This window comes from Conger conger, chromosome 7 (genome assembly GCF_963514075.1).
Source record: "Conger conger chromosome 7, fConCon1.1, whole genome shotgun sequence".
NCBI classification, from domain to species: Eukaryota; Metazoa; Chordata; class Actinopteri; order Anguilliformes; family Congridae; genus Conger; species Conger conger.
Window position 1 is genome coordinate 40,859,101 of NC_083766.1, and position 211,674 is coordinate 41,070,774.

Below are 211,674 nucleotides of genomic sequence, written 5' to 3' on the forward strand. Positions count from 1 at the left end.
TCATTGTCATGCCTTGAATGTGACAGTGATATATTTTTTCTTCTTCAGAGCGTTAATAACTAGAAAGTAACAAGACACATAATTGGTACATTTTAAGTACATATAGCAACAAAATACTTACCTAATTGATTTCTAGAAATTAATCAACTCCTGTGTTCCTCTGAAAATAATCTATTTGGTTGTTGATTCAAAGAGAATATTTGATTAAATCCTCAGCAGCCTGCCTAGTGGTACAAGTTGTTTGAAGTAGACCACCATAGCTACAGTACCCATAGCATGTATTAATGCATTGTGTGTTGGAAGCCTTGTCAGTGCATAGGTCAAGATACTGTTCTCGGTGCTTCTGTGAATTTCCTGTCTTTTTTGGCTTTTGCCAATCATTATCTCTTCTTTAAAACATAGTTTTTGGGTTGAATTTCCTGTCTTTTTTGGCTTTTGCCAGCCATTATGACATTATGTCTCACTTTAAATGTAGTTTTTGTGTTGAATTTCCAGACTTTTTTGACCGGATAGGTAATGTAATCATATCTATATAAACAGTGGTTGCCCTGAGCAATGATATCTTGTGTTATCAGAAAGTAACTTGCATTGTGAATAAACTCAGCTAATTTTGCCATAATAACTTGAACTATTAATGACTAATATAATTCAAATATTTGACAATTTAAAAAGAATAGAGAACCGTAAGTAGTTTAAGACTGTTACCTATCAAATGCATAATGGCCCTTACACCTACTTTTCAGTACCAAGTCAAAAATGAAAGAGTTGAAGTTACAGTAATTGTCCGGAAGCATTGCGATGGCTGATTTAGCAAAATTTTCAGCTTCCGTTTGGCTTGTGCCATTGCAAGCGGAAGTTTGTTTTAAACCAACTAGTTAGCTAGGTCACTAAGCAAGCGCAAAAAGAGAAGAGATGAAAGAGATGCATGCGCTTTACTTTCTATAACTTGCTACCCAAGACCATGTAAATATTATGAAACTAACGACAACACATGCTAGATGCCGTAAGTTGATCGGCTTAGAAACACATTCAGTTATTTCCACAGGGTCAGTCTATGTGTATGTGTGTGTGTGGCAGCAATTATTTCCACAGGGTCAGTTGCTGCAGCTTCTCAAATCAGCACCTCTTAATACGGCAAAGTTATCCTCAAAATATCTGTTTGTTTGGAATGCATGATAAAGTGACCACTGATATAAAATAAATATAGTGTGCTACATACACCAATCAGCCACAACATTAACGCACCTGCTTAAACCAGTTTTTTCATGATTAAAAATGCTTTAAACTGTATAAACCTGTCGATAAAGTTAATATTTAATTATATGATATGTGTACTTATATAAGCAGATAATCATAAGTGAATTTGGGGGTTAGGTGTCTTGCTCAGGGACACTTCGACACAGCCTGGGCACGGGATCGAACCGGCAACTCTCCGAATGCCAGATGACTGCTCTTACGGCATGAGCCATGTCGCCCCCATTGTGATCGAGGGCCTGTTGTTTTTTTTAATTTACGAACAGTTATGGTTAGGATTTGGGGAGCTCCATCACAAGATCATTTTAATAGCTGCTGACTACACAGGTTAGCTAAATATATGTTTGCTAGCTAGCTGCGCGACCAACCAACCATACACTAACTCTACTGTTCAAACTAGCTAACGTTACAGCATGATCGAAGATAGTTACTAGCTAGCTCTGCCTATACTCCTAGCTATGATAGCTATCCATGTAATTAATGTAGTGGTGGGCAGTGAAAGAGAATGAACAGAGGTAGCTAGCTAACGTAATTAGCTAGTAATGTTAATGTTACTTTACCACCAAGCCAATAGAGACTAGCTAGCTAAGCATAAAAGCATAGAGCTAGCCAGCTATCCCAAAAAGACACACCGATAGACATTCGCGTGGCTCGCAGTTGCGCAATGCCTTACATTATAGAGTCACTGGCTAACAGACAAGCTAACCTTTCACCATTCACTTTCAACGGGGCCTCGTCCTCAAAATATTAATTTTAATAACAACCGTAGCACATGAAAACCCAATTTAACTAGTCCGTTTAAAAGTAGGACGTGTTCTAATTTGGTGAGAAACTGTAATGCGCTTTAAAAAGTTTGTAGAAGAGCGCAAAAAAACTCTTACGAAAATGCTCATATTTTCACTAATATTTTCTTTTTAATAAAAACTACCAAACTGATTTTTATGCGATTTTCTGGATTAATTGGAATAGCACGTCTGCCTTACCAAAAGATTTTTCATTTATATTGGTCCCAGAATGGCGAAACAACAAGACTTGCGATTTTTGTGTTTTGCATGCAAGTGTGGTTCGTACATTATCTAACAGAAGCACGACCGTTAATAACTACACTGTTAAAAAAATTTAATAAAGCAGTTGATTAAAGATTTCATAGAATATGTGCCATCTCTCCCACATGTCCCGATATCAACCTTGAATCCATCTGGAATCCACCCTTTCAGTGGAATCAGCATTCGCTTGATTTTCAGTTTCAAAATCTCTACCTTATAATTTTGAAATGCCCAAAAACAACATTTGATATAGATTTGAGGTAGGATTGGATTACAAAATCCCAATTTTTAGGACCAGGGTCAGAGTGTCTAGTTCTGGAATAACACTTTGTCCATTTAAATTATTTATGAAACATTTTAACTTGGAATGGCTGATTGCAAGGAAAAATATTCCAATATCAGAGAAACTGGGGTTCCATAAGCCAGGGGGAGGGTTGGGTTAATGTTGGAGACTACATTCTCCTTTTCTTTAGTCTCGCTATTTTGTATTACACTATGTATGGTCTCTCATTTTTAGTGTATTCCTGTTTTCCTGTATTTGTATGTGTGTGACCTATTTTTACCCATCTAGTTTGACCTGAAATATTGGAGCATATAATGGGTGAGAATCAGAGAAGAAAAAAAAAAAACATATAAAATATTATTATGATTAATTATGCATATAAACTACAAATATTTTTTTCAATACAGAATGCTCTTTGACCTCAGATTAATCTCACAGACTAATAGTTCTAATGTATATATCCTTCTGTATAGTCCCTATGTGCACATACGTAACCCCTCTTGTTTATCGTTCTATTGGTTTTCTGCAATAAAAAACAAACATACAAAATGTAGTCATTCTCCCACTGAACTCTACTTTACCTCAAACATTGAAAGACTTGAATAGGTCACCATGGATATAATCTGTTGCTTTGTGAGCAGAACTCACAAGATGCCGCTTTCCTTCAATGGGACGAGCTGAAAGTAGGTGCAATAGCTTCCAGTACAGACAAGTTGTCCAGTGTCAGACCTAAGATGGTGGCAGAAGGTAAACATTTACCTCCCAGAGTTCTGCTTGATTGGGAAAACTGCAGATCTGCTGGAACACTCTCTGATGACTAGGGGAGTATCTAGAGTGGATCTCCTTTTGTAGTTGGAACTTCCTCCTCTGGCTCTGTTTTCTCTGTGGCTTCCTTGTTCTTGCCAGATGGATGTTTTAACCCTTCTTCAGGGATCACATCCGTATCATTCATTGCAAGGATGGCATCAGCGTCAGTTGTCACGGCAATGATGTAAGTGTCATCCTTTGCTGGGATGATGTCAGAGTTGATGCTTACAGTGTCAGCTGTATCTTCTGCCATCGCTTCCAGACTTTTCTTCTCATCCTCCTTGGAATTGATTTCCCTGATGCTAGCCTCATCACTGCTGTAGTTTACCACCTCCTCTATGGAATTCAGTGGCAAGGTGTCCTCTGGGTCGCTGAAACACAAATGCACAAAAGCAAACACAGACACAAGCACATAAGCATGCACACAAACATTTGAACATGCATGCACACAGACACACACACACACATGCAGTCATTTTCAGAGTCAAAGACAGAACTAGAGTGGTCTAAAGAATCCATATCAGCAACTGACTGCAGCTTCTCAGAGAAACACCCAACCATCCCCTTCAAGAGCCTCCAGGCTATGGAGGATTTTCAGTGACCGTAAATGTGAAGTAAATTCAATCACTACAGTGACACAGTGAAATATAATAAATGTTTGCTTTTGCATAATGATGTGCATTTATCATGGCATATTTAAAATCAAAATGCACATTGCATTGTATTTTATGGCATGTTCTGTCTAAAACACTCATAGTGAAATACAATACAGGGTATATTGCTTTTCAATGTCAGTACCCTGTTTTCATGACAATTCACACCATTGCATAAAAAGAATCCTCGTCATTGCATTTATTAAACACCAGAGTGTCCTGTGATTATTTTTCAACATTTTGTGCCAATATTAAAATACAAGAGAGCATTTCTTGGGTATTTCGGTGGCGCAGCCTGTAGATCACTGACCGCATGCTCATTGCGAGCCGCGATGTCGGCGGTTTGAATCCGACCGCCTGACATTTGTCGCATGTCTTTCCCTCTCTCTCGCTCCCATTCTTCCTGTCTCTCTATACTATACTGTCCAATAAAGCTGAAAAAGGCCTAAAAAATATCTTTAAAAAAAGAAAGAGCATTTCTCTCTCTGGGTGCTGCAAGGAACATGGCATTAAAAGAAATGCAATCAACTGTCCAATCATTCTTGGGGTGTGTGGTGGGGACGGGAAAACAGAGGGGAGGATATTAGAGGTAATTTTTTATTGAAAATAGAGATTTCTATTGAAAATAAAATAAGTGCTTCAACATTGCTGCTAATTAAATGGACAGAAATTAGCCTATTCAGGTAATTAGTAGCATACTCAATACCATGGGATATAGGCAATTCTCTTCAATGAGGCAAAAAATCAAAATGTATCTGCATTGCAAAATCATGCACATTTTATTTATGTTGTTTAAAAGTGTGGCTCCTCTTCCTTCTCTGCACAGTCTGAGAATGGACATTCTAACCGGCATGTGTAGTCTATGCTGGTTGGCTTTAACTGGAAGATGGGAAGATTGCTTGCTCTGGTGCCCTCTAATGACTAAATAAATGTAACATGCTGGACACCTGGGGATTTGTGGCGGGAGAGTGGACAGATAGTAGGCATTGTTTGACAACTGCTATATGGGAGGCATTGAGTTTTCCTCCAATGAGGCAACACAACTCGCAGGGGGTTCACACACTACAACAGTCCATCTATTTAAGTGCAGTAACTAAATTCATGAACTAACCCAAACCATGTTCAGCTACTACAATTAGGCTACTAAAGAGAAGTAGGCTGCAGCAAACTGAATGCCAACCATATAGCAGTTGTCACATGCATACATACTATCCGTCTGTCCACTCTCCAGCATCATAATTATTTTGTCAATCAGACATACATCAGGATCTTCCCATCTTTCAGTTAGAACCAACGAGCATAGGCTACATATGATGGTTCATGTCCATGCTCAGACTGTGCAGAGAAAGATGAGTAGCCACACTTTAAAATAAAGTTGATAAAATGTGCATGATTTTGCGATGCAGATAAATAAATAAAAAATAAATTGTCTAATTGAGGAGAATTGCCTAGATCTGGTGGCATTGAGTAGATTATAACTGTAGTCTCGATGAATAGGCTAGCTCATATCCATGAGCAGCAATGTGGAAGCATTGGGTGGCCTGTAGCGTAGTGGTTAAGGTAAATGTCTGGGACCCGCAAGGTCTGTGGTTCAATCCCCGGTGTAACCACGATAAGATCCGTACAGCTTTGGACCGTTGAGTAAGGCCCTTAACCCTGCATTGCTCCAGGGGAGGATTGTCTCCTGCTTAGTCCGATCACTGTATGTCGCTCTGGATAAGAGCGACATTGCCAAATGCCAATAATGTAAAAGCAGTAATTGTATTTTTAACAGAAATTTCAAAATGTAATGGCAGTGTCTGTTGTCTCAAACAGGCTAAACTAATACAGCTATCCACATAGTCAAACCAAAGATTTTACAGGATAACCAAGTTTGTTGATTGCATTTCTTTTAAGGCAAGGATATGCATACTTTGATAAATGCAATAAGAAGGATTCTGCCACATTCCTTGCGGCACAATGTGATCACAGAGTGAAATGCAATGGTCAGCATTGCATTTTAATATTGGCACACTGATGTTGAAAAGTAATCACATTCCACTGTGTGTTTAATAAATGCAATGGCGAGGATTGCATTATCATTTTGTAACAAAACAGTGCACTGATGTTGAAAAGCAACACACAATGAAATTCAATCCGATATGCGTTCCGTTTTTAAATATGGCAGGATAAATATGCACACAAACATAACATGCATATCATTATGTAAAAACAAATGCAAATTTCACAATGTGTCCCTGTAGTGATTGAATGTCATGAAGTCACTGAAAATCTTCAATACCAGACTAGTTTTTTAAGTTGTCACAAAATTTGGTTGCACCCAAAAATTTGCTGTGGCTCCATACAAAAGGGTAATAAACACTGTCCTTTTTTCCTGACCAACACAATTGCTATTTCGTCACATGCAAATAACTGTTGAAGCAGGAATTAATGTTATACAGTTGTGCTAAAAAAATAGCAGTACAACATTAGTAACCTGATAGTAGTAGTGATATTTCTGCATGACAAATAATTTACTTGTAGATGTAGTAGTGTAAAATAAAAACAACAGACCCAACTCAATGACATGCACGTTGCTTGTTCTGAGTAATTGACCATTCATTGAAAGGGGCGTGTTCAAAATAATAGCAGTGTGGAGTTTAATTAGAGAATTCATTCATTCTGTGAGAAAACAGGTGTCATTAATTGTCCTTTATTAAGGAAGAAGGGAAGCAAATGTTTCACACACTGTAAAATGGGCCGTTCTGAACATTGTTCGGAGGAACAACATAATTTGATTAAAAAGATGATTGGAGAGGGGAAAATATATAAAAAAGTGCAGCAAATTATAAGATGCTCAGCTAAAATGATCTCAAATGCTTTAAAATGGCAACAAAAACCTGAAAGACGCGGAAGAAAATAAGCAACTACTATTAAAACGGATCGAAGAATAGGCAAGGATTCAGCCATTCATCAGCTCCAGAAAGATCAAAGATGATCTACAATCACCTTTAAGTGCTGTTACAGTCAGAAGACGTTTGATTGAAGCTAAGCTAACAGCAAGAAGCTCCCGTAAGGCACCATTACTGAAAAAACGGCATGCATGTCCCACAATTGCAGATCTGTGGACGTTTATAGTGAATGAACTATCAAAACTGCTGGATGTCAATATCCCAAAAACACCACACCTCTGCCTCTTAAATGATGACTCTGACCTAGAACATACTGTAACCCAAAGGAAAATGCTGATGGCAGGTTTCACAGCTTCTAAAAAGGTTATTTTACAACTATGGATCAACCCTCATATACCACGTAGGACGTTTTGGAAGAGCTACTTGGTGGATGTTGTGAACATGGAATATCACACTGCTAGATTAAACAAAGCCAAGAAGTCCACTCTACAAAAATGGAATGTATTTTTATGTAAAATTCAAGAATCCCCTGTATAATATGATAACGTGTTATCTTGTATTTGAATTTCCTTTAAATTTTGTTTTCTCTTTCCACCCATCCTTGGATGTATGTACTTTACAAATACCTTGTAACTTTGTAACCATCTACCCGCCCCCCCTTGTTTATAAAAAGCAATAAAGAGTTGATCACAAAAAAAAAAAAAAAACGGCATGCAGAATCGGTTACAATTTGCCAAGGAACACATCGATTGGCCCAAAGAGAAATGCCATAATATTCTGTGGACTGATGAGAGTAAAATTGGTCTTTTCAGGTCTAGTGGTCATCGACAGTACGTCAGATGACCCTCGGGTATTGAATTCAAGCCACAGTACACTGTGAAGACAGTGAAGCATGGTGGCGCAAAAATCATGGTATGGGGATGTTTTTCATACTATGGTGTTGGGTATGTATACCAGGGATCATGGATCAGTTTGAATGCATCAAAATACTTGAAGAGATTATGTTGCCGTATGCCGAAGAGGAAATGCCCCTGAAATGGGTGTTTCAACAAGACAACGACCTCAAACACACGAGTAAGCGAGCAAAATCTTGGTTCCAGACAAAAAGGATTGAGGTAATGGAGTAGCCGCTCAATCCCCCAACCTCAATTGACATTAAAAATGCAGTTTCTGAAGCAAAACCCAAATATTCACTGGAACTGTGGAATGTATTTAGTTCATCCTGGGCTGAAATACCTCTTTCTAGGTGCCAGGAATTGGTTGACTCAATGCAACGCAGATGCTCAACAGTTGTGAAAAACAATGGTTATGCAACTAAATATTAGTCCGGTAATTTAAAGCGAAGTTAAATCTTGAAAGATTTCTTCAGTTTATACAGTAAGTGTTTGAGTTTGAAGAGAATGTCAGTCTGCCATTTTTTGAACAGATTAATATTTCCTTTTCTTTGCTTCCTGTGAAAGAATAACACAGACTTGATACAATTTGTTAATGCTTTGATTTGGAATTGAATATGTAATGTTTCCACTACATTTGAAATATGGAACTAAAATATTTAAAAAAATATTTGCACTTTATTCACTTTTTTTAACGCACTGCTATTTATTTGAACACAACTGTAGCTCATCATCTGCCTGTCATACTATCACAGGCTTGGAGAAACAGGTGAAGCGGGCCCGTAGGACTAATATCAGTAGATTTAAAGACAAATAGAGCCTATTGTTTGCTTAATTTTATGTAGCTTTAACTACTGGCAGTGATGGTATGATCAGCATCACTATTCATCTACAGAGCACAATGTGCTTTGTCTAGCAATGGGCATTCCCACAGCTTTTAGTGAGTTGGTTCATTAGGCTCTGCTTACCAATACTCTTACTGCTTACTCTTTTGTTGGTCTGGCCAGGCCCTGTCTTGATTTGCCTCTGATTTGCCACAATTTTAGATTGGTTGAAGAGCACATTCTCATAATTTAGGGTATTTTTTATACATGTACAAATTACAGCGGTGCTTATACATAGTCCCCCCCCCCCCCATTTCAGGGCACCGTAATGTTTGGGACACATGGCTTCACAAGTGTTTGTAATTATTCAGGTGTGATTGCCTCTGTAATGCAGGTATAAGAGAGCTCTCAGTACCTAGTCTTTTGATCATGTTGGAAACTATTATTTATCAGCATGAGGGCCAAAATTGTGCCTATACAAGTCAAAGAAGCCATTATGAGACTGAGAAACAAGAATTAAATGGTTAGAGACATTGGCCAAACCTTAAGTTTATCAAAATCAACTGTTTGGAACATAATTAATAAGAAAGAGAGTACTGGTGAACCATGGAAGACCTCCACAGCTGATGATAGAACAATTCTCTCCATAATACAGAAAAATCCCCAAACACCTGTCCGGGAAATCAGAAACACTCTTCAGGACTCAGGTGTGGATTTGTCAATGACCGCTGTCCGCAAAAGACTTCATGAACAGAAATACCAAAATTACACTGCAAGATGCAAACCACTGGTTAGCCACAAAAACCGGATGACCAGGTTACAGTTTGTACTTAAAAGTACTTAAAAGAGCAACCACATTTCTGGAAAAAGGTCTTGTGGACAGATGAGATGAAGATTAACTTATATCAGAGTGATGGCATGAGCAAAGTATGGAGGAGAGAAGGAACTGCCCAAGATCCAAAGCATAGCACTTCATCTGTGAAACACGGTGGTGGGGGGGTTATGGCCTGGGCACGTATGGCTACCGAAGATACTGGCTCGCTTATCTTCATTGATGGGGCGGCCTGTAGCGTAGTGGTTAAGGTAAATGACTGGGAGATGCAAGGTCGGTGGTTCTAATCCCGGTGTAGCCACAATAAGATCTGCACAGCCGTTGGGCCCTTGAGCAAGGCCCTTAACCCTGCATTGCTCCAGGGGAGGATTGTCTCCTGCTTAGTCTAATCAACTGTACGTCACTCTGGATAAGAGTGTCTGCCAAATGCCAATAATGTAATGTAATGATATAACTGCTGATGGTAGTAGCGAAATTCATTCTGAAGTGTATGAATGCACAATAAAGGAGCAAGTTATATGTGCTTGTGATGGAGAGAGATAGCAACTACTATCTGCTAGCTAGCCTATGAGGCACAGCCAATTTCATAAAATGGCTTGCCGACATTACTAGCGCTAATAGCTATAGCTCAATTCTAATTAAAAAATCAGATTAGTCAACAGCACAAATAAGTTGAAGTGGCACACTGGGTAACTAACTAGTAGATGGAAAGTAAAGTAGTAGCATCAACTCTAGTTTTTAAAAACACTTGTTCACTGTGCAATGTAGTCAGGATGTTTTGGTTTTATTAAAAAAAATTTTTTTTAAACTGCAACGTTGAATGAGAACCCTTGCATCATTCGTCTCGGCAACATGGTGCTGTGTATTTTGAAACAGTAAAGTCCAATACTTCGCCTAAAATGAGTTTTAAAATGAACAAGAATGAGAGAGCAGTGTGTGTGCTATGTCTACATTGTCAACAAACTTCGGAGTAACACTCAACATGTAGTGTTCTGTTGCAAAAGGTGAGAGTCTTCATTGTTAGGCATTTTGCACTGAGATAAAATGAAAATATAGCTCTCTTCGGTACTCGCTTTTCTTCCATTTCATTTAAAAAAAATGTTTTATGTGCAGTGGGGATACATTATTGCTAGTAGCTAAGGTTAGTAACGTTGATTAGCTAGCGGAGTGGATACATTATTGCTACGTAATATTAGCAATGCCGTTGCTTAGCAACCAGTTAACTACTGTTCAGTGAATAAATACACAATAAACTTACCATATACATAAATTTACCATACAACATAGTTCCATTAAAAATACAGTCATATAAAGTTTGTCTTTTCTTTCTTTTCTTTTTTCTCAAATAAAACTGAGCTCTGGACTGCATCACAATACTGTCACTGGGCCTTATTTTTGTAAACTCTCATTTACAGGTTGCATTTTGTGTAAGACCATTGCCTCATCTTTTTCGACTCCCGACTCTCGCCTAGCCCCTTTTGATTTGTTTGTTGATCGGATTTCGATCCTTGTTTCATCCTTTAGGATTCCTGCTCAGTCCTTTTTCGTTTGTTTGCCCCAGTGACTTACTCATGCCCGACCCTGTTCACCCACCCCGAATTAGACTTTGTTTTGCTCCTCTGCTCACTGTATAGTGACTCCGGTTATTGAATGTGTTCCAGCTAGATTTTATCCTTCCAACTGGACAATGTTTGTTCTAGATTTCATCTAGTCTGGCAGGCAGAAGCCATAGGGAAGAGGGATGAAAGAACATGAAGAATTCTTATTTTAACCGATGCATTTAAAAAAATGACACACAATCGATCAACCAGCATGCCTGGACATAAACTACAGGAATTTAACTAACCTACAGACTGCTGTAAATGCGAGGTCACACTGCACAATGTCAATGTAAATGTAAATCTTTAATTTGGCAATTAGGCTATTATCTGACTTACAATGTTGAAATTAAGCTATTAAGATGGCCCAAAATAAAGTTTGAAAATGCAATTAAATTGTTCAGAGTTGCTCTTCTGCATACCACTGTTGTAATATGTGTTTATTTGCATAACTGACACCTTCCTGTCAGCTTTGAGCAGTCTGGCCATTCTCCCCTGACGTCTCTCATTAACAAGGCGTTTCTTGTTGTGTTTTTCCAAATTCTGATGGTTGATGTGAACAGACCCGTATCTACATGATTGTATGCATTGCACTGCTGCCACCCAATTGGCTGATTAGAAAATTGCATGAATAACCCTAATAAAGTGCTCGGTGAGTGTATTTTCTATATTTCACTACTTTGCCTGTCGCTATTTCCCTCTGCCTCCATAATGTGCGTACGCATGGGTCTAAGTTTCCGTAAATGTACACCAATTTCCTTTTCAATTTTTTCAATAAGTCTCAATTCATGCTTAGAAAGTAGCGTACGCACATTTAAAGCCCTTTTTTGGGCGTACGCAACGGTTATAAATGAGGCCCCAGATCTCTGTTGGGGTCTGGCTACACGCCGCTTTGAACTAAGTAAGCTTTCAAAGACCAGCTGAGGTTTGTTTAGATTTGTTTAGGCAGGACCCAAATTACTCATCGGCCTGCAGTGTTAAATTCATTCCCACTAATTTCTCCATCCTTTACCCTGTCACCTCTTGACCCTAGACCGGGTCGTAACAGTGCCAACACCATCTGCTTCAAAACCGTTTGTCTCCACCCACTGTGTCTACCCACTCAAATTCATATGCATATGCTTGTTGTGCTTTTCGCAGTCTCATGTTCCTTACGTTAGTGATTTGATCAAATGAGAACTTGCACTGCATCGTAAGATCCTGATTGTTCAATCAGCTGTAACATTAAATATACAATGCACATAAGCTAGCTAATATGTATCGGTACACAACAGCAGAGGAAGTTAACATTAGGTGGCCTAGGTATTTGCCTACTGCCTAACCTACATGGTAGCCAACTAAGCTAACGTTACCTCATTTAACTGGGAAATCTACAGCTACTATGTACTTCTAAAGCTGCAATCCAAACTTCTAAAGCTATAAGCCAAACTAGTAAAGTATAGATTATAACAAGTAGCTGTTCTATTAAATACGCAGGCAAGCTAGCTAGCCAACTTTTGCAAAAGCAAATTCACAAGCTAGCAGATATTTCCACTTTCTCTGTTAACCAAGCTACCTGTGGGCTACTGGAAACTGCCAGCTATTTATAGTGAAACAGAAGCATCGTATAGTACTTGCAATGTTCAAATTAAAAGACTGCTAAAGTACTCCGATTTGGTTGCTAAGGTGAGGGAGTCTGGGTGGCAAGTGTATGTGAGACCTGCAGAAGCAGGCACTAGAGGTTTTGTGGCCAAGTCAGCGATATCGCTCCTTTTGGAATTTGATAGTTGTGGTCGATCACTCAGGAAAGCAATTAAAGATCTATCCGTAGCAGTAGAAAGAACAAGTCAGTGGTTGTGGATAAAGAGAGGGCAGGTTAGTTGGGGGCATCTTAAACTAGCTGATGTCTAGGGGACAAGGCTAGAGATTAAATGGAAATCCATATTGGAACTGTGGCACTGAGTATGAAGTAAGAATGCCAGTGGGGTTGTGGGTGTCTTGGTGGCGCAGCCTGTTGAGCACTGACCGCATGCTCATTGCGAGCCGCGATGTCAGCGGTTCGAATCCGTCTGACATTTGTCGCATGTCTTCCCCTCTCTCTCACTCCCATTCTTCCTGTCTCTCTATACTATACTGTCCAATAAAGCTGAAAAAGGCCTAAAGAAAAATAAAAAAAAGAATGCCAGTGGGGTTATTAGAAACTTAGTAATGGTACTATGTGTACTATTTTTTGGCCATATCGCTGTACGGTGAATTGGTGGGTTGGATGATAAGTGTATTGGCAGTGTATTGTTCTAGAGGAGGTTTACAGGTAAGGCTAGTGTTATTTAGAAATCCACACATGACTGGTGGCACTGAGCATGCATTAATGGTGCCAGTGGGGTTATCACAACCTTAATCACAAGGGAGGTCTGTGTGGTACTGTTGTTGTTCTGTGCAAGGGGTGCATTAGTGGTATGATATGGTGCCTGATGGGGGTATGGGGGGGGGGGGGGATGCCAGGCTCGACTGTAGGTGCCTTCTGGAGGTGTCGTGGGCCTAACTCAATGAAGCAGCGGTGAAGGAAGGTCCTGTGAAATGCTCCCATCAGCACCCTTTTGGCTGATGTATAATATTGTTGTTCGTGGTCTGGTCATTTGGTTGGTAGGAACCATGCTTGAGCTGGGCCTGCATGTACAGCCCCCTTGTAAGCACAAGGAAAATAACATCATATCCTGTGTAATGTAAAATTACTCCTTGAAGCACAGGATGCGAAAAAAAGAGGAAAAAAAAGCAGGAATGAGACAACACTTGAGGGGAGGGTAACAAATGGAATGTTTGGGACTTGTGGACAATTGAATGCACGTGGCTGGTGCATGGATGGAAAGTAACTCTGTTTGTTGCTGGGCGAGCCACTCTTCCGACTGTCTCCTGTCGGAGAAGTCTCAAACAAAAAACTTGAGTTTGACCTGACGAACGCAGAGTGGTATGAATTAATTTATATTTTTAACAACTTTAAGAGAATATTCCACGATATGGTACATTTATGCCCTTCAAATGATTAAGATAATTTAATAATGAACTTAAATACTGGCATCATCTAAGTCTCTGGTACAGTGGCTTCATGTTTCATTTGTTGTTTTGCTTCTGCAGCAAGAATGCCACCGGCCGGGAATTCCGACAACAGGGGGCAGCTGTGTTGCATTTTGGGGTGACTCACCAGCTTAGCTCTGGTTTAAAGATAACATTTGTATTTCAGGAAAAAACCTCTTTTTTAGCTGGGGAAATATTAGTTGTCACTCTTGATTTAAAATCATTGTTATTGCAATTTATGTAGCAACTTTAAGTTGACTTCTATTCTTTTTTTAAAAACACAAATCTGTGTTTTGAAAGTAATGTTTTTTCACCAAAGTATTTTTTGATGAACTGATGATTTAAATCACTGTCTTGTGGGTTATAAGGCAGTATAGTTTTGACATGATACTATCCTCTTATAAGCAACCTCATTCTCCAAACAATGTGTATTAGGCTAATATTATAAAATAAATATTGATACATTTAAATTTTTTATTTTAAAGTTTGTATTGCAAGGCCTACAATATATGTAGGTCTACATTACAAGTTTGAGTATTTGATGAGTGCCTCTCATTGAGGTTACCCTAACAGCGGAAGGTGCGCTGGATATCACCACTGAATTGTAATACTAAATGCTACTCTACTAGGTAAAATATCCATTCACTTAATCTGTACTACAATTTAAATGAACCAGAACGTTAAACATGCTCGCCCACGTACAGTATTTTCATATTCTTAAGGTCCATGGAATGCAAGTATCATTGTCCTAGCCTACATTAATATGTGACTATTCAAAAAACAATAAGGTTAGTGCAACCTCATGGAATTAAAGTTGTTAATAAACAGAGGGTAATACATACAAAAATGCAACACAAACTATATAAAATAGGTAAACATTGAAAGCTAAAGTTAGCTACTAGACTATTGTAAAGAAATTAATGAGGATTTTACTGGCATTGTAAATACACCCCCCCCTCCCCCCTTTCCCCACACCACTCAAAAGAGCAATGGGAATTAATTCACATCTATCAGCAGTCAGAGCTGAGTAGTGACATAGTAGCACATCGTTGATACAATCTTTGATATTAAAAAATAGGGAGAGCAACTGTTAATGTACTGAAGTCACAGAATGATGAAGGGACATGCAAATATTGACAGAGAAGGCCTATATTTTCAATCAGGGCTTACATTGGAATTTAGGTTATTGTATCTTTTAAAATGACGTCTTCCTTTGCAGTGTTCCCAAAGGAAGTTGGGGTTGTCTACGTTTCAAGATTAATGCAGGCATGCCTGTACAGCGTCGCTAGATGTAGGCTACAATAATTATATCTGCACCATCATTTTGTTCAATGTATGCACGATCAATAAAGGCCTAGGATAAATTCTGATTTGAATGCAGGACCATATCATAAGGTAAAAGGCAAATTAACCAGTCATATTACGGAGTGCTTCACCCTTTTTTTAAATCTTCAAATTAGTAAAGTTGTAAATTGTCTTGATTTTCATTCAGGAGTAAAATGAATTGGATTGGTGCATAGTACAGTCTATGGGCCTTTAGGCAGTTGTAGTGTGTATGTTTGAGTGCCCCTTGTAATGCTTCACTGCCTTACCACACAGTTGGGTCCTTCCTGTCCCACTGGGACATTTCCAGTTCCCTCTCCAGACTCCTCCGCCGGCAGTATTTGAACAAAACAAAGATGGCAAGGATGATTAGGACCAGCCCAATGGCACCCCCGACAGCTGAAGCCAGAATAGTGATCTCCGAGATGGAGGCTGCAATGAATGAATCAATAAATTAAACAATTAAACAATGACAACAAATGGCCAACAACAAAGAGCGGGTTCTGAAGCCTGTCGTCTTTATTGACATTTTATTTATTTATTTTATCAACCTTTATTTACAGAGCTGCCATGGGTCTGGAAAGTTGGTTAAAAAACCGAATTCAAGGCCTTGAAAGCTACTGAAAACAAACGGGGATCCTTGGAAGTGCTTGAATTTATAATAGTATACATTATTAATAAACAGGTGGGTTTCCATCAGTGGTTGGTTGCCGTTTTTAATCCAACACAAACAATCAAGCCATCTGATTGGCCTGTGTTAAAAAATATATATATACAAACCAAAGCAGTGTGCTTGCATGGTTGGGTTTCTGGTGGGGCTTTGGTGCGTTCAATTATAAAATAATATTCAGAACGATATACAGTTTTAAAAATATAAGATGCTATTCCCTTTTTAGACTGTGGTTGAATGGAATCATGAGGTGTATAGCCAGGCTAACAGTTCAGAACTTGAACTTAATACCAAAAAGAATATTTATTTCTGCATTATTAATTTCTTTCTGTTTGCCTATTTTTGCTCCTGAATATCCCTAATTTTCTCCCAGGTTTCTGTTCCTTTATCTTCCTGTCAATGAGAAAACTTGTGAGACCACAACAGGAGTGAATAGCAAATGCTTAGCACCATGCCTGGAAAATGTAAGTTCAGCTATTTGTGGCTAACAAATGAGCAGTACAAAAGTTGTCTTCTTAAAGTCCCAACTAACATTTATATGCCCAGATGTGGTCTATGCAAAAAATTTTCATTTTTACATTTTAGTCATTTGGCAGACGCTTTTAATCCAAAGCGACTTACAAGTGCATAGGTTCTACCATAAGTCAAAGCATCACATCCAGAAACTAGCAAAATACACATGAAATGCTGTTCTAAACATAGTTTCATCATAAGTGCATTTTTTTTTTTTTGGGGGGGGGGGGTTAGACAAGGATAGGGATATCAGAAAGGAGGAGTAGGGGAAGTCAGGAGGGAGGACTAAGGTAGAGTTTGAAAAGGTGGGTTTTGAGTCTGTGTCGAAATAGGGGGAGGGATTCTGCAGTTCTGACAGTGGTAAGCAAGTCATTCCACCACTGAGGAACCAGAACAGAAAACAGGCGTGAACGTGCAGCTCGACCGCCAGGTGCACGTAGAGAGGGAACCGTAAGGCGACCAGAGCTGGCAGACCGGAGTGGTCTAGCTGGGGAGTAGGGAGTGATCAGGGATTGTATGTAAGGTGGGGCAGTCCCCTTAGCAGCCTGAAATGCCAACACTAGGGCCTTGAAATGGATGCGTGCGGCAATAGGAAGCCAGTGGAGGCCAATGAGAAGCGGGGTGACATGAGCCGACCTGGGCTGACTGGTGATCAGGCGGGCTGCAGCATTCTGGACCAGCTGGAGGGGCTTGATGGCACACGCTGGGAGACCGGCTAGGAGGGAGTTGCAGTAATCCAAGCGGGAAATGACGAGCGCCTGGACTAGGAGCTGGGTGGCTTTCTCAGTCAGGAGATGACGGATACGGCGTATATTATAGAGAAAGAACCTGCAGGTTCTGGCAGTGGAGGATACTTGTGGAGCCAGGGTGAGGAAGTTATCAAGAGTCACCCCAAGATTCTTTGCCGTACGGGAGGAGGAAACTACAAAGTCCTCAACAGTCAATGAGAGGTCGATTGACGGAGAGGACTTAGCAGGGATGTAGAGAAGCTCAGTTTCGGCGAGGTTGAGCTTCAGGTAATGGGAAGTCATCCACGCAGAGATATCAGCCAAGCAGGCAGAGATCCGTGTGGTGACTTGGGTGTCGGGGGGGAAGGAAATGAAGAGTTGGGTGTCATCAGTGTAGGAATAATAAGAAAAGCCATGGGAAGAGATAACAGAACCAAGAGACATGGTGTATAGCGAGAAGAGGAGAGGCCCAAGAACCAAGCCCTGCGGGACTCCAGTTCGTAGGGGGTGAGGGTCGGAGACTGAGCCCCTCCAAGTCACCTGGTAGGAGCGACCAGAGAGGTAGGAGGAAAACCAAGCGAGTGCAGACCCTGTGACACCCATCCCAGACAGCGATGAGAGCAGAATCTCATGGTTGACTGTATCGAAGGCGGCCGACAGGTCGAGGAAGATGAGGACAGAGGAGAGGGATTTATGTATGAGAGGGGAATATATATAAACATCGAACTAAAAGTTTGGAAATTTGTGTTTGGTATATTATTTCTCTGTTGTCACAATGCTTCTTGGCAATACATTTTATACTGTTGGGAAGCCAGTTTATTTCCCTTTTAAATGGTGCCCCATTTGTAAGGAACATGCATTTGTGGGATGAGCAGCATGGCTGAGTATGTGAGTAGCGCTCATGTAAAATTTGCCAAATCTTCTCTGCCAATGCCAAACAGCTTATTCTGCTGTTGCTATTGAATCTTGTTTGGTGTTGTTTGGTGGATTGGATGATTGAAGTCTATCAGTAACAAGGAAGAAACAAGACATATTTGCAATTTTATTATTCATTCATTTAACAAACAGTCAGGAGCCTCAGTAGCATGTGAAAGAACCATACACAGCCACAACAGCCTGGCACCTCCTGCTGTGGGATGGCATTCCACTCCTCAACCAGGATTTGTCGCAAGTCAGCCAACATGGTTGTGTTGGTCAATCTAGCAGGAACAGCACGGCCCAGCTGATCCCACAAGTGTTCAATTGGGTTGAGGTCAGGACTGTTGGCAGGCCATTCCATTCTCTCTACTCCCAAATTCTGGAGGTAGTCTCTGATAAACCCCGCTTTGTGGGGGCCAGCGTTGTCATCTTGGAGGATAGAGTTCGGTCCCAGACTGTGGAGATATAGGATTGCCACTGGTTGCAGAATCTCATCTCGATATCTCTCTGCATTGAGATTACCTCCAACGATGACAAGCCTTGTTTTTCCAGTGATGGAGATGCCGCCCCATACCATCACACTGCCTCCAGCAAAAGGTGTTACTCTATCGGTGCAGCAATCAGCATAGCGTTCTCCTATCGTCCTGCAAATCTGTAGAAGACAGCCTATGGTTCCTAAGTGCTGAAAGGGTGAGGAACCGGTCTTCTTGGGGTGTTGTCTTCTTGGGACGCCCACTTTGCGGTCTGTCTCTGACATCCCCCGTTTCATGGAACTTGGCCTTCAGTTTGGAGATGGTAATAGGGCTCACTCCAAATGATGCCACAAGTTGCTTTTTTTGGAACACCAGCTTGAAGTTGCCCTATCGCACAGGCCTTATCGAGATCAGACAAACGTGGCATGCCGATTCTTGGAGCAGACACCAATTGACCACTGTACAGCACCTGGGGGTACCGGAAGCTCAAAACAAGAGTCAATAGCAACAGCAGAATAAGCTGTTTGGCATTGGCAGAGAAGATTTGGCAAATCTTTCATGAGCGCAACCAACATACTCAGCTGTGCTGCTCATCCCACAAATGCATGTTCCTTACAAATTGGGCACCATTTAAATGGGAAATAAAGAGGCTTTCCAAAGGTATAAAATGTATTGCCAAGAAGCATTGTTACAACATAGAAATAATCTACCAAACACAAATTTCCGAACTTTTTGTTCGATGTTTATATTAAACTTGATTAGATGGGAGAATCATCCTTCAAGAGCCACACAAAAGCAGCAGGATGCAGACATGCTGCGAGAGCACTTGCAAACAGTAGGCTAAAATATTTTTTTTACCATATTGTAATCATGTTTCCAAATTTAATTAAGTTAATGTCAAGTATTTGTTAGCCATGTGCATTTGCTAGGACACTTACTTGGAAGATTAGTTTGCTAGTTAGCAATATGAAAAGCTCTGTAAAGTGTGCCGCCAACTACTCTTGCTGTCCCATGGACAAGGGACAGTAAAGAGGGGGTTCTCAGTGAACCAGAAAGTTTAAGTGGAGAATCTTTCAGAGGAAAGCTACAGAGCCCAGAGAACCATCACAGATCATCTGTGGGTTGTGGGGGGCATTAAAAACATAGTTATAGACAAAGAACTACTACTGTCTGTGTCTTCCTCAAGACTCACATAGCCCATTTGGAGGACAAAGGAAAGGAGAAGTAGGAGCAAAAGAGGTCAGAAAAGAAAAGCTCTAATTGAAAAAATTGAATAAAATTCTCTGCAAAAATTACATTGTCACCTACAGTACCAGTCAAAAGTTTGGACACACCTTGCATTTTTTTATTAATGTTTTATTTCCACTGTTTGTAATCAAGCAATTCATATGTGGTCAAAGTGCAGATTCTCATATTTTATTAAACAATTTGTTTTCATACATTTCATACACATGTAGTAATTACATCACTTTTTATACATAGCCCCCCCCCCCCCCCCCATTTCAATGTTTGAGACAAATTAACATAATGTCAAATAAAATGCATATCCATTGCATATCCATTTCATACCATGTTCCTGATGTACATTATGCTGATACATTATATAACACATTTGTTGGCTAAATGGTTTTAAGTCATGAAGGGTCCAAGGTATCAAACCAGCCTCAAACAACTGTACTGCTACTAGATATGCATTAGATACTTCAAGGGTTGTTTCTCCTGAGTAATTCTTCCATTGAGTTCAACAGGAAAATTAGTCAGGATAAATGTCCTTTGTAGTATCTACAGCATATCTGGCAGCAGCAGGATGGTTTGAGTCTCATCTGATACCTTGGACCCTTGATGACAAAAAGCCACTTAGCCAACAAATGTGTTCCATACTGTTTTGGTGTAATTTACAATTTACAATCTAGTCCCACCCCCCAGTTCCCATAGAGATCCATTCAAATGTAAAGAGATTTTTGTATCACTTGTACGACAACCTTAACATATGATATCCAGATTCTGGTGATATTGATAGGTCACAGACTTCAAGAAGTCATGGCATGCAAACAATATACAACCAAATAAAAAAACATGACTATTTTATTTGACATTATGTTAATTTGTCTCAAACATTGGAATGCGGGGCTATGTATAAAAAGTACTGTAGATACTACATGGTGAAACCAGTATGTACAAAATGACCCTTTAATATAAGCTGAGAATCTGCACTTTGACCACATATGAATTGTTTGATTACAAACAGAGGAAATAAAACATTAATAGGAAAAAACAGAAAGAAGCTAGGTGTGTCCAAACTTTTGACTGGTACTGTACCTAAGGTAAATAATTTAATCCAAAGGCTCAATGTAAATAGTAAAGTCTTAGTCTTAGTATAGTATAGTACCGTAAAATAGTTAAACCAGTATACCTCAAAATGTACAAAAAAAAACAATATTTTATGGGTCCTTGATTTTGATATGAATGTTGCTTGAAAGTCCTTGAAAAGTCCTTGAATTGTATGATTATAAAGGAATGGCAAACCTGTATTTAAGAGATTAAAAATTACTTTTTCAGGAGAGACCTGGCCAAGGTAGCAGCCAAACCAGTTTAAAAGGATAACTGGTTTGCGAAAAGCTTGTCTTCTAACGGCACAGCTCCACTGCAGCCATCGGATGCTGAGGGAACAAATCCATTGTAATTGATGATAGCGGCTCCACTGTAGCCATCGCGCTACATTCAATGGCAGCATCAAAGTTAGAGAATTGCTGAGTTTCATTCCCATATAGTGAATTGAATTTAATGAGAAATGTAGTTGTTCTGCTTGTTTCTTATTTAACATAAAATTAAAAAGTGGGTGGCTATTCACATCGGCTACGTCATCACAGTCATTTAGCTAATTTAGCTAGCTAGCGAGCTAGCCCCAGTCTCTCAAAAGAATTATGAGAGATTGGAGCTAGCTAGTTAGCTGGTTAGAAGGTAAATTAGTTGGTTACAAGTGAAACAGAGCATCGTTGCTAAATCTAATGAGTGAAAACATCATAGCTGTCGACATCCAATGTAAAGTGAGCAACAAAACACAACAGTAACCTTAGGCTGGACTTTCTTCCTCCCTTTCCTGAAGAAAGTTTCCCCTATTGCCTGCACTGCAGAGCACACATGCATACTTTTGTCCATGCCAACACGTTTTGTACTTTGTAGATATCATGCCACCCCCACCAAAACATCAGGAGCTTTTTCACCATCCAGACTAGCATAAGTAATAGGTAGTAAACTAACTAGCCAGTTATCACAACTGATTTAAATGAAAACATGCTAGCTACCTAATGTCCCCTGCCTTTCCACTGAAAATCATTAACTGATGTGCCCAACATGGCCCAACAGCTGTGTGGATCTTATTGTGGCTACACTGGCGATCGAACCACCGACCTTGCAGGTCCCAGTCGCATTGCAGTCGGTCTATGAACTTGGAACTCTTCGCAACATATCCGGGAAATTCAAGAGGGTATTGGCTAGACAGGGCATCCCAAAACAGTTAAACCGCTGTGTCCAACTAGTTGGACAGTGCGTTGACAAGCTGTTGATACAGTTCTTAGTCAGTATGAGGCTGTGTTATCCAGTTGGGAGGAAATGGCCTCAGTTGGTTCTGACTCTGGCACATCGGCCAATGGTCTCCTAGATCGCTTCTAGAGGGGCAAAACTGTTCTTGGACTGCTGGTAATATCAGTGGTGTTGGGAGAGATTGAGTGCTTAAACAATTAATTGCAAAATTGGTCCCAAACAATTGGTATGCAGGCTGCTGTTGAGTATGTGAGCTCAACTCCTCAAAAAAAGAGCAATGAGGAAAAGTCTGAACAAGTGTTTGAGAAGGCAGTGCCAATGGGTATTGAGCCGATTCAAATGCCTCACCAAAGAAATCCCCCCAAAATCCCCCCCAAAGGATATAGTTTGATGGTTCAGCTGCCAATGTCTATCTCAAAGAATACCTTCATGTCCAGGACTGAAGCTGAAGATATGCTAAGTGGCTTATTGAGAAGCTTGTTAGGGTGGTGTTGGTCATCCCTGTGGCCGCAGCTGAAGCTGAATGAAGCTATAGTGTACTCAAGACTGAAAACTTGGTTAAGATCTGCTATATCTCAGCAGTGCCTTAATAATGTAGCTGTATGCCATGCACACCAAGAGGCCCTTGACCAAGTAGATGTTAAAGATATGAGCCAACAGTTTATATTTGTGAATGGCCGATGGAGGCATCTGTTTGGATTGTTCAGGACCATCATGAACACAGAAAACAGGAAAACTACAGAATAGAAAAGTTAATGATGTAATATGCTGAAACTGGTAGGCCAATTGAATATAAAAATGTTGATGTTGCATGCAAAAATGCAGAAATATTGTGTTACTTTCTTCTATTATTTGGTCCTTGCATTTGTATTTTAATGTAAGATTGTATGTGTTAAAACATTTTGTTGCAATGGTTACACCCTATTCATGGGGTTTTCATTAGACATTTTACATGTGTACAGCCCCGGGGGCTGGGGCTCCCCAGAAATATTTTATCTGCTCAGATACAAGCAATGCCTCCAAACTTCTTGGGCAGCACTTCATCATACAACAGGACAATGAGCTGAAATGTACTGCTAGAGCAATGAAAGGGGTTTTTACGGCCAAAAAGTAGAAAATCCTTGACTGAATTACCGGATCTGAATCCAAATGAACATGCATTTTACATGCTGAAGAGGAGACTGAAGGCAAAATCCCAGAGAAGATGATGTGCTGCAGTACAGGCCTGGCAGGGCATGACCAGGGAAGATACCCAGCGTCTGGTGAGGTTTATGTATCGCAGATTAAAGTATTGCATTATGCGAAACAGTCCAATATTTTTTGATGCACGAAGGATACATTCTATCCTTTTAAACTCAAAGTGCTAGAGCACAGAACAAAATAACAAAAAATGTATTTAGGTGCTCACTGTATAATTAGTGCTCACAGACTGGCACTATTTTCCAATGTGTCACGCTATTTGCAGATGAGACAGGGCAAGGGGTAACTGGCCGAAAAATGCGACAATGGTGGCATTTAGAAACCCTGCATTTGATTTACTTTTCATGTTTTGTTTAGTAAAGAAACTGGAGAATATGGTTTATATTATAGTTTGATTGCAGGATTACTGAATGTCTTAGTTGAGCAGTCTCATTGCACCGGCACCATGGCCACTAAGGGACTTATGTGAAGTGGTTAAGGGAGTATTTTGCCCCATATACAGTCCATAAATATTGGGACATCAACACAATTCTCATCTTTTTGGCTTTATACACCACCACAATGGATTTGATATGAAACGAACAAGATGTGCTTTAACTGCAGACTTTCAGCTTTAATTTGAGGGTATTTACATCCAAATCAGGTGAACGGTGTAGGAATTACAACAGTTTGTATATGTGCCTCCCACTTTTTAAGGGACCAAAAGCAATGGGACAATTGGCTGCTCAGCTGTTCCATGGCCAGGTGTATGTTATTCCCTCATTATCTCATTTACAAGGAGCAGATAAAAGGTCTAGAGTTCATTTCAAGTGTGCTATTTGCATTTGGAATCTGTTGCTGTCAACTCTCAATATGAGATCCAAAGAGCTGTCACTATCAGTGAAGCAAGCCATCATTAGGCTGAAAAATCAAAACAAACCCATCAGAGAGATAGCAAAAACATTAGGTGTGGCCAAATCAACTGTTTGGAACATTCTTAAAAAGAAAGAACGCACCGGTGAGCTCAGCAACACCAAAAGACCTGGAAGACCACGGAAAACAAACAACATCTAAAAAAGCCTTTACAGTTCTGGAACAACATCCTATGGAAAGATGAGACAAAGATCAACTTGTACCAGAATGATGGGAAGAGAAGAGTATGGAGAAGGAAAGGAACTGCTCATGATCCAAAACATACCACCTCATCAGTGAAGCATGGTGGTGGTAGTGTCATGGTGTGGGCATGTATGGCTGCCAATGGAACTGGTTCCCTTGTATTTATTGATTACTATAATAATCACAATAATAACAGTATATGCATACATTCTAAATTGGGTTCATGACAGCCTATTTGCATTTTGTCTAAGTGATCAAGCATTGATCAAGTTTTCCAATGACAATTATAGCACTCCACCTTAAGAATGACTTGGAAGTTTGGGCTAATGAGCCGCTGCGTTTGTGTAGCTATGGTGAAGGTGAATGACTGACACCTTGCCTAACCCAAATGCAGCTCAAGTTTCAGTAGTAACAGAAGAGGCAACTCTTGGATACAAAATCAGAGAATGTCACAGAAAATTATCACCGGTCCGTGAAAATAATGTGATGAGCTAGCTTTAGCAAAATAAATTAATTGTAACGATACTTCCCCAACTTCCTCCTTCCTTAAGATCAGAAGAAATATGCTCAATATAAGGAAAAAGATAGAGTGGTGTCAGGATCGGACAAACTCTCACTGCTTCCGTGAAAACAGATAAAAAATAATCCTTAATCAAAGATGCAATACATTTTCTGCTACAAATTACAACTAATTTGATGTAAACAGGAAGTTGCTGAGCAAACTGAAATTTCTGTGAACATCTGTCGACATTCCACGATGTATATAGCCTATTCTAACACAAATGTGTACCACGACATCCCTAATAGCTACAGGCTAAAAAATTTTACTCACCCATAAACAGTTACAATGAGGTTAATGAAACCATGAATTTACCATTTGTGTCCATGACTGTTGGACCAGTCTGATAACTGTACTATTTATTTTTGGTTAGTTTGAATTTGCCAATTTGTTTCACTTTAAAACACTCATTGGAAGAATTTAGAAACTATAACAATGACGGATAATAAACCACAATACGAATTTTGTTTTCAAGTAGCAACAATCCCAAGCTGCGATATCTTCCTTTTGCTGTTCTACCAAAATTTGAGCATGAAACTACATTGGATGCTAGAAAACGGAGACCTAATAAAGTGTGAAGCATAAAAAGGCAGGCAAGTTTGCAACAAGGAGGAAATCTACTGAGTAAATCACTCAGAAAACATGAATTTTCATCCACTGTAATTTCATACATTGACTTTGTGGTGATACGGTGCCAGATTAATCCAGGGCAGGTAAATCTGGTTTGATTGAACAGCATTTACCCTTTACTAAGTGTGTTTGACTGAATTTTTCCAGTGTATGTTTGCGTTAGGTATGCTACCACACATTTATACACGCTAGTGCGTGTGTCTGACTCACCTGTACGCACCACCTTTAGCAACAGGTCTCCTGCCAAGCCATGCACATCAGGAGGGTTCTTCACCTGGCAGCTGAATGTTCCATTGAAGGTGAACTTCACATTGCGCAGCAGGATGGAGGCGTCGCCCCCGGCAATGTCACCCGCCCACACCACCAGTCCCTTGAAGCGTCCATTTGATGGAGGGTATGCCTTGTTTTGGAAGTAGAACACCTGGAGGGTGCAGGATAAGAACACAGCACTGGCTGAGAGTCTCAAATAGGGAATGCACACAAATAGTCAAACAGTACAGTGTAATCTGTTACAAACTCAGTTCCTTAACTGGTGCACTACTACTAATACTGCACAGATCCCCCTACTACTAAACTGCATTTCCCCAGTACTCACCGACTCTTCGCTCCCACCATCCAGGGGCCGGAAGGTCCAGACTACATTAGCTACAGACGGCGAGATGGCTGCCGTCGACTGGAAGGTGCACTTAAGCTTCACATCTGTCCCGTTTACCGCCTCTAACTCCTCAGGTGTATACACAGTCATCCCATTCACCTGAAAAACACCTGGGGACCAGACACAGAAAGACTAACCAATCAAGAATATGTACAGGCTATATTCACACTGTTGTTGAATGATGTGACATTCTACTGTTAAATATAACACCCAGGATTTTTTACTATGTTTGGACATGAGCAGCTTAATCTGGCAAAATATTACAAGAAAATATTCAGCCTTCATATTCCAAATGAAATGAATAATTAGTGCATCTTTGCAGCAAGAAACATCTTACACATTCATAAAGTTGACTGAATTTCCTGGAAAATATAGCCTATTTAAATATAGTCTTTCTCTCCTGTGTGGTAACCCCTGATTTCACATCCTCTGGATTACAGTATAGCCTTTTGCACAATAGAAGATTGTGCTTTAGAAACAATGTTCACAAATATGCAATTCTCTTCAACAGAACAGGGTCTTAAAGGAATACAAACACTTGGTGATTTCGCTTCTTTAACCAAGACAAATAGTGATCATTTGTGTCATAGATAGAATAGTGACACATTTTAGTGTTATGCAAAATGTTCCTTTCATGGTGCAGCTTCCTGGAATAATATTTAATTAGTTTTACATCAACTTATGAGGTCCAAAACCGATACTAAAAGCAATTTCATTTCTGGCCAATACACCTTCAATTTTATTGTATCCCATGTGTGAGACATGAATGCCAATTGTTATACAGAATAGATGAGTGTGTAAGCAGGACTCCTGCTCCCCCAAGTGACAGAAATATTAAAGGCAAACTAGTCACTAGGCACACTTGAAAGGTCTCTCTCCTGTGTGAACATACTGATGTCTTTTAAGATAACCAGGATCAGAAAACCGACTCCCACATTGGATGCAACTGCATGGTTTCTGCCCTGTGTGAGTTCTCTGGTGTGTTCTAAGATTACTCATTTGGTAGAATTGTTTTCCACAGTACATACAACTGTATGGTCTCTCCCCTGTGTGAATACTCAACTCTGCTTCAAGAGTCTGTGCACAGCTCAATCGCTTTCCACATAAAGTACAAATCGTCCGCCTCTTCTCTCTAGATTCAATCTTACGGCTTGATGACGTGGTCAAGCTTTTACCAGAAACAACAGTGCAACCTGTGCCTCTGAAAACCAGTGTGCCCATAAGCCAGTTTGCTTGGTCTTGCTGAACTTTTTGGGCCTGACAGGGTCTCTTTGTTCCACGAGAAGCACACATCAGCTCCCATTTCAAAAGATACAGAATTATTTCCACAAAGAGATCCCATAGATGACACACTCTTCCCACCATCTTTTGCTGTGGTAGAAATTAGTGGTAACTCTGACCGAGCCAACAGGCTGTCAGAGTTGGTTCTGTAGGATAAGAGTGGATAGGACCTTCAGTCTCTGTTTCGACGGTTCTTTTTGTAAAGAATGTATCCACTGGACTGGGTGCTTCGTACAAAACATACGGTCCCAGGCTGTTCAGTCTCCCTGCTGTGTGTTCAGATCTCATATCCTGGAGCCTTACAGGCTTGAGAACAGAGCACAGAGAACAGTCTTCCCAAACACGGTGTTTAATACTGTGCTGCTCAGATAGCTCCTCAGTGCCTATTGCAGGTTCAGCCCTTTCACTGCCACTGGACTCCGCAGCTCTTTTCTCACAGATATTCAGTCCTTGATGTGAGTCGCTGCTCTCCCAGTTTTCTTCAAGCCTTTCCACTTTAATAAGATGCAATTCAACCATTTCCTCACCTGCATACAAATCATTTTTGTCGCAATTCCTGCAATTGTCCACCATTGTGCATTCTACATCTCCACAATGGGGGGCTACCTGGAGGGCTACAAACTTTGTCGTCTGTCTTTTAATATCTCGATTAAATGGGACTCCACAATTCTTAGTGTTTACACTACAGGTTATAGAGGTCTGTAGCGTTCTCTTTTTGGTGTCCATCACTAGTTGCCACTTCAGATCCTCGTTTTCCCGGTCACTTCTGGATATTGCATATCCATCCTCTACAAGTTTGTTCATTTCTGTCAATGCCGCTTGTATCAAAACCTCCATGACGACAAGCTCAGTTTGAAATGTAACAGAACTTGACATGGTTGTCCCCAGCCAACCAGCGTGCTGTACCAGTAATGTTAAATACAATGTCAGTCGCTGGAGGCACAACCAGGCAATAAAGAGGAATAGCAGCTAGCTAGGTAGGTAGCTAGAATTTGAAACTATGGAGAAAACGGATGAGGAGAAAAGGTAGCCTAGGACCACTAGTCGGCTCATGTCACCCCACTTTTCATGCCCTCCACTGGCTGCCTATTGCTGCAGGCATCCGCTTCAAGGCACTAGTGTTGGCATTCCAGGCTTGTAAAGGGACTGCCCCACGTCCAGACTTTAATTGCTCCCTACATGCCAACAAGACCACTGCCAGCTCTGGTCGGCTTGTGGGCCCCGCATTACAGAGTGCCAGGTGGTCCAGCTGCACATTCATGCCTATTCTCTGTTCTGGTTCCTCAGTTGTGGAATGACCTGCCTACCACTGTCAGTGCAGCAGAATCCCTACCCTATCCCTATTTTGCGGCAGACTAAAAACATACCTTTTTCAGACTGTGTCTTAGTCCTTTAAAACATTTGCACTTATAACCAAAAATAATAGTCATCATAACTGCTCGACATGCATGTTTTGCTCTTTATAGATTTGATGCTTTTCACTTGTTGAGGAATTATGCAGTTGTAAATCACTTTGGATTAAAAGTGTCTACTAAAGGACTAAAATGTAAATCAATGTAAATAAATGTAAATTTGAAAACTGAGGCAAAACTGACTGTGACCACTAACTACAGCTGGTCAAAATCAACCAGGTGAGGTGTCGGAGGTGACCACTGTAATTTCACTCAAACACTGTGTAAATGTTCTTTATATATTCAATAAAAAAACATCCAAAACATTAGCCTCATTGGATTTGTCATAAAAATTGGTATTTTCAGTCAACTACATTTCATGGCTTTTTGAAACAGCTAACTGTTCACTCACATCTGCCTCCAGAGGGGTTTTTTTTTATTAAATTGAGAGGTAGATATGGTCAAATAAATCTAATTTAAGAGCATTAATTGATAATTCCCTTGTATAGGTGAGAGGCTGGAGTATATTAACCTTGCATTGCCCCTTGTAGCTTTTGAGTATTTGAGGAGAGCAATGTCAAGGCTGTTGATTTTATTGAAAGATAATAATCTTACATTTGCCAATGTCTTATTGATTTATTCTAAATTTTCAGCCTGAGGGCGGCCTGCTTTACTGATATAGACACTTCTTTGGTCCTCATGTTGAGACAACAACAACAGACTCCAAATGCAGATGGCACTCCTAGAATCAACTCTAGATCTTATGCATGAACCAATGCTGAAACTAATGCACACCTATCCAAGAAACATTTGAGCAGCCAATTGTCCGATTACTTTTGGTTCCATAAAATTGGGGGGACTATAAATATGGCTGTAATTCCTACATGGTTCATCCAATATGGATGTAAAAATTAAAGCTGAATGTCTGCACTTTAATGGCAAAAAACAAAATGTGTCACTGTCCAAATACTTATGGACTGCACTGTATCGGTTTGGCATTTTACTACGTGCCGCCCACCCCATTCATAATTTCCTGCAGTCAGCCCTGATTATACCTTCTTTGAGGGAAAACTACATAAAAATATATGAAAACACAAGGTTGAGATATTGGGGATAAGTTTGTCGATAAGTTTGTTAAGTTTCGGATAAAAAGTTGGCACTGCGTGCGCCGCTTTTGGAAGATTTGCTATCGCACTCGAAGACGTGACCAGCCCTATGGTGCACGAAAACACCGAATGCGAGTTAAACTGCAGGACAAATTCAGTAAACATCCAAATCACTCGGTAACTGATTCTGTCAACACACGAATTTATGCCATAGTGGCTGTTAATCAATTCCAAGTTTGAGATATCTTATACAGCCATCATGATAACGATGATATTATGTTCGATATTAGCCTACATCTTACTAATGTTAAAAACTAATAATACATATCATTATTATTACTTATAATTGTTATTATTACTATTATTATAACTAACAACATTTTGGAAAGGCGCTTTCAGACAAAAAAAAAAACATGGAGACCGAAAATCTCGCTCACCTCAGCCTGCGAAAAAAAAACATGGAGACAGAAAAACTCGCTCACCTGAGCCTGCGAGTACAACCAGAAGGGCGAAGGTAAAAGGTAGTATCTCTTCCATTGGAATATACAGTCCACAGTTTACAGCCCACGCGTGATATAGTCCTTTTCTTGCACTTGTTGTCGCTTACGGATTGTCCAATACTTCGTGTAATGGAATGTTTAATTTCGGCTACTAGAAGAAATAGTCACCCTGCGTTCATGAACGCCAATCCTCACGAATTCGCAGCTTGTGTTTTTCAGCTTTTGTCGTGGAGTTGCAACTTCCTCGTTGCTTGCGCAGCGACGCCACTTTCTTTTTGAATAGGAAATAGACTATTAAATATGGGTGTTTGTTGGTTTTACAGTTTCTTTACAGTTTAAAAACTTCTAAAAACGATCTTTTTTAAAAAACACATTCAATTAATTATTACTATTATAACATTTTAACGAATGAAAACTAAGAAAATTAAACATAAATCATAAATCATTCTCATTAATAAAACTTAGAAATTTACAAAACATAACAAAATCAATACAGAAAACAAAGGGAAAAGTTAATTAAAATTCACTCCCAAGTGAAGCGTATCATTGCACGTTCTTTATTACATTGAACCTTACCCACGGTTAAGAAAAACACAGTTGTGGAATGACCCTGCTGTCAAAGAATGTTGTGAATATACAGGGGCAGACAAATGTACACTGGGCCCTGGAGCAATAATGGACCATGGGCCCCTCACACCAATGCCCCCATCCACTGAACCAAATAGCTATTCAACCCAAAAACTATGTTTAAAATGAGAGATAATGTCATAATGGTTGACAAAAGCTGAAAAGGACAGGAATTTCACACAAGCACTGAGACCACTACTGTAACAATGGTGGTCTACTTCAAACAATATGTACCACTGGGCAGGCTGCTGAGGATTCAATCAAATATTCTCTTTGAATCAACAACCAAATAGATTATTTTCAGAGGAACACAGTATTTAAAGAGTTGGTTCATTTATAGAAATTAACTGTAAAACTGCAAATACAATTTTCATTATTATTATTATTATTATTATTATTATTATTATTATTATTATTATATTATATATTATATCTCCAAAAAGAAAAAATGAATTCACATTCAAAAGGATCTTTTTCATACATACCTTACCATGCTCAATCCAAAATGAATGGCAAAGAAAGAAAAGCGTTTGCGCTTAAATTAGCTGGTTCATATTTTTTTCAATTGATTTTGGTATTAAGACCTGTACAGAATCTACTATGCAATATGGATTCAGTTAGCCATTAGGGTATTTTAAAGGTAAGAGAACAGCTAAGACATTTTCATTTTGGAGTAAAATATGAGTTTAAGTGTCCATAATGATAGAGAAATGGCTTCACTTAATCAATAAAGCCAACATATGTGTTATTCAAGACTAGATTCAATTAAACGATTTAGAAATACATATGTATATTTCAAATTGGTTGGCATTTATATAGCGCCTTTATCCAAAGCCAAATTAAGATATGGAGATAAGGCGAAACCTAGTTAAAACTAGCTTAACAAAACAACATAATGGCAAAAAGTCAGTCAAACCGTTGAAAACTTGATAAAGAAACTTAATAAGAAGAGATGGGCAGAAAGAAGCAGCCTAGCGCCACAGAAAACGAAGGCTCAGGAGAGGCGCATGGAACGCCGCCAGGGTCAATGCATGGAGGCGAAAATGACTCTGTTATACTGGCGGAGCTACGCAAGCTAAGAGAAGAGCATACAGACGCGGCTAATGCTAACAAAAAGGCACTGGAAAGACTAGAGACAAATATGAAGGAACTTGTGGGAAGAACAGCCTTGTTGGAGCAACAAACTGTAAAAATGGAAGAGAGGTTGGGAGACACGGAAGACAGGACAGCGCGACTGGAAAGAACGGTCGCCTTCCTACTTCACCAAGAGGCAAAGTTAATTGCGAAATGTGACGACCTAGAATCAAGGGCAAGGCGTAACAACATACGGATGCATGGCTTCCCGGAGGGTTCCGAGAAAAACGACACCATAGGATTTGTGAGTGAGTTTATTCGTTCATCCCGGCAAACCCCGGAGGATATGGACATTCATATTGAGAGAGCACACCGCTCACTAGTTGCCAAACCAAAGGAGAAAGCTGCCCCCCCGAGAGCGATCATCGTCCGTTTCCTAGACTATAGAGTGAAAGACCATGTAATCCAACAAGCATGGAAACACAAGACTATATACGAGGGACAGACCATCTACTTCAATCAAGACTACACAACAGAGATTCAAAAGAAGAGGAAACGGGTGCGGGACGAACGTGAGAAGAAGAAGAACGTGAAAGCACAGTCCCCATACCCTGCACAGCTGAAAGTGTTTCTGGAATCAGGAACTAAGACCTTTACTACACTAATGGAGGCTGTACCAATGCTGAAGGACATGGGGATTCACATCGAGGACGATGAGACGGAGAGACTACAGAGGGTGATGATGCAAGGCAGCTGGATCACAGTGACAGGACGGAGTGAGAAGAGGAAGCAGCCACACAATTACAGAGGTGGACTTGCATGCCCTCATCAAGTGAACTCTAACGTGAACACCAGCAGGCTATGGTAAGGACTAGAATTATGAGCCTAACAAAAATGCATAGCCTACTGAGTATAAGTGAAGCTAGTTAAATATATCACTACATATTGAAATTACTTGAAACATATTGGTTCAATTGAGCTAAATCGCTACTCAGATGGAGTATGAAGTAACTTTAGAGGATCGAGAAGTTACAGATGCACACAGTGCTATTTCCCCAGGGAGGATTCGCCACATCTCTCTGGAGACCGGACCTTTGGGAGTCCTATTATTTTGTTATTGTATGTTTGTTTTGAAGGAGATGTTTATTATTTTTTGTATTTTTTATTGTGAGAAGGTTACTACAGCTGATTTGGTGTATACAAGGTGTACATATATTTTGGTTCCTATGAGGTGTGCAATGGATGGGTTTCAACTTCAAGTAAAGTTAATAGATTAAATATTGTGTCATATAATGTTCATGGTTTAAATCATCCTATTAAGAGGAAGAAAATACTGAGCTAACTGAAGAAATTACAATGCTCAATTGCCTTACTACAAGAAACACATTTGGTTGAGGGAGAATATAAAAAATTGAAAAGGGAATGGGTAGACTAAGTATTCCACGCATCATATGGCAAGCGAAGGGGTGTTGCTATATTAATTAATAAATCTTTACCATTTTCTACAGAGAAAGTGATAAAAGATAATATGGGAAGATATGTTATGGTTATCGGCTCGATAGGGGATATGACTATCTCTGTACTAAATAGTTATGCCCCAAATGAGGAGAATGGGACATTCTTTAAAGACATAGCAAATGTAATTGCCAGTAATGGAAAAGGGATGATATTAATGGGTGGGGATTTCAACACAGTGCAGAATGGTAATTTAGACAGGTTACCACCAGAACAGGGACCAATTACAAAAAGATCCAAAGCATTAAACAACATTATTAAAGAGTTAGGCCTTACTGATCCATGGAGAAACAAAAACCCTAAGGTAAAGGATTTCACCTTCTATTCAAATCCACATGGGAGCTATTCGAGAATAGATTTTTTGTTTGTATCACAACAGCATATACATAAAGTCTTGAATTGCGGCATAGAGGCCATAACCATAAGTGACCACGCACCTATTATATTAACGGTAGATATAGGCCATGAACACTTCTTTAAATACTGGAGACTTAATGTGTCAATTCTATCAGATGAGAAGGCGGTAAAGGAAATAAAACAAGACTTAAAGGAATACTTTCAGATAAATGACAATGGCGAGGTATCACCATCGATTTTATGGGGGGGAGGGAAAGCTTTTATGAGAGGGAAAATAATAGAAATAACATCCAGGATGAGAAAAGATTGATTAGAACAGCGAAGAGGGTTAGAGAGTAGAGTCCGTGAACTAGAGTTAGAACATAAAAGAACATCAAACGACTCCACCCTCCTCGAACTGAAAAAAAACAGGCATAGACCAGATGAACTTTTAACATATAAAGCTCTACGCTTTACAAATCAAAGGTATTATGAGAGGGGCAATAGAGCAGATCGTTTATTAGCCTTTCAACTTCAAAAGGCCCAAACTAGTAGGATAACTTCAAAAATAAGACATCCTAACTCCAAACAAATGATGGTAAAGCCAAATGAGATAGCGGAAGCGCTCGCAGACTACTATAAAGATTTGTATAATGATTCAGAATCCCATCTTATAGAAAGCAAAACTCAGGCATTTCTTAAAAGTTTACATCTACCATCATTATCAGCAGAAGATTCGATCAAAATGACACAGCCGATTTCATTACAGGAAATATCGGATGCTATAAAAACTCTTAAAAATAATAAATCCCCTGGTATGGATGGGTTTTCGGGAGAGTTTTATAAATGCTTTGCAGAAGTGGTCACACCAGTACTATTTAAAGTATTAAACTATGCTCTATCATCAAGTGACCCACCAAATACCTGGTCAGAAGCCATCATCTCAGTCTTGCATAAGGAGGGCAAAGACCCAACCTCATGTGAGGGATATAGACCTATTAGTTTGCTCTGCAATGATCTAAAAATATTAACAAACATATTGGCACAGAGAATGCAGATGTAGGGACTACAACTTCCACATTCCCACAGGAAAATTCCGCGACGTCCACCACCAATGACGTCTAACTTGGTTCAGCCAATCCCGTAATGGCGGGAGCAATAAACGGTCCCGTATAAGAGCAAGACACGTTCTTGGGATCTCTCTTTTGTCTCTTCTGCCTCTTCTGCTTCTTCTCTTCGACACACCATTTTTGGCCATTCGCTTCAGCTCATCTGCTCCGAGCCTCGGACAGAGGCTGAATGCTGCACAGCGCACTACCAGGCCTACGGACACACCCAGTTACCTCGCGGTAACTTCGTGGCCTATAGCGAGTGGAAACTGGTGTACGCGGAACGCTACATCAGTTTACCCCTGCAAAGCTCACCAAAGAACAACAGCAACGAACTTTCCACCCGGAAAAGGGACTAACGAACATCCTTCCAGCAACCGAGCGGACCAGACGACAACGCGCGGCTAAGACGCCCCAGCCTGCGCATCTCTCCGGGACACACATTCACAGCACTATCGCGGCTCCTACAAGGACAGCACGTCTTTTGGATCCAATGTGTATGGACTCAGTAAGAGAACAAACATTCAGGCATAGCCAGTGTTTAGTTTAGTCTTAACTGTTTTTGTGAATCTGTGTTTCCATATTTGCCGTCTTATCATTGGAATGTATTTTGTTAGCTATATATGTACATGAATTGATTCGCCGTCTTTTGCGCATATATAGAGTAAACTACGCAAGTAGTCTTCTCACAGCTAACAATAACTAACACACCCAGAACTCTAGCTTACCCAAGCTAGCTACTCCCACTTTTACCTTTCCTTTGTTCAAGCGACACGCGCGCTTGCCCGCGCCACACACACGCACACACACATACCCAATTAAATTTCCTTACTAACTTCCCGTTAGTTTATCTGTTCTGTGTTTTACGTTTGTTTAATAAATATATTTTATTAAACCCCGGTGTCCGTTTTGGAATCACATAGACATGAGAGCCGAGTTAAAGCAGTCTTTCGAAGAACTTCCAACCGTCAGGTTATCGGTATGTTTAATCATTAATATTGGTTATTTTAATTATTAATTGAAATACTAAATTTGTGGTTAGATATTTCTGATAATAGTAATTTTATGAGACTGATTACTTTTTGCAGTTATACTGCTACACAACGCTTAACTGGCGCCCCGGTTTCGTAGAGAGTAAAATCCCTGCGTTATTTGGCGGCCCATGCGAGGACCCAACATAATTTGGAGTCCCGTGCGAGGACCCCTACACAGAGATATATCGCTAAATTAATAAACCCAGATCAAACAGGTTTTAGTCCTTGTAGACAAGGTGCTAATAATATTAGAAGAACCTTAAATCTTATATCCTGCACTAAAAATAATCCTCAGCCTACCATGATGCTCAGTTTAGATGCACAAAAAGCATTTGACCGTGTAAAATGGAGCTTTCTATACCAGACATTGGAGGCCTTTGGGTTTCACTCAACCTTTATAGACTGGGTGAAAATGCTATATAAAAACCCCAAATCACGGATCAGAGTTAATGGGTGCTGTTCAGAATTTTTCTACCTCAAAAGAGGAGTTCGACAGGGAGATTGTCTGAGTCCGTTACTATTTGCTGTAAGCATTGAGCCACTGGCTGAGTCGATTAGACAAAACAAAGATATAAAGGGAATAAAGGATGTAGGGGGGGTAGAACACAAGGTATCGTTATTCGCGGACGACATCCTAGCTTATTTAAGTGAACCATCATTATCGATACCAAGTCTATTGAACAGTCTGCATGACTATGGAGAAATGTCGGGATACTTGACAAATGAAAGTAAATCAACAGCTATGATGCTTTCAGGGAAATGTCCAGCAGAACTAGAAGGGAAGGTTCATTTTAAATGGACTAATAAAGGGTTTAGGTATCTGGGTATCATCATTACACCGATCACATCACAGCTATTTGATGCAAATTATGCAAAATTGATAACTGAAATAAAGAAGGATTTGGTTAGATGGGAGATTTCACCTCTGACCCTGATGGGGAGAATAGAAACGGTGAGAATGAATCTATTACCAAGACTTTTGTTCTTGTTCCAGTCATTACCTATTATGGTTCCTAGCTCTACTTTCAAATTACTAGATAAAATTATTTCTAAATTTATATGGCAAAAGAGAAAAGCTAGAATTAAATATAAGACAATCCTTTGCCCAAAAGAGAAAGGGGGGTTGAATTTACCTAATTTAACCACTGCAACCTGAATCTGTTACATCAATATTTGATTCTAAAGTAGACAGATGTTGACCGTCCTCCAGCTCTGAATGAATGAAGTGGTTTGTGTCATCACATCCTATCGAGTAAGAGCAAGATGGATGCTCTGTGTCTGCAATCTCTTGAATTGTGGAAGGTAACTTGATTGTGCCTCTCAAAACCAGTGTGCCCATAAGCCAGTTTGCTTGGTCTTGCTGAACTTCTTGGGCCTGACAGGGTCTCTTTGTTCCACGTGAAGCACACATCAGCTCCCATTTCAAAAGATACAGAATTATTTCCACAAAGAGATCCCATAGATGACACAATCTTCCCACCATCTTTTGCTGTGGTAGAAATTAGTGGTAACTCTGACCGAGCCAACAGGCTGTCAGAGTTGGGTTCTATAGGATAAGAGTGGATAGTCTCTGTTTCGACGGTTCTTTTTGTAAAGAATGTATCCACTGGACTGGGTGCTTCGTACAAATCATACTGTCCCAGGCTGTTCAGTCTCCCTGCTGTGTGTTCAGATCTCGTATCCTGGAGCCTTACAGGCTTGAGAACAGAGCACAGAGAACAGTCTTCCCAAACACGGTGTTTAATACTGTGCTGCTCAGATAGCTCCTCAGTGCCTATTGCAGGTTCAGCCCTTTCACTGCCACTGGACTCTGCAGCTCTTTTCTCACATATTCAGTCCTTGATGTGAGTCGCTGCTCTCCCAGTTTTCTTCAAGCCTTTCCACTTTAATAAGATGCAATTCAACCATTTCCTCACCTGCATACAAATAATTTTTGTCGCAATTCCTGCAATTGTCCACCATTGTGCATTCTACATCTCTACAACGGGGGGCTACCAACTCGAACTTTGTCGTCTGTCTTTTAATATCTCGATTAAACGGGACTCCACAATTCTTAGTGTTTACACTACAGGTTATAGAGGTCTGTAGCGTTCTCTTTTTGGTGTCCATCACTAGTTGCCACTTCAGATCCTCGTTTTCCCGGTCACTTCTGGATATTGCATATACATCCTCTACAAGTTTGTTCATTTCTGTCACCGCCGCTTGTATCAAAACCTCCATGACGACAAGCTCAGTTTGAAATGTAACAGAACTCAACATGGTTGTCCCCAGCCAACCAGCGTGCTGTACCAGTAATGTTAAATACAATTTCAGTCGCTGGAGGCACAACCAGGCAATAAAGAGGAATGGTAGCTAGCTAGGTAGGTAGCTAGGAACATAGTTTGAAACTATGGAGAAAACGGATGAGGAGAAAAGGTAGCCTAGGACCACTAGTCAGCCCAGGTCGGCTCATGTCACCCCACTTTTCATGCCCTCCACTGGCTGCCTATTGCTGCAGGCATCCGCTTCAAGGCACTAGTGTTGGAATTCCAGGCTTGTAAAGGGACTGCCCCACAGTACATCTACACTTTAATTGCTCCCTACATGCCAACAAGACCACTGCCAGCTCTGGTCGGCTTGTGGGCCCCGCATTACGAGTGCCAGGTGGTCCAGCTGCACATTCATGCCTATTCTCTGTTCTGGTTCCTCAGTTGTGGAATGACCTGCCTACCACTGCACAGCAGAATCCCTACCCATATTTTGAGGCAGACTAAAAACATACCTTTTTCAGACTGTGTCTTAGTCCTTTAAAACACTTGCACTTATGATGACTATTATTTTTGGTTATAAATGCTCGACATGCATGTTTTGCTCTTTATAGATTTGATGCTTTTCACTTGTTGAGGAATTATGCAGTTGTAAATCACTTTGGATTAAAACTAAAGGACTAAAATGTAAATAAATGTAAATAAATGTAAATTTGAAAACTGAGGCAAAACTGACTGTGACCACTAACTACAGCTGGTCAAAATCAACCAGGTGAGGTGTCGGAGGTGACCACTGTAATTTCACTCAAACACTGTGTAAATGTTCTTTATATATTCAATAAAAAAACATCCAAAACATTAGCGTCATTGGATTTGTCATAAAAATTGGTATTTTCAGTCAACTACATTTCATGGCTTTTTGAAACAGCTAACTGTTCACTCACATCTGCGTCCAGAGGGGTTTTTTTAATTAAATTGAGAGTTAGAAGGTGAGAGGCTGGAGTATATTAACCTTGCATTGCCCCTTGCAGCTTTTGAGTATTTGAGGAGAGCAATCTCAAGGCTGTTGATTTTATTGAAAGATAATAATCTTACATTTGCCAATGTCTTATTGATTTATTCTAAATTTTCAGCCTGAGGGCGGCCTGCTTTACTGATATAGACACTTCTTTGGTCCTCATGTTGAGACAACAACAACAGACTCCAAATGCAGATGGCACTCCTAGAATCAACTCTAGATCTTATGCATGAACCAATGCAGAAACTAATGCACACCTATCCAAGAAACATTTGAGCAGCCAATTGTCTGATTACTTTTGGTTCCATAAAATTGGGGGGACTATAAATATGGCTGTAATTCCTACATGGTTCATCCAATATGGATGTAAAAATTAAAGCTGAATGTCTGCACTTTAATTGCAAAAAACAACAACAAAAATGTGTCACTGTCCAAATACTTATGGACTGCACTGTATCGGTTTGGAATTTTACTACGTGCCGCCCTCCCCATTCATAATTTCCTGCTGGCAGCCCTGATTATATCTTCTTTGAGGGAAAACTATATAAAAATATATGAAAACACAAGGTTGAGATTTTGGGGATAAGTTTGTCGATTTGTTAAGTTTCGGATAAAAAGTTGGCACTGCGTGCGCCGCTTTTGCAAGATTTGCTATCGCACTCGAAGACGTGACCAGCCCTATAGTGCACGAAAACACCGAATGCGAGTTAAACTGCACGAAAAATTCAGTAAACATCTAAATCACTCGCTAACTGATTCTGTCAACACACAAATTTATGCCATAGTGGCTGTTAATCAATTCCAAGTTTGAGATATCTTATACAGCCATCATGATAACGATGATATTATGTTCGATATTAGCCTACATCTTACTCATGTTACAACTAATAATACATATCATTGTTATTATTACTTATAATTGTTATTATTACTATTATTATAACTAACAACATTTTGGAAAGGCGCTTTCAGACAAAAAAAAAAACATGGAGACAGAAAAACTCGCTCACCTGAGCCTGCTAGTACAACCAGAAGGGCGAAGGTAAAAGGTAGTATCTCTTCCATTGAAGTATACAGTCCACAGTTTACAGCCCACGCTTGATATAGTCCTTTTCTTGCACTTGTTGTCGCTTACGGATTGTCCAATACTTCGTGTAGTGGAATGTTTAATTTCGGCTACTAGAAGAAATAGCCACCCTGCGTTCATGAACGCCAATCCTCACAAATTTGCGGCTTGTGTTTTTCAGCTTTTGTCGTGGAGTTGCAACTTCCTCGTTGCTTGCGCAGCGACGCCACTTTCTTTTTGAATAGGAAATAGCCTATTAAATATGGGTGTTTGTTGGTTTTACAGTTTCTTTACAGTTTAAATACATTTTTTTTAAAACACATTCAATTAATTATTACTATTATAACATTTTAACGAATGAAAACTAAGAAAATTAAACAGTGAAGGTTTTTTCATAAATCATTCTCATTAATAAAACTTAGAAATTGACAAAACATAACAAAAGCAATACAGAAAACAAACAAAGGGAAAAGTTCACTCCCAAGTGAAGCGTATCATTGCACGTTCTTTATTACATTGAACCTTACCCATGGTTAAGAAAAACACAGTTGTGGAATGACCCTGCTGTCAAAGAATGTTGTGAATATACAGGGGCAGACAAATGTACACTGGGCCCTGGGGCAATAATGGACCATAGGCCCCTCACACCAATGCCCCCATCCACTGAACCAAATAGCTATTCAACCCAAAAACTATGTTTAAAATGAGAGATAATGTCATAATGGTTGACAAAAGCTGAAAAGGACAGGAATTTCACACAAGCACTGAGACCACTACTGTAACAATGGTGGTCTACTTCAAACAATATGTACCACTGGGCAGGCTGCTGAGGATTCAATCAAATATTCTCTTTGAATCAACAACCAAATAGATTATTTTCAGAGGAACACAGTATTTAAAGAGTTGGTTCATTTATAGAAAAAACTGCAAATACATTATTATTATTATTATTATTATTATTATTATTAATATATGTCTATCATTATAACATAATTATACGAGGATAGTATGATTTAGCAGTGCAACCCACATGAATATTTTGTGTGGGCTCACATAGACATCATACATATACATATACAATCAGTTATGAAATAAATGCACCCAGAACTTCTTATCTCCAAAAAGAAAAAAATAATTCACATTCAAAAGGATCTTTTTCATACATACCTTACCATGCTCAATCCAAAATGAATGGCAAAGCGTTTGCGCTTAAATTAGCTGGTTCATATTTTTTTCAATTGATTTTGGTATTAAGACCTGTACAGAATCTACTATGCAATATGGATTCAGTTAGCCATTAGGGTATTTTAAAGGTAAGAGAACAGCTAAGACATTTTCATTTTGGAGTAAAATATGAGTTTAAGTGTCCATAATGATAGAGAAATGGCTTCACTTAATCAATAAAGCCTACATATGTGTTATTCAAGACTAGATTCAATTAAACGGTTTAGAAATACATATGTATATTTCAAATTGGTTGGCATTTATATAGCGCCTTTATCCAAAGCCAAATTAAGATATGGATATAAATACTGGTTTAAACAAATGGGTGTTGATATTCCTTTATGACTATCTATTCTTTACATAGACATTGAATGTGACAGTGATAAAAAGAAAATAAATTTAGAGCATTATTTACTGGAAAGTGGTGGCATTTGAATTTGGAGGGTAGCATGAGTGAGACACAGTCATTCATTTGTATAATTGTAAGCCCTTGAAAAAAACATTTGGTTTACAGTTATCTGAATGCTTATCGTGGTTGCTACTGTTAGTGCAGATATACCCTATGTACTTATGTAATATGGCAGTGATTACCTATTTTGGTACATTTTAAGTACACATAGCAACAAAATACTTACCAAATTGATTTCTAGAAAATAATCAACTCTTTAAGTCCTGTGTTCATGCTCCCTGATGAACACAAATAAACTGCTTCTGGCTGGCACTGGGAAAACTGTGAGCTTAACAGTAGAGTTAAATTTAATATATAAATAAATTAAACCAATAAATAATTCTACAAATTATAATTATGCAGATGACAAGTTTCGGTTCTGGCACAAAGAGGGCAGTAGTAGCTGGTTAGCTGAAGTCGAGGTCAAGTTTTGGTGCTTGAGCTACAGGGAGAGGGGGGCAGAAACAAAACAATGATTAGTGGATGGTAAAAGTGGTCAAAATTAGAGAAGAGAAGCAGGGCAGCAGAAGAGAGAGGGAAGAGGTGCCTGTGTGCAATAAGGAAAACCCGGGCAGAATACCACAATGGCAGCATAACTAAGGGACAAAAAGCAAGGGACCAGCACGGACATGAGGGCCCTACAGCGATCAACACCAGACCATGGCTAGAGGAGACTCTGTGATCCATACCAACACCAAGTCGTGTCTCTCAACTAAATGATTTGCTATATACAGTCCCCTCCAAGTATTGGAACAGCAAGACCAATTTTCCTTTGTTTTTGCAATGAATACACAAAATACATTTGGGGTTGAAATGAGAAGATGAACACAAGTTCAAAATTTCTGCTTTTATTTCCTGGTATTTACACCTAAACTACTTGGAAAACAGCACCTTTGGTATCAGACCACTCAATTTTTAGGTGAGAAAAAGTATTGGAACAGAGAGTATTTAAGTAAATGAAAGTAAATAACTCTTAATATTTGGGCCTGCGACCCACTGACATTACCAAACTGTTGCACTTTTGTGATGCCTTTGCAGGCTTTTACTGCAGCCTCTTTCAGTTGCTGTTTGTTTCGGGGTGGGGTTTCCCCATTCAGGAGGTGAAATGCATGCTCAATTTGGTTATTGACTTGGCCACTTGTCGTGTCTAGGAAACGACAGAAAAACATCTTCGCGAGGGAAAAGACGACACCAGGCAGCAAGATCTTCTGGAAAATCAGACTTTATTAGCACACGTGCATAAAGCCGGATCAGCTCTCCAGAACTGAACCCCGACTGGCATTTGTACACCCATTTTATACACAGTTACTCCACCTACAACTCCTCCTCAAACCGCATTCTGGCAAATCACCCACACTTTTCTTATCGTAACTCCTCCCAACGCTCCTCCCACAACGTCATTGTGGCAAATTGCCAACGGTCCTTATGCTCTGCCAACTCTGTACAAAGTTCAGGGCATTCTGCCAACTACGTGTCCTCACTTCACCCCGCACCTGCTCTTGGCAAACTACCAGACCTCAGAAAGTTCTGGATGCCCTCCCTCTAACACGTCATCCATACACGTCACTCTGTATCTTTCGCTTTTATAAGATGAACTAAGCAGCAGTAATCATTGAAAATATACAGACAAACTAAACATTTCATTAATATTCACTTCTAATATACTTTTCTAATCTACAGACATACTAAACATTTGATTAATTATTCTCTTCTAAGGGAGTAAATGTAAGTAGCATTCTTTGCTCTCATTTCGACAGTTTTCACTGTGGTTTCTTGCGTTTTCATAAGCTCAGCTATAATTAATGTTCTAGGTCAAATAGATACACTCCTGGCATAAAACATCGAGAGTCCTGGAGAAATCAGCTGTACAGTCATATCTCACTCTGCCCGTGTCCTTGACAGTTTGGTCTACACAGTTCAAGACGGGCCCCCCCCCTGCCAGCTGGCTGGGCTCACTGTGTAATCCTAGCACAATTTAGCAGTTAATCAGTTTGAAACTATACAGGGTACATATCATACTTTAATACAGATATATTGATAAACTTTTAGCACACATCGTCGAGAGTTTTGGAGGAACCAGCCTGCTCACTAAGGCGGAGTCTGATTTTGACTTGTGATTGGTTATCATGCTTTTAGGAGGGAGATCTTTCGTTCTGTGAATTTTCCCCTACACACTCTAAAACCTTCCACTTTTTCGATCTAACAAATAGACCTAAGATGAGGCACGGGACTGTATTCACATAGACACACATGGCTCTGGATTAGGGAGTAGACAATTGCACAGACTTAAGGAATGCAGTGAAAGAGAGAGAACAGGTGTGAACACTTCGCAGAATTAAGGCAGGCAATCAGAGATAGAACAGGGAGGTGGAGCTACAGAGCAGTGCAGAAACACAGAGAAATCATCTGATTTCCTGCCAGCATCGACTGGCCAACAGCCTAATTCCTTCATTTGCAGGCTACTGTTATTAGTGCAGGCGTTTTGTGAGAAAAAAGGGATAAACCTAGGACAAATTGCAACAGAAACTATTTCAACTGTTTTAGTCTCATAAATATGTTAGTTATAACATATCAAAAGTCCTAAGGAATCCCCATGGTGGAAACTATTGAAAAATGCTGAAATAGGTGGTCACAATTTCCCATTCACGCCCATGTTAAAAAAATGATGTATGCATGTTTTCTTGTCTGATGTCCACCCAAAAGGTTCAGTACTGTCCACAATCAACCAGAAACTTTGTTGGATGCAGTACAATGCTTGTGCAAAAGGAAATTCTTGGGCGACTGGGCAACTCGTTCATCAAGTCTGCCGCAAAAATTATACGAAGCAACAAGATATAGTGAAAGCACTTAAGCAGAAGCAACAAGAAAAAGAATGTCATATGGAAGTTGACAGGCGGGTTCTACGCTCAGCTGAGGATGAGTTCCACTATGACAGAAACAGTCTGTTCTGTGGGAGGTCAGCGCATGTTGGGACCAAGAGGAAGAATTCTGATGTGCCTGTATACCAAGTGAGGACGATTGAGATCAAGGACAAAGTCTTGAAATTGTGTGATGAAAGAGGAGATGCCTGGGCAGCAACAGTGAAAACCCGTGTGCTGCATGTGCATGACCTGCATGCTGCAGATGCAGTGTATCACCAAATGTGCAGCGTCAATTTCAGAACCAAGAAGCGAATGCCAGATCATCAGACCAGCGAAACTGGGTCCAAAAAACTAAACTAGGTCGACCACAAGACCAAGAAAGAGTAAACGCCTTTCTAGAAGTTGGGAACTTTCTTGAAGACAATGATGACGAACAGATCACAATCACTGATCTTGTTAGCCGAATGGAAGACAATCTAAAAGGATCAGACCTTCAAGCTTACAGCTACAAACACATGAAAGTAAAACTGGAGGAACATTTTGGTGACCGGATAATCAAAACTGACATTAATGGGAAGGCAAATGTGGTTACCTTCAGGAGTACAGCCAAAGCAATCCTTCAGGACTTTTATGCTCACAGGGAAGCTGATCCCGAGGCAGAGAAGAAGAGGATAATTGAAACTGCTGCCAAACTTATCAAAGATGACATCAAATCAGTGGAAACATCCCATGAAGTATATGCTGACTGTGATGTACAACTTTCTTCCAGAAAGTCTCAGGGTTCTACTGAAAGGGTTGCTTGTAGGCAAACATTGGCATGAAAACTGCCTCCATCGGACAGGCAATCATGCAGGCAGCCAGACCAAGAGTGATTCTGACGCCACTGCAGATTGGGCTTGGTGTCCAGCTCCACCACCACTTTGCATCACGCTTCCTAATCAATACTCTTCACCAGCTTGGATTCTGTTGCTCATACGAGGAGGTGCACAGATTTATAAATAGTCCTGTGATGTCGCATGGAACTGACATTCCTGGCTTCTCTTGTGGGTTTGTCCAATAGAGAGTGATGGGAGGCTCATCCCTGTCCAGACTGACTTACCACCAGCTCCACAGGAACTCCTACGGGTCATCAGATGCACCTGCAAGACAGACTGCAGCAGCCTGAGGTGCACATGCAAGAAGCATGACATTGAATGCTCTGTTGCATGTAGCAACTGTAAAGGATTGGGGTGTGCAAATTCATGCCAGGCTGCATGTGATGACGATGAAGATGATGAAGATGAGCCACACAACTTACACTGATGATGACCAGCAATGGTCAGTGGAGACACGCCTCAAGATTTCTTAAAAGTGAAGCTGTTTAAGTTTATGTTCGTCAGTGCCTACATTAGTGCCAATTTGGCAGTAACAAATATTTTGAAATATATACTTTACAGTAAGTGTTATTTAAATAAACTTATTTTAAAATTCTCTTAATCAATGCCAACATTTATATGGATTAGTGACAATTCATGGTGTTTTGAGTGATGTTGACTTTTGTAATTAATAAACAGGTTTTCTGTTCAATTTGAGTGAGGTTCACCCATTTTTTTTCACAAAATGTGTATACTATTAAGAATTTCCTTTTGCACAAGCATTGTACTGCATCCAACACAGTTTCTGGTTGATTGTGGACAGTACTGAACCTTTTGAGTTGACATCAGACAAGAAAACATGCATACATCATTTTTTTAACATGGGCGTGAATGGAAAATTGTGACATCACCTATTTCAGCATTTTTCAATACTTTCCACCACAGGGATTCCTTAGGACTTTTGATATGTTATAACTAACATATTTATGAGACTAAAACAGTTGAAATAGTTTCTGTTGCAATTTGTCCTAGGTCATATCATATAATGCCTGCACTATATGTGTTTAGCTGAAGGTGAACCTGACATGCAAACAAATGCACAATTCAGGAGATTACAGAAAGATATTTTATTTGAAATAAAATATGGCAAAATAAAAATGGAACTGCTGTATTTTTTGTCACTTGAATAGGAAGTTTTAATGAAAGGTTTAATAAAGATCCATTGTCTGGCTTTTCTGACATCAGACATCTTATTATTGTGGTGAAAAGGCAGGGCCCAGTGAGCTCAGCTCCCCCTACCTGCTGTATTTGTCTGTTAGAATGTTAATATGTTAGTTACAGGATTAAAGTATAAAATACATAAAACTAGTGAATGTTAGTTAGACAAACATATTAATGTGTTAATATAATTAGTACTGTACAAATTCTGTGTTTGTTGGGATTAGTAGATTAGTGCCATCTACAAACATGAATGGAGAGAAAGCAGGAAGTAAAGTGAGACGGAGAAGGAATCGTGAAAAACCGGAAATTACGAAAACACCCGAATAGTGAATCATGCAGACAGGGTCGTGACTCGGGTTCAGAACTACATAAAGACACAGACATCACAGGGGAATATGAGTGCAATGAACCCTGAATGAAAATGGAAACCAGACATGAATATGAAAAATAATAAAGTTACATTATTATTCTAGCTCAGAGACTTAAGACTTGACTCGGAAGGGGTGTCTCGGTGACGCAGCCTGCAGAGCACTGACCGCATGCTCATTGTGAGCCGCGACGTCAACGGTTCGAATCCGACCGTCTGACAATTTGTCGCATGTCTTACCCTCTCTCTCGCCCCCATTCTTCCTGTTTCTATATACTGTCCAATAAAGCTGAAAAAGGCCTAAAATATATCTTTAAAAAAAAAAAAGACTTGACTCGGACTTGCATTTCACGACTTGTGAACATCTGTGCCCCCCCATGGGCGACACCCGGCGCCCTAGTGTCTATTTCTGGGTGTTCATGGAAAAAGTCTCTGATAAGGGAGGGTTCCAGGATGTGGCGTTTTGGCACCAAGGAGTTTTCCTCAGGCCCGTACCCCTCCCACTCCACCCCTGGCCTCAGGGGCAAACCTTCAGGATGCGGTGGACAGTGTAGGCTGGGCCACCTTTGATGAGACGGGGGGTGGAGGGGGTTTGGCAGGAGGGCTAAGTGGGGACGTGACTACTGGTTTTACCCGTGAGACTTGGAACACTGGATGGATGCGGCGTAGGGGAGGTGGGAGGCAAAGTCTGACTGCAGAGCTGGTGATAGTGAAGAGGCCAATGAACCTGGGGGTAAGCCTGGGGCATGAGGAGTGGAGGGGAATGTCTCTGGACGACAAACAGACTTTCTGGCCGACAGTGTAGCGTGGGGCTGGGTGGCGGTCGGCGAACCTCCTCATTTCAGAGACGCTTTTGAGAAGTGCCGTTCGGGACCTTTTCCAAGTTAAACGGGCCCGCCGAATGAGGAGCTGAACTGCCGGCACCTCCACCTCTTTTTCCTCCTCCAGGAAGACAGGAGGTTGGTAGCCCAGACAACAGGCAAATGGAGACAATCCAGTGGAGGAGCCGGGCAACTACTTGTACGAGTACTCAATCCACGGTAGACTATCCACCCAGGAGGTTGGAGATTTTCCAGTTCCTGATTGAGACACTCCATTTGTCCGTTGGTCAAGCCGGATGACAGTTTGGCCTTGGCACCGATGAGTGTGCAGAAGGCTTTTCAAACTGACTGGAGAACTGGGGTCCTCGGTCCGACGTGGCCTCCAGGGGAGGGCCGTGCAAGTGAAAAACATGGAGGACTAAGAGTTTGGCCGTCTCTTTGAATGATGGTAGCCTGGGTAGAGCGATGAAGTGCCCACATTTAGAAAACTGGTCTACCACTGTCAGGACAACAGATATGACTTTGGAGACGGGTAGATCGGTGATGAAGGCAGCCACAAATTTGGCTGTATCGGGTTTGGCAGTTGGCCACCAGAAGCACCCAGGATAGCCAGCGTATGGCTGACCCCAGGCTGACAGGCAAGTCGGGATGTGTGGGCCCACTCCTGGACCAGCAGATGGGCCAATTTGGGGATGAACAGGCGGTTGGCCAGTGTTCTCGGGTATCAGACAGCCCCTCAGGGCTTCTTCCACTGTTTACAATGGTGAGCTGAGTTACGGCGACCAGGGTACTGGAAGGTTCCTCGTCAACTTGAAGAGGATGAGTATAGTCAGGAGAGGTTTCACAGTCTTGGAGCCAGGCCAGTAGGTCAGGGAGATGTTGAAATGGTTGAAGAAAAGTGATCACCTGGCCTGGCGAAGATTGAGTCTTTTGGCTCAGATACTCCAGGTTCCCTGAAGGTGGAGTCGGCAGCGGGTGTCCGGCAGAAGGTGACCTTGCTGGAGGTAAAGGCAGACAGGGGAACGGCGACGGAGCTGTAACCTCATATGAACCTCCTGTAGAAATTTGCAGGTCACGTTTAATTTCTAAAAGTTGCAACTGTAAAAAGTTTGTTTAACAACCTATAGGCGACATGCCTCGGAAACCTGCCAAATCCGTGGCAAACAAAACTCCTGAAGAGCAAGAAGTGAAAAAGCCCTAGCCGGTATAGAAACGCTGCTGGCTAGCAGTGTAGATGTATCTCATGGGACTGCCGCTGATAATGAGGCCCTCGCTATGGATATGTCTCAGAAAATATCAGCTATGATGGAGAAGAAACTTGAGGATTTCTCAACCACACTGAACATTATCACAACACGGCTGGAGTCTAACACAAAGCCCATTTTGGTAGCTGAGAGCCGTGTTCCGGCAGCAGAGGATAACGTAGCGGCCATGGAATCCAGGCTAGTGGGCCTGAAAACTAAAGTGTGCATTCTGAAGAGTGTTGATTTGGAGTGACGTAGCCGTAGCAACAATATTTTGATTCACAATCTCAAAGAGTCCGCAGAGGGGTGAGAGCCAGTTAAGTTTTTTGAGAGCTGGCTACCCACTCTGCTTGCCTTGGAAACCAAGTGGGGCATTGTTAAAATTGACCGTGCTCACAGGACTCTCGGTCATCCTAATCCTGACCAGCCCTGCACTGTGGTCATCAAACTGCATAACTCAGGAGATAAGCAGAGGATTCTGGCTGCGGCCAAAGAGAAAGGTACACTGACACACGAATGACTGCCTGCTGGCTGCTGGAGTTAAAGAAATGTGATGTGCGTTCAACGGTGTATGCGAACGGCTCATTAAAACAACATGCGGTTTTCTAGGGGGCCCGGAGGGATGGGGTGTTCCTGGGTTATTCTAATTGGGAATCAGTGGGGATTACATCATTTGGGGATGTAGGTTTTGTTGTATATAATGCTCTGTCATTTTTTCTTATTCATGCCATCACACTTTTTAAGCCATCCATATTGTATTTCATAGACTTGTCTATCTATTTATCTATTTGTGCTAAACACATTCAATCTCTCAGTTGTGTTCCAAAGCTTTCCCTGTTGATTACAACCCTCCTTTCCGGTTATGAGAGATCTTAAAATGGGATTTAATAATGTAGTAAAAAGGCAAAATATTCTTGCTTTTCTGAAAAAGGAGAAAACACAAATAGCTTTATTATCTGAAACCCACTTAAATGATTTGGAGCATTTGAAGTTGAGGAGGAGCTGGGTGAGCCAGGTGTTCTATTCATCTTATAACACAAATAGCAGAGGAGTTGCCATACTAATACATTGCAGTCTCCCATTTACACTGGAGACAACCATTAAGGATAAGGATGGGCGCTATGTCCTTGTCTCAGTTATCTTTATGGAGAACAGATCCTCATAAGCTGTATATATGGCCCTAATTCGTATGAGGCTTCTTGTGGGAAATGGTAAAAGAAAGTAAAACACAGGTGAAGTGAATGAACTGACAGGGTGGCTACAGTTTGCGCAGTGGTTAGAAAAACACAGAAACGTGATGCACTGAGACAGAAAACAATACAGTGAAAACACGAAACCTAACACAAACAGGAGGCATAGCCCATCAGTACAATCCAAAGCACTTGTACTGATGTCATCACAGCACAGCACAAAACCCAATGTACCATTGCTGCTCTGACTGTACTAACTGGAGCAATCTTCTCCCCCCAAAGACAAAGCCACAGGCCCTCACAAGCAGAATACAGGAGGAATCAGGAAGCTGCCCACTGACCCAGTGATCACGCCAGCTGATGCAGATCTTAAACAGTCGGAGTAAACAAATTATGCTCTCCACAACCTAGTGCCTGAAACTAAGTTTACGGAGGGAGACATACCTATGGTCAAAGTATTTTTGGGAGAGGATGCATTTACCCCACAATGGCATGGTCTATCTGAGGTGAAAGCAGTGTGCAAAAGTTTTCTGGCACGAAAAGGTCAGATTCCACCCATTTTCCCATTCAAACTGACATAGCATACTGAATATAGGATACACATACACTGCTCAAAAAAATAAAGGGAACACATAATCATTACAATGTAACTCCAAGTCAGTCACACTTTTGGGATATCAACCTGTCCAGTTAGGAAGCAACACTGATTGTGAATCAATTTCACCTGCTGTTGTGCAAATGGAACAGACAACAGGTGGAAATGAGAGGCAATTAGCAAGACAACCCCTATAAAGGAATGGTTCTGCAGGTGGTGGCCACAGACCATTTCCCTGTCCTCATCCTTTCTGGCTGATTTTTGGTCACTTTTGCATTTTGTCAGTGCCCTCACCACTAGAGGTAGCATGAAGCGGTGTCTGCAACCCACAGAAGTTGCTCATGTAGTGCAGCTCATCCAGGATGGCACATAAATGCGCGCTGTGGCAAGAAGGTTTGCTGTGTCTCCCAGCACAGTGTCAAGAGCATGGAGGAGATACCAGGAGACAGGCCAGTACACCAGGAGACGTGGAGGGGGCCGTAGGAGGACAACAACCCAGCAGCAGGACCGCTATCTGCTCCTTTGTGCAAGGAGGAACAGGAGGACCACTGCCAGAGCCCTACAAAATGACCTCCAGCAGGCCACTAATGTGCATGTTTCTGCTCAAACTGTGAGAAACAGACTCCATGAGGGTGGTATGAGGGCCCGACATCCACAAGTGGGGCCTCTGCTGATTGGCATTTGCCAGAGAACACCAGGATTGGCAGATTCGCCATTGGCACCCTGTGCTCTTCACGGATGAGAGCAGGTTCACACTGAGCACATGTGACAGACGTGACAGAGTCTGGAGATGCCGTGGAGAACGTTTTGCTGCCTGCAACATCCTCCAGCATGACCGGTTTGGCGGTGGGTCAGTGATGGTCTGGGGAGGCATATCCTTGGAGGGCCGCACAGACCTCCATGTGCTAGCCAGAGGTACCCTGACTGCCATTAGGTACCGGGATGAGATCCTCAGACCCATTGTCAAACCTTATGCTGGTGCAGTGGGCCCTGGGTTCCTTCTGATGCATGACAATGCTCGGCCTCATGTGGCTGGATTGTGTCAGCAGTTCCTGCATGACGAAGGCATTGATGCTATGGGCTGGCCTGCCCGTTCCCCAGACCTGAATCCAATCGAGCACCTCTGGGATATCATGTCTCGTTCCATCCACCGACGCCACGTCGCACCACAGACTGTCCAGGAGTTGACTAATGCCCTGATCCAGGTCTGGGAGGAGATCCCTCAGGAGAACATCCGTCGTCTCATCAGGAGCATGCTCAGACATTGTAGGGAGTGCATACAGGCACGTGGAGGCCACACACACTACTGAGCCTCATTTTGAATTGTCTTGAGGAATTTCCACAGAAGTTGGATCAGCCTGTGATCTGATTTTTCCACTTTTATTTTGAGTATGATTCTGAATCCAGACCTCCATGGGTTAATGATTTTGATTTCCATTGATCATTCTCATGTTATTTTGTTCTCAATGCATTCCACTATGTAATGAATAAAGATTTTTAACCGGAATATTTCATTCATCGAGATCTAGGATGTGTTGTTTAAGCGTTCCCTTTATTTTTTTGAGCAGTGTAGTTATAGCAACCTCACTATGTGGTTTCAGTTAATGATAAACAGCACACAGTCCTAGGAACACTTTAACACACTCACTATCACAACCCAACAATAGGCTAGATCTGAAAAAGTGCTACAATAAAAACCTGTCCACAGCACTGTACATATAGGGCCATATCACACTTTGTTTTTAATTCTAGCAAAATGCATTACGTCTGCTATGCTGACATGCTAACAACTGTTGTTAATGATGTATGATGGTAGTGAATATCACATTTGTATTGATTTCCATTCCACTGTTCCCTTGATATACCCTGATCAGGTTTTCAGTTAAAAGTCATAGTCATGGCAGTTAAAGGTAATACTGCCCGGAAACTTGCTTGCTTTATTATCTGTGGAAACTGATACAAAATTGAGTGGTCTGATACCAAAGGTGCTATGTTCAAAGTAGTTTAACACATCTAGGTCTAAATACCAGGAAATAAAAGCTGAAACTCTTGTCTTGTGTTCATCTTTTTATCTCAACCCCAAGTGTATTCAAATTCAAAAATATTGCAAAAACAAAGGAATTAGCCTTGCTGTTCCAATACTTTTGGAGGGGACTGTATATCTATCAATGACACCAAATTGATAAATGTACAAACTATCAAAGGTTTTGCTGATGCTATCCAGGTGTCGCACTCTCAGTGGTGCGTCATCAATGAAATTACTTCTTTCAGTGGTGGGGGCCTTACCCGTGGACCAATGACAACACAATGGGATTGGGTCTACAGAGGGTGTGCGTCGTCACACTCATCCAGTGCTGCTACTTCATATATCTTCGCTTCCCTGCACTCGGCACTTCTGTTGCACTTGGACCCCAGAACCTCCCAGTGTTCCAGGGGACCAGAGGTGGGGAAACTGTAGGTCATTTTACAGATCTCTGTACAGACCCTCAGAAGGAAACAGGCTGTGTTTACCATGTTGACACAGGGTCAGCAAGGTTTGATGAAAAGACAGTGCTCATCAATACAGGACTATTGCACCCATCATTGCTACAGTGCTGGGTAACAATCTAACATCGTCCTTTGTTTCCCTTTCCTGACACTTCCCCAACCCCCCAGAGCTCATGGACCACACAAATTGGCCCTCCAGACCCCACTCTGAGGTTGTGGACTGCAGTAGCCCTGCTCCTCCCTGGTCCAGTCCAAGCTTCGACACATCCTGGAGCTGCAAATTCATCCCCCGACCCTCTGAACAACAGACTCTACATCCCTACTTATGGACTTTCCAGTTTACCTACTAGTTTCATACATTAAAGGTACAATAGGTAAGATTTCTGTGTTAAAACATTGTTAAAAGACCATTGTAAATCCCTTCCTATCATTGGAAAAGGCACACTGGCATGTTGACTCACCCTCTGCCTGTGTTTATAGTCCCTAAATTCATTGGACAATAAACACAGGCAGAGGGTGAGTTTGTCAGGCCGTCAAGTGTATCAAAACATTGTACAGCTGTACAGCAATTAAAGGTCTTTGGTTGAAAACTGCCAACTGCCAACTGCCACAGCCAATGGCATTCTGGGGGCTTAGTCTGATTGTTCGTGTCTCTGCCCAAATTGCACTCCAGACAAGCAAACACTGAAACTCTGTGTACTATCGCTTATTATCCAAGCGAAGACTACATATCCAGTTATAAAAGAATACCAGTTTGTTATCAGTAGCAACAAGCAAATTAGCTATAGTTAGCTTGAAGAATTTACAAATATCCACTTACGATAAAATATAGGCAATACAAACAGTGATTGCACAAGCGTTGTGCTTCAGGTAGATATTTGTACATCACTAATTTGCTTGTTATAGCGAACTAGTATTGTTTTCTAACTACATTACATGGCATTTAGCAGACGCTCTTATCCAGAGCGACGTACAACAAAGTGCAAATCAAACACAAGAACAAGTGCAAAGAGGACCTGAGAGGACAGTACAGTTCCGAGTCCTAGTGTAAACATACAGAAAATCAGAACCCTTGAAGAGTACAATCAACTTTCAAAGTAGCATAACTAGATAAGCAATAGTATACAGTTTCAGTGATCGCTTGTCTGAAGTGCAATTTAGGCAGCTACCTTTTGTCTCGTTATGTGTTCAATCATCCGTAAACCTTTATTTCTCTCAAACTGTAAGTTGCAGTTGCATCGTTTGTGGTAGACTATCATATCTTAGTTATACAGCCAGCTAGTTATAGCCAAATAACTTGCTTGTTCACAATACAGTTGGTTAGCTAAAGTGAAAACTATAAATAGTGTTGTGTAGCACACCAAAGTCAAGATCTCAAAGTCACGTGTTTGGCAAACATTTTCTTACTAGGACACTTCAAAAAGATGGCAGGCTCTGTTGCGTTTGTCACTATCAGCTTTCCAAAACAGTGCACGAGAACACTGTATAATAACGATTTATATTACGCGTTATATTCATTGACTGTGGGAAGCATAAACAGTGTTGTGGTTTGAGGTTTTATGTTGTTACAATTCCTCTCTTGACCATTAGGTGTCCGAAATGACCTATTGTTTGCTTGTGCAAACCTATAGGCCAGCGGAGGATGGGCATGCACCTATAACTGGGTTCCTCCCGAGATTTCTTCCCTTCAGGGAGTTTCTCGCCACGGTTTGAGTGTTTTTCTCCCTTAAGGGGGTCCATTACCTCATGTAGGGCCCACATTTCCTACAATCCCACAGGACAATTCCGCGACGTCCACCCGACATGACGTCTAATTTCAGTTCAGCCAATACCATAATGACAGGAGCCAAAAACTTTCCCAGTATAACAGCAAGGCATGCTCTTTCGACACACCTCTTTTTTTCTTTCGACCCTCAACAGCTCTTTGGCCCTTCTCTTCACCTCATCTACTCCGACATTCGGACAGAGGCTGAATTCTGCACAGCACACCACCAGGCCTACGGACGCACCTAGTTTACCTTGAGGTAACTTAGTGGCCGATAGTGAGTGGAAAGTAGTTTTTCTACACGGAAAACGGCTGACATTTTTCAGAACCGAACTGACCAGACGAAAACACGAAGCCCATGGGAACACCCCAGCTTTGTGCACCTCTCCAGGACATCATTCACCGCCCCATCGCGGCTTCTACAAGGACAACATGCCTTTTGGATCCAGCAATGCGTATGGACTCAGTAAGACTAAACAACAAACATTCAGGCACAGCCAGTGTTTAGCTTAGTCTTAACTGATATTGTGAAACTGTGTTTTTATATTTGCTTTGTGTTATCGTTTGAATGCATTCGGTTAGTTGGTTACATGAATAGATTCACCGTCATTCGCGTATGCATAGAGTAAGGCTGATTTATACTTCTGCGTCGAATCTATGCAGAGGCTACGGTGTAGCCTACACCGTAGCCCCTACGCCGTTGCGAGCATTTATACTTGTGCATTGTGGTGTCTGCCTCGTCCTGCAATTACACCGCCAAAACGCTAGTTTTCATCGTCATCATATCCCATAATCATTTGTGATTAACTGCATGGATCTTACTTCTGCTAAATTAATGGTGGCTGAAAACAGCAGCAGAGTTCACAGAGAACAGTAAAAGAGCTTGTCCACAAGTGCAAGTACACAACAAGCTCAACATTTTGATTTAGTTATACTTTATAAACAACATTTTAATTGCTTAACACACTGACATAATGTACAGTGGTGTGAAAAAGTGTTTGCCCCCTTCCTGATTTCAATTTTTTTTTGCATGTTTGTCACACTTAAATGTTTCAGATCATCAAACAAATTTAAATATTATTCAAAGACAACACAAGTGAACACAAAATGCAGTTTTTAAATGAAGGTTTTTATTATTAAGGGAGAAAAAAAATCCAAACCTACATGGCCCTGTGTGAAAAACTGATTGCCCCCTAAACCTAATAACTGGTTGGGCCACCCTTAGCAGCAACGTCTTGGAACTCTGCAATGCAGGCCATTTTTGCCCAGTCTCTTTCTTATAGTGGAGTCATGAACACTGACCTTAACTGAGGCAAGTGAGGCCTGCAGTTCTTTGGATGTTGTTGTGGGGTCTTTTGTGACCTCTTGGATGAGTCGTCGCTGCGCTCTTGGGGTAATTTTGGTCGGCCGGCCACTCCTGGGAAGGTTCACCACTGTTCCATGTTTTCGCCATTTGTGGATAATGGCTCTCACTGTGGTTCGCTGGAGTCCCAAAGCTTTAGAAATGGCTTTATAACATTTTCCAGACTGATAGATCTCAATTACTTTCTTTCTCATTTGTTCCTGAATTTCTTTAGATCTCGGCATGATGTCTAGCTTTTGAGGATCATTTGGTCTACTTCACTTTGTCAGGCAGGTCCTATTTAAGTGATTTCTTGATTGAGAACAGGTGTGGCAGTAATCAGGCCTGGGTGTAGCTAGAGAAATTGAACTCAGGTTTGACAAACCACAGTTAAGTTATGTTTTAACAGGGGGGGCAATCACTTTTTCACACAGGGCCATTTAGGTTTGGATTTTTTTTCTCCCTTAATAATAAAAACCTTCATTTTGTGTTTACTTGTGTTGTCTTTGAATAATAGTTAAATTTGTTTAATGATCTGAAACATTTAAGTGTGACAAACATGCCAAAAAATAAGAAATCAGGAAGGGGCAAACACTTTTTCACACCACTGTATGTAATGTTTAAACCTTTGTGAGCTAGCCAGCTAAATTGCTTGTAATTACGCATCACGTAATCACTTTACTTTCACTCTGACATCTTTCTGCCTTCAAAGTGTGTCTCAATCGCGTGCTGCAAACACACCTCGCCTTTTTTTGAAGGACAGATTACTAATCAGGCAATGAGGCATCAAGTCAACTGATTTTGGTTTCGGACACAGCTCAGGTGACTGAAACTGATCAATGGCAGAGCAGCTGGAAATGAATAATTCAATGCTTCCAAGCGGACAATCACAGTTCTTACGGTCCACGTCAGCGTGACGTGTAGTGTCTGGGGAGGTGCGCGTCAGGCTACACCCTTGGTTACGGCATAGGGTACATGTCTATGTCGACTCTACACAGAAGTATAAATCAGGCTTAACACTCCCACACTACCCAAGCTAACTACCCAAGCTAGCTAGTCCCACCATTCCTTTGTTCAAGGGACACACGCACTTGCGCGCACACACATTCCTGATATACCTTATCCTACTAACTTCCCGTTAGTTCAACCCCACATATGTTCTGTGTTTGTGCATCTGTGTTAATACATTTATTTTATTAAACCCGGTATCTGTTTGGTTCAAATCAGTCTTGCAAAGAACTTCCAACCTTCAGGTTATCGGTATGTTTATTCATTGATATTGGTTATTTTAATTATTAATTAAAATACTACATTTGTGGTTAGATATTTCTGATATCTCTCCAAGGTGCCTCTCCAAGGAATCGCCACCTTAACGTGGTGGAGGGGTTTGTGTGTCCCAGTGATCCTGAGAGCTATGTTGTCGGGGGCATTAGCATTAGCCCCCAGGAGGGTCTCCCAAGTCAAATTGGTCCCGGGGGAGGGGCCAGACTAAGAGCGATTCAAAGACTCCATCCTCACAGATACCCAGCTACCTCGCCCGGAAAAGGGAAACCGGGCCCGGGAGGGGAGCCCGTCAGCGAGCGTCTGGTGGCCTGGCCTTATCCCATGGGGCCCGGCTGGGCACACCCCAAACTGGTAACGTGGGGTCGCCGCCCTGTGGGCTCACCACCTGCAGGGGTTGGCATCGGAGTCGGGTGCTTTGCCCAACGGGCAGTGGGCGAAGGCGGGGATCCGGGCGTGCTGATCCTCGGCGTCGCAGATTGGTTCTGGGGACGTGGAACGTCACCTCTCTGGTGGGGAAGGAACCGGAGCTAGTGCGGGAGGCAGAGCGGTACCAACTAGATATAGTTGGGCTCACCTCCACGCACAGTACTGGTTCCGGAACCAAACTCCTGGAGAGAGGCTGGACTCTGTTCTTTGCTCAGGGTGAGAGGCGCCGGGCAGTTGTGGGGATAGCCACCGGCTGAGTGCCACTGTGTTGGCGTTTCACCCGAGGAACGAGAGGGTCGCCTCTCTGCGACTACGTGCCGTTTGTGCTTATGCACCAAACGGCAGTTCAGAGTATCCGGCCTTCTTGGAGTCACTGGACAGCATCCTGGAAAGGGTGCTGCCCGGAGACTCCATAGTTCTGCTGGCGACTTCAACGCTCATGTGGGCAACGACGGAGAAACCTGGAAGGGGGTGATTGGGAGGAATGGTCTGCCTGATCTTAACCTGAGTGATGTCTTGTTATTGGACTTCTGTGCTGATCATGAATTGTCCATAACGAACACCATGTTTGAGCATAGGGTAGCTCATAAGTGTACTTGGTACCTGAGCACCTTAGGCCAAAAATCGATGATCAACTTTGTGGTCGTATCATCAGACCTGCGGCCGTATGTCTTGGACACTCGGGTGAAGAGAGGAGCAGAGCTGTAAACTGATCACCACCAGGTGGTGGTGGCCGGGGAGGCTGCCAGACAGACCCGGTAAACCCAAACATATAGTGAGGGTGAACTGGGAATGTCTGGCGGAGGCCCCCATCCGCAAGGTCTTCAACTCCCACCTCCGGAGGAACTTCTCGCGCATCCCGGGGGAGGCTGGGGACATGGAGTCCGAGTGGGCCATGTTCAAAGCCTCCATTGCAGAGGCGGCAAGCAGGAGCTGTGGCCAGAAGGTCATTGGTGCCTGTCGGAGCAGCAACCCAAGAGCCCGCTGGTGGACACCAGCGGTGAGGGAGGTCGTCAAACTGAAGAAGGAGGCCTTTCGGGCTTGGCTAGCCCGGGGGTCCCCTGAAGCAGCAGACAGGTACCGGGTGGCTAGAAGGGCTGCAGCTTCGGCAGTCGGTGAAGTAAAATCCTGGGTATGGGAGGAGTTCAGGGAGGTGATGGAGAAGGACTTTCGGTTGGCCTCGAGGAAGTTCTGGCAAACCATCCGATGACAGAAAGGGAAAGCAGGGCTTGTCTCAGGCTGTTTTCAGCAGGGGAGGAGAACTGCTGACCCGGACTGGGGATGTTGTCGGGCGGTGGAAAGAGCACTTGAACCCGAACAACACGTCCTCTGTGGAAGAGGCAGAGCCCGAAGACTCGGGGCAATCTGCACCTATATCCCTGGCGGAAGTTGCTGAGGTAGTCAAAAAGCTCCTCAGTGGCAAGTCGGCAGGTGTGGATGAGATTCACCCTGAGATGCTGAAGGCTCTGGACATTGTTGGGCTGTCTTGGCTGACACGCCTCTTCAGTGTCACGTGGAGGTCAGGGACAGTACCCGCAGAGTGGCAGACTCTGGGTGGGGGTGGTGGTCCCCATTTTCAAGAAGGGGGACCGGAGGGTGTGCTCCAATTATCGGGGTATCACACTCCTCAGCCTCCCTGGGAAGGTTTACTCTAGGGTGCCGGAAAGGAGGCTCCGACCGACAGTCGAACCTCAGATTCAGGAGGAGCAATGTGGCTTCCATCCTGGTCGTGGAACAGTGGACCAGCTCTTTACCTTAGCGGGGTTGCTGGCGGGGTCATGGGAGTTTGCCCATCCAGTCCACATGTGCTTTGTGGACTTGGAGAAGGCTTTCGACCGTGTCCCCCGGGGAACCCTGTGGGGTGTACTGCAGGAGTATGGGGTGCCGGGGCCGTTGTTACGAGCCACCCGGTCCCTGTATAACAAAGTGAGAGCTGTGTACGCATCCTTGGCACAAAGTCAAGCATGTTTCCAGTGGGTGTGGGACTCCGCCAAGGTTTCCCCTTGTCACTGGTCCTGTTTCTGATATTCATGGACAGGATCTCAAGGCGCAGCCAAGGTGAGGAGAGTGTGTCCGGTTTTGTGACCTCCGAATCGCGTCTCTGCTTTTTGCGGATGACATGGTTCTGCTGGCTTCATCGGACCATGACCTTCAGCACGCACTGGAGCGGTTTGCAGCCGAGTGTGAAGCGGCTGGGATGAGTGCATCATTGTAACCAGGTGTGTGGTATCGCTGCGGACCGTCCACCGTTTCACGCGGTGAAATGTAATTTTATAATTGCTAATTTGAACAATCTGAGGTTAGGGCTTGAGCCAGTCTGTTTGTTGTATTGCTGTTAATCGCTCATACTGGTTGCATACCTGTGGAGTGATTGAACGTTTGTTTGAAATTGCTGAGTTTGTCAGGAGTTTGTCAGGAGTTTGTCAGGAGATTAGCACTGATTTGATACTGCTTGTGAGCGATGTGTAGGTGCTTTAAATAGGCGTCTTCAGAGCGACGCCAGCATATATTAGTCTCGCGGAAGTAGTCCTTCGTCATTAGTGCATCATTGTAACCAGGTGTGTGGTATCGCTGCGGACCGTCCACTAGACGCGGTAAAGTGTCATTTTATAATTGCTAATTTGAACAATCTGAGGTTAGGGCTTGAGCCAGTCTGTTTGTTGTATTGCTGTTAATCGCACATACTGGTTGCATACCTGTAGAGTGATTGAACGTTTGTTTGAAATTGCTGAGTTTGTCAGGAGTTTGTCAGGAGTTTGTCAGGAGATTAGCGCTGATTTGATACTGCTTGTGAGCGATTTGTAGGTGCTTTAAATAGGCGTCTTCAGAGCGACGCCAGCGTATATTACTCTCGCGGAAGTAGTCCTTCGTCATTAGTGCATTATTGTAACCAGGTGTGTGGTATCGCTGCGGACCGTCCACTAGACGCGGTAAAGTGTAATTTTATAATAGCTCATTTGAACAATCTGAGGTTAGGGCTTGAGCCAGTCTGTTTGTTGTATTGCTGTTAATCGCTCATACTGGTTGCATACCTGTAGAGTGATTGAACGTTTGTTTGAAATTGCTGAGTTTGTCAGGAGTTTGTCAGGAGTATGTCAGGAGATTAGCGCTGATTTGATACTGCTTGTGAGCGATTTGTAGGTGCTTTAAATAGGCGTCTTCAGAGCGACACCAGCGTATATTACTCTCGCGGAAGTAGTCCTTCGTCATTAGTGCATCATTGTAACCAGGTGTGTGGTATCGCTGCGGACCGTCCACTAGACGCGGTAAAGTGTAATTTTATAATTGCTCATTTGAACAATCTGAGGTTAGGGCTTGAGCCAGTCTGTTTGTTGTATTGCTGTTAATCGCTCATACTGGTTGCATACCTGTAGAGTGATTGAACGTTTGTTTGAAATTGCTGAGTTTGTCAGGAGTTTGTCAGGAGATTAGCACTGATTTGATACTGCTTGTGAGCGATGTGTAGGTGCTTTAAATAGGCGTCTTCAGAGCGACGCCAGCGTATATTAGTCTCGCGGAAGTAGTCCTTCGTCATTAGTGCATCATTGTAACCAGGTGTGTGGTATCGCTGCGGACCATCCACTAGACGCGGTAAAGTGTCATTTTATAATTGCTAATTTGAACAATCTGAGGTTAGGGCTTGAGCCAGTCTGTTTGTTGTATTGCTGTTAATCGCGCATACTGGTTGCATACCTGTAGAGTGATTGAACGTTTGTTTGAAATTGCTGAGTTTGTCAGGAGTTTGTCAGGAGATTAGCGCTGATTTGATACTGCTTGTGAGCGATTTGTAGGTGCTTTAAATAGGCGTCTTCAGAGCGACGCCAGCGTATATTACTCTCGCGGAAGTAGTCCTTCGTCATTAGTGCATTATTGTAACCAGGTGTGTGGTATCGCTGCGGACCGTCCACTAGACGCGGTAAAGTGTAATTTTATAATTGCTCATTTGAACAATCTGAGGTTAGGGCTTGAGCCAGTCTGTTTGTTGTATTGCTGTTAATCGCTCATACTGGTTGCATACCTGTAGAGTGATTGAACATTTGGTTGAAATTGCTGAGTTTGTCAGGAGTTTGTCAGGAGTTTGTCAGGAGATTAGCGCTGATTTGATACTGCTTGTGAGCGATTTGTAGGTGCTTTAAATAGGCGTCTTCAGAGCGACGCCAGCGTATATTACTCTTGCGGAAGTAGTCCTTCGTCATTAGTGCATTATTGTAACCAGGTGTGTGGTATCGCTGCGGACCGTCCACTAGACGCGGTAAAGTGTAATTTTATAATTGCTCATTTGAACAATCTGAGGTTAAGGCTTGAGCCAGTCTGTTTGTTGTATTGCTGTTAATCGCTCATACTGGTTGCATACCTGTAGAGTGATTGAACGTTTGTTTGAAATTGCTGAGTTTGTCAGGAGTTTGTCAGGAGTTTGTCAGGAGATTAGCGCTGATTTGATACTGCTTGTGAGCGATTTGTAGGTGCTTTAAATAGGCGTCTTCAGAGCGATGCCAGCGTATATTAGTCTCGCGGAAGTAGTCCTTCGTCATTAGTGCATCATTGTAACCAGGTGTGTGGTATCGCTGCGGACCGTCCACTAGACGCGGTAAAGTGTCATTTTATAATTGCTAATTTGAACAATCTGAGGTTAGGGCTTGAGCCAGTCTGTTTGTTGTATTGCTGTTAATCGCTCATACTGGTTGCATACCTGTAGAGTGATTGAACTTTTGTTTGAAATTGCTGAGTTTGTCAGGAGTTTGTCAGGAGATTAGCGTTGATTTGATACTGCTTGTGAGCGATTTGTAGGTGCTTTAAATAGGCATCTTCAGAGCGACGCTCCGTCCCAGTTTGTTATGTTGTTATGTTTCGCCCCATCCCAGTGTGCTCTCTCCCCCGAAGACACCCCCTGCGACGTGGGCCTCCACGGCGTCGGAACCCCTCCAACCTCAGCTGCGACGGAACCCCTCCAACCTCAGCTACCCTCCGCTGACCCCCTGTAAGGACTTTGCTGTCACAGGGGGACTATAGAACTGCCAGTCTGCCACTCGGAAGGCTGACTTCATCCCTGCATATGCTGCATACAGTCTCTCCTGGCGGCATTCTCTTCCGCTGTCACTGCCGCCAAAGCAAAATACTATACTATACTATAACACAAATTCAGAACTCCGCTTCTAACCCCCGGAAACTTTTCTCTATTTTCTCCTCTCTCCTCAACGCACCGCCTCCTCCTCCTCAGTCCTCCTTCGCTGCTGATGACTTTGCTGATTTCTTCCATGAGAAGGTCACAGTCATCCGCAGATCCTTTACAACCACCGCCCCCCTCACTGTGCCCTTCCCCCCCTCTAGGCCCATCCCTTCCTTTTCCACTTTCTCCCCCCTTACAGACTCTGATGTTTCTCAACTCCTGCTCTCCCACCGCCCTACAACCTGTGCCCTTGACCCTATCCCCTCTTCTCTTCTCCAAACTATCACACCTGACATTCTCCCATTTGTCACCTCCCTTGTCAACTCCTCCCTGTCTTCCTGCTGTTTTCCGGCCCAAGAGGGCCCACATCACTCCGCTGCTAAAAAAGCCTACTCTGGATCCCTCCATCATCCAGAACTACCGCCCGGTATCTCTTCTTCCTTTCCTTTCTAAAACTAGAGAACGCGCCGCTTCTACTCAACTTTCTTCTTTCTTTTCGAACAACAACCTGCTAGACCCCCATCAGTCTGGCTTCAGATCGGGCCACTCGACAGAGACTGCGCTCCTCTCCGTCAGTGAGTCACTCCATGCCGCACGAGCAGCCTCCCTCTCCTCTGTTCTCATTCTTCTAGATCTCTCTGCTGCCTTCGACACTGTGGATCACTCCATCCGCCTGTCTGCCCTGTCAGCAATGGGCATCTGTGGCACAGCCCTGGACTGGATTGAGTCCTAACTCTCTGGTCACTCCTTCCAGGTTGCCTGGGCTGGTTTGGTATCGACACCTCGGCCCCTCACCACAGGAGTTCCCCAGGGCTCAGTCCTAGGTCCGCTTACTCGCTCCCTTGGCCCTGTGATCACTGCACATGGGCTATCCTACCACTGCTATGCGGACGATACCCAACTCTTTGTTTCGTTCCCGCTGTCTGATACGCAGGTTTCAGCCCGTATCTCTGCTTGCCTGAGGGACATCCAGAGCTGGATGGACAACCACCATCTAAAGCTCAACCCAGGCATGATATTCTGAAATGAAATGATATTCAAGAAATTACCATGTTTATTAAACACTCACGCCATCACCCAGTGCAAGGAACCTCGGCGTGGTGATGGACAGCAGACTGTCCCTTTCCGAGAACATTGCGGCGGTGACCCAGTCTTGCAGGTTCTTCCTATACAACATACGGAGAATCCGCCCCTTTCTCACCCCCTACTCGACCCAGCTCCTGGTCCAAGCAATGGTTCTGTCCCGCCTGGACTACTGCAATTCCCTCTTGGCTGGCCTCCCAGCATCCGCCATCAGACCCCTCCAACTTATCCAGAATGCAGCAGCTTGTCTGGTCTTCAACCTTCCCAAATACTCACACGTCACGGAGACGTGCTTACTTCCCTCCACTGGCTGCCTGTCATGGCTCGCATCAAATTCAAATCATTGGTGCTAGCCTTCCAAGCAGTTAAGGGGTCTTCCCCAGCTTATCTACAAAAAATCATCAGACCCTACACCCCTGCCAGACCTCTTCGTTCAGCCTCCACAGGCCGCTTGGCACCTCCTCCTCTCCGAACCTCCACCTCACGCTCACGACTACTGTCTGTTCTGGCTCCACGGTGGTGGAACAAACTCCCCGTTGAGGTCAGAACTATAGAATCTCTCCCCACCTTCAAGCGCAAGCTGAAGACACACCTCTTCAAGCAGCACCTCTCCCCATCCCTCCCTACCTCCCTGTGAACCTTAATTGTTGTCTCTGTGACTTGCTTTGTGTATCGGTATTTTTAGTTGGCTAGGTAAGCAGTGTTTGGATAGTTAACCTTGGTCACTTTTGCTCTGTTGTTTGTTTGTTTCTTTGTTAAAAAAAAGAAAAAAAAAGAAATTGGCCCTCGTCCTTATCTTTGTTGTACAGGTAGCAGTTGAAATTGTACTTCCCTCTAGGGTCTTTCAGCGAACCTATCCCTGGTTATGGGTATGCACTTTGTTGTACGTCGCTCTGGATAACAGCGTCTGCCAAATTCCAATAATGTCATGAGAGTCAGCACCTCCACGTCCGAGGCCATGGTTCTCTGCCAGAAAACGGTGGATTGCTCCCTCCGGGTTGGGAACGAGTCATTGCCCCAAGTAAAGGAGTTCAAGTATCTCGGGGTCTTGTTCACGAGTCAGGGTAGAAGGGAGCGTGAGATCGACAGCCGGATCGGTACACCGTCAGCAGTAATGCGGGCGTTGCACCGGACTGTCATGGTGAAGAGGGCGCCTCCCTTTGGAGGTTTTCCGGGCTCGTCTAACTGGGCGGACACCCCGAGGTAGACCCAGAACCCGCTGGAGAGATTATATATCTCTCCTGGCCTGGGAACGCCTCAGGATCCCCCAGGAGGAGCTGGAATGCGTTGCTGGGGAGAGGGACGCCTGGAATACCCAGTTTAGCCTACTGCCACCGCGACCCAACTCCGGATAAGCGGATGAAGATGGATGGATGGATGGATGGATGGATATTTCTGACAACAATCATTTTATGAGACTGATTACTTTTTGCAGTTATACTGCTACATAACATTAATTGGCTTCCCGTCTTCATAGAGTAAAATCCCTACGTTATTTGGCGGCTCATATGAATTCCCCTACATAAATTGGTGTGGCCTGCGCAAGGACCCTATATTCATATGTTAAGAAAGGGGAAAATTAAGCAGAAAGAAAATTGAATGGGTTTATTACTTAACTTAATAATACAATTCAGTGTAGTGTACTTCAGTGCTGAGAATATATAAAAATAATATAATACAGTGCAAATATCCTACTTCAGTGTTGTGTTAGTGCAGATACTGATACATAGAATAACATAAAATAAACATACTGATACATAAGATAAACATAGAATAACAGTTTTTTCTCTGATTGGCCAATGTGACTTGTCACGTGAACAGTCATCTTGTCCCTTTTACAGATTGTAATGGATCAACCCAAATGAACATGTAGCTACTACTGATGGCGGGAGAGTCTGGCGAAGAAAAAAATTCCATATTTAATAAACATGGTAATTTCTTGAAAATCACTTCTTTTTTCATTTTAGGGGAACATTGGTGGTGATGCAAAGGTTGGGTTTGATCCCAACCTGAGACATAAATCCGATGGGTCATACAAACTCTTTGGCCTTTGTTATTTTATACTTTATCATTTTGTATTTATGGTAAATTGGCTAAAAATAAGAAATGATATTTGAATATATAATATAAAAAGATATACTGCAAATAGTAACCATAACAGATTACTAGAAACAAAAAATATAGCATGATCAGATTAATGACACAGTATTGATTCAAAGGATTATTTTCAAAAGTTGGCCGATTTAAAAAATGTTATATACAAGACTTGTAATAGATATAGACTGAATACAAAGTAATACAACAATACTATACACACTCCCCGAGCACTTTATTAGGAACACTTGTACTTTATTACACCTACTTATTCAGATGATTATCTAATCAGCCAATTGTGTGGCAGCAGTGCAATGCACACAATCATGTAGATACGGGTCAGGAGCTTTACTCAATGTTCACATCAACTATCAGAATGGGGTAAAATTTTATCGAAGTGACTTTGACCATGGAATGACTGTTGGTGGTTTGAGTATCTCAGAAAGTGCTGATCTCCTGGGATTTTCACACACACTAGTTTTCACACACACGAGTTTGCAAAAAATGGTGCAAAAAAACAAAAAAAATCCAGTGAGCAGCAGTTCTGCAGACAGAAATGCCTTGTTAATGAGAGACATCAGAGGAGAATGGCCAGACTGGTCAAAGCTGACAGGAAGGTGAAAATTACATTACATTACATTATTGGCATTTGGCAGACACTCTTATCCAGAGCGACGTACAACAAAGTGCATACCCATAACCAGGGATGATTTAGAGGGGGACAGATATATGGTTGGGTACATTCGCGATCTGCGCATATGCCTCTTCGTAAAGTCAATTATGTGTTATGGAACACTTATGGTGAGTTTAATGGCATGTGTCAATATACCGTTGAAAACTTAAAGGCCTGGTGTAGTGTGTGTGTAATAGGTACCTTTTTAAATGTTTAATACATATTTGCACATACATTGGTGTGAAAAAGTGTTTGCCCCCTTCCTGATTTCTTATTTTTTTGCATGTTTGTCACACTTAAATGTTTCACATCAAACAAATTTAAATATTAGTCAAAGACAACACAAGTAAACACAAAATGCAGTTTTTAAATGAAGGTTTTTATTATTAAGGGAGAAAAAAAATCCAAACCTACATGGCCCTGTGTGAAAAAGTGATTGCCCCCTAAACCTAATAACTGGTTGGGCCACCCTTAGCAGCAACAACTGCAATCAAGCATTTGCAATAACTTGCAATGAGTCTCTTACAGCGCTGTGGAGGAATTTTGGCCCACTCATCTTTGCAGAATTGTTGTAATTCAGCCACATTGGAGGGTTTTCGAGCATGAACCGCCTTTCTAAGGTCATGCCACAGCATCTCAATAGGATTCAGGTCAGGACTTTGACTAGGCAACTCCAAAGTCTTCATTTTGTTTTTATTCAGCCATTCAGAGGTGGACTTGCTGGTGTGTTTTGGATCATTGTCCTGCTGCAGAACCTAAGTTCGTTTCAGCTTGAGGTCACGAACAGATGGCCGGACATTCTCCTTCAGGATTTTTTGGTAGACAGCAGAATTCATGGTTCCATTTATCACAGCAAGTCTTCCAGGTCCTGAAGCAGCAAAACAGCCCCAGACCATCACACTACCACCACCATATTTTACTGTTGGTATGATGTTCTTTTTCTGAAATGCGGTGTTACTTTTGCGCCAGATGTAATGGGACACACACCTTCCAAAAAGTTCTACTTTTGTCTCGTCAGACCACAGAGTATTTTCCCAAAAGTCTTGGGGATCATCAAGATGTTTTCTGGCAAAATTGAGATGAGCCTTAATGTTCTTTTTGCTCAGCAGTGGTTTTCGTCTTGGAACTCTGCCATGCAGGCCATTTTTGCCCAGTCTCTTTCTTATGGTGGAGTCATGAACACTGAGGCAAGTGAGGTCTGCAGTTCTTTGGATGTTGTTGTGGGGTCTTTTGTGACCTCTTGGATGAGTCGTCGCTGCGCTCTTGGGGTAATTTTGGTTGGCCGGCCACTCCTGGGAAGGTTCACCACTGTTCCATGTTTTCGCCATTTGTGGATAATGGCTCTCACTGTGGTTCGCTGGAGTCCCAAAGCTTTAGAAATGGCTTTATAACCCTTTCCAGACTGATAGATCTCAATTACTTTCTTTCTCATTTGTTCCTGAATTTCTTTAGATCTCGGCATGATGTCTAGCTTTTGAGGATCATTTGGTCTACTTCACTTTGTCAGGCAGGTCCTATTTAAGTGATTTCTTGATTGAGAACAGGTATGGCAGTAATCAGGCCTGGGTGTGGCTAGAGAAATTGAACTCAGGTTTATTAAACCACAGTTATGTTTTAACAGGGGGGGGCAATCACTTTTTCACACAGGGCCATGTAGTTTTTTTTCCCTTAATAATAAAAACCTTCATTTAAAAACTGCATTTTGTGTTTACTTGTGTTGTCTTTGACTAATATTAAAATTTGTTTGATGTGAAACATTTAAGTGTGACAAACGTGCAAAAAAATAAGAAATCAGGAAGGGGGCAAACACTCTTTCACACCACTGTATGTTATGATATGTAAACACCCCTGTGTTTATAGAATAGGATGGTGTGTGCCAATTTGGGGTGGTCATGTCTACCTGTTAAAGAGGGAGGCATTTCTTTTGTTCGGGGGATCTCGATAGGGAAGGAACCAATGCCTAGGTCCTCCTTATCCCTCAGTTGTGTGAGGTATGGTCCAAACTATTATCATCATTGTTATTATTATATATTGAAGGCTGAGTTTACTCCAGTACTTTTGTTTGGCTGATGTAGCCATAGCTTTATGTAAACATTTTTTCTATAATTTTTCTTTATTTCCTTTTTGTCATTTTTTTGTGCATTTCTTGCATTTTGGATGCCTCAACACCTGGTGGTGGAAAAATAAATAACCAGAAAACATCATATCTGCCTCACTGCTATCTTTTGTGCCAACCTAAAAGACCCTCGACATCCTACTATTTAACAGTATATAATATAGACAAATATAGTAAGTTGATAAGTTCTATTTTTTTTAGGGTTACTCTAGATCCAGTGCACCTGAGGATAATCATATTGCAATACCAACCAATGTCCATGACTTGCCCCTCACTCTTATGAATGCCACACCCAGTTAGCTGCCAGCTGCCATCAGCACGGAGGTGTCTGAGCTTCCACTGGTGGCAGGGCATCCACACCAATCTGTGGTTGAAAAAGAGCTCTGGTATGGAAGTCCGGTTGTTGATCAGAGCTGGTGCAGGTGGTTTGTACCATTGATTCAGATCTCTCTGCAGCCTCTCGTTTCCTACAGAGTGGATGCAATGGTCTGTCAGAGGGATGCTTCATCTCATTTCTGGAAGGAAAAGGAAAGGGAGGGGATGGAGAATCAGCCTGGGCAGAGACTGCGGGCAGGACAACACAGGGAATGATCACAGCCAGGACAACACAAGGAGTGATTACAGTCAGGACAGCACAGGGAGTAATTACAGGCAGGATGGCAGAAGTGATTACAGTGCTGGTGGGAGCAGGAGCAGGACCAGCAGCAGATCCAGTCCTACAGTATAGCGTACATACAGTTTCACAAATACACACATACTCACAAGCACTGTCAATTGAAAAATAATCCAGGATAAACTTAAAATAAAGATAAACTTACAGAACTGGAAATGACAGAGGTCAATGATTTGGTCCACACAAAGGCAGAAGAGGAGGGAGGCAGGGAGATGGTCTGGATTTTTTTTTTTTTTGCAGGATGAGACAGGGGCTGGCATGTAGGAGAGGTTGGCACTGAAATAGGCCTTGTTGAAACAGATGTGGTGGTGCCAGTGTTGGACTAGAAATGTGCCGGAAGACCTATAAATGCAATCAAAAGATAGCAGTTAATGTGATTTAATAGTGTGTCACAATAACTTCAATTATTCAATATTAATCAAGAAATATGATCCCAAGTTAAATAGCATTTAATAAAAACAATGTAACTATGCATACTCCAACAAACTTGAGCAGACTTCCTGGTCAAATTAAGGTGCAACATTGCAGCAGCACTATGTGTCTACCAAAATCAAACTTTCAAAAACTGGGAGAGAATGACAGAATGTCAGAATAAGGGAAAAAACAGAAATTCACCAATCCAAATAAAACATAAAAAATTCAGCAGAGTAGTGGGGAGATTAGAAGGTGATAGGCCTACATGGGCTATTTACCATTCCCAATTTCGTGTTTACTGTCGAGATGATGTGTGTGAGGTAGCTAGCTACAATGGGGACAGGAGCTAGTGATCTGACTTCATTTATATTCCACTCATTAATTCACAGGGAATCACTGTCAGTCCAGTGGACAACATCATTATAGTAGGTTACACATTAATAGCATAATCATAACTAATAGCATTATTTTATCGCAGGGTTAGCTACATTACCAGATATTTCATGTAAATTTCCGTTAGCCAGCTAGACATGAATATAAAACGTTAGTTTCCTTGTCTCACTAAAATATGATGGACAATGGAAAATATACCGCCTCTGTTACTATCAAACGAACGTTAGCTTGCTTTTCATTTGGAAACTTTAACGGTATATTTCTTATCTTACCTTGAGAATCATAAAGTATTCCACAGGGTCCTTTAATATTGTTGCCTGTGATGCATTTGAAAGCAGTGTTGCCATATTAATATTTGATTGGTAAGAAATGGACTGGTGCAGGGCAAGTTGTGATTGGAAAGAAATGGAGCCCAGAGAAAGGGAAGACTTGATTGGTAAAAAATGGACTAGCAGAACAATTCCTTATTGGTGACAAATGGAGTGCTGAGAGGCGGCGATTTGATTGGTAAGAAATGGACTGTGCAAGACACACGATTGGAAAGAAATGGAATGGAGAATGGAAATATGGAATTTTTTTCTTAGCCAGACTCTCCCGCCATCAGTAGTAGCTACATGTTCATTTGGGTTGATCCATTACAATCTGTAAAAGGGACAACATGACTATGTTCGCGTGACATGTCACATTGGCCAATCAGTTATTCTATGTTTATCTTATGTATCAGTATGTTTATTTTATGTTATTCTATGTATCAGTATCTGCACTAACACAACACTGAAGTGTGATATTTGCACTGTATTGTATTATTTTTATATATTCTCAGCACTGAAGTACACTACACTGAATTGTATTATTTCTATGTTTTTCTTTAAAACACTGGAAGGAATGTTTTCTTAAAGTCAAGGGTATTGGGGATCAAACACTGGAATGTTTTCTTAAAGTAAAAATGTTGGGGGGGGTTGGTTAAAAGTTTCTGAGATGTGGATGAGAAGGTGTAATACAATCACGAGAGGAGTAAAAGTCAACCAGAAGCAAGTAAACAACTATGACGTGACTGGAGAAGATGGAGCCGTACCCAGACAGAGGGCGATACCAAGGCCATGAAAATGATATATAAGAAACTGCGTTGCAAAGTGTGTGCACTCAGCTTGCTTGGCTCTACTCATGCTGTGTGTGTGTGCTGTTCTGTTCTGTGCTCTACTGATGATCACTGCTTTTTTACTTGGATTCCATCTGATGGAATAAAAGCCTATTATTCAACACTTTACTACAAGACTCCTGATTTTATAAATTGGATTGTATACTTGTAATTGGACTGATAATTTGTTGGCCTGGGAACCCACAACAGTGTATATCGTGATCCTTCACATTTAGGTACCCAGTGCATATATTCTGGTGCAAAAAGCCCCATAGTCCAACATGGCCGCCACCGTGAACTGGCTAGGCCAATTCCTTTGTTTTTGTTATACATCTGGGCTTGAGATAAAAAGATGAACATGAGACAAGAGTTGAGAGTTTCAGCTTTGTTAAAGATTTGGGTCTATAGAGTCAATACCCCCTTTCATTTGGTGGAAATTCAGTTTTGAAGTTATCAGCAATGTAAATGAGCTGGTTGGCAACTGACAGTATTAACTTACTCATGCGTAAGTTAGCGTCAAGTCGACAGCGTGGTTGACAAGCTTTATCTGTTGACTGCTATGATGCACTGCCACAAATCTTTTTATTAAGTAACATTGAATACAAAACATATTCAAGTGACATTCATCAATTATTTTCTATTACATTGAATAACAAAAGCAAAAAACAAATAAAGTGCCAGTGGACAGAATATACATATCAAGCCAGGATATATCAATGATTCATACAAATATATCAAAGGAGGTGCATACATTTACAGTTTTGATAGCCTTCTTGTTCTTAGAGGAGAAGATCATTTTCATGTATTGTCTAATTTCAATTTCAAAAATTTTAGATAAGGGTTTATAGTTATTACATTTGGATTTGTGGATATTAAATTTTGCTAAGATAATGATTAGGTTAATAACATAAATGTCACGTTTCATGTTTATCACGTCATGTTTCATGTTTAGTCATTGTCTTAGTTACGTTATTGTCTAGTCATAAACCCATGTGTTTATGTTTTATTTCTTGTTACATTTCATTTTCATTTCATGTTTAGTTGTTATGATATAATTGTTAGTCCTGTCTTGCCACGTTATGTAGCATATTCATGTCATATTTCGCAAACTTGTTATGTCACGATTTATGTTGTTTCATGTTATGTTCCGTTCATTGTTTAGCATACACTTTTTTGTGTCTTTCTGCAAACCTTGCATTCATGCTTTCTCTCTCTCCCTTTCTGTCACTCACGCATTCCCTAATTGTTCTACTTCTTACTAATCTACTAACTTTAGATCAGGATTGGGTACTACTAACATTCTAACCATGTGTTCATGTTTACCTTACGTTTCTTGTGCATGTCATTTACTAATTTATTAATGCTAGGGCAGGATATGTTTATTACTAACGATTACTAATTATTTCGTTAAATCCTGATTTCCATTCTTATGCTGCTCTCAAGCTAATTGTCTGTACCTGTCTACACCTGCATATAAAGCTCAGTTTCATGTCATGTCTTGGCAAAATTGTTGCCCCCTGTTCGTCAGTGCACTTTTGAGCGTTTTTGTCAAGCCATTGCCTACCCGTTATGATCCAAGCTTGTTTACTGACCGAAGATTATTGACTTCTGTTTTGTCGACCATTGCCTGCCTGTATCACAACTTTGCCTGCTGTCTTTGTGCTTTTGGCCCGCGGAGCGGACTTCGGTCTTGACTCTTACACCGTCATCGACCCTGAGCCTGCCTACCGTCCGCCTGTACTACTGCCCCGCTGACAGCTTTCCTGGTTACTGGACTTTTTGCATAGTGTACCGATGATTTTGTACTGTACTTTGATTTTGGCTGGATTTCACGTGTATGAACTTTGCTTGTTTTTTTGACTACGCTCACTGGACATTCCCTGAATAAAGCCCAGACGGGACTTTATTACATCCCTTTTGTCTGAGTCGTGCATTTTGGGTCCAACCCCCCACGCACCTGTCTCAATAATATTCTTTGATTTTATTTAGTTTACTTTTATTAAAACCAAACAAAACATTTTCTAGGCATAGTGTGAAATCGGAGTCAATACTGTCAATAATAAATCTACTTAAGTCCTTCCATAGTCTTTTGGTATGAGTACAATGCCAAAATAAATGAAGAAGGGTTTCTTCACATAATGAACAATTTATATTGATATCCTTTTTCAACTTTACAAGATAGTGATTTGCTGGGTAATATCTGTGTAATTTTAAAGGAGACTTCCCTTATTTTGTTAGTCAATAAATACTTCAAAGGTAAATTCAAAATACTTTTCCAGTAAAGGTAATTTATAAAGCTGTTCTAGTACGCAACAACATAGGGAATGGAAATAACATCATTTTGAAATAAACTACGTATAGCTTTGTTGTGGCGGCACGGATGGTGCAGTGGGTAGCACTGCCGCCTCACAGCAAGGAGGTCCTGGGTTCGAATCCCCGTCGGCCGGGGCCTCTCTGTGTGGAGTTTGCATGTTCTCCCCGTGTCTGCGTGGGTTTCCTCCGGGTACTCCGGTTTCCTCCCACAGTCCAAAGATATGCAGGTTAGGCCGATTGGAGAGTCTAAAATTGCCCATAGGTGTGAGTGTGTGAGTGAATGGTGTGTGTGCCCTGCGATGGACTGGCGACCTGTCCAGGGTGTATTCCTGCCTTTCGCCCAATGTATGCTGGGATAGGCTCCAGCCCCCCTGCGACCCTGTTCAGGATAAGCGGGTTCAGATAATGGATGGATGGATGGATGGATAGCTTTGTTGTTGTTTTTAGTAAACAAGAAACATATCTGACCCACAGGAGTATTGACTGGATTCAGAACCGGTAATACAGCTCCTATTTCCGTCTAGGACTGTCTCACCAAGTAAATATTATATGTGAACCATTTCTTATAAAATAGGGATATGTTTTTATACAATATGTTTCTATTATTCCAGATGAAATATTTGTGAGGCGAGAACTTTGATGAGGGACCAAGCAAGCAGCATTTGTTGATGGAAATTGGATAATTTAAGGGGTATCTTTTCAATCTTATAATTACATAGTAAAACAAATTCAAGGCCACCCAATTTTGAGAATATGTAATGGGATATGAAGTTCCAAATTGATGTGTGATTATTAAAGAATTGTTTAATCCAATTGACTTTGAATGTATTATTAAGTGTGGTAAAGTCAAGGAAATTAAGACCTTCTGATTCATATCTGTTCATAATAACAGATTTTTTTACATTACATTACATTACATTAATGGCATTTGGCAGACACTCCAGAGCGGCGTACAGTTGATTAGACTAAGCAGGAGACAATCCTCCCCTGGAGCAATGCAGGGTTAAGGGCCTTGCTCAAGGGCCCTGCTCAAGGGCCCAATGGCGGATCTTATCAGAGATGTGGACTCGAGTCATTGTGACTCGGACTCGAGTCGACTCGAGTCACCTTTTTGACGACTTGCAACTTGACTTGACAGAAAATAATTTACTTGAGACTCGACTTGGACTTGGAAGTTAAAGACTTGAGACTTGATGTGACTTGAGACATGATGACTCGAATGACTTGTTTGTGTTCGTTTTGTTTTCAGTTTAAATATTATTCAAATGTTCAAGTTGTCAAGGTTACCGGTATGCGAGCGCGTACACTGGGAATGGCATGGTCATGATTGGATGACTGCCCTGTCATGTGAATGTGATCTGATCATGGCGACCGCGACTGTGCCAAGAGTCATCACTTTTGGATTTAAAAATTTCAAGACCTGCTCAACAACGATTTCTGACAGCCAGAGTACAACATCAAACTTTGTTCGTCATTTGAGGACTCATTCGGATCGGTAAGTGCAGGGGTGTCCAATCTTATCCAGAAAGGGCCGGTGTGTGTGCAGGTTGTTGTTTTAGCACAGGACTAAGACAGCTGATTCTACTCATCTAGGTCTTGATTAAAGACCACGATTAGTTCATTAGTATAATCAGGTGTGTTACTGCTGGGTTAAAACAAAAACCTGCACCCATGCCGGCCCTTTTAGGATAAGATTGGACACCCCTGGGTAAGTGTGAGGGGTGGCTCATGTTAGCTAACGTTAGCCAGATAAAATGAAATAACCAGTGTAAATCAGGAGGTCCCGATACAAAAAGAGGCTGCTGTTCCGTCGCGTCAGGGGGAGAAAAGAAAAAGTCCTGGAACGCCGCCAAGAGTTACCAACTATCCCGTATTAGCCGGGACATCCCATACATTGGGCTAAATTAGTTTGTATTGACTGCTACTCTACTCTCTGATCGGAATCCTTGTTGCTTCAAAAAGTTACAGGTTATTTTAGTCTGAACACTGTGGGTATGCTCAGTGAGCATTACTTCTTCTTCGTGTGTCCTTCTGTTGCCGCCACAGCACCCGACCGTGATGCTGCCCCCACACAATTGCACCCCCAATACTCTCCATTACCAGCTCCCAAAACAGACCACAGACACCAAATGCACATTAAATAACACATTTAATAAACATAACTTGTACTAAACGTTTGTCAGAAGCCGTTTCTACTTACCTCCTGCCCCGCGCTTTTAAAGCGCTGTAGGACACGGTGTCGTGGAGGAGGAACGGCTGATTAATTTAGTGGCTGTAATGCGACTATCAAAACCAACTATAAGCCGCTGAGAGGGCGAGTACAGGGAGATCTGTCCGACACGGGTCCAAGGAACGAGCATGAGTCCGTAGCTGCAGTTAAAGAGTGTTTATTGATACTACGACAAAACATTGCTCTGCATAGATGGTATTGCATTTGGACTTAGATGTTAGTGTTAGCGTTTAGTGGTCAACAGAAATATCGGCGCCCTGACTCACCCTCTCTCAGTTGCAAACAACAAACAGACTGATTCCTAAATAGGCGCAGGTGATATTAGTTAGTAGGGAGAGCTTTAGAATGTAGACCGCTGTGTGTGCACGTGAGCTCGCCAATAGATTTCTCACAGAAAACGTAATTTGTCCACTTTTTTACTTTACAGTAGAGGTGATCAAACTTACAATAACTAAGTGCTAGTGTGTTCTAAGCCTTTACTGGTCCCTGTACGATGTTAGCATGATGTAGTTAGCATACGCGAATAGCACAAAGCCATACAATTTGCTTTTTAACGGCACTTGGTCATTCGAACGATATAAATATGCATTCGATTAAGTTCGACGGCACCGGAATTTTCTGTCGTACCATCCATAAATGGCAAAAGTCCCACCATAGGATTTATTTAAATCTTTAAAAGTTATACATTTTCTGAATCGTCATTAATTCATCTTGTTCCTATCAGTGATTCGGCGTGATCGGACAGTTCTATAGCTATGTAAATGACGTCAGAAGGATACAGCACTGTTATTTGCTACCTAAACTTTGACGCACGCTCGAGAGCGTTAACATGATTGAAGTCTGACATGTCTACTGTCAAAATCCATTGAAACTATGAAAAAGTAACCAGGGACTTTGGACTTATAAGGCTGGACATACCGAGTACCCAGCAAAAATATTGACCTGGCTACAGTCACACTTTTGACAGTTCGAACTGCCACCAACTGCCATGTATGAGCGCCTGAAGTAAACCAGCAAAAGCTATTGCTGTGTCACCGTTGCGGGAGTGACTCGACTTGGGACTTGACTTGCCTTAACCAAGGACTCGACTTGACTTGACTTGACATAACCTGTGACTTGACTTGCCCAAGAAAAAAATACTTGGGACTTGCACCAAATGACTTGAGACTTACTTGTGACTTGGATAAGAGGGACTTGGTCACATCTCTGGATCTTATTGTGGCTACACTGGGATTTGAACCCTCAACCTTGCCTGTCCCAGTCATTTACGTTAACCACTACGCTACAGGCCGCCATAATGTGTTCTATTTTTCTATATGAAATTAAAAAGCATGTTATCAATTATTTTGCAAGTTTTGTTATTAACATATGCGATAGCTGCATAGGTTAGGCGAGAAATACCTTATGCCTTTATTCATAAAGTATGCCCTTTCAGAAATAAGTCCCTTTGCAACCAACGATTACATTTTAATTCCTAAATATGCAACTGTTTCTTTTATAGGTATATTGCAAATGTGGGGAATTTCAGTTTTTAAGGGAGCTCACGTTTAGCAAGGTTTAAATAGAGTCCAGAAGCTTTAGAGAATGCCTGTGTAGCATTTATCGCAAAGGGAATCTGAGTGGCATCATTTAAGAAGAGGGTCTTGTCATCCGGTCACTGACTAATAATAATAATAATCTCCCTATCAGCAATTGATATCCCTTTTATGACGTCATTTTTAATATATGTATTGAGGAGCTCTGCACAAAGAGATATGTAGATATTGAACTGTCTAACGCCACGCTCTAATTTAAATGGAGGGGAAGTGCCATAATTTAATTTAACTGTTACTCTTTGTATACATGGTTTTAATGGCCTTGCAAAAAAATTCACCGAATCCAAATTTTTTAAGGGTTTTTTTATGAAAGAAAATTTTTCAAGGGAAAGGAAAATAAAATTTCATAAAATAAAACAAAGTATCAAATGCTTTGTAGAAATCCAGGAAAAAGATGAAGCTATCATAATCACACAAATATGAGTAGTCAATTAAATCTAAAACCAATCTGATATTATTTGAAATCTGTGTATCTTTCATGAATCTTGATAAATAATCGGATCTAGGACTGTTTTAATTCAAGTTGCAAATATTAACGCAAACGATCTATAAGATACATTCCCCTGATGCGTACGGTCAACTGGCTAGCGTGTCTTTTTGTAAACGGCATGCGCTTAGTCATTACACTTGACAGTAAACATTTATTTAGTCCAGTGTATGAAAGTTAGCGAAACATATAAATGGCCATTTTCCCGAGTGTTCTCAGTGCTCATCTCTCGGTGGACTAATATCAGTACCGCTAGCTAGTTAGTGAAACGGACAGCTAACCATTGAGCAATAAATATATGTAGAGCAGTAGATAAGTATGACATCTAACGTTAGGTAGATATATTTACGTTATCTCCCTAGCTAGCAAAATAAGAAATAGCTAACTAGCCAGACGGATAGATCGCTCGCTAACTAGGTAAGCCATAGCTGTTTTTTATTCCTAGCTAGCTAGGGATCTTTCTATCTAGCTAGCTAGATGTAGCCTATATAAATAATCGAGATATTACATAGGAAGCGCTGCATATTCACAAAAGCATCGCTAGCTAGCCGATGCAGAGCCTACACACACAGCAGTAAACAAATATGACGACATCATTGCAGAGACGGAACCGGAAACGTGACCCCGGAGGGGATACGTTTTACGAGGGGGATAGAATTCGTTGTGACACTAGCTTAACGAAACTTAACAGCACCAATTTTCCATGGTCAGCCAATGGTATTTCTCGATATAACTGCTGCCATGTAAATACATTCTTCATGGTAAGGATATTTTAGGACGGGAATTCGTGTAGAATTCGCTTTTAGACACATCTGTCTACAATGCAAACGGGTCGGGATTCATCACGGTAAGAATACATTATGACAACGTAATTTAAAGTGGTTGACCAACAACCACGCATGCTTGCAATTATTTTATTTAACAACACTTATAAAAAACACCATTGTCTATAGAATTGATCATTGCAATATAATTCTTTTTTTATTTCCCAATTGTATGTTTTGTTATACATGTCTTCTTTCCTGTCCGAGAAAGGTAAATCAATGCCTCATTTTAAGCTTGTCGGCGTTGCTCTTGTGGTTACTGTTGCCTGTGTGGATTATCCTGAAAGACCAATATTATTTTTTCGATTTGCAGGTATAGGTTACTGAATATCCCCTCTCCACGTCACAAATATTCACAGGAAATCGCCTGGACTAGACTCATCTGCCCCAATTTCCCTTTTCTACGGACCCTCATCTAGCTCACCTTAGATTTGTTTACTATCCAGCCCCTAGTTGAATTACTTAATCGGATTTACTTCCTCCTTTGTCACTTATTTTATTCACTGCCATATTTTCCTTACGCAATGGTGGGCCACAGCAAGTTACAGAAACAAGTTCTGTCTCTGTATCGGCAGTTCCTTCGTGCTGGGAAGCATAAGCCCGGCTTTCTGCCACGCATCCGGGACGAGTTCCGTCAGAATGCTCACATCCCGAAGACCGATGTCATGCACATAGAGTTCCTCTACCGGCGCGCCCAAAGGCAACTTGACCAGCTGAAAGACATTAACACCAAACAACTTGGGACTTTTGTAAAGCCTGCAGACCAAAGCTGAACATTCACCAGGGCCATGCACAAACATTTGGGGGGGCAGGAACTCGATTGGGAGAAGAAAAAAAAAAAGGCACACTCCACCCCAAACTGTTTTCAGACCGACATGTACGGTGCATAATATGGGCCTTCTTCTGAGTCTTCTGAATCACAATGAAAGTAACACTTCATAACACATCTCCTTTTCATTCATTTTTGAACCCATTAAACTTATCCAGACATTTTAATGCTGTACAATGCGGTAATATTACTCGCTACACTACAGCAGCAGTTCAGACAGACCTCACACACTAAAGTAGAGTAATGGTCTTTTCTTTTTTTAAATTTAATTAATTTCTGTTTTTTAAAATTGAAAGCAAATTAATGTGTTCGCTGTTCTGACCAGCAGCACAAAAATAGTAAACTGGACATTGCATTGCTTTATCTTGAAATAAGTACTGTGCTATTCTGAAGTGCCTGATTTTAGGATTTTAACGGATTTTAACTTCTCTGTTTTCGTGTCTTCTGTTGTTTTGGTATGAGTATATTTTATAATTGAAGAATACAGTACAGTTACAGCTTCAGTAACATGTTTTGAGCATCACAAGAAAGGATAAACAACACAGCATGACCCTGCAACCATGCAGGCACGAGACTAGATTTGTTACATCCATGCTACGCAATGCATATGGCAGAGACACATTTTCGAGTAGCTTTCTCCTTCCATTTGGGTGTATTTACACATAATACTGGTAATGCCAAATATTATTTCCCTTTTTATGTTCTGAGTAATCAATGACATGCCAAAGTCCATTTGTTTAGACGGTAGTTCCAAATGGGTGGTAGTGGTACGTGGCTTATTTGAAAAATGCGATGTTCCACTACCATGCATTTGGAACAACCGGCCAAACTAAAGAAACTTACTAAAGAAAAGGGACACTCCAGTTAACTTAACTACACGCTTCAAACATTTAATATTTAAGACTAGCTTGCTTGTGGGCTAGTATAGAATAACTTAACTTAAAATAACTTTGCTCTAAATTGGCAAATCTGACTACTTGATTTAATACTGTTTATTCTATTTTGAGCTTCATAAGTGTTGATGTTTCTTTTTTTTATTAGATTTCTTCCTTTTGTCTCCCAATTTTCTCCTAATTTGGTTGCCAATTGTACCTAATCTAATTCAGGTTTTTCAAGCTGACTCGTCTCATAGCAGTGATCATTACTCCTGTTGTACGCGGCGATCCTATGAACCATGCCGAGTCCCTCCTTTGGAGCAGCGAGCCAATTATGCCGCTCCACGAGAGCTTTGGCAGGACCGGGAATTGAACCTTGGTCCTCGGTGTGCAACTGCACCAAACTGATGCCAGCATCAAGGTCCATTACTTTTTTTGGGTTGACTGGTGTGAGTGCTGCTGCCAACCCAGCTGCTAGTTAACCTCGTCTCAGCTGCTGGGCTGAGGCTGAGAAAAAAACAAAAAAAAAGTTGCAACTGTAATTTTTTTCTCCTTTCCACCTATGGTCACCTTGACCAAGGAGCTGGAGCACATTATGATTTAAAAAAATCTCGATTCGCTTGAAATGTATTCCTAATTTTGTTATTTTATTTGTAACAGTGATTCTCTATTGTGTGAAGTTATGTTATTATTAACATGTAGCTTACATAGCTATATTGGTTAGTAACCAGTTCAGTGTTGCACCTGCACCTCTAACTTGGCTGATGTTACTCGCAATGAAGTGAATGAGAATAACATTCAATCGATAATCAGTAAGCTAAGCTAGTTGTATTATATGGAGTAAAGTAATAATGTTATAGACTGTAATACAAGTGAATGAATGTTAGCCTAATAAAAGTCAACCAGACAGATGGAATATGTGTGGCTGAGGCCCCTCTGCCTGATTTGTCATGGTCAAAGACTGAGCATGCAAAAAGCAACTTCAGTTTAATATGGAAATTAACTAGATAAAAAGTTCATTAGATTATGACATGAAGTTATTTATGTTTTTTTGTTACCTTTCAACCACCCAGTAGACAATTATTAGCTCACTGGGTGGCCTCAAGACGTCGTTAAGCATTAGCTAGTATTTGCTTTGCTGTACCATCTAGAGAATGGAGGCGATTACTGTACGCTATGCCCTGAGCCAAGAGTAGCTTAAAGTATTAAGTTTTTGTCTTTGTTAGATAAATATATTTAGATAAAATATTAAGATATTATCCAGATTCAAATGGTTTAAATACCTAACCCAAATTAATGGGTTGGATCAACCAATCATGTGCTGTCCACTATTTACTCAGCAGCTGGATCAGAAACTACCCAATTTGGGTTATTTTAAAATCAGCATTTTTTAGAGTGTTCATAGCAGGGGGGTATACTATGAAGGGAGTTTAACATATTCAGGGTTTCTTTGCGTAACCTAGCTTACCCAGTACTACAAAGGTGGTTACCAACTTGCTAAGTGAAGACAGGCTTTGTTAACTAAGTAGTGATGGGCAGTTCATGAACAAACTACAATTTCTGAACGTAATTTTCAAATTAACAAGTCTTCTCCGCCAAAGATTTGTTTGTTTGGGTCTCTCCCCAATGCGATATGCGAGATGTGCCTGCTCCACCATCATCTCCTTAGCCAAAGACAGTGATTTTAGTGACTTACACAGTGTCCAAAGGCGACTTATCAGGCCAGCATCTGTGTGAAGGCCTATAGGCTTACTGAAATGCCAATCAAAAAACCACAAATGAACAACTATATGTTCATACATTAGGCAAGTCAAAGAGCCATACTGAGCCAGTGAACTAGAAGTGACTAAAATGAGCCATTGAACTACTGAACGACAGAGCCATGTTGAACTGAAAGTACAGTGCAGTTCAGCCATAACTCTCTGTTCTCAACTCAACACGTCATCGGATTGTCGGACACCAGAAGTCATTAATTCCAATGGAGAATGGTTAACAGACCGTAATGGATCTTGTAGCCGTTATTTGAGTTGGCCGACAGGAGATGAATCCTTTGGATTTTTCCAGGCTCTATGTTGCTGACGGTTCTTTCCCAACAAACCAATTAATTAATGTTTGCAGAAAGTAAGTCAGTCCCATTTTAATTCTAAAATGTTTGTTATGGAAATTATAGAAATTTAATTGATGATTCACTTACTCTCCACCCAAAACAAATCTTCTTACCAAGAGTATAACTGTCACGGCTTGTTTGGGGAAATATTTCATTCCTAGAACCAAAGCTTGTATCCATCAAATCAGTTATAGTGCTGTGGTCCTGTGCTGTGCTCTGGGTACAATGATTGCATTCAGAGTACGGGTACGTAAAGTGAGTGAAGTTGTGAGTTGTAAAGAGTTGTGAAGCCTGATTTATACTTCTGCGTTGAGTCGACACGGAGGCTACGCCATACCCTACACCGTACCCTACAGCCTGATTTATACTTCTGTGCCGAGTCGGCCCCTACGCCGTTGAGAGCATTTCTACATGTGCGTTGGGGTGTCTCCGTCGCCCTGCAATTACACCTCCATAACACTAGTTTTCGTGGTTATTATATCCCATAATCATTTGTGATTAACTGTATGGATCTTACTTCCGTTAAATTAATGGCAGCTGAAAACAGCGGCAGAGTTCACAAAGAACAGCAAAAGAGCTTGTCCACAAGTGCATGGGCACGACAATTTGTTTTAGTTTTACATTATAAAAAACATTTGAATTGCTTAACACACTGAAATAACGTATGTAACGTTTTAAGCCTCTGTGAGCTAGCCAGCTAAATTGCTTGTAATTACCCATCACGTAATCACTTTACTTTCACTCTTGACAACTTTCTGCTTTCAAAGTGCATCTCAATGTGTATCTAGTGATGTAGAAGAAAAAAAATGTAACCTCCAGAGGCTTGGAAAGATTTAATATTCTTTCAAGGCGCTGGAGCAATGACGAGGATTACCTTTCTCCATGCCCTCCTCAATCCCCACCAGACTAATATTGTAACAATGTCTTCTACCCTCCAGGTCAGTGCATTTAACTTTCAAGCTAAGTGAGGAGCTCCATTCTGTGGCAGCATGTTCAAGTTCATCAATGCGTTGGCTGTTTTGTGAGCAGGCCATTTGGAAAGCGGTCACTAACCTGTAGCTCCTGCTGAAGGGAGGCCATTTCTTTGCGGAGGGCTGACGTTTGTCCATCAATTTTCTTTTCACCAAGCGAATCAAATGCAGGTATTATCATCGCTATAGAGTGACGAGGGCTGGGAGGTGCTAATGTTGCTGGGGGACCCCCTTGGCATTGGGTCAACTGTTGACTTAAAGGAGCACTGTCATGCTTGTTTCAGTTGAGATTATTTAGATTAAATGCTTAAATTCTGTGTGTAGGGCTTTTTAAAATCACCTTCAGTGTTGCATTTCCTAAATGTAGAGCAAAACTTCTAAGGACAGTCACGGCACTGGATGTGTTTGGCTTGAATCTCCAGCCTGTGTTTCCCAGAAGATAACAGGTGCTCAAACTCAAACAAGTGTGCTTGATATGCACTTTATCTACGAGTGCTCTGAAGTGGTCTTTGGCCCAAGTTATTTTCACAATATAGAAGAATATTTCATGTCAAAACCCTAAACGAAAGTTATTTCTGCAATGCATGAAAATACATCCAAAAAGCCAAAATTACAAATTCTGTATTAATTGTAATTTACCCCATCACTGGGTTGTGTTAAACTGCACACCTTTTACTATGACCTTTTCCATGCAATGTTTGCATGTTCTACGACATCTACATTCAGTTAGCATTCATTAGACTTTGTTTTTAGACTTATTGGTCCTCTGCTGCTGTAGCCTACCCACTTAGCCTTGAAGCGTTGTGTGTACAGAAATGCTCTTCTACATACACAGTTGTAAAGTGTGGTTATTTGCGTTACTGTCACCTTCCTGTCACCTTTGACCAGTCTGGCCCTTCTCCACTGACCTCTCTCATTAACAAGGCGTTTTGCCTGCAGAACTGCTGCTCATTTTTTTGGTTTTTCGCACCATTCTCTGGAAACTCTAGATACTTCTGTACGTGAAAAGCCCAGGAGATCAGCAGTTTCTGAGATATTTAAACCACCATGTCTGGCAGCAACAATCATTCACATTTCTTCCCCATTCTGACATTTGGTGATTTCTTAGTTTTTTATTTTTAATAAATTTGCTAAAATTTCAAAAAAACTTCTTTCAGATGGTCATTATGGTGTGTTGTGTGTAGAATTATGAGGAAAAAAATTAATTTATTCCATTTTGGAATAAGGCTGTAACATAACAAAATGTGGGAAAAGTGAAGCGCTGTGAATACTTTCCGGATGCACTGTATATTGACAACATAGCCTTCAAGATGCATGTACTGGATTGCAGTAAGTAAATGACCGATGGACATTTAAAATGTTTTTCTGAATTATTCTCAGGCGCTGTCCTGAAAGCTAAAAGGGTGTCATTTTTTCTTGCAAAGTTTTCAGAGATCGGGTTTTTTTTTTTTTTTAAATGTTTATAATGTCCTTGGGTGTAATAAGCAATTGTGGGATGGAGAGGCTGCCCACGAATGGTAGATTGTAAGGTGTGCCCTGAGCTAAAGGGAGAAGAGAGGCTAAAGACTAGCATTGTCTTATGCACGCTCTGAGAGTGAACTTTTGGCATGTTTGTGTGATGTGTTTTGATAAATTATGGATATGTGATTATTGTAGTAAGCATATTGTTTGGCATATATCTCTGACTGTTTTTTTGTTTTTTTTTCTTTGCTCTGACTCATATTGGCTTCCTTGAATGTCATTGGCACAACTCTGGTCCTCATGTTGGCTCCAAAGGCTATCAAAATCCTTGAATCTAACTTTGCAGCAATTGAATACACCTGGCTAATTACAAACAGTGGAGAAGCCAACTCTCCAATTACTTTTGGGCCCCTACAACGGAAGGCCTGTCATCATCTGATATGGCTGTAAATACCCTCAAATTAAAGATGACAGTCTGCAGTTTAACCTCGTATTCATTGTAACATAGCACTGCCGCCTCACAGCAAGGAGGTCCTGGGTTCGAATCCCCGTCAGCCGGGGCCTCTCTATGCAGAGTTTGCATGTTCTCCCCATGTCTGCGTGGGTTTTCTCCAGGTACTCCGGTTTCCTCTCACAGTCCAAAGACATGCAGGTTAGGCTGATTGGAGAGTCTAAATTGCCCGTAGGTATGAGTGTGTGAGTGAATGGTGTGTGTGCCCTGTGATGGACTGGTGATTTGTCCAGGGTGTATTCCTGCCTTTCGCCCAATGTATGCTGGGATAGGCTCCAGCCCCCCTGCGACCCTGTTCAGGATAAGCAGGTTCAGATAATGGATGGATGGAGTACAGAGCCAAAAGAACACAAATTGTACCACTGTCCAAATACTTACAGACTGTGTTACGCCCATCAGTAAATCATAACAAAAGGAGGACAACACAACAAGGTATATTTAACATAAGTAATTTATTTAAACACAAAAAAGCACACTGTCACATGTAGCATGTATATAGAAGATAACTGTTTGGATGTGTGAACGAAAGTGGGGTGTGAATAACAGCACCAATACTGTAAAAAAAGGTGCACAAACACCAGGACAAACCAGAAGGAGAACAAAAAGAAAAGACTATAAAAGACTATAAACGGTCACCCAGGGGGTGTTGTGCGTAGGGTGACCGTTTATAGTCTTCCAGCCAAGTGCTTACAATTTCAAAAGACCGCACTCTGGTCGACTCCTGCAAAACAAAATTGACAGAAAAGGGAGCAAGGGACATCACAACTGCACTGTAGTCCCCCATTTCACCACACCATCATTGTTGGGACATATTAAGGTCCCAAAAATTAAATAAAGAAGTCAAGTTAACTAATTTGTTCTCTGGTGATGCTTTTCCAGGTCTGTACTAAGTATTTTCAGCTTCTGCCCTTTTCTGTGGTTAGTTGCCTTAATTCCTGTTTAGTATATGAAATGCATGTACAATGTGATTCAAATCAGATGCATGGCTTAGCCAGTCAGAATTTTCCAGAATATAGAAAAACTCTTTTGGATCATGATCTTGCTACAGGATGAAGCATTGTCCAGTGAGTCTGGAGGCATTTGGGTGAATTTTAGCAGATGTTACAGATTTCATTCTGCTGCTGCTATCAGTAAATAAGTCCTTTTAGTCTCCACAGTTTCCTCTTACCATCACTCTGATACAAGTCAACCATGGTTTCATCTGTCCACAATACCTTTTTCTAGAACACTGCATGATCTTTTATGTCCTCAGCAAACTAACCTGGCCATTCTGTTTTTGCTGCTAACTAGTGGTTCTGGTTAGTGGTAACTTGCAGGGTAGGCTCTCGAGTTCTGTTTGTGAAGTTCTGTGCACCATAGTCACTGGCAAATTCATGCCTAACTCCTGTGAGTTAATTTGTCCTCTGCATTTGACCCATCCTAGTTACCTAGGAGCAGTGGGCAGCCACAGTGCAGCGCCCGGGGAGCAATGTGGGGTTAAGGGCCTTGCTCAAGGGCCCAACAGCTGTGCGGATCATTTATTGTGGCTCGACCGGGATTCGAACCACAGACGTTGTGGCTCCCAGTCATGTACCTTAACCACTATGCTACAAGCCACCCCATGCCCCTGAATGTCAAAACTGACATTCAGAACCATTTCAGATGACAACAAATGTGTAATAATAAAATGTTTGGGAAGAAGATTGTCAAACGATGTGCATTTAAGACATGTCACATCCGTAACGCAATGGCGTCACATCCATAAAGCTTGGGAAATGACAACAAAAATATCTATTTAATAATTAATAATATATATGAAAATAATATTTAAAAAATGGCTATTTTTCTGTTCAGTCTCCCCAAAATACCTGTCTTTTTGCATCACATCCATAACACAAGTTATTTGTCACATTTTTTCTGGGGTCTCATTTGTACATTGTGGGCAGATAGTGACCTCAATTCTTTGATGCAGCATCAACAGAAACAGATTTTGGAGCATTGTCTTTTGTTTCAGCAGCATTTATAGCAGTTCTACAGTAATTTCGGGAGGAACTGAAGCTCAGGTATAGAGGATGCAGAGCCACCACTAAGCTAAGTGAATGGAGAAATGCAGGAGATATAAGCCATCTCTTCCCTCAGTGGTGATGGTGATGGAGAATGTGAACTCGCTGGCCAACAAGACTGACTGCTAGTGGCTCTGGTTAGAAACTAGAGGACCTACCGGGAGTGCAGTCTACTACCACCATGAGAGCTGACAGGAACACTAAGCAGCAAAAACAAAGCTGGGGGTCTCTCACGGTTTATAAACATCAGATGGTGTTACCCAGGGCATATGAGAGTAAAGGAGACGACCTGTGGTGAGGAAGGAGTCTCCGACCCTACTATATGCCCAGGGAGTTCTCCTACGCCATTGCTGTTTGTGTTTACGTTCCTCCACGGGCAGGTACGGTGTGTACATCATACAAGCAACCACCACGAGGCTGCAAATGCAACACCTGGAGGCCTTCATTGCTATATTGAGTGATTTTAATCATATTACACTGGATTCGACACTCTCACCAGAAAAAAACTTGACAATTGACCTTCTGTTTGTCAATGCAAGGGAGGTATACAGCGCCACCCCCCTGCCCCCACAAGGACAATCTGACCACAACCTGGTCTACCTACAGCCACAGTACATGCCTCCAGTTCAAAGGCAACCCACAACAACACACTCCTTAAGGAAATGGTCTCCTGAAGCTGAAGAGACTCTTAGGGACTGCTTTGAGTCCACTGACTGGAGTGTGCTGCAGGAACCACATGGAGAGGAGGACATTGAGGGGATCACATACTGCATGACAGACTACCTGAACATTTGCATGGACATTGTTGTTCCTGTGAAAACTGCACTGCTTTGATAACAATACGCCCTGGATAACCAGCGTTGTTAAGGACCTCCTCAACAAGAAAAGGGTCTTCAAAGACAAGAACCAGGTGGAGCTGAGGAGTGTATAGAGGGAACTCAAGCTCCACTTGCGAGAGACTAAGGAGTCCTACAAGGTGGAGTAAAATCACTGTGGAAATCACATCATGCATCATCCCTGTGCCTAAGAAGGAGCACCCCAGTGTGCTTAATGCCAGTTCCATTAACATCACATATAATGAAGATCATGGAGCAGCTGCTCCTCCATCTCCCCAGACCCCAAGTTCGACACTTACAGGACCACCTGCAGTTTGACTACCTCCTCCACTGGGCCTACTCTCACCTGGACAAGGGAAGTGGTGCTGTGAGAATCATATATTTTTATTTTTATTTTAACACAATGCATCCCCTCTCACTGAGAGGAAAGCTGGCCAAGATACAAGTGGACCCACACCTGGTGACTTATTACTTCACTGGCAGACCATAGAATGTCAGGCTGAAAGACTGCACATCAGAGACTATGGTCAGCAGCACAGGAACACTACAGGGGGCTGTACTTTCTCCTGGCCTCTTCACCCTATACACACAAGTTCTCGGACGACACTGCCATTGTGGAGTGTATTGGGGTGGACAGGAGGGAGAGTACAGGGGCATGGTGGAAGAATTTGTTGCATGGTGCCGGTCAAACCAACTGCAGTTGAATACATGCAAGACCAAAGAGATGGTGGTGGATTATCATAGGTCTGAGTGGTCAATACCTATTAGTACCTTGGAATGCAGCTTGATGATAAACTGGACTGGTCAGAGAACACAAACTATAGTACAGGAAGGGGCAGAGCCGATTCTATTTTCTGAGGAGGCTGGTGTCCTTTAACATCTGTTGGAAACTCCTGCAGATGTTCTACCAGTCTGTGCTCCCCAAGTGTCCTTTTCTATGCTGTAGTGTGCTGGGGAGGCATTAAGAAGTAGAGACACAATGCAGCTAGACAAGCTGGTCAGGCGAGCTGGCTCTGTGGTCGGCATGGAGCAGGACTCTCTGGTGACGGTGGCAGAAAGGACCCTGTGCAAACTGCTGTCTACCATGGACAATGACAGTCACCCATAATGAAGCAGAGAAGTATGTTCCATGGCAGGTTGCTGTCACAGAGCTGTTCAACACACAGACTCAGGAGATCCTTTGTCACCAGGGCCAATAGGCTCTTCAACTCTTCCCAACGGGTGCGGGGGAAGTTGAATACCGGGCCTGATGCTCTGCTTTCTGTCTTCTCTGTTTTTGTTTTTATTTCACTTGCTATGTTAGCCCGATAACTATGCACTTCAAATTACTTTACTTACTATCATTGCATAATAATTTTTACACTGGAGTTATCTACCGCATAAAAATGTACAGGTACCTAGTAGTTTAAAGTCTGTATAATCCTATGTTTATGTATGGTGTTGTACTTTATATAGGTTCATTTTTAAAATGTGTATCGCTATTTTTCTTTATTTTGTGTATTTAATTGTGTTGTATTAAGCTACTGGCTGCTTAAATTTCCTCCGCTATCTACCTATCTATCTACCTACCAATCTATCATACTTGCAGAAGGAATGAAAAGCTTTTACAGACATTGTGTTTCATCTCAAGCAAAACAAAACAAAGGCTGCGTCAAAAATTGAAGGCAGGGGCCCCTGATTAGTCATCTGTCTTTCAAAGGCGTCTTTGGAGGTGCCTTTGCACCACGTAAATGAGACGCACTTTGAAGGCAGAAAGACGTCTTGTAATTGTGATTACAAGCAATTTAGCTGGCTAGTTCATAGAAAGCTTGTAGGAGAAAATTCACAGAACAAGAGATCTCCCTCCTAATCATGATAATCAATCACAAGTCAAAATCAAATGAGATGAGAGCAAAGAAAAAGCAAAAGAATGCGTCAGGCTGAAAAACCACACTTACTCACTTAGAAGAGAACATTAATCAAATATTAAAGTATGATATGTAACCTGTATAGTTTCAAACTGATTAACTGCAAATTTGTGCTAAAAGTACACAGTGACCCATATGTAACCTGAGTTGAATAAAATTATGTGTATGCTTAAAAGAAACATGGAAAAGTACAGAATAGCACCATGTTGTGCATTTTTCTTTGTTAGAAAGCAGCTGGCGGGGCGGGGGGGGGCATTCTCTACTTTGTAGACAGTCAAGGACAGGACCGTTGGCAGAGCATGATGTCTGGAAAGCCTGGGCGATTGCCACAATGATGTTTGCACCTGTTTTTTGGAGTGTTTTAGGAGGAGTCAAGATAAGAACTGGGCATATAATGGGTGTAGAAATTACACTCAATGTCCATTTTCTGCAGAACTGGTACAGTTTTATGTACTAATAAAGTCTGATTTTCCTGAAGAGCTTGCTGCCGTGGTGTCTTTTCCCTCGTGAAGTTGTTTTTCGACAAATTGGAGATTGGACTCACAAAGGCTTCCAAACATTAAATACATTTCAGTGTGTCCATTCAAATGTTGTTTAAAAAATAACTACAATAAAATAGTCAAGAGCCAAGCTCTTGTGCTGTGAACTTTTATAGTTCTTTGTGAACTTTGTGAATTATTTTAATGGAAATAAGAAACATAAGGTTAATCACAAAGATTTATGCGATATCTTACCTAGCAAAGGATACATTCAGAATTGATCAAATGAAGGCACCTTAGAAGGCCCATTCTACACTTTAGAATGAGACGGCACTCAATGCGTTCTTGTCTTAGATTACTGCCTTAGATGAAGGCAGCATTTTTGTGGTTTTGGACAGAGCAAAAATCTTGCATTTGGATACATTCACTTACCTTTTTGTGAGTATTTTGTGACAACTTCGGTGTGCAACAAGTGAACAAGTGCTCTGCAAGGAGGATAGATTAGAACAAATCAAAATGGAACTTGATGGCATTCCAGGGATTGTAATTGCCCTCCCCTTTCATAAAAGACTGTCCATAAAATAAACTACAAAGAGGTTGTATGTCAGGGGTGGGGAACACGTTAAAATAAAACACAATGATCAAGGCTATTGATCTGCAGTGCAGATGATTTTCAATTGGTTGTTTGAGCATTCCTTCCAAGATATGTAATTGTTATTGGGTAATATTTCACATGAACGGTCTGCTGCAAGCCTGAACAGACAGAAATTACAATTATAAAACAGAACAAATGAGCAGAAAATGCTAAAAGAGCGTACAGTTCCTGGTTCAAGGTTCTCCAGGTAGTACCAGCCTGCACCACTGAGTGGAAAAATCAAGTGGCCTTAACCCCATTGCCAGTACATCTATCTAAGATCCACGATGTCAACTGGGACTGTCAGCTCTGGCTTTGCTGTCCACAGTACCACGTGGCAGATGAATTTTAGTGATGACATTACAAGGTTTGCAGTGACGGTAGCACACAATCGGTCCAACGTATAAGTAGCACCGGCAGTGATTGTGTGCAAGGTTTTTGTCTCTTTTTTGGTAGTTCCTTGTCTTGCCCCATTTTCATTGCTTTCTGCGATTGTTTTGGAGGATAACTAATCAAAACAGGGCAGGGGCCATTCTATCACACACACGCAACACACACTTCAAGCAGGAGTCATTATAGGGTGCTAGCCTGGTTGATTTACAGACTGGCACATTACACAGAAAGTTAGCACATATATACAGGTGTGGTGGGGGAACTGCCACACCTGTATATATGAGCAGAAAATTCTGTACATTTTGACAGTTAAATGCCTCATTCTACTGCACTTTGAGAAGAAACCCCATTCAATATTAATGTTATATTAACTTGCAAATTGCTTGAGACTACATTTGAGCCATCAAATAAATTAAGTAAAAGGTATCACATGTTGTACTGGTTTATTTTGTGTTTGGAAGCACACTCCAATGTTGCAGTAAGAATATGACACTACATGCTACATCAGGTTTATAGATCATATTCAACTAAAATCTTGAAATGAAAGTTAGCATATCAAGGAAAACATTTTTACAACAAAAAATGACTTATTGCATTTCTATTACTTGGAGAATAAAATATTAAATCTAAGGGTGACATTGAAGGAGCAAGAGCAAAGCTTAATCCCCAGCTTGTGACCTTTTTTGCCCTAATGTCACACCGAAGGGCTCAGCTCAGATGGGGCAGAAATGAAGGATAGAAGTGTCCCTTTTTGGCACAAACCTACCCTGGTTAAATAAAGGTTTACAAAAGCAAGGGCACTTCGGCACTCCCCCCTCCTCCTCCTCCCCCACCCCCCACCCCGCAAAACAACATGCTCTTTTAGCAAAAATGATTAAAAGCACCATATCATTGCATTTCATTGACTCAGATTTTTTGTACTAGCGATAACACTGATTTTTCATTTTCATTTTCCACTGCTGTGCATGAGATCTATATTAGTTAATTCAATAAATAATTTTGTAAAAATCATTTGTGATGTGTGCCTATTTTTCAATTTTCTGTGATTTCTAACAACTTTGGCGCAACTGGTCAGGGGTGGGTTTCCCGAAAGCCTATTAACACTCAGAAACGATCACTCCTAAAATTATGTGGGTTTCCTGAACACATTTGTAACAAAAGTGTATCTTTAGTTCCCTTGTTACGAGAGATCAAGATCATTCATTCACAGAAAATAACCTCTTTAAGATACCTCTTGCAGAGCACACTTTCTGTTCATGCTTATTATCACAGCCTACATTAGACTGAAAAGATGAATCGCCTCATAGTCTATTCTTTTTCACATTAGGCTATATTGAGAGTAAGTATAACAATATAAAATGTAAAGCCTACACATAACTACCTGAACAGCCTATGATTTGGAATGACAGTTATTACATTAAATCAATAATGTCCCATTGATAACTTCACTACTTTTAGTCCAATTCAATTCCATTAATATGCAAATGGTTAAATGGTTTAATGTTCCAATAAAGTGTAGTAAGTGTGGTGAATTGGCAAAATGATCTTGGCTGTAATCCAGAAAATCCTTAACCAAACGTGCATAAAAATACATATAGGACGCAGCAAGGTCATGAGACTGAACATAGTAATCAGTGTTCATTTTAAACCACTAGAGCACAGATGATGCTTAGGGTGGGTAATATTTTTTCTGTAATTATTCTGTCTATTATTTGTGGAATCTATTAATCTAATATCAGTTTGAATTTAGTAGGTATTATATTTAGTTCAAAAAGACATTCAGAATTAAAATGGTAATCGTTTAATGATAATCCAATATGTCCTCACATTCTGAGCACTTTATTTTTCAGTGTTGTTTGGCTAAGAAACATGTGACTTGGAAACTCGACATAGATTGATCAACTACTCAGCCTTTAGCTGGAACGTGCCCTGCAATGAAGTTTGTTGTTAAATTCCTTTTAAGAGTCTTTTTAACGAATCTGTTAAGGAAACCCACATAACAAGAGAATGGTTTTTGATTAAGAACATTGTTAACACACTCGTTATCCAATGATCCAACGTTATCGGGAAATGCACCTTTGTGACTTTAGCAAATATTTTTGGCGATAAACACCCATCCTTAATTATTGTTTGGTTGCTTAATCTGTGCCATTTAAAGATTCTTTGCTAGGGTAGTTGAAACAGTGTTGCATAGATTCTCTCAGTGAATCACTCATTGCCTGTGTCAGAGAAAACAGCCATAAATGTATTCTTGTTGATTGCGTCAACTTTAGTAAATTCAGATTCATAATGAGCCACAATTACAGTATGTCAACCCATTATTTCCGTGAACCCCCCATAACTCATCCCTCTTTAATTCATGGGATTAATAGTAATCGCATGCATTAAGGAGAGAATTGCATCTTGCAATGACTCATGTGGATGACAGGCATACTGCACTTCTAGCCCCACGCGCCTGTTGGACACATGTTTCTGGTAGAATTAGTCATATCTGCGCCTGAATCTAGTTGCAAAAGGCTTAGTAAAACTATCACGTAGTCCCTTCATTGTATGGTGCAAAAGTAATTGGTACAAAAGGCTACTTTGCTCTTTCTTGGCCAGCTGTGCATCTTTGCATTATTGCCAGTATGGTGCCAGTAAAGCAGGCCATTATAAGGCTAAGTTGTTCATTGTTGTTCATGCAGCAATTTAAAGTGCAGCCATAGAAAGCAATAAATGTAATAAAATTGCATTTGTTTTGGTAGTGGCATATTAGCATTGCCTGTGTCACAGTACATTCAAGTGTTGAGTATTGCAGAAAACCTAAATATTATGTCTGCCCCCATATTGGAATTAGCAAACATTACAATGCTTGTGTACAGTTAACCTGAGCTGATTTCATGCATAGCCTGTATGCACCAAAAGCTGAAAGGGAAGTTAGAGCAGCACTAGCTTCCTCAATATGATGTATACGCATGTGAAACAAATCTTTCAGGGGCAATTTTTGAAGGGTGGGGAGTTGATTTGACTGACTTGAGGATGGAGACATCAAATGAGGATGCCTGCTGCTGTGTAAAAAAGGACATACACACCCACTGGTGCATGATGACGTAAAATCTAAATTCAAATGGATGGAAAAAAGCTTTGGCGTGAAAATTACTACAATTTTATAAATGTTATGGAATACTGTCTATACTTGAAAATGTGTTCAATAGAATTGACTAAACTGAGGAAAAAGTTCATTTTAATTTCAGCTTGTCTTTTATATGCTACATTTGACATAAGTTCAATTTAATGCCCAGAAATTGCTTTAGTAAAGTAGGACTATGAGCACTGAACCTTGATGACAGGTGCCAGCATCAGCAAAGTGCTTTAGAAAGTTTGACAGTATCATGCCAGATGATTAGCTTTCTAAGGTACATTGATTGCAAATGGTTTATTTGAAATAGTCAATACATTGCTAATGTAATAGTCAACAATTAATATTTTATTGTAAATTGGTACTAATGCTGGAAATGATAGATACTTAAGGTGCTTTATTCTTAAGTCATTTTTATAGGTCTATAGCAACAATGTTTATAGTTCATGTTTACTATATAAGATTGTTTAGCAATAATTGTTGTAAATAGGTCTAAAAATGTGGTTTCTTCAAACAGTTTTTCCATAATTTAAACCAAATCTTCTGGCTATAATACTTATGCTTGCATGTTTGACCACTATTATATATATCACTTTTCATATTATTCTAATATATTTAATTAAGGTCTAGTTAAATCATAACATTTCAACAATTTAAATTTAAAAAATCACATGCAGTATGCTGCAAAAGTCTTAGGCACATAGAATTCCATAAATTGAAGATGCTTTCAAAAATAATGAAATGAAAAGTTTCTAAATATCAAAAATTTACGAAGAACAGTTACAAAGCAGTAAACAGTACTAAACTAAAGATTTAACAAACAAAATCAAATCATTCTTTAATGTGATCAAACTTTGCCTTTAAAAAGTGCATCAGTCCTGCAGTTTTATAAAAACATTGGCCGGTTGGTTGTTCCAAACATATTGGAGAACTTGCTACAGTTCTTCTGTAGACTTTTGCCTCTCACTAGCTTTTGGCTCTGCTGGTAATCCGTCTCAATCAGTTGTTAATCTGAGAAGCGGTCTATTACTTCATATGTATTACTTTATTTAACAAAATACAAAAATAACATACAATATCTTGTATCTTAATTTTTTGTAAATCCAAATTTGCACATTTCTATTGACACATGAATACAGATAACAAAAAATAAACATCTAAGACCAAATTTATGTTTCGAAAAATCTAGCTAGCATAAGACTTTTGCACAGTACTGTATAGCCAATAGGTTTGTTTAAATTACAGGGAGAAAAGCTCATTTGCCTCACTATGAATATTGGAACACAGCATTGTGAATTGTGAGTTTATGTTCATACTGTCTATTAATACTAAATAAGTATATACTTATATACATTATGGACTAAATAATTATGTAACTAGTAACCTACAAAGATTACTAATAATTTATATCATAAGTTTTTTTTTCATAAAAAATGTGTTTGATGATTGTTTATTTTTGGTTTGCTGTTGCTACAAAGGTTAGTCATGACAATTAAAGATTTCAAACAAAATCAGCATTTTAAAGGGGGCTCCATTAAATCTTTGAATTGCAATTATCTATATTGGTTATACAATAGTACTGTAGATTCTATCTTGCACCCATGCTTGCAAACACTATGTGTCATATTTAAAGTTTGCTAAATGTATATGTATTATTATTATTATTCACTTAAAATCTTAAACTAACCCACTTGAAAGCATATTTTGTTAAAAATATAACTTGTGTGACTTATACGAATACATATGAAATATGAACTATTGGAATTTCACTAATACATTTAGAAAGAAATAGAATAGTTCTGCTAAGAATGAAACTAAATATGAGTTCTATGTTTTGGTGACGGAGGCTTCATATTTAGAGTGCTACTGTCGGGGTATGTCCTGCTTTGGCCCAGCCCAGAGGATACACATTATATTGCATGTTTACCAGTCAATGTAGTTATCATTTATGTTTTTTAGGTAAAGAAAAAGCATATCTTTTCAAATATTAGTTCAGCATATATATTTGCATATGTGTGTGCATGTGTGTGTGCACATATATACAGATACACACATGCATGTTTTCATGCCTTCTTTGGTGTTGGTTTAGAGTCTGCTTTTGATCCTGAGAGGCCGTTTTCTGTGTTATCAATCCCCGAGGAGCTAACCAGGCACTCTTTACTGTGGGAGAAAGGGGAAAAGAAGGGAAGAAGAGAATAGGGGGGAAATAAACACTGTCAGAATTATGTATTTTCCAGGCAAAACAATAATAACATAAATACAAAACAAATTCCTGACCTATCATTATAATCCTGTGATATTTATGCATTCTATTTTAGCTGCTCACTCTCTTATGGCTGTTGCACTCATAGCTCCTCATACTCTTATAGTTGCTCATACTACACAGTTCTCCATCCTCTCATAACATACAAACAGACACTCTACTGCCAGATTGTATCATATCAATTTCCATCAATACTCAGTCCCATCAACTCAAGAAAATCAACTCTCAGAAATAAATGTACAAAAGTGCCTAAAAGAGTACAAATGCTTTTCGCTGGGGAGGTACGTAAATCATTTTTATTATTTTATTTTATTTTATGTGTTGCTTGGAAAACAAACATACTAATTTGTACCCAATGAAAACATTGCTGTACTTAAGGGTATATTTGGGAAATTTGATCCTTAGAAAATTTACCTCCACTGCCACAATTTTTTTGAAACATGGATGTTCAATTTCAGAAAGAAGCACACAGAAAGATCTAAGTATGCTTTTGCACACTACATACATATTGGAATTCTGACTCGACAATGAACTAGTATAGACTAAATAATGTAGCAGTGGCTGGGTAGTTGGTTCTAGCTGGCTAGCACCACAGTTGGTTTGATTGTAAGTGTAATGGGAGTACCCCTTTAAGAAAGTGTTCATTATCCCATAGTGGGATGGGACAGCAGGTATTGACGCACATAAGCACAGGTTGGCTGATTACCCTACTTCTTTTATGCTTCAGCATTAGCATGCAGGGATGTTTCCCTCATGTTATCTGTTAGTCTTTTGCATTTACAGTGGTTTCGTGTTTAATTTGGAGCTGCTGCCGCCACAAGAGATTTGCCAGGGAGCAGCAAGTTTGCATATACATTTTTCCACAGTAACTACTTGTTATTCACACAACCACCACCATGTGGCAAATGTTCCAACCCGAGGGGGAAGCAGAATGTACTTTTTCAATGAGAGTTTGTTTTTGTCTCTTTCCAGAAGTAAATACCAAATATGTGCCATAGGCAACGTGGATTAACCCTTTGAGAGACGACGCCACAATAACGACACCACCATGTGTAAATGTACAAAGTAGACTTAACGTTTGGCTGCCACAAGCTATGTGAAATAATAGGCTTGGGGAGAATGTGTACAATTGTATCAGGTACAGCCGATACACGCTAAATATCTCATTTGCATGACAAGCTTTGGCTCCCTTAATAAAAATGGATAAAAAAGGCTGTATATAATAAATAACATGGATAATGACCTACGCACACTCAGTGAGCACTCTACAAAATAAGTAATGAATACCTAATAGACTTTTACTGCTGTAGCTTATCCACTTAGGGTTATGATGCGTTGTGTGTTCAGAGATGCCCTTCTGTATACCACTATTGTAATGTCAGGTTATTTGCATTACTGTCACCTTCCTGTCAGCTTTGACCAGTCTCTGATGTCTCTCATTACTGTCTGCAGAACTGCTGTTCAATGGATTTTATTTTTTATTATTTATTTTTTGCACCATTCCCTGCAAACTCTAGAGACTCTATGTGAAAATCACAGGAGATCTGCAGTTTCTGAGATACTCAAACCACCCGGTCTGCCACCGAACAATTCCAAGGTCAAAGACACATATCAAATTTTTTCCCCATCCTGATGGTTGATTTAACATTAACTGAAGCTCCCGACCTGTATCTACATGATTGTATGCATTGCACTGCTGCCACACAATTGGCTGATTAGATAATCACATTAATAAGTAGGTGTGATGAAGTAAAAATGTTCCTAATATAGTGCTCGGTGAGTGCAGTATATGTGTTATGTTCAAATATATGGGATTTATTTCAATACATTTACTCTCATGTTTCAATGTTTCTTATTTAGTAATCTCATTTGGTCTGAAAACTGCAGGCGCCAAAATTATTGGCAGCCCTAACAATATTATTATTATATTATTGTAAACAAATATAGTTAATCTCAGTCTAAAGCAACTATATTGCGTCATTCAATCTCTTCCTGTGTCACTGGAGTTTAAAAAGGTAATAAGCATGCAAAAAACCAAGGAAGCCATGACATAGCCAGCCATTATGGCATGTGGATTTGAAGCATCACATTTGCCTTCTTATTACTGTCATAGAGAAATGGGATGCTGTACCTGTCCGTTATAATCCGCCCCCTCATGCCCCTTCCGCTTTTTGGTGTGTTTGTAATTTTTTAATTTTTTTATAATTATTATTTTGATATGAAAATTTAAATATATATATTTTTATGGGAAATAAAGGTCTCTGTGAGGGGCATATAAAGATATAAAAATTATATTTTTCTGTGAAAGTGCTTCTGCATCATAAAATAGAGTATAGAATCTTTTCTTAATTCTTATTATCGTTTCATAGCAGCAACACCAAATATACTAAGCAATAAAATATTGCATGTGTTAATTGTTTAAAGCAAGAAAAAATGATGTTTGGTAGTTTGTTTTGCAAAGTAGCCTATTAGATGGGTGCCATGCCATTTGTCTGACGGCCCATTATTCCGAAACCCCAATAGTTTGAAAAACTTCCCATTGGACCGAAAGCCCATTAGTCTTACGTCCGGTTATCCCAAAAACAAAAGCCCACCACTCTGAAGGCCCATTGCTCTGAAAATACACACTGGTCCTTGGGTTTTTTGCCCAGAAAATTTTGACCTGCAAACGTGAAGATACCGTTTACAAAATGCTTGCCCATTGGCTAAGATTGTCAAGGCTTTAGAAATCGATAAATTAAATAGAAATAATTGCATTAAAATTACCGAAATATAATATACAATGTGACACTTAGCCTAACCATTGAAATTCCTCAGCGTGAGGCAGATATCTTCCATTAATCTCCAATCAAGCTTTGGCAGCATCATTATTACATAGTAGCCTACTAATTTGCGTGAATAGGAGGTGTAACATTAGTTATACGTATGTCACCTCAACTTCACTTGAAATATCAACTTGTTAATATTGTATTTATCTCTTAACTGGATCCAAGAGCTGCCCGATAATGACGTCAGACATTGCTGCCTGTTTACAGTGCGAGCACGGAAAAGACTTCTATTTTGTGAAATTAACTTATTTTTAAACCCTTGACATTTTTAGGCAATGGGCACACTAAAACGCAAAGACTCTAAGCATTTGGGGGAACCATTGGGGTTTCAGAATAATGGGCCTTCAGACCAATGTATTTTGTAGAACATTTTGAGCAAAACTTAGTAGTGTCGCACAAGGTGAGCATTTTACCATAGAGTTGAGTGCACACCACCTTTTATGGCTTAGAGTGGCTCCACTTTTAGGAAAATTGAGACTGCCCCTGGTGGTCAGTACACGTCCCCTGGGTGGTTGATACACGTCCCCTTCGCGGCTCATGCGCTAGCAGGGCGACATCCAACTTATTTCACATCCAATAAAAAAATTCCAAAAGTAATTTAAAAAATAACCCACGGAGGATTTTCTACATAGCTAGGTACAGAGTGTTACCAATATTTCGCATATTTATGTAAATGTTTAATTTTTGCCATTTTCACGTGTCCAACTCTAAAGTTAGCTAGAGCAAATTGCATTGCAATACTGCTAACAGCTGACGTTACTAAGACAGCTAAAGTTAGTTAAATTATTCAGCTTGCTCAGTATTAAAGCACTAAATGACATGCCAAATGTTGTAAAACTTGTGAAACATAAGAAAAGATTGAGTCTGAGTCTGCTATCTTGCTGCTGTCATCCAACATTACGTGACAAATGTATTGTCTTGACAGTTTTCACGAAATTAATTCCGCATGATGATGTGCACTCCAAATCTTTAATAAATGGAGTGCTCATCTGGGTACTCTATCTGTTCTCACACTTCCAGACTACTACAGTTTTGCACTCTGCTTTGGGGGTAAATATCGACGCCTGAGTTGTCTTTTGGGCAATAGAAGAGTCAAATTCTTTGTTGTTGCTTTTTACGGAGAATTGCGCTGCATCAAGCTTTTCGGGCATGACAGAACCACTGTGTACTTTTCGCAAGGCTTCTATGCTGCGGAACAACTTGAAGATAAAAATTTATGAATTATATAACCTTCCTGTGCTCCTCTTGAGCGGAGATGGCAGTAGGGGAAACCATGTCCAATAGTATTGTTACCACTATTCAAGGTTAATAATACAATACTCTGTTCTTGAGCTATGAATAGAGCCCACTTACTCATGAGTCAGATGGCCATCAGGTCCAGCTGAAATGTAGTAGCGTCACGTTTACTTTGGGCATGTGGAAAACATTTCCAAAACCCCAGAATTTATCTGTTTGAAGTCTTTGTGGTCACCAGTTGTCAGGGAGACTTTGTGAAGTCCAATAAATTCCAATTATTATGGAGAACTGAAGCACTGGAAGATCCCTAATAGAGGATGCTATCTCCTGAACTATACTGTTGGCCATAATCTTCAAAATCTCATTTTGAACTTCTGGGCTGGTATAGCTTGCAGCCACTAAGAGAGACCTGGATCATCCTCCAATCTGAGTTTAAGCAATGGGTGCAGGTTACCACTGTCATTATCATGGCCCCTAAAAGTTCAGTCTTGATGACCTAGATGCTTCATCAATCCCACAATCTTTAACAAATGTGCCCTTGCTTCAGGAACCTTGTGGGCAGTGAATTTTGAATGCACTTCAAAGCTTGCCAGTCCATTTCTCCACTTTAGTAGATTGTTTGCTTTAAAATCCCTTGCTGCAGAAAAAGCACATCACACCTTCCACATTTGGACTATTGGTAGTTTTTCACCTTAGGAAGGTGGTTTATGATTATGGTTGCTTATTGACTATCCCAGACACTAAAACACTGTTTGATTTAATGTTGTTCGCAGGCCATGTGAAAGCATCCCGTCATTTTAAAATAAAAGACGCATTCTACCTAGTTTGCCTATTAATTCACACGTTTCCTTTCTTTCATTTTCATAAAAAACTTAAATTACACACAAGCTTTTTGGAAAAGGCACTTGACCATTTAAAAGTAGGACATGTTCTAATTGTGTGAGAAACTGTACATCACAAGTTTGTAGAAGAGCGCAAAAAAAACAACTCAGATTTTTCATGTATATTGGTGCCAGAACGGCGAACCGATGAGGCTGGAGATTTTCATGCTTTGAATGCAAGTGTGGTTTGAGCATTATCTAACAGAGGCACGAGCGGTAATATTGGTGAAGTGTGAAAATCTCTTTGTTCAAACCAATTTTGCTGTCCACCAGAAAACATGTCATCGCTGGGAGAAAAGCAGTAGCAGCGCATGAAATTCTAGCATTGGGACTCTCAATGAACAAGGCGCTCAAGTCCACTTTTTACCTTGAAAAAAACACCCATTCATAAAACTAAAATAAACCTGACCAAAATTGGTCAGATTAAAAGTTTTTTTTTCTTAAATCATAGCAGGTTGTAAACAGTATTACTGTGTCCCAACATCCCAGGCATATATTATGTACCAAAAAGTGGGATACTTGATTTGTCTATCTGGAAATGACCTATATAGCCAACTGTTTTGTAAAACCTCAATTGATCTCCAGTAAGACAGACAACAGCCACTCCATTCTTTGAGTGGCTGTTGTCTGTCTTAAGTTCCACTGCAGCAGAGTTATCTATAAACAAGGCAGAATAATGGAAGCTCTGCTAATGATGGAAAAGGCCACTCTGCTCCCACCAACTTAGCCATGCAAATACAGCTGAATGCCTGCCACAGAGCCAAATGCCAAATTAAATTTTTTATTTCAATCTTTGATTTTTGGACAGTCGGGTGAAATAAAACACCAACAATGATAAAAGTGTCTCTAATAATAGCTGGTGCTGTGTTTAGCTCTCCTGGAGGACTGGGTTGTGTTGCCGTGAGAGCATTTGTATAAAAATTTTACAAGGCTGTTTTTGCGCACATTTAGATCACCAGTACTAGCACAGGTCTCTTGTTTTATTGATTACTGTGGAGGGAAAAAACAAGTCTCCATAGCAGGCCATGTCAGTAGCAAGGCTGCTCACTAATTAACTGAAAGATATGGATTAAAATGCTCACATTTGGCACTTGGTGGTGACTGTGTGAACAACATGTAGTTACTGTGGAAAAACAAAAAATATATGCAGATTTACCTCTGCTGGGAAGATCTCGGGAAGCGGCAAATGAAAACCACTGTATATCTTATCAATTTTACTTTACCTTCTTTCACCATATCCTCCCTCCACCACTCCCCCCCCCCCCCCCCGCCCATCCACTCACTTCTTCTCTTCAATTTTGCTGATGATAAAGAGGGTCAAGTTCTTCAGCAGCATGAAGGTCACAAACAGCCCGATGACCCCACCTACAGCTGATGCGATAATGACGGTCAGCGTGTTATCAACCACCTTCACTGGAGGGTAGGAAAAAGAGAGGGGAGAGGATGGAGGAAAGGGAGCAAGAGAAAATGGGTGAGTAGTGGACACAGATCAACAGAGAAAGCAAAATGTTTCCAAATTGTTGTCCTGCCAATCTTATCTTACTTCAGCATCTTATCTGCTCAACTTCAATCAAATGCCCTCAAACTCATTACACGGTGCTTCATCTCACAGCAAGGCAATGAACCCAAATATACTCTAGTGCTTTCTTTCATTTTAACTGTTTGTTTTGGTAAGTGTATTGTTCGGCCTATATCTCTGACTGTCGCTTCCTTGACCTTCATTGGCACAATGCTGGTCCTCATGCTGATAACACCAATAACAGACTCTAAAGGCAATCAAAAGCCTAGAATCAAGACGAGAAACAAAAAGTTTCCTTATACCTGCACTAAGGAAGCAATTGAACACACCTGATTAATCAGAAACATCTGAGAAGCCTGTCCAATTAATTTTGGTCCCCTAAAATGGGGGGGCTAATTCCTACACAGATCACCTGACACGGAGTACCCTCAAATTAAAGCTGAGTCTGCACTTTGACCTCATAGTCATCGTTTCATTTCATATCCAATGAGTACAGAGCCAAAAGAACAGGAATTGCACCACTGTCTAAATACGTATGGACAGCACTGTATAAAGGGAGAGGAGCTACAAATGTATTCATTGACATGATTATTAAAACACTGTACTCACAAGTACAATCAACTTCTTTAACAACCTCAACCAGAGAATGCAGTAAGTCTGACCCAAATAGAAAGCTACAATAAAGGTGTGTAAGGAGCATATCAGTGTTTTCATCCAAACTAACATCTAAACATTGGTAATTAGTTCATTAGTCAGAGATATTGCTGTTTTTGTAATCTCTGTCTTGAGTTCCACATACTGTGGAACTGGTAAAACAAAAATGGTTTGACATAAAACTGAAGGCAAAGTTATAAAATTATAGGAGAGACATTACTGTCTGGGATTATCAAGGAGCGATATATTTTCACAGTCCTGTGCCAGTCCGCCAGAAGCTAAGGACAGAAAGCACCTGACCATGTTCTGGAAGTAAGCCATGCTTTAACTTTCTATTAAAGCAATAAATGTAATCTAAAGAGAGACTAATCCTACGTTCTCATCATATCAGAATGACCAAATTACCTCCTTCTGACTGGGAAAAACAGTTCACCTCAACCTCTGAAATAAAAGGTACAATAGGTAAGATTTTTGTGTTAAAACATTGTTACAAGACCCTTGTAAATCCCTTCCTATCATTGAAAAGGGCTCACTGACATGTTGACTCACCCTCTGCCTGTGTATACCACTTTGCTATCGGTAGCAACAAGCATCCATCCATCATCCATCATCACCCGCTTATCCGGAGTCGGGTCGCGGGGGCAGTAGGCAAAGCCGGGAATTCCAGGCGTCCCTCTCCCCAGCAACGCATTCTAGCTCCTCCTGGGGGATCCCGAGGCGTTCCCTGGCCAGGAGAGATATATAATCTCTCCAGCGGGCTCTGGGTCTCCCTCGGGGTCTCCACCCAGTTGGACGAGCCCGGAAAACCTCCAAAGGGAGGCGCCTGGGAGGCATCCTGATCAGATGCCCGAACCACCTCAATTGCCTCCTTTCGACGCGAAGGAGCAGCGGCTCTACTCCGAGCTCCCTCCGGATGTCCAAGCTCCTCACCCTATCTCTAAGGCTGAGCCCGGCCACCCTACGGAGAAAGCTCATTTCGCCCGCTTGTATACGCGATCTCGTTCTTTCGGTCACTACCCAAAGCTCGTGACCATAGGTGAGGGTTGGGACGTAGATCGACCAGTAAATCGACCACAACGGTCCGGTGCAACGCCCGCATTACTGCTGCCGCTGCACCGATCCGCCTGTCGATCTCATGCTCCCTTCTACCCTCACTCGTGAACAAGACCCCGAGATACTTGAACTCCTTCACTTGGGGCAAAGACTCGTTCCCAACCCGGAGGGAGCAATCCACCGTTTTCCGGCAGAGAACCATGGCCTCGGAATTGGAGGTGCTGACTCTCATCCCGGCCGCTTCACACTCGGCTGCAAACCGCTCCAGTGCGTGCTGAAGGTCACGGTCCGATGAAGCCAGCAGAACCACATCATCCGCAAAAAGCAGAGATGCGATTCTGAGGTCACCAAACCGGACACTCTCCTCACCTCGGCTGCGCCTTGAGATCCTGTCCATGAATACCACAAACAGGACCGGTGACAAGGGGCAACCTTGGCGGAGTCCAACACCCACAGGAAACGTGCTTGACTTTGTGCCGAGAATGCAGACACAGCTCTCACTTTGGTTATACAGGGACCTGATGGCTCGTAACAACGGCCCCGGTACCCCATACTCCCACAGTACACCCCACCGGGTTCCCCGGGGGACACGGTCGAAAGCCTTCTCCAAGTCCACAAAGCACATGTGGACTGGATGGGCAAACTCCCATGACCCCGCCAGCAACCCTGCCAAGGTAAAGAGCTGTTCCACTGTTCCATGGCCAGGACGGAAGCCACATTGCTCCTCCTGAATCCGAGGTTCGACCGTCGGTCGGAGCCTCCTTTCCAGTACCCTACAGTAAGCTTTCCCAGGGAGGCTGAGGAGTGTGATACCCCGGTAATTGGAGCACACCCTCCGGTCCCCCTTCTTGAAAATGGGGACCACCACCCCGGTCTGCCACTCTACAGGCACTGTCCCCGACCTCCACGCGACACTGAAGAGGCGTGTCAGCCAAGACAGCCCAACAATGTCCAGAGCCTTCAGCATCTCAGGGCGAATCTCATCTACACCCGGCGACTTGCTACTGAGGAGCTTTTTGACTACCTCAGCAACTTCTGCCAGGGATATAGGTGCAGATTCCCCCGAGTCTTCGGGCTCTGCCTCTTCCACAGAGGACGTGTTATTCGGGTTCAGGAGCTCCTCAAAGTGCTCTTTCCACCGCCCGACAATATCCCCAGTCCGGGTCAGCAGTTCTCCTCCCCTGCTGAAAACAGCCTGAGACAAGCCCTGCTTTCCCTTTCTGAGTCGTCAAATGGTTTGCCAGAACTTCCTCGAGGCCAACCGAAAGTCCTTCTCCATAGCCTCCCCGAACTCCTCCCATACCTGGGTTTTTGCTTCAGCGACTGCCGAAGCCGCAGCCCTTCTAGCCACCCGGTACCTGTCTGCTGCTTCAGGGGACCCCCGGGCCAGCCAAGCCCGAAAGGCCTCCTTCTTCAGCTTGACGGCCTCCCTCACCACTGGTGTCCACCAGCGGGTTCTTGGGTTGCCGCCCCGACAGGCACCGATGACCTTCTGGCCACTGCTCCTGCTTGCCGCCTCTGCAATGGAGGCTTTGAACATGGCCCACTCGGACTCCATGTCCCCAGCTTCCCCCGGGATGCGTGAGAAGTTCTTCCGGAGGTGGGAGTTGAAGACCTCGCGAACAGGGGCCTCGGCCAGACGTTCCCAGTTCACCCTCACTACACGTTTGGGTTTACCGGGTCTGTCCGGCAGCCTCCCCGGTCACTTGATCCAACTCACCACCAGGTGGTGATCAGTTGACAGCTCTGCTCCTCTCTTTACCCGAGTGTCCAAGACATATGGCCGCAGGTCTGATGATACGACCACAAAGTCGATCATCGATCTTTGGCCTAAGGTGCTCTGGTACCAAGTACACTTATGAGCTACCCTATGCTCGAACATGGTGTTTGTTATCGACAATCCATGACCAGCACAGAAGTCCAATAACAAAACACCACTTGGGTTCAGATCAGGCCATTCCTCCCAATCACCCCCCTCCAGGTTTCTCCATCATTGCCCACGTGAGCGTTGAAGTCGCCCAGCAGAACTATGGAGTCTCCGGGTGGCACCCTTTCCAGGATGCCGCCCAGTGACTCCAAGAAGGCCGGATACTCTGAACTGCCGTTTAGTGCATAAGCATAAATGACAGTCAGAGCTTTCCCCCCAGCGACACGTAGTCGCAGAGAGGCGACCCTCTCGTTCCCCGGGTGGAACTCCAACACAGTGGTGCTCAGCCGGTGGCTTGTGAGTATCCCCACACCCGCCCGGCGCCTCTCACCTTGAGCAACTCCAGAAAAGAACAGAGTCCAGCCCCTCTCCAGGAGTTTGGTTCCGGAACCAGTACTGTGCGTGGAGGTGAGCCCAACTATATCTAGTTGGTACCGCTCCGCCTCCCGCACTAGCTCCTTCCCCACCAGAGAGGTGACGTTCCACGTCCCCAGAACCAGTCTGCGACGCCGAGGATCAGCACGCCCGGATCCCCGCCTTTGCCTACTGCCCGTTGGGCAAAGCACCCGAGTCCGATGCCGACCCCTGCAGGTGGTGAGCCCACAGGGCGGCATGGGATAAGGCCCGGCCACCAGACGCTCGCCGACGAGCTCCCCTCCCGGGTCTGGCTCCAGCAGGGGGCCCCGGTTTCCCTTTTCCGGGCGAGGTAACTGGGTCGTTGTTTGGCCGTATAGCAACAAGCAAATTATCTATATTTAATAATTAAATAAAGGCAATACGAACATAATAGCAATTGCACAAGCATTGTGCTTCAGGTGGATATTTGTAAAATCGGGAAGGTAACTAGTAATATCTAATTTGCTTGTTGTTATTGATAGTAGTGTTTTCTAACAATGCAGTTTGGGCAGCTACACGTTCCTTTTGTCTCTTTACATGTTCAATCATTCATAGCTAAACCTTTACTTCTCTCAAACTGTAAGTTACAGTTGCATCGTAGACTGTCATATAATAGTTATATAGTCAGCTAGTTACGTAGCCAAATAACTTGCTTGCTCACAATATAGTTGGTTAGCTAAAGTGAAAACTTCAAAAAGACAGAAACTATAAATAGTGTTGTGCAGCACACCAAAGTCAAGATTTCATAAAGTCACCTGTTTGGTGAACATTTTCTTACCAGAACACTACGAAAAGATGGCAGGCTCTGTTGCGTTTGTCACTGTCAGCTTTCCAAAACAGTGCACGAGAACACTGAACTGTATAATAATGCTTTCCATTACACGTTATATTTATTGACTATGGGTTATGGTTTGAGGTTGTTTGTTGTTGCAATTCCTCTCTTGAGCGTTAGGAGTCCTAAATTACCTATTGTACCTTTAACTAACATGAGGAACCAGAAACGGTGGCATTGATAAGTTAAACGTAGGCGAATGGCTGGACATTAACGATTTTCACACATTAAAGTGTGTTCAGACCACTTCAGATTGCAGGTAATCTGACAAGAAAAATTGCCCATACGTGTCACAGCACAATCCCAGTACCTAGCTAGCTGGCTATTAAACACATTTAAAAGTGAATAACAAGAACAACAAGAATCACTACCAGAAAAAAGCTAAATAAAATGTACTCTAGCTAAAAAAATGTCCATGTCCACAAAATCATGACCGTGTCCTCTGATTTGCTAATTTAGGCATCGTTAATCCTGGATCATTTATGTCTCTGTACCGTAGCTTGTTTGAAGCACATGTCTGTGTGTTTACAAGGGGTCAGGTCGTCCCTGTTGGAAGCCATTTCTGTTCGCTGCGCACTACCTTTTCAGATTGTACCAGAAAAAAGTTTGACTGTGTTCGCTAACATTTGCGATCTTGAAAGCACCCCTGATCACACTATTACAAGATACTAGTTAAGTAGTTATATCCTTAATCCAGTGGCAGCAGCTGGCCAGAATTTGTGGTGCACCAAACCCACCATCACCCGTGGTGAACATGGAACCCGTTAGTGCCATGCTTTACCTGTTGACCTAAGTCGTTTTGAGGTGATAAACACTGACCATATCACACATGCAGATATAGGCAGCCTGTTAAACAGGTTTAAATTGACAACCAATCACTATGGCCATGGCATTTAAATTGAACCCCCTTAAATTATGAATACAAAACAGAGTAAAATGACAAGTAGTCATGTACTCATCTCAGTATTCATCATCTCTGAATATTCAATAGGTAAACAAAATAATGTTACATTTTGTAATCAAGTGTTATATAGTAAAAAACAAACACAACTGAGGGGGTACATATTGCACATAATTGTGTGCTACAATTGAGTGAAGATGGTTGAGTTGGACTTCTTACTTATTTGTAACAGGGTGAAACCATATGTTTCTGATCCTTATGCTTCAAAGGTTATTGGTGCTTTAATGGTCCAGATGATGGCGATATGAAGTACCAGACATTTGTCATCTTTCTTGGGCATGTTCTTTAGCTAAAGGTTAGTTAGCTGTTATGATGGGGTTTTTTTTATTGGACTGGCTAATACAATAGATGAACACATGGATATTGAGGTTGAATTTATGCATGCGTATGTCCCAGTAAGATCATATTTTTGGCCCAAGAACAATGACTCGGGAAATGTTCTACACATCAGTTGTGACAGGCTGGTGAATGGAGAAACCAGATGCAACCAGGAATTAAGTAGAGTTTGAATAAACTGGAATGACAATCAGGTGAGAGAATGGAAATTAGGAAATAACAAACAGGTGAAATGAATGACTGGAGTGAGGGGTACGGAACGGGAGTTGGGACAAAATGTAACATGAAACCAACAACGCAAAATAGAACGCAACACAGGGTGTGACAATGGTAATAAAAACAGATGAGACAAATAGATGCGGTGAGAAACAGACAATGACGTGAAAATAAATGGTCTGAAACATAAAACATTAATGAGGTAAAAATGTGACAGGTTGTTGGAAACAACAGTGAGATAATTTTATTTGAATCCTACCCAGTGAACATGGATGGCATCAAATTCGCAATGGTAATGATATGCCTATAAAATAAAGTTTTTGGGATGGTTATCTAACCGGTTTCTACCTATTCCTACCTGTATTATAAAAGATATAAGGAAACATATGGTGTCATCCTGTTACAAATGGTTAATCTGACTTACCTCTGACCTGTAGGGATGGAGATAATTTAGATTTTATCCATTATTTATAAGACATTATAGATTATTTTTCATTGTATTTTATGGAAAGAAGACACATTTTTCTGCAGCATCAATAGGCTACTTTTTCTTACAGAACAAATTAGTGGATATTATCAAGTATAAATGTATAACAACAAAAAATATTTTTGTCTAACAGTTTTTTCTGGTTCTTTTCGACTACAGTCTTTAAATGGTAAATGGCAAATGTTTGGCATTCATATAGTGCCTTTACGGATGGTGCAGTGGGTAGCACTGCCACCTCACAGCAAGGAGGTCCTGGGTTCGAATCCCCGTCGGCCGGGGCCTCTCTGTGTGGAGTTTGCATGTTCTCCCCGTGTCTGCGTGGGTTTCCTCTGGGTACTCCGGTTTCCTCCCACAGTCCAAAGACATGCAGGTTAGGTAGGCTGATTTGAGAGTCTAAATTGCCCGTGGTGTGTGTGTGTGTGTGTGTGTGTGTGTGTGTCCTGGCGACCTGTCCAGGGTATATTCCTGCCTTTCCCCCAATGTATGCTGGGATAGGCTCCAGCGACCCTGTTCAGGATAAGCGGGTTCAGATAATGGATGGATGGATGGATAGTGCCTTTATCCAAAGCGCTGTTCAATTGATGCTTTTCCGTCTTTACAGAGTAGGCCAATAAATACCGGGTAATTGCACTGCATAAGGTAACAAGCCTCGTAAACATTCCATCAGCTGTCTGCGTCCACGTGAGGGACTTTGTGTCAACAGTTTCAACAGAAAAAGTAACTTAAAATATGCGGTGTTAAGTCATAGAAGTAACAAACAGGACTTCCAGTGGCGCCATGTGGTAGGATGCAGCACGAAAACTAGCTCTTACTAAAACAATTAAAACTAGCTCTTTAAAACAATATTAACAGCAGAAAGTGAGTCAGACTTACAAAAACTCGATAAAGAAAGTTAACAAAAACAAAAAGGAAAATGCAAATGCTGAATGCACCGACACAGCAAAGGGAATGACGCCAGGGATCACGTCTGATGGTGAGGAACAGAACTCATTAATAGTGACGGAGATTTGTCAACTGAGACAGGAGCACAGAGAAGCAGTCGATGGCAATAAAATAGCTATGGCAAGACTAGAGGCTAATGTGAAGGAACTTGTGCAAAGAACAGCCTTGTTAGAGCAACGGACTGTAAACATGGAGGACAGGATTGGGGACACAGAAGACAGAACAACACTTCTACATTCTACATTTCTACTTCAGCAAGAAGCAAGGTTGGTGGCAAAGTGTGACGACTTAGAATCTAGGTCTAGACGCAATAATATACGGATTCATGGTATCCTGGAGGGCTCTGAAAAAGACGACACCATAGGTTTTGTGACTAATTTTATTCGAGCAACATTGCAAATTCAAGGACCTTCGCATTGAAAGAGCCCACCGTTCGCTGGTAGCTAAACCAAAAGAAAAGAACGCACCCCTGAGAGTGATCATTGTCTGTTTCTTAGACTACCGTGTAAAAGACCATGTAATACAGCAAGCTTGGAAATGCAAGACTGCATACGAGGGCCGAACAATTTATTTAAATCAGGACTACACCGCTCACACAAAAACACACAAAAAAAGCAAAAATTGGTGTGGGATGTGATAAGAAAACTAAAGGAGCAGAACATGAAGGCACAATCCCCTTATCCCGCACAACTGAAAGTGTTTCTGAAATCAGGGACTAAGACTTTCATGACACTAATGGAAGTGGCTCCAATGCTGAAGGACATGGGGATTCACGTGGACGAAGAGGAGACAGAGAAATTGCAGAGGGAAATTACGCAACTTGGCAGCTGGACTAAAGTGACTGCACAGAAGGAAAAGAAGAATCAGCCACCCATCAGACACATAAACCTTCATTAAGTGAGCTCGTGTCATGAGCTGATAACATGATGACTATGGTAAAGACCAGAGAAAGGACTTTAATAAATACATGTAAATAAGAAATATTTGATCAAATATATCTGCCAAACAAAATGTATATATTTAACATAAATGGACCTAGTTACAAACTCTACCACATATGTAACTTAATAGAAATATTGGTTTTGGAGAGCGAAATCGCGGCTAGTAGGAGCAAGTAACAACTACTAAAAACTAAAAAAAGCAGTCAGGAAGTTAAAGTTGTAGTTACATGCAGTGCCATTTCCCCAGAGAGAATTTGCTATATCTCTCTGGTAACTTATGGAAGTTATACTTTTGAGTTCATCTTTGTTTTGTTCTTGTATTATAGTTCTGAAGGAGATGTTTATATTCTGTTCTTACTCTGTGATGTGCTGCAATTTTGTTTTGGTTTCTACAAGGAGTAAAAAAAATGTTAAACCTAAACTAATATGAATAGGTTAAATCTTATTTCTCATAATGTCCACAGTTGAAATCACCCCATCAAAAGAAAAATACTGAGTCAACTGAAGAAATTACAATGTTCAATTGCTTTATAACAAGAAACTCATTTGGTTGAGGATGAATATAAAAAACTGAAAAGGGAATGGGTAAACCAAGTATTCCATGCCTCATATGGCAAGAAAAGGGGGGTAGCCGTATTAATTAATAAATCTCTACCATTCTCTGCAGAGAAAGTGATAAAAAATAACAAGGGAAGATATGTAATGGTTGTCGGCTCCATAGGAGGTGACTATCTCTAAAAAACATAGCTGAGGTGATAACCAGTAATGGAAAGGGGATGATATTATTGGCTGGGGATTTCAATACAGTACAGAATGGTAAACTAGACAGATTGCCACCGGAACAGGGACCAATTACAAAAAAACCAGAGTATTAAATAATATTAAGGAATTAGATCTTGCTGATCCATGGAGAAATAATGGATTATTCCAATCCACATGGCAGTTATTCAAGGATAGACTTAATGTGTCAATCCTATCAGATGAGAGGGTGGTAAACTAAATAAAACAAAATTTAAAGGAATACTTTCAAATAAATGACAATGGCGAAGTATCACCATCGAATTTGGGGGAGGGATGAAAAGCAGCTATAAGAGGGAAAATAATAGAAATAATGTCCAGGTTAAGAAAAGCATGCCTAGAACAGCAGAGAGTGTTAGAGAGTAAAATCAAAGAAATAGAGCTGGAACATAAAAGAACGGCAGACAGCTTCACACTCCGTGAACTGGGAAGAAAAATCAGGCATAGATTAAAGGAACTTTTAACTTACAAAGCAGAAGGAGCACTGCGTTTCACAGGTCAAAGATACTATGAGATGGGTAATAGGACAAGCCGTTTATTAGCCTTCTAACTTCGTAACAAATAGGATAGTTTCAAAAATAAGATACCCTAACCCCAAACAAATTGTGGTAAAGCAAACAGAGATAGTGGAGGCATTCGCAAATTATTATACAATGTATACAATGATTCAGAGTCTAATTTAATAGAAAACAAAACACAAACATTCCTAAAAAGACTAAACCTACCATCACTATCGGCGGAATGATACAGCCAATTTCATTAAAAGAAATATCCAATACTATAAAAACTCTCAAAAATAATAAATCCCCTGGGACGGATGGATTCACAAATATTTTGCAGAAGAGATCACACCAGTACTATGTAAAGTCTTTATCTACGCTCTAGCATCAGGAAACCCACCAAAAACTTGGTCAGAAGCTATTATTTCAGTCTTGCATAAGGAAGGAAAAGATCCAACTTCATGTGAAGGATTTAGACCCATCAGGTTGTGAAAACAGACCAAACAGGTTTTATTCCTTGTAGACAAGGTGCTAACAATATTAGGAGAACACTAAATGTTATATCATGCACTAAAAACTATTCTCAACCAACCATGCTACTAAGCCTGGATGCACAAAAGGCATTTGACAGGGTAAAATGGAGCTTTTTATACCATACATTGGAGGTTTTTGATTTCATTCGACTTTCGTAGACTGGGTGAAACTAGTGTATAAAGAACCAAAATCAGGTATCAAGAGTAAATGGCTGTTGCTCAGATTTTTTCCATCTCAAAAGAGTAGTCAGACAAGGAGACTGTCTAAGTCCACTATTATTCACTGCAAGTATTGAACCACTGGCTGAGTCAATAAGAAAAAATAAAGACAAAGAGAATAAAGGATGACGGAGCGGTAGAACACATGATATCATTATTCGCTGAAGATATCCTGACGTATACAAGTCAACCATCCACATCTCTACCAACCCTGTTGAATAATTTGAAAGAATATGGAGAAATATCAGGATATTTAACAAATGAAAATAAATTGGTAGCTATGATGCTCTCAGGTGAATGTCCTGCAGAACTGAAGGGTAAGGTTAATTAAGGGTTCAGATACCTAGGAATTATTATTGTTATTATTACACCTATCACATCAGTTATATGAAGCAAACTATGGGAAACTGATTGCTGAAATAAAGAAAAATATGGCTAGATGTGACAGGTCGCTGTTTTTGTTCCAATCATTGCCTGTTGAGATACCTAGTTCCATCTTTAAAATATTAGACAAAATCAGATAAAATTTATTTGGCAAAATAAAAAAACCTAGAATTAAATACAACACACTTCTATGCTTGAAAGAGAGGGGATGGTTGAATTTGCTCAATCTAAAAAATGAATATTGGGCACAACTTAGAGCTATAATTAACTAAAGAGACAGATACAGGGTGTCTCATGAATACATAAATTGATGGTAAATTCGCCAAGCTACAGTCTATCATGGAAAGACTAGGACTAGGGGAGTAAGTTGAACACAACAGCAAGTTACCTGAAGAAAAAAAGAAGACAAACATGTGACGTAGAGTTGCCGTGTTCCAAACACTCATGATATTACAAATGGTCCAACTTTCATGAGGAATAAAACAAAAAAAATTACCCTACTTCCAGTCACAGTGTGGTGGGGAAGCTGTTGCTAACAAGAAACTACGAACCGGGCGGGCTTATCCGGCTCAGCAAAAGTTTTCCTTTTAAATAGTTCACGCACGTACACACATCGTTTTATACAGACACCATTAATTTTAAGACTAACCAGATAAAGATTTAAGAGAGATTTTCCTGCACAACAGATTGCAAATCTGTAGTAGTTGTGGTTCAGGTGCTGTTCAGAACATCATAAATCGGTGTTCGGAACATTGTGAGTGAACAATGTTCTATAATTATTGAGTCCAAGTGTTTTAACTAATAGCCAATAAGCAACCATAATCATAAATCACATTCCTCAGGAGAGAAACTACCATTTAAAGGACGTTGCAGCCGCTTTCCCGTGTTGTTAGGAATACAGTAAGTTAAGTCTGAAGTAGGCTCAGTATTCCTCCGCTGGAAAATGGCATTCTTTTATCGCCTTTTACCAGTATGTGCTCTTTAGACAAGATTTCTCGCACACTCGCAGATTTCATTTTCTTCCAATTCTAAAATCCAAATTAAATGATTGCAGCCAAATTTGCTAAAAGCAAAGGTTAACTCAAGTCTTTCTCTATACTTTGATTTGTCAAATTGAATTTCAAAATGCTAGTAACAAAAATAAATAACAATAATAAACATATTTACTAAAAATATATACAACACAGACAATGCCTCAACTATTAAAATGCAAACAATTGCAATAATAATCACTTATACTCACAGGGAGGGACTGGCCTATAACAAAACAGTGGTAACTTTATGTTACGCATTCGTGACTGATGTACAGCGACTGCATCCAATGTAAAAAATTAATAAAGTTGGCCAATTCTCTTATCACGGATAATGATCCAATTACTTGTACAACTCGGATCACCCCTAGTAATTAGCAACAATGAAATAAAATCTTGTATCACATAATTTTATCTAGATCGCACATTTTCTCTCATTACTATGGTCACAAGCAAACCATTTTAGTGCTGGAGCAAGGTTGTGGACACTTGGCAAGGATTTGTGTAAGATTTGATGGAGCAGCATTAAATTTTGAACAACATTATTTGGGCTGGGAACTCTTCATATTCGGTTGTCAATACAAATGAAGGTGCGCAAAATCTCATGGGGAAGCAAAAACTTAAAATGCTTTGCAACTTCTTTAATGGCATGAAACATGTCCTGGAGTTCGAAAATAGCAGTTTATATTTTATCCGAAGGAGTGGATGTGACTGTTGCTAAACCTATTAGCTATATGAGTTATTTTTTTCTTAATTCTCATAGGCTGACTGAAAGCTACAGGGTGATAGACATAGATAGGGAGCATATAAAGTACACATTTTGCAACGGGTGAGGGAGGGGCTGCGGGGGTGTCCGCTACGCCTGTCTGTGCACGTGAACTCAAAATATATTTCTCATAGAAAACATAGTTTGTCCACTTTTTTACTTCATAGCAACGGTGATAAAACTTACAAGTAGTAAGTGCTAGTGTGGACCTTTACTGGTCCCCATATGAGGTTAGTATGATGTAGCTAGCATAAGCCAATAGCACTTACCCATACAGTTAGATTTTTAACAGTACTTGGTCAGTAGAACATTAAAAAGGAAAGCATTCGATTGCAGTCAGCGGCACTGAAAAATTCTGTTGCACCATCCATACACGGCCAAAGTCCCACTATAGGATCAAATTAAATATTTAGGTTCATGGCAAACATGCTGGATCTCATCTGAGCCGAACAAATTGATCTTGGTCTCATCTGACCAAAGAATGTGCTCCCAATATTCATCAGACTTCTTTTCATGTTTTTTAGCAAAGTTCAATTTTGCAGTTTTGTGCTGAAGAGCAAGCAAGGGGTGTTTTTCTTGGATGCAGTCCATAGAGGTTGACACTATGCAATGTCCTTCGCACTGTCTGAGCTGTCACAGAAACTCAGATTTCCATTGATAACCTCTGTAGCAAGTCTGAAGCACCTGTCCATCTGTTTTTCAGAGCTAGATTGTCCAAGTAGCGTGTCCGCGGCATCATTTTAGGAGGAAGGCCACTGCGGCTTGAATGAGTGGTATGCTTGTTCCATACCTCCTGATTACTGTTACAACTGTGTTCCTGTATCCTTTTCCATCTTTGTGAAGTCTCTGATTTTTCATTTCCTCTGGCAATTATTTTCCATGTGAGCCATGATGCAGATATGCAGATAGACACAGCTCATAGGTCCAAGATTTAGAAAATTCTGGTGTTCACAGCTAATTGGAAATCACAGGTGTTCTCAATTTTGGTTAAATGATCAAAGGTGTATTCACTTTTGTGGCATTGAGTTTCTACTTTAAGTTTTTCAATATAGTCTTTCAGAAGTATTTGTCATAAGAGGAAATACTCTACTTGTCAACTAAGAAATAATGCAATTATTGAGGTGATACAATATTGAATCACTTGACATTTAAGTATTTAAATATTTAGATATTCACAAATGTAGAAATAGCTACCTGAGCCAATATGAACATAGTAGCGAACGTTGCGAGCATAGTTGCACAAGCATTGGAGTATTTGTAAATTGTCACTTAGCTCACTTGCTTCTTGCTACCGATAACAAACTGGTATCATTTTATAACTAGATATGTAAAAACTGAATCTTCCGATCTGTGTGGTGCAGCCAAGTCACACCTTCAACCTTGGCTCTGGAAAAGAACGGAAGCTACAATCTGAAGGCACATCTGTCAAAAAGAAAGTGATGTTCATATGCCTAGCAAGATTCCGACAGCAGGGGGAAGCCGCGTGACTTACCACATATCGAGGATTGCTGAGCTCTGGTTTGAAGATATTTAGTATAAGAGGCATGCCTAGGACAAAGTTCAGATGGAGCTGAATTTACAGCAGGAAAACAATCTAAAACAAGATCAACTTGAAATATATTAACCTATTAACTGAACTAGTATAGAAAAAACCGAACGTAAACTAGTTTACACTCCAAGTGTGGCATCTGGATTTCCCTTACTGAAGTATAATGACGTTAACACCACAGACTGAGAAAAACATTAGGAGAGCTAGAGTCAGATAACCTTGCATTGGCACTGTCATGTTAGTAACGTTTTCAGTCTTGAAACAGTTCCTCATTAAACATCACATTTCTTGCTGTTGATATCATTGATTCATAACATTATTTGATTTTAAAACAGGCTGGTTTAACAAAAGTTAACTCTCGCACTGACATAATTTTCTTGTGTTAGCTATTTACATAGCTGCCAACTCTCATGCTTTCGGCCTGTTTTCACACGTACATGCAAATTGGCAGCTATGTATTTAAGCTTGGTTAGTAACACTGCCCTTTAAAAAAATTTGGTGGCCAATTGTACCTTATTTGTGCATTTAAATTGCCCATGTATATTGAGGCCCGGACTATGATTCCGGAGCAATCAGGGGCACTTTCTCCATGCTGACTCCCTCCCCCTACCATCAGAGTGGTGGCCCAAATATGCAGCTCCCTCATGTGCCTGCCATTCTCCGATTTAGCAGGACCGGGCTGCAAACCCCAGTCCTTGGTCTGCAACTGCATCAAACAAAAGTACCTTAGCCATGCGCCACCACAGGGTATGTCAGTAACATTGCCCTTTATCCAAATTGAAAGACCGCGCTGTCCAATGACAAGCACAGGCAACATTAAATTGCTGAAACCAATGATTAGCAGATAACTCCTTCACTTGCAGCACTTGATTCTCTGAAGTTACTGTCCCAACACCAGTCAACTTTTTTTCTTTTTTTTTTCAGACCAAAAAATACTCGGGGCTGGGATCAAAACTTTCAGGGTGTAAGCCCCAAAAGATAGACCCCAATGACACCACTGGCCCAGCCTAAACTTAGCAAAGAAGATACAGCACTCTATTATCTACCACAGTAGCTTTCGAATAATCAGCAATAAGAAAACCTGTACTTCAAGATTGTTTAGGCTACAATCAGATTGCAGATCTTTTCCGCTCCAGTCTAATTTCCGAGTGTGAGTGTAGAGAAACAAGTCTACATGTCCACAAATGTTGCTAAAATGTGCACAATTTCATGATGTAAATAAAAATATATACATATTGCACATACTCTCAAGGAGCACTTTATTTGGAACACCTGTATACCTACTTACGAATGCGATGACTTAATCAGCCAATAGTGCGGCAGCAGTGCAATGCATAAAATCATGAAGATAAGGGTCAGGAGCTTCAGTTAATGTTCACATCAACCATTAGGGGATTGATTTCAACTGTGGCATGATTGTTGGTGCTAGACAGCCTGGTTTGAGTATGTCTATAACTGCTGATCTCCTGGGATTTTCACACACAGTCTCTAGAGTTTACTGGAGTGGTGCAAAAAAAAAACATCCAGAGAGTGGCAGTTTGGATGGAAACGCAGTTTGGATGGAAATGCCTTGTTGATAAGAGAGGACAATGGAGAATAGCAGACTGGTTTGAGGCTGCGGTAACCCTGATAACCACTCTGTACAATTGTGGTGAGGAGAAAAGCATCTCAGAATGCACAACACCTTGAACCTTGAGGCAGATGGGCTACAACAGCAGAAGTCTATGTCGGGTTCCAGTTCTGTCAGCCAAGAATAGAAAGCTGAGGCTGCAGTGGGCATAGGATCACCAAAACTGGACAGATGAAGACTGGAAAAACATAGCCTGGTCTGATGAATCTCAATTTCTTCTGAGGCATACAGATGGGAGGGGCTGATTTTGGGGCCAACAGCACAAATCCATGGACCCAACCTGCCCTGTGTCAACAGTCCAGGTAGGAGGTCCATGCAGCTCACAAATCTGCAGGAATTTTATGATGCAATCATGCAAACATGGCACAGAATCTCAATGGAATGTTTTCTACATCTTGTGGAAGAATTAAGGCTGTTTTGAGAGCAAAGGGAGGCCCTACCTTAGTACATAGTACAAATAGTACAAATATATTTAAATGACTGAATAAATCATTAAATTATGCACATTTGTTTTATTGCCTAAAGATATTCAACCACCATGTTACAGTGGTGTGAAAAAGTGTTTGCCCCCTTCCTGATTTCTTTTTTTTTTTTTTTTTTTTTTTTTTTTTTTTGCATGTTTGTCACACTTAAATGTTTCAGATCATCAAACAAATTTAAATATTAGTCAAAGACAACACAAGTAAACACAAAATGCAGTTTTAAATGAAGGTTTTTATTATTAAGGGAAAAAATATCCAAACCTACATGGCCCTGTGTGAAAAAGTGATTGCCCCCCCTGTTAAAACATAACTTAACTGTGGTTTATCAAACCTGAGTTCAATTTCTCTAGCCACACCCAGGCCTGATTACTGCCACACCTGTTCTCAATCAAGAAATCACTTAAATAGGACCTGCCTGACAAAGTGAAGTAGACCAAATGATCCTCAAAAGCTAGACATCATGCCGAGATCTAAAGAAATTCAGGAACAAATGAGAAAGAAAGTAATTGAGATCTATCAGTCTGGAAAAGGTTATAAAGCCATTTCTAAAGCTTTGGGACTCCAGCGAACCACAGTGAGAGCCATTATCCACAAATGGCATGGAACAGTGGTGAACCTTCCCAGGAGTGGCCGGCCGACCAAAATTACCCCAAGAGCGCAGCGACGACTCATCCAAGAGGTCACAAAAGACCCCACAACAACATCCAAAGAACTGCAGGCCTCACTTGCCTCAGTTAAGGTCAGTGTTCATGACTCCACCATAAGAAAGAGACTGGGCAAAAATGGCCTGCATGGCAGAGTTCCAAGACGAAAACCACTGCTGAGCAAAAAGAACATTAAGGCTCGTCTCAATTTTGCCAGAAAACATCTTGATGATCCCCAAGACTTTTGGGAAAATACTCTGTGGTCTGACGAGACAAAAGTTGAACTTTTTGGAAGGTGTGTGTCCCATTACATCTGGCGCAAAAGTAACGCCGCATTTCAGAAAAAGAACATCATACCAACAGTAAAATATGGTGGTAGTGTGATGGTCTGGGGCTGTTTTGCTGCTTCAGGACCTGGAAGACTTGCTGTGATAAATGGAACCATGAATTCTGCTGTCTACCAAAAACTCCTGAAGGAGAATGTCCGGCCATCTGTTCGTGACCTCAAGCTGAAACGAACTTGGGTTCTGCAGCAGGACAATGATCCAAAACACACCAGCAAGTCCACCTCTGAATGGCTGAAGAAAAACAAAATGAAGACTTTGGAGTTGCCTAGTCAAAGTCCTGACCTGAATCCTATTGAGATGCTGTGGCATGACCTTAAAAAGGCGGTTCATGCTCGAAAACCCTCCAATGTGGCTGAATTACAACAATTCTGCAAAGATGAGTGGGCCAAAATTCCTCCACAGCGCTGTAAGAGACTCATTGCAAGTTATTGCAAATGCTTGATTGCAGTTGTTGCTGCTAAGGGTGGCCCAACCAGTTATTAGGTTTAGGGAGCAATCACTTTTTCACACAGGGCTATGTAGGTTTGGATTTTTTTTCTCCCTTAATAATAAAAACCTTCATTTAAAAACTGCATTTTGTGTTTACTTGTGTTGTCTTTGACTAATATTTAAATTTGTTTGATGTGAAACATTTAAGTGTGACAAACATGCAAAAAAATAAGAAATCAGGAAGGGGGCAAACAGTTTTTCACACCACTGTACTCCTTTAACACATGTAGGTGTAAATACCAGCAAATAAAAGTTGAAATTCTGAACTTCTTTTTATCTCAACCCCTAATGTATTCAGTGTATTGCAAAAACAAAGGAATTGGCCTTTGGAGGGGACTGCATATCAAACAATTCAGTCAACATAACCAGCCTCTCCGTTTTGTGCTGGTGATAGCTTTCCACTAAAAAAAATATTATAGATAATTGAGAGTTGTCAGTTTTCAAACAGCCATTTCAGAACATCACATAGTAACGCTAGCTAGCAAACTAGCAAAACATTAGAGCATGTATGGCTATTAATATCTCAATGTAATGTTACTGTACTTCACAAAACCATTTCCAAATTTTTAAATGTAAGCCACTTTACTGGCATGACAAAGTCCTAAAAAAACCCTTTTAACTCATATCACACTGATGGCTTTGGGTCTCTCCTTAAAGGAGCACTGTCATACTTTTTTCAGTTGAGTTTATTTGGATGAAATAAATTGTGTGTAGGCATTTGTAAAATCACCATCAGTGTAGCCATTTCCTAAATATGGGGCAAAACCTCTCAAAACAAACAGTAATGTCACTGGACATGTTTTCCTTGAATCTCTAGCCTGTGTTACCCAGAAGATAAAGGATCACTGTTTGAGTTAAGTTGCAGCAAACTCCAGGCAGTGTATGAATTTAGAACAGTGATTACACTTGACTGGCATTATCTGCCGAACGTTAAACAATTATATGAAAATAATCACCACCTAGCATCCAATCAGAATCGAGTATTCACCCAGACTGTGGTATAATTGGTATTATCCAATGGGTAGGTGCCACTAGTATGACACTAACTAACATATTCTTAAAGTTCATTAGTGTCGATTATTATTCTCGTCATTGGAAAATGCAGCAACAATTTGTTAAAATGTTTGATTACTGTTGCTATGATTTGTGGCCATTACAATATATTTTTGAAAATCGGGCATACGGCTCAAAACTTACATGCATAAAGGTACCTCCAACATTGACCCATTGGTGGCACTAGAGCGCTTGCGGTGGAGACATGAATCTTGGTGAAAAGAATCAGGGGACTGCCCCCTATCAGGTATTGTTGGATTCCAATACACAGGCCACAAATCTTTCAATCTTCACCAAATTTGGCACAGATGATCTTCAGACCAAACAAAAGTTATCTGATAGATTTTTGATTTTCAAAAGATTTCCCATCGAAATCGGTGGTGAACTCACCAAACAGGAACGCTTTAATGTTTCGACAACAAACTTGGTACATAGGCTCATTACCCCTTCCTGAGTATGTGCAAGAAAATGCATTTTGACCACTGGAAGGTGCCGCAATAAGTAAAAACACTTTTTGATGCGTTTGCCTTAAAATAATTATTGTGTGTGGTTGTATCTTGGGCGATCCCAAGGCAGAGCCAAAAGCGTTCGTCCATTACAGTCAATCAAAAATGGTGGCAAAGTTGCTAAACAGGAATTGAGGTGATAATGCAGCAAAGCTTTGATGTATCAAAGCTAAACATTGTAGATGGACTCGGGACCACATTTCAAGGAAACACCAAAAATATTCTGTCATTTCACACCAACATATTTTGTCCAGTCTTTAACTTGGCACAGATCATCTTTAGACAAAAAACCCAAAAAACTTCTCTGATGCATTTTTGATTAAAAAATATTAATCCATTACAGCCAAATCAAATGCAAATGACTCATATTTCATCTTTGATCAATTGAAAAAACTTGCCATCAATGCTTACACAGCCACACTTTTAACATAGTCTGATCAAGTTGCCATGGCGACACTGCCCTGCAGGACTACTTAGCCCTCTCAAGCCTGCGTGCAGGTTTAATTCTTGTTTGTGGCATTTATTTATTTCTCAGCATGCCTTGGTAATTGAAGAGGAAATCAGAAGGGGTGTCCCTGAAGAAACACTAAAGCACGGCATGGGTCAGCTAACAGCGCATGCACGCTCACACACTGCTACAGTATATTGTTTTGGAAAAACATTTATAAATAAAGCCATTTATGACTAAAAGCATAATTTAGTCAGTAAACTAGTGAAACTGAAACAACACCGGATTGTCAGCACTAATCATAAAAATGAAAGAAAGTATGGGGGGGGAGGATATTCACTATACACTCACCAAGCACTTTATTAGGAACATTTTTACTTTATTACACCTACTTATTCAAGTGATTATCTACTTGTGTGGCTGCAGTGCAATGCATACAATCATGTAGCAATGGGTCAGGAGCCTAATTAATTAATTATACCAAGTGGCTTCTAAGGGGCTACAGTAATATCAAACTGAAATGTTTTATTGCCTTTGTTTGGTGGGGATTGTGAGTGAAACAACATATGCCTATTATGATTGAATGAACTTTGTTGTTCTTAGCCCTGTTAAGTCATGAAATAATTTGCAAAAAATTACCACTAGCCCATTACAGACTGAACATTCAAAACAGCTGACATGAACAACTGCACCTCCTTGCTCTGGTGTTCTTGTGGACCATTGCAAGTCATCGGTAAGAATTTTTATATAATGCAATTATTCTTACTCCTACAATTAAGATCAAAATTGCATTATTCTCAGAATTCTGATGCACTTGTGAGCAAATCATTACTTTAAAGGGGAGAGTGTGAATCTGATTCAAGGAAGACATGGGAATTGGAGATCCAAGGCCTATGCTGTGACCGTCCAATTGCATCGTGGTATGGCCTCTCTGAGCGTAAAAAAATCAGCAAACATAGTAGCCTACGTTGGTAAGAATAGACATACAATACTGAACTATTGAGTCCAGAATTTATGAATAATAATAATAAATTACTTCTCGGTGGTAGGCCACGTGACAGAATCTCATGGGTTGAAAGCAAGTGTTCCCAGCAACTGAGTTTCAGCTAACCATAACATTTGGGACAAATGCTTTATGATTAGTGGTACCTGATTAGTCTGGTGTGTTTGATTGCTTCCTTAGTTTACTGTGCCAGGTTGGTCTTTTCCTTTATTTGTGGATTTGTTTTGTTTCAATTAGATTTTTGTTTAATAAAAGGCAGAAAGCCAACAGATTCTTTTGAGTTTGTGCTGTCTGTTCACCACGTGCGTAGTGGCCAGCACTGTGCCACAGTACTTTTAAGTGAGCTTTCAGTATGTAGTCTTGATTCCTGGTTTGATTGCCTGGTTTATCAACACCAGGACCAGTGTTATCCCAATGAAAATCAAGAAAGCCAGAGAAATTAACTATCAGGGACACAGACCAAAACTTTGGCTTACCAAACTCGACTATTTGGAACAGACAGATAGCACTGGTGAGTTCAGTAAGCATAAAGACCTCTACTACCATTGATGACCAAAGAATTGTCAGCATAATGAAGAAAAAACCCCAAACACAAATTAGAAACACAACACTCAGGAGCCAGGTGTGGATGTGTTGGTAACTACTGTCTGCATAAGAGTTCACACACACAACTATAGAGGCAAGATTCAAAGAATTAATTGGCTGCAAAAACAGGCTAGCCAGTTTATAGTCCCTAACAGAGTTCTGCAAAAAGGTATTGCGGACAGAAGCGGCATGCTACTAGTGGTTTGCATTTTGCAGTGTAGCCTCTGTAGTTCTGTTTTGTAAAGTGCTCTGCAGACTATAGTCACTGACACATCCAAGCCGTCTCCTGACAAGTGTTTCAAATCTGTCAAACAGGTGTTTCGGAGTGTCTTCATTATGGTGACAATTCTTTGGACATGGAGGTCTTTGTGATTACTGAACTCACCAGTGTTGTCTCTCTTAATTATGTTCCGAGCTGTTGATTTTAGTAAGCCTAAGCTTGGCCTATGTCTCTATAATTTTGGCATAACTCTGGTCCTCATGTTAAACACAATAACAGATTCCTAAGGCAATCAACATTAGATACTGAAAATTCTTTAAAGAAGTAATTTAACAAACCTGACAAATCAGACACACCAGTGAAGCCATTTGTCCCAAATTTTATGCTGTTTGAAATGGGGGGGACAATGTATAAAGTCCTGTGAAGTCAACATGGTGCAACCAAAGTGATAAAATCTATACTTAAATGAAAGCTGAGAATCTTCACTGTGTAGCCACAGACCCATCAGAGTGCCTATGCCAGTGTTTTTCAACCTTGTGGGGTCCTGCGGAATTCAAATGGGGTCGCCTGAAATGTGTAGTAATTGATTACATTTTTTTTTTTAATCAAGCCTTGTAGCATACCTAACTGTACATGTATTTCCTGATCAGGGAAAATAAAATGTCACTTTGTGCACTAATCTGGCTACTCTGTATTTGCAACACAGTATAACAAACATGATCAAGAACTAATTCTAGGAAAAAAAAAGTATCTGGGGTCGCCAGAAATTTGTGATGTCAAAATGGGGTCACGAGCCAAAAAAGGTTGGGAACCACTGGCCTATGCTATCCACTGCCGAAAGCGCCTACAATGGGCATGTGAGTATCAGAACAGGACCATGGAGCAATAGAAGAAGGTGGCCTGGTCTGATGAATCACGTTTTCTTTTACATCATGTGGATGGCTGGGTGCAGGTGCATGTGCATTGTTTACCTGGGGAAGAGATGGTACCAGGATGCACTATGGGAAGAAGGCAGGCTGGCAGAGGCAGTGTGATGGGCAATGTTCTGCTGCAAAACCTTGGGTTCTGGCGTTTATGTGGATGTTACTTTGACACGTACCACCTACCTAAACATTGTTGCAGACCAAGTGTACCCTTTCATAGCAATGGTATTCTCTGATGGCAGTTGCCTCATTCAGCATGATAATGCGCCCTGCCACACTTCACAAATTGTTCAGGAATGGTTTGAGGAACATGACAAAGAGTTCAAGGTGGCCTCCAAATTCCCCAGATCTCAATCCAATCGAGCATTTGTTGAATATGCTGTGATAAAAAAAGTCTGATCCATGGAGGCCCCACCTCGCAACTTACAGAATCTACTGCTAACATCTTGGTGCCAGATACGACAGGACACCTTCAGAGTCCACCTTCAGAGCTGTTTTGGTGGTACTAGGGGGACCTACACAATATTAGGCAGGTGGTTGTAATGTTGTGGCTGATCATTGTAAATATAGCAGATGCAGACATACAGTACTGTGCAGAAACCTTAGGCACCCTTGACTTTATTATATATACATACATATAGATGTTAATTTGTGTGAAAAAGAACACTTTTGAGATTTCCAAATATTCATTTCCCAAAAGATTTCATTTTACAGAGACATTTTTGTATTTAATTTTAAAAAGTCACGTATTACTGTAAGCAATTGACTACTTTTTACATAAAAACTTGATCAAGGCTGTCTGAGATCAGAAGCAAGGAGCCAACCAAAGTCTGCAGAAGAATTGTGGTTCTCCAAACATGCATTTTACATTTACATTTTAGTCATTTGGCAGACGCTTTTAATCCAAAGCGATTTACAAGTGCATAGGTTCTACCATAAATCAAAGCATCACATCCAGAAACTAGCAAAATACACATGAAATGCTGTTCTAAACATAGTTGTTGTTTTTTTTTTTTGGGGGGGGGGGGGGTTAGACAAGGATAGGGATATCAGAAAGGAGGGGCAGGGGAAATCAGGAGGGAGGACTAAGGTAGAGTTTGAAAAGGTGGGTTTTGAGTCTGCGTCGAAATAGGGGGAGGGATTCTGCTGTTCTGACGGTGGTAAGCAAGTCATTCCACCACTGAGGAACCAGAACAGAAAACAGGCGTGAACGTGCAGCTCGACCGCCAGGTGCACGTAGAGAGGGAACCGTAAGGCGACCAGAGCTGGCAGACCGGAGTGGTCTAGCTGGGGAGTAGGGAGTGATCAGGGATTGTATGTAAGGTGGGGCAGTCCCCTTAGCAGCCTGAAATGCCAACACTAGGGCCTTGAAACGGATGCGTGCGACAATAGGAAGCCAGTGGAGGCCAATGAGAAGCGGGGTGACATGAGCCGACCTGGGCTGACTGGTGATCAGGCGGGCTGCAGCATTCTGGACCAGCTGGAGGGGCTTGATGGCACACGCTGGGAGACCAGCTAGGAGGGAGTTGCAGTAATCCAGGCGGGAAATGACAAGCGCCTGGACTAGGAGCTGGGTGGCTTTCTCAGTCAGGAGATGACGGATACGGCGTATATTATACAGAAAGAACCTGCAGGTTCTGGCAGTGGAGGATACTTGCGGAGCCAGGGTGAGGCAGTTAAAGAGTCACCCCAAGATTCTTTGCCGTACGGGAGGAGGAAACTACAAAGTCCTCAACAGTCAATGAGAGGTCGATTGATGGAGAGGACTTAGCAGGGATGTAGAGAAGCTCAGTTTTGGCAAGGTTGAGCTTCAGGTGATGGGAAGTCATCCACGCAGAGATATCAGCCAAGCAGGCAGAGATCCGTGTGGTGATTTGGGTGTCGGGGGGAAAGGAAATGAAGAGTTGGGTGTCATCAGCGTAGGAATGATAAGAAAAGCCGTGGGAAGAGATAACAGAACCAAGAGACATGGTGTATAGTGAGAAGAGGAGAGGCCCAAGAACCGAGCCCTGTGGGACTCCAGTTTGTAGGGGGTGAGGGTCGGAGACTGAGCCCCTCCAAGTCACCTGGTAGGAGCGACCAGAGAGGTAGGAGGAAAACCAAGCGAGTGCAGAACCTGTGACACCCATCCCAGACAGCGATGAGAGCAGAATCTCATGGTTGACTGTATCGAAGGCGGCCGACAGGTCGAGGAAGATGAGGACAGAGGAGAGGGATTTTGCTTTAGCAGAGTGGAGTGCCTCAGTGACCGCGACAAGCTTGGAACAACTTCCTTGCTGATTGTCTTATAGAACTGCAGGACAGTGATGCAGTTTTAACACCGAAGGGTGGTCACAACAAATATTTCATTGATTCAGTTTTTAACTATTCTGCCAAATTACTAAAATGTAATGTAAAATGTATAATACATTTATTTAGGACCTTCGATTGAATTATTTATGAAATAATCTTATCTGTACAGAATGTTATACAGGTGTCTAAGACTTTTGTACTGTAGATTCATTTCAAATGTCATTTTTAAAATCTATATTTTTTAAAATCTATTTTTCCTCCCTCTAGTCCTTCAGATACTGCAGCCAATTGTTTTGTTACATTATTACATTATTGGCATTTGGCAGACGCTCTTATCCAGAGCGATGTACAGTTGATTAGACTAAGGAGGAGACAATCCTCCCCTGGAGCAATGGACAATCCCTCCCCGGATCTTATTGTGGCTACTCCGGGATTAGAACTACCGACCTTGGGTGTCCCAGTCATTTACCTTAACCGCTACGCTACAGGCTGCCCTACAAGTGCAAGTGGATACAGTGCAGTCCAAAAGTATTTGGACAATGACATACTTTTTGTTGTTTTCTAAGGAGCGAATTTAATGCCAATATTATTTACACGTTTCTCATATTTTGTATTTTGTACATTGTACAACACAATCCAGGCATGTTTTGCCTATCGTGTACTTTGTGAATTGCAAAACAGATTGCAAAACTACAATTTTCATTTTACAGATCGACATACAAATCAGAAAATATGAATCATTTTACACTACTTTTCAATTGTGCTCCGTCACATGTTGTGTGGCACAAGAAACTTGGACCCATCCTCTTTCTCTCCCTGATGGATGCAGCCACTGAAAGAGAGGTCCCGAATACTGTCTGGACGTTTGTAGATGACATGAGTCCAGATTGTGGCAGCTGCCCTCTTTGCTGGAGTGATTCAATGACTTAAATACCTGGGGCCGTATGTATAAGGCCGCTCAGAATTGGTCTCAAACTTTGAATTAGGAGTTTAAAAATTCTCACCAAAAGTAAGACCAAAGAGCTATACATAACAGTGAGAAGACCATTTTTTAGCAAATAGAAAGCAGCATTCTTAGAAGCTGATTTGTTTAATTCACTGCACACCCAAGTGCTGTAAAGAGGAATTACAATGATGGTGCCCAGGAATCAGCCAATAGCAAGCCTTCATAGAATAGCCCATAAAATAGCCCAATTAGTAATGCGCTCATGCCTCCATTCAGTTTATACTAAAAATGCAGAGACACAAAATGGGTTTTTTCCCACATTAAAATTCACGTTTTCAAATTAATGCTGTTGGCCTCTGACCGACATTACCAAATAGGACCATCAGGAAGTAAAAAGAAGACTCCACACACTGTAAGCCTAGATACTCCTGTGTAAGGTGAATTTATTAACACCAGAAGTATTTCCAGCCTAATGGCTCTTCATTAGACCTCACAACACATTACATTCTGTATTAATATATATTCACACTATACAGGAGCAGACAGTGTGCGGACTATTCCTATTTTACTTGGCCCTGCTCTGGGCTTCTGGGATGCCTCAGGAGAGTGGGTAACAACAGAGACCAGTCCTGACAGCTACTCTAACATCTGGATACTTGTTTAGAGCAGTGTTTCCCAGGACCCACTTGCCAGAAGATCTTTGTTGTAACCAGGTACTCACACACGTGATTTAATGACTGAACCAATCATACCACCAAAAATGCCCTTGAGTAGTTAAATCAGGTGTGAGTTCCTTGTTACAACAAAAACCTTCTGGCAAGTGGGTCCTGAGGAATGGAGTTGAGAGACACTGGTGGCCCCGTGTCAATTATTATATGTAGCTATTATAACACATGCTAGCTAACCAGCATGTCAGCTTATTCAGATAGATTTATTTAATTGTAACTGGAGCTATTTTTATTTATTTTTTCAACTGAAGCCATATTGCCTTTATCCTAGCTAGCGTTAACACAAGCAAGAAATAGTCAATCTTCCCACTAACGGTCTCTTTCAGAGGCTGCCAAATTTAATTGAGACGAGTAAACAATGAGTGAAGATCCTCATAGCTGCTTTAACAAATATGAATTTGTCAATATACACCATGTCATGCTTACAGAACTAGCAAACTACCATGTTAGCTAGTAACATACTGCAATGAGCTGAAGAAAGGATTGGCTCTGAATAACAAAAGTTTGATTGTTGCATCCACTTTTAGTTTTTTCCCTGTCATACATGGAAAAATAGTGCCCAAATGATTCATATTTTGTGACATATCATGATCTGTAAAATGGGATTTGTACTTATGATATTTAAAACATGCGTGGGTTGTGTTTTACAATTCACAAAATATGCTTACGATGCAGAAAACACGTGTAAATAATATTTCCACTAAATTCGCTCCATACATTTGGCTCTGTACTGCAGCACATTGGATTTGAAACAAAACAGTGAATATTTGGTTGAGGTACAGACGATCGACTTTAATTTGAAGGTATTCACATCCAGACTGAACCATGTACATGTACTGCAGCCATTTTTGTACTTTTCATGGGATAGTAATTAGACAATGGGCTAAGCAGCTGCTTTGTTTGTTTTTGCATCATTAGTTCATGCACAAAAAAGGTCTGGGTTAGATTTTTTGTGTTGCATCTGCATTTGGAATCTGTTGCTGTTGTCTCTCAATATGAGGACAAAAGAAGTGTTAATGCCAGTATAGCTGACCATACTGAGGTGGAACACAAATCACAATAAACTGATCTGAGACATAGCTAAAACATTGGTTGTGCCAAAATCAGCCCTTTGGTCAGTTTTTAAGAGGCAAGAATTGCGTGGAATGAGTTCTGGAAGAATCTCTTATGAGCAGATGAGACAAGTTTTAACCTGTACTAAAGTGATAGCAAGACATTTGGAGAAAGAAAGGGACTGCTCATGATCCAAAGAATACCACCTCTTCTTTGAAACCTGCTGGAGCTAATGATATGGCTGGCGAATATATGGCTGCTACTGATGGCAGCAGCAGGCTGAATTATGAAGTGTACAGAAATATCTGCTCTGATCAACCAAATGCCTCAAAACTCATTTTACGTTTATTCGCTTTGCAGTCGACTGAAGTAACTGCAAAGCAGAAAGTGCAATGTTCTTGTTCAATCATCTGACTTGAATCCAATTATCTTCAGCAAGTGAAACGCAAGTTCAAGACTGAAGTTACAAAGTTTGGAGAGCATAAACAAGGAAGATGCTCAGCGTCTGGTAATATCTATGGTTCACAGACTTCAGGCAATGATTGAATGCAAAGGAATTGCAACCAAGTACTACATACAATGACTTTATTTAAGATTGTTACTGTTGTTTGTTAGATTGTTGTCCAATTACCTTTGGTCCCCTAACAGGGACTATATATAAAGGGGCTGTAATTTTTTAGTCTATCATTGGATATGGGTGTAAATACCCTAAAATTATATCTGACAGTCGGCATTTTACTCTCATATTTGTTGTTTCATTTCAAATCCAATGTGCTCGTGTACAGAGCCAAACAAACTAAAATTGCATCACTGTCAAAATACTTACGGACTGCACTGTCTCAGCTTCGGTGGCATCTTGTTGGCCCTCATTACTCCTGAAAGACAGAAACAAGGTAATGACTCAATATTTTGTGTTAGCTAACCCCATTTATGGTTTATAAATGTGATTTTAGTGCATGGTGGATCCTGCGATGCACCTTTAACCCTAAACAATGTCAACCCCTTCAGTCATGGGATTTTTTGCATTCATTCTTCTTTTCAAAGCACAATTTAAAAGGTACAATCGGTAATTTTGGATAGAAACAAACCCTCAAACCCACTGTTTATCCTTCCTACAGTCTATGAATATAACATGTAATATAAAGCGTTATTATACATTTCAGTGTTCTCATGCACTGTTTTGGAAAGCTGACAGTGACAAACGCCTTTTCGTCTTTTCGTAGTGCTTTAGTAAGAAAATGTTTGAACAGGTGACTTTACGAAATGTTGACTTTAGTGTTATCCCTGGTTATGGGTGTGCACTTTGCACTTTGTTGTATGTCGCTCTGGAGAAGCTCATGCTACACAACACTATTTATATTTTTTGTCTTTTTTAAGTTCTCACATTAGCTAACCAAGTATATTATGAGCAAGCAACCTATTTGGCTGTGTAGCTAGCTGGCTATATAACCAAGATGTGATGGTCTACCACAAACAATGCAACTGTAACTTTAGCTATTTTAGCTATAGTTAGCTTGCCGAATTTACAAATATCAATTGCTACCGATAGCAAACAGGTATTGTTTTACCACTAAATATGTAGTCTTTGCTTGGATAATAAGCAATAGTATACAGATTTTCAGTGATCGCTTGTCTGGAGTGCAATTTGGGCAGCTACACGCAAACAATCAGAATAAGTCCTCATGCTATTGGCTGTGGCAGTTAGATTTTCCAGTGAACCAAATCCACTATAGGTTATAATTCCAAAAATGTGCCAACTCATGAGTCAACAGTCATCAACCCAACACAGGACTGATCAAGCAACCCTTAAAAAAATGGCACTCCACTGAAAAAATGTATATGACTGATCTCAGCCTTGGCGATACTTGGAGGCTACATAACCAGCAAGAGAATACACATATTTCTCACCCTTCCACCAATCATTCTCCAAAAAGGACTTCTTACTTACGAGTAACTCCATTATGCCAGATATATCGAACACCAAAATTCATCTAATCACCATTTCTTCACCAATTAGCTTCAATCTCAACATTAACCACATAACAGCCAGAACAGACCTTAAAGGAACCAAAAGAGACCAAACTTGACAATTTTGGGGGAAAATATTTAGCAAATGAACTGAAACATAATAAAGAGAAATCGATCATAACAAGAATAATAAGGATTCAGCGGGGAATGCAGCCCAGAAAGATAATCATGAATATGTGAAATAGACTCTTTCCTAAACAATATAACACTATCAATATTGAAGACAGACCAGGCCAAAACATTAACAGCAGTATAATTTGAAAAAGCAGTTAAAGGTACAATAGGTAAGATGTTTGTGTTAAGACATTGTTCAAGACCATTGTAAATCCCTGCCCATCATTGAAAAAGGTTCACTGACATGTTGACTCATGTCTGCCTGTGTGTATAGTCCTGAAATTCAGGTTTCAAAATATACAGTTGATGGACCAACACTCCAAAACATTGTACAGCTGTACAATAATTCAAGCTTATTGGTTTTAATGAACACAGCCTTAATCACAGTATTACTCGAGCCTATTTTGTGTACAGTATTTTGTATTTTGAAAATACAATAAAATACATTTCCTGGTGAGCATTAGATTTGTGGTTCAAAAGCCTCTACTCCATATACTGCCTTCCAAATGTATGGCAAAAGTAAAAAAAAAACAACTATTTATTATTTTTGTTATATCTTACACAATTTGTATTTGAGATCAATAGGCAATCGGCTTTAATTACATTGTATTTACATGTGAAATATTGATTAGGACAGAAGGTGTCTATATATGTTTGCTAATTAAATATATTATGGAAGTAAGCCTGTGGCTTTTTTATGTGTTTATCGTTTTGTTTTGTGTACAGTATCTGCAGCCACTCTGGCTAGATGGACCACACTGAACAGGTCAGTCAAGGAAGACAGCTGCAATTCATGACAGATCACAGAATCTGTCTGTGAAGAAAAACCCTAAAACAACATCAACGTCACCAGCAGTCTCGAGAGTGTAGGGATGGAAATATCATGGCTTTAGGTTAAAGTAGCGTTTCCCCCTTGGAGTCACCTCAGGATCAGATACTGTGGCCGCGACAGGCCACTGCTGCTCCAGTAGTCTCTCTATCTTTTTGTAGGTGCCGTTCCACTTTGTGCTGACATCTTGAATCAGTATGTTCTGGGGTGTTCATCAGCTACTTTTTGGACTTCACGTTGGTATTATCTCATTCACTTTTCTTGAAGTGTTCAACCAAACCATTTGCTTTGCTGATGCTCGGTTCTTTTTGAGCATTGTTAACAACCAGCTGGAGAGTGCTGCTGGCACTACTGTCATGGACTACTGCTTTTATTTTGTTGAAAGGAATCTCAAACTTGGCAGCAACCTCTTCCAGCCATGTTGCTATATTGGCAGCAGTATGCCTTTCATCAAGAGGCAGTGGTGAGGATGAAAGTCTTCATCTGCCAGTCTTCACTAATAAAATGGCAGGTAATACCAAGGTAAGCCTCAGTTGCAAGGCTGGTTGGTGGTAAATGTAATGCTTCTAATTGTTGCATTTATCGCCTCTTTTACCTTCTGAAAATCCTTCTCATACTTCCTTACTGGAGTGTACAGATATTCTTCCTAAGAACAAAGTCATGCATGGTATGGCTTTGTTTTGTACTGAAATAAAAAAAGAGCAAGAGGAAAATTAGTAAGCTTTATGGAAACTTTATGGAAACTTTATCTATTATACAACATTCATTCATTCATTCATTTATAAATCCATAATAAACAAACCATGTCGGTATTTATCATGATTACCAGGGAACAAGGGTTTTATCTTCATAAATCACATTCATTAATTGTATAATTGTATAATTAATTGTATAATAAGTATAATCCTTGATTATACTTCCTGTTGCTGAGACTTCCTGTTCGAACGAGAAGTGCATTGCTGCTGTGCTGCTACTACTGCTCTACCTTACACCTATACATTTGTATATTTTTACATACTCTTTATTTTCGCCTGCATCTACTACTACTTTGAACCTAAATCTACCCACTGCCGACATCTGGACGCTTTCGCTCAAACCCCAAACATAAGTAGCTACTAAACCATGTTTTCTCTTGGCTCTCCACTTTCACCCATCTCATAGTCTCCCTTGCTTCGTGTGCAATATGTTTAGTTACTCTTTCTCCACCTGTAGTGCAAATTTTATCTGTACTAATGCTAGAGCTTAATGCTAGGTTGACGGAGAAAACTGCAGGGGTAGAAACATGCATCCGCACCTTATTTGTAAGGTGTGTGTGTGTGTGTGTGTGTATGTATATATATATATATATATATATATATATATATATATATATATATATATATACAGTTCTATGCAAAAGTTTTAGGCAGGTGTGAAAAAATGCTTTAAAATAACAATTCTTTCAAAAATAGAAATGTTTATTTATGTTATGTTTATTTTTATCAATTAACAAAATGCATGAACAGAAGAAAAATCTAAATCAAATCAATATATGGTGTGACCACCCTTTGCCTTCAAAACAGCATCAATTCTTCGAGGTAAATTTCACACAGATTTGAAGGAACTTGGAAGGTAGGAGAACTAGCCACAGTTCTTCTGTGGATTTAGGCAGCCTCAAATGCTTCTGTCTCTTCATGTAATCCCAGACAGACTCGATGATGTTGAGTTCAGGGCTCTGTAAGGGCCATACCATCACTTCCAGGACTCCTTGTTCTTCTTCACGCTGAAGATAGTTCTTAATTACATTACATTACATTATTGGCATTTGGCAGACGCTCTTATCCAGAGCGACATACAACAAAGTGCATATCCATAACCAGGGATAAGTTCGCTGAAAGACCCTAGAGGGAAGTACAATTTGAACTGCTACCTGTACAACAAAGATAAGGACGAGGGCCAATTTTTATTTAAAAAAATTTTTTTTTTAACAAGAAACAAAAACAGAGCAAAAGTGACCAAAGTTAACTATCCAAACACTGCTTACCTAGCCAATTAAAAATTCCGATACACAAAGCAAGTCACAGAGACAACAATTAAGGTTCACAGGGAGGTAGGGAGGGATGGGGAGAGGTGCTGCTTGAAGAGGTGTGTCTTCAGCTTGCGTTTGAAGGTGGGGAGAGATTCTACAGTTTTGACCTCAACGGGGAGTTCGTTCCACCACCGTGGAGCCAGAACAGACAGCAGTCGTGAGCGTGAGGTGGAGGTTCGGAGAGGGGGAGGTGCCAAGCGGCTTGTGGAGGCTGAACGAAGAGGTCTGGCAGGGGTGTAGGGTCTGATGATTTTTTGTAGATAAGCTGGGGAAGACCCCTTAACTGCTTGGAAGGCTAGCACCAATGTTTTGAATTTGATGCGAGCCATGACAGGCAGCCAGTGGAGGGAAGTAAGCAGGGGGGTGACGTGCGAGTATTTGGGAAGGTTGAAGACCAGACGAGCTGCTGCATTCTGGATAAGTTGGAGGGGTCTGATGGCGGATGCTGGGAGGCCAGCCAAGAGGGAATTGCAGTAGTCCAGGCGGGACAGAACCATCGCTTGGACCAGGAGCTGGGTCGAGTAGGGGGTGAGAAAGGGGCGGATTCTCCGTATGTTGTGTAGGAAGAACCTGCAAGACCGGGTCACCGCCGCAATGTTCTCGGAAAGGGACAGTCTGCTGTCCATCACCACGCCAAGGTTCCTTGCACTGGGTGACGGCGTGAGTGTGGTATCCCCGAGGGAAATGGAGAGATCCAGATGGGGAGAGGTATTAGTAGGGATGAATATCATTTCAGTCTTGCCTGGGTTGAGCTTTAGATGGTGGTTGTCCATCCAGCTCTGGATGTCCCTCAGGCAAGCAGAGATACGGGCTGAAACCTGCGTATCAGACGGCGGGAACGAGACGAAGAGTTGGGTATCGTCCGCGTAGCAGTGATAGGATAGCCCATGCGCAGTGATCACAGAGCCAAGGGAGCGAGTGTAAAGAGAAAAAAGAAGCGGGCCTAGGACTGAGCCCTGGGGAACTCCTGTGGCAAGGGGCCGAGGTGTCGATACCGAACCAGCCCAGGCAACCTGGAAGGAGCGACCAGAGAGGTAGGACTCAATCCAGTCCAGGGCTGTGCCACAGATGCCCGTTGCTGACAGGGCAGACAGGCGGATGGAGTGATCCACAGTGTCGAAGGCAGCAGAGAGATCTAGAAGAATGAGGACAGAGGAGAGGGAGGCTGCTCGTGCGGCATGGAGTGACTGACGGAGAGGAGCGCAGTCTCTGTCGAGTGGCCCGATCTGAAGCCAGACTGATGGGGGTCTAGCAGGTTGTTGTTAGAAAAGAAGGAAGAAAGTTGAGTAGAAGCGGCTCGTTCTATAGTTTTAGAAAGGAAAGGAAGAAGAGATACCGGGCGGTAGTTCTGGATGATGGAGGGATCCAGGGTAGGCTTTTTTAGCAGCGGAGTGATGTGGGCCCTCTTGGAGGATGCCGGAAAACAGCCGGAAGACAGGGAGGAGTTGACAAGGGAGGTGACAAATGGGAGAATGTCAGGTGTGATAGTTTGGAGAAGAGAAGAGGGGATAGGGTCAAGGGCACAGGTTGTGGGGCGGTGGGAGAGCAGGAGTTGAGAAACATCAGAGTCTGTAAGGGGGGAGAAAGTGGAAAAGGAAGGGATGGGCCTAGAGGGGGGGAAGGGCACAGTGAGGGGGGCGGTGGTTGTAAAGGATCTGCGGATGACTGTGACCTTCTCATCGAAGAAATCAGCAAAGTCATCAGCAGCGAAGGAGGACTGAGGAGGAGGAGCCGGTGCGTTGAGGAGAGAGGAGAAAATAGAGAAAAGTTTCCGGGGGTTAGAACCGGAGTTCTGAATTTGTGTTTGATAGTATTTAGCTTTGGCGGCAGTGACAGCGGAAGAGAATGCCGCCAGGAGAGACTAGTAAGTTGTGAGGTCTGAAGCGTCTCTGGATTTCCCCCACTTCCTCTCCGCTGTGCGGAGGCTGGCCCTGGAGGTACGGAGGGTGTCAGATATCCAAGGGGACGGGGGGGATGTGCGAGGCGGCTTTGAAACAGAGGGAGTCAAAAGCAGAGGAGAGAGATGAAAGAAGGGCGGCAGATGCAGAGTCAGCGGGGAGTTTGGAGAAGGATTCGAGAGGGGGGAGTGAGGCGGTGACAGTGATGGCAAAGGAAGAGGGTGAGAGGGAGCGGAGGTTACGGCGGGCTGAGGAAGGGTAGGTGGGAGGAGGGGGAGGAGGACGGGGAGGAAGAGGGAGGGAGAGGGAGGGAGAATGAGATGAAGTGGTGATCAGATGTATGCAGAGGGGTAACCGTGAAATCAGAGCATGAGCAGTTCCTCACAAAGACAAGGTCTAGGACATTGCCTGCCTTGTGGGTTGGAGGAGAGCGTTGCAGGGAGAGGCCGAAGGAGTGGAGTAGCGGTAGGAAGGCAGCAGCCTGGGAGGCTTCAAGGTGGATGTTGAAGTCTCCAAGGAGAATCAGCGGGGTGTCATCCTCAGGGAAGGAGCTGAGAAGGGTGTCTAGCTCATCAAGGAAGCTTCCCAGGGGCCCTGGAGGGCGATAGATAACTGCAATAAAAAGGTTAGTAGGGTAGGATACTGCAACAGAATGGAATTCAAAAGTGGATATGGACAGGTCAGAGAGGGGGAGAACAGAGAATTTCCACGAGGGGGAAATTAAAAGACCAGTACCACCGCCACGGCCGGAAGGCCGGGGAGTGTGCGAGAAGGAGAAGGAGGATGAGAGAGCAGCGGGAGTGGCGGTGTTGTCAGGTGTGATCCAGGTCTCAGTTAGGGCAAGGAATTGTAGGGACTGGAGGGAGGCATACGCAGGGATGAAGTCAGCCTTCCGAGTGGCAGACTGGCAGTTCCATAGTCCCCCTGTGACAGCAAAGTCCTTACAGGGGGTGAGCGGGGGGTAGCTGAGGTTGGAGGGGTTCCGACGCCGTGGAGGCCCACGTCGCAGGGGGTGTCTTCGGGGGAGAGAGCACACTGGGATGGGGTGAAACATAACAGCATAGCAAACTGGGATGGAGCGACGCTGGCGTCGCTCTGAAGACGCCTATTTAAAGCACCTACAAATCGCTCACAAGCAGTATCAAATCAGCGCTAATCTCCTGACAAACTCCTGACAAACTCAGCAATTTCAAACAAACGTTCAATCACTCTACAGGTATGCAACCAGTATGAGCAATTAACAGCAATACAACAAACAGACTGGCTCAAGCCCTAACCTCAGATTGTTCAAATTAGCAATAACGAAATTACACTTTACCGTATCTAGTGGACGGTCCGCAGCAATACCACACACCTGGTTACAATGATGCACTAATGACGAAGGACTACTACCGCGAGGCTAATATACGCTGGCGTCGCTCTGAAGACGCCTATTTAAAGCACCTACAAATCGCTCACAAGCAGTATCAAATCAGCGCTAATCTCCTGACAAACTCCTGACAAACTCAGCAATTTCAAACAAACGTTCAATCACTCTACAGGTATGCAACCAGTATGAGTGAATAACAATACAACAAACAGCAATACAACAAACAGACTGGCTCAAGCCCTAACCTCAGATTGTTCAAATTAGCAATAACGAAATTACACTTTACCGTATCTAGTGGACGGTCCGCAGCAATACCACACACCTGGTTACAATGGCATTGGCTGTATTTCTGGGGTTATTGTCATGCTGCAGAATAAATTTGGGGCCAATCAGATGCCTCCCTGATGGTATTGCATGATGCATTAGCATCTGCCTGTACTTCTCAGCATTGAGGAGACCATTCAATTCTGACCAAATCCCCAACTCCATTTGCAGAAATGCAGCCCCAAACTTGCAAGGAACCACCATGCTTGACTGTTGCTTGGAGACACTCATTCTTGTTCCGCTCTCCAGCCCTTCGGTGAACAAGCTGCCTTCAGCTATTGCCAAATATTTAACATTTTGACTCACCATTCTCCGCATAGTAGATGGATGCACTTGGGTCCCACTGGTTTCTGCCAATTCTGAGCTGATGGCACTGCTGGATATCTTCCAATTGTGAAGGGAAGTAAGCAGGATGTGTCTTTCATCTGCTGCACTAAGTTTCCTTGGCCGACCATTGCATCTACAGTCCTCAATGTTGCCCGTTTCTTTGTGCTTCTTCAACAGAGCTTGGACAACACATCTGGAAACTCCTGTCTGCCTTGAAATTTCTGCCTAGGAGAGACCTTGCTGATGCAGTATAACTACCTTGTGTTTTGTTGCTGTGCCATGGTGTATGACTTCTGACATTAAACTGTCTTCAGCAACCTCACCTTGGAAGCAGAGTTTGGCTGTTCCTCACCCACCCTCCTACACAGCTGTTTCTGTTTCAGTTAATGATTGTGTTTCAACCTACATACTAAATTGACGATCATTAGCTCCTGTTTGGTTTAATTGGTTAATCACACACATGACTATATGCCTAGAAAATCCCTGACTTTGTGCAAGTATACCTAGAAGAATTGATGCTGGTTTGAAGGCAAAGGGTGGTCACACCAAATATTGATTTGATTTAGATTTTTCTTCTGTTCACTTTTCATTTTGTTTCATTTTGTTTCTTTCTATTTTTGAAAGCATTCTTACTTTACAGCATACTGCCTAAAACCTTTTTATATATATACAGTGGATAGAAAATGAATACACCCCCTTCAATATTTTTATGTCTTGTTGTGTCACGGAATGTAAATTTAATGGATTAAAATGGGACTTGTTTTTCCCTGACCCAAAGAACACAACATACCATATGAATGCAGTGAAATTATTTTTATTTAAAAAAAAGAGTGCATTTAATGGACAAAACTGAAATTTCCTAATTTTTTAATTATACACCCCCTTGAGTCAATACTTGGTGGAAGCGCCTTTGGCAGCAATTACAGCTACCAGTCTTTTTGGGTAGCTCTGCACAAGGTTGGTGCACCTGGACTTGGAGATCTTTCCTCTTTGCAGAACTGTTCAAGCTGGGAGAGGTTTGTTGGTTTGTGCTGATGGACAGCAACGTTCAAGTCATTCCACAAGTTTTCAATTGGATTTAGGTCAGGGCTTTGGCTTGGCCATTCCAGCACATGCACCTTGTTCTTTACAAGCCACTCAGTGGTAGGTTTGGCCTTGTGCTTTGGATCATTGTCGTGCTGGAATATGAATTTTGGACCCATTCACTCAGTCTCCTTGCAGACTTCTTCAGGTTCTTCTCCAGAATATCCCTGTATTTGGCCCCATCCATCCTCCCTTCAATGTTGACAAGTTCCCCAGTCCCATTAGATGAGAAACATCCCCATAACATTATGCTGCCACCACCATGCTTAAAGCCGATTGCCTATTGATCTCAAATACAAATTGCGTAAGATAACAAAAATAAGAAATCGGTTTGTTTGGTTTTTTTTTTACTTTTGCCATACATTTGGAAGGCAGTATATGGAGTAGAGGCTTTTGAACCACAAATCTAATGCTCACCAGGAAATGTATTTTATTGTATTTTCAAAATACAAAATACTGTACACAAAATAGGCTTGAGTAATACTGTGATTAAGGCTGTGTTCATTAACTTTGAATTAATTTTCAACCAATAAGCTTGAATTATTGTACACCATGATGGTGTTTATTTGGTGATGAGCGGTGTTGGGTTTTCGCCAAACATAGCGTTTGGCATTCATGCCAAAAAGTTCTATTTTTGTTTCATCAGACCGCAAAACGTTCTGCCAGTTTGTTGCAGGTTCCCCAAGGTGTTCTTTTGCAAATTTCAAGCAGGTCTCCTGGTGGACCTTTTTGAGAAATGGCTTTTTTCTTGCCACCCTTCCATACAGGCCAGATGTGTGCAATATCTTTGATATAGTTGTATGGTGCACACGTTTCCCTCTGTTGGCCATAAAATCCTGTAGCTCTTTCAATGTTGCCATTGGATTCTTGGTAGCCTCTCTGACCAGTTGTCTTCTCTCCCGGTCATCCAGTTTAGACGGACGCCCTGATTTTGGCAGCCTGTCTTAACAGTGCTCCAAGGTATCTTCAAAGCCTTAGAAATCTTCTTATATCCCTCACCTGATGTGTACCTCTCCACAACTTTGTCACAGACTTCTTTTGCAAGATCTTTGGAGCCCATGCTTCTGCCTTTCAGTGAGACTGCTCTTGCATACTAAGGGACCATGGTAAACAGCTGTTTTTATTCATGTCATCAAGTTAATTGCTGTGATTTCACACAGGTGTGGGGAAATTAGCTATTGTTTGGTCTGGAAGGCAATTTGCCATTTCCTGAGATAGTTTATGGGATGATTCAGTAAAGGGGGTGGATACTTATCAAACCAATTTATTGCAATTGTTCATTTTTAATTAATGTTAAAACAATTTTCTAATTGGTTTATCACTTTGAAAAGGTTAAGTACTGTATGTAGATTTGTAGAAAAAAAACACATAGATTAATTGCACTTTAATTACAGGCTATATGTCAAGTAAATCTGAAAAAAATGTTCAGGGGGTGTATTCATTTTCTATCCACTGTATATATGCCCCACAATTCTGTGCACCATTATCCCATCAATTTAAACTTCCCATTAGCCTGTACCATGAACTCAGATCAGATCAACAATCTCCTCTGATTCTGCTAACACCTTTATTGATGTGCTTCCTGGATCATATAGTGAATGAAGACTCCCGTACCATAACTGCAAACCCTAGTTTGTCTAAAATGAATCAACTCAAGGACAGCATTCAGAGTTCACACTGTGCCACACAAAAACTCTGTATTGAGTTGATCTAGCCATAGTCTGGTGTTGATCATGTCTATGCTGGTCCCCTGTTTCTTGTCCCCTAGTTATTATTATTATTATTATTCTTGCCATCGTGTTATTATTGTGTTTTCCTTATTGCGCACAGGCATCTCTGAACCTCCACTTTTCTGCTGTCCCGCTTGTCTTTCAATTCTACCTCTTCCCTTCCACTCATCATTGTTTTTGTTTCTGCCCTCCCCCCGGCTCCGGCCTAGAGTGGTAGTTCAAGCATCTCAACCTGACCCTGGCCTCAGCTAACCTGCCACTTTTGCCCTCCCTGTGCCAAGAACGGACCTTCTGCATAATTAATATTTGCATAATTGTTATTTGCATAATTCGTGATTTAATTCATGAACTTTATGTTTATGATGCATACTGTATAAACACTACTGTTAAACTTACTGTTTGCCCACTGCCAGCCAGAAGCAGATTCAGGCTCCCCCTCTGAGCTTGGTTCTGCTCAAGGTTTCTTCCTATTAGTCAGGGAGTTTTTCCTTGCCACTGTCTCCCTAGGCTAGCTCTGAGGGGGTTTTTGGGTGTGGGCTCTTTGTAAAACTGCTTTGTGACAATCTTGCATTGTAAAAAGCGCTATACAAATAAAATTGAATGGAATACTGTATGACTACAATGCTAGTATTTCAACATAAGGTTGATCTATTATATCTATTTTAAACTAGCTTGTGTGATGTTACAATAATAGGCTACAATGCTGATATTATTCCAACTCTTCACGCCAAGTAATACAAGCTGCGTTAACACTAGAATTGTCGAGGTTGTCGAGGTTGTTGACATGAAATGCTACTGGTATTCTTTCATTCTGCAAACATTCATTCCATGCTAGATAATACTAGCTTAGACCTAGAACTACCAAGCATTACAGGCCAGCTAGTAAGGGTAAATGTGACTACACTTACCTTGCTCCAGTGTAATCCGCACCAGGATGTTTTCTTTTCAGATGCTCGAGCAAACATGTGCTCCCGTGGAATGCCAACTCAGTCTTACATAAAATGTGTGTGATGGCACTTTTAGCTGGTTCCCACACTTTACTGTTTTTGGGTCTTTTTGAAGACTCAGCAGACAAGGCAACAGGGACGTGGTTGAAAGAGTCATTACTCCTTTCTGTTTTTGTTAGAGTCATTACTGACAAAAGACCATTTTATAAATGCAAAAGGCAAATCGATAACAACTTTTTATTGATTTTTTTATTGTTAACATTTTCAATTATGTTGAATAATATTCACAGCCCTACTGAAACTGTGAGCAGGGCACCTATATAGAATTCTATCCATAACATGATCTAATTGGTCTTTGATGATGAATGGTCTTAGGATTAATGAATGGAGAACCATCAAAACACAGATCGAAAAGCATACTCGAGCCTGCACGTAAATGACAGAGTGCAAGTAGAATTTGTTGCCTATAGTAGGCGACTTGTATATTTAATTAAGGGAGGGAATAAAAAAACTGTTTGACACAAATCTGGGTGGTTAAAACCCAGAAACCCAGAGTGTGGCGAAGTGCAAGGGGCCTAGGCTGAAGTACTGTTTGTAAGCTCTTAACTAATTCTGAAATAGGGCAGAGGAGAGTGGAAGAAACATACGTTCTCTGAAAAGACTCAAGTGGTTCTTCATCCTCTGTGACTTTGAGTTGAGACATCAGCTCCTTTAGCATTGTTGCTAAATCCTTTCCACTCTTCAAGGCCAACTCCTTCAGATCAGACAGAGTGGTGTGAGGGTACTTGGAAAGTACACCACTACTCACTTGGAAAGTGACTTCTGCATCAGTAGGACTTGTGCAATAGGCAAGCTATATTAAAACTCAATTATCATTTGTCTGGAAAATTTGTGTTTAGTGGTGTGGTCACTCTTGTGCAACATAATCTCTCTCCGGGCTGGCTCACCAAGTTTCTGTTACAAGTGTCTCGATGAACACCACAACTCGAATGCTAGTACTTAATTAGTGTATGGGCCAGATAACAGATTAGTAAATGGTAAAATGGTTGGCATTTATATAGCGCCTTTATCCAAAGCACTGTACAATTGATGCTTCTCATTCACTCATTCATACTCACACTCACACACCAACGGCGATTGGCTGCCATGCAAGGGGTTTAGGAGCATTAGCATTTAGGGGTTAGGTGTCTTGCTCAGGGACATTTCAACACAGCCCGGGTGGGGGATCGAACCGGCAACCCTCCTACTGCCAGACTACTGCTCTTACTGCCTGAGCCATGTCACCCATTAGTCTAGAAAGATGGTCAGGCATCTATTTTAGAAATGTAGAAAAAATGGTGCACACATGACAGACATGTAATAATGGAGAATAATTGAATGAGAAGCTTACTGATTTCCAATTGACAATAATCAATACCATTTTCTTTGTTTATAGGACAATCACTTCATCACTAGGTAAGTATGGGTGCTGTGGCACCCGAACCCAGGGTTATACAAGCTGGATGTTTGGCCCAGCGGTTGTGATAATTCAGCAGGCAGCCAGGGCCCCTCTACCAGGGTGCTCTATTCTGGTCGCTGGAACAGGTTTTGTTGTTGGTGCCATTCCAAGGGTGAGAACCTGGTTTATTGTGGCACCTCAGCGGTTCTGTCTATCCTTCAGTCCCTTCTGGAGAGCGGTCTGTCAGAATCGACCTTGAGGGGTTATGTACGAGCTTGTTAATGACCTGACTATGGGCTCTCAATCCCTTGTCAGCTGCTTTCTTGCACGGAGGCTGTGCCCACCAAAGAGTCTGAGGGTGGTTTTGAATGCCCTTATGGAGCCCCCCTTTGAGCCCCTATCCGGTCTGGGTTTGGAGCTCCTCTGACTTAAAGCATTTTTTCTTCTGGCAATTGCCTAAGCAAGGTGTGTGAGTGAGTTTTTACCTGATTTTGACTGTCAGTGCACCCAGCATGTTTACGATTAGGAGGGGAAGGCTCCACTATCTCTCTCCTCCTTAACCTGGGATTCTAGCTAAAAGTGCTGCCTTGCTCCTTTGTGGCAAAGCCTTTTTTTGGACACCTTTCATCCTCCTCACAGATCTCTGGAGGCTGCTAGGTTGCACCTATTCTGCCCAATCTGAGTGCTGAGGAGTTACATTGCTTGCACTTGCTCGATTAGACAGATTCTTATCAGATTTCTGTCTGTTTTGGGGAGTCAGTGCGAGGCCAGGCTGTGTCTAAGCAGCGACTGGCTCGCTGGGTGGTCAGGGTGATAGAGTTGGGATTCCTCGCTGACATTTGCCAGGCTCTATAGCCTGAATGTGGCATCATCTGTGGCAGCCTATGTTCTGCAAGCAGCAGGGCCCCCTTAATTTTTTGCTTGTGGCATTCTCACCCGGTGACTGTTATATTATTTTACCCTTCGTTGGGGGAATTTTCCTCAGTTCAGGGTGTGATTTATTTTAAGTAGGATGGTCTTCTACTCGCTGGGCTTCACTTTTCTGTGGGCACCACCAAGTAATGACAAAGGAGATTGTTAAATGACTGCCTATGATTACATTTGATTGAAGTTTAAATCTTTATTCTTTATTGAATTTCAGGTAAACCGTTTTAGCCTTAGTATTTTAGAACCCTTTACTTATGATATGATTCATTTTATTTCATAAAAATTTTGTTCTGGTAAAGGTTTTTTCTGAAAACCATAGGTGTAAACAATTATTGTAAATAAGATCAAACAAAGTGAAATTGTCAATAAGAGTTTACTTAATTTGGTTAATCTCAATCTAAATGAACTATTCATGGAACTCGTCATTCAATCACTTCCTGTTTGATGAGAGTATAGACATTTTAAAAAGCATTATAAGCATGGAAAAAGTCAAAGAACTGTCAATCAATGTGCGGTAGCAGTAAAAAAGGCCAATAGGATGCTAGGATACATAGCCAGGGGTATTGATTATAAGGCCAAGGAAGTTATTCTCATCTTATACAATACTTTTGTTAGACCACACTTAGGGTACTGTGTGCAGCTATGGGGACCACACTATAAGAATACATAAAGTATATACAGAGTATGTATAAAATATAAGAGTTATGAGGATAGACTTAAAATGCTTAATCTCTTTCAGCTCTGTAAAAGGAGACTTAGGGGGGATTTGATTGATGCTTCTAAATTAATTAAAGGAATTAACTAAGTGGACTACGATTCTTCAGGGTGAGTTGGAGAAAGCACCAATGGAAATTGGCAAAGGATACTTTCCACACAGATATTAGGTATATTTTCACACAGAGTGGTCACTGTGTGGAATAGCTTTGCCAGGACATTTAGTGGAGGCAGAAACACTGGGGGTTTTCAAGACCAGGCTAGATACTATTTAGCTTTTAGGCAAAGCATTAGATACACTTAGTGGTAGGAAAAGGAGAGGATTGCTGGGCTGAATGGCCTGTTCTCGGTACCTTCATACCAACAAACTCTTTGGAATGGTGGCACGAAGACAGACCTTCAGTACAATAAACAAAAACAAGCATCTGGATTTTGTCAAACATCATTGTAATTATGACAGAGTCCTATGGTCAGATGAGACCAAAATGAAATAAGCCATCAACATGTTAACATGACATGACAAGAAGAAGGGCCTCATACCTGCTGTCAAATATGGAGGTGGGACATTGAGGTTTTGGATATATTTTGCTGCCAGAGGTCCAGTGGAATAATGATTTCAGCAAAGTACCAGGACATTTTGGCAGAGAAATCCTTCAATATGTGTCTAACCTTATCACACATTATAGGAAAAGACCCATGGCACAGTACAAACCAGTATTAAACCAGGGGTGCCAATAATTGTCTTTGATTGATTTCATTGTACATTTCAAGTACACTACTTAACACATGATGAAAAATCACGCTCATATTAATAACTATTATTTTCTAGTTTACAGTATTTTTGTGCATATTTATCAAGGGTGCCAATAATCTGGAGCCTTCTGTATCTGTGGTTCTATGCATGTAAAGCAGTGTGAAACCTGACAGTGTCAGTCATCACCTGTGCTTAATTAGTGCCACTGACAAGAACGCTTTTTGTATGTGATTGAATTGCATGTGAAAATTCATTAATTCATTCATTATCCTAACCCACTTATCCTGAACAGGGAGGCTGGAGCCTATCCCAGCATAAATTGGGCGAAAGGCAGGAATATACCCTGAACAGGTCGCCAGTCCATCGCAGGGCACACACACCATTCACTCACACACTCATACCTACGGGCAATTTAGATTTTCCAATCAGCCTAACCTGCATGTCTTTGGACTGTGGGAGGAAACCTGGAGTACCCGGAGGAAACCCACGCAGACACGGGGAGAACATGCAAACTCCGCACAGAGAGGCCCTGGCCGACGGGGATTCAAACCCAGCACCTCCTTGCTGTGAGGCGGCAGTGCTACCCACTGCACCATCCGTGTTGCCCTGCATGTAAAAATTGCCCTACATAAACATTTTCCCCTGCAAATGAAGTACCCTTTCCATATGCACACATTCCTGTCAATACATGTGACGTGAATGGGCAGACCCATCCTGTATTTTGTGCATGTGTGAATGTGTCATATCTGAATGGATTGGGCATGATGTGCATGCAGCTCCCCAGGCTTTGTCACTCACACTCATCCACCACTTCGAGGGTGAAGATTGCGCTGTGGTTTCTGCCCTTTTCTTTGGGGTTGCGCCCATAGCAGGTGTACTGGCCCGCGTCCTCAAAGGTGATGTTCCACAGTAAGATGGAGACGTTATTTTTTTTTCCAACAAACTCCACACGTTCCCTCCAAATGGTCACCTGTGGATCCACACCATCTTCCGGGATCACCGAGTCACACAACTGGGGTAAAGGAGACAGGCAGACTAGCATTTACACCTTTGGCATCTGTCTGTGTGATTCAATCCCCCCTCCCGTAACTAATCCACATGCCACAAAACATACACTGGAAAGCTCATTATCAGCTTTATCATCATCATTATTGCCAGCATCAGAATAATCACCAATATCATCATCATCACCACCACCATCATTAGAGTTGAGACTTCCTCTGAGGGGTAGGACTCAAGAAATGGGGTCAGAAAGGTAAGGATGAGGGGTGGGGAGGAGGGATAAGGCTTGCTCACCGTGTACATGGTGCCATTGTCATTGTACTGCCATCTGAAGTAGAGGTTCTTGATCCCGATGCAGCTAGCGTAGGTGCATGGCAGCAACACAGTACTACCATTTACTGCCACAAGGAATGGCACCTTCCCCACTGACATCTCCAGAGCCTGGGTAACCCACACCCCTAAGAAGAGGGAGGAGAAATGGTATATGAGGTCTGCTGACCTCTGACTTCTGAACTCACCATGCATAATAGATTGCAGAACTGTATGCTTTTCTTTATATGCAGTATTGTGCAAAGGCCTTAGGCACATGTAAAATTTAATTAAATTATCAAATAATTACATGACCAAAAGAAATTGGATATCACAAGCAGTGAACAGTGAAAATGTAACGTCCAATCAGCGCTCCCAACGCAACCAGCCCTCGTGGCCATGCTCTTCTGAGTATTGACATCTGCAGACTCTGGGGCCTTTGGCTCTCTGTGAAGTATTGTTTGTTCTGAACCTTACTGAGCCTTTTCCTACGCAGTTGTACTATCCTTTTTTGACTGTGCCTGTTTTTTCTTGACTATGATTATTGGATTACGTTTGCCTGTTTGTTTGCTTGCACTTCTGATCTCCTCTGTTTTGACCTGATTACCTCTTCTTTGGATTCTTCTCTTGCCTTGTCCCTCAAGTAAAAACCTTTTTTGAACTCCTGCATCTGGGTCTAACCGTAAATCATTACAGAATACTTCACCTGAACATGACGGATCCAGCAGGAGCATTCGCAAACATGCCTTTCTCCTCTCCAGCATTAATTGCTGTACCCGAGAGGTATGATGACAATCCGGAAAAATGCAAAGGTTTTTTAATGCAATGCTCACTTTATTTAACCCATTAAGCTTTCCCATAGAGATTGATAAGATTTTGTTATTTCTCTTCTGTCCGGCCGAGCTGGAGTGGGCCACTGCTCTGTGGCATCAGTCCAACCCTGTGCTAACCTCTGAGACCAATTTTTTTGCCCACATAAAGGAGGTTTTTGACCACCCGCTGCGGGAAGAGACGTGGGGAATTTACTATGTGAGATCCGCCAAGGAGGATGCACCACTGCCGACTATGCGTTGCATTTTCGTACCCTGGCTGCCGGCAGTGGGTGGAATGATGCCGCATAACTCACTATGTACCGAAGAGGTTTAAATCTAGAGCTCCAAACTAAGCTGGCCTGTCGGGCTGATGTTCATATATTCAAACGTCTATTTCTATTGATAATATTATATGCCTACTAAGGAAAACACCCCGGGATTCTGTGCTGTTCCTGGCTCTGAACTGTTACCTGAACCAGAAACCATGCAAATCAGACGTGCTCCACTGTCATGAGAGGAGCATCAGAAACAAATCCGGCTTCGCTTGTGCCTATATCGCAGGGAATCGGGACATCTAATCTCTCGTTGCACAGCCCGGCCGCAAAGGGGTAACAACAATACAGCTGATACTGGGGTGAGAGAGTCACAGTTCTCTACAGTCTTTCACATAAGCAGCTTACGCTGCCAACAAAGCTGCGTTATGCCTCTAATTCTGTGTCTCTTACAGCCCTGATTGATTCTGGAGCAGCTGGAAACTTTGTGGACGTGAAGTTAGTGGCTAAGTTAGCTATCCAGCTACAGCCTATCACTCCCCCTCTTACTGTCAATGTGCTGGATGGTCAGCCCATGGGAAGCGGGCAAGTCACATATCAAATGGTTCCCATGTTACTTCAAGTAGGAGCTCTTCACTTTGAGAAAATACAACTTTTAGTTATTAATTCTCCCCATGAACCACTAGTTCTTGGATATCCCTGGCTGCAACTACACGACCCAGTCATTTCCTGGAGAAAAGGGGAACTAATTTCCAGGAGACAATGTTTTGTTTCCTGTCTCTCAATTCCTTGCCAGTCTACCTCAATTGAAAGGCCTCCTGTTTGGGCTAGGAAAAATGTAAAAATGTGAGTTTTTGGATGTGTTTTCGAAGGTCTGCGCTACTAAATTGCCACCTCATCATACATGGGATTGTGCTATAGATTTACTCCCTGGTTCTCCTCTATCCCAAGGCCGTGTATATCCCCTGTCCATACCCAAAAACAAGGCGATGGAGGAACATGTGGATGGGGTTGATATGACCTTCCACTTATCCTGCAGCTTCCAGGGTTTTTTTTGTGGAGAAAAAAGATAGGGGACTCAGACCATGCAACGATTACTGAATCCTGAACAATAGCTCTGTAAAATTCCACTGCCCTTAATTCCCACTGCCCTGGAACAGGTTCGCTCACCGCAGTCTACACCAAATTACAGTAAATCCTCAAATTGTGTCCGGGATTCTATTTCAAGCCGGGCCTCGGATAATAGCCGGGGGCGTGGTCGATTCGGACAAATAAAGGCCGCCCCCCAAATACAAGCCGGGGTAATATTGCCTACCTGTAGGGCTATCGGTCCATGAGCACTAGAAGACATTGTTTCGATTTAACTCAATGAAATAAAAGAGCTCTTCTTAATATTTTATATTGTTGGTTGGTTTAATACTGTTGCCAATGAAAAGTTGTCCTACACCATGGGTCTCCAACATGTTACTCTCAAGCTACCAGTCGCTTGCCTCCCGCTTCTGAGTAGCTTGCCAAAGGCTGAAGCAGTATACATTTAAACACGATTGTTGCCGTGAGGCATTCCAGCCTACGAATTTAATAAAAAGTAAATCAGGCAAAATTAAAAATTAACTCAATTTAGGCTACTTGGCTATGCAATAAGGTTTCCATGTATTTACAGCACAGCGCATGTTCAATGAATGAATGAAAGCGTTTGCCTTGGCTCGCAATAAACAGACGGGTGGAAATCCCAACACTCTTTCAACTACATAAATCTTAACAGTGAACCATCAAATACCCCCCAGATTTCAGTGCCCATCAGTCCCAACATTTAACAATAGAATCAAACAGTCCAAAAGTAAATTAAATCCCAAACCAAAGTGAAAATCTTTTGATAGCCTACCGGTATGCTGCTCCAAACGAAACGCATGTCTCACAATAAAACGCACTTTAGGAAAAAAAGATCCTTAACTTGCTGTTATCTACGCTAATTTGTTATTGTTCATGAAGGCGTGTCTGGCAAGTTGTTATTTTATTGATTCTGGACTTGCATGTGATTTATTGTGTTTGAGAATATTTGCAATAAACTAAGTCTGTTAAGACTGACACTATGACTTACCAAACGGTGTTCCTGATTAGCCTACACTAATTGATTTCTGAACGGTTACAGCAAGTGCTGAACAGCGTTGGCCCACTTTAAGTGTAGCCTTTTACTTTATTTCTAAGAATAAAATTCTGCAACAGAAGCCTACTAAGAAATAAAGGCCTGCCTCGAATACAAGCCTGCCCCAAATAAAGGCCTGTGCTTTGTGCAGCCTAAGTAAATAAAAGACCCCGGCCACAATTTGAGGATTTACGGTAGAGGTTATGTATGGTTAGAGTAGGTGAGGGGGACGAATGGAAAACAGCTTTCATCACCACCAGGTGACACTATTAGTATTTAGTTATGCCTTTTGGGGTTACTAATGCCCCTGCTATTTTTCAGTCTTTTATGAATTCAATTTTCAGAGACATGTTGGAGCAGTTTTTGATTGTGTATATTGATGATCTTTTAATTTTTTCTTCTAACCTCTCTGAATATGTCCAGCAGGTCCGTCAAGTTCTCAAACATCTCCGGGAACATCAATTGTTTGTGAAAGCTGAGAAATGTGAGTTTCACCAGACCACTATCTCATTCCTAGGCCATGTAATGGGCCCCGAAGGAATTCGGATGGACAATCATAAGATGGCAGCAGTCAACGACTGGCCAGAACCTAAGACGGTAAAATAATTACTTTTTTGGGTTTTTCTAACTTTTTAACATTTCTAACGTTTTATCCAGAATTTCAGTTCCATGGCAGCACCGCTCACAGCCCTGGTTCGAAAGGGTCCAAATTTTAAATTTTTCCGTCACCTATCGTAAAGCGGATGCACTGCCTCAAAGATCAGTTCTGTGATTCTGCAGCCACTCCTGAACCAATTTTATATCCAGCCTGTATTGTCACTCCTGTAAGATGGGAGATTGAAAACATTATCCAGGAGGCATTACAAGCGGAACCTGCGCCACCAGAGATACCGACCAGGTTTTTGTACCAGTGTCCGTAAGACCGCAGCTACTGCAATGGGCTCATACATCCCTTAGTACGGGACACCCTGGAATTACGCATACCACTAAACTAATATCAAAGAAATTCTGGTGGCCTTCACTACAGGATGATGTGAGGGATTATGTGCTCTCTTGTCCTGTTTGTGCTCAGTCCAAGTCCCCCAGGAATCTGCCAACAGGTATGTTGGAACCTCTCACTCGTCCCTGGCCCCACGTGAGCATTGACTTTGTTACTGATCTACCTCTGTCTGGTTTTAACACGATTTTATTTGCAGTTGATTGGTTTTCAAAAATGTGTCGGCTAATCCCTCTACTGGGTCTTCCTAGTGTGATGGAGATGGCGGAGTGCCATTTTAACCAGGTTTTCAGGCTATATGGAATCCCAGAGGACATTGTCTCTGACCGGGGTCCCCAGTTCACATGTGTGTGGAAAGCCTTTTTTCAATGCCTACAGGTCTCCATCAGCCTGTCCTCCAGGTATCACCCTCAATCCAATGGCCAAATGGAGAGGCTTAATCAGGAGATACCTGAGACAATACTGCAACAGGAACCAGAGTGACTGAGTATGAGTATGGGCTGAGTATGCACAAAATTCTTAACTTCATACCTCTCTCCGTTTAACTATATTCCAGTGTGTTCTAGGATACCAGCCACAGCTGTTTCCTTGGGAGATGGTCCCCTCTGACATGCCAGCTGTGGAGGACTGGTTCAGCCATAGTGGACAAATTTGGGAGTCCGCGCATGTCCAATTACAGAGGGCGGTTAATGCACAGAAACAGTTTTGCAGACCAACGGCGCAGATCTAACCTGATATACCACCCGGGACAGCGAGTGTGGTTGTCTGCCAGAGACATGAAACTCAAACTGCCATGTCATAAGCTAAGCCCCAGATTCATTGGACCTACATCATAAAACGTATTAACCCTGTCTCCTACCGTCTGCAGCTCCCCTCCAGTTACTGGATTTCCCCTACTTTCCATGTGTCATTGTTGAAACCTGTACACTACAGTCCCATGAATCCGCCAACATTGACTAGTAATGCCCCAGCCCCGTTGGAGGTGAACCAGCCTATTCGGTCCAAATGCTCCTGGACTCCAGACGACGGAGGGAGCGTCTATTACATAATAATAATCAATAATTCAGCTGTAACATTTAAGCTTTTGGAAAATGAATGTATGGAAATCTCATATTTGCTCTTTTCTACTGACACACTAATATATATAAATATATATTTAAAAAGTCTAGGATGACTAAGACTTTTGCACAGTATCACCTTTGACAAGTTATTTGCAAACATGCCATTAACTTACACTGCTACTCACTTTCTCTTACTGAATTCCAATAAAACAGATGTAATGGTAGTTGGGCCCAAGTCACTGAGATTCAATCTATTTGACAGCATATTATACCTACATGGCATACTGAAGTATTCAGACCCCTTCACTTTTTGCGCACTGTATAGATTTAATTTTAAATTGATGAAATAGCATTTTTTTTCCCCATTAATCTGCACTTGATAACCCATAATGACAAAGTGAAAACATGTTTCGAAATTTTTGCTAATGTATTAAAAATCTAAAACTGAAATCTATAATTTACATACATATTCAGATCCTTTGTACACCTGTGTATATAAGGTCCCACAATTCACACTGCTTGTCAGGAGCAAAACCAAGCCATGAAGTCCAAGGAACTCTCCGTAGACCTCCATGAGGCATAGATCAGGGCAAGGGTATAAAACCCATTTCTAAAGCTTTGAGTGTTGCCAGGCAAGACGTGGGAGGGGAGGTGACCAAGAACCCAACAGAGCCTTGGAAGTCCTCAAATGGGAGAACCTGCCTGAAGGATAACCATCTCAGCAGCACTATCAGTCAGGCCTAGACAGAAGCCATTCTTGAGTAAATGTCATATGACAGCCCGCTTGGATTTCACCAAACGGTATTTAAATGACTATGAGAGCATGAGGAAGAAGATTCCCTGTCTGATGAGACAAAAACTATTTTGGCAGAACTCCAAGCACTATGTCTGGCTAACACTAGGCACTGCTCATCACCTGGCTCATCCCTAAGGTGCATCATGGCTTGTGGCAGCATCTTGCTATGGGGTGCAGGGACAGGGAGACTGGTCAGAAAGGGTAGGATGAATACAGCAAAATACAGATAAATCCTACTCCAGAGTGTATGCGACCTCAAACTAGGACGACGGTTCACCTTTCAGCATGAAAATGACTCAAACCATACAGCCAAGACAACTCTAGAGTGGCTTCAGGACAAGTCTCTGACTGCATCTGTGGAGAGACCTGAAGATGGCAGTTCACAAATGCTTCCCATCCTATTTGATGGACTTGGAGGATCTGCCAGGAAGAATGGGATAAACACAGCGCTTTGGATAAAGGCGCTATATAAATGCCAACCATTTACCATTTAAACTGCCCAAACTGCCAAAATTCAAGATGCAGAAAACTCATCAATGCCAATGTTACTTCAAGATTAGATTATTTTTTTCTTTTTAGAAAATTCCTCTCTGAAGGATTTCCAACTGATCAAAATAAAGCTGCTTGTATTCTTACCAGACCAAGGAGATCTGAGCACATTAGCTCAGCATTTGCATCTCTTCACTAGCTACCTGTGAAATTCCAGATAGACTCTGATACTGCCCCTGAATTTTTAAGTTTTATATTGACTTGCCCTTTGTATCTGAATGATCTCCCTTCCCCCAATAATCCTGCATATATGCTTGCAGGGTGTATGCAGGTGGAAAAGCCTTGAAAGGAGCCCACGTATTACCTTGTTTCCAGGTATTTCTCCAGTTTCTAAAGACTAATCTAGTACTTCTTTATCCCCAAACTCAATATCGGCTAAGATAAGTTTTGAATATGACCTTTGACCAATTAGTAACCTCCTCCCCTAAATCTCTCAACAAAGTAGAAATTTTAGAGATCCGAAATATCTTTATTGCTGGTTGCACTTTATTTTACAGTATGCAAATTACAGGGCAATTACATTGTACTTGCCACACAATTAACTCTTAATCGTTGTAACACCTACTAATTCCTGGTAATTATTTGTAATACAAATGGTTAATTTATCAGGAAATCCATGGGATTACTTGGTATTACTAGTAGCCAACAAAATCCATGCTTGTAACCCTGCTTGTCAACAAACCAACTTCAGCCCCTTTTAATGTTCACATGGAAGCTGAATGTGCACTGAATGCTAATAGCAGAGACATAAGTGCTACATAGCGTGTCCATCTCCAGTCTCCCCTTGGATATGACGAACCCGAGGAACAGGGCAGATGGCTGGCTTAACTTATTCACAACACTATGTCCCGGAGAACATCATTCACTATAGACTGAAACACAGCAGGGGTGTTAGTGAGCCCGAAAGGCATCGGCAGGTACTCATAATGGCCAGACTGTGTATTGAAGGCCATCTTCCACTCATCCTCTACTTGAATATGCACAAAGTGATAAGCATTGCAGGAGGTCTAGCTTGGTGAATATGTTGCAGCCTTGTAGAGTGGAGAAGGCAGATGGGATAAGTGTTAGGGAGATGTTGTTGTTCCATTTAGTCCTTGCCGGTGATGAGGAGGGGCGAATTACTCCTGAAGCCAGGCACGATATAGTTTTCCATGGGGGCGACATGGCTCAGGCAGTAAGAGCAGTCGTCTGGCAGTCGGAGGGTTGCCAGTTCGATCCCCCGCCTGGGCTGTGTCGAAGTGTCCCTGAGCAAGACACCCAACCCCCAAATGCTCCTGACGAGCTGGTCGGCGCCTTGCATGTGTGCCTATTATATTACTTGGCGTGGCTTCTTAGAGGCGCACTTGTACCTTTCTATTTCCTTTATTTTCTTTATTTTCATGTATTGAAGCAACTGGTATAGGTAGGCTGTAGTTAGGTTATTCATTGGACTCCTAGGACTTGTCTCTTGTTATATAGTGGGCTCGGTGCTGATTGGTGACGGGGTTAGTCAATAGGGGTACCCTCCTCACATGTTATAGAGTGTTAGTGTTAATGGCACCTGAATCACATATAGTATCACCTTGTTTGCAGTAAGGTTGTAACTACACATTGGGAGCCCTGAAGGTGAATATGCCCCTTCCCATCAGCGTCGTCACCCACCATCCTTAACCTTTACATCAATCTATTTATTCCTATTTATTCTGCTAAAATTGATGTTCAAAATAAATATATTTTTCTAAGAATATGAGCATTTGTCTTAACCTCATTATTGCCTTCCAGCATCAGAATTGATTTAATAAATTAATTGCATTTAACTTAGACCACGTCTCTGTCTTGTTATTAACAAACTGTAGAGTGCCCAGTCACACACTGTTATATTGTGTGACTGGGCGTACTTCAGGTTGAACCTTACATTTATGCTCCGGTTACACCTGCCTCAAAGACATAAATTAATGGATGACCCAAAATGTTCTCCCCTTAAACCGTGGTAAAACAGAAATATTGGTTGTTGGCCCAAAGTCCATCAGAAACAAAATGTCTGACATTACATTCCACCTTGATAGTCTCTCTGTGGCTTTGAGTGCAGTCATAAAAAACTCATAACTTTTGATCCTGAGCTCTCTTTTGGAACACATTAAAAAAACACTTCTATGATTGCTTTCTTTCACTTGAGGAATATAGCCAAAATTTAAAACGTTGTCAGTACATGATACCAAAAAGTTTTGTTACACCCAGATTGGATTATTGTCATGACTTCTTGTCAGGACGTGGAAGTACCTTGTTCAAAATGCAGCTGCTCATATCCTGACTAGAACAAAATGCTTTGAGCACATTACCCCAGTATTACATTACATTTCATTACATTAATGCCATTTGGCAGACGCTCTTACCCTAACCACTATGCTACAGGCCGCCCTGTAGTATTAGCATCTCTCCATTGGCTACCAATAAAATTTTGCACTTTTCAAAGTACTTCTCCTCACATTTAAGGCTTTAAATGGGCTTGCCCCTCCCTATCTTAAGGACCTCTTTCACCCTTACTTTTCTCCACAAACTCTTAATTCCCGAAGTGCAGTACTTCTCATCGTTCCGAGAGTGGCTAGATGTACTGTAGGCAGTACAGCCTTTTCCTATTGAGCCCCTCTCCTGTGGAATGATTTACCCACTGAAATTTGCGGAGCAGACTCATTTCCCAAGGCTCAAAACGTACTTTCACAGCAAATCCTTTACTTGAAGGGCACGGCTTGGTATTGGTATGGGTCAAAGAGTAAGCAGCCATTGCTGTCACTATATCATGGCATGGACCCTCAGTGTTGAGTGGATCTAGCCATGGTCTGGTGTTAATTGGGTCTGTGCTGGTCCCCTGCTTCTTGTCCCTTAGTTATGGTGCCATAGTGCTATTCTACCAGGGGTTTCCTTTCCACACAGGCATCTCTTTCCTCCCTCTTCTGCTATCCTGCTTATCTTTTCCAATCTTACCACTTTTACCATCCACTAATCATTTTATTTCTACTTTCCTCTCCCTGCTCCAAGCTCCGGCCTGGAGCTGTAGCTCAAGCACCACAACCTGACCCTGGTTTCAGTTAACATGCTACTTCTGCCCTCCTTGTGCCAAGAGGGCGACATGGCTCAGGCAGTAAGAGCAGTTGTTGGGCAGTCGGAGGGTTGCCGGTTCGATCCCCGCCCGGGCTGTGTCAAAGTGTCCCTGAGCAAGACACCTAACCCCCAAATGCTCCTGACAAGCTGGTCAGTGCCTTGCATGGCAGCCAATCGCTGTCGGTGTGTGAGTGTGTGTATGAATGGGTGAATGAGAAGCATCAATTGTACAATGCTTTGGATAAAGGCGCTATATAAATGCCAACCATTTACCAAGGACCGGACCTTCCCAGATAATAATTTATATTTGTTATCTGCATAATTATTATTTGCATAATTATTGATTTAATTTATGAATTACATGTATTTATATATTAAATACACCATACAGCCACAACATTAAAACCACCTGCTTAAACCAGTTTTTTCATGATTTAAAAATGCTTTAAACTGTATAAAGTAGAAACACTTAATATTTAATTATTTGATATGTGTACTTATATAAGCAGGTAATCATCAGTGAATTGCATTCAAAAGTGTAATTTTTAAATGAAAGTGGAAATCTTGTAAGCTCATTGGGAGGGTGGGTGCATTGTTATCTTATTTAAATATCATGGTATATACTGGTGTTCATGACATGGTGTAGGTAGTCTAGGCTCAAACCAGTCCAGCCCTGTCCTGAGCCCCATCTGCCACCTCCAGAGCTCAACGATGGCGAACCCAAGGACTGCCACCTCCTTCCTGTCCCAGTGCTTTGAGCTGGCTTTGAGCTCCAACTTTCCACCTTCCCCGCGGAACGATCTAAGGTGGCGTATGTCATCACTCTTCTGTCTGGCCGAGCCTGGGAGTTGGTAACTGCTTTCTGGGACTCTGGCACCCCAGAATGCTAAAACTTTGCCCTCTTCTCCACCGCCATGAAGAGGGTGTTTGACCGGGCTGTCTCTGGACCAGCGGCTTCCCGTGAGCTATACCGTATCCATGGTGGCTTAGGTGGGATGGGGACACACTGCCCTGTGGAGCGCATCCTAGAATGGGCTTTCGGAGCAGATCCAGGATCAGCTGACCACCTGTGACCTGCCGGACTCCCTTGACACCCTTATTGACTTTGCCATCACAGTGGACACGTGGCTGAGGGATTGATGTGCTGCCAGGTGGGCCCAGGAACCTGACCACTCACAACTGCCTTTGGCTTCCCTTGCTAGGCGTCGCATTCACAGGAACACCTGTCCCAAGCCCATGCAGGTGGGGCGAACCTGACTCTCGGTGCTGGAGAAGGCGAGATGGGTGCTGGAGCTTTTCTGCCTGTACTATAGTGGACCAGGCCACCGTGTCACCAACTGCCCATTAAAATACAACATCCATCAGTGAAGCAGGGGGTCCTGACAGGCGCTACAATGAATCCATCCCCCTCAACCTCAAGGTCCACCATCATGGCTTACATCTCCTGGGAGGGGGATTGCCACCAAGTGCGAGTTCTGATCGACTCCGGAGCCGATGCCAACCTGATCTGCCCCATGGTGGTCCGTCACCTGGGAGTTCCGACATCCACTCTCTCCCAAGCCCTCTGCGCCACTGGCGCCCCCTTGGCCGCAGTCAAAATGATCACCTCCACAGTTCTGCTGTAGATCTCGGGCAACCACCAAGAGGAGATCACCTTCTACATTATGAAGTGCCCCATGGTTCCTGTGGTGTTGGGCAGACCCTGGCTCCTCCAACACAATCCCTACGCAGACTGGGTCCGGGGAATCATCACAGGCTCAAGCTCGAACTGTCACCAGTCCTGCCTCCAGAAAACCTCCATCCAATCAGAGTCCATTCCTGATGCTCCCGAGACATCTTCTCCCTGTCAGTCCCAGAGACCCTGTCCATGAAGTAGTAAATTGGTGACTCCCTAGCTCTGACCCTCATCATCTCCAGCCAGAGTCAGGTTCTTCTTTGTGGAGAAGACGACTACTGTGGGCTAAACGACATCACCATGAAGAATCACTACCCCATCCCACTCATCTCCTCTGCCTTCTCTTCTCTTCAGAAGTGCCAGTTCTTCACCAAGCTGGATCTTTGCAATGCCTACCACCTGGTCCGCTTCCGCGAGGGCGATAAGAGGAAGACGGCTTTCAACACCCCGAGTGGCCACTATGAATACCTTGTGATGCTGTTCGGGCTCACCAACGGTCCAGCTGCATTCCAGAACCTTATCAACGATGTCCTCCAGGACATGATCTCCTGCTTCGTATTAATTTACCTGGACAACCTCCTCATCTTCTCTGCTACCCTGGAGGAACACGTCACCCACGTCTGTCAAGTGCTCCATCTCCTCCTGAAGAACCATCTCTTCGTCAAAGCCGAGAAGTGTGTTTCACCTACCCTTAAGGTGAACGCCTCCGACACTGGGGTCAGAGCTGCGCTGTCCCAGCGGTCCCTGTGCCTTTTTCTCTCACTGCCTCTCACCCACAGAAAGAAATTACAGTATCGGCGACCGGGAAATCCTGGCAGTGAAACTGGCCTTCAAGGAGCAGCGCCATCTGCTGCTTTCTTTCTCCCGAATACACTCCTCAAGCTGACGAAGAGCCTGCCACCATCCTACCTCCCTGTACCGTGGTCGCCGCAACGCAGTTTGACATAGTCAGCAAGGTGGAAGAAGCCCTGAGGGGCTGTCCGGTTCCTGACGACACTCCGGCCAACCACCTGTTCGCCTCATTCAATACACTGGGCTCACATTGATTATTGGTATGTTTCAAAATAAGTAAGGTTGGAACAAATCTGCCCCATACCTTGCTATCAGGTCACGTCTATCCGCCACCCACACAACAGTACATTCAGCCAAAAGTAGCCGGCTAGGCTACAAACCACAACCTAAGTTTACAATATTTCACCATTTTAGGAGCAAAAAATTTATTAATTGACATGAACATTAAAACACTGTACTTATAAGTCCGATTTATTTCTTTAACAACCCCGACCGGAGAATGCAGTAAGTCTGACCCAGGTAGAAAGCTCACTCCATACAAAATGCCGCCATTCATGCCTTGAAATGTTTGGGGCCTTATGGGTTTATTCATTGCAGTAATCCTGCTTTGTGAAATACCACCAGTTCAGATTGCTATCTAGTTAGCTTCAGAAGATACTTTAGCTAAAATGCTATACATGCATGTAGCAACAATAGCAATAAGCCAACAGGGTCCACCAAGAGAAGCGTTTAACATTATAGTACACCAACTGTTAGATTAACTAACATGATGGACCAGAAATGGAGGTGTTGAGTAGTTAAACGTAGGTGAAGAATGGCTTGACATTAAGGATTTTCAGCCATACTCACACATTAAAGTGTGTTCAGACCACTTCAGATCACAGATAATCTGACCAGAAAAATCGGTAGGACATAATAAGCAAGCTCACTAGCTAGTGTCGAGGACCCGGCCCTAGGCTCGCCTGATGAGAGATTGACAGAAGAGGGGTTAGGCAGGAATGCATTATTAACCCCTCGCACACGCCATTGAGGTGGTAGTAAGAACGCCTGTAAGAGAAAAAATATGTGGTTCAGAGATAATGAGCAGCCCTACTTGTCAGCAGAGGAGTCTGAAGTCAGAGGACTTAGATTTAGGGTACTAAGGAGCAAGGCTAAAGGTCTGACTGAGGCCATGCTTAACATGAATGTATAATAACATTCTTGGTTGAGAAGTGTGGGCCTGGTTAAAGCAAAAAGATGAGGAAAACAATGTGGACGATTGGGAAATGAAAGAGTATGAGGAGTTGGGTGATGAATTACACTCGGCTATTAATTGGATGTCCTTTATAGATCCTTTAAGGCGCCACAAGAAAGAGCACCTGAAGAATGTATTGAGATGGTGGAAGGCACTTACTGCTGGCTTGTATGACGTCAAAGTTTGGAGAGAGTCCAAGAGAGACTATGACAGTGAGGCAGATAACAGGCTCATTAAATAAGTTGCATAAGAGCTAGTGTTTTCCCACTCGGTATAATGGGGATATTTCGGGATGAATGTCTTACCAAAATAAGTACACTTCTATACAAGTTTCAGGATATATAAGGAGTGAGCTTTTAGACGTTAAAAAAGCCTCTTAGGATCTTGCTTAACAAGATATCTAAGGGCTGTTGAGGAGAGAGCAACGCAGGACAACTATAATCAAGCTGGAGTGGCGCGCTCCCTCTGCCTAGTGATGTGTATCTGCAATTCCCCAACGACTTCTGCGTGAACTTGACCTGGAGCCCACCGGAGAAATTGAACAGCAGTACATGTGGCGTTCAATACCACAGTACAGTAACAGCTGGGCAGGCTGGCGACCCGGAGTCCCGTACGGAGGAATCTACGCATTACCAGGAATGTCTGGATATGGAGAACGGAGTGACGTACGCGGTGGGGACTCAGCCCAAGAGTTGTGGCAACAGGACTGATAGCGAAGAGGTGTTCAGGCGCATCCCTCATCGTACAGAAAAGCTGGTGAAAGAGTTTAAGTGCTTTTACGACATGCTTGGAGCCATGAACTGCACCTGGCAGCCAACAGACGGGACCAGAGACCTCCAGCTCTACTACTGACATAAGCATATGGAAATGAAGGCCTTGGGTAGCCGTGGCCTGTACTTCTACAGCGGGGAGGATAAAACAGGCTGTCACCTGCATGGAAAGCTGTCCGACTTCACCCTCCACGCTACAGAACACCTTCCTGCTGGACCACGCAAGAACCTGAAGCCTCCCCCCCCCTAACCTCAGTGTCAGTGAGGTGAGGCACATGCTGTGGCTGCACTGCAACCCCCCCGACGTGTTTGAAGACTGCTGGAAGTACAAGTACCGCTACAGAAGCAGCGGGTCCTCTGACTGGCAGGAGAAGTATAGTTTACCGGACACACCAGTGCACATCCCATACAACAGGCACTCACGGTACGAAGTGCAGGTGAAGGCTGTCTCCAAGGACATTGGAGCCAGTGACTGGGGCAAAGTCACGTCTTTCGAAAGTCTGGCTCCTGATCCTGCCCCAGATTCCCAACCAATGCATCTGTTCAAAGAGCTCATCAACAGCAAGGAGGAGGGATCAAATCCCGTGGAAAGCGGGACAACTATCTTTGGGGCATGGGTGGTAATTATATTATATATTACTTATAAGGTAGAAGGTAGCATTGTTAGGTGATTTAAAGTTATAAGTTTCCTTTCATTTTTATGTCTTTTATTTTTCAGCAAGATACTATATAAGGTAGGAATAAAGTAGAAAAGTTTAGGGGTGTTCGTGCCCACAATATTCTAGGAGTAGCTTTTATCTCCCTGAAGGGGGAGTCATAGGATAAGGTAAAGGCCAAAGAGGATGGATATTTGAAGGGTGTATCTTGACATTAACATCTGGAAAGGTGAATTAGAAAAGGAAAGGGGTTATATGAACCTTATGTGAATCACGTAAAGGCACCGGTATATGGTGCCTTTAATGTATGTGATTAGCAAACTGAAAGATGATATTTAACCTGTGAGCGTATAACTCTATTCTTTTGATTATAATAAAGTATATCTGACTATAATCATATCTGAGAGAGGGTGAATTAATAAAGAAAGGGTCTTTTAGAGGAATACAGTGAATACAGGAGATCATATAACAGCGTTGCATCACACCACTTCACTTCGAGACTGGGCTGGAAGTTCAGTAGAACTTACCAGTTCTCCAGGACGTTCGAAAGTACTTAAAGGAAAAGAGAGTTCACCTCCGAGACACCGGCTACTGCTCGTGGGAACGTGAGGTCTCAGCTCGGCACGGGGTCCGGGCCCACGACACTAGCGGCATTACAGCAAGCTAGAAAATCCATTGCAAGCAAAATCACCACAAACAACTTCAACAAACAAAACATGCCGAATGCAATCACCCACACGTGTCACAGCTACATTCAGCACAATCCCAGTACCTAGCTAGTAAACATGTTTAAAAGTAAATAACTAACAAGAATAACCACCAGAACAAAGGAAAATTTACAAAATGTACTACCTTACCTCTAGCTAAGATAATGTCCATGTCCACAAAATCGTGACTGCATCCTCCGTCCTTACAATTAACTTAAGCATTTATATCTAAAGTTAGCTCTGTACCACAGCTTGTTTGAAGCACTTGGCTGTGTGTTTACAATGGGTCATGTCTTCCCCGTCAGCAGCCATTTCTGTTCGCCACACTACTCTTTCAAATTGTAGCAGAAAAAGTTTTAATATGTATGCTAATGTTTGCGATCTTGAATGCACCCCTGATTACACAATGACAAGATACTAGTTAAGTAGTTATATCCTTAATCTTTGATCAGAACAAGTTCACACAACAGTCTCTTGACACGCTCAAGAGAGGAGTGAAAATTAACAGCAGACAGTAGTTTTTACTGACCTAAGGGGGAGGAACCAGGGAGAAACAGGCCTATCATGAAACTTTGTTACGCATTCGTCACTCATGTACAGCAACTGCAGCCAATGTAAAAAATAAATAAATAAAGCTGGCCAATTATCTGATCATGGATAATGAAGCCAATTACTTGTACAACATTTGTGTATGGTTCTGTTTTCCATAGTTCTGTTTTCATTCATTTGTTTCACCTGTCTTCACTTCCTGATCCTTTCCCCCTAGTTGTCTGTCTATTCAAACCTGTCTGTTTTGTTAGTTTGTTGGCAGATTGTAATGTGCTCCTGCCATTCTCTCCAACATTTACTCTGCCTGATCTGCTTGTGTTTCAACCAGTTTTCTGCACCTCTACCACTGCTTTTTGGATTATGCTTCTGTTCATATTTGACCCCCTGCCTGGATTACTGACTGCGAACTGCATTGCCTATTACCTTCCTATTTGTCCATGCTTGACCATTGCCTGTTTGACCTGCCAGTCATTTAAGAAAGGCTTTTATTTTGCGAAGTTTGTGATTGGTTCATTGGTTTTTCATTCTGATTGGCAGGTATGCAGCTATGAACGTTTATTGGCACAAGACAAGAAAACTATAATAAATTTACTCTAAGCACTGGAGTTCAGTTGCCATACCTGTTCTTGCTGCCCTCCTGTCAGTGGGTTGATGACTCAACTAAATTGCCTCACGTTCAGTCATCGGACATCTGTGTAACCACCACGGCAAATGTAAAGCATACAAATAAAAAAAATTCCCACGCTGGTGTAGGGTTCTCGCACGGGCCACCAAATAACATAGGGATTTTACTCTCTACGAAACCGGGGCGCCAATTAATGTAGTGTAGCAGTATAACTGCAAAAAGTAATTAGTCTCATAAAATTACTGTTATCAGAAATATCTAACCACAAATTTAATATTAATTAATAATTAAAATAACCAATATTAATGATTAAACATACCAATAACCTGAAGGTTGGAAGTTCTTTGAAAGACAGCTTTAACTTGGCTCTCATGTCTATGTGACGCCAAAACAGACACCAGGTTTAATAAAATATATTTATTAAACAAACAAGCGCGCATGTCCCCTGGACAAAGGAAAGGTAAAAGTGGGCGTGTTAGTGTTACTGTTAACTGTGAGAAGAGATTACTTGCGTAGTTTACTCTCTATATGCGTGAAAGACGGCAAATCAATTCACGTATATATATATATATATATATATATATATATAAAATATATATATATATATATGGAATATATTTTGTGAGCTATATATATATATATATATAGCTCACAAAATACATTCCAATGATAAGATGCCAAATATAGAAACACAGATTCACAATATCAGTTAAGACTAAACACTGGCTATGTCTGAATGTTTGTTGTCTTACTGAGTCCATATGCATTTCTGGATCCAAAAGACGTGCTTTTGAAAGGGTGGGGGAGTGACCTTTCTCGTTGATTAAGGAGAACATTTCTTTCCTACAATCAGTGAGGTTCATTTGATTCAGGAAAGCTATGTAGCCAGGTGCTAAACCATGGGCTAAAAAGGAAAGGTACTCAATAGATATGGGTTCCATGTCTCAAGCCAAATTACTGTTATCAGAAATAACTAACCACAAATTTAGTATTTTAATTAATAATTAAAATAACCAATATTAATGATGGCGGCATGGATGGTGCAGTGGGTAGCACTGCCGCCTCACAGCAAGGAGGTCCTGGGTTCGAATCCCCGTCGGCCGGGGCCTCTCTGTATGGAGTTTGCATGTTTTCCCCGTGTTTGCGTGGGTTTCCTCCGGGTACTCTGGTTTCCTCCCACAGTCCAAAGACATACAGGTTAGGCTGATTGGAGAGTCTAAATTGCCCATAGGTATGAGAGTGTGAGTGAATGGTGTGTGTGCCCTGCGATGGACTGGCGACCTGTCCAGGGTGTATTCCTGCCTTTCGCCCAATGTATGCTGGGATAGGCTCCAACCCCCCTGCGACCCTGTTCAGGATAAGTGGGTTAGGATAATGAATGAATGAATGAATATTAATGATTAAACATACCGATAACCTGAAGGTTGGAAGTTCTTCGAAAGACTGCTTTAACTCAGCTCTCATGTCTATGTGACACCAAAACAGACACCGGGTTTAATAAAATATATTTATTAAACAAATGTACAAACACAGAACGGATAAACTAACAGGAAGTTAGTAGGTTAAGTTAGTAGGGTATGTGTGTGTGCGTGGGCAAGCGTGCATGTCCCTTGGACAAAGGAAAGGTAAAAGTGGGCGTATTAGTGTTAGTGTTAACTGTGAGAAGAGATTACTTGCGTAGTTTACTCTCTGTATGCGTGGAAGACAGCAAATCAATTCACGTACATATATATATATATATATATATATAGCGAACAAAATACATTCAGCAAATATAGAAACACAGATTCACAATATCAGTGAAGACTAAACTAAACACTGGCTATGCCTGAATGTTTGTTGCCTAACTGAGTCCATACGCATTGCTGGATCCAAAAGACGTGCTGTCCTTATAGGAGCTGCGATGGTAATGTGAATGATGTACTGGAGAGATGCGCAGAGCTGGGATGTTCCCGTGGGCTGCGCGTTGTCATCTGGTCCGTTCAGTTCTGGAAAAAATGTTCACTGGTCTTTTTTCCGGGTGAAAAGTTTATTGCTGTGGTTTGCAGGGGTAAACTGATGTAGCGTTCCACGTACACCAGTTTCCACTCGCTATAGGCCACTAAGTTGCCGCAAGGTAACTAGGTGTGTCCATAGGCCTGGTAGCCTCTGTCCAAGTCTTGGAGCAGATGAGGTGAAGAGAATGGCCCAAGAGGGTGCTTCGAAGAAGGGATGGGAAGAAGGGACTTTCCCGAGAACATACCTTGCTCTTATATGGGAAAGTTTATTGCTCCCGCCATTACGGAATTGGCTGAACCGAGCTAGACGTCATGCGGGGTGGACATTGTGGAATTGTCCTGTGGGATTGTGGGAAATGTGGATCCTACACTGACACATAAGCTGTGATCCCACAAAGAACAAAAAAGGAACACCATTCATTCTTTATATTAGAAAAAGCAGAGTGGAGTTTATTATTAACTTCACTTAAATTATTATTATAAACCTTGAATAGAAAATTTAAATTTATATATATGAGAGGCTACGAGGCCACACTGTGAAGGCACCCGGAATCTGCGTCTGTGCAGCCGGCTGCAAGTATCAATGTGGTTGAGGTTGAAGAAAGTCTCAGCATGTCGGCGGTAAAGGGGATTTTAAAGCAACAAAATGATTGCTTTAAAATATATATATTAGAACAGCAGGAAAATAATTGCAAGACACACGTTTGTAAATGCTCATGAACTCAAGTATCACCCCTTTTCTTGACAGAAGCTTGAGAATGACATACCCGAAATAAAATGGTTACTCTTCTTGAATCATTTTGACTAAACGCATAATGCTGGTCTCTTCTGAAACCCTTTGGGGTTTGTTTTCCAAGAGTTAGAATTACTCCAAATTTTACTAAAACAAAGTTACAGAAGTTGTTTTTTCTAATATACGTCTAGGCAGTTTTCCAAAAAGGAACTGAAAGTGAAGCTGCCAGAAATGCATTCTAAATACTGTATCCATGGTGTATTATGACCTCTTATCAGGTACACTGTACTTTACATGCCTGTAACTCTCTGTATCTACCCAGGAAAGGGTTTAGCCCATATAAATGTATGTAGTTTAAAGGTACCATAGGTAATTTTGGACTCCTAACAGTCAGGAGAGGAATAGCAGCAACAGACACCTTCAAACCACAACACTGTTTATCCCTCCCCCTTCTCTGTAAACATGCTGACATTGAAACTCCATTGGCTGTTGCAATTAGAACCCATTTTCAACCAATGAGCTTGAATTATTGTACAGTTATACATTTTGGTACAGTTTCGGGCCGTCAACTGTATATTTTGAAACCTGAATTTAAGGACTATAAGCACAGGCAGAGGGTCAACATGTCAGTGAGCCTTTGTCAATTTACAATGGTCTTGTAACAATTTCAACACACAGGGAGAGGGTTAAAAACACAGGTTTCATCAGCACCACTGCAGTCCCGCAGTTCATCAGTCAAACAGCCCCCCCCAGACCAGCCTCATATGCAATTACAGTGACCCACAGGAGAAAAAAGTAATAGTGGAGATCATCGTAACAAGATAAAAACAAAAAAGCCTGAATCATTTTCTGATAAGCTGCTCTCTGAATAGCAAAATCAACTTGATAAATTCTTGTGTAATTATACCGCATCATATTACTGCAATTACAATTAATATCTGCAACTAAATATGGAATCCATATAAAATCTTGCCTTTGGCTTCACACAGAGCTTCACCTTTTCAAGACTCGGAGGTCATTTATGGTTTTGGACAATCCAATCTTTATGTTCTATCTTCCGAATAGATGACTCAAAATTCAGCTGTACAGTTATAAGTTTTATTAAAGATGACATGAATGCGACATACAAACCGAGCCCGCAGGCATGCGGCATCTGCCTACCTAACTACCCAATGTGTTTCCCTCTAACCTCTGTGCTGCAACAGCAACCATTAACAATACTACTGTTACATCTTTTCTCTTTTTGATTTTTCAGTGTAACTTAATACTCTACAAAGTGTTTCCTTGAACAGCATATACATAGTCACTTGGATCACTTCAACACTGTAGTAACATAACCCTAACACATATCAATATAATAACATTTAACACTACCATTGTCGAGTCTGACTTGGTAAGTCCTATGGTCGACTGGTTTCACTAAGGTGGCTCTCTGCCAGACAGTTTGAGGTTTGAATGGCTGGATTCTGGGTTTAATGTGGCCATGTCCTTTGCTGTCCTGTTAAAGTATAACATCTGTATCTGTTGGTTGTGAATCAGTCCCTGTGTTGTTTGCTTTACCTCTGGCTGTAGGAGACTGTCCTTGGTAGGTCTCTGAGTCAGCAGTCTTTGAGTCGGGCTCAAATTCAGTCCTTGTGTGGGTGTGTTGTGATGGTCCGGCATGGTGAGGTAAGGGTCCTCACCTGCCATCTTTCATCATGAGACATTCGGCTGTCTTGACAGCAGACTCTGCTTTGCCGTTACTTTGGAAACCCAGGTGACGAGGTGTCACGCTGGAACATTACCTGAAAAAACCCTGTCTGGTATACCCTGCCGAGCAAAATGGGCTTTAAGCTTCCTAATACCAGAACTCGTATCAGGTAAGTAGTCTACCTCCTAAAAGTAGGTGAAGTAATCAACAGTAATGAGATTGAGTTTTTGTTGTCAAAACTAAATGTGTGCCCACCTTTTTCCAGCGACCTGCAGGTATCACACTTTGTAATGAATGTCTTTGTGTTTGTTCATTTCATGCCAATAAACTCTTGCTCTCCTCTGGCACCCTTCAATCCCCAGGTGTGATGAATGTTATCTCGCCTCTGAGTCTGGAATAACAGCTCTCTCTCTGAAAATGATCCCATCCTGGACACTTAACTCCTCCTGGAATGCATAATAGTGCATAATGTCGCTCTGTATCTCTCTCTTGTTTCGTGGCCAACCACTGAGTCTCTCTTCTGAAATGTGTAGATACTGAACCATGGTCTCTATTTTAGGTGCTACTGACCCAGCCAATGTGGTTATAGGTAGGTACTCTCTGCTCAGTGTATCAGCAAGCCACGTTCTATTTCTGCAGCCTAAGTAACATTCTCTGAAGTCTCTTTGGAGCAGTAAGTAAAGGCTTCTGTACAATCTAGTGGTCACTTTGTACTGTCGTTTTCCGGCCATAAGTATATTGGTGGAATTCCTCCATACCAAACACTATAGCTAGGCACTCCTTTTCAATTTGGGCATAACCCCTTTCTGTCTGTGTTAGTGCTCTCCTTGAAAATGTCACCGGCTTACCTCCTTTTGTGAGCGCAGCACCAAGCCCTGTCTCTGAGGCATCGCACTGTAGTGTTTGCTATTCCTCTGGGTTATAGTACTTCAATACTGGTGCTTTCGCTACCATCTCTTTGATTTTGCAGAATGCTTCCTTGTGTGTTTCTGTCCAGTCCCACAAGCTCTCTTTGTGTGTTAGCTGTCTCAGGATTTCGAAGTTAGATAGATGGTCATAGAATTTGGACAGATGATTCACAATACCAAGCAGCCTCTGGACTCCTTTAACATCAGTTGGCCTTGGCATGTCTTTCAGCGCTCTGACCTTTTCCGGATCAACTCTGAGTCCATCAGCAGTGAGCAGATGTCCGATGTATGGCACTTCCTCCTCCCTCAGTCTGAACTTGTCTGCATTAAACTTTATGTTATTTTCTTTGCAGCGTTCCATGAATTGACGTAGGTTGTGGTCGTGTGCTGCCTCTTTTCTGTCGCCTTCTCCTGTGATGAGCACATCATTTAATATGACATATATGCCAGGTAAGCCCTCTAGTGCTTGGTTTAGCTTGCTTTGGAATATTTTAGGAGCTGGGCTGATTCCCATTGGCATCCGCAGCCATCTGAATCTACCAAAGGGAGTTGCGAAGGTAGTCAGATAGCTTGAGTCCTCTTCCAGCTGCATGTGCCAGAACCCACTTTTCACGTCACACACTGAGAACATGCTATCCAGGCCATGCTTTTCTCTACGGGTGCAATGATACCTCTACGGGTGCAAAGAGTCTGCCAACTCTTCCTTCAATGGCTCCATCATAGAAACTGGCACTCTGTTTGGGTAGCTTTACTGGGAACACCTTGTCGTTGTTCTCGATCTTGTAGGCTCCTTCCAGGCACCCTGTGAATGCATCCCCGTACTCTTTCAGTATCTGTTCCCGTGTCCATTGACCCTCTACTGGCTTTGACTCAGTCACAATACTGTCTATGGCTAGGATGTTCTCCTTCACTAGAGACATACCTTGGACTGCCTTATTGCCCAGTAGTGGCACTGTAGAGTCCTCATCTACCACCATGAACTCCAGCTGGTAAAGTTTTCTATTTCTTGGATTTCTCAGCTTAATTCTAGCCTTGCCTAATGGTTTCAGTGTGCTCTTGTGAGGGGGAAGGGTAAAGATGATAGTTTCCTAATACGTTTGTCTGGTGTTTGAACTCGCCATCTCTCTCACTCTATAATCTATATACCTAATAAATTGCCGGTGATAATCGCCTCATCTCACAAGCCGGGGGTGTCACACTGTGTATGAAGATATTTTTTGGGTGGGTGCGTGTGCTAGCTTTTAAGCTTTTGTCCCTGACTTTTTCTTTGTTTTCCAGTACAATCTAGGACATCTGGCCTCTGCCTCTCCAGTCCCTATCTATTTCTCTCTCACTATCAATTTAGCTTTACTGGCATGATGTAGCTACATATGCATATTGCCAAAAAATACAAATAAACAAAGAATACATGTATTTTATACATTTAAAGCATAATAAACTGAATATTTAATATTGAATATTGAGCTGTGCTTGCTTTCATCATGTATATGTGCTGCTGCATCATGTGAATTAGTTGTAACAATAAACGTAGCATTGAACTATAGTAAAATTAACAGTTGGCCTCTATTACTACATACACTCACTGAGCACTTCATTAGGTATCTTTTTTAGACTTCTACTGCTGCAGCCTATCCACACAGTGGATCACATGTTCAGAGATGCTCTCTTGCATACCACTGCTGTAATGTTTGGTTATTTACGTTACTGTCTCCTTCCTGTCAGCTTTGACCAGTCTGGCCATTCTCCTCTGACGTCTCACTTTTTTAGTTTTTTGCACCATTCTTTGCAAACTCTGGAGACTAGTGTGCGTGAAAATCCCACAAGAATTTCTGAGATACTCAGGCCACCCTGTCTGCCATCAACAATCATTCCATGGTTAAAGTCACTTAGATCAAATTTTTTCCCCATTCTGATGGCTGATGTGAACATCAAATGAATATGTAGGTGTAATAAAGTGAAAATGTTCCAAATAAAGTGCTAAGCGAGTGTATATGCTACATTAAGACTCCCATGCTCCGCCTTGTTTGTTTTATCCCTCTGTGTATTTAAACCTCAGTCGGAGTATTCACAAGCTTCAGAACGTTGATCAATATCTAATGCCGATAGTTAGCCTGCAATACTTGAGATTCCCAAGACACCCTTTGCCTGATTCCGAGTTTGCCTTGCCCCTTCTGTTTTGTTTGCCGCAATTTTTTGGCTTTTGACTTCCGCTTCGTTAATGACTCTCCTTAAGCTTCTTTGTACCTTTGCTTTTCTGCTTTTTTTGTAAAGACAACTCTGCTGATAACTATTGTAAACATTTATAGACCTCCGTCTGCACCTGCTGAATCACATAATTGTATGATTTCTATGATAAATTCTATTACTTGTAGAAATGAAATTATTATATTAGGTGATTTCAATAAGAATTGCATAGTTAAATCTTCTTGTTCGTGTTACACCTACATGTCATCTCTGCTTGACTGGATATTAGTTTCACACTCAGATTTTTAAAAGCAGGGGTTATGTCTGACTGCCTCGGTGATCAAGCCAATTGTGTACTGTATTCGGAAAATTGTAATACCCAAATTGCCACCCAAATTAATTAAAATGTTGCAAAAAGAATCATAATAAAACAGTCCAAAGTCAAAAATCCAGAAGGGCAGAAAGGCAATAATGCAAAGGGCCAGAGATGTCGAAAACACAAAGCGTAGATCAAAACCAAAAATCTGAATAACAACAAAACAAAAGGGCAAGGCAAACTCGGAATCGGGCAAAGGTGTGTCTCAGGAATCTGTAATAAACAGGCTTGCACATGGCACTGAATAATTAGATCAACATTCTGACAAGGAACACTACTGAGACTACAAAATACACAAAAAATATGAGACAAACTAGGGGATGATCTAGCAAATAAACATCAGGTGAGAAACATGAATGGGTAATAATAATACAATAGCAAGGGGGAAACGAAAACGCAGACTGGAATCACAAAGACACCTATGTAATCCAAATGGCTCTGGACTAGGGAGTAGACAATTGCACAGAATTAAGGGATGTAGTGATAGAGGAGAACAGGCGTGCGAACACTTCGCTGAATCAAGGCAAGCAATTAGAGATAGAACAGAGAGGCGGAATAATAGAGCAGTATTGAAATAGCGGTAAAGTTAGTTTGTTTAGTTAATGTGATCAAATTACAATTACCTAAAAGTAGTGACTGTTAGTAAGTTAGTTACACAGTCGATTAGTGTGTTAATATTATTTAGTACTGTACAAAATCTATGTTATCAATAGTTATTAGTAGATTAGAAATGCCAAATCTAATTATTATAAAGAATCTCTTACTCACGACTTAATCTTAAACAATTTTGGAATAAAATATATTATTTTATTAATGCATCTGATAAAACTTCAGATAAGTTATATTTACATGATCCACTTTTAATTGCTCAAGCATCCACCCATCCATCCATCATCACCCGCTTATCCGGAGTCGGGTCGCGGTGGCAGTAGGCAAAGCCGGGTATTCCAGGCATCCCTCTCCCCAGCAACGCATTCTAGCTCCTCCTGGGGGATCCCGAGGCGTTCCCTGGCCAGGAGAGATATATAATCTCTCCAGCGGGCTCTGGGTCTCCCTCGGGGTCTCCGCCCAGTTGGACAAGCCCGGAAAACCTCCAAAGGGAGGCGCCCGGGAGGCATCCTGATCAGATGCCCGAACCACCTCAATTGGCTCCTTTCGACGCGAAGGAGCAGCGGCTCTACTCCGAGCTCCCTCCGGATGTCCGAGCTCCTCACCCTATCTCTAAGGCTGAGCCCGGCCACCCTATGGAGGAAGCTCATTTCGGCTGCTTGTATACGCGATCTCGTTCTTTCGGTCACTACCCAAAGCTCGTGACCATAGGTGAGGGTTGGGACGTAGATCGACTAGTAAATTGAAAGCTTTGCCTTCCGGCTCAGCTCCCTCTTCACCACAACGGTCCGGTGCAACGCCCGCATTACTGCTGACGCTGCACCGATCCGCCTGTCGATCTCATGCTCCCTTCTACCCTCACTCGTGAACAAGACCCCGAGATACTTGAACTCCTTCACTTGGGGCAAAGACTCGTTCCCAACCCGGAGGGAGCAATCCACCGTTTTCCGGCAGGGAACCATGGCCTCGGACTTGGAGGTGCTGACTCTCATCCCGGCCACTTCACACTCGGCTGCAAACCGCTCCAGTGCGTGCTGAAGGTCACGGTCCGATGAAGCCAGCAGAACCACATCATCCGCAAAAAGCAGAGATGCGATTCTGAGGTCACCAAACCGGACACTCTCCTCACCTCGGCTGCGCCTTGAGATCCTGTCCATGAATACCACAAACAGGACCGGTGACAAGGGGCAACCTTGGCGGAGTCCAACACCCACAGGAAACGTGCTTGACTTTGTGCCGAGAATGTTCAAGCATTTAATCAGTATTTCTCCTCAGTCTGCTCTGCCATAATGTCTGACTCTTCTTTTGGTGGTGATTTTTACAATGTACTATCTAGTCATAGCTCTTTCTCTTTCAGGAAAATAAACCTGACGAGGTTGAGGATGCCATTCATGATCTAAAAGTGAGTACTAGTCCAGGGTTAGATGGCACTGAAACCCTCTTTTTATCTTTATCTACTTATGAAATACCTGCCAGATGAAAATGTTCACATATCACTCCTTTGTATGAAGGGGGCGATGTACTTCAATGTACTTTCAACAGGAAACAATGTGTTGTCATACAAGGACGCAAATCTGTTCCTTGTCATTGTTGTCTGCATTAGTACAACACCGAGGCGTGCCTCAAGGCTCAACTCTTGGTCAACTTCTTTTCTCCATTTTTATCCATAACATAACTTGGATTTGTTCAGAATGTTGTGTGCAGCTTTATGCGGATGATACGGTAATATGCACCTCTAAAACTAATTTATCACAGATTGAGTCAGTCTTGCAGTCTGATTTTAATACGCTAAAACAGTGGCTTGTGGCTAAAAAGTACTACTCAATAAAACTAAATGTCACAATTATTTTTGGTACTCATCAAAGCTTTAAATCCAAATCTAAAGTTTATTCATGCATTATTGCCTGTCTTGATGGTACTCCACAGCAAAGCGTTGAACACACCAAATACCTGGGCCTATGGCTCAATTCTGAACTTTAATTTAAATGAAAGAAAATTTACCTCTGTATCGGGGTTCTTTATCGATCTAGAAACTGCTTTTCATTTACTGTCAGAAAGAAGCTTTACCAATATTGGATTTTGCTGATGTCGGCTGCATCCAAAATGAATTTTCTTCCTCTTAATACATTTTATAATTGATTATGCAGATTTGTTCTTGGCTGTCCATTCATAACTCATCATTGTACAATGTATGAAACTCTTAACTGGCCCTCTCCCATAGTAAGAAGGGAGACTTTTCAAATGTATACATTTCAATTATTTAAAACAGTGTATGGTACCTTCTTCCTGTAATTATCAATTGAGACACTCTATATAGCTCTTTTTTTCTGTTCATGCAGTCTCTAAGTCAATACCTAAGAAAGCCTTTATGTTTAAAACTCCCTCTGGTTAGAATAATCTATATTTAAATATCCTTATCATTCTTCTACTTGCTCAACAAATGCCCAGTCTTCTTATTATAGGATCGGTTGTATGGAGTATGATCTCCTGATTTTGTATGTCTTATTATTATTGTTGTTGTTGTTGTTGTTTTGTTGTTGTTATTAAATAAAGGTTTTGTATAATTGTGCTTATATTGTGTTAGAGATGGTGCACCTCAAGGGGTTATTCTAATTTTTTTTCAAAATTATTTCCCAAATAGGAAGTCGATACAGTAAAGAATAGGAAAATAAAGATACAAATGATAACAATTAGGGTAAACTGCTGCAGTAGAGCAAGTGGCACAACAACAAACACAGCAGACAAACAAGGTTGGATAAATAACAGAGTAAAACAGAGTCGTTAAAATAAAATAGAAATGTATAAAATCAGAAGTAGTACTAATAACTAAAATGTGTAGAAATTGTTGGCATTTATATAGCGACTTTATCCAAAGCGCTGTACAAAGGCTTCTCATTCACCCATTCACGCGCACTCACATACCAACAGTGATTGGCTGCCATGCAAGGCACCAACCAGCTCATCATGAGCAATTGGGGGTTAGGTGTTCTTACAGTCAGGAAGAGTAAGAGCAAGGTTAAAATCAGGTAAAACCCAAGCTAAATAAAATAAAAGAAATAACAACAACATAAAATAATAATAATAATAAATAAATAATACAAGTGGTAATAGTAATAATAAAAATTCATAAAATTAATAATAATAATAATATACACTGATCAGCCACAACATTAAAACCACCTGCTCAAACCAGTTTTTTCATGATTAAAAATGCTTTAAAGTGTATAAACACTTAATATTTCATTATATGATATGTGTACTTATATAAGCAGATAATCATAAGTAAATTGTATTCAAAAGTTTAATTTTTAAATGAAAATGGAAATATTGTTGGGCTGGGCGGTGCACTGTTTTGTACTGGTGTTCATGATCACATCTTAACAGGCGCTCCAGGACATGTAGATTCTTTAAAAAATAAAGACCACCCGCCATATTCAAAAATGCATCCAACTAATCCTACATCAGTAGGGTTGCATGAGCATATTAAGTTTTTTTCTTTCCAGCTTGCCGTAGCAACATTGTCCAAAGTAATACAAAAAAAAACACAAAAAGAAATAAGGATAAAAACAAGAAAGACAGACTTTTTTTCATTGTGATAGAGGACCTATTTAAAACCTTAACCATTTACTAATGTTAACGTTACTTTACCACTAAGCCAATGTTGACTAGCTAGCTAAGCATAGAAGTATACAGCTAGCTATCTATCCCAACAAGATACACCGATAGACATTAGATAGCTAGCATAGCTACAGACAAACTAGAGATGCTGTTTTTTGCGGTGTATGTACCCATTGATCCAGGGTCAGACATAATGTTTGTTAGTTAATTTGGGAAATCCGATCCTAGAGCAGCAGGGCAACTTAAGCCTGAAGTATAGATAGATAGATAGATAGATAGATAGCTAAGTAACACATTAGTTGGGGTAACACATATACATTTATTTATGTTGACTAGCTTAATTTGACTAGCTTTGTACAGTTGTATTGCAAGCTACTAGTGCCAAACAAGCTAGCTAGCTATTAATAGCTAATGTTAGCTGAGGTAACTGCCATCTTGAAAGTGATCATGAATAGCCTGTCATTACAACAGGTGCATCCCATTAGCTGGAAAGTGCATACTCCTTAACTCCACTACCACCTTCCTCCACTCCATGACCCGGAAACCAATCTTTGTGGACTTCCTCCCTCCACTGTCCCATTTTTTGAAGGGTAGGAACAAAACGGCTAAAACTCTGCCCTCCTCCACTCACCCAGCGTAATGTACAACGATGTATGTTTCAGCTGAAGTCTTTTCACATTTCTGGGTGACTTCATCATGCTCACACCCACATAGGCTACGATGAAAACCCAACCCACAAAATCTGGCATTCTCCAGATTCAGAAATGGGAGATGGCAGGGAACTTGAATTCCCCTAATTAGGCCATGCAAAAATATGTAGCCAAATTTTTGTGTCGTTATTATCACGCATATCATGTTTTTGTGGGTCATATCCAACAAATTGGGCAATTTAAAACAGGTAAGTGGGTTGATGTATTTGATTGTAGCCTACATAAAACCAACATGACCAGTGGCGCGGGCAGGATTCTATTTTATCGTACACACAAGAACCCGCTTGTAGCCTACCTTTAACGTCAAGGTTCCCATGCGTGCACATACGCAGTCTACTCAGCAAGCGAGTGAAAGAGAGAGAGAGAGAGAGAGAGAGAGATTGATCCATGTTTTTTTTTTTTTGCACTAACGTTACCGATGCAACACCACCATAAATCTCTGATTAGCCTACCGCAAGCATTTCAAAGACCAGCCAACAAAATAATAGGCTACAATATAGCCCAGAGAAATGTGCAATAAAAGTCGGCATTAAGTGCAAAAGTTGGGCTAAGGTCTCGCCTGTAGTGTCAGCTGTAGAAAAAAATCAGCAAAAATCCTCTCTCACTGAGTTCCTGCCAGGACAGTCCACATACTGACCTACAAAGGTCACTTGCTCAACGTTGCTCAGCCAATAGGGAAAACCACTTGGCATCCCTGCATTTGCGGATAATTTTGTTATGGAAATATGTTTTCCACATATCTCAATCAGCTCGTTCTGAATTTGATGACTACAGTATTTTGCGTTAGCTGGTGCATTTTCAAAATACTGTTTCAGCAACTCATCTCCCTCAGCACGGTATTTCCGAAGCACCCGAAAATTACTACACTCATCCGTGTGGCCCCGAATGGGTATGTTTTGCTGTCTGCAAACGGCAGCTAGAACAATGACTGCTTTGAGTCCATATTTATCGCGCTCTATTGCTTGTTGGTGTGAGCGATCTAACTTGGAATAGATAGACTGGCTCTTTCCCAAAGCAACATTAAGAAATTGAGCTGCGCGCAGTTGTGCACTCGTGTGAGCTGGTGCTCTTGTAGTTCGGTACGTGGACTGTTCTGGCAGCTACTCAGTGTGAGAGGATTTTTTTTCTACAGCTGACACTACAGGTGAGACCTTAACCCAACGTTTCGTTTGCTCATTTCTAGGCTACTTATTTGCTTGCTAACAACTAGTAAGCCAAATCCAACATTGCCAACGTCATGATCTATGACGTTAACCCCAATCATTGGCCTTCAAATGTATTTGCCAAAACGGCTTGAGCATTCGTTGGCTTAGGGTAGAGAGTGGACGCAGCCAAAAATACATCTCAAGGACATTATTCAATAAAAAAGAATCCAAAGACAGGATCTGCTGTTGTCACAATTTTATTTTCAAGATAGTATGTAAAAAGAAAAAAAAAACCAAGCAGAATCATTCGAAATGTACAAAAAATGTATGCACGGTGCATACAGGATTATGGCTGCCAGCGCCACTGAGCATGACTGTTAACAAGCACGGCAGCTACAATTATTTCAGTAGCCTACTTAAACATGCAAGGATGAATTTATTCAAGCAACCATTTCCAAATGGCATTTTTATTACCAACTGGTTTTACAGTGGGAAATAATAGTTTTTTTAATGCGAACACTCGCGATAACTGACATGAAGCGGCATATATGATAGGCTACGTTTCACTAATCTGCAGAAATATTTATGAATTAGCGTATGTGAGATGCAACTGACAATAGTTCACATGAACTGTTACTGTCCACGGTATTCAGATCGGAGACATTGGGATTCTGGGATTAGCCTATGGAGCTGGTCTAACTGGTCAACCAGCTGTTTCAAAACTTAGCCCAAGGTGTTTTTTTCAGCAGGGGTTGATATTCGCTTGTGAAGCTGGACAGGGATGTAATGTTACAAGCGATGAGAACAATGATATGGACCAGGGGCCTCATTGATAAACGTTGTGTAGGCACAAAAGAATGCGTACGCCACTTTCTAAGCAAACTTTGGCATTTATAAAAAACGAACTTGACGGGAAAATGTGCGGTCCTCCACGGAAACTCTGACCCATGCGTACGCACATTAACTGGAGAAATGAGAAACTGTGCCTTTAATGCTCGTGACGAAAGACCAGGAAAACGGGAAGTGAAACAGGATGTAAAAAGGTATGGCTGCTGTAAGGACGTGCTTCGTCCCTGTTATACTTATTAAAGTGTTGTGTTGTTGAATCTCGCTATACGGGTTCTCTCCCTTCCTAAGTGCAACACAACATTTGGTGACGAGAGAAGTCGAAAATGATATACAACAGATACCACTGTGTAAAATAAATCGAAATTGATTGTTGATTGTACTCTTAAAGGGTTCTGATTTTCTGCATGTTTACACTAGGACTCGGAACTATACTGTCCTCTCAGGTCCTCTTTGCACTTGTTCTTGTGTTTAATTTGCACTTTGTTGTACGTCGCTCTGGATAAGAGCGTCTGCTAAATGCCATGCAATGTAATGTAATGTAATGTAATGAAATATTACCTCTCACGTATCATATACGAAGAGTTAATTTGCAAAAACGGATAAAAGCCTCTCTTACAACGAATAAACAAACAGCTGTTTGATTGATTCTCCCTGGAGTGCCCAAAATAAAGGATGATAGGATGATTTAGGATGATAAATATAAACGGAGATGTTGTTGTAAAATAATCCCTCAAATATGTATTAACATGTTATTAAATGTATTCTCATAAATAATATGGTGAACAGTCGGACAAATTGCGCTGCACTGATGCCGTTTACAATGCGTCAGTCGGGCAGATACGAGCATAGTTTCATATATTGTTATCATATTCATATATTATGTTTTATAATGTGTTTATTGTTATAAATTTTTGTTCGTTTTATCTCTTAATTTTGTAACTGTGTTTTCAATGGTGCTAGACAAATAACGTGTATTATTATTATTATTATTATCATTGTCATCATCACATTCGTTGTGCAGAACTGTTCATCATTTACAATCAGTCAGGATAATTCCCACACCTGTAGCTTTTCAGAGGCAATCAAATGGCTGAAATCCCTTTTCTTGGCCTTCTTTTCAGCGTTTGCCATTGTCGTCTTCGTGAAATGCATATTCATTTGGGGTGTTTCACTGCCTATTTATAGGCAACTGTGGGCGGGACATGAAGCTGGCAAAGTTGCGCCACATTTAGAGTTGATTGTGATTTATAAAGGAAAACTGGCGTGGGACGTGCGTATGCACTGTTTTATAAATCAGAATATTTTTTTGCGTACGCACGTCCTAGGTTTCCTGCTTACACAACCTTTTGACATGAATCCTAAGCACAGTTTTATAAATGAGGCCCCATGTCTCGTTTGGTTGTAGCCTATCGACATAGCAAAGTAGGCTACGTCTTTGAATTACACACGAGCTAAAGGGCACGGAAAACACTGCCTGCTATTCACAACAGGAGGCAGCAGTGCCGTTAAGTTCTTTGCTGGAGTGACGTCACTGCCGGTCTGCCATTTTGGCTACATATGGCTCTGGCAATGTATAATCGTATGTTCCGTGAGTCGAGTGGCTTGCACCATGCCTTACATAATAGAGTCACTGGCTAACAGACGACCATTCATTTTCAACGGGGCCTCGTTCTCGAGAATATCAATTTCAATAACAAACGTAGCACCTGAAACCCTGCTTAAAAAAAATTAGACGTGTTCTAATTGGGTGAGCAACTGTTCTAAAAAGTTTGTAAAAGAGCACCAAAAAAAAAAAACCTCTTACAAATTGCTAATATTTTCACTCATCTTTTCAACAAAATCTACCAAACGGATTTTTATGAGATTTTCAGGATTAATTGGAATAGCACGTTTGCCTTACTTGCTTTTTCATGTATATTGGTCCCAGAACAGCAAAATGACGAGGCTGGCGATTTTCTTGTTTTGAATGCAAGTGTGGTTTGGACATTATCCAATGACTGTGCCTCTGTTAATAAACACAGGCAGAGGGTGAGTCAACATGTCAGTGAGCCTTTTTTCAATGATAGGAAAGGATTTACGATGGAATTGTAACAATGTTTTAACACAAAAATCGTAACTATTGTATCTTTAAGAGGATTCCAGGTTTCACTCAGTGCAGTTATCCAGTTCATTCAGTAGGTAGCTAATCTTGCTTTGCGATACAGACCCCTGATCTATGGATGCATTTCTACTTTCTACTAAACCCAAAGTTACCCAGGCAGTGCAGCTTAAATAATAGCATGCGTCACACTGCACCACTCTCTTTCATAGTGAAGCAAGGTCATCTCATTTTATGTAATTTGCCAACCATCCAATTAATCTCCAAGCAAGTAGATAGCCTATTTGATTTTTAAATGCACAATTTGCGGTTAATTTATCTTATTTTATGTCGAATGTTAAAGTCTGTTCAGGATTCGGAAGGCTGTGATTGAGCTATCAAGACTTTTTACTGACTGTTGATTCATTATTATAAAATTGTGTCTAAATTGTGTATCAATAAAGGCCGCACTTGCCATTGGTGATGCCTTTAACATTAGCAATTTATTTTGTAATCTATTCAAACATACTGTGTGTGCTGACCAATGCAACTGCAGGTAGGATATATGTCTTCGCCAAAGGTCCTAAGCCCGATATGCATTATATCAAAGTTATATACATTTTGCGTTGGTAACCTATGAAGAATGGCCATTATCATTCTGTCCTGCATTGTCACGCAAAATCTTCCTGTTTATCCCTAATTTTGACTTTTTGCATCTGGTGACCATAGACATGGGTGAAGAAAAACATTGCAGGATCTTGCAAAAACTTTGCAGGATCTAGCAAAACTAAAAGCACATATATACTTTTAAGTCATTGTCACGGTGTCATTTCCTGGGGAACAGTATGGATCAGCTACTTGTATTTTACTTTGAACTTGGCTTTAAAGGTGTTAGATAGCTAGACTATTGTGAATAGGCTACATAGGCTATATGATACACTCTGTTTGTCCACTGAAACACAAGGAATAAACAAATACATAATATACATTTATTTACTCCTGTGTATTTATTACTGATAGCATGAGAGTTAACAAGACTATTGTTATTTTGGAGCTATTACTGCCTGCACTCTGTGGCTCATCTATCACAAACTGTTGTGTTAAATAGTGAAATATACTAGCTGATGTTATCGCTTGCTTGTTTGTGATCTAACTACATATTTCTAGGTTCTGCCCTGGTTAGCAGGGTTGAGACAATTGCCTTCATGATTGTCTTCTGGAATGATAGTAGATGCTAGGGGAATTGTCGTTATTTTAAACCAGTACTCAAACATTCTTAACTTGTTATTCATTCACCAACACATTACCCAACAAGCTAACTAGATAATGTTTGCTTGTTAAGAGCACCTTTGATTAAAAACCTAAATGTGTCTCAGCACTTCTGTCGTTGCACCACCTAGACAGCCATAGACCAAGTGTTAGTCAAGACGACCTATGAATGGAATGGCAGTAGCAGCTAACTCAGCAATGATTGATTGCTGGCTCAAAATAATGTTGCGTTCATTTTGCTTTTGCTTGTTGAAACTACTAGTAGCATGCTTCTGTCAAAATTCCAGGAAACAGCCATGAAGACAGTTCATCAACTCAGATGACCCTGGCAGAAGAGTTTTTTTACTCTGTGTATTGCCTATCGCTAGCATCCATGAGAGTATATCATGCAGGATTAACATGCAGTCTGTAAGAATGCCCCTAGTTGGCATTTATCTGACACTTTTATCCAAAGTGACTTACAGTTGATTAGACTAAGTAGGGTTGCCCCTGTGTCTATGTAAACACATCTACAGAAAGGCTGGTATTTTGCCGATCCAATTCATTAATATTCATTAATTACCTCAAAATTACAGTCCCTGACGCATATGTCTAAACTGGCATCCCTACATCTTGTTACCTTTCCTGACCATAGTCAGATTCAGGGAACCTTCAATTGACTTTAACCTGATTTCTACTTCTGCATTGAATCTACGCAGAGCCTACGGTGTAGGCACTGTGTAGCGGCATTTCCTTTGCCGTAGGCTACAGTGCAACCTGGCATACACCTCCCCAGAAATGTAACTACATGTTGCAGTGACGCAGACCGCAACAACTATGATTGGTAGCATTGCATTATGCATTGGCTGTGTCTGAAACCGATGTCAGTTGACTTGATGCCTCGTTGCCTGATTAGTAATCTGTTCTTCAAAGGTGACTTTGGAGGTGCCTTCACAGCACGTGATTGAGATGCACTTTCAGGGTGAAGTTAACGTGATTACGTGATGCATAATTACAAACAATGTTTAAAACATTACATATGTTATTTCAGTGTGTTGAAGGTAGAATAGGTATTTTTGGTCTCCTAACGGTCAAAAGAGGAATTGCAGCAATAAACAACCTCAAACCACAACACTTTTTATCCTTCCCGCACTCTATGAATATAATGCGTAATATATAGTGTCATTGTACAGTTCAGTGTTCTCATGCACTGTTTTGGAAAGCTGACACTGACAAATGCAACAGAGCCTGCAGTCTTTTCATAGGTTTCATAGTAAGGAAATGTTTGCCGAACAGGTGACTTTATGAAATGTTGAAAAAGATATGTAGTGACAATCTCAAAGCTACAAATGCTCTATTGTAGCCGAACCCACAATGCAATGCACTTAAAGCCACAAAACACATTTTCGAACATTCTGTAGTAATAGCGTACAGGTTGCCTACTAAGACGGAAATGCCGCACTGCGAGAGGGTCCAGGTCCAGGTCCACCCATGTAGTTTCTGCCACACATACTCCTCCTGAGATACACCAGGGTCTGGCTTGTTTTTATAACAGTTTTATAAGAACCAGAACATTATTAACTAGCTTAATATGATATTTATAGCTAGCAAACGTGTCATTCGCTAAGTACTATCAGTAGCTAACTTTGCACACTGCATTATTCGTCAGATGTATCGCTATGCCTAGTCTATGCATTTGTTTGAATTTTGGATGATACGTCAGACACATTGTCCCAATATCATAACATACATCAAGGATTTTAAATCTGAAGGAAAAGGCTTTGGCAAAAGGAAAAACAACTTTTACTCTGGAAAAGAATCCCAGAGGAACCTTTTCAAGCTTGTTTTGTCCATTTGTGAAAGTATTTTTATCATATTGTGCTGTGCTTCACAGAGGGGCTTGTATGTTTTGGATCATGAGCAGATCCCTTTTAATTCCACACTTTGGCCTTTCCATCACTTTGGTAGAGGTTGATTTTGGTCTCATCAGTCCATAAAACTTACTGTACTTCTTTGCAAATTGTAATCTCACCTGCCAATTCTTACTATTGATGAGTGGTTTGCATCTTGTGGTATAGCCTCTATATTGCTGCTCTCAAAGTCTTCTTTGAATGGTTGATTGAGATACATTCACATCTGCCCTGTGGAGATGGTTTGTGATGTCACTGACTGATGTTTTGGGGTTTTCCTTCACAGCGCTCACAATGTTTCTGTTATCAACTACTGTTGTTTTCCTTGGTCGACCTGTCTGTTGTCTGTTGCTCAGTATGGCAGCGGTTACATTACATTACATTACATTATTGGCATTTGGCAGACGCTCTTATCCAGAGCGACGTACAAAAAATTGCATACCCATAACCAGGGATAAGTTCGCTGAAAGACCCTAGAGGGAAGTACAATTTCAACTGCTACCTGTACAACAAAGATAAGGACGAGGGCCTTTTTTTTTTTTGAGAACAAATAAACAAACAAACAGAGCAAAAGTGACCAAAGTGAACTATCCAAACACTGCTTACCTAGCCAACTAAAAATACCGATACACAAAGCACATCACAGAGACAACAATTAAGGTTCACAGGGAGGTAGGGAGGGACGGGTAGAGGTGCTGCTTGAAGAGGTGTGTCTTCAGCTTGCGCTTGAAGGTGGGGAGAGATTCTACAGTTCTGACCTCAACGGGGAGTTCGTTCCACCACCGTGGAGCCAGAACAGACAGTAGTCATGAGCGTGAGGTGGAGGTTCGGAGAGGGGGAGGTGCCAAGCGGCCTGTGGAGGCTGAACGAAGAGGTCTTGCAGGGGTGTAGGGTCTGATGATTTTTTGTAGATATGCTGGGGAAGACCCTTTAACTGCTTGGAAGGCTAGCACCAATGTTTTGAATTTGATGCGAGCCATGACAGGCAGCCAGTGGAGGGAAGTAAGCAGGGGGGCGACGTGTGAGTATTTGGGAAGGTTGAAGACCAGACGAGCTGCTGCATTCTGGATGAGTTGGAGGGGTCTGATGGCGGATGCTGGGAGGCCAGCCAAGAGGGAATTGCAGTAGTCCAGGCGGGACAGAACCATCGCTTGGACCAGGAGCTGGGTCGAGTAGGGGGTGAGAAAGGGGCGGATTCTCCGTATGTTGTATAGGAAGAACCTGCAAGACCGGGTCACCCCTGCAATGTTCTCGGAAAGGGACAGTCTGCTGTCCATCAGCATCAGCAGAGAGATCTAGGAGAATGAGGACAGAGGAGAGGGAGGCTGCTCGTGTGGCATGGAGTGACTCACTGACGGAGAGGAGCGCAGTCTCTGTCGAGTGGCCCGATCTGAAGCCAGACTGATGGGGGTCTAGCAAGTTGTTGTTAGAAAAGAAAGAAGAAAGTTGAGTAGAAGCGGCTCGTTCTATAGTTTTAGAAAGGAAAGGAAGAAGAGATACCGGGCGGTAGTTCTGGATGATGGAGGGATCCAGAGTAGGCTTTTTTTAGCAGCGGAGTGATGTGGGCCCTCTTGGAAGATGCCGGAAAACAGCCGGAAGACAGGGAGGAGTTGACAAGGGAGGTGACAAATGGGAGAATGTCAGGTGTGATAGTTTGGAGAAGAGAAGAGGGGATAGGGTCAAGGGCACAGGTTGTAGGGCGGTGGCAGAGCAGGAGTTGAGAAACATCAGAGTCTGTAAGGGGGGAGAAAGTGGAAAAGGAAGGGATGGACCTAGAGGGGGGGAAGGGCACAGTGAGGGGGGCGGTGGTTGTAAAGGATCTGCGGATGACTGTGACCTTCTCATCGAAGAAATCAGCAAAGTCATCAGCAGTGAAGGAGGACTGAGGAGGAGGAGGCGGTGCGTTGAGGAGGCGGAGGCGGTTTCTTTCTTTTCTTTATCCCCAATGCTTGTGCAATGGATTCCCCTCTTTTCTAATTCTAATTCTAATTCTAATTCTAAAGACAGCTCTCTGGTCTTCATGTTATCTTTAAGTTCAGTCTTCACAGGCAAAACCCAAGGCTAAAATGTTTATAAAGAAGGGGGAGGGATAAACAGTTGTGGTTTGAGGGTGTTTCTAAATGGCTCACTGAGTATTGGTTTGTGGAAAGGCTTTGTCTTAGCGGTAGGGAGGGGTCAGGCCAGGTGTGAACTTACCTGGCAGAACTGCATACCACATATATACAGTGGTGTGAAAAAGTGTTTGCCCCTTCCTGATTTCTTATTTTTTTGCATGTTTGTCACACTTAAATGTCATCAAACAAATTTAAATATTATTCAGACAACACAAGTAAACACAAAATGCAGTTTTTAAATGAAGGTTTTTATTATTAAGGAAGAAAAAAAATTCAAACCTACATGGCCCTGTGTGAAAAGGTGATTGCCCCCCCTGTTAAAACACAACTTAACTGTGGTTTATCAAACCTGAGTTCAATTTCTCTAGCCACACCCAGGCCTGATTACTGCCACACCTGTTCTCAATCAAGAAATCACTTAAATAGGACCTGCCTGACAAAGTGAAGTAGACCAAATGATCCGCAAAAGCTAGACATCATGCCGAGATCTAAAGAAATTCAGGAACAAATGAGAAAGAAAGTAATTGAGATCTATCAGTCTGGAAAAGGTTATAAAGCCATTTCTAAAGCTTTGGGACTCCAGCGAACCACAGTGAGAGCCATTATCCACAAATGGCGAAAACATGGAACAGTGGTGAACCTTCCCAGGAGTGGCCGGCCGACCAAAATTACCCCAAGAGCGCAGCGACGACTCATCCAAAAGACCCCACAACAACATCCAAAGAACTGCAGACCTCACTTGCCTCAGTTAAGGTCAGTGTTCATGACTCCACCATAAGAAAGAGACTGGGCAAAAATGGCCTGCATTGCAGAGTTCCAAGACGAAAACCACTGCTGAGCAAAAAGAACATTAAGTCTCAATTTTGCCAGAAAACATCTTGATGATCCCCAAGACTTTTGGGAAAATACTCTGTGGTCTGACGAGACAAAAGTTGAACTTTCTGGAAGGTGTGTGTCCCATTACATCTGGCATAAAAGTAACACCACATTTCAGAAAAAGAACATCATACCAACAGTAAAATGTGGTGGTGGTAGTGTGATGGTCTGGGGCTGTTTTGCTGCTTCAGGACCTGGAAGACTTGCTGTGATAAATGGAACCATGAATTCTGCTGTCTACCAAAAAATCCTGAAGGAGAATGTCCGGCCATCTGTTCGTGACCTCAAGCTGAAACGAACTTGGGTTCTGCAGCAGGACAATGATCCAAAACACACCAGCAAGTCCACCTCTGAATGGCTGAAGAAAAACAAAATGAAGACTTTGGAGTTGCCTAGTCAAAGTCCTGACCTGAATCCTATTGAGATGCTGTGGCAAGACCTTAAAAAGGCGGTTCATGCTCGAAAACCCTCCAATGTGGCTGAATTACAACAATTCTGCAAAGATGAGTGGGCCAAAATCCCTCCACAGCGCTGTAAGAGACTCATTGCAAGTTATCGCAAACGCTTGATTGCAGTTGTTGCTGCTAAGGGTGGCCCAACCAGTTATTAGGTTTAGGGGGCAATCACTTTTTCACACAGGGCCATGTAGGTTTGGATTTTTTTTCTCCCTTAATAATAAAAACCTTAATTTAAAAACTGCATTTTGTGTTTACTTGTGTAGTCTTTGACTAATATTTTAATTTGTTTGATCTGAAACATTTAAGTGTGACAAACATGCAAAAAAAAAAAATAATCAGGAAGGGGCAAACACTTTTTCACACCACTGTATTCATTGAAGAAGGGCCATTAGCCATTAGGCTGTCAGCTGGTGCTGGTTCTTGTAATTTATTTAATATCTAATTGGATTTGCTACAATATTTTGTCATCTTTTGATACCCCAGACCGAGATGAACAAATTTCAGTGGTCCAAAAATTTAGTTAAAATAGGTTAATCTTGAAATAATGCGTGTTTTCATAGCATTCCTGTACGTGCTCAAAACTACTGTTTACAATCTGTCTGATTCAAGAGCAATTTACAACCAACAAATGATTCTGACCTACTTACTGAGTTTGTGCTGAAAACAAAGATATGAAACACTTTGTAATCACTGTATATAAAGTGATTAAAATGACAAACGTCAGAGCATGGCAGTCACCAGTCTTCCTCATGTTGCCTTCAGATCCCAGAGAGTTAATATGTTGCTGGTTTGTTAATGTCATGTCCTGAAATGGTTGTTTGTAAACTAACAATTCTCAATTAGCTATAATCTATACCCATATTGGCTATCACCAGCACAAAATAAAGAAGCTAGCTTTTTTGGCTAAATTGTGTGATATTTGTGTAATGTGTCATCCAAGATGATTTTGGTGTTAAAATACTGTGAACAGGCAGTTACAACACTGGTGTAAAAATTTAAGGTGGACCGGGAATTAGGAATAAGAAATTGCATATAAGAAACTAATTTAAGCCTATTTTTAAACCTGGAATTTAACCAACATATCAAAACCAAACTTAGCCATCTGGCTAGCTTCTCTATTTTGAGGAGAACATAACCACATATGCAACCATAGCAACATGCTGAAACAGTAGTCACCTTAACAGCTTGAAGTGAAAGTATTTTGAGGGCGATTTGCCCAAAAATATTAACGACCCCAATATTTTAATTGTCCCTTGTTTTTCCAAATTTGTATCAACATGCAGTACAATAAATAGCTGCCTGGCTAGCTTTCCATCTAGCCAAGTAAATACGCACAGTACGATGCATTTAAAAAAATGTAAGTAACTGAACGGCATCTCTGATTAACATATACAAATCCACCCAGTAAACTTACCCAGTTTAGAGCTGAATGCAGCTGTAGCAATCTTCCCATTCTTATTTAGAATAGTTTAAAAAATGATTCGTTGTAAAGCACATCTTGGTTTTCTATCCTGCCCTTAAGCACATTGCTCTTGTCATGTTTAGCAATCTATTTGAACAATGTTTTACATCATTTACTTTACAGTAACAATAGTGTGCTGATGGAAGGACTTGCAAATCCAGTCCAGTTCTTCTTTCGTTTTTTAATTCTTTTTCCTCTGACCCAGCAATAATTATATGGAAGGCGGGCCAGGAAAGGAGGGTAGAAGATGAGTACTAGGAGCCACTGCCAATAGTCACTGCTCTAGCAAAGGCACTGGGTGGGAATAGAATGCCTGTTGGCCAGGGGCGCTAAAATGCGCATGCTGCCAGAAACCCTGCCAGTTTCTGGAAGCAGCCAATCAATGTGGCACAAATACGTCACCCAAAAGAGAAAACACGCCCCTCCAATTGAACACCGTGTGTTAACTTTATATTTCCATTTGTTACTGATGTACAGCTACTGCAGCCAATGTAAAAAATAAATGAATAAATGAATAAAGCTGGCCAATTCTCTGATCACGGATAATGATCCAGTTACTTGTACAACACTCGTACTCTGAAAAAAGTTATGGGTACTCATCTAAAATGAGTACTTGGCTCACCCCTAGAAACTTCACACAAGCGGATAGCGGATAATGGTGCTATAGCAATAGATAGAGATTGCAAACTTGAGCAGGCATATCTCTTGGCCTGTTTGACCTACAAGTGATGACATTTTGTCAACATATGTCACTCCTCATGATGAAATGTGCCTAATTTCATGTGGACGTTTAAGCTATTAAATCTTTTTTGAAAAACACAAAAAATGGTTTTCCTCTTAGGATATTTGACCAATCGCTGTGGAACTCCGTAGACATAGTCCATGGACCAAGGTCTAATGGATTTTCGATATCTGAAAAAACAAAGCTACTATAAGCCAATTAATTCTACAGGGGATGTGGCTTTTGAGGAAATGCCTATTACTTAAAGATGCTTTAATGTAATGCCACAAAACTGGGTAGGTTTATCAACAACCATAATAGGAAACAAACTCAAATAAAAGGGCACTAGAGGGCTAATTTCCTGTTTTGGCATAACCGCTGTGTCAATTTTTCTTAACCCTTAATGGCCCCTGGTGAAATATGTTTTGCTATAACAGTATGCTATAAAATGTTTAAAAGTTGTTACATTTGAAACAATAGGAGTCTATGGCAGCACCTTTGACTAATTAGTCAAAGGAAACTTTGCACAATGGTAGAGGATCAGGCCAAATGGCCATGATATGAATTTCTCACTGACGGCCTAAAGGTGGCACTATATAAATCAACTGAACATTGTGAACTTTGACCTGATATATCTCATGCCCCTTTTGAGCTAGAGCCACAAGTTCCATCTATATAGATTTTCTGCCATTTTGAATAAAAATACTAAAAATGATACTCCTCCAAGGAAACCAATCTCCTTGATCCTTGGTAAAAACTAATTTAAAGCACAATATCTAAAATCTCACCTTACAAAGTCTGTACCCTTGCCAACAAAATCTACAGAGGGTGTGGTCTTTCGTAAACATCCTTACAACTTTATAAGTGCCTAATGCCACCAAACTTGGTATTCCAATAAAAAGTCATACTAAGAGGCTACGGTATAATTTTTGGCCTAATCAAACAAAATGGTGGCACTAGAGAGCTAATTTCCTGTTTAGGCATAACCACTATGTAACATAGTGAGTTGGTAGTAGGGCAGCCTTAATGGCCACTGATGGAAAAGCCTTAAGTGGCACTATAACAAGTTAAAATGTTTAAAAGTGGCTACATTTCAAACAGGCATTTGTCATGGCCCGTTTGAGCAACCGTCATGGCAGTTAGTACATTTGTGAATTTCCTCATACCAAACAAGTTTCTTTCCCCAAATTAGACATTTCTTAAAAATGCTTAAAATGCTACTAATCCTATATTATTTGACAACATTATATGTAACTACCCATCGTAGTGTCACAAAACTTCCAGAATGATGGAAGGTCACTTCAAGGTCACTGATTGACCGCATAGTAGCTGAAATGTTGCAATGGGTGTTGGGCTTGCTGCTCAGTCCCCGGAATTACTGCTTGCAGCTATATTTATTATTATTATTATTATTAGCACACCCATCATACACCCCTACCATCAAATATACCCATCCATCATACAACCATGCACCCATCACCAAGGACAGCTGTCAAACAATAAACATGAAACTTGCATAAACTTGACTGCACCACAAGCATGGGAGGGTTCTGTTCCAAGCTCCTGCTGAACTGAATGGATGGTGACTGGTGGCTAATGTACATTGTACATGTTTGCCACAGGTTTAAGTAAGAAACCATGATGAAACAAAGTGATACAATTTCACGACAATAGGGTCCAAGTCTCTTACTGCAAGGGACCAGAATAAAATATCTGATATCTGAATTAGAATGCGGTACAGAACAGCTGAGCCTCATTAAAAGGCAGAATTAGCATCAGGCTGCTCCGTGACTAAGCATCACAGGCTGTGCAGCAGACTGGGACTGAGTCTGCTACCTGAGATCACAAGCTCAGTCACACTGTGCCTCCTGTATCTGTCCACACACAACACACATACTTGTACTTCTGGAATGGTTCCCTGCACTGCACCTTAAACACATCCCACATAAATTCACACATCTCCCATAAATAAAAATGAACACAAATGTACATTTAACTGCAAATGTTTTATGTTGAAAAATAAGAAGCTCAGCGTGGACAGCTAGAAGCTTCACTGTAAAAATGAGAGCATTCTGAAGCAGCAACTTAACAGGCAATTAAAAGCTATAAATCTCTCCAGAAGTTTCAGCAACACAAAAACAAAGTGGTGCAGTGTCTTTGTATGGAGCCTGGTGTCCCTGAGTGTCAGGAAGAGCAAGCAAAAGAAAGGAAGAGGAAATAGAGGGATAAAAAGGAAGAATATTTAAAAGTCATCTTGCTGTCTTACCGAGCATCAGGGCGATGAGCAGCATGGCCAGGGCCGGTACCCCTGAGTGCGCACGCCAGTACAGGGTCCCCCTTCTTCCACACTCCATGACTGCTCACTCTGTTCTGCTTTTGGTCTGTCAGCACCCTCGAACACTTTAAGCCTGGAGTGGGGGAAGGGGTGGAGAGAATGGGTGTTGGGAGAAGTGGGTTGGGGGGGGCATGCAGCCCCACCAAAAACAAAAAGGAGGACTTAGCCACCCAGCTGCTGCCTTGCAGCAGTGCAAAAATATGCACCTTGTCTTCCCAGAGACAGCTTCCCACAGGGGGGGGAGAGAACAGTAGAAGTGATTAGGTCTGCGAGAGAGAGATACAGATAGAGAGGGACAGAGAGAGAGGTAAGGCAGTAGATCTGCCTGCGTGTGCACAGGGGTTTTAATAGGCAGATTCTTCAGATACTTCCCTGTCTGCATCTCCTGGGCCGCATAGGTGAAGAAGAGGAGGAGGATGTGTAGCCACAGTGGGCAGCAGCAGCTAGCACCCCTGAGCAAGTTTAGAGTAGCAGAACTGGCGTTATTGTTAGCAGTGTGCATGTCACAGCTGCAGCAGAGGCAAGGCGAGGCAAGGAGAGTTAGAGGTGGAGCACACCTGCAAATCAGATCTCACTGGGGCTCTGCGATGAGCTTTGTTTCAGAATAGAAGGGTACAGTTTCTCCCCAGGTCATAGCTTCAGTAAAATTCAGTCCTTTATTTGTACCCCCCTACTCTCTCTCTTCCTCTCCTCTCACACACACACACTCTCGGAGGATTGCTTCAGTGCACAGTGACCGGATCCCAGTCAACTTTTCCTCAGTTTTTTGGCTCTGTGCCTCTGCCTCCCCACCCCCCCCCCCTGCAGTGGTTGCAGACGCAGGCAGTTTTGTCCTGAGTAAAGTGTGATCAGAGGTTTTCTGCAGTGCAGGTGGCAGAATGTGATGAAGCCTTATAGAACAGAACTGGAGAAGATAACATGCACAATATCTGAAACATATTGTGGCAAGAAATTGTGTGTACAGAAATAGGTTTTTGCATTCATTCCCAATTCCATGTCACAACATATTTGCAGATAAACTACTAAAATGCTAATTGACTGCCGCACATATATGTTTTGATAATTCTTATTTCATCAGTCACAGATCTGACCCTTTACAAATACAGTTGGCTCCAGAATTATTGGCACCCCTGACTGGCAATGCACAAAAAATACTTTCAAAAATAAACAATATAATTATTGCCATGAACAAAAAAATGGCAACATTTGGAAAATACTGTTCTTTATGAATGTTTCTATGGAACCAACCAAAATCAAACATTAATTTAATTAAAAGATTAACAGATTTCACCAAAATCAAGGTTCCTTAATTATTGTTCAAATTGTTCAAATTTACTGTTCAAATTTGTATTAATGGATAACCCCTAGAGTTTAGCCATCTCGTTTTCGAGGGGGTCCAACACAGAACATACAATACAATACAATACAATAGTACAGTACAACAAACACAGTCACGTACACCATACATACACAGAGGCTCTCATTTACCGATCCAGCCCGCACATCGTTCCCATAAACCCGCAGTACCACACGAGATAAGTAGGAGGTAGGTACAGCAGAATGTGTCGATAACAATGATAGTAGTAGTAATAATAATAATAATAATGGTAATAATGATGATAATAATAATAGTAACAAAATAACCAACAAGCAAATACAGTGATGCAATGGTAAAGGAGCAGGAAGACAGTAGCATTAAAAGCAGCAACATGACGTTTTAAGAAAGGGTAATAGTGAGTTCTTAAATATACTTAGTGAGATAATTGTTCTGATGTTGACGGGTAGATTGTTCCAGTCGGAGGGAGCTTTGAATTTGAAGGCGCGTCTGCCAATTTCTTTCTTGGTTTTGGGAAGAGAGAAGAAAGGTTGCTGTATATGTCTAAGAGAGTATGAGGATATGTGTGGTACTAGATAATGCTTTAGGTAAGAGGGATAGTTAAAGTGGATGCATTTGAAAATGCATTGAAGCCAATGGTAATGTCTTCGAGCATTGAGGGGTAACCAGTTCAGAGTTTCATACATAGAGCAATGATGAGTTTGATAGGGACACCTTAGAATAAATTGACAGAGACTATTGTAAATAACATTGAGGGATTGAAGATGTGTTTCGAAGGTGTTCTGATAAACAATGTCAGCATAATCCAATATTGGCAATAACAACTGTGTAACGATTCTGTTTCTCATCTGAAAAGTAAAGCAATTTATGGAGCGATACAGTATGCCCAAATTTCGACTTAGTTTGTTAGTGATAGTCTCAATATGTTGTTTAAAAGAAAGCACTGGGTCGATCCAAAGTCCAAGGTATTTATAAGAAGTCACATGTTCAAGAGGTGATCCATCATTAAAAGAAATAGTCAGGTCTGGGGCATCACTCAGACCGTGTCTGGTGCCAAGCAACATACTACATGACTTCCTTTTGTTGAGCAGTAGTTTGTTGAGTGAGAACCACTTCTGAACAGAGGCAAACTCACGTTGCAAGGATCTCTCAATTGCAGATCTGTTAGTGCTAGATGTGTAAATTGCAGTGTCGTCGGCATATAGTTGTACTTGACAGTCAGAGCAAATTTTAGGAAGGTCATTAATAAAAATGGAGAAAAGGAGTGGACCTAATGATGAGCCTTGTGGTACTCCCTTCTCGACAATTAAGTAATCGGATTGACTTCCATTGAAACTGACGCATTGGCGTCTATTGTGAAGATATGAGTTAAACCATAATAGAGCAGTCTGAGAGACACCAATGGAATACAGTTTATCAAGAAGTAAATAGTGATCAACAATGTCGAATGCCTTGGTTAAGTCAAGAAAAATTACACCAGTGAGTTTGCCATTCTCAGAAGTAGTAAACACGTCGTTTGTAAATTTTAAGAGAGCTGTTGTTGTTGAGAAGTTGGGCCTGAAACCAGACTGGCATGGGGACAAGATGTTCAGATCAGTAACATAGCGTGATAATTGATTGAAGATTAGTTTCTCAAAGATTTTGGCTATAGAATTTATGATAGAAATAGGACGGTAGTTATTAATGTCATGGGGGTCACCTCCCTTATGAAGTGGAGTAACTATGGCACATTTCCAGGTGGAAGGGAGGGCACAGGTTGATAATGAGAGGTTAAATAAGTCACAGAGTGGATACATCAAGATATAACTTGATAAATTTAGTCTCAATGCCATCTGGTCCAGTTCCACAGTCATCTTTTAGTGCATTAATTGCACATTGGACTTCGACAGGTAGAATCTTTCGAAAGGAAAATGAACTTGTACAGGTAGAGCTACTAGAAGAATCACATGCCATGGGTGGGTCAAATACACAAGAGCTACCTATAGAGGAAAAATGCTGATTAAAAACATTTGAGATAGTGGAGGGATCGTGGATAATGTTGTTGTTGAATCGAATCTGGGTGCTGGTATTTTTGTTTGATTTATTGAGAATATTGTTCATAGTTTTCCAGAACTATGCATATGCAGGATTATGCATATCATCAGATCGTTGTTTTTTGTAAAAGTCTGATTTAGCATTGCGTGTTTTTGTTGTAAATATGTAGATCTATATTTTGTCCCAGTCAGCAGGATCCTTGGTTTCTCTGGAGATCCTCCAAGCTTTATCCCGTTGTTTAAAGAGACTAATCAGGTCAGAGCTGATCGAGGGTAAGTGTTTACCCTTGACCCTGATTTCAGGGGGCATGTTTATCAATGACTCTAGCGAGTTCAGAATGTAAATAATTCCAGGCATCTTCAGCATAAGGTATAAGTGAAAACCTGTCCCAGTTTATTGAAATCAAATCATGTGTGAAATTATCAAAGTGAATGTTCTTGCATTGCCTAACTCTAATGCATTTTGGAGGAAGACTGAGAGATTTAATCTTCCATACACAGAAGATAGCTGAGTGATCACAAAAGCAGTCAGATAAAACACCAGAGTTTTTAATTCTGTCAGGATGCGTAACAAGGATCCAGTCTAGTAAAGACTTAGATCTGGTGTGGACTCTGGTAGGCTCATTGATCAACTGGGTCAGGTTTACACTTTTAAAAAGGGTTTTATCATTTGATGAAGAGCGGTCAAGCCAGTTGCTGTTGAAGTCGCCCATGATAATCGTTTCACCTGGATGTTCGAGTGAAGTGAGGGCAGATAATATACATTTAGTTGAGTCGGGATGGACAGGTGGAGGTCTATAGATGCTACCAATGGTGAGATGTTTATTTTCATGGAGTTTTAACTTAACAAAAAGACATTCAAAAAATGACGGGATTACTTTAGGAATGGTAAGTTCAGATACAAAGTGCAGGGAAACATATATAGCCACACCTCCTCCTCTTGTACCCCTGTCTGTTCTGAATAGCATATAATTATCAAGTTTGATCTCATTGTCATATATCTTGCTGTGCAACCATGTTTCTGAAAAAGTAAGTACATCAGGTTTGTGCTGAGCAACCCAGACTCGAATTAAGTCAGTTTTTGGGAGAAGGCTCCTTATATTCAAGTGCATAATTTTTAGACCTTTAGCTGTATCAGTTATCGATCAAGGGGGTTGAGTGATAGCGGATGGGGAAAGGGAAGGGTCTGAGAGAGGAAGGCAGGAGAGCCATAGCACGCACCACATACAGACACACACATGCGCGCACACACACACACACACACACACACAGCAAAAAAGGATAGAGCAAATCAAGTGGCAACATAAAAACAAACAGCTCAGTCTAAATAAATAAATTAAGGGCCCAAGACCTTTGAGAGATAATATAGGCCAAAGGAAATGGATAAATTATGAATTAAATAAGATAATAATAATAATAATAATAATAATAATAATAATAGAACATGGCCTGTGCATCCATCATCCAGAACATTCCAGGATAAACTTCGGATGCCTTCATATTTTTATATTATTCTGACAAGTTTTAATATTTGAGTCTTCATAACTAAGATAAATTAACAGTTACTCATTATTTTTCTTCACTTCCCCATTTGTTTTTACTTCAGTCCTTTTACATTAAGCCTACGTTTTGCGGCAGCTGCAACTGCTTTACGGCAAACAAACAGGCTCCATGTGCAGGCTCGGTATAGTAGCTATGGCAGCGAAAGTTAACCGGCCAGTGATCAACAACATGCAACATAGACTATTACAAGTTGTTTGTAGTTCTTGGCATTACAAGGAGGAGCAGTCGAAATTACAGTCAATCCAAAAAGTACAAATGAGACGAGAGAAGACAAGGGTTGGAAGAGCAAAGGGAGAGAGAGAGAGAGAAGAAAAAAAAGTATCAGTATCGGTAGGCTATAGCACTACTTGGATATTATGGAGAATCAACGGAGAACTCGGCTAGAAAAACCTCAACCTCTTCAGGGGAGCGAAACAGTTTGGTCTTACCGTCGCGGACCACTTTCAGCGTGCAGGGAAAGATCATTGTGTATGTACAGTCCAGGTCTCGTAGCCTCTTCTTAAGTGGGTCAAACTGTCGGCGTTTCTGGACTAGTCTTGCGCTGAAGTCCGGGTAAATGTGGACTCGTGTTCCGTTGTACACAAGCTCCTTCTTTTCCCTGGAGAGCTTCATAATCTTCAACTTCTCCTGGACCAGGATTGGTCTTGGTCCGGCTCTGGAGTTTTGCTTGACAACGCTCAATGACCGGAGGAGTAGGGAAATTCGCCTCGCCCAGGAGCTGCGGGATCAGACGCTTCATGAAGCCGAGGATATCCTTACCCTCGGACTTCTCAGGGACAGAGATAAAGCGTAGGTTGGAGGCCCGGCTTCTGTTCTCAGCGTCCTCGGCTCGTTCTTTCAAGTGAGCATTGTCTTTTTCAAGCTGTTTAATGCGTTGCGTCAGGTCCTGTAGGTTATCCTCATTAAAACCAACTCTCTGCTCAAGTTCATCAACATGCTCACCCAGTGTGGCAAGAGAACCCTCAATTTTATTGAGGCTGGCCTTGATGGTATCATGAAGTCCATATGGGAAATCATTTCGATTTTCATTTGGCGCATACCTTCCAGAATGGTGTGGAAGGAGATTGGGTTTTGATCCATTTGATCCATTTGTAAGCCTACCAGGTTGTTCTTCTTAAAGGATGAATATTTGAGCCAGCAGACTGGAGCTTGTTGCAGGACTCACACCACGGCGACCATCTTGTTTTGATAAGTTATTATCATTACCAAATTATTGGCACCCCTGGTTTAGTCTGCCAAGTATAACAGCAACTATAATAGTATTTTCCTTTAATGTTTGACAAGGTTAAGGAACAGATTTGGAGGGATTTTGGACCATTCCTCCATGCAGATCCTTGCAAGATCCTTTGCGCTCATCAACTGCCCTCTTCAGTTCAGGTTTTCAATTGGATTGAGACTGACCCACTACCTTATTTCACAGTGGGTATGAGGTACTTCTCCTTTTATTCATCTCTGTTTTGATGAATAAAAGGGTGGGAGTGCTAGGGTAGCTGGTCTGCTTATTTGTTAAGCGGGCTGTTTTTTGTTAAGCCGGCCCGCCTTAACTAGAAACCACTGCCGGAAATACTGAATATGTTTGATGCTGTGTTATAATTTTGTGATCATCATCATAATAGCCAACTAGGACATTAAGAATTCATCATTCATCATGACTCATCACCATTTAAGGAAAACATTCCTTTTTTCAACTTTTTTCAATTTCAGATAAACATTGCTACTGCCGTGTTTAAGTATGCTATCACACAGTGCAGAAACAACAACCAGCTTCACAGAGTGTCTTGCACCAATTGTTAAGCGGTTGCCATCCCCACCATTTTCTTTAACCCAAGCCTCCATTCATTTTTCATTCCCCTCTCAATTAGGTTTGTGTCTTCCTGAGTTTAAATGAACTTTGCTTCTATGTTTCAGAGGACACTTTGAATTTTTTTCACAATTTTTCACAAAGACTGGCAAGGTGACTGACAGACAGATATTAGCTTCCTACTCATTTGATGAAAAGACTGGCGTACACCATTGGTAATTGAAGAATAAATGGTTGTAAGACTGAACGTGATTGGATAGGAGGCATCCAGAACGAAAAAAATATAGACACGTGGGATCGCGTTATGACATTTACATTTTAAAACCTTGTGTTGCATGTTACAAAAGAAGGGATGTTATCATATTGATATAAAACACAGAATTAAATTCCTCCTGTATATACTCAAATTTTAGGGAGAAAATAGCGAAGTTATGTATTATCTTGACTTGGCCAGGGAGTGGTTGTTTTTTTTAGGGGTATATATATATATATATATATTTTTTTTTTGCGAGAATATTATTTTGTGAAAAAAATGGCACCGTGCCAGAGAACTGTAAGCCCTGCAAAATTGAATGTTTTGGTCAGATACAGCATCGGCGTGTTTGGCATTTGGCAACAGAGATATTATGTTAGATAACATAACATATAAATTATTATCTGTGTTGTTTATTATATGCAGCCTTTTTTCTCCATTTTTTATCAAGAGTGCCAATAATTATGGAGCCCACTGTATACTGACTAGAAGAGAATGCTGTGGTCAGGATGAGACTAAAATGTAATGTTTTGGCGATACATACAATCAACATGTTTGGCAGCAAAAGAGGAATAAATACAAGGAGAAGCTCCTCAAACCTAGTGCCAAATATGGGGAGGTGGGTCATAGATATTTTGTTTTGACAAAGATGGTAGTGTGTGCACAAAGCAAGGCTCTGCGTCTCACTAGTTTTTGCCATTTACTAGTTATTTGCCTACTAGATTCAAGGTTGTTTACTCAGAACAGCCTTGCAGACACTTCATGCAGTCGACAAGAACTACTGGACATAGGATCTTGTTGCACAGGCAGTGTATTCAACAATCTTCAGCTTCTCCAAGCCATCACTAAGACTCCACAGGCTACAAAACCAGCCCCTTCTACTGGACATGCTCGTTGGTGGCATAAACAAAGACAGGTGAAGCAATGAAAGAACTGCTTGCTGTTATTATTATAAAAAAGACAAACTGCACACCTGGATGGTGCCTTCATTTTGAAGGTGATTTCAACCACTCTATACTCTATTTAAAAACTGTACTCCCAAAATTACACCAAAATGTCTCAAAATGCCCCACCAGAGGAGATAACACTTTGGACTATGCTTAAGCAAACATTGCTGAGGCCTACAAAGCCATTCTTCTTCCCCATCTGGGAAAATCTGACCACCTCTAATTGTTCCTACTCCCCAAACACACACCACTCATGTGAAACCATTGATGAGGACAACAAAGATGCAACCAGAGGGGGCAGACTCCATACTACAGCAGCAGTTTCTCCATACAGACTGGAGAATGTTTGCCATTCAGGCCACCCCAGTCTCCCACATGGACATTGAAACTTCCTCTGTACTGGACTACATCAGCACATGCATTGAACATGTCACCACCCACAAACAGAGATAACTTTCCCCAGCCAGAAGCCTTGGATGAACATTGAGGTCCAACTACTGTTGAAGGCACTTGACACTGCCTTTAGATCTGGCTACGTGGAGGCCTACAGCTCATCCAAGGCTAACCTGAAGAGGGGCATTAGGAGAGCCAAATACCACTAAAAAACTTTAGATTGAGGAGCCCTTCCGCAATAACTCCGATCCTCGACACATGTGGCAGGGAATCCAGGCTACAAATCCAAAAACACATCACCCCCAACCAATGATGCCTCACTCCCAAACAAGTTAAATAACTTCTTTACTCAATTCGACCGGGACAACAGAGAACCAGCCTTCAAAGCTGAATTTCCCCCCCAGAACAGCAGCCCCTCATACTCTCCACCACCGATGTGTATTCAGTACTGAGCAGGGTGAATACATATAAAGTTGCTGGATCTGATGGCATCCCTGGCTGCATGCTCAGGGACTTCCGCCTGTTGCACTCACCCACGCCATTGTGAACTGCTTCGAGAAGTTGGTCCTGGCTCACCTGGAAACCTTCCTACCTCCCACAATAGATCCCCACCAGCTTGCCTACCACTCAAACCGGTCAACAGAGGATGCCATCTCCATAGCATTACACTCTCCCCTGACCCACCTGGACAACAACACCACCTATGCAAGAATGCTGTTCATTGACTTAAGTTCAGCATTCAACATCATCACCCCCTCCAAACTTGGAGACCTTGACGTTGGCACCTCCCTCCACAACTGGACCGTGGACTTCCTGAACAACAAGCGGCAGTGTGTGAGGTTAAACAACCATACCTCCTCCACCCTGACCCTGAGCCCCAGTGTCCCGCACCAGCAAGCTCAGGAACAGCTGCTTCCCTGCAGCTCTCACCCTGCTCAACACTGAATCTCTCTTTTAGCACTGCCTCCCACCCCTCACAAACACAGGCACCCAGCGGCAACCCCCACCCCACCTGATTGTCTACCTCAAGACGCCCACTATTGCACATATCATACTGTTACACGCCATGACACACCCCTGGGAGGACAGAAGAGCTGGACAGAGGGAGATAAGAAAAATGTTGGTTTTCTTTTTGTGCAGAGGTAGAACAATCTGTTTCGATGCTGGTCCTTCATTGGCCAAAATGGTGTGCAATTGCCACAATAAAGACACATTTTACTATATTGCAAGTGGGCTTCCAATATAAATGAAAGGGGATGTAAGGTGATGCATTGTTTTGAACTTGGTGACATTGTATCTCAACCTAGGAAGGTGCCATTTCAGCGAGGGTAGGCGTGTTTTGTTTCCTCTTTCTCATTTTGGGGGGTAGCACAATCTGTTTTAACTTTGGTCTTTCCTGTGCCAAGAATTTTTCCAATGCCACAGTCATATTTTTGCAGTTACTTTTTGGAATTAAATTCAAGTTGGCCTGTAGATTTAAATATGGAAACCGGTATAAAAATAGAACATTGCAAGTTTACAATTGTTTCCCTGTGTAACCATGTACATCCATGCAACCTAGTCAGCTGTGGTCACTGCTGTCTGCTTAACCTCTGGTACCTTCCTTTAAGCACCTGACTTGCTCAGAGCCCCTGAAGTAAATCGTTTTTTATTGGTTTTACAGTTTCTATTGGTTTTACAAAAACAAATGAAAATTAAACAAATTTAAGCAAAGATGTTTTAACAAATTATTACAAATAAGAGAATGAATAAAAAACTTTCCAAAACATGGAAATCAAATCAATACAAACTACAAAGGAACAAAAGTGGATTAAAAAATCCCGAAGGCCATAGTAGTAAAGAAAAAGTCAATTTTGCTCAGGTTTTTCTGTCCTGAGAGGCTTCTGTGTCCTTTGAGTGGGGGGTGGACTATATCACGGATTTCTTCCAGTGATCCACCCCCCACTTCTCTCTATCCAGGATTTGGTCTTTGTGCATGTCCACAATGATGCCGATTTCTAGGGAGAGTGACCAGGTTTACTCTCCCAGAACTCCCAGAACAGGTGGTGTATGTGTTCTGAGTCAGTGCATCCGTGTGGGCAGCGATCAGTGAGGGCCAAGTGCTGGCAATACATAAATGTCCTTGTGGGGAGACACATTTGCCCAGATGACTTGCGGGTCCCATTCTGGCCTGCCCCTCGGGAGTGTAACAATTTGGCCAGATCTTAAATGAGCTATAATCATTTTGTAGCTCCACAAGATTAGGCCAACCCTGGGCAGACAGTCCTGAAAAGGAGAGTCGCACCCAGGGAAGTCCTTCAGGGCTTGATAGAAGTAGGGGGGATCCCAGCTATAGGGGATAGTGAGGTCCAGCACACCTAAGCCCATTGCTCTGAATGGAAAGCAGAATGGGTTCAACAATTGCCTTCAGGACGAGAATCTTACCTCCCATGGTCAAGGGCCAGATCCAGCTTCAGCGCCGGATTTTGGATGTGGCGAAGGGCTCCCTCCCAGTTGGTTTTCCCTCCTCCATCAGCCTGGAAGGTCACCCTGATGGCCTGGAGGAACGGTTCCAGATAGATGGCATACAGGACAGATGCTTGAGGGCACCCCTGCCTGACGCCAGACCTGACTCCAAACAGGGCAGAGGGCTGCTGATTGACAACCACTGTTATTTCTGTCTGACAATTTTTTGTCCAGCGCAGGAGGGGGCCAGGAATGTTCATTTTCTCTAGCACGCTCTCCAAGCACACATGACTCACCCGGTCAAATGCCTTCTCCTGATCGAGGCTGAGAAGACACAACCGTTCCGCTCCCCGGAGTGGATAATTAAATCCCTCATGAGGAGCAGGTTATCATTTATGGACCTCCCCTGCACACTGCAGGTCTGGTCCAGTCCAATCACTGATGTTATCAGGCCTTGGAACCTCCTCATCAGCGCCTTCGCCATGATCTTAGTCAACTGAGAGGAGGTTGATCGGCTACCAGTTACGGCGGTCCTTCAGGTCCCCCTTCTTTGGGACAAGAGCTACTGAGCTCTGTCTCAATGAGGTGCCTAACCACCCCTCCCTGTACATGGCCCTGAACACTTCCGCCACGTCCTCCTTCAGGAAAGCCCAGTAAGCCTGGTAAAACTCAGCTGGGATTCCATCAGGGCCCAGAGCTTTGTGTTTATTAAGGGAGTACACAACCCTGTTGAGCTCCTTGATGCTCAACTCCACTTCCATCTGCTTGTCACCCAGATGTCTGTCCAGGCAGCCCCTAAAGGTGTCCATAAGAGCCTCATCTGAGGGCCTCTCACTATAGAACTCCCTGGCTACCTCCTGGACCTCAGCCTCTTCAGACACCACCACATGTCTGTTGTTAAAGAGAGACAAGATGCTGTTAGCCCTGTGGAAGAAGACCCATGTGCACTTCTCATCCTCCTCAAGATCTGTTTCTTCCACTTTTCCCGGTAGAGTGCCATGAGGCTCTGCCGAGTTTGTGCGATCTCGCTGTTAACATCCAGGCCTCAGGACTGGTGGAGGCTTAGTCTTTGGAGGGCTGCATTGTGGCATTCAAAAACTGCCCGACTTTCCTTCGCATTCCTCCACCCGACTGCCTGGAAGTCGCCCTGCACTCGTTCCTTCACCATCTCCTACCACTCCACCGGGGAGTCAAAGAGATGTTTCAGACTCACCCTGTAGAGGTTAAAAATAGTCCACGGAAATTGCAATGTGGTTTACCCGCTCGCTGGTAGCTGGCTACATCCACAGGTGTGTCCACTTGTTAGCCTGCACATTTGTTCTATTAATCCACTTCAGAGTCCGTTGTAAAAAATGAACATAATCCTTTTATTGAAGTTCCCAGGCAACAAGAAAGGTAATAATCCACTAAATTACAAGAACAAAGAATAGAATGTGACCGCGAATGCGGTAAGAAAACCGTTTGCTTCCACAGATTCTTTTAATCTAACCGCTCTCACTAGAAACCTAAGAACATGTGCCTCACGTAATAAGACACCCGGAAGTTGCCTAGTTCCCTTTCTTAAAGCTACAGTACTCAATTACTAACGCTAATGTATACAGGAAAATAATGCATTTACTAAATAATGTACAAACTATTGCATGAATTTACCAATTATTTCGCTTCAATCACCATTCATCTTAAGAATTTTAATAACTGTTTAATCAAAACGAACTGTATAGTCAATATGAACTGTAATCAATATAAATTATGTTTACAATTGTTCATAGCCATGTTATGGCCTCTACATACCCGGCCCCTAATTGCTTTCTAGTATAGAAACAATTACAACTAATCAGTGTGATGAATTCTCAGGAACTTCTTTCTTCTTCCACCATTCTGTAAGAGAGAGAGAGAGAGAGAGAGAGAGAGATGTGTCCGCTTCACACTGCTTCTTGAAGTAGGCAGACTTTAGTTATAGGCCTCTCAAGCTCACTCGTCTTCGTCTTGACTCGAACCTTGCGGACCATTCCGTGATCATCTTCTACTGTCTTCACAATCCTTCCAATTAACCATGAACCCCTAGGTGCTGATTCGTCGACAATCAGGACTACATCTCCTGGGACAAAATTGCGTGATGGATTGGACCACTACTGCCATTTCTGAAGTTCAGGCAAGTAATCCTTGATCCAGCGCTTCCAGAAAAGATCACTAATGTACTGGACCTGCCTCCATCTTTTACGAGCATACATGTCATCTCTCTGGGAAAGTCCTGGTGGCAAGGAGGGTTTGGTCTTTAGCAACAGCAAGTGCTGCGGGGTGAGTGCTTCCAGATCATTCATGTCGTTTGAAGGTGTGGTTATGGGTCTACTATTTAGAATGGCTTCACATTCACAAAAGAACGTTTGAAGGCTTTCTTCATCCAAGCTTTGTTCCCTCAAAGTAGCGCCCAAGATTTTTCTGATAGAGCGAATGATTCTCTCCCACACTCCTCCATGGTGAGACCCCGATGGTGGATTGAACATCCACTTGATGTCATGTTAGAGCAAGCTGTTCTCTATTTGTGACATATGCCATTGCTGTATAGCCTTTCTGAGCTCACGATCGGCTCCGACAAAGTTGGTCCCATTGTCAGAGCACATCTCCTTCACCTGACCTCTTCTTGCAATAAATCGACGCAGAGCATTGATAAATGAATCGGTTTCCAGTGTTGTTGCCATTTCTACGTGGACTGCGCGACAGGCAAGGCAGGTAAATATAACACCATACCTTTTAACAGATGATCTTCTACATTTTACATTAAATGACCCAAACAGATCCACTCCAGTTCTGGTAAACGGTGGTTCTTCTGGTAAGACTCTATTTCTAGGCAAGTCTGCCATCATTTGTGTGCCTGGTCTTCGACAGGTCGTACACCGAGACAGTATTTTCCTGATCAATGAGTAGGCACCAGGAATCCAGTATTTTTGACGTAAATGAGACAAGACATGATTACGCCCACTGTGTCCCAGTCGCTTATGTATATCTTGCAGAATCAGATCAGCCACACGATGGTCTTTAGGCAAGATCGCTGGGTGCTTGGCGTCAGCTGGACGAGAACTGGAGAACTAGATTCAGTCTGAAGATCTGACTACTTCTCTTGATAAGCTCATGTCTCCGAAGAGCAGATATTTCCTCATGAAACTTCTTTTGCTGAGAGTAGCTGATGATGTTCAGTTCAGCATGTTGCAGTTCGTCCGCAGTAAGGTAGGTCTGTTTGAAGCTCTTTTTGTAGCTCAACATTTTCTTATTAGCTTGTTGTTGATCTTTGTGTAACCCATTCAATTCTTTTCTCTGACAGGTTTATCAGGGTACTTTTTACTCGATTGAGCCATGCCACTGCCTTTTTTAGACATATCCATGAAGAGAAGTATTCAATCAGTTGTTGCATCACATCACTGTTTTCTTCTACTGTAGTAGCATTAACCAAAATGCCTTTCTTGACCTCAGGATCTGCTGCCGTAAGGTCTTCCAGATGACCACACTTGTCTGGCCATTCTTTTGCTGGCTTGCTGAGAAAGACAGGCCCTGAGATCCAGACTTGGTTCTGCATGAAGGTGCTCACCTTTTTCCCCCTCGAGGCGTAATCAGCTGGGTTCAACTGAGTGTTTACGTAGCTCCATTGCTGCACTTTAGATGCTTGCAGGATTGTGGAAACCCTGTTCGCCACAAATGTCTTGAATCTGGTATTCTCATTGGCTATGTACTTAAGTACGGCAGTGCTGTCTGTCCAAAACATAGAGTCTGACAGTGGCAGCTATAGTTCCTTTTTCAGCATAGTTGTGAGCTTGAGTGGGGCGACCCTTGCCTTTCCCAAGACGAATGCACAATGTATCAGATTGCTGCTGTTCTGCTGGACGAGGTATGTGACGGTACCATAGCCTGTTTCACTCGCATTGCAAAAATGATGCAGCTGAGACTTCACTGCTTCTCCAAACTCTGGTGGCTTAAAGCATCGATCCACTCCAAAGTCGCTGAGATGCTGAAGCTCTTCCATCCACTTGGACCACTGTTGGGCAAGATGTTCTGGCACAGCATCATCCCAGCTGGTTCTGCTCAATTCTTGCAAGATGTTTCTGGCAGGAAGAATAATTGGTGACAACATCCCCAGGGGATCATAAACAGAACTCATCATTGACAAGATTCCTCTCCTGGTGAGGGGCTTCTGTTGTATATTCACCCGGAACTTGAACTGATCTGACTGGATACACCATTGTACCCCTAAAGCTCTCTCAATGGGAAGTGAATCTTGGTCAAGATCAAGGTCTTTGACCTCTGCTGCTCGATCCTCTCCTGTCTGACAGATGGCCTTCAGATCATAATATAACTTGACTGCTTCTTGCTCAGATTTCAAACAGTCGTCAACATAAAAATTATGTAAGACTGTATCCACTACTGCTGCATCGAAAGCTTGCTTGTTGTCTTCAGCACATCTTCTCAAGGCATAGCTAGCACAGCTTGGTGAGGAAGTGGCACCAAATAAGTGTACTTCCATCCTGTACTCCTGCAACTCCTGTGAGACATCGCCGTCTGGCCACCACAAGAACCTGAGAAGGTCAGCATCCTCTGGTGGGACTTTTACTTGGTGGAACATAGCTTCCACGTCGGCCATGATTGCCACCTGTTCTGTTCTTAGGACCCCAATAAGACTGCTTGTCAAGTCTGGCCCCTGCAGCAGTTGTCCATTAAGCATGGTTCCCCGATACCAAGCGCCACAGTCGAATACCACTCGTATTTTGTGCTTCTTAGGGTGGTACACGCCGTGATGTGGGATAAACCACACCTTTCCATCACAACGGCTTAGCTCTTCATCTGGGACTTTCATAGCGTAGCCCTTGTTTATCACATCACTCATGAAGCTGACGTAATCTTCTTGGAATGACTGATCCCTCTGAAGCTTCCTTTTCATGTTGAGCGCACGTTGTTCTGCTACTGCTCTGTTGTTGGGCATTTTAACAGCTGTGTTCTTCAGTGGTAAGCCAATAGAGTAGTGGTTATTGACAAGTTTTGCTGATTGAGAGACTCTGTCCATGAACAGCTGGTCTTCCTTTGACATTTCCAACTGCTCTCCTTGAGCATTCTCAGGAAAATCATACTTGAATTGCTGAATCCATAATTCTTCCAGTCTAGCGACGGAGATCCGATTCATCAGGACCTGCGGATATCCATTCTTTGTCCGGCTTCTGATATTTTCACTCAGTGGCCGATTTACAGTCCATCCTAAAGCTGTGCGTACTGCATAAGGCCCATCCTTAACACTGCGGATAACCTCCTCTGGTTCCATAACCTTTGCCACGTCGGTCCCAATCAGAAGACCTATATCTGCCTCGATCGACGGGATTTGTACACCATACAGATGCCACAGAAGGCCACTTATCCACATCTTCCTGAGTTGGGATATTGTCTTTACTCACAGGTATAGCCTTTTGTGCAAAAACGTCCTTGAGCTCAAA

The 211,674-nt window shown here is 41.6% G+C and overlaps 3 protein-coding genes and 1 long non-coding RNA gene across 4 annotated transcripts; 1 reads left to right on the forward strand and 3 right to left on the reverse strand.

Annotated features, from left to right (window-relative positions):
* Positions 1-304: 304 nt before the first annotated feature.
* Positions 305-30,894, reverse strand: LOC133133767 (myelin protein zero-like protein 2). The gene is made up of 5 exons (XM_061249960.1): positions 30,700-30,894; positions 26,380-26,549; positions 25,995-26,205; positions 15,725-15,887; positions 305-3,761 (listed from the first exon to the last, which is right to left on the reverse strand). The coding sequence occupies exons 1-5, from the start codon at positions 30,752-30,754 to the stop codon at positions 3,413-3,415; spliced, it is 948 nt and encodes a 315-aa protein (XP_061105944.1). The 5' UTR covers positions 30,755-30,894; the 3' UTR covers positions 305-3,412.
* A 39,382-nt stretch (positions 30,895-70,276) lies between these two features.
* Positions 70,277-77,435, reverse strand: LOC133132316 (uncharacterized). The gene is made up of 3 exons (XR_009709119.1): positions 77,136-77,435; positions 70,823-71,019; positions 70,277-70,519 (listed from the first exon to the last, which is right to left on the reverse strand). It is a non-coding gene; the product is annotated as an uncharacterized LOC133132316 (long non-coding RNA).
* A 2,435-nt stretch (positions 77,436-79,870) lies between these two features.
* sdhaf1 (succinate dehydrogenase complex assembly factor 1) lies at positions 79,871-86,800 on the forward strand. The gene is made up of 2 exons (XM_061250407.1): positions 79,871-80,094; positions 80,385-86,800. Exon 2 carries the CDS (start codon positions 80,596-80,598, stop codon positions 80,842-80,844), a length of 249 nt encoding a protein of 82 aa, XP_061106391.1. The 5' UTR covers positions 79,871-80,094; positions 80,385-80,595; the 3' UTR covers positions 80,845-86,800.
* Positions 86,801-93,956: 7,156 nt separating this feature from the next.
* On the reverse strand, positions 93,957-195,661 carry LOC133132269 (sodium channel subunit beta-4-like). The gene is made up of 6 exons (XM_061247602.1): positions 195,639-195,661; positions 195,364-195,505; positions 150,682-150,845; positions 150,184-150,397; positions 104,726-104,855; positions 93,957-98,394 (listed from the first exon to the last, which is right to left on the reverse strand). Exons 2-6 carry the CDS (start codon positions 195,449-195,451, stop codon positions 98,298-98,300), a joined length of 693 nt encoding a protein of 230 aa, XP_061103586.1. The 5' UTR covers positions 195,452-195,505; positions 195,639-195,661; the 3' UTR covers positions 93,957-98,297.
* Positions 195,662-211,674: the final 16,013 nt, after the last annotated feature.

Excerpts from the sequence above, each read along its gene's own strand:
- LOC133132269 (XM_061247602.1), bottom strand. The coding sequence starts at position 195,451 with ATGGAGTGTGGAAGAAGGGGGACCCTGTACTGGCGTGCGCACTCAGGG. Across the intron at positions 150,846-195,363 it reads GCTCATCGCCCTGATGCTCG|GGGTGTGGGTTACCCAGGCT; the intron begins GTAAGACAGCAA and ends CCCTCTTCTTAG. Across the intron at positions 104,856-150,183 it reads CCTCGAAGTGGTGGATGAGT|TGAAGGTGGTTGATAACACG; the intron begins GTGAGTGACAAA and ends CCTACCCTCCAG.
- LOC133133767 (XM_061249960.1), bottom strand. The coding sequence starts at position 30,754 with ATGGAAGAGATACTACCTTTTACCTTCGCCCTTCTGGTTGTACTCGCA. Across the intron at positions 26,550-30,699 it reads GGTTGTACTCGCAGGCTCAG|GTGTTTTTCAGGTGAATGGG; the intron begins GTGAGCGAGTTT and ends TCTGGTCCCCAG. Across the intron at positions 3,762-15,724 it reads AGGAAGGACCCAACTGTGTG|CGACCCAGAGGACACCTTGC; the intron begins GTAAGGCAGTGA and ends TTTGTGTTTCAG.
- sdhaf1 (XM_061250407.1), top strand. The coding sequence starts at position 80,596 with ATGGTGGGCCACAGCAAGTTACAGAAACAAGTTCTGTCTCTGTATCGG.